At 46.8% G+C, this 288,358-nt stretch overlaps 3 protein-coding genes and 1 long non-coding RNA gene across 11 annotated transcripts; 2 read left to right on the forward strand and 2 right to left on the reverse strand.

Annotated features, from left to right (window-relative positions):
* Window positions 1–24,077: 24,077 nt before the first annotated feature.
* On the forward strand, window positions 24,078–175,357 carry Osbp2 (oxysterol binding protein 2). 7 transcript variants are annotated; one of them, XM_057772339.1, is made up of 14 exons: window positions 24,078–24,722; window positions 61,416–61,624; window positions 149,718–149,974; window positions 162,128–162,320; window positions 162,845–162,962; window positions 164,456–164,519; window positions 164,754–164,900; window positions 165,923–166,168; window positions 168,385–168,505; window positions 168,760–168,863; window positions 168,934–169,029; window positions 169,105–169,280; window positions 173,546–173,772; window positions 173,920–175,357. In XM_057772339.1, exons 1-14 carry the CDS (start codon window positions 24,097–24,099, stop codon window positions 174,060–174,062), a joined length of 2,727 nt encoding a protein of 908 aa, XP_057628322.1. In that variant the 5' UTR covers window positions 24,078–24,096; the 3' UTR covers window positions 174,063–175,357. The 7 variants fall into 7 exon arrangements, with proteins under 7 accessions (XP_057628322.1, XP_057628323.1, XP_057628328.1 ...); XM_057772340.1 differs by having other exon boundaries at window positions 164,456–164,510; XM_057772345.1 differs by lacking the exon at window positions 61,416–61,624 and having other exon boundaries at window positions 24,576–24,722.
* LOC130875983 (uncharacterized) lies at window positions 106,497–109,028 on the reverse strand. The gene is made up of 4 exons (XR_009057270.1): window positions 108,590–109,028; window positions 108,246–108,340; window positions 106,760–106,957; window positions 106,497–106,600 (listed from the first exon to the last, which is right to left on the reverse strand). It is a non-coding gene; the product is annotated as an uncharacterized LOC130875983 (long non-coding RNA).
* A 4,694-nt stretch (window positions 175,358–180,051) lies between the features above and the next one.
* Morc2 (MORC family CW-type zinc finger 2) lies at window positions 180,052–226,505 on the reverse strand. 2 transcript variants are annotated; one of them, XM_057772221.1, is made up of 27 exons: window positions 225,148–226,505; window positions 224,851–225,052; window positions 216,031–216,084; window positions 214,675–214,709; window positions 208,073–208,141; window positions 207,480–207,570; window positions 204,115–204,223; window positions 196,458–196,617; window positions 196,234–196,345; window positions 195,638–195,763; window positions 195,014–195,093; window positions 194,139–194,221; window positions 193,834–193,919; window positions 192,624–192,764; window positions 192,382–192,536; window positions 192,103–192,231; window positions 191,510–191,615; window positions 190,754–190,886; window positions 188,061–188,135; window positions 187,593–187,973; window positions 186,971–187,102; window positions 186,510–186,564; window positions 185,863–186,004; window positions 185,514–185,735; window positions 185,325–185,418; window positions 183,278–183,466; window positions 180,052–182,520 (listed from the first exon to the last, which is right to left on the reverse strand). In XM_057772221.1, the coding sequence occupies exons 2-27, from the start codon at window positions 224,916–224,918 to the stop codon at window positions 182,452–182,454; spliced, it is 3,096 nt and encodes a 1,031-aa protein (XP_057628204.1). In that variant the 5' UTR covers window positions 224,919–225,052; window positions 225,148–226,505; the 3' UTR covers window positions 180,052–182,451. The 2 variants fall into 2 exon arrangements, with proteins under 2 accessions (XP_057628204.1, XP_057628203.1); XM_057772220.1 differs by having other exon boundaries at window positions 224,851–226,505.
* On the forward strand, window positions 226,361–235,418 carry Tug1 (taurine up-regulated 1; the record flags this gene model as incomplete). Its single annotated transcript, XM_057772860.1, has 3 exons — window positions 226,361–228,744; window positions 229,678–230,438; window positions 232,025–235,418. A coding segment is annotated over one exon (441 nt), but the record flags the coding sequence as incomplete, so codon positions are not given.
* Window positions 235,419–288,358: the final 52,940 nt, after the last annotated feature.

Raw genomic sequence — 288,358 nt, forward strand, 5'->3', positions numbered from 1 at the left:
TCCCAGATTTTTCAATTCCAGCCGTGGCATGGTGCAGTTTTTTTTTTTTTCAGTTCCAGCCTCATGGTGGTCGCCATCTTGGCTGGGAGCCAGGCCACGTGACCACACTCTCCTGGTTTTACCCTGCCTCTTCACCCGGTTCTCACTAAACTCCTCGTGTTAACTCGGTTAAATGTGTTTTCAGCAATGATCAAATGCCTTTAATAGGACTCCACATTGCCCAATTCCTGTTCACTCTTTCTATATATAATAATTGTTTATTACATCTCATTTCAGACTACAAAACATGAGTCTCATATTTTAAACTGGTATGTACCTTTAAGTCTCTTAAGCTGTTCTCTACCATTGTCAGTTCCACCACTAACCTTATATTACAAATAGTTCTTTGCCCTCAACTGCTCAGAGATCTAGGGAATGTGATATTTAAATATTTAATTATTAAAAAAAAACTTTTCACAACAAAAAAGAGACAGGTTGGCTCCTAGCAGCAGCTCTCTGCTCCCTCCAAAGAAGACAGAAGACAGACATGCACAGAACAACGTCCTTCTGCATTTCGCTTCAACTGCAAAGCAATGACCATTGGGCAAACCTGCCTTTCATCTAAAGTAAAGACCTCCAGACGTGGACGAAATTGCTGGAATCGACAGCCTAGCTGCTCAGGTCAAGGTAGACCTGTCTTCCTACAGATTTCTTAGCCCACAGGGTCTTCTGCAGCCTGACAGGTCCTGCGCTAAACAGCAAAGGTCAAATACAACCTTCAGCGACCATGGAGGACCCAAAAAGAATAGCTCTGGGTGCCAATCAAGTAAGCTCTCTGTCATTTTTTAATCAGTAACTCAAGTAAAATCTTATCCTTCTCAAAGATCTCTGACAGTTTGACAGCTGAGAGGTTTCACCAGGTTGAGGTTTTGCAAGGTGACCTCACCAAAAGGGAGCCAAATTAAGAAATCCATCTTAAACAGGTCAGATACCCCCTCAATTCCCTGGTCCTAAAATTTTTTTTCTTAATTTAACTTTGTTTTTGTTCTGCCAATACCTTAGGGACACCAGACAATTCTCATGCCACAGACATCAGTCAAAGGCAAAGAGACCAGCCATGCCAGGATGCGACCAGCACCCAGCCTTCTCTCGCGCCCCCCCCAAAAGACGACGCCCACAATCAGCAGGAAGCAGTCTTGAGAGTTCGCCGCCCCAGTTCCTTTGGGCTGTGGTGTCTCGTCTCCTGCTTTTTATTATAAGGATGACCTGGGAATGTTGTGCTTTCCTTTCCCTTTAAGGGACAAGCCACACTCACTCCCATTACCTCTGACCTGCCTGCGCCATCTTCCTTCTTCTGTTTCTTCAGCGTGGCCACGTGCTCTCTCTTCTCTCTTTCTCTTCTCCCTCTCTCTCTCTCTCTGCCTCTCTCCCCCAATAAAATGTTTTATGCCTATCTCTGTGTTTATGTGTCTGTTACCCGCCACCACAGGCCGCACGGTGCGTGCCCTCCCGCTGGTGGGAAACTGTCGCCGCTTGTCGCTGGCTCTGCCAGCCCGCCTCGGGGAACATTTTAAGAATAAGAATGAGGATACTTGGACAGGAGAGTGTTTCAATCATGATAAACAGGGTCACCTGAAAAGGGATTGTGAACCCCTCTCTTCTGGATTGTGCAGAAGGTGTGACAAGGCAATTATGTTTTCAAATCTTTGCTGTTGATATGATGTTTTTGAGAAATTCTGAGGCCTCCAGCACATTTCCAATCAATAGTTGATCAATTTCCTCATTCCCTTGTGCTAGAGGGCCTGGCAGGCTCGTATGGGATCAGATGTGTGAGATATATATATATATATATATATATATATATATATATATATATGATATATATATATATGAGATTATTCCACACCATTGATACCTATTCAGGACTATTTTGGGTGACTGCTTTGAGTTCAGAAAAGATTGATCCGGTAATCACACATTTGCTAGAAGTTATGTCCATCATGGGTATACCTGCACAAATTAAGACTGACAATGCTCCAGCATATGTCTCTAGTAAAATGAAATGTTTTTTGCTTATTACAATATAAAGCATATTACAGATATACCACACAATACTGTAGGGCAAGCAGTCATAGAAAGATCAAATCAAACTGTAAAAGACGTGCTCAATAAACAGAAAGGGGTAATAAAGACCCCAAGAAATGGTTGCATAATGCTTTAATAACTTTAAATTTTCTAAATGCTAATGAGAAAGGAACTACAGCTGTGGCAAGACTTTGGATAATAGAAAAAACTACTAAATTAAATCAAACTATATACTTAAAGATTTGCTGATCTCAGAATGGATATGTGTTACACTGGGGAAGGGGTTTTGCTTTTGTTTCCACAGGAGAAGAAAAGCTATGACTACCATTAAAATTGATAAAGATTTTATTTGAACAAGGGACACCTCCTAATTAGAAGAGATTATAATTCATCAAACAGCATGGCCATTTAAACTAACCTATAACAAATTCCTTTCATTTGATCAGATGTAACTTGCCAAAAGAGATCCTCCCCAAAATTAGGGTTTGGGAAGGGTTTTGTTTCTGTCTTTTTGGGAGATAAAGGCATCCAGCTAAGGAATCTGAAGATCACTGGACAAATGAGACATCCGAAGAAAAAGGCCAAATCATCCAGAGAAAATATCCCAAGAAAAAGAGTAAATGTGATATTAGTATATCGCATTTCCAAAGGTTAAAATTTTATAAATCTTGCCAAACGCTTGTTTCTGCTGTTCTCTACAGACATATAATACAACTGTTCTTTTTGTAGTCCCAGTTTAATAAAAATTGAAAACTTCTTTTGGAATTAGAGTGTGATTCTCTTTTCTCTAAACCCAAGCACGCTTGTTAAAGTTAAATCCAAAACCTCTGTCTCATGTCAGAAGAGAATAAAATATTTAAGGACTATTATATTGCTACTAATCTCATAATCCTTTGGTTTTATATTGACTTTTTAACAGCTTTTCTTAAGGTATAAGATTTATAAGATTAATGCACATTTACAACTTTTTGTAATGATATTAATGATCATGTAGAGTACTAATTAATTCTAGAAAAAGGCTTCATCTAGTTTCCTGTACATGATTTCAGGTTTGAGTCTCTATCAGGTAACTAGGAATTAAATTTTTATTCTCTTGATGTACATAACAAATATTGATCCTTTAACCTCTTTGAGATCTGCTACATATGACATTTAAAATGTTTAAGTTTTCTGCAGTGACGGTGCCTAACAGTGACCTTTGACGTCTCCAAAAGGAAGATGGGGTTCCACAACAACGATTGCACCAGGACTATGGATAGCACCACTAAACTGCAAAACACCATTTTGGCTTTGGACTACAAACTGCTCAGGACAATTCCAAGGTGGCAACTGAGATACCCAACCTCACAGACTGCTCCAGCCCTGCACGTTCCCATCAGGCAGAGATGGACAACAAATGATACAGCTCCCTTTCCCAGGACTTGGCAATTACCCCGGATTTTTCTTTTCAGGATCCCCTAAGATAACTTCGCCCCCAGACAGCAAGAAGTAAATTTAAGAACATGATGCCCACATTCCCAAGAGGTGGGGTGGGTGATTCTTAGTCTTTCATTGGGTTATGTATATTTGTCATTGTTTAGGATGGTTGCTTACAAGTTGTTATTGGTAATAGTCAGGAAAAGAGCTGAACAAAGGAGTTTAGACTCAGAGTTCTTGTTTTGAAAAGAAAAAAGAGGGATATAGATAAGATAAAATATAAAGCTACTACTCTTTATGTAAATATTGTCTGAGTATTATAAAATATAACATATATTATGTATTATATTAGTCTACTCTGAAAAGAAAAATGGGGAATATAGAAATAGGATAAAAAGGTAGATTATTGAATCTATTTTTAAACCAAAAAAGCAACTACTAGTTTTAAATATTTTACCTTGATATGCATTTTTATATATTGATACAAGTTTAAGATTATTTTTGTTAGAGCATACTGTACATATGTTTCTAATCTTGTTCAAGGTATTGTACCTATATAGCTCATTTAACAATGCAATACAAATTTCTAGTTCTTGAATGTTATTATTATCAACTAATTAGGATATAAAGAAATGCAAGTTATTAGTTAATAATTATAATCAAAATTATAGTCATATTATAGAAAACATATAATATATTTTCAAGGTCAAACAGATGAGAAGACGGACACTGGGAAGGGCACAGTCTTTGGAAACCTTGACACCTGCTCCTGGTGACACACCAACAAGAGTCCTCAAGACTGAGAGACTCCGGAAATGGAGTGAGGGTAAAGAACCTGCATGTCGACCTACTGAGGCATTTAACAAGTCACATCTGAATAGCTTTTCATTTTTAATAACAAACATAGGTTACTGCGTTACGTGGGACAAAAGAAGTGTTATATTCAGGAGAGGCTGCAGGTATTGGGAGGAAGAAGCATCAGAGGAAAGAGATGGCAGAAGACTGGAGAGGTATAGTACAGGAAGAACATGTGGGAAACAGAAAGGGCTCAAGATTCTGCAGTCCAGTGAATCCACACATGCATATGTGCACACATGGAATGCAAATCAAGTGACATATTACCTAAAAACCAACATATCTTGGACTGGGATGTAGCTTCATGGTAGAGCACCTGACAAGCATGTACAAGGTCCTGGATTCCATCCCCAGCACTGTAACCTAAACATAGCACTGAACATCCACGTGCCAGGCTCCACTTGTCTCAAGCGTAACATCCCTGAATACTTGCAACAGTGATTTTATAGCCCCCTTTGTGGGCGAGAGCTGAAGCTCAGAGACTATGAATCCCATGCAAAGGCACACATTTAGTAGCTATCGAAGACAAACCTAGGCTTGTCTTGAGCAGAAGCTCACCTACCAAGCATAGTCCGTGGTTCCCTGGTTTGCCACTGCAGGTGGGTGTTGCGGGAGGTCCTTCTGCTCCTTCAGCCAATAGCCGCTGAGATACCAGCCCATTGGGGCATGGTCTCTCTCTTTAAAAAAAGCGGCCACTTCCCTCCTCGCTCTCTCTTGCTTCTGGCTCCGCTTCTGGCGACTAGACTCCTTCCTGATTGCGCAGAGGGCTATTGTCTGGGACGGTGATCTATAAGTTTTTTCCCCTTTAAATAAATACCATCCTATTAATCATAATTCCAAACTGGTGTGGGGATTGTTTGTGATTTACGCCTTCATCAGGTGGGGTGGAGGGCAGAGAGTTGGACCCGAGCACAACTCATCCTTAATCTAGTCTCTGTGATTTCTCCATTGTCTGCAGACCCGAGCTAGACCCACGTGTCTTTTCTAGCAGGTGGCTGAAGACCTTGCCAATCATTCTGGCATGGACTGGCTATTAGGAGAAGTTAGGTTAGGAAAGGGAGAGGTGGGTGACGGAGGTATTTGTACAAAGTCAAGGGCACGGGCTTAATGATTACTGTCCTGGGGCTGTTAAAGGTGTTCTGGGCATCAGCACTGGGTGCTCTTTTGAATATCCTCGTGCCTAAGACCCCTACCAGAAATCCACTCACTCCCTTCCCCCGCTACCCTCAGAGGTACTTCATTACCTCAAAGATCTTGGGACAAGTTCTCAGTTAAAACAACCAACCCAACAACTTGTCATCTATGCAGTGGCCATGTTCCTGACCTCTCTAGACTTTCTCCATGATCAAGGATAAAAGGAAGGGGCCTTCCATCTCCTGAGCCCCTTGGCAAGCAGTCTGTTTTATATCTACATCCTCCATTCCTGATACACTTGCCTTGTGCCGCCCATTTACAGGTGGGAAAACTGAGACAGAGCTAAATGAGCTTACTGGCACAGGGCATGCCTGTCACACGCCAGCCCACATCCTCGGGTCCTGAACTTCCTTTCGAGCAGAGTTTACTCTCAGTCATGGCTGAGGCTACTTTCTGAAGAAAGCACAGTTGCAACTCCTGTTTGTGGTCCCAAGTCCCCTGGCTGCAGCACAGCGGTAAGACACTACAAAGGCAGGGCACCTCCCTTCGGTTCACATCACTGTTCCTCACAGCTGCCAGTTAGGGCCAAAGACCAGAACTCCAGCTCGGTGGATCCAGAGCAGCCTGGAAAAGCGGCAAGGTGGCTGGAATCAGAGCATGGTCTGTGCAACAGGAAGTGAGGCTGCTTCCAGTTACTAACAGTGATTTCAAGTTCTTAGGTTTCTGCCTCTTTCATCTACCCACCCTCATATTCATATGTCCACTGGTCTATACATCTACCAACCAACCTGTTACCTGTCTCCTCACCTATTCATCCTATCCATCCATCCATTGATCCATCTTACTATCCTACTATCCATCCACCCACCTATGCATGCATCCACCCACCTATGCATGCATCCACCCACCTATGCATGCATCCACCCACCTATGCATGCATCCTCTAAGCATCCACCCACCTATGCATGCATCCACCCACCTATGCATGCATCCTCTAAGCATCCACCCACCTATGCATGCATCCGCCTATGCATTCACCCACCTATGCATGCGTCCTCTAAGCATCCACTTGTTGCATGGAGATGGGGGCCCTTTGTTCCATCCCAGGCTGACCAGCTAGCTTACACCCGAAATAACCACACAGAAACTGTATTCATTAAATTACTGTTTGGCCCATTAGTTCTAGTTTCTTATTGGCTAATTTTTGCATCTTAATTTAACCCATTTCTATTAATCTGTGTATCGCCATGTGACTGTGGCTTACCAGCAAGATTCTAACCAGCTCCGTCTCAGGTAGGAGATCCATGGCGTCTCCCACTCTGCCCTTCTTCCCAGAATTCAGTTCTGTCTTCTCCGTGCCTACCTAAGTTCTGCCTATCAAAAGGCCAAGGCAGTTTCTTTATTCAACCAATGAAAGCAACACATAAACAGAAGGACCTCCTTCCTACACCATCCACCCACCTCCGTCCACCCATACCCATCTTATTCATCCAGCTATCCACTTTCCAGTCTACCTATGCACTCACACACCTATCCACCCATGCATGTGACCCTTCAACACAGAGCACAGAGGTGGAGGGACTAGTTTTCATGTTTGCTGTGACACTTTTTTTTCTGATCTGTGTTGGAAAATGCATCATGGGAGTGTCTCTGTCCTGATACACTCTGATCTCAGGCAAGTGAGATCTCAACTCTGGAATCTGGGCACATGGAAGAGCCCATTCTGTTGTCTTGTGCACTCCTATTGAACAGAAAGGTAACTGAGGCTGGCAGTTGGGGGTTGATTGCCAAGCTCAGATAAGGGTGGGCTAGAGCATTCTGATGCTGCCACTCACCTGTAAAGTGGGAATTGGATCATCTGCTCCCCCAATCCCTCAGAACTGTAGGGAGGACTCCACACAGTAAATGGTGCAAAGCATCTTCAAAAGAGAGATCATAAGCTACAATACTTCAGACCCCAGATATGCCCAAGAGCCCATGCTCCAGGTTGGGACAGAGCCTGTAATGACCACCAGGGGGCAGCAGATGTTTACACTATAGTCAAAGCTAGGCTGTGCTGGAGGCGCCCCATTCTTGCTGGTGTATCAGAGTATGGAGGGGGAGGACAAATCGCTTAATTCCCTGGGTCTTCTAGTAAGAAAAGGAGACTGATGCAGCCTAGGCAACCTTCCTGACCTCTTACTATTTTTTTTTTTTTTTTTTTTTTTTTGAGGAGAGGACACGTTCTGGGAGCTGGTTCTCTCCTTTTACCATGTGGGTCGGCAGTATCGAATTCAGGTCCTCTGTCAGACTTGGCAGCAAGTCCCTTTACCGACTGAGCCATCTCATGGCTCCTCTATTTTTGAGACAAGGTCTCATGTGACCCCGGATGGCCTTGAACTCAAGTAGCCATTTTTTTTTTAACTTTTGATCTTTCTGCCTCCACCTCTGCCTATGGAGTGACAGGATTACAAGTGTGTGTCCCACAACCAGTTTATGTGGGTCTGGGGATCAAACATGAAGCTTCATGCATGTGAGGCATGAGTTATACCAATGGAGCTCCAGCCCCAGCCCCGGCCCAGCCCTTAGTCGACAAGAAAGTGTTACACAGCTTCACCATTCAGAGCCTGGTCCGGCTGTTGACTCTGGAAGTCAGCAGCTGTGAGGGTAGAGCCCACAGAGTCAGGCTAGAATGCAGGCTGGGACCTGCTGCCCTTCTAGCAACCTCTCTGTTCCTTGTTCTCATAGCAACAGACAGGAGGAGGCTGATCTTCACACTTCCTTTCCGTTTCTCAGGGCCTGCGCTGTGGCACGGGGCTTTGCGCACATAAAGTCGGTAAATGCCGGCAGAGTGCCCGGCAGCAGACCCCGCCCTGCTCAGGCAGAAGTCCTACACTTAACAGCAGCACGTGGCGTGAGTTTTACTATCACTTCATACGGTGACTTTCAGTGGGAGTTCTTGGGTTGGTCAGCCCACTTGGAACATTTCCGAAGGTTCTGGGACTGAGTTTCTGAGAGTCAATGAGTACCTTAGTCTCACAAAGTTTTGGGTGGTTGTCCAAAGTGCTTCACTGTGGGGGCAGAGAATTCAGGCTTCAGGCAGCCAGAGCTCACCTACATCCCCTTGGAGGGGCAGCCCCACTCTGAGGAAACTGTGGCCTCATATGGGTGTGTGGGTTGCTCATATGCTGTCTACCAGGGAGGACGTGGGGGAGATCGGTGACACACCAGCTAACATGGTGCCAGGTGCTGACAGTGCTGACACCCAGCGGTGTTCACAAAGTGATAAGCACTTTGCAGAGGAAATGCTGCTGGCCGTCTCCATGACTGCCCAGGCGTTGCTGAGGGAACAGCCATCTAGGCTGTGAGATTCCTACATCCTCTCCATTATTAGATCACCAAGAAGGTGCAGCTTGCTGGCTTTCCCATCCCGCAACCTTGCAACCTTTGACTACATTAGCCTCGGTTCACAGACTGCTCCTGAATTCCGCGGCTGATGCAGCTATACCTGGCTGCCCAGCAGAATCATGACAGGGACAGTGTGAGGACATCCTTCCCAGAGATGCTTTTGATTTTTATTTTTTGGGATGGGGTCTATGTAGCCTTTGCTGTCTTGGATCTCCCTCTGTAGAGCAGGCTGGCCTTGAACTCCGCCTCCTACACGCTGGGATTAAAGGTGTGTGTCACCAGGCCTGGCTCTCCGGAGATGCTTTTTTTTTTTTGGTTTTTCGAGACAGGGTTTCTCTGTAGCTTTGGAGCCTGTCCTGAAACTAGCTCTTTTAGACCAGGCTGGCCTCGAACTCACAGAGATCCACCTGCCTCTGCCTCCCGAGTGCTGGGATTAAAGGCGTGCGCCACCACCGCCCGGCTCCGGAGATGCTTTTAATGGAAGCCCAGGTGGTAGTCTTCTTCAGCTTCTCGGAGAATTCCTCTTGGAAGAAGTGGTAGAAATTGGGTCCTAATAAAGCCAGGTAGCTCAAATCAGATGAGAGAAGACAGTCTAAGAGGGTCAGAGACTAGTCAATAAATCTAAGAGACTAGTCAATAAATCTAAGCTCTGTTCTTTACTCGGGTGAAATGGCAGAATAGCTGGCTCAGGCTCCTTCATTTACCCCATTAAGTTCTTCCTAGGAGCTGAGAATAGGGATGCAGTGTGAGGCTGTGTGGCAAAGCTTGCATGTAGGTGCTTATTGTTGGGTCCACAGGAGTTACACGAAGATGGGAACAGACCACCAAAGGTTGTTACACCAGAAGCAAACTTTATTCCAGAAAAAAACTAAAAAAATAAAACCCTACGGGGCACAAAAAGCTTATCAGCTAGTTGAGAGTTGAGACCACAGCCGAAGATGGACTCGTAAGTCTGTGGCAATGGGCAGTTTCCGAAGTCCCCTTTTATAGCAAGAAGCAAGCATTAGGCATGAACAAAGGAATTTTACAATCTCAAGGTAAAACTCAGATACAAATTGCCTTTTGGGGGGGCGGTTGGTTAAACTAGAGTTTGTATTTAGCCCATTGTTTCTTCTGGCACTATCTGATTGTGTTTACCAAAGCTCTACACTCCCCTGATACTGCCAGTTTCGTGTAGCAGAGAAGGGTATGGGAAATCGCACAACCAAAAAGTCAGATACATCTCATCATTTAAAAGTTAACTCAGGCCGGGCGGTGGTGGCGCACGCCTTTAATCCCAGCACTTGGGAGGCAGAGGCAGGTGGATCTCTGTGAGTTCGAGACCAGCCTGGTCTACAAGAGTTAGTTCCAGGACAGGCTCCAAAACCACAGAGAAACCCTGTCTCGAAAAACCAAAAAAAAAAAAAAAAAAAAAAATACGTCCCAGATGTTGCTGTAGCTATCGAAGGCGAGCAGACAAAATGAACTCTCATTCTTTGCCCTGAGTTTACTGGCTCACTAGGGGAAGTGAGCCAGGGGAAACCCGTGGCTGGTGGTGTCTGGCCCTGCATTTGAAGGCTTTGGGAGCCTCTGAACCGTGTGCTCCTGCCCACCCGTTGCTGCTGGGAGCGCTGCCTGTTGCTGCCTGAGGGAACTTGGTGTTTCTGCTGTGTGGGCTCTGCAGCCATCTGTGCATGACTCTGCGCAGGAATCCCAGCTCTGACTTGTATGAGGAGCTTCATCTTTTCTGGAAATTGAGAAGAATTAGAGGGCAATTGCCCTTTAGTGACTGCAGGGCTTGGTTCCATCGATAGAAAGTCCATGTGCCCTCAAATCCCCAATAAAAATGTCTTTGAAGAATATAAACTATACAGTTCCTTGCGTGTGTGTCTGGAGAAATCAAACTCGTGGCCTTAAGCACCATCAAAGATTCCACCTCTGAGCCCGACCCACAAGCCCTCCTGTACTTTAAATCCTTCCTAGATGACTTATCAAACCCGATTCAGTGTAAATGTCATATTGCAGCTGCTACATGCCTTGTTGATAGACGAAAACGTACTGTTTTTTCACCGCTGGGGATTAACCAAATATTTCATTGTTTTAATTTATCTATTTGTGGGTGCGTGCCTGTGCAAGTGTATGTGGATGCCCAGGCCACTAGAGGAGATGTCTTCTGTCAGCCTCAGTGAATGAGCCTGAGTCCTGGCCTAGGCAGCTAGAGTAGGGCTGTCGGGACCAATCACAGCCTTGCCTCTTAGCACCGGTGTCAGCTGTCCCTCTGCTGGGCACCAAAGGCCCCTCCTCCTCTAGGTGGAAATGGCTTCAGGATCAGCTAGAGTTAAGTCTGGTGACGACAGAAAGCCTCCCCTCACACACAGGCCTGCCTGAGGCTATGACTTCAGGTGGTGGGCACTGGTAGAGTGTTGAAGATGTGTGGTGTTGGTGTAAGAGCAGCCTGGCTGCTTAGGGAATTAGGGAGTCAAATTTCCCCATTTCCCATCGTTGCTTGTTCATAAGAAAATGAACATTAGAAGTGCTTACAAGTATGAATTTAAGGAACTTATTAATGCTAAGAGTAATTTTTATTTTTTTTTTAATTCCAGGGATTTGGGGTCCTTTATCTTCCCTGAGAATGAGTCTTTGAAGGTTATAGACTAGCCTCTTCTTATGGATGCTGTCTGATGCCTGGTCCCCGGCCATATAGAAACATGAACTGCTCACACCCCTCCCGCTGTGACCTGCACTGCTCGCACCCCTCCCGCTGGGACCTGCACTGCTCACACCTGTGACCTGCACTGCTCACACCCCTCCCGCTGTGACCTGCACTGCTCACACCTGTGACCTGCACTGCTCACACCTGTGACCTGCACTGCTCACACCTGTGACCTTCACTGCTCGCACCTGTGACCTGCACTGCTCACACCCCTCCTCCTATGACCTGCACTGCTCACACCCCTCCTGCTGTGACCTACACTGCACTGCTCACACCTCTCCTGCTGTGACCTACACTGCACTGCTCACACCCCTCCTGCTGTGACCTACACTGTACTGCTCACACCTCTCCTGCTGTGACCTACACTGTACTGCTCACACCTCTCCTGCTGTGACCTGCACTGCTCGCACCCCTCCCACTGTGACCTGCACTGCTCACACCCCTCCCACTGTGACCTGCACTGCTCACACCCCTCCCACTGTGACCTGCACTGCTCACACCCCTCCTCCTGTGACTTGCACTGCTCACACCTGTGACCTGCACTGCTCACACCTGTGACCTGCACTTCTCATACCTGTGACCTGCACTGCTCGCACCTGTGACCTGCACTGCTCACACCCCTCCTCCTATGACCTGCACTGCTCACACCCCTCCTGCTGTGACCTACACTGCACTGCTCACACCCCTCCTGCTGTGACCTACACTGCACTGCTCACACCTCTCCTGCTGTGACCTGCACTGCTCACACCCCTCCCGCTGTGACCTACACTGCACTGCTCACACCTCTCCTGCTGTGACCTGCACTGCTCTGCTTTCCTGTCACAGACAAAACCTCTTTAAACTATGAACACAAATAAATCTTCCTCTTCTTAATCTGCCCCTGCTGAGCATTTTGCTCTCAGTGATAAAACAACCAGTACATTAACCAACTAGTCTAAAGGACTCAGTTGTAATGCGTGCAATGTACACAGACTCTTGCGAGTACAGACTATGTGACGTGACATGGAGGGACAGAGAGCACTCCACCACCCACTTTAGTGCATCTTGTTAGAGCAGCCCTAAGGCATCCACAGTCTTCATACACTGTGTGCATGCTTTAATAGACATGCCTTCTGGTATATTATGTAGGCTACGATCTTTCCACATATTTCAAGTTTCTGGCTTTGAGATTTGGAAGTTCCAAAGCTAGAATTCAAGGCATTTGACAAGTACCCATGTTTGTCTTCCATCTTCCCTGAGACTCCCACTGAAATGAAAATATAGAAAGAAGAGTAAACTCTAAACATTCCACAGCAAGGAGAACTATAGAAGGCTATGGGTTATGGGAACTATAGAAGGCTATAGGTTATGAGGACTATAGAAGGCTATGGGTTATGAGGACTATAGAAGGCTATGGGTTATGAGGACTATAGAAGGCTATGGGTTATGAGGACTATAGAAGGCTATGGGTTATGAGGACTATAGAAGGCTATGGGTTATGAGGACTATAGAAGGCTATAGGTTATGAGGACTATAGAAGGCTATAGGTTATGAGGACTATAGAAGGCTATGGGTTATGAGGACTATAGAAGGCTATGGGTTATGAGAACTATAGAAGGCTATAGGTTATGAGGACTATAGAAGGCTATGGGTTATGAGGACTATAGAAGGCTATAGGTTATGAGGACTATAGAAAGCTATAGGTTATGAGGACTATAGAAGGCTATGGGTTATGGGAACTATAGAAGGCTATAGGTTATGGGAACTATAGAAGGCTATGGGTTATGAGGACTATAGAAGGCTATGGGTTATGAGGACTATAGAAGGCTATGGGTTGTGAGGACTATAGAAGGCTATAGGTTATGAGGACTATAGAAGGCTATAGGTTATGGGAACTATAGAAGGCTATGGGTTATGGGAACTATAGAAGGCTATGGGTTATGAGGACTATAGAAGGCTATAGGTTATGAGGACTATAGAAGGCTACAGGTTATGAGGACTATAGAAGGCTATAGGTTATGAGGACTATAGAAGGCTATAGGTTATGAGGACTATAGAAGGCTACGGGTTATGAGGACTATAGAAGGCTACGGGTTATGAGGACTATAGAAGGCTATAGGTTATGAGGACTATAGAAGGCTACAGGTTATGAGGACTATAGAAGGCTACAGGTTATGAGGACTATAGAAGGCTATAGGTTATGAGGACTATAGAAGGCTACAGGTTATGAGGACTATAGAAGGCTATAGGTTATGAGGACTATAGAAGGCTACAGGTTATGAGGACTATAGAAGGCTACAGGTTATGAGGACTATAGAAGGCTACAGGTTATGAGGACTATAGAAGGCTATAGGTTATGAGGACTATAGAAGGCTACGGGTTATGAGGACTATAGAAGGCTATAGGTTATGAGGACTATAGAAGGCTATAGGTTATGAGGACTATAGAAGGCTATAGGTTATGAGGACTATAGAAGGCTACAGGTTATGAGGACTATAGAAGGCTACAGGTTATGAGGACTATAGAAGGCTACAGGTTATGAGGACTATAGAAGGCTATAGGTTATGAGGACTATAGAAGGCTACAGGTTATGAGGACTATAGAAGGCTACAGGTTATGAGGACTATAGAAGGCTACAGGTTATGAGGACTATAGAAGGCTACAGGTTATGAGGACTATAGAAGGCTACGGGTTATGAGGACTATAGAAGGCTACGGGTTATGAGGACTATAGAAGGCTACGGGTTATGAGGACTATAGAAGGCTATAGGTTATGAGGACTATAGAAGGCTATAGGTTATGAGGACTATAGAAGGCTACAGGTTATGAGGACTATAGAAGGCTACGGGTTATGAGGACTATAGAAGGCTACGGGTTATGAGGACTATAGAAGGCTACAGGTTATGAGGACTATAGAAGGCTATGGGTTATGAGGACTATAGAAGGCTATAGGTTATGAGGACTATAGAAGGCTATAGGTTATGAGGACTATAGAAGGCTATAGGTTATGAGGACTATAGAAGGCTACGGGTTATGAGGACTATAGAAGGCTATGGGTTATGAGGACTATAGAAGGCTACGGGTTATGAGGACTATAGAAGGCTATGGGTTATGAGGACTATAGAAGGCTATAGGTTATGAGGACTATAGAAGGCTATAGGTTATGAGGACTATAGAAGGCTACGGGTTATGAGGACTATAGAAGGCTATGGGTTATGAGGACTATAGAAGGCTACGGGTTATGAGGACTATAGAAGGCTATAAGTTATGAGGACTATAGAAGGCTACGGGTTATGAGGACTATAGAAGGCTATGGGTTATGAGGACTATAGAAGGCTACGGGTTATGAGGACTATAGAAGGCTATGGGTTATGAGGACTATAGAAGGCTACAGGTTATGAGGACTATAGAAGGCTATAGGTTATGAAGCTAAGTGGCAGTGAGAAGACAAAAACTAAAGGGAGGATTTTATTACCTTTTTACTGTTGTTCATTTTTATGTTTTGAGATGGATTTTGCTATGTAACTCTGGTTGGTCTGGTACTATGTAGCCCAGGCTACCCAAAACTTACAATTCTCCTGCCTCAGTCTCCAAATTGCTACGAGTGCAGCCACGGCCCACCACACCTGACAGACTTTATTACTGGCTTATGAGCCCATATATGCATTGCATCCTTATTTATGTTCTATTACCAGAGATAATAAAATAACAGGTATACTCTATTCATGAAGAGAGACGTTCATCAGGCATAGCCATGCTTGGGGACTGATATCAAAGCAAAGATGGTGGTAATGGCATGGTGGAGCAAAGTTACTCACCTTACAGTGGCTGGGAAGAAGAAAGAAGGGGCTGGATTTTCACCACCTACTCAAGGAATTTCCCCAGTGACTGAAACTGAAAACCTCCCACAGTCCTAAATTCAACTACTTCCTAATAACCTCAAGCTGAGGAAGCAGCCACACACACACACACACACACACACACTCACAGAGAGAGAGAGAGAGAGAGAGAGAGAGAGAGAGAGAGAGAGAGAGACAGACTCACCTACAACCCAGAGGGGGCATCGGGTCCTCTTGAACTGGAGCTACAGAAGGTTGTAAACCACTGTGCAGGGGTGGGAAGTGGAAACCTACCTGCTGCCATGCTCTCTGCAATGATGGTCATGGACGCTAATCTTCCGAAACTGTAAGCCCCCAATTAAATACTTTCTTTTATGGGTTGCCTTGGCCATGGTGTCCTAGCACAGCTTTAGAGAAGTAACTAAGACAGAGATGTATACTGATGTATTTATGAATGAAATTACATAAGACAGAGATGTATACTGATGTATTTATGAATGAAATTACATAGTTGAGACTGGGGCTAGAGAAAAGACTCTGGGGATAAAATGCTTGTCTTGGAAACGTTAGGATCTGACTGAGAAAGCCTGGAATCCATGTAAGATAAAAGCTGGACTATAAATGTGGACATCTATAATTCGGGCACTTCTGGGAGCAGGGGGATGTGAAATAGAGATGGGAGAATCCCGGAAGCTGGCAAGCCAGCTAGTCCAGGGCACACAACAGGAAAACACCAAGGAAACCCTATCTCAAACTGGGTAAAAGAAAAATGTCCTCTAACTATTGTATGTGCATAACCACACTTACATGGGTGACTGTATGTCTACACGCATTGTACACACATGCACACATGCAAATCAAAAACTGATAGTGATCCAGTCAGTCCACACAAAAGAGGAGTAGATGGAAGAAGAAAGCTTCAGGCTGGGGAGGTTCCTTGGGAAGTGAAATTGCTGGCCATGTAAACCTGACAGCCAACCAGAGTTCAAGTCCCAGAACTCACGTAAGAGGCCAGGTGTGGTGCCGTGTGTCTGTAACCAGAGACTGGATAACCATCGGGAAACCTGAGCGGCGGCTAGCTCAGAACATGCCGCAGTGCAGTAGAACAGTAAGAGAGACCCCGTCACAACAACGCGGAAAGAAAAGAACTGCCTCCTGAAAGTTGTCCTTGGAGCTCTTCCCCAGCACACACAGGCCACCGAAAGTATGCCTGCACTCACAGTCACGCTCCGAGAGAGGTGTGGACAGATGTGGGCAGTATTGAAGCTAAGAGATGAGTAACTGTGGCGGCGTAAATGAATGCAGAAAGATTATAAAAATATATACAGCTTTAATAAGGAAATAGACTTACAGGACCACAGGTTCCCGCGGAGAACAGGAAAAGCAGAGCAAAAGGGGGCTGCTGGGATCACGCCCCCGGCAGATTTATCAGTAAACATTAGCCCGAGGCGAACACGCCCCCAATGGGTGGGGCTATATCCCTACAAGTAACACCAAGTTAAGAATGGCCCAGCCTTTGTAGTGGGGTGGGGCACTCCTTTAGTGTACACCCAGCACTCGGGATGCAGAGGCAGGCGGATCTCTAAGTTTGAGGCCAGTCTGGTCTATAGAACAAGTTCCAGAACACCCAGCACTACACAGAGAAACCCTGTCACCGAAAACAAATAGACAAAAAAGAATGGCCCCATAGGCTCACATATTTTGATGCTTAGCCACCATGGAGTGGAACTCTGATAGAATTTGAAGGATTAGGAGGTGTGGCCTTGTTGGAGGCAGTGTGACACAGGAACTTTGAGATTTTCAAAATCCTTTACCCGGCCTAGTGTTTCTCTCTCTCTCTCTCTCTCTCTCTCTCTCTCTCTCTCTCTCTCTCTCTCTCTCTCTTCTCTCGACATAGCTCTCAATTACTTCTCCAGCACCATGCCTGCCATTCCTTCCTCCATGCTCCCTGCCATAATGATAATGAACTAAAGCTCTGCAGTCGTCAGCCAGCCCCTATGAAATGCTTTCTCTTAAAAGAGTTGCCTTGGTCATGGTGAGGCTTCTCAGCAATGGAACACTGACTGAGATAAGTGATGTGTACAGTCCGTTGTTTTCCATACTCTGCTGTGTGTCTGAAAGTTAAAGATGCTTTTCTTTTACGGATGTCGGGCCTTTCATACGCATCATTTCCTACCTTCAGGAAACTCCTATAGGGTCAGTTTTGGAGAAATTAAGGCTCACAGAGCTAGAGATATGAGAATCAAAATGCAAACAGGTGGTTCTTCAGACTAAAGCCCTCTTGCTTGTGCAAAAAGAGACTACAGACACACGTCCCCCAGTGTCCAGTCCCTGGATGCTGCACAACCCAAAGAAGTCCTGTCGCACGGAGCCTATGGCACTTGGGCATATGAAAGGCTGAACATGATGATGGCTGGCAGAGGCTCAAGCAGCAGCCTGGAAGGGCAGCAGACTGGAAGGGCAGCAGATGGAAGGGCAGCAGGCTGGAAGAGCTGTACACACTCAGCACTTCCTCAGACGCTGTTACCTGTTTGAGACCATTATCCCCATATGCCCAAGCTCAAGCCACCCAGACATTGGCAAAGAACCCTGGTGTCTAAGCAGCCATCCCATCTCTATTCCACAGTTCCAGTAGGTTCTCTTGCAAGCTTGAGACCACAGATACAAATGTGGATGCTGGTTTGTGCTGTATTTTGTCCTGGAAATCCCAGGTTCAAATCCCAGGTTTACACCTTTCTGCCTTCTAACTAATAATACTTTATAAAATGAACTGGGGTGGGTTTCTCTGATGGTTGTGCAACTAGACCCAACTCACCATGGCATCTGTAAACTAAGTGTATCATCTTGTCTGCCAGAATTCCATATGGCACACCATCATAGAGGTGCCAGGAGGGCCCTACTGTATGGCGCCCAAACCTATGCTACAAGCCTGACTTCACATACGTAATTTATCTATATACATATCTATCTATCTATATACACACACACACACACGTTTGAGTGTGTGTGTGTGTGTGTGTGTGAGAGAGAGAGAGAGAGAGAGAGAGAGAGAGAGAGAGAGAGAGAGAGAGAGATTTATTGAAATGGCCTTCAGGCTGCAGTCCAGCTAATCCAACAACAGCTGATGGCAGAGGCTTGCTCCAAAATCCCAAAGGTCTCTTCTGTGATTCACCTATAGGGACCTATCAAAGGCTCTAAACAGCATCCCTAGCTGCCACTGACACCTCAAGCACCATCGGGTCTGCTGGATCATATGGTCCAAACGGTAGAGCAGCCTGCACGGCAGCCTGGATCTGCTGATGAGCCCTGGTACAGGTCCCATACAAAGCTAGCAGCTTTCTGAGTCACTTGGTCTATGGGCCGGAGAACCACACCCAAGTGGAGAATGTGCTGTCTCCAGACTCCAAACAGGCCAACTAAACATTGTGCTTCTCTCTTGGTGGTGGGAGGCACAGGTGCAATAACTTATCCTTCACCTTGAAAGGAATGTCTCTGTATGTTCACATCACTGGACTCCTAAGAACTTTTTTCTTCGAGACAGGGTTTCTCAGTGTAATCCTGGCTGTCTTGGAACTCACTTTGTAGACCAGGCTGGCCTTGAGTTCACAGAGATCCTCTTGCTTCTACTTCCCAAGTACTAGGACTAAAGGCATGTGCTACCACTGCCAGACAAATTCCTGAAAATTTCACTGAAGTAGAAGGCCCTTGAATTTTGGTTGGATTTATTGTCTATCTTTTGATGCACATATGCTTTACAAATGAGTTCAAAGTGGTTGCTACCTCCTGTTCACTTGGTCTCATGGGCATAATGTCAACATCATAGTGCACCAGTGTGATATTTTGTGGGAGAGACAGACAATCAAGATCCCTTCTAACTAAATTATGACACAGGGCAGGAGAATTAATATATCCTGGAGCTAGAACTTCAATGGTATTATCTTAGTGAGGGCTTTCGTTTCTGTGAAGAGACACCATGACCATGGCAACTTTTATAAGGAAAATATTTAATTGGGGTTCGCTTAAAGTCTCAGAGGTGTTGTAATAAAAAAAGGCACTTGAGAGAAAGACATCACGCAACAAAGTTCATGTAGAGGGGTTTTTATTAGAGGAAAAGGGGGAGTGGGGAGACTGGTCTCTGGGGACAGGAGCAGCAGAAGAGAAGAGGGAGGCAAAGGGGGGGAGAGACAGAGAGAAACAGAAGAGAGATGCGAGGTGGGCATTTTAAAATGTGAACGTGCACAGGAGGTGCTCTTAGTGGTTGCTGCTGAGGACGAATCCTGTCAGGACCCCAAGGGCAGGCCAGTACAGATCCCTGAATGCTAACACTCCTGTCAGGACCCCAAGGGCAGGCCAGTACAGATTTCCTTTATTCTAAAAAAGTGAGGAGTTAAAAGTAGTAGCAGATGAGGTGTGAATGAGGACACCGTGTTCTCAAGACTACATCCTGCTGATGGGGGCGTCATTCATCTTTAGGGCACCTGGGAAAGCTGGGGTGCTTCCCATGTCCTGGAGTAGCTGCGCTGTTTCACTGTCCAGGCGCACCTGGACCTGGAAAATGCTGTTCGAGGTGGATCCAAGTCGACTCCCCAGGGCTTAAAGCGCCTGATCCTTTCCCATCACCGCAGCGTTGCCCGATGGTCTTGCGTCCCCAGCTCTGCGGTAGTCCTGCCATAATAGTTGATTAGGGATGGTCCGTGGGTCTCCAAACACATCCCAGGGGGAGCAAGGAGGTGCATGCCACAGTTCCCATAAATGAAGCAGAGAAATAAGACCCAAGGGTCTGCTATTCCTAGTCCCCAGAAATTCAGAGAGGGTCGATTTTGAAACGGCACAGGCTGCTTTGTGTTTCATCAAGCTTACAGAGCAGGGGCCAAGGAATTTGAGTCCGAGAGACACACGGTCACCTGGTACCAGGACTTTGAGAAAAGCCAGAAGGTGAAGAGAGGACTGGAAAGGAAAGCCTCCCATCCAGGGCAATTGGCTCAGTTGCCAGTATTGAATGGAAGGTGGAGCTGCCAGTGAAGGAGAAAGCGATTTGTTGCAGGTGGAAGAGAGGATCTGTTGAAGGTGGAGGAGTTGAGTAGGGTCCCCAGGGTGAAGTGATTACCTTTCAGGGAACTCTGCCACTGAACAAACATGGTGCATGCAACAGAGTTAGTGTAAGAGGCTTATTGGGGGAGGGGGAAAGCGGAAGAGTGAAAAGGTGATACCTCCTTCCATCTATCGGATCGCTGACAGAATGTTGCAAAAGTCACATAAGTATCAGGATATAGAATGCCGGGAAGCAGTTTTTGGTAGGCTTATTCCCTATGAGTGAGTCAGAATAAGATCCAATGGCTTTTTTTTTTTTTTTTTATCAAGTGAGGTCCTCAAGAAAGGCACAAGCCACCCCAGAGAGTCATCGCTCAAAGAGTGGGGCAATAGGGCAACGCCCGAAGGACTCAAGGGTCCAAGAAAGACACAGGCCACCCAGTGAGTTGTCACCCAAAGGGACTGGGCTGAGGGCTCTGAACCCAAGAGAGCCGTTCTTGTCTGGTACCAGTTCTTAATGAGGCCAAAAGGTGAGCAACTACAAGAGTTGAATCCTCACTCATGGGAAATAGCCAGAGGTAGGGAAGGGGGAGGGGTCACCAATCATGCCAGTTTTGGATGGAGTGACACAGTGATCCAGAGAAGTGAGGCTGTGGGCTGGGTTCCATGGTCTTGGTGTTCCTCAAACTGCCTGCAAGCATGTGGAAGCACCAGGAGAGTCTTTCCTTGTTAGGGAACCAATGTTGTAATTTTAAAAAAGCTGCACGAGAGAGAAAGATGCAATTTGACAGAGGTCACACAGAGAGGTTTTCATTAGGGAAAAGGGAACATAAAAAGAGGGAAAGGTGGGGAGGAAACCAGCCTCTGAGTACAGAACTGGCGGAAGGGGAGGGGAGGGGAGGGAAGGGAAAGGAAGGGAAGGGAAGTTTTCTGTAACTCCAGTTCCAGGGGTTGTGACACCCTCACACAGACATACATACAGGCAAAATACCAATGTACACAAATCAAAAATAAATTCATAAAAATAGATGGAACAGAGGACTGTGACTGAGCCCTGCATGCTGCGATGGGGCACAGTGGTTTACCTGGGGAGGCCGAGGTGCAGAAGACCTCGTCCCTTCCTGTCGTTTACTTTGAGACTGGTTGTGTAACCCCAGGCTGGCCTTGAACACACTACCTTCCTGCCTCTGCCTCCCAAGTGCTACCTGCGCAACTGAACAGAGAGTACTTAAAGGGAAAACAAGGGTTATATACGTTTTGAAAGATGAACAGCAATATCCTTGGCTAGAATAAGCAATAAGGATGGTGCCAGTCTAAGGTGGAATAGGGCATTGCAGAAATCCTTTAGGTAAGGTGGTGGTGGTCTCTGTGAAAAGTTGTGGTTTTTAGATGCACCATGTAGTAGCTGTTATCAGACTCAAGTGTGCAGCAGAGCCCTCCCTTTTTGGCTCTCTACTTCTACTTTGGTTCGGATTTGGCATAAGTGACTCTATTTTGATTCTGACAATATTTACATAACAGACACAATAAAGCTAAGCTTTCCTCTTTGCTTGCTTGCCCATCCATTCCTCATGGGCATTGGAGCCTACCTCTTTGGGATTCAGCATGTACTGAAGTCTAGCTGAGACATCCAGCCTTGTGCACTGAGCGACTACTGGATTCTTGGACTTTCTGTCCACAGTCGCCATTGTTGGATTAGCTAGGCTGGGGGCACTGAACTCGGTTTTTCAGGATGAGTAGCAGATATTTTTTACCCCCTGTCTTAGGCAGTGTTCTACTTCTGTGAAGAGACACCGTGACCACGGCATCTCTTACAAAGAAGAACATTTAACTGGGGCTGGCTTACAGTTCAGAGGTTTTGTCCATTATCATCACGGCAGGAAGCATGGTGGCATGCAGGCAGACACAGTGCTGGAGAAGAAGCTAAGAGTTCTACATCTGGATTGGCAGGTAGTAGGAAGCGAGGGTGAAACACTGGACCTGGCTTGAGAGTCTGAAACTCCAACCCCCCACAAGGCCACACCCACTCTAACAAGACCACACCTCCAAACAGTGCCACTCCCTGTGAGCCTATAAAATTATTTTCACTCAAACTACTCTAGAAAACTCTTTGCTTTCTAGTATGACAAGAACTCTCAGGTAAGTTCATCCTTCCTCCTTCCTTCCTCCCTCCCTTCCTCCTTTTCTTCCTTCCTTCCTATGTGTGTGACGGCTTTGACTGCACATATAGGCTTCTGTACGTATGTTGCCTACAGAGGTCATAAGAGGACATTGGCTCCCCTGGAACTGGAGTTGCAGATGGTTGTGAGCTGCCATGTGGGTGCTGGGAACCAGACTCCAGGTCTTTGCAAGATCGGCCACTGCCCCAGCTCCAGGTGGGTCCATGGCTGCATTTCCTGCTCCAGACTTGGAGTTACCTTTTTTTTTTCCCCATGAAAGATCAATGATTTTAAAGTCAGTCTTTCTTTCTTTCTTTCTTTCTTTCTTTCTTTCTTTCTTTCTTTCTTTCTTTTTTGTTTGGCATTTTAAAAATGAAATCTCTGGGCCAGATGTGATGGTTCACATCTGTAATCCCAGAAATCTGGCTGCTGAGAAACAAACATTTGGAGGCCAGCCTGGGCTACATAGAAAGACCCTGTCTCAACACACCAAAAACCAACAACCCCCCCAATAAATTAACAAAGTGGGGGAAAAATCTTCCTTATCTCCAGCCACCCCAGTTTCTGTAGGATGAAGGGCATTCCTTGTGGTGGGGTGTCCAGCAGTTGTTGTGTCTTGCCCTACATGGAACTGTTTGCCGTTTGCCAGGCAAGCTGCTCTCCCCTGACTTGGGACTTTGTACACACTGGTTTCTCCTGGAATGACTTTCTGGTTCCTCTGACTCTGCAAACCTTGTCTCTTTGATAGAACTAATGACAGGCCTGTCACCTTAGGGAGCTTGGCAATTTGTTGCAGGAGTCAAAACATATTGCTAAGGATTTATTAGTTAGCTTCCCTCCCTGAGGGCTGCACACATATCTGACACATGCATGCATAGGGGCTGCTTCCCAAGCTTGTTAACCTTGCTCTCATCTCCTGCTCTGGTCCCTGACAAAAGGTACCACAAAGCTCTCTAGTTAATAACACAATAATATTTACTGAGCATCTACTATGCCAAATGTGTCTCATCCGCACCACCTTATTAGTCTCTCGAGGAGGCATTGTCTTCAATATACAGATGAGCAAAAGGAAGCTCATGGAGTGGCTACAGTTTCCACAGCTAGGGATTGGGCGCTGTCTGAATTTCCCTAGATCTGACTCCCAGAGCCTGAGATTTGCTGGCCAAGACCCACCGCTGTCCAGAGCTGCGCCCAACCGCACCTCGTGGCCTGCATTCACCATTGTTTTCCTAACGCCTGGCACAGGCGGGACAAGCAGCCCCGGGTGGGAGCCTGAAGCGCGAGGTGCCTTCCACGTTGCCCGCTCAGCTCTTGGCCCACGGTGTTCCACCTGAGCCTGAGCAGTGGAGAAACCCACGCGGACCCACGCGCACCCACGCGCGCCCGGGTCCGCCCAGCTCACGTGAGGGCCCCACCTGTCCCGCCCACTCCTCCACCGACCCCGCCCCGCCCCGCCCCACCCCGTCCTCCAAAGGCCCCGCCCACTCCCCTTCCCGCCCCGCCCCCACTCCGTTCTCGGCCGCGCTCGGGTCCACAGCTCTATGGGGAAAGCGGCCGCTCCGAGCCGAGGCGGCGGCTGCGCTGGCCGCTCCCGCGGGCTCTCGTCGCTGTTCACGGTTGTCCCCTGCTTGTCCTGCCACACGGCGGCGCCGGGCATGAACTCGTCTACATCCGGCTCAGGGCCGGAGCCCAAGCCTCAGCTCCAGCCTGTGCAGGCACCAGAGCGGGAGTTGCTGTCCGAACAGGTGTGCAAGCCAGTTTTTGAGCCGGTGCCGAGATCCGAACCTGGGCCCCAGACGACGCCAGGACCCTCAGGGGCTGGGCAGGAATCGGAGCCACAGGGCTTGTGGCCAGAGTCAGAGGCAGGCCCAAGAGTAGGGGCTGGGCCCTTCACCAAAACCCCACCGGAGCAGTTGCCTCTGGGATCAACAGTGGGGGTCGTGCCCCTGGCCAAACCCGAGTCCAGGTCGGTGTCAAAGCCCCAGCCCCTTCAGCGACCAGGACAGGCGAAGACGTCTGTTGGGAGCCCAGTTTCAGGGACTAGTGCACCAATGGTCTCACCTCCTCTGGACAGCTACAAGGGCTGGCTCCTCAAGTGGACTAACTACCTGAAGGGCTACCAGCGCCGCTGGTTCGTGCTGGGCAATGGCCTGCTGTCCTACTACAGGTACGGAAGTGTCAGGGTGGGACATCCGAGGTTGGAGGGTGGTGATGGCGGGCCTCGACTGTAGTGTGTCACCACAACCCTTCTGAGACATTTGGAAGCATGAACTCCTGTAGAAGTGATGCCTGTGACCTGGAGACATGGCCTCTGGCAAGCTTGGCTTAGAGGGTGAGTGGGGAGATGGCATGGCAGAGTGAACTAGGTTCTCAGTTCCCCTGCTGTTTCGGTAGTTGTGGAGCCTGGGCGGACAGCCATAGCCAACCCTATAAAGTCCTTGATGTTTCTGGTTCATGGTGTTAGGAATGGAAGGAGACAGTTACTGAACTCCACACTTAGGATCCACTCTTGGGAAGGGCACTGTTGGCTTCCTACCTTTGCTGACACCTGCTGGTTGCCAGGCCTTGGACTGGGACTAGCCTACCCGCAAATATGTCAGACACAGTGTGTGCCCTTTGGGAACCCAAGCTGACGTTCTGTGCAGAACAGACCATTTTACTGTTACCTTCCTCGTTCCAGAAGCAGCCTGGGTTTCAGAGTTGCAGTCCAGCAGAGACATAGCTAACACTCCCTCCCACTAATGCTGGTTCGAAGTTCCTCACGGCCTCCTTCCCTTTCGTGTATTTCCTAAGTGTGTAAGCTTTGAGATCTCAGGTCACTATAGGCCAGTGGGATTGCTGCAGCAGTGTCCAGGCCTCTCACGAAGTCCCTCCTGCAGCAGGCCGGAGGAAAGGATGGCTTTTCTAAAAGCTCCTGGGTAAGGGCGGTGATGCTGGTTCAGGGTCGCACACACTCCGAGGAACTCTGCTTCACTCTTGTGGACAGAGTCCTGCCTTGTTGTTTGTCCGAGCTTGAGTTCCCAAGTCACTTGGCTCTGCCAGTCCTTCAGGTCCTTGTCATCAGGGTTTAGACTGTTCTTCCCAGCCCTTCGGAGACAAAGTACCTAGTTTAGAGACCAGCTAAGTGTGCCATGGCTGAGACTTTTTGTGCTCCACTGGTTAAATGTGGCCCTTGCACCAGTGTGGGAGTCATTGGCCATGCTTGCTTCCCGGCGGAGGGAAAGCCAAGATGAGCCTGGGTGTGTCCTACCCACATAGTGTCTTGGTGTCCTTTGACCCCCCCCTCCTGTGACCCAGAACACACTGTCCTTAGAGTTAGCATGCCAACCTAGGAGAGCCTTTCCAGACACTATTTTTAATCTATCTTAACTACACTTCAGCGATGCCGCTATTTTACCCAGATACGCAATGGCAAGGACCTTCCGTGAAGTGCTGAATTATTTTTCATTTGGAGGCAGGGGGCAGAATGTCAGCCGTGGGCCACACACTTCGTTTTATGACACTTTCATTTATTTCATTCCTCTAGCCGTGTCGTGAGGTAAATTTTAATATCATCTTTTTGCACAAGTGGGTATTCTCAGGCCTGAGAGGAGGACTTAGCTTTGCTATCTGGTCACCTGCCCAGAGATTCTTACTCAGGCCTCTTGGACTCAGCGCTCTTCAGTGATCTCACCCCTCGAGAACCACTCGTCTGGAAGCTTGCATACTAAGAAATGATAGTTTTTAGGAAACTGTCCTGAGACATGAAGTTGAACACACAGGTCTCAAGCGCCTGTTCCATGCCTGTACCAGTACAGCCACCCTGGAACCCAGCGTCCACTGTTGTCTGTGTTGGGCAGATGTGCTGTAGAGGTCAGGGTAGGATGGATGACCTCGTCTCATCCTGCTTTGTTTGGTTTGCAGTAGAAGAGCAAAGGCTTCCCATTGTCACACCTTCCCATGACTTTGTGTAGACAGTTGGCATTCGAAAGCAATCTTAGGATGCGGATTCTCTGGGCTACTAAAAAAAAAAATCTCATTGCTTGCTGACAAGATTGTAGAGATGATCTCTGGTTTGGAGGAAGAAGGAAGAGGGGAAGTTTCTGTGTGTGTGTGTGTGTGTGTTTAAAGCCAACTTCTGTCATTTCATAGGGATGGCTCTAGAGTCCAGGTGGGCATGATTGTTGCTTGGCTCAGCTAGGCGGAATGAATGGTCCTGACATTTAGCCATCGTGTGTTCTCAGTTTAATGTAAAGTCTGCTGGGAAGGGAAACTGAGGCTGAAGGCATGAGCGTTAGTAGCTTTCCCGCTGGCACCCTGCTCACAGTACCTGTCGAGATGGAGAATGCCCCTGGAGAAGCTGTGTCCGCTGCTCCTTGCGCAGCCCTCTGGGACTTTTCAGGTTCCTCTACAGCCTCTTGGCATTTCTTGTGCGGGATGCCACTTTACTGTCCCTCCTGGTCTGCTCTCTTTTTGTGAGATGGTCTCCCTGGGTAGACTAGACGGACCTTAAACTTGTAACCTTTGTGTCTCACCCTCCCCAGCACTGGGATCACAAGTCTCTACCATTATGCCTGCCTTCCTGTTCCTACTTCTGATCCAAACCCCATTCTCTAGTCCAAGCCTGATCACCCTGCCACATGGGCCCAAGGCCCAACTCGCTTCCAGGCCTGCAGCTCATGATCCCAACAGTAGCAGAGCACCTCCGTGAGTGCTCCCTCTGTAACCATTGCGTGTTCCCTCTGTGGCCATCGAGTACTCCCTCTGTAACCAATGTGTGCTCTCTCTGTGGCCATTGAGTGCTCCCTCTGTGGCCACCGAGTGCTCCCTCTGTGGCCATTGAGTGCTCCCTCTGTGGCCACCGAGTGCTCCCTCTGTGACCATCGAATGTTCCCTCTGTGGCCACCGAGTGCGCCCTCTGTGGCCATTGAGTGTTCCCTCTGTGGCCATCGAGTACCCCCTCTGTCTCCAGGGCTGTGCTATCTCCTTAGCCTCAGTCACACTGCTTCTTTTTTATTTGCATTTAACAGCCACTGTCTTAGTAGTTCTCCACAGGACAAGATCATAGTGCTTGTGAGCCAAAACAGCAGGTAAAGAGGAGCCCTCTTACCCACAGCCTCTCTTCTGCTGGGGTGATGTGGCTGACAAGAAAGCAGAGCCATTCCTCTTGCCTGCGTCTCTTTTGGAAAGGCCATTCTCTGTTTTTAAAAAATGTCTAACTGGCTGGGTATGGTGGGTCATGCCCTAATCCTAGCCCCTGGAGGGAGAGTGGCAGATCTTTGGGAGTGCAAGGCCAGCCTGGTCTGTGCAGTAAATTCCAGGCCCGTCAGGGCTACGTAATGAGACTGCCTCAGAAAAAATAAAACCTAATAAAAAATTAAAGCTCTTAGCTAAGTAAAGCCAAGTGGTTGGAGAAAATATGGGATCTTCTTTTTCATTCTTTCAAATAACAAATATATTTTATTAAAACACAGATTTACAGAAGTTTCCAGAGAAGCCATACAAGATGGCCGTAATGAATGTTTGTTTGAAGTCAGGGGATCTTGGCAACACAGATCACATTAGTAGTGACGGCTGTGACATTTAACATTCTCACTCTGGTTCAGATGGTCGAGCTTGCCCATCTATAGTGTCTAAAGAAAGTTATAATTGGTTAAATACTGTATTCTAAGAAACTGGTTAGCTGCTGTTCATTTATTTATTGGGTGAGGGGGAATGCATGCCCGCCCTGACACCCATGTGGAGGTCAGAGGGTGACCGTAGGGAGACAGTTCTCTCCTTCCACCGTGTGGGCTCGGGGTATTGACCTCAGTCACCAGCCTTGGTAGCAGGTGCCTTCACCTCTGAGCCATCTCATTGGTCCTGTTTTAGCTGCTTTAAAAAATTGCATATATATATATATATATATATATATATATATATATATATATATATATCATGCTTACAGTACCCTTGGCGGTCAGAAGAGGGCATCGGATCCCCTGGAACTGGAGTAAGGGATGGTTGTGAACTATCATGTGGGTGCTGGGAATTGAACCTGGGGCCTCTGCAAGAGCAGCTGGCATGGCCACTGCTCTTAACACTGCAATTAAATTCTCATATAAAGGGGAGGGGGAGCATCCGATGAAATTAAAATAAAGCCAGTTTTCCTCTAAAAATGTAAAACAGAAATACCCATACTCCTGAGTTAAGGCTGACAACTACCTTTATTCCTTGTGCTCCATACCCAAATCATGATACAGAACCAAACCCAATCAGAGGCCTTTGCTTTTAAATGTCTCATAGCGATCCAGACGATGAGCTAGGCTTTGCTCATGCTTTCTAGCAGTGAATCAGGACAAGACAGATTTGCTAGCGTGCATCTCATCACCAAGGGACTGAGGATGCCTCGGCTTTTATTTTGAACTGTTTCTAAGACAGTACACATCAAATGCAAACAAAGAAGGCAGTCTCGGGGGAACAGAAGTGACGCGCTTGGTCAGACTGACTGGCACATTACTCAGCGCGTGGAATCGGTCCATGCTGCTGCTCCTACGGTTTGGGCTCTGTCAGTCTTCCGCAGCTCTGCCCCATCACCTGCTAATTAATCACCCGGATCAGGAGCGCTTCACAGAGGAAGCAGTAGCAGAATTGTGTGGATATTCAGGGCGGGGGATCGCTTACCTTTCAAAACATCTAAACCTATTCTTCCCAATTTAACTAAATTAGTATGCTCGTTTATGGCCACAAAATATACTTCAGGTGCCTCCATTCATATTCTGGAAGGAAGAGTTCAGCTTCAAAAGTCTTTGCCCCAAAGAAGGAATCCCAGAGATCAGCAATGACCACATGAAAACAAGGGGTGCTGCTCTCATGGGCTTGGCTTTAACGCGAGGGGCTGGTTCTGCCAGCAAATGTTGGCTTTCCCCATGGGCCTGCGAGGTGGCCTGGCCATCCTGTCTGTTTTGTGCCCACAGTGCCTTGTCCAACAGATGGGTGCGGTGACATTCACGCTCCCAGGTGTCAAAGGATGCTGCTTATAAACACTGTCACACGTAAGCAGCATTTCTGGGAGGCGTGGGCCACAGTACACAGTTCTCTCTAACCGTGTGGTAAGACACAGTAAGATGGAGGATGCACAAGTCTCCATTGCCTGGCACCCTGTTGAGCGAGTCTCCACTGCCAGGCACCCTGATTGTGTGTCTGTTCAGATACCACCCAGGAACACAGCTCATATTGTGTTTCTGCTCTCAGTTCCCATTTTAAGCATTTTATTCCTAGCTCTTGTCTCACAGAGAACATTTAATTATACAAAATTAGGAAAGCATTCATAATGACACAGAATTCCCAAAGGTATTTATCTCAACAAGTTGTCACAGAGAGGCAAAATTCCCAACACAACCTTTCTCACATTAAGAAGGCGAGGCAGAAGTCTGTGTTGTGTGCCAGTTGCTTGTTTGGTCCCATAGATGACATTTATTTCTCAGGGGAGGATTTCAGATAGAAGTTTATTTATTTATTTAATTTTTCGAGACAGGGTTTCTCTGTAGCTTTTGGTTCCTGTTCTGGAACTAGCTCTTGTAGACCAGGCTGGCCTCGAACTCACAGAGATCCGCCTGCCTCTGCCTCCCGAGTGCTGGGATTAAAGGTGTGTGCTACCACTGCCCGGCCAGAAGTATCTTTAAAATGTTTTTATTGTCCGTTCTGATCTATGTTCAGTAATGGCTAAGCCAGTTACTAGGGAAGACAAAAGACGGCAGTCAAATGAGAGCAAAACTTAAAATCCCCCGCTGAAGACCATCGCACAGTTGAGCTGAGCGCTTCTCAGAGTGGGGGCCAGGTAACAAACACGGCTCGCTGAGCTCTTGGTCCCAGATGAATTGTTTATCCTTCCTGTGAACTCAGCTTTTCGGAGCCAACTCTTGTGGAGGTTGGGCCCCAAGAAAAGAGTGTTGTTTTTGATGTCACTTCATTCATACGTAATCGCTGAAAGGTGGGAAAGCAGCAACCCATGCGCAGCAGAATGCCTCCAAAACGTGAAGCAGAGCCTGGATATCTGTGGGTTAAGGCGTTGGGGCCCCTCAGGAAGTAGCCCGATCACATTAGATTTGACTTGAATTTGAAATACTCAGCATCTCATGTGTTAGGAGGCTGAAAGGGAGTAACACAGACTTGGGTGTGTGTGTGTATGTGTGTGTGAGAGAGAGACAATGACAATAGGGTTGTTGCAAAGAGTGACAAATGGACCAGGAGGGTTTTGGAGGTGTACTGTGCATGCCAACATTTTTAACACGCTCTGGTGACATGAACTGTAATTTCCCCCATGAAACCTGCTCTGAACTTTCCTGTTTCCATGAATAGCTGAAAGCCTGAGTCATGCTTGTTGCCTCCTCCCTCCTCATTCGATACCAGATGGAATTTCCAAGCCTATGTATCTCTCCCGTAGTCCCCCGTCTCTGCCCTGATGCCACATCGTGGCTTTAGTCTGCTTTCTGCTTAACTAGTGCCCCGGCTTCCAGCCACCATCCTGCTCTGTCCCTCCCTGCTATGGTGCAGGTTCCATCGACCCAGTGGCCCTGGAATGGCAGAAGGAAGCACATCCCTGCACTGAACTCCTCTGTAATGCCTGCGATGGCCTTTGGGAACATTGCATATTTGAGGAGACTCCCCAGGGAACGAGTCTTCCTTCTCTAAGAACTTACAGGGTGTGTCTGTGGACATCCTAAGGCAGCCATGCCATGAGGACACCGTGGCAAGCTCAGCATCCTCTTCCTGGCATGTTGTTTGTATCTGTAGCACGGTTGGTCTCTGAGTGGCTGAGGGAATACATGAATGAGTGAGAATTACCAGTGAATTGTTGGGTTTTAAAAAAAGAAAGTGTGTTTCTTAATTTGTTTTCTATGTAAAACCTTGTCTTCTGAAATAAGATTGGGCACATACTGTGGAGAATGCTGCTTAAGCCAGGAGTGCAGGAAAAGTGACAGGAAACGATATGTCACCAGGCTCCAATGTGCCGTACCAGGCGACTCTGGATTTGTAGCTTATCTTGTGTGGTCCATTCTTTTAGAGAGTATTTTATTTTGTTTGTTATTTGTGTGTGCACACACACACTGCACATGTGCATGCAGGTACCTATGGAGACCAGGAGAGGTGTCAGATCACCTGGAGCTGAAGTTACAGACAATTGTGAGCCTGATGTGGGTGCTGGGAACTGAACTCTGGTCCTCTTCAAGAGTAGCAAGTGCTCTTAACCACTGAGCTCCTCTGCAGTCCCTGGCTCACTGGTATTTCTGTAGAATTGTAAGTATTGATATGTGCATGTAGTCTGTATCCACAAGGGTGTGTGTATGTAGTGTGTATTTATAAGGGTGTGTTCATGTTGTCTGTATGCACAAGGGTGTGTGTATGTAGTCTGTATGCACAAGGGTGTGTGTATGTAGTCTGTATGCACAAGGGTGTATGTATGTAGTCTGCATGCACAAGGGTGTGTGTGTGTAGTCTGTATGCACAAGGGTGTGTGTGTGTAGTCTGTATGCACAAGGGTGTGTGTATGTAGTCTGTATGCACAAGGGTATGTGTATGTAGTGTGTATTTATAAGGGTGTGTGTATGTAGTTTGTATGCACAAGGGTGTGTTCATGTTGTCTGTATGCACAAGGGTGACTTGTCACTTTGTGATGTTGGCCATGGATAAAGGAATGAAAGCAAAACTAAGTTTTTTATGGGATGTTTTTCATATAAGAGCTTATAGCTCTTTAAACTAGCCGTGTGGGCTTGTTTGCCTTCCATGTGTTACATATGAGAAACCCTATGTGAGTAGACCATGGGCAGAGATGAGGCCACTCTCCTCCATTGCTTCTGGATAACCGGGCATCGGTGAGGTCTTCTCCAGGAAGGGGGCATGACTTTGCCTTTCTCTGTGCAGCTCAGGAGAAGCACCAGAACCCAACCCCACAGATCTCTCCCCGACTCCCATCCTCACTGGGCTCTTGGGCTAATCCCAGGTTTTATGAGTCATTAGGAGGAGTCAGTAAGATGCAGCGTACCGTTAGCCTTGTAATAAAACTGCACCGTGAAGATGCATATCAGAAGAAAAGGGGGAAGACACATGGGGCAAAGTCCAGGGAAAGCACAGCTGTGGTGCAGGCTTCTAGGGACATGGTGGAGTCACACAAGGCACATGAAATTCTCCGGTAATACCCGCCAACATGTATGAAATGTTGCCATCACAAGTGGCTTATTTCCTAGCCCACGGTTCTGCTGTGGACTGATCCTATGGAAGCCCGCAGTCCAGCATGTGCCTAAATTCCAGATTCCTAGAAGGAGAGCATATTTCCAACAATTGTGCAGACAGTGTGAGCATCATTGTAAACACACACCACATTGTGTAGACATTGTGAGCATCCTTGTCAACACACACCACATTGTGTAGACATTGTGAGCATCCTTGTCAACACACACCACATTGTATAGAGAGTGTGAGCATCCTTGTCAACACACACCACATTGTATAGAGAGTGTGAGCATCCTTGTCAACACACACCACATTGCGTAGACAGCCTGAGCATCATTGTCAACTAAGGAACAAAAAATCCAAAGCTCCCAGACTCCAGTCCAGGGCTTTTCTTAGAAGAAGGTCCTTGGAAGGATGAACGGCCTCAAGTTTGTCCTCCACCTTGCAGGCCCCAGTGATACTGGTCACGGGAGTACTAATAATCCTCACTCCGTTTCAGAGACAGTGAGTGCTTCCTCTTGGCTCTGAGTGATGGGATGTGCTTTTATTTTTGATCAGACCAAGCCATATGCCTGCTGTATTCGTGACTCTTCTGTGGATGTGACCAAAAGATTATAGAAGTGAGAGTTCATTTTGGCTCGTGGCTCCAGAAGGAGAGTCCATGCTGCGTGTACATGGGGACCACATGGCAGCAGAAGTGGGGGTGCTGGCTCATCACATCTTTACCTACACACAGGAATGGAAAGAGCAAACTGGAAGAGAGTTGAGGCTACAAACTTTCAAGTGATGTACTCCTTCAGCAAGGCTCCGTGTCTTAAAATTTTCATAGCTTCCCCCAAGTAGTCTCACCAACTGGGGGCCCATTGCGTTCAGATACATGAGTCTATGGGGGCACTTCTCATCCCCCCACACTAGTCTTACAGATTTCATACATGGTCTACCCCCTCCCCCTATGAAAAAATCAAGGAAAGATAAGGAGGGAGGGAAAGATGGAGGGAGGGCTAGAGAAAGAGGGAGTAAAAAATGAGATCCCTAGAACAAGGGGAAAACCAGCAAGGAAACTGATGCCTGAGAAGACAGCCCTGCATGGGACTGGCAGCATGGTGTGTCCTAAACCAGACAGCAGATGTCACCAAATAGAGATGCGGTTTCAGGAGTCCCAGAGCCACATTGACTCCTTTGCTTTATATGCAGTGCCTCCCCATGTCCCCATTAAAAAATAAAAACAAAACAGCTCTGTGAATTCTATCCCTTGGCAATGGTCTGCCCCTGGTTCCTCCTGGACCACAACCCTGCACATTCCATACCGATTAGACTCCTACCATTTGACTGCTGCTGCCTGAAACCAAGGAAGGGTCAGATGGCCTTGCAGGGCTGGCACAGGACACTGCCACAGTGTGTTGTCCTTGGATGGAGCTGTGGGAGCTGCTCTGATGTGGGGTGTGGCTTCCCTGAGTTCACCAGGTACATACAGCACCCACTGTCCTTGTCAGCGCCCCCCCCCCCCCGGGGTCTGCCTGGTCTGACTATCCCCTCCACAAACACATTCCTTTATTGGTCTGAGAACTTCGCAGGGCAATTGCCTAAGCTGGAGGGTGCCCAGCCGTCGATGACAAACTATTGACCTGACAATAATACGAGGGTCGTCTGGATGTCCTGGGTTGGATCTACCCAGTTCCTCAGCAGTGATCTGGAGGAACCATGCTCTGGGTGCCCTTCCATGTAGTGGCATTTGTCCATGCACACTGTTAGCTAGGTATGGGCTTCCTCCTCCCCATCAGAGCCAAGGCTGTGTAGGGTCCGCTGGGATGCATTGTACTTAGTAGACTCTCGAATGTCAGAAAAGTGTTTTATAGAGAACACACTTCATGGGCTAGAAGACCACCTAACAATAGAGTGTGTGCTTAGCATATGTGATGCCCTGGTTTCAGTTTCCAGCAAATAAATAAATAAATAAATAAATAAATAAATAAATAAATAAATAATAAAAACAAAACAATCAGGCAAACCAAAAAAAAAAAATGCTTTGTAATATTGATCTCTTTTATGCTTTAAGGACCCAACGTGCAGGGGCTGAGGAGACAGGGAGGTGGCTCTGTCAGTAAAGTGCTTTTTTTGTAAGCATGAGGACCTGAGTTTGAGTCCCCAGAATCCCACTTAAGAAAATCTGGTCATGGGGACACAGGCTTGTGAGCCAGCACTAGGGAGGTAGAGACAGGCAAGTCCTCAGGCTCTCTTGCCAGATTGCCTAGGCTGTTTGATGAACTCCAAGTCAACCAAGATTAGATGACAGCACCTGAGGAATGGCACCTAAAGCTGACCTCTTGCCTTTACATGTGTGCACATACATGCATCTGCACATGTGTGCACCCATACAAACGTGGCCAGGAGGAGGGAGGAGAAGGAAAGAGAGAAAAGGACTCAACATTCATCCTGGACCATTGCAGTAGCCCAGAGGGGCCATTGATGTGACCCAGGGGGACCATTGCTGTGGCCTGGGGGGGGGGCACAATTTCAGTAGCCCAGAGGAACCATTGCTATGGCCCAGAGGACCATTGTTGTGGCCCAGGGGTGGGGGTGAGGGAATAATTTCAGTAGCCCAGGGGGATCATTGCAGTTGCCCCGAGGTGTTATGGAGTTTCTGGAGGAGTAAGGTACATCATCTGGGAGAGGACAGATCCAGGATGAAGAAGGGTCCAGGATATGAGAGGGGTCCAGGAAGGAGTGGAGGGATTCAGGAAGGAGTGGAGGGGTCCAGGATGGAGGGGGAAGGGTCCAGGATGGAGAGGGAGGGGTCCAGGATGGAGGGGGAGGGGTCCGGGATGGAGGGGGAGGGATCCAGGATGGAGGGGGAGGGATCCGGGATGGAGGGCTGGGGTCCGGGATGGAGGGGGAGGGGTCCGGGATGGAGGGGGAGGGGTCCTGGATGGAGAGGGAGTGGTCCGGGATGGAGGGGGAGGGGTCCGGGATGGAAGGGGAGGGGTCCGGGATAGAGGGGGAGGGGTCCAGGATGGAGGGGGAAGGGTCCAGGATGGAGGGGGAGGGATCCGGGATGGAGGGGGAGGGGTCCGGGATGGAGGGGGAAGGGTCCGGGATGGAGGGGGGGGTCCGGGATGGAGGGGGGGGTCCGGGATGGAGGAGGCTGAGTCCTGGGTAGAGTGAAGGGATCCAGCAGGAATGAAGGAGAAGGGTCCAGGGTGTGTTTGTTTTACGGAAGGATACCTGAGCCCTCCTACTCCCTCATCACTAAGGAAACCCTTTGACAGAGCGGAGGAGGAAGGTTCTTTTGCTCAAGGTTTGGTTGTCAGTGGCTCATAGGGCAAGAACCACTTACATCAGGGCAGACAGGAAGTAGAGAAGAGGCTCCCCAGGTGACCTTCCCCACTGCAGGTTTCAGTTCTCTCATGCCCCAGCATGTTATGATGCATTGTGGGACTGCACGTGAGGCTGCATGGTTACTTTCGGTATTAAGATGGAGCCTGTGGAGTGGGATTCTGCTTTGAATTTTGTATTTTGTGACTTACAAGAACCTTTAAGAAGTGGAGGAGCAGAGACCCCAAATCTTCCCTCTTTCTCTACGGGTTGGGTAAAAACTGTCCTGCCCGAACTTAAGGCCTTTGGCTTTTTGGAGAAAACTTCAATGCATTACACAAAACTCTGGATGAAACAGCCCCCCCCCCCGTACTTCCCTCCCTGTACTATGTTAGATATCAGTAAGGACCACATTTCAGCAGCCGTCATAATGGTGGCCATGGTGCTTACATTCGCGTTACTCCCATCTCATGACAACCCAGAGAGAAAGGAGTGTAATCTGTGGTAGAGATGGGAAAGCTGGCTCGGGTCCCGCAGCCCTGTAAGTGGGTGTCTGAGCTGAGCTCTGATCAGGGCTGTGTGGTGCCCACCCCTGCTTGGAGCCTCCCCTTAGAGTTTCCATCTACGGCCAAGCCTGAGCCCCCAGACCTCCCGTGGCTTAGGTACTGCCCTGTTTGCCTTGGAGATCTGTGTGCACAGCCGCAAGGTGGTCCAGGAGCCTTGGGGACCCTCCTTTCTCTGCTCCTGCGTGTCCCCTTTATTCAGGAGCCTTCAACCCCAGCTTCACTGGTTCCTTTGTCACTGCAAGTGGGAATGTGCTGGTTCCGGAGGCCTCATGGGAGACTTGCTCCTCTGTGGTCAGACACTCGCCAGGCGCTGCAGTGGTCTGCGAGGGCAGACTGGACTGTCCTCGGCCGGCCGTCAGGGTCTAGAACAGCAGTTGGCACAGTGGAGCATGCCTGGAATCTTAGCACTTGAAGGCAGAGGGAGTGGCACCATGAGTTTACCTCAAAAAAACCAAGGGTCCAGGTTGTAACTCACTAGTAAGGTGCTTCCCTGGGCCCAATCTTCAGCACTGCAACGTAAGGCTAACTATCTCAATTCATTCTATTTTAATCTTACTTTTAAAAAGAAGAGGTCTTGCCATGTTACCAAAGCTGGCCTTGTATGCCAGGGTGCAAGCAATCCTCCTGCCTCGGACTCTGGAGAGACTACGACTGCAAGTATATGCCGCCTGTGTTTCGGGCCTTATCTCGATTATTATTATTATTTTAGATTATTTTATGTGCACATGTGCATGCAGTGCCTGTAGAGGCCACAAGAGGGCGTCGGTTCTCCTGGAATTGGAGTGACAGCTGGTTGTGAGCTACCAATGGGGTTCTGGGAACCAAACCCAGGTCTTCTGGAAGAGCAACCAGTGCTCTTAACCTCCGAGCCCTCTCTCCAGCCCCCTTTATCTCCCTTATATTGAAGCCAGCAGAGCAGTGGTGTTGACGGTCACACACTGCTGTGACGTGACCTCCAGAGCTTTCTTATCTATGCTCCCGGAGCAGCTTCTCCTCTTCCCGTCCTCAGGCCTCGCAGGTTTCACGGACCCGACCACTCTGGCTGTTTTGTGAAAGTGGAATCATAAAGCATTTGTCTTTTTGTGGCTGACTTATTTTACTCAGCACAGCTTTGAAGTTCATCCTCATAGCATAGGACAAGCTTGCGCTCTTTTTTTAAAGGCTGAGTAATAAATACTCCATTGTAAGAGCACGCCACACTTTGTTTATGCTTTGGTCTTGGCCGTGTGGTGTGCTGATAGTGTTTGTTTGTTTGGTCAACCTGATTGATACAAGCTAGGGTCATCTGGGAAGAGGCAACTTCATTGAGAAAATGCTCCCATCAGATTGACCTGGAGGAGTCGGTGTGGTTCTTTGGGAAGGGCCCAGCCCACTGTGGTCGTAGGTTATATAAGAAATCTGACAAAGCAAGTCACGGTGAACAGGCTGGTAGGCAGTGTTCCTCCGTGGTTCCTGCTTCCGTGTCCCTGTGCTGACTTCCATCGTGGTGGACTGAGCTGAAATAGCCTTTTTCTGGCCAAGTTGCTCTAGTCATGGTCTTTACCATGGCACTAGGGCCCTAATGAGGACCCATGGGCTGCTTTCCTCTCTTGAGTACTGCGGAAGCCATGCGCTGGGCAGCTGTCACGGTAGCCAAGACCAGTGTTCAAGCCTGTTAGTTCTTGTACACGCATCAGAAGTAGGATTTTTCTTTTCTTTCCTTCTTTGTTTCTTATCTTCTTTCCTCCTCCTCCTCCTCCTCCCCCCATGTTGATTTAATTTTAATTATTTGTATTTATAGACCCCTGGGTGTGGGTATATGCACATGTGTGCAGATGCCCGTAGACCAGGACAGGGTGATGGAGCCCCTGGAGCGGGAGTGGTGTGGGTTGCTTGATGCTGGTGCCGGGAACTGAACCCTGTGAGTACTCATAACTGCCGAGTCACCTCTCCAGCCCCAGCTCTCTGTTTCTGATGCCACAGTGGGGTGATATGTCACTGTGGTTTTAATTCACATTCTCTGGTGATTAGTGACACTGAGGACCTTTTCATACACTTACTGATAATTTTTGTATGATTTTAGAGAAACATATATATCTTATACCCTTTTTATTTGTGTGTGTCGCTTGAATTCAGGGCAATGTTGTACCATGGATCTAACTCCTTAGCCTCTTACACACACACACACACACACACACACACACACACACACACACACACGGCCCCTGGCTGTGGTAGGACCACAGTCCCAGATAAATACTCTTCAGCAGCAGCTGGGTCTGGATGCCACCATTGCCCCAGGTGGCAGTGCCGGCCACTCGGGTCAGCAGAGTCCCTGTTACAGCATGGCCCTAGGGCACCAACATGGCCCTCGGGCACCAGCATGGCCCTCAGACACCAGCATGGCCATCAATGGTAACATAAACCTCGAACAGCAATACAGACCTTGGCTGTAGTCGGGCCATGGACCCAGACTTGGCCCTCAGGTGTAGCTTTGACCCAGACGTCACCATTGCATCAGGTAGCAGAACAGGCCGCTCGGATCTGCACGGCCCCGCTGAAGCCTGGCCCTTGGAAGAGGCCCCACTTCTAAAGGCAGTGACTTACGTGACTGGCAGAGCATGTGGATGACTGACAGGAGGCCTCCGGTCTTGTCCTGTGGTCGCCAAAGGACTGCTTGAGTGTCCATGAGGTGCTTACCCAGTGTGTGATTACCCTCCTGGTCACTCCAGAGGCCTTCAAGGCTCAGGGAGAAAGGAAGACCCAAACCTCTGTAGCCTCCTCTCACCGTGAACAACCCTACTTTGTAGATTGGAAAGACAAAAGCACCCAGCCCCAGAACTAGGAAGTAGTGTTTGGGAAACTGCTTCTGAGTGAAAGGGTGCTCTGGAGAGCTGGGGCGTTGCTAGAAATGAGGGGTGCTTCAGAATACCGGGGGGGTTGTTAGAAATGAACACCTATCTGGAGAGCGCCCCGCCACCACCCTCATTCCTCTTGGCTGCCACAGTCTGGAAGACTGTTGAAGGGTGAGGCAGGCAGTCAGGCTCCTCTGGGGAGTGGCCAGATGGTGCACTGTCCTATTGGAGTTGAGGGACCCTGTCATGGGGAGGCCCTTCTCTTCGCAGGCTTTCCTGTTCTTCCCTCATTCAGTCCACGCGGTGGAGAGAGAGGTGGGCGTTTACCCACAGGTGTTCAGTGTCATGGGAACCCGAGACAGTGACCACTCCGGGCGCAGGGCCTATCCTGGGTCTGCGCAGCCCTTCAGAAATGCCATGCTGACTGGGTGCGGATGGTTTCAAATGCGCGCTGTACCTGCTCTCCCTTGTGGGGCCTATGCTTCTACAGCTGCTCCCGTGTTTTCAGTTTGTCATTTGTGTTTATTAAAGCCCTGTGGGAGTCACATTAGATTACTGTAGCTAATATTAATGTCTGTGCCTGTGGTACTGTAGGCCGCAGGTGTGTGTGTGTGTGTGTGCATGTGTGCAAATTCCTGAATAAATTATCCATAATTCATGCTGTAATTTGTGCATCTGAACGTGATTGGCCTTGGTGTGTTAAATTTGGAATTAAGCATTTCCTCGATTGAGCTCTGTGTATCCATCCTCCTCTCCCCTCCCCAAAACAGGTTTTCTCTGTGTAGCCCCGATTGTCCTGGAACTCACTCTGTAGACCAGGCTGGCCTCAAACTCAGAGATCCACCTGCCTCTGCCTCCTGAGTGCTGGGATTAAAGGTGTGCGCCACCACCGCCCGGCCTTGATCTCTGAATTGTGCCATTTACACCCTTCTATGGCGGGGTAACTGACTTTTTCCACTTTCTTTGCTTAGTGTGTTTTTTCTCTGGTTTGCTTTCACGCTGCTTGAGTCTTACGGAAAGGACAGGAGAAGGAGCAGAGCTTCAGGGCACCCTGGAGGCGGTGGCAGCTGCCGCTAGGGTTATGTGATAGCTTAAAAAAAGAAAATCTGCTCAAGTATCCTGAAATGTTCCGTGTAGGAGAGCCCAGAGTCACAGGCCCACGGCTGCTCTCGAAATAGAGCCAGCCCCGTGCCCTGGGGACCTCGCTGTCACCGTATTCCTCGTCCTTAGATGCTCAGTGCGCAGCCTCGTTCCCGCCCTGGGACTCAGGAGGCCCCGTTGTCACCAGAGTCACTCAGCACCACAGTTCTTCCTGCAGGGAAGATTTAAAATATGATTCTCACTTTTGATTCTGTATATAAACGTGGATATATTATATAATAAATCCCTGTTCCCATGACCCACCGCCAACAGGTCTCACCTGTAGTCCCAAGCTGTGACATCCATGCCCCGTGTGTTTTGAAGCAAATCTCAGACAGCTTTAACTTTTGTTGATAGAGAGTTCCATATGTATCTCTTTACTTATTTTTTATTTTAAATTATTTTCTTTGTTTGTGGGGGTGGGGGACACTTAGACATCAGAGGACAACTTTTGGGAGTGTGGGTTCTCTCCTCCACCTTTGCTCCAGGGACTGAACTCAGGTTGGTAGGCTCGGTGGCAAGTGCTTTTCCCTACCCCTGAGCCATCCTCACCAGCCTCATGTGTGCATGGTGTATGTGTGCACTTTATGTCTAACACATAACAGTAATTTTATAATGTTGGCACATATCCCGTTAATACCAACATTTCACCATGGATTTTAATTTTTTTACTTTTTTCCATTTTTATGTGTGCACATGTGTATGTGGTGGGGGTGCATGTATGGGTATATGCACGTTTGCACGTGTGTGCACACACATGTAATTTGTGGGGGGTGTGCATACGTGTGCACATGCATGCGATAGCTGATGTCAGGAGTCAGCCTTGATCACTCTTCTACTGTATTACTTGGGCAGGGCCTCTCAGTCAAACCCAGAGCTCTCTGATGTAGCCAGCCTTGATCACTCTTCTACTCTATTGTTTGGGCAGGGCATCTCTGATGTAGCCAGCCTTGGCGGCCAGTGTGCTCAGGAGATGCGCCATCCGCCTCTGTGAAGCTGGAATTGTGTGAGTCCTGGGATCGGCTCTCCAGTCCCCATTCCTCTGCAGCAGCAGTGGAATGGCTGAGCCACCTCCCAAGCCCCCAGTTCTTTACAATTTCTAATAAGGTCCACATACCTGCAATTCATCGGTGCTTATCTTCAGGTTTGTAAACGATAACCTTTTGAAGTTGAAAATAGATTTTTTAATACCATTATCTTGATCATGGTTTTTCTTCCCCCGACTCCTCCCAGATCCTCCCCACCTCCCACCCACCGTTTCTCTCTCTCAGTAAGATATAAACAGGCATCTAAAAAAATAATAAAATAAAATTATCTAAAAATGAACAAGCCAGAATAGTGGAAGATACTTTTAATGTTGATATAATTTTAAATTTTGGAGGAAAGTTAGAGAAATAGTGTGAGAAACTCCTGTGCCCTTCACTCAGTTCCCAAACGGCTAATATGCTATATGCCTTATATTTATGTTATATTTGCATGCATTATCATTTAAGAGTAATTATAATGAGATCCAGTACCCTTTCCTCTTACTGGTTTTTGGTTTTGTTTGACAAGTTCCTACTGTGAAGTCCTTACTGGCCTTGAATTTATGATCCTCCTACCCTAGCCTCCTGAGGGCTGGGATTCTGGCCTGTGGGCCGTATGTTATCATCGACTCCTTCCGTGAATATTTCTTAAAGCAGGGACGTTCTCCCCACTCCTCAGCACAAGCCATGACACAATGCTGCCAGGAACCCACAGGCTGACTTGCATGAGCCATCTGCCCCAGGGGCCTGTGGGGCACAGAATCCAGTGCAGGGCTGTACCATGCACATTAATTTCAAACAGATCCATTTTTTGTTTCCCCCATTATTCATGATTTTAACATCTGTGGTGAATACACGGCAGTGGCTGCAGAATGCTTGACTGTGGGGTCTCTTGCCATTTCTGTGTATTTAGATTTAGGTCCTGTGTTTTTTGGCAGAAACACTGCAGAACACAGTGCTGGGTCCTCCTCAGTACACCCTGTCAGGAAGCATGTGACGCTGGTTTCTTGTTCTATTATTAGCTTTTATTATTTGGCCAGGGTGGTGCTTGCCAGATTTCTCCACTGCAGACTTAATGAATTTTGTGATTTTTTAATTGCTAAGTAATTAGTGTTTTTAAAAAGATTTTTAAAAACAATTATGTTATATGTCTGTGTGTGCACCAGATGTGTATGAGTGCCCGCTGAGGTCAGAGGTGTTAGATGCAGTGCAGCTGGAGTTATAGGCAGCTGTGTGCCCTGTGGGTGCTGGGAATCAAACTCGGGCCCTCTGAAAGAGCATTATGTGTTCTTAACTGCTGAGCCATTGCTCCAGCTGGTAGGTGTTTTTATAGGAAGACACATTGATGCTGGACATTTCCTGGAGGATTAACAGGAGTCCGTTCACAACAGGAGTCCATTCACACCAATGCTGGACATTTCCTGGAGGATTAACAGGAGTCAGTTCACACCGATGCTGGACATTTCCTGGAGGATTAACAGGAGTCAGTTCACACCGATGCTGGACATTTCCTGGAGAATTAATTGGAGTCAGTTCACACCAATGCTGGACATTAACTGGAGAATTAATAGGAGTCAGTTCACACCAATGCTGGACTTTAACTGGAGAAATAACAGGAGTCAGTTCACACTGATACTGGACATTTCCTGGAGAATTATAGGAGTCAGTTCACACTGATGCTGGACATTAACTGGAGAATTAATAGGAGTCAGTTCACACCAATGCTGGACTTTAACTGGAGAAATAACAGGAGTCAGTTCACACCGATGCTGGACATTTCCTGGAGGATTAACAGGAGTCAGTTCACACCGATGCTGGATATTACTTGGAGAATTAACAGGAGTCAATTCACACTGATGCTGGACATTACCTGGAGGATTAACAGGAGTCAGTTCACACCAGTGTTGGACATTAACTGGAGTTAAAGGAGAACATTAACTCTTGTTTCTTGACAAACTTTCATCCACTGGTTTTAGGATCCTTTAATGATTTATGCCCCATCAGCTGTTGCTTTGATGACTGCCAATATGTGATTTTTCAGTTAACACCATCACCTCCACATTTTTTTAGTAGGCATTGTCCCGTGTCCTTTGTTATGTATTTATTCATCTGTTAATTTATTTATATGTATCAGTATGAGCCCGTAGAGTTCAAGGTTTTTTTTTGTTTGTTTTTTTTTTTGATGTATTTTGATCTTCAAATGCCCAGCATCGCTTGAGGGAATCTTTATGTTATTATTATTACTGTTTTATGTGTATGGATGTTTTGCCTGCATGTGTGTCTGTGCACTGCCTGTGTGCTTCGTGCCTCTGGAAGCCAGAGAGGGCATTGGATTCCTTGGAGCTGGAGTTACAGGTGGTTGTGAGTGCTGGGAATGGAGCCCAGGTCCCCTGGAAGAGCAGCCTCTTCACTGCTGAGCCATTTCTCAGGTCCACAGTGCTTAGTGGGATAAATGTATAAACTTGTCTTCCCCTTATCGGCCATTTGATTACCTAATGATATAGCTAATGTGTCAAAAAATAAGACCCTACATGATCCTTTATGCACCATTAATTAAACAAATGGGTTGACTCTCCCACAGAACTTTATAGAATTAGAATGTGATCCAGGTTTAGATGCGATGGGAGAAGCCCAGGGTATGGGAGTTGCTTTGGTGAAGTGAAAGTTCCAGGGGCTGCTGAAGGGGCCTGCGCTATGGTAGGGAGGCATCTAGGTAGAGAACTATATACAGGCAGAGGGACAACATACAGGGTGGGAGAAGAGCATGCAGGCAAAGGAACAACAGCATGCAGGTAAAGGGAACAGCATGCAAGTATAGGGAACAGCATGCAGGTATAGAGAACAGCATGCAGGTAAAGGGAACAGCATGCAAGTATAGGGAACAGCATGCAGGTAGAGGGAACAGCATGCAGGTAGAGGGAACAGCATGCAGGTAGAGGAAACAGCATGCAGGTAGAGGGAACAGCATGAAAGTATAGGGAACAGCATGCAAGTATAGGGAACAGCATGCAGGTAGAGGAAACAGCATGCAGGTAGAGGGAACAGCATGCAGGTAGAGGGAACAGCATGCAGGTAGAGGGAACAGCATGCAGGTAGAGGGAACAGCATGCAGATAGAGGGAACAGCATGCAGGTAGAAGGAACAGCATGTGCACAGGGAAGGCACAGCCAGGAAACTGGGAGGCTGTGTGAGTGCAGGAGCATCGATCAGGGAGGAAGAGCAAGCTCAAGAAGAACTCAAGAGGGGGCTGGAGAGATGGCTCAGAGGTTAAGAGCATTGCCTACTCTTCCAAAGGTCCTGAGTTCAATTCTCAGCAACCACACGATGGCTCACAACCATCTGTAATGGGGTCTTGTGCCCTCTTCTGGCCTGCAGGCATACACACAGACAGAATATTGTATACATAATAAATAAATAAATAAATAAATAAATATTTTTTTTTAAGAAGAAGAAGAACTCAAGATGTCAGGGAACGGGGGGTCTAATGAAAGACAGGAAGTAGTGTGAGGCGGGGCTGCAGGTGTAGCTCAGTGACAGAATGCTCACTAGGCTTAGAACGTTTAGAGAACGGGGGTTCAGACAGGAATTGTCTGGGACAGGCACTGGGGTTGGTACACAAGCAGATGGAGAAACTGTGGCTGCTTCTAGGTGAGGTTACCATGGCCTGTGTGGGCAGTGAGAATGGATCTGAGTGACAGCATGCGGGTTCTGCCTGTTGAAGCCCAGGGCGGAGGCTCAACCCAGAGTATAATGCTGTGGAAAGGCACTGCGGGCTTATCTTTTTGCATGGGAAGCAAACAAACAAACAACAACATGCTGCTGGCTAACTTTCTACTTGGCAAGACATCCCGGTGAAAACCGGGCAGCTGAAACATTTGCCTGACGGTCTGTAGCAGGCTTTCAACCTGAACCCAGGAAGTGCTAAGCCGTCGCCAGGCCATGGTGGTGCTCCCGCATGTCGGTGGAACCACGGCGGTGGGTCTGATGATTCAGTGATTGGTGCTGATGCTGTGGAGTGAGGTGTCCTGAATCCGGTCCACCGATTGTATATGCTCCAGCATGGATTCACTCAGCCCTCGAACTGTCTGATGCTCTCCCCGAGCCAGGTGGGGACCAGACAGGCTGTGTCTCATGGGGCTCGGGATTAGCTTGCAGGTAGTAGATACAGATTGTCACCAAATAAAACAACCCATTATTCTGAGTACCTAGTCCAGTATTCTCCATCAAAAGAGGCACGTCCCAGTGACCAAAAAGTGTGTATTCTTCAGCTTTCTTTTTCTTGGATTTTCAAGACAAGGTTTCTCCGTAGCTTTGGTTCCTGTCCTGGAACTAGCTCTTGTAGACCAGGCTGGCCTCAAACTCACAGAGATCCACCTGCCTCTGCCTCCCAAGTGCTGGGATTAAAGGCGTGCGCCACCACCGCCCGGCTTCTTCAGCTTTCTTATCTCTGTGATAAACATGCCTTATCTTGGCTCACGGTTCTGGAGGACATAGCTCTTGGTCATTTGGTCCCTTGTGCTTGGGCAGAGCATCACAGTGGTGAGGATGTGGTAGAGGAGAGCAGTTCACCAGGAAGGGGAGAAAGGGGAATGCCAACACTTGGCTAGTCTTCTGTTTCCCCCCTTTTAATCCGTCTTGGCCCCTAGCCTGTCCACCTTTAGGGTGGGCGTCCCTCAGGGCCACCCCCAGAGGTGTGTCTCACCAGCCTCCCAGGTGATTCTAAATTGAGCTCGTTGATAGCAAAGGTGAGTTATCATGTTCCCTGATGCTTGCTCTGGCTCTGTGGTCGACCAATTCTACAGGCCAGAACTAGATTTATCTTTCCCTGAACTCTTCCCTTTCTGTACAGTGGGGCTGATTCTAACAGGTCACGAGGGATATGACAAATACATGCTAACAATGTCTGCATTGCCCACTTCAAGGGTGCTAATTTCAGTTGGTGAGCTTCAGGAGCAGGAGACTGCCTTGCAAGCCTCCTTTTGCACTTTCATTAAAATATACATATATTGAGAGTGTCCTTGTAGTGGGGCCTTTTTTTAGCATCTCCTGAGGGAAACTTTAAGTGACAAAAATGAGGCCAGGCAAAATGAACTGGGTCAGGTCTCACAGGGACACTCCCCTTTCTGGAGCAAACATATGTGGAGGCTTCTCTTTGCTGGCACCGTGTGGCAATTAGAGTTGCTGACCACACAGCTCTGACAGCTTTGGGGAATAGACCTGCAGGCTTGGGGGGAGGCAAATCTGTTGATCTCTGTGGATCTCCGTGGTCCAAACTAATGAACTAGCGTCCTGTGGGTCCTCCATGGAGCTGTCCAGCCTCTGTGAGGAACAGGGAAGAGTATACTTGCTTGATGAGTGTGTGTGTGTGTGTGGGGGGGTGTGTGTGTGTGCGCGCGTGCGCACAAGATGGACGCACGTATGACAGGTCAGAAGACAGACTCTCAGGAGTCAGTTTTCTCCTTCCCTGATGGATCCAGCTCCAGCCATCGGGTTTGCTGGTAAATGCCTTTATCCCACTGAGCTGACTCACTGCCTCTGCCTTTAGTCCACTTTAAAATTGGAACAAAAACAAAGTTGCTTTCCAGTACAAAGGTTCCTTAAAAATTAAAAAAAAAAAAGGTGTTTATCCAAAAGAATTGAAGTTAGGACTCTCGTGTTCAGCAATATTCACAGCAGCCAAACCCGGGAACTAACCCTTACCCATCAGTTAAAAAGAAGGGCCATGCATATGATGGGATAGCATTCTGCCCCACAGAGGAAGGGAATCCTGTCATTTGTGACAGCCATAGATAAACCTGGAGTGAGGTAAAGCAGGCACGGAAGACACACACTGCGTCATTCCCTTTACAAAAGCTATTCAACTAGTTAAACCTACCGAAGCAAAGATTGTAACTTTGGTTGCCGGGGACTAGGGGACAGCCATTAACCAACAGGTGGAGATTGGGGACAGCCATTAACCAACAGGTGGAGATTGGGGACAGCCATTAACCAACAGGTGGGGACTGGGGACAGCCATTAACCAACAGGTGGAGATTGGGGACAGCCATTAACCAACAGGTGGAGATTGGGGACAGCCATTAACCAACAGGTGGAGATTGGGGACAGCCATTAACCAACAGGTGGGGATTGGGGACAGCCATTAACCAACAGGTGGGGACTGGGGGACAGCCACTAACCAACAGGTGGGGACTGGGGGACAGCCACTAACCAACAGGTGGGGACTGGGGGACAGCCACTAACTAACAGGTGGGGACTGGGGGACAGCCACTAACCAACAGGTAGGGACTGGGGGACAGCTATTAACCAACAGGTGGGGACTGGGGACAGCCATTAACCAACAGGTGGGGACTGGGGGACAGCCATTAACCAACAGGTGTAAAATCTCAGCCTGAGAGAAGAATGAGCCTGGAGGTGAAAAGGCTGTGCTGTGTACCTAAATATGCCCTGAGGCTACAGAGTCCACGTTAGATTCTCATATTAGATACTGGAAGGGCCTGGCTGGAGAGAGGGGTCAGAAGTCAAGAGCGTGGACTGCTCTCTCCCAGAGTACATGGGTTCAATTGCTAGCGTCCATAATGTGGTTCACAGCCACCATAATTCCCACACCCTTTTCAGGCCTCTGTAGGCACAAGGCATACACATGGTACACAGACAAATTCATGCAACTTGTGGGCACGTGTACACACACACACACACACACACACGCACACACACACTAAAACCTTGAAGTGGGAGATTTGTCTCTTACTGATTTTAGTTAACCCTCCATTCCTTTTATCTTCTTTTTGTGAGTTTTCTGAGACAAGGCTTCAAGTAGCCAAAGCTAGCCCGGAACTCCTGTGACTTTGCAGTCCACCCTCCCCTCCACCCCTGCCTTTGCCCCTGCTGGGTTGAAGGCATATACTACTCTATCTGGGCTCCTTTTTCTGCTTTCCCCCCTGAAGCCCTTCAAGTCCTTTGTTGGATAGACTCATTGTAACCGTGTCCCTCAGCTGGTGTCCTCTGTTTCTCCAGGATGGTTTTGTGTCTAGCTTGAGATTAAGACCCCCTGCAAATGTCTCGGTCTGTGCATGCCAGGAGCCAGAAGCCAGAACAGCAAACACTGGGCCTTTTGAGGCTCTGTGCTGTTAGTTACCTTTCACCCTGGTCAGAGGTCAGCGCCTCAACACTTGCCAGTATTGTTCACATGGCACTGATTTTGCGGGCATGAAAGCTGCGAAATTGAGGGTGTCGTAGAGAGTCAGGCCATGCTTCCAGAGAGCCATGGAGGTCAGACAATGTGTGCCAGGGTTTGATTCTTTGGGACAAGCTACAAAGAGGCCATTTTGCCAAGTTGTGAAGATGAAGCCAAAGTTGCAATGGAAACCCCAGCATGATAGAACCATGGGATGGCTGCAGACATGGAGTAGAGTTGACCCGAGTGAGGCTGTGTGTGCCGCAGGCAGCGGCACAGGAAAGGGAGGGCTACCCAAGCCCTTGGGAGCCCAGAGGATTCTACCACAAGCCTAAGATGCCTGGTACAACGCTGATAGTGAAGGGTGTCAGTTTTGCTTTAGCCTGATCGTTCCTGTTGTGTTCCTATCCTTCCCTTCGGGAGCAGGTCTGCTTGTCCTGCACCATTGGGCACTGGAGGGACGTAACCTGCATTTGATTTTTATAGGAGGTTGTGAACCTCAGATGAGTCTGTGAACCTCAGATGAGTCTGTGAACCTCAGATGAGTCTTGGACTTTTAAGCAATGTTGCAATTGCTAGGCCATCAGGACTTTTGAAGTTGGATTGAATGTGTTTTGTGTTATGGCAGTGAGCCTATGGGGAGAAGGGGAGGAATGCTATGGTTTAAAAGTAGTGTGTTTGGTTATCAAGTTGATGAGATAGAAGTGTGATGGTTAATATTGTCAACTGGAGAAGAATGAGGATCTCTCAAGAGACAAACCTCTGGGCACACCTGTGAGAGATTATTATGAGTAGGTTAGTTGAGAAGGAAAGGCTAACCCTAAAAGTGGGCAGTGCCGGTCAGTAGGCTGGGGTCCTGAATAAGAAGGAAAAGCAACAGGGCATGAGGACAGCCGTGTACCAGGAGACTGCTTGTGCGTTTCCCGGTGGCCTAGACCCAAATAATCGCATGGAAACTGTGTTAATTACAACACTGCTTGGCCAATAGCTTAGGCATATTTCTGGCTAACTCTTATGTCTTAAATTAACCCATTTCTATTAATCTATGTATCATCACAAGGCTGTGACTGACCAGTAAGGTTTTCTGGCATCTTTTTCCTTTGGCAGCTGCATGGCGTCTGCTTGACTCCACCTACTCTCTTTCTATATCTCTGTTCGGATTTCCCACCTGGTTTTACTCTGCTAAGCCATTGGCTGAAACAATAAAACAATAAAACCAAAACCAAAAAATTAAAACCAAAAAAATAAAACCAATAAAAGCAACACATATACAAAAGGACTTCCTACATAATTTCCCCTTTTCTTTCTAATTAAAAGAGAAAGGTTTTAACTTTAACATCATAAAATTACAAATAACAAAACTCTTCACAGGGATCATGAGCAATAGCCTGGCAGTATAGTCACTGCCTTGCTGGTCACTGGCACAAGATGTGGACGGTGGCCAGCTGGTGGGTGGCTCAGCTCCGGCTCAGGGGGATGCCTTACTATGTCTCACCTTGATGACGTCATCACCTATGATGTCTCACCTCGGAAATAAACCGCTAGCCACCCGAGTGCAAGAATCTGGAGATATGGAATGCAAACCCTGTGCTTTGGCTGTTTGTTTGTCACTGTGACTAGATATCCCGAAAAGCAGATGAAGGCAACTTGAAGGAGATAAAGTTCCTTTTGGTGTTCAGTCTGAGGGAGTCTTCACCCTGGGACAGTGTGGCGGCGGGCTGCGACACAGCTGGTCTCATGGCGTCTGTAGCCAGGAAGCAGAGGGAGATGGATGCTGTCGGCATTTGACTCTGGATACCGTCAAGTTTATAATCATTGTACGCCATCACTCCCCAAATAAATTCAGGGAGCCTGGTTTCTGACACAAATTACATGAGGGTCTTTAATATGAAAACTTGAGCTTGGACCACCCCTTTCCAGCACCCCAGCGTGGTGGGTGAGAAAAGTGCAGCAGTGAACCTGGGGAGAGGAGAACTTTTAAAGGGGAATGCTGTAATCGGGGAGTTCATGTCCTGTCGTTTTGGGTTTGGGTAAGGAGGGTTTAGGGTAAGGTGGTTTCTGAAACCATTGGTCAGTTTTTGGGCACGAAAACCTAACAAAGAGCCGTTAATAACTGACAAGGTATCTTCAGGATAGGATGCCTCCTAGGAACATCTGGACCTCATTAAATTTTATAGTCCTGCTCCCTAGCTCCTTAATGGGCCATTCTCAGGGTATCCGTTCAAATTCCACTATCGCAGCATATTTCCAGAGCTGAGATGCCCCCTCCCCCCCAACTCCGCTCATTACATGGCTTAAAACGAAGCCCTTTCTTTATTTTTTTTAAATCTATTTTATTTGCATTGGTGTTTTGCCTACATATATGTCTGTCTGAGGTTGTCAGATCTTGGAGTTACAGTCAGTTGTTAGTTGTCATGTGGGTGCTGGGTTTGCAAAGTTGAGTCCTCACAGTTACCATGTGCCTCACAGAATGGCAGCCCAAATGGGACACTTAGGAAGGAGCCGAAGAAGCTTTGAGGTAGCACAGAAGGTCTGTGTCCATTGCACATAGGCAGATCACTAAGTGTTACATTTTGAGCATGAGATATCCCACAAGCTTATGTCTGAACATGAACTTGATGACTCCAGAGAGTGGTACTATTTCTGGGAAACCATAGAAAATTTTGGAGATGGGACCTAACTAGAGGAAGCCGGTCACTGGATAAGGGACTTTGATGTCTTTATCAGGTCCCTGAGTCCCCTCCCTTTCCCTGCTTCCTGGCTGCTCAGTCACACCCTCCCCACAATGGTGGACCAACATTGAAACCATTGGCCAAAATGACTCCTTCCTTTTCAACTTGTTTATGCCAGGTGTTTAGCTATGGAGATGTAGAAATAGCAAGAATGGAAAACCAGTGTTAGAGAAGTGAGGGAGTGGGGCTCTTGTGACTAACCCTGAGCATGTGGGGGAGCTAAAGGAAGCCGAGAATGCTGCAAGCAGAGTTTAACAAATAACTGTTAGGGACGCAGAGCACCAAAGTACCAGAAAGGGGCAGTGATGGTCAAGTGAGAGAGGTGTCAGATGGCAGCGAGAATTTGATTGGAAATGGGACCTGAAGCCATCCATGTTTCATTCCCACATTCATATGTCTCGGCATGTCCTGAAACCCGAGTAAAGCTAAATTTATAATGGCTAATTAATTTGATGGAGGAAAACTCCAAGTCAGGATAGTCTTCAGTCTATAGCATGGCTATTGTCAGTTGATTTTAGCCAAGCTACAGTGAGAATCGGGATCAGAAAGCAGAATGGGAATGCAGGGAAAACAATCAGTTCATCCAGAAAAGGAGCACGTTTAGCTCAGACAAGGAAGGCTTGGTAGTTCAGGAGACTCATGTCATTGAAAAGAAATAAAGCATTTTGCATGGGGACAATCAGAAAGATGGCCTCGGAGTATCTCAGTGGTTGGCCAGACCCAACCTGTGGCTGGATTAAGAGCAACAAGGTTTTGTTTGTTTGTTTTTGTTTTCTTCGAGACAGGGTTTCTCTATAGCTTTGAAGCCTGTCCTGAAACTAGCTCTTGTAGACCAGGCTAGCCTTGAGCTCACAGAGATCTGCCTGTCTGTGCCTCCTGAGTGCTGGGATTAAAGGTGTGAGCCACCAACGCCTGGCACCATCATCAAGGTTTTAATTTATTTGCTTTGAGAGACGCAGAGCACCCTGTATATAGACACATAGGCATTTTCCTGTTTCCATCAAACATAGACACTCAGAGACTTAGACTGCTGTAGTCCTTGGGGACCTGCTTGGGCTAGCATCCTCCCCATGATACTGGTTACATAGGCATGCAGAACACAGAATTTACAGGGTCATGAAGGATCCCACCAGAATGCCAAAAGAAGGCATGGGAGGCTGGTTGGAGCATGCAGGGTCATGTTCCCTGTAAGCATCCTTGAGAAGGATGACGCTGTCAGTGTAATGCCACAGTGGAGAATCCAAGATGTGGAGATGCCAGAAATGGATCCTCAGGAAAGCTGCAGTCAATGAACAGAATCAGGCAAAGAGGCCATGGGAAATACAAGCAGCAAGGTGGCAAGGCGGTGGCTCCCCAAGCCTGCTGGTGCTTACTTCATGCCACCAAATACTGCGGACTCCACATGGAGCCACAGGATGTTATGTCTGCCCTGCTGGGTTTTGGTCTTGCTTTGTTCTCAGTCCTATTTTTCTGTGTCTAATTTTACCCCTTGGAACGAGGATGCTTTCTCTGCACAGGTTGTCTTGGCTAAGAGTTTGCCTTGCATCTCAGAGAAGACTGAACTTAGACTTTTGAACACTGTAGGAGAATTGGAGAAGGCTTAAATGCATTCTGCATTGCAAGATGCCCGTGAACCTTTGGGAATTGGGGTGGAACATTGTGGTTTAAATATGAAATGGCCTCCCCACAGGCTTATGTTTTGAATGCTTGGTCCCCAGCTGATGGTACTATTTGGGAGGTCATGTTTAACTGGAAGAAGTAGGTTATTAGGGGCACGCCTTGAAGAAGGGAGCAGATCCCTAGATCCAAGCCCTTTCTCTGCTTTCTGGACACCGCAATGTGAATGTCCTCCTCTCTGATACCATCTTCCATGATGGACTGACAGCTCAACATGAATGACCAACATGCAGTTTTCTTCCATCAACTTTATCTTGGCTGCCCTGATAACGCCAAGAGAAGTCACTAATACACTAACCTCAGGTGGTCGCCATGCCGCATTGGCTGTTACAGGCTCGGGAGTTCCGACAGCTGCTGTCCTCACAGGGTCACTGCTGATGGTTGTTCGGCTTTGAGTCACCAAAGGGCACATAGTAGGTGATGGCCACAGTAGGTTGTCTCACAGTTATGACACCTGCTGATACTTTGCCTCTGTTTGCTCTGAATTTATTAGATGGCAAACTGAAGCCTCGACACCAGCTCCATTAAAGGTACACAGCCCCTCATCGTGAGTGTCCCTGAGCATTCTGACGTGACTGGGTGGCCATGCCATGGCCTGCGGGAGCGAGGCCATGGCAGCTGCCCATAAGAGTGATGGCTCTAGGCTGTTTCACACCTCCATGAACCCTCAGCCAAAGGAAGGGAATTGCTAAAAGGCTGGCAGGTCCCAGCAGGCTGTGGAGCATCATTTCACTGTCCAGACTAAGAAAACAAACTATCCTTTTTCATTATACATACCAATCCAAGTTCCCACTCCCTCCCCTCACCCCACTCCCCCAGCCCACCCCTATCCACTCCTCAGTGATGGTAAGGCACATTGCTTTGGTGAAGGTCCAAGGCCCTCCCTACTATATTTAGACTGAGAAAGGTATCCATCCATAGAGAATAGGTTCCCAAAAAGCCAGTACAAGCAGTAGGGATAAATCCTGGTGCCACTGCCAGTGGCCCCTCAGTCTGCCCCAGCCATGCAACTGTCAGTCACATTCAGAGGGACTAGTTTGGTCCTATGCTTGTTCCTCACCTGTTTGGCTAGAGTTGGTGAGCTCCCATTAGCTCAGGTAAGCTATTTTAGTGGGTGAACCCATCATGGTCTTGATCTCTTTGCTCATTCTCACTCCTCCCACTCTTCAACTAGACTTTGGGAGCTCAGTCCAGTGCTCCGATGCCGGTCTCTGCTTCTTTTCCATCAGTTGCTGAATGAAGGTTCTTTGGTGATATTTAAGATGGTGATATTTAAGATATCCATCAATCTGACTACAGGGCAAGACCAGTTTGGGCACCCCCTCCTCTATTGCTTAGGATCTTAACTGGGTTCATACTTGTGGATTCCTGGGGATATCTCTAGAGCCAGGTTTCTTGCTAACCCCATAATGGCTCCCTCAATCAAGATATCCCTTTCCTTGCTCTCATCTCTGTCCTTCCTCCATCTTGACTATCCTGTTCCCTCATGGTCTCCTCTCCCCTTCTCTTCTCTTCTCCTCTTCCCTTTCCACCCTCCATTCTCCCCCAATCTCCATGCTCCCAATTTTGTCAGGCAATCTTGTCTATTTCGACTTTCCAGGTGTATCTATGTTTTTCTTAGGGTTCACCTTGTTACTTAGCTTCTCTAGGATCATGAACTATAGGCTCAGTATCTGTTGTTTATAGCTGGTATTCACTTATGAGTGAGTACATACCATATTCATCTTTTGGGTCTGGGTTACCTCACTCAGGATGGTGTTTTCTAGTTCCATCCATTTGCATGCAAATTTCAAGATGTTATTGTTTTTTAACTGCTGAATAGTACTCTAATGTGTAAATTGCCATATTTTCTTTATCCATTCTTTGGTTGAGGGACATCTAGGTTGTTTCCAGGTTCTGACGATTACAAATAATGCCGGTATGAACATAGTTGAGCAAATGTCTTTATAGTATGATTGGGCATCTTTTGGGTATATGTCCAAGAGTGGTATTGCTAGATCCTGCGGTAGGTTGATTCCCAATTTTATGAGAACCCACCATACTGATTTCCAAAGTGGTTGTACAAGTTTGCATTCCCACCAGCAATGGATGAGTGTTCTCCTTACTCCACATCCTCTCCAGCATAAACTATTGTAGTAGGAGGCTGCTTGTTTGTTCCCAACTGCTCAGACCCGAAATAATCACACAGAAACTCTATTATTTAAATCACTGCTTGGCCAATTACTTAATCATATTGCTATCTAGCTCTTACATCTAGAATTAACCTATTTCCATTCTTTTATATTTTACCATGAGGTTTGTGGGCTACTGGCAAGGTCCAGCGTGTCTGTCTCCGTAGGCAGCTCCATGGCTTCTCCCGCACTCTGCTTTCTTTCTCCCAGCATTCAGTTTAGTTTTCCTTCCTAGCTAAGTTATGCCTTGCTATAGGCCAAGGCAGTTTTCTTTATTCATTAACCAATATAAACAAAGCATAGAGAGAAGGACCTTCCACACCAAGTTATCATTGGTGTGTTTGATCTTAGCCAGTCTGACTGGTGTAAAAATGGTATCTCAGAGTTGTTTTGATTTGCATTTCCCTGATGGCTAAGGATGTCGAGCATTTCCTTAAGTGTCTTTCAGCCATTTGAGATTCTTCTGTTGCGAATTCTCTGTTTAGTTCTGTACCCCAACTTTTAATTGGGTTATTTGGTATTTTGATGTCTAATTTCTTGAGCTCTTTATATATTTTGGAGATCAACCCTTTATCTGATGTGGGGTTGGTGATTCAGTAGGCTGCTCTTTTTGTCTTATTGACTGTGTCCTTTGCTTTACAGAAGCTTCTCAGTTTCAGGAGGTCCCATTTATTTATTGTTGCTCTCAGTGTCTATGCTACTGTCAACCAGGATTTTTCAAAAATGTATTTGTTGGGGCTGGAGAGATGGCTCAGTGGTTAAGAGCATTGCCTGTTCTTCCAAAGGTCCTGAGTTCAATTCCCAGCAACCACATGGTGGCTCACAACCATCTGTAATGAGGTCTGGCGCCCTCTTCTGGCCTGCAAGCATACATACGGACAGAATATTGTATACATAGTAAATAAATAAATATAAAAAAATGTATTTGTTGTTTAATTGTCAGAGGCAGAGTCTCATGTAGCTCAGGATGGTCCCAAACTCACGGGGTAACCTAGACGTGCTTTGAAATGGTCAAACCTCCTGTCCAGGCCTCCCAAATGCTGGGATTACAGCTCTGTGACAACACACCCAGTTGTCAACCACAATCCTTTAGACTTTTAAAAATTACATTTATTTACTGTGTGTGCTTCTCTCTTTGTGTATGTGTCTGTCTTTCTCTCTGTGTCTCTCTCTGTGCGTGTGTCTGTCTCTGTCTTTCTCTTTCTTTGTGTATGTCCTCTGTGGAACTCATGGGGGTCAGACGACGGTTTGCGGGAGTTGGTTCTCTCCTTCCATCATGTAGGTCTTGGAAATTGAACTCAGCTCTTCAGGCTTAGCAGCAGGAACCTTCATCCATGAGACATATTAACGGCTTTCAACCAGACTTTTTAGGAAGAAACAAAGCATTTTATAAACACCATGAGCAGGAGCACCCCTCCAGACAGCGATCTGAGTTTGAGGATGTGTTCCTGAATTCTAGGCTCCTTGCAGAACTGCACTAGAAGCCACTGAAATGAAAACAAAACAAATGTAATTAACAGGGTAAAAATAAACCCTTGCTGCTGGCACAGAGTGGATTGAACATGATCCATCTAGAGGGAAGAGGAAGAATAGAGCTGGATCCCAAGGCCAGGAATTCCTCTGGGTTGCAAGACTCTGAGAGGCCCTGAGCCCCAGATTTATACAGCCCACTACATGAGTTCCAAATAGTACAAATAAAATAGAAACTGAAAAATTGAAGACCTTGAATTTTTTTTTTTAAAAAAAGTATTTATTATGAGTAAAGTCTCTGTTTATTTGAATGCCTCAGACACTAGAAAAGCTAATCTGCTCTATTTTCACTTTCTCAGATATTCTTGTTATTTTAAATTTTAAAACATACTAGCATAATTATTTATGCAGAATGATGAGTTTCATTGTGGATTCTCATTATGTATGTAATTTAATCTGATCATAGTCACTCCGTTGCCCCTCCTGTCCCCTCCTCTGGCCCACGCCCCTCCTCTTCTCACCCAGACCCCTTTACTTTCATGTCTGCTTTTGTTTGTGTTGGTGGTGCCAGGAGTTTTGTTAGAGCTGCTTACGTGGGAGATGAGGGCTTGTTTTTAGGAGTGTCCGTAACTCACCAAGCCCAGGACAACAGCGTTGTGACAAGGTTACCACCCAAGTGCCAGGCTTCATTTGAACTTCAACAGTCTATCCAGTCTTGTCTTTCCTCTATTTTGTAATGCAATTCTGAATTCTACACTGTATTAGTGATTCTCTATGTCCAGGTACTAGTCAGGGTTCTCTGGAGGAACGGGACTGATAACCTATGAATATGTAATACAAAGGAAAGATTTATGAGATTGGCTTATATGCAGTTTGGTCTGCATAGCCCAACATTGTCTGTCTGTACACCAGAAAGACTGCGGCCCCCACAGAACGAGATGTCTCAGTAGTCCTGACTTGGTGCTGCAGGCCTGGAGGGTCCCTGGAGAGTTCATGTTGGAAGGCTGAAGAAGCTGGGTGTGGATGTCAGTAGAGAATGGCAGCTGCAGTAGCAGCAACAGCATAGATGCACTCACCAGCAGGGTGTAAAGGAGGGCAGGCAAAAGCAGCTCTGGTTTACCCTCAACTATTTTTATATCTGGGCTGCCAAGGGAAGGGTCTGCTCATTCTGGGGGAGCCTACCCCTATTAATCCTTTCAGGAAATACCTTCACAGACCCACCCAGAGGTGTGTGCTATTTGGCAAGCTTAACAATCACAGTCTGTAATTGTGTTTATGCTTCTTCTGATAAATATATTACCTCTCACCCGTTTATTCCTACAGTTCTTTGCTTGAACCTGCACAGACTGCTGTGGTCTGTACTATGCCCAGTGGATAACTTACAGTGCAATCCTGATATCACAAACTGGCCTGGCTTCTTCCATCTCCACTATGCATGAGGCACTTTTGTTTGCTGTGTTTCCACAGAAACCTCTCTCTTTTCTGATATTGGGTCCAGGACTCACTGTTTTGACTTTTGGGTATAAGGAGTCTAACTCCTTATTGTGTCTGCCTGTTTACATTAGGCCTTTCCCTGTTTCTCTGCCGTCTCTGCTCCCCAGCTCCCCTGCTCCCCTTCCCCTCCTCCCCTGCTCTCCTGCTCCCCTTCCCTCCTCCCCTCCTCTCCTGCTCCCCTTCCCCTCCTCCCCTGCTCTCCTGCTCCCCTTCCCCTCCTCCCCTGCTCCCCTTCCCCTCCTCCCCTGCTCTCCTGCTCCCCTTCCCCTCCTCCCCTCCTCCCCTTCCCCTCCTCTCCTCCTCTCCTGCTCCCCTTCCCCTCCTCCCCTGCTCTCCTTCCCCTCCTCCCCTCCTCCCCTCCTCTCCTGCTCCCCTGCTTCCCTCTTCTGCTCCCCTGCTCCCCTCCTCTCCTGCTCCCCTCTTCTGCTCCCCGTTCCCCTACTCCTCTGTCCCCCTACTCCTCTGTTCCCCTCTCCTGTTTCTGCTCTCCTGCATTGTGATGCTGGGGCCTTTCCAGGTCTCTGAAAGCCTTGTGAATTATCCTGGTCTTCCAAGTTTGGCTTATCCAAAAACAGTCTGCCTAGCATGGTGCTGTTGGTTAGTCACTATAACATTTAACACCCAATCTCCATCCTAAAATTAAATTCATGATGTGAGGCTTGCGACAGACACCCCCAGCACTGCCAAGTCTGCGCACGGAGCACCTTTCCTCTCGTGCCAGCATGGGAGCTGGGCCTGGCTTCAGCTCCGCGCAGTCAAGTTCTCTAAGGGGCGTGGCCAAAGCAGAGCGAGTCAGAAAGGTAAAGCAGTCTTCAGATAGGGGATTGATTTGTTGGGTATTGTGATGGCTGTTCTAATGTCAACTTGGCACAATGTAGGGTTACCTGAAGAAGGGCTCTGGAAATTTCTGTGAAATATCATCTTAATTGCATTAATTGCTGTGGAAAATAATTATGTTAGTTACAGCAGGCAGCATCGTTCACTGGGCTTTCAGTAGTGTGCATCTGTTTGTCTATTGCTTTCTGCTTTCTGATGTGGATGTGAAGTGATCAGCTGGTTCAGACCCATCCCGCCCTAACTTTCCCATCATGATGGACGGTACCTTGAACCCTGAGCCAAAATAAGCCTTAAATTATTTCATCAGGGTGTTTTTATCAGTGACACAGAAAAGACTAAGATGGAAGCTGGTACTGGAAGCGAGGCTGTTTCTGTATGAACCTGACCTCTGGCTTTTGGGCCTTTAGGAATGTTTTGTAGGAGGAATGTGGAAGACCTTGAACCATTGGTCTAGGAGAGCTGCTGAATGCTGTCAGCACAGCTTGATGGACCGTTCTATCGGAGCTTAGAAGACAAGAGTGCTGAGAGAAACATGGATGGAGGTTTCAGAGAATTAACGAGGGACCATAAACGTATTTTTGCCAAGAGTCTGCTTTTATTCTGTCATGTTTTGAGAAGCTGAAGTGAAATAAACCAACAAACAATGACTTTAGGACAGGAGAGCATTGGTGCTGGAGCTGATGTCGTCCATGCTGTTAAAGACCTGAATTGTGAGAACCTTCTTGTGCTGCACAAGGGGAGGGGGACAGGGAAGGTGTCTGGGGCAAAACTCCACCAGGTGCGTCTAAGTTCATTTAAATCAAGACAGCCTAAGCTACTCCTCGGAAGCAACTGCCTAAGAAAGTGTCTCCCAGCGTCAACACACTTAGACTGATACAGTTGTGGTTCAGGGTGGCCACATCCTGAGCTGATGGAGAGCTTGTCAGCAGCATCCATGTGGTTGCTGGTTATGAAGGAATGGAGGATGCAAGATTGAGGGGGATTGTGGAGAGCTGCAGAGGCCAGGGACTCTGCAGCAGGGTTGGTGCCTTGCAGAAAGCCCCTGAGGGTCGTAGGACATTTGCCAAGGAAAACTGCTGGCATAGGCTGGACCCCCCCACCCCGCCACGGCCTCCGATAGAATCTATGTGTGTCGTGGGCAGCAGAGCTGGAAGGGTAGTACTTCGGAGACTTCTGGAGCTCTGTTGATTACATTATGAGCCAAAATAACCTTTTCCCTTAAGCAGGCAAAGAACAAGAGCTTCCTTCTTCCATGTCCTTTATATAGGACTAGAATCTGGGCCGCTGGAAGGTCTGGCCCAGATTAAAGGTGGATTTTTTCACCTCAAAATATCTGGATTAAGTGTGGGTCTTTCTACTTCTGATGATTTAGTTAAGAAAAATCTGTCACAGGTGTACCCAGCCACTTGGGTTTTAGTTGGCTCCAGATGTAGTCAAGATGACAGACCACCAGAATTCTGGGCACACCAGTAAATTGCCAAGTGAATTCATCCCCATGGCAGTAGTAGACACTTGCCAACTGTTCTTCCCTCTGTAACAGCCGAGATCTGGGGTTCTCATGGAGTCCAAGGGAGTGAGTTAAAGTGAATTCATTCACGACAGTTAGATCTCGGCTTTTAGACACAGGCCCAGCTGGAGATAATACAGACTTTTGTCCCCACTACTTCTCCTCTGGTGCTGTGAGCTCCCCAGTTTCGTCACTGACATGAGGTGGCATCACGTTAGCCTTGTCATTGCCTTGAGCAACAGTGATAGCGTCTTTGCTCTGTGGCTTTCTTGGTGAAACAGAATGACTGTCTCGAGGACAGCACCATTCCAGGGTTACTTCAAAGCAGAAGGTACCCTCGGGTCCTCCCCTTTGAGCTCCGGACCTCCAGTCTCTGCTCTAGTGGCAACATCTCCTTCTTTGCTTCCAAGATTTAGTGGGAAGATCCTGGCCTGAAGCCGCAGACCTGTTCCTCCTGTTGGGGGTCTCCATTTCCTAGGGTCACAGCTCGAGGGCTCAGAGCACAGTCGGCATGCCACCTTACAGCCCTTCCACCTCTCCGCACAGTAGGCAGACAGGCCTGAGTCCTCTTTGACCCACCCAAACAGGTCGTCCCCAAAAGGCATTCTTTTCCGCTAGTGATCTCAGGGCGTGTCCCAGCTCTGGGGGCGGAGATTTCTTTAAGAGTTTCTTCTGTCTGGCAGTTTTGGGTTCGGGAGCCTCACCTCAGACCTTCTCTTGAATCCCACAGAAACCAGGGTGAAATGGCCCACACCTGCCGTGGAACCATCAACCTGGCCTCTGCACACATCGACACAGAGGACTCTTGTGGAATCTTGCTATGCAATGGGGCAAGGACCTACCACCTCAAGGCCGGCTCCGAGGTGGACCGGCAGCAGTGGATCACCGTCCTGGAGCTGGCCAAGGCCAAGGCTATCCGCGTGATGAAAACTCAGTCAGGTAGTGCCCACGCAGCACAGGGTGTGTGTGTGACTGGTGCCATGGTGTCCCACCAGAGGAAGTGGGAATCAAAAGCATTTGGGAACAGCAGTGACCAGAAAACCCAAGGGAATCTGGTCCAGTTCAGAAGGTCCAAGGCCTGCGTGTGCCCTTCCCACTTGGTCGGGTGTACCCTCCACAGTGAGGGCGGGGCTCTTCCAAGGTGTTTGTGGGTGGCTGACCTGGGCACAGACATGTTTCCAGTGCCAGGGGCTATGCATACCTTCTTTGGAATAAGACTGATTTTGAGGACTTTAATAAATGCTTCAGATATTGTAGTAATCCAGGCCCGGAAGCAGCAGTATTGGGTGGGGGTCCAGGAGGGTGTACCTGTGCCTCAGACTCGATTTCCCCAGTGACCACATTGTGAGCACTGAGGAAGGTTTCCCATCCTAGCTTGGCCAGGCAAGACATCAACTCCGATGGTCCAGTCTTCTTAGATTGATTTTTGTTTTTAGAGAAAGGCTTTCTCTGTAAACAATCCTGGTTATCCTGGAACTCACTCAGTAGACCAGGTTGGCCTTGAACTTACAGAGATCTGCCTGCCCCTGCCTCCTGAGTGCTGGGATTAAAGACAAACACCACCACCACCACCCAGCTAATTTTTAAATATGCGCTACCGGATATGATTTATAAGCTCATAGCTCTAAAATCCCGTGAGGAAAACCCATATTGGATGCCTGCCCCCAGTTGCCTACCTTGGTCTCTCACTGGAGGCCACCAGAGGTGCCAGAGGTGGTGACTTTGCACACGTGCTCCAGGAGGTACTTGTCTAAAGTGCAACACTCCACTGCCTTTCCCTGTTTAGCTGTTTATCCTAAATGTGTCCCTGTTAGTACATAAAAGCGTTGCCTTGGTTTTTGCAGTATGTTTTTTCACTGTATGGAGCACATGCAGACCTGGAACCACGTGTTCCTCCTCTGGGAGCCACTTAAATACCCTGGGGGAGTGGTGCTGACTCCCCCCCCCCACACACACACACAGAGGGATGAGGACCTGGCAATCTGAGATTTGGAGTCCAGACCAATGCAACTCTCAGGCCAGGGGGCTGGGATGGGGGGCTGGGATGGGGGGCTGGGATGGGGGGCTGGGATGGGGGGCTGGGATGGGTGCCAGGGGCTGTGGCTATGCTCCCGACTCAACATAAAGGACAATTTGCAGGTTCACCTTGTGGGTTCCCAGGAGGGAAGAACTCAGCTAAAGTCCCATTAGCTGCTGAACCTAAGAGGACAGTCCCATTCAAACCAGCACATTCCACTCCCTGGACCCACAGACGTGTAGCCATATTGTACTGCAAAATTTGCTTAATTCATCTTCGAAAGTCCCCATAGTTTTTCACAGTCTCCATACTGTTTAAAAGTCTGAAGTCCAGAATCTCTCCGAGACTCAAGGCAAGCTCTCAATTGGAACTTCCTGTAAAATCCAAAAAGCACATTACATTACACGCTTTCAACGCGCAGTGCCAAAGAATATACGTTATCGTTCCAGATGGGAAGAATGGGGACACAGTGAGGAAATGCCAAGCCAAAGTTAGGGTTTCTATTGCAGCCATGAAACACCATGACCCAAAGCCAAGTTGGGGAGGAAAGGATTGATTGGACTTACCCTACCAGATCATAGTCCCTCATCAGAGGAAGTTAGAACAGGAACTCAAGCTGGGCTGGAACCAGGAGCTGAAGCAAAGGCCACGAACGGGAGCTACTCACTGACCTGCTTCTCTTGGCTTGTTCAGCCCACCTTCTTATAGAACCCGGGATCATATGCAGCCAGCGAAGGCACCACCCACCATGAGCTGGTCCCTCCTGCATTGATCGCTGAGAAAATGCCTTCAGCTGAGCTCCTTTCTCTCTGATGACTCTAGCTTGCATTAAGTTGAAACATAAAACCAGCCAGTACCCAAACTGTACCAAAACTCAGCAAGGCAAATCCCAAATCCTCTAGCTCCATGTCTGATGTCAGGGGCTTAGATGGCTCTGCTTGTTAGGATCCAGGCATTATGTTTTCCTGGCCTGGCCTCTGGCAGGATGTACCCAGGCTGTACCCTGACCAGCCTAATCTGTACACACACACTCTTAAAGGCCCCTTTAAGAGACAAGCTCCACCCCCTCTTCCCTGCTGTTTTTCTGAAGAGGCAGGTCTCTATCTTTTCCCCTCCCCTCTTCTCTTCTCTCTTTTCTCTCTCTCTCTCTCTCTCTCTCTCTCTCTCTCTCTCTCTCTCTCTCTCTCTCTCTCTCTCTTTCTTCCCTCCCTCTCCTTACCCTCTCAATAAACTCCACACTCAAGTTCTCTCTGCATGGCATATTCTGTCACCCATTGTGGTTTGGGCCCAACTGCAAAGGTCCCTCTTTCGCTGTTCTTAACACTGCCCCTACAGCATTGCTTCTCTCCCAGGCTGGTTCCACTCCCTCTGTGCAGCTCTCCTCGGCAGACATCCGGCAGCACTGCCACCTCTAACATCTTGGGGTCTCCAGCGCAGTCCAGGCTTCCCTTCCACAGCTTCACACAGTGGCCCCTCCAGGCTTTCGTGTATGGACTCCTGGTGCACACCTGCCCTCAGTGGCTCTCCCTAACCACAGAGGAAGATCCCATAACCCCTTGCTCCTGTATCTTTCACGACTCCAAAGCTAGACTCACATGGCCAGTGCTGCCAAGCCAGCTGTGTGCTTGGTGAGGAGCCTGCCCTTCTCCTTGAGTTACATTTGAATAAGGTTTGATTTGTGGAAATGGTTTTTAGGACCAGATAATTCCTGAGGCCTTTTCTTTTCACGAGTGGAAGCTTAGCTGGGTGGGGTCTTACCCTGAGGGCAGCACTCCCTTCGTCTTGTGTGGGTCAGGCCTCCCCTCACCTCCTTCAGTACAAGCCTTGGCTCCAACATTCAATTTCCTGCTGTTCCTTTTCTCCTCAAACTACACTTTGTATTTGTTTTGGCCTGTTATCATTTTAGGTTTGCTTAAGAGTTATCACTAATAATCACGTGACTGAGCCAGTTTTAGGCTGTCTTGACCGCTCCACTATCAACACAGTCTGTCTCAAACTCACCAGCTTAGCCACAGGCATATTCTTAAAACAAAGACAAAAAGTCACATCCTCTGCCAAAATCTCTTGAGAATGGTCTTTAGCCCAGCGGCTACTATTGCTCCTCTCTGAAGCCTCCTGAGCGGGGCCTCCGTTGTCCACCTTGCTCCCAGCACTGCCATCTTCCAAGCCCCTACTACTGGCCCATTAACATCCTGCTTACAGCGTTCAACTGCTCTCCCTATTCTCCAAAAACAGCATGGCCAGGCCTGTCATGGCAAAACCCCACTCCCTCACACAACTTCTGCCTTGGTTATTTTTTTTATTGCTGTGGAAAGACACCACGACCAAGGCAGCCTATAGAAGAAACAGTTTACTGGGAGCTCCTGGTTCAGAGGGTGAGTCCATGACCATCATGGCAGAGAGTGTGGCAGCAGCAGGCACGCATGGTGCCAGAGCCGTGACTGAGAGCTTACATCTGATCCACAGGCACAAGATGGAGAGAGAGAAAGCAGACTGGGAATGAGGTGGGCTTTTGAAACCTCAAAGCCAATCCCACAGTGACACACCTCCTCAACAAGGCCACACCTCCCAGTCCTTCTCCAGTCCAACAGCTGGGGACCAAGCATTCAAGTATATGAGCCTATGGGGGGGGGGTGGTCTCATTCAGACCACCGCAAAGGGAAACTGGAACAAACTTTGAGACGGATGGAGATGAGAACACAGCATAAAAACATTCATGGGGTACAGCAAGAGCAGCTCTCAGAAGTTTCTGCTGTAGAAACACACATTGGAGAGCTGGCTGTGAAAAGGAGACTCAACAAATAGGAAGAACAGACCACAGTCACTAAGGCCAGACAGAAATGGAACCATCTTGTTAGCTCAGCCTGCCCCTGAGAGTGCTGGTCAGACCCCATCACAGGAAGGAATCAGGCCACGCCCCTCTGCTCTCTTTCCTCGAGATTGACTTTACGTCAGCTCCTCTTCCATACCAACTTTGGCCCTTGTCTTATTTCTAACAGTTATTGCTACTGACCTTGCAGAAATAAAGAGAACTATATATAGTTGGATAACCTAGACGAGATGAAATGGGGAAATGTCTAAGCAAGATCACTGTGACTAACTGCAAAAATCTTAACATTTGCAAAGAAGTGTGGCATGGGAATCAGATCTCACAGTAAAGGAAACCCAAGACCAGATGGCAGTGCTGGGGAATTCTACCAAGAACTTAAGGAAGCATGCACACCAGTCCTATCAAAAAAAAAAAAAAAAAAAGAAACCAAATAAGAAGAAATAATTCTTATTCTGCAAAGCCAGCCGTGACACCGAAGTCCACCAAACTCCACAAGAAAAGAAAACTTGGCCCGTCATCCTATACGAGCACAGATGTAAACAACATTCAACAGTGACTTGTAAAGGATTGTGCTCCATAATCAAGTAAGATTTATTCCACAAATTCAAGGAGGTTCAAAAGAAAGGCAGTCCATGTCATATACCAGTTTGACTGACGAGGGCTGCACAGTCATCTCAAGCAACACAAGGAAAGGAGTTGACGGATACCCACCACTCTTCCACCGTAAAATCTCAGTAAGGGCTGGAGAGAAGGCTCGGTGGTTAAAGCCCTGACTGCTCTTCCAGAGGACCTGGGTTTGACTCACAGCCATTGATAACTCCAGTTCCATGGACTCTAATACCTTTCTCTGGCCCCCATTCACTAGGCATGTATGTGGTGCACACACATACTCCCGAGCACAGAGAACCTGTGCACTTAATATCCATGGTGAGCTTGGAAACTAGCACTGAGCATAGCAGAGGGGTTAGAGCTCGACCAAGGGTCTATTGTCGGCCCGTGTTCCATGGCACCCTCAGCAGATCTCCTAACCTCTTCGTGGGGAAGCGCTGAGGCGAGGTTTCTCTCTGCCTGGTGCCATGGGAAAGGTGATCGTGAGTTCTGGGCCAGTTTGGACTATATAGTGACACACACTCTCTTAAACACTGATGAAGAAAAACAGAAGTCAGGACGTGTGGATGAGGGCAGATGAGGGCACAGACCCGTTTCTGTGCTACAGAGGGAATCAGGGCTGAGGACAGTGAAGCTGGTTTCGGCTGAGCTTGAGAAACAAAGCAGAGCACCCGAGATGTGTGGGCCTGGACACAGAGAGGTTGTAGCTGAGAGCTGAGCCTTGTGGTGGGCCCAGTGGCCTTGTCAGGGCTTGATACTGTCCTTCTGGCGAGCTTTTTGTTTCTTCAACTTCCCCCTTCCCATGTTAGGTGGCATGCTATTGGTAGCACAGGCAGATCCCTTGGATTGGGGCGTGTCCAACACTGGCTAAGCACCTTGATCTCTCAGTGCCTGTTTCCTCATCTTTGAAATAGACAGTCGGTCAGGGTTTACCCCAAGTCCCCACCCACAGCCATAGGGCCCTGGTTAAACCAGGTATTTCTGGCATCTAGTTCCCTTGTCTTGCTCAGCTTCTGAAAGGATTATTTGACAATATGCAGAAAGTGGCACACTGTGGGTACAACGAGATTCATTCCTGGGAGCTGTGCTGTTGAGTAGTGTGCCCTACCCTTCACATGCCATTCTGCTCACAGCCAGCGGCAGGTAGTGTGACAGAGCCGCTCCACTGGAGACCAGGTTCTGGTGCCTGTCCCATCTACCTGCTGCCTGTCCCCCTGAATCACGGCACCAGCCCTAGATGAACTCTGTGATCACATCTCCCAAGGAGACTGTCGTGTTGGGCTATGAAGGGTCTCCCTCCCAAAGGCTCATGAATTGGGTTCCCCAGTTGGTGGTCCTATTTAGCGAGGGTCTGGAAACTTCAGGAGGTGGGATTTTTCTGGGGGGAGGAAGTCACTGGCAATGAGCACTTGGGGGAACCCTGCGCCTGGCACCTTCCTGTTCCTTTCCTTGCTTCCAATCGGCCATGAGTTGACGAAACCCCTCTTCCTCAAGCCTTCATCACTATGATGCTCTGTCCAAGTTCAGGAGACCAAACAGCCATGGGCCAACTGCAAGAAAATCAGCTAATACAGACATATCACTGGTGCAGGGGCTCAGCCAGGGCCGTCCTAGCAGACATGGAACACTCCTTGAGGAAGTGCGGGTGTCAGTCAGGGAGCAGCTGGCTGATGGGGAGAGTGGGTTTCTCTGCCGGCTCTGTCCATCTGTGGGTCTTCCCCAGTCAGGACCAGCTGTTGGAGTAGGACTGGCCTGGAGACCCACACTACCGTGACACCCAGACACCTCTGCGTACTCTGGAAGCAACTGTCCACTTGGGCACCTGAAATTTACCCCTATGGACTTCTCCATTTTATGATTGTGCCGACTCCAGCTGCACATAGGTTGGAGGCAGACCCAGTCTCTGCTGTGCGGTCATCTGATGATGTGCGAAGTCCCAGCTGACCGCCTCACCCTGACCACCTGCTCAGCGCTCTCACACTTTAACCACGATCTCCGCAGGAATGAGCACAGACCCACCCCGAGCCACCTGGCACAGTGGACGTGTGGTGCTCCCCTGGGGATCACGGCAGGGGTGGGAGCAAAGGGCTGTAGATCTGATCAGGAACCAGGGGATCAAGGGCCGTTGAGAGACACCAGCGTGACCAGAATCTAGGACTCCGACCTTTGGCTAGGAGAATGACGGGCAGAACAGTTGGGCAAGTTTAGTGGTGAGAGCCCAGAAGTCACTGTTCATCCCAGGCAGCCCTGTTTTCAGTGGGCATTCCCTCTTCTAGAACCCCTGCCAATGTGACCTCTTTCTCCTGGATTCTTACATCTGATTGTTTGAGTACAGGTTGAAAGGTGGGTTGGAATAATGGCTACTCCTCGGCTGTACTGGGGAAAGGCGGGTGTGCCTGGGCTGTACTGGGGATAGGCGGGTGTGCCTGGGCTGTACTGGGGAAAGGCGGGTGTGCTTGGGCTGTACTGGGGAAAGGCGGGGGTGCCTGGGCTGTACTGGGGATAGGCGAGTGTGCCTGTAGCCTGCGTGCGGACTTGTTACATCAGGCTTTGGAAGCAGTGGGGCAGCTGGTACTGGAATAGCTCATGACCCAATGGTCCTTCCTCCTGTGTCTATTCCTTCTGCTTTGCTTGATGGTGGCTCTGATGACCTCTTCCCCTTGTTGCTGATGGCGGCTCTGATGGCCCCTTCCGCCTGTTTCTGATGGTGACTCTGATGGCCCCTTCCCCTTGTTGCTGGTGGTGACTCTGATGGCCCCTTCCCCTTGTTGCTGATGGTGACTCTGATGGCCCCTTCCCCCTGTTTCTGATGGTAACTCTGATGACCCCTTCCGCCTGTTTCTGATGGTGGCTCTGATGGCCCCTTCCCCTTGTTGCTGATGGTGGCTCTGATGGCCCCTTCCCCTGTGTATTTGGGGGTGCAGGGAATACTTTCTCTGGTGTAGAGCTGGTCCTCATTTGTTCACAAAGACCATGTCACGATTACTAAGAAATCAGAAGCTCACAGTGCTCGCAAAGCAAAACTGAACCAATCCTGCTACACGAGGGAAAGCGAGTGAATTTTCTTTCAATGTGTTTGCGAATTCACAGAGAATGTTGAGGTGAGCCACTCACGGTGCAGACTTTGCAAGAGGGTCTGAGAGGCCAGGACTCCGGGCGCTCTTGGCATTCCCTTTCCCTCCCGACAGCCCTGTGGCACGTGTGGGAAGTGCTTTCTCTCCACACTCACATGGAGTCGCTCAGAGCCAAAATGTTCCACATACGCTCACGTTCACACGTCATTCAGACAACCTCCCTCCGTGTCCTTTTGTGTTCGGGGGGGCTAAGCCTGAAGTGGGGGCTGAGGTCAGAAAATCACTGTCTAGGGAGAGGTGTGCAGATGGACTCCAGTGAGCCCCGTAAAGGAAGAAGAGAGTTGTACTTCAGGTGGAGTAAGAAACCAGGGGAACAGGGACCCTGGTGTGTGGCACTGTTTGAGGGAAGACACAAGCAGACATCTCCTGGCTTCAGATACGGAAGCCATGACAGACCAAAGGACGGATACCACTGAAGTCCACCTGGATGGACCCATGGGTGTTATTGATTGGGGTTCCTTACAGTATGGGTGAGGGGCTACTTACAGGAGCAGAAATGACTCAGAGGCAGCTGCATCACCTAAGCCCATCCTGCACGAGTGACAGCTCACGGAGCTGGGCCCTGAGCCCACTGCTCAGCTGCAGGAGGCTCCGCAGATAAGAGTGTCCTTTGCAGCTCTGGGAAGCAGGACTGGTCTCTGCTTCTGTCAGTTGCCTGGTCTGGTCTGAGCTTCTTCCAGGAAGCTGGGCTGGTCTCTGTTTCTGCTAGTTGGCTGGTCTGGTCTGAGCCTCTTCTAGGCAGCCCAGTTGGTCTGAGAGAGCTCTCAGCTGTCCCTCCAGCATATACCTGAGAGGGGAGGGGGCCTAGTGTATGTGCTCTGTTTCAGGCACAGTCTGAAACGTTTGAGTTGTGTACCTCCTGAGTTTAAGGATCTTTTCTGCAGGGTGGAAGGTTTTTTTTTCTGGGAGGAAATTTCAAACCCCCTGTTCCAGAAGAACCCTTGGGATAGAGCTAGCCATGGCCTGAGCAGAGAGGCTCAGGCAGTCTCTTCCCTGAGGAAGATAGAGTGTTGGGAGGAATTGGATGACTGGGCACTGCAGTAGGGTGAGCGTGGATGAGACAGGGTGAGGGGCCTTCCACAAGGGAAGAGCTGTATGTCAGGCTACAGACAGCATGGCCCACTCCATCTAAGGCAGTGGTTTTTCTGAAGCCTCAAATATCGCATCTGAGGGAATTCTGCCTCCTTTACTGCAAAACTAGGGCCTTCTTATAGATTGTGGTGTTAATCTTTTTTCATTCACAAAATGATAGTGTGTATTCCACTTGATTCTGATGGAGGAATAAAAGTTTGGCAATTCATTTGGGGTCTGTTTTAGCAGAGTGTCCAGTGTGTCCAAGTCTGGACTCCTTGGGGAGTGGTCCCCTGCATGTGTGTTGTTGCTACTGAGAGTAATTGTCCCTGTGGCATGTTACCTGACAGAATGCCCTGAGGGAGGGGACCTATTTTGACTCATGACTTCACAGGGATTTCTGTTCACGGTGGCAGGGAAGGAGTCCAGTGAGCTGGCTCAGTCTATGGCAGCACGTAGCAGGCGATCTTCATATGTGGTTATCCAGGAGACAGAGAGGAAGACTGGCACTGTGGGCAGGCAGAACCTCCCAAGTCTCTTTTCTAGTGACCTACTTCAGCTACCCAGGTTCTGTCTCCTAAAAGCTCCCATCTGAGCATCCTAAACATGAACCTCTGGGGACCATTCCAGTTCAGACAATAACTATGACAGAGTGTGGTAACCTTGACAGAGTGTGGTGTGGCGCCGCGCAGGGGAAGGTCATGCTGTGTTTGTTCTGGGCCTCTCTGGAGAGAGCTTTCTCCTTCCTCTCAGTGTGGCCTCTGGGAAAGGGACCCACGGCGCTGGGCCCACTCATTTCCCTCCTCTTGGCCCGAGAACACAACTGACCCTGTGCTGTTTGGCTCCGCCTCCAGGTTATCTTTGGGGAGACAGTCTTTACACTCTGCTCAGTCTTCTTAAACCACAGGCCGAGAGGGCAAAGGTCTGTTCTCTTGGTACCTGCTGCAAAGCTGCTGTTTTCTCCCCGATGCCGCCGAGGGATTTGGAGATGATCACATGCTGTATTGAGCACACAAAATCTAGAAACCCTTTAACAAGCCAACCTGCCTACACAGGTGAGGTCTGCTGGGCTTGCCTACCTACATGAAACCCAGACGGACCCCTTGTGCCAGGTCGTGCCACTGTTCTGCTTCCTGGCATCAACCTTAGTCTACCCGCCCTGCCCCTCACTGAACCCAGGAAAAATGGCCACATTCTCTCCTACCTCTGCCCTCCTGCAGGGCCTTGTCTTCATCGATGCTGTGCCTGTCTTTGGCTGATTATGCTTTTTTTGTTTGTTTTGGGGACAGGGTTTCACTATGTAGTCCAGGCTAGCCTTGAACCCATGATCCTCTTGCCTCCACCTCTCGAGTGCTAGGATTACAGGTGTTTGCCATCCTGCCTGGCCTGTAGCAATAACTATGTTTTTGTTGGTTTGACAATGAGTTTTCTTTGTCTTGTTTTTTTTTTTTATGATAAATACTGCTTCTCAGGAAGAAATGGTCCAACCCGTTATCCTTCCACACTGTTCACAGTGCTGAGCCACCCTTGTGTCCTTCCACCCTGTCTGAGGTTACCTAGCCGCCCTGCTCGGCTCTGTGACCATCCCCAAGGGCTCTCCCTCTGCCTGAGCAGCCCTGTGTTATGCTCAGGCTGAGGGGAAGTTCCTGGCTGCCGCCTATAGCATCTTGTTGGAGCAGCTCCAGCCCTGCTCCCTACTGAGGCTCCCTTTGAGAGTCAGCCATTTGCTGCCTGCGTCCTCCAGACATCACTGTGACGCCTGCTCCCCTCCTGTGCCTTCAGGGTCATGGAGACTTGTGTCCCTTGTCCCTCTGCCTTCTTCCCAAGTGCTGGAATTACAGGTGTTTGCCCTGACACCTGACTTACACTCACCATGTTTTTGTTGGTTTTAAATTCCGATCTCTTTGTCTTCTTTACTGGATGATAAATGCTACTTAGGCTACCTCAGCCTGTGGCACATGGTTATCTACCCACACAATTCCTAACCTCTCAGCTCATCCACTGGCCAGATCCCCACACGGGGAGCAGCTCCCTTATGACCTCCTATGGAGGTCTACTCTGCTGCCGGGTAAGCATCTGTACCTCAGCAGGTAGCTCTTGACCTAGCCTGGGTGTCCAACTTTTTCAAACTGTGACATGATGTTGTCATCTAGAAACGAGTCAGGCTGAGATGTGTGTGGTCCTCAGGCCACAGGTTACAATGCCCAGACTAAACATTCTCACTTCCATCCTACCACCCCACTTGGCAATGCCAGACCCACAGGGTCGGGGAGCAGAGAGCATGCAGGGCTGTGAGCAGCTAGCTGACGGTGGAGGCCTCCAGTGGCAGCTGGTGACGGACGAGGCCATCTGTCACGAGAGACCAGAGCTCACATCTAGGTCTTGCCAAGGCAGTCTCTTTTATTCTCAGACCCTTTCTTTGTCTGACAGGAAAACAGCATCTGAAAGGGTACAGCATTCCCTGGTATTTAGTGATGCACCGGGTAGTATTCCTCCACCTGGAAAAAAAGCTTTATCTGGTGTCCACAGCTGCCATCTGGTGGCTGGAAGGACTTTTGGCCCTGGCACAGCTGTGCTCACTCAGCTGCCCTTTTAAGGTCCTCTGGGGTGATTGGGATGTGGGAGAAGAGCCCAGTCAGAATGGAATCTCCTCCAGGTAGCACCTTTCCTCTGGGAAGGCCAACCAGGCCAGAGAAGGGTCAGCTACATGCACTGCCTGTTCTTCCTACCCATGCTGCTCATTCTTCCAGATTCCAGCATCTCGGTGCCTCTGCTGGGCTTCCTTCCCACTCACCAGCCCTCAGGTCCTCAAACCCAATGCTGTGTCCCTTTGTCAACATGCCCTTGGCATCTTCAGCCATGCAGCAGCATAGAACACCTGACCTAACCCTACCTGTGGGCTCTGTGACACCAATTTAGTTACTTCAGTGTCAGCAATGACCTGTGGCAGTCACCTTTCTTGTACCCTTGACTCTGATGAACTCCTTTCTTTGATTTTATTTATTTATTTATTTATTTATTTATTTATTTATTTATTTTGAGACAGGGTCTCAGTGTGTGTAGTCCTGGCTGCCTAGAATGCAGTTTGTAGAACAGGCTAGTCTTGAATGCACAAAGATCCACTTGCCTGCCTTTGAGTGCTGGGTTTAAAGCAGTGTATCTTGCCACCTGGCCTTGGTTAGTCCCTCAGCTCCTGCTTGGTGGTAGTGGTGGGGGTGTTCTTTTTTGCTTGCCCAGCTGTTTAGCTTTCCTCGCCCCTGCTTGTCCATCTCCTAACCATGGGCAGCCGGGCACCAGAGAGACCTAGGCTCACATCCCGACTCTGGCTTGCATTAGCTGGGCCACTGTTCCCGTTTCCGCCCGTAGAGCTGGAGGTTGTCCGAGTGGACGGAATTATGTTGCACCGAGCACCATGGCCCTGTGTGTTCTCTGAGAGTTAAACAGCCACAAGGCCATTTGAGGCAGCATCAAATGGGCGGTGATTGAGAGTTTTTCCTTCCGGGATCTTGTGGAGTGTGGAGAGGTGTACATGAGAGCGGAGAGAGTTCCAGGTCAGGCCTGCGGAGCAGGAAATCTTTAGGATGTGACAGTGCAGGCAGCAGGGGAGCCCCAAACTCAGAAATCTGTAGCAGGAAGTACCGTGGTGCACACCCCCACTGCAGCCCCCACTGCATTTCCCCGTCACCACACTTAGCTGTAAGTGGTAGACAGTGTATTGGCCCAAAAGACCAGAAAAGGGATCTCTGTGAAGCTAGAAAATACCAGATGAGAAAGAGGGAGGGAGAGAAAGGGAGAGAGAGAGAGAGAGAGAGAGAGAGAGAGAGAGAGAGAGAGAGAGAGAGAACACATGCATGTTTGATAAACTGACCCCATAAAGCAGTTTATGGAACCAAGCATGGTAGTGCATGCCTATAATCTCAGCACTCAGGAGGTTGAGGCAGGAGGATTGAAAGTTGGGGCCAGCATGGACTAAATGGTAAGATTTGCTTCAGAAAAATCTTAAATTGTTTATAAAGTCCTGGGCTCATGTCCAGCTGTCTCATACCTAGGTGATTTCATAAACTTCATAAAACATTTGTAAAAGAAACAGCCCTGTCTTCTAGAAATCAGAGAGAGATTCCCAGGCCATTGTATGACGATGCTGTTGCCTTGATACAAAATTAGGGAAATATGGTACAGGAGAGCCCCAACTCGATGTCTGTCGTGAACATGGTTTGTAAAATCTTCAAAATATTAGCATTTGGAATCCAGAAAGACATAAGTAGTTCACGTGATCAAGATGGATTGAGGCCAGGAGCCTAACAAAGTCAGCATTTGATGATCAGTCTAAGGAGCAGGAACAAAGCCAGTATCACCCTGTGCATGCCGGGTGCTTCTTGGAGATGGACAGAGATTCCCACTCTTGTCCCCAGACCCATGCTCGCTCGCGGTCAGCAGGTCAAGCAGAGAAGGGCAGCAAGGTCACCCAGATCAGAATGGGAGAAACAGACTGTCCTTGCTTGCAAACGACCCAAGAGAGCTGTAGAAAAGCCCTTAAATATCAGCAGCATGTCACCCTGGGTTGTTTCTTTGCTTGTTTGATTTGTCAGTTGTTACACTGGTCATGGGGGCACATACCTCTAATCCCAGCCTTGGGGAACTGGAGGCAGGAGGAGAGAATCGGAGACCATGGGATCCTTACTGAGATGCAGGACAGCATGGGAATCCATCTTACCAAGCCTCCCTGAGTGGGATGGCAGGATTGTTTAAAAAACAAACAAACAAACAAACAAAACAAAACAAAAAACCAATTCAAGCCACTCACACTGTCCCGTTTGACAAATTTTATTTATTGTGTGTTGTGTATCTAGAATTTAAACATGATGGCCACCTTACATTTTATCAGCCCACACTTTGTCCTGCCGTGGGGAACTGTGATACCTGGTTTCCTTGGGGCTTCTGCTGTGGACCTTGTAAATATTGCAGCTTGGATGGAAAGAGATCCTGGCAGTCAGGGGCCAAGGAATACCACAAAGTCGTCATAAGTGTAACAGTTTACAGCCCTGCTCCAGGGAAAGGTTTTCCCAGTGTAATAACTCTGCTCAGGTTCCCGGACCTGAGTAACATCTTGCTCTGCTTGGGGAAGGTTTGCCCAATGAAAGTGTTACAATTCTGCTCCGCTCTGACCCCAGAGAAAATTGTTACTTGTCTGCTCTGCTACACTCCAGCTAAAGGTCTTCACCCAAACCTCATTCAAGGGATTTATTGGGAGGGAAGAATCCTGGAGAGCGACTGCCTCTGTTGGGGTGAAAAGGGCAGCTCCCCACTTAACAGGTGCAGGGCTTATTATACAGGGCTTCGCAGGGGCGGAGTTTTTCCAGGGTGAAGATTTTCATGGTGGAACTGGTCAGATTTTAATCCTTGAGTTTGGATAAGCTCAGAGATTGCTGGATTCCGTGCTCAGGGATTGGTTGGTTTGGGTGCTGAATTGGTCAGGGGCAAAGTGTGTTTCTTTGGCTCTGGTTTCAGGGTAGTGAATTGGCTCTGTTCTCAAGGTCAGGGTGTGTTTTTTGTCTCTGGTTTCAGGGCCGAGTCTTTGGCTCTGGTTTCAGGTCAAGGTGTGTTTCTTTGGCTCTGGTTTCTTGTGCTACTTTGGTTGGCCCCTTTAATCCTACAGACCTCCTCTTGGTCTGCAGGCAAACCACCTTTATTTATAAACAAATAAAAATATCCTTTAAGTTAACACAAGAGGGCGCTAGAGGATGGCTCCTACACGTGCCCTGCTTCTATATGGATGCCCAACATAAGGCTCAGGGCGTGTGAGTCATTGTTAGATGATCTTTCTATCTGCCTCACAGGGTGAGGGTAGGTCTGGAAAGCTGTAGGAGCTGGGCACAAGCCAGCCACCTTTTTATCTGGGGTTTCACTTCCGTAGGCTGGCCAGGCTCAAGGTCTCCCATCTCTGGCCCTGTACCCTTCCCTTCCCTGCCACCACTTTGATGTCACAGCCTATTCTGACATCATAACCCAGTGTCAGAATCTTCTCACCAGCCAGATTCTACCCTTAGAGTGACCAGACAGGCAGCTGAGCAGGGCTGAGTGTGGGTGGCTGGTGGCCCTGGGGGCCTACCCTACAGAACATCTGGGCAGCCTGTCCACCTATCACCCCAAGATGGAGATCCTCTAAAAGGTAAGGCTTGCAAGCGTCCTTCCTGTTAGCTCTGGCACCCAAAGTTCCTGGGGAGTGTGGGGTTGGCATGGCTTGGTAAACACCTCTCTGGAACTTTCTGCTTGTGTCCCTAGGACACCAGCGGCTTGAACACTCAATGGTTCTCCCTTCTTACATGAAGGAACGGCTTTCTGAATTGTGATGTCTGTCTCCCTCCCTCCCTCCATATTTTTACATATACGGTGTTTTGACTACATGTATGTGTATCACGTGCGTGCCGTGCCCACAGAGGCTGGAAGATGGCATCAGATCCCCTGGGGATAGAGTTACAGATGGTTATGAACCTGGGATCCAGAACTCAGAGTCTTCAAAAGAGCAACCAGTACCCGTAATTGCTAAGCCAGACCTCCAGCCCCATCCATCTCTTTAGAGACATGGACGGTTGTGTAGCACACGCTGGCCAGGAACTTGCCATGTGTGTTAGCTTAGACTGGCCTGAGAATCCTTCTACCTCAGCTTCCTGAGTGTTGGGAGTTGTGAGTTGTGTGTGCCGAGAAAGGGGCAATTCTATAGTTGGAGAAATGAGGGTTTCTGGGTTTTATTAAAGCCAGGACAGGATAGGCTGGAGAGCTCCTAGCAGGTAGGACCTTCAGCAGCATCTTGCTTGTCGCTAATTTGAAAAGTAGAAAGCTACCTTAAAACCTTGGGGACAGGGTTTTAAAAACCTTTTGTTTAATTGTTGTGTGTTCTTAGCGCACTGTTACCAGTCACAGCCAGTCTTGTCTGGAAGCCCCTGCTAGTTCAGGACACACAACCGTCACTCCGTTTCCCCCACTCCTCCGTACCAGACATTGTACCTAGTGCGAGCCCCCTCCCCCCCTTTTTTTTTAAAATTTTGAGACAAGGTTTTGCTACATTGTCCAGGCTGACTTCGAACTTGTTCTGTAGCCCAGGTGACCTTGAACTTGTCATCCTTCCAGTTCGCCCCTAAAGTGGCCAGGATTGTGGGCCTATGCCACTAGGCCCAGCTCATCCATATATCTTTAAAGAAGGGTTTTTTTTTTTTTTTTTTTTTTTTTTTTTTTTTTGGTTTTTCGAGACAGGGTTTCTCTGTGGCTTTGGAGCCTGTCCTGGAACTAGCTCTTGTAGACCAGGCTGGTCTCGAACTCACAGAGATCCGCCTGCCTCTGCCTCCCAAGTGCTGGGATTAAAGGCGTGTGCCACCACCGCCCGGCAGGGTTTTTGTTTTTATCAAAACTGTTAGGCTCCAGATTATGGAGTCCTCCAAAAACCACTGTGAGACCGAGTACTGTCTGTAAAAGCAAAGAGCCTTTATTCTTGTTCAAGTTTGAACTTGGACTCTCCATGTGTCCAGGTGGGATTTTTATAATAGCAGAGGTTGGGGTGAGGGATTTCTAAGGTTCAGGACCCATGGTTGACTGACATTTGTCTAGGGGTGTCCTGGTGAAAAGCGGTGGGTGTGTGCTGGCAGGTGGTCCTATCTACAATGGTTGGGATGTTAGGAATTTCCTTTGGACAGTCTGTTCCTGAGTGGTGCCTGGGTAGTTATAGTTTGTGATCTGTCTTGGAACCAGGTATTGCCTCAGGGTAAATGACTGAGACTCGGGCCTCTGGAGTGCTTATCACGGCTGGTTCCTACAAAAGTACAACACCCAAACCTATAAAATCTACACTGGATTGAGGTTTGCTTAAAGGAGATGTGTTTTTTCCTTTGTACCTGGCAGAGTGTGAGGGAGGAAGAAAGGGGATTCAGGGGGCTGAGAAAGGACCCAGCGTTGGCTTCCAGCTGAGAAGCTGGCTTCTGAACAGTCCCAGGGCATCATAAAGGAAGTTAAGGAACCTTGCTTGAAATATGTTGGCTCTTCCCTGGGAAATGAGGTGGGCCTCAGGACAGTCTTCTGAGGGTTTGGCCTTGGCAGGTAGAGATGATGGGGGTGGGTGGGGCTAAGAGGGGAGCTGCTGAGCCAGGGTGGCCCAGAACACCTACCATCTGCAGGCTTGGCTTTGGATGCCACCCTGTGACCCACACAGATGGCTGGCTGAGAGGGAAGCAGGCGTCCTGACCTGGGCTCTCCACTTACAGCCACAGCCAAGCCCATCAGGGTAGAAACAGGCATTGTGGGAGTTTTAAAATTGGTGATGCTAGTCAAAGAGGCTGAGAGTAGCAAAGCCACTGCCACTGCCTCAGCCTCACCAGGGATGTGAGCGGAGCATTCCTGCCAGGCATTGATTACTTGATCACTAGTTGCTTACTGGTACACCGCACAGAAGCATACAAACACAGGCCTTTGTAATTACCAAGCCGGACAGACTGGTACATTGTTGTCAGGCAGACGTCGGACAGGCACTCGACCTTAGCCTGAGGCAGGTGTGACAAGGGTCGTAGCATTTTCCTGGGTACCTTCTGCACTCCACTTCATCTTCACCCTCAAAGGTCAAGGCCACTACTAGTCTACACCTCAGAAAGAAGCTGGGTCCGGAATCTCAGTAGCCCGGTGGCACGAACAGGTGTGGCTGACTAAAAAGCATTAAAGTTGGGATTCTGACTTTGACCTTGAGTCTCTGTCAGACCTTTCTTCCCACCAAAGGTAAGAAAAACATTGGCATCGCAAGATGATTATGAGGGCGAATAGCAGCAACGAAGAGAGTAAAACAGAACCACACAAAACGAGGTGAGAGGAGCCGAGAGGAGCAGCTGGAAATTCATTGTCCCCACTGTCCTCGGCCCCTCTGCTGACCATAGACCTAAGGCTCCTGGGAAGCAACTGTTTGGAGACGTGGGCAGGATGTTCAGAGGACGCCCAAGGCCACTCCTAGGCCTTGTGTGTGGTGCAGTAGCTGTGTACTTAGCCACATTGGCGGGGGCAGGCGTCAGGCCGGAGCAAGCTGCTGCCCTCCTTCGGACAGCCGCCTTTCACCTCCTCACTCCACCGGCCTCTATTCCATGTTTGTGGTCTTGGGTGATGGATATTGTCCTAGTTCACTTTCTGTTGCTGTGATGAAGCACTCAGGAGAGGCTCATCTGGCTGGCACTTCCGGGTTACAGTCCGTCATTCAAGGGAGTCAAGTGCAGGGATGATGCCTTTCGGCTCAGTTTAAGCGTGTGTTTAGCTTATAAGCCTGTGCTTTCTTAGCTAGTCCAGGTCCAGCTGCCTAGGGATGGTGCCGCCCACAGTTATCTGTGAACGTTCTGTACTCTGATGCACAGAGTAAATTAACTTCTTGTGGCAGCCAGGCCCTAGATTCTTTTCTAACTAGAGGTCTTAGGCTGCCTTAGAACATATTTTAAAATGAAAATCATAGGATAGAGGAGAAAGATAACCTTGAAAGCCATTCTGGAGTAACACATGGATTTTTTTTTTAAACATGATTAATAAAAACCTAGAGACAGATTTTGGGGTTCAACCTGAAGGTCAGAAAAGCAAAACAGCCAGCCAGTGGCTATTAACCTCTATCTCAGTCCAAAATGACGACCCTGCCACCAAGAGTCTCAGAATGACTGCACATGAGAACTGTCTCCTCCCTGTAATGGTTTAGATAAAACGCTGTGTTCCCTAGGGCCAGCCGGGTCCCAGGCAGGTGGGAGGTGGCAGGTGAGAGACCTCAGCGGGTCAGTGGGGCAGCCGGTCGTGAGGGGCCATGGCGAGTGAGAGACAGACAGACGCCATGCAGAGAAAGTGGGTAGAGTTTATTTAGTAGGTTATGGAGGGGAAAGGGAAAGGGGGAAATGAGAGAAGGGGGAAGAGGAGAGAGACGCGGGGGGGGGGGGAGGACAAGAGGGAGAGAGTGCAGAAGTTACCTCTTCAGGAGAGAGACAGAGCACAGGCTGGCAGACGCACACGTGGTATGACTATTTAAATTTAGCTGTCCAGGGCTGGAGAGATGGCTCAGTGGTTAAGGGCACCAACTGCTCTTCCAGCGGTCCTGAGTTCAATTCCCAGCAACCATATGGTGGCTCACAACCATCTGTAATGAGATCTGGTGCCCCCTTCTGGCGTGTGGGCATACATGCAGGCAGAATGTTGTATACATAATAAATAAATAAATCTTTAAAAAAAAAAATTTAGCTGTCCACTGGTGGAAGTTAGAAATGTGGTTGGTTTTCCATAGCTGAAAACGTGAGAACGGTGAGAAAGACCAGCAACTAGCTATATGTCTCCAGGGCAGAGGTTGATAATAAAGCCAAGCAGATTCCCAGACTGTCAGCTTAGGAACCAGGGCAAGAACACTCTGAGTGGTCCGTTCACGTTTTTATCTATGAGAAGCCGGGAGTCAGAAAAACATCTGAGGGGCCCTGGGTCCCCAAAACTAATGCACCACTCAGTGATTGCAGTGCTAAGGGAGAACCAGAGAAGGGGCAGTCACGCAAGAGGCATCAGGCCCCAAAGGGAGCAGTCTTGCCACTGTCCCAGCGGACTGACGGGAAGCTGGAAAGTGAGCTGGTAGAAGGTCCAGGCTTAGGATATTTGCCTGCAACACAGCAGTGGTAGAAACAGGGCTCCATGAATGGAGAGACAGTGTGCTGCTGCAGTGGGAGGTAGAACGGGTGTGTGTGTGGAGGGGAGTGCGGGCAGGACAGAATGCCTATTATGCCACCAAGCTGGGAACTGGAGTAGAGCCCACGAGACAGAGCAGGGCTGGGCAGCAATGGGAAAAAGGGAAAAGGGGAAGGAAAATGTGGGGGAGAAGGGAGAGAGATGAAAAAAGAGAGCTCAGGCTGGAGGAGGTGGGATAGCCACTTCCCTTAGCGGAAGGGGAAGGGTTGAGAGAGGGTGGGGCTTGTCTCTTAAAGGGACAGTGTACCCAGTATACCCAGGTGACAGACCAGGCTGGCAGATCATAACAGGCGTGCACCACTATTGCCTGGTTTCTATGGCAAACTAGTGTGGCTACTGTGGTTAAAGGTGTGTGTCACCACTGCCTGGTCTGTAAGGCTGATCAGCAGCTGTTTTAAACTTCAGGCAAGCTTTATTATTAAAATTCAAATGAAATATCACTACTTTTTTGGCATAATACTGATTCTGGAACTGAGTTGTGTGATTTAAGAGAGACCATCCAGGTACATTTCTGTATGTGTGAATTTATGCACCTTTGGCCAGGTTTATCTATGTGTGCCCCTCACCCAGGTCTACTGTCTGGTAAATCGGCTGCTGGAAACACTGATTCTGTGGCTCCATCTCCACAAACTCCTGCGGCTTGGGTCACGGGGAGTGGGGGAACTGCACCCCAACATGCCCAACACGTCGTGGAAGAAGGGGAGGGGCCATCTATCCCTGTGTGACTGTGTGTGCCAAAGCAAGTCCCAAGACCTCTGCACTTCCGGTCAGGCATGGCAGATACACCTTTAATCCCAGTATTCAAGATGCTGATGCAGGGGAATTGATGTGAGCTTGAGGTTAGGCTGGACTACATAGCAAGGTTCTATCTCAAAAAAGCAAAACAGCAACAAGGAATGAAAAGTAAGTCATACTTAATGGAATTGGAGTGCCCCACCCTCCTGTCCTTATTTAATTTAATCTCTTCTCAATCACTTCCAAATCCAGGAAGATAACATTTCTGCTCTCTCAGTAGTTCACAGTGGAGACTGAATTTTGATGGGAATGTTTAAACTATAGCAACCAGTCACATTCAGGGAGCTTTGAGACATCCAGACCTCGGCTTAGTTTTGTACCCAATACTGCATTTTTGACTCTGCCCTCCAGGGCACACCACGTTGTAGGCTAGCGCTCCTCAGATGGAAAAGCCAAGGCTGTGTCTGCGCTCCGGCCCTCTCTTCAAGACACAGAAGCCCCAGATATTGGGTGTGTCCATTGTCACACACTTGTAGGCTTGCTTAGGCCAGGAGGCAGTACAGCCTGGACAGCCAGGCCCCAAGCTGAGCCACGTTGGGTGGGGCTCTGTGTACACACACACACTGTGTGTACCTGGGCACAAGATGGCGTTCACTGAGAGTCGGGGGCGTTGGCGTTCCTGCCTCTACAGTCTGCTGCCTCCTGCTCTCAGTTTTCTTCCGCTGGTTGGATCCATTGTAAAAATCCTGCCACTCCTACCCCCACCAACTACGTCTCTGGGTGCAGCTTCCTTCAGGTACCATTCTTTTCAGGAAAAAATAATAATTTGGCATGTGTATCATGAATGGGATCATGGGTCTATCTCCTCGTTGTCTAAGAAATGAGTGTGTCCTAAGAAACATTTTTGTTTGCTAGTTTTTGGGACAGAGTCCCACTGTGTAGTCCTGCCTGGCCTGGAACTCACAGAAATGAGCCTGCTTCTGCTTCCTGAGCACAGGGATTAAAATGTGTGCCGCCCCACCCAGCTTAAGAAACTTTTCTTTTTGAGACAGGGTCTCACTGTGTAGCTCTGGCTGGCCACACCTCACACCTACCTCTGCCTCCAGAATACAAGGATTAAAGGTGTGTGCCACCATGTCCTCCCCCACCCTAAGAAACAGTCTTAAAACTTCTATCCAGATTGACTTAATTTCATCTGTAATTTTAATTGTTGTATAGTGTAAAGTATAAATTGAGCAGTACAGTGTTTATCATCTATAAAAAAATCTTCCTTCCCTGGGACTAATGTCCTGGGTCATTGGAGTTTGAGCAGCAGATTAGCCTGGCTCGAGGGCCAGCACCTTCAACCCATGCTCTGTGCCTGCCACGCAGCACTGGGCTGGGGAAGCTGCCCACGGACATGGGGTGCGCAAGCCTGCTGTTGACACGTGCAGGAGCCCGGTGCTTCCTACGTGTCCCAAACTGCACTTGTTGCCGCAGGAAGTAGCAGCAGTGATTGCCTGCAGGAATGTCCCGCCTTTGAAGTTGTTTCCCAGACTGGGAAAGCTCTGGAAAGAAAGGGAGTTCCTTTGTCATAGAACTAGAGCTGAGGAGAAAATGCCGGCCTTCTGTCTTGCCTGAGCTGTGTGGAGACAGGCAGTGCCATTGGTAGCTGGGAGTTCTTTTTCCATGGCATTTGCTGGAATCACTGCCCACCCCAGCTGCTGGTGTGGCCCTTTGCCCCTGCTCCTCATGTCTCAGAACATATTACTAAACACTCACTTGTCTAGTTAGGGTTCTACTGCTGTGAAGAGACACCATGACCACGGCGACTCGTATAGAGGGAAGCATTTCATTGAGGTGCCAACTTAGAGTTTCAGAGGTTCAGTCCATTATCATCATGGTGGGGAGCACGGCAGCAGGCAGGCAGGCATGGTACTGGCTACATCTTGATCAGAAGGCAACAGAAAATGGTCTGTGACCCTGGGTGGTATGTTGAGTTTAGGAAACCTCAGAGCCTGTCCCCACAGTGACACACTTCATCCAACAAGGCCACACCTCCTAATAGTGTCCCTCCCTGGGAGCTTATGGGGCCTGGTCACATTCAAACTACCATACCACCAGACAAGGGTCCCCAACACATGCAGTGGATGTTGAAACTGCAGATGGCACCAAGCCTTGTGTATATGCTCTGACTTCCTATCCACAGATACCTATAATATACTTTTACTTTCCTACTTAAAAGAAGGTCTTGACAGCTTTTCCTCAGCCTATCCCAGTTGCCAGCATCACTTCTCTCATGCTTTGGGGCTGCTATTGAGTAAAATTAGTTCAACCGGAACACAGCACTGTGATACAGAGGCAAGCAACCTGGTAACTGAGGTACCTACAAGGGGATGCGGGAGGGTGCTGCGTACAGCATGGGTACCTACAAGGGGATGCGGGAGGGTGCTACGTACAGCATGGGTACCTACAAGGGGATGCGGGAGGGTGCTGCGTACAGCATGGGTACCTACAAGGGGATGCGGGAGGGTGCTGCGTACAGCATGGGTACCTAGTGTTGGGACCGTTTGGAATCCTGGCCTCCAACTGCTCTTCCCCTGCTAGTGATTTGAGCTTCTGAGAGCTGTGTCAAAGTTGTTTACCAGCCCTGCTTCCTGGGCACGCATTGCCCTGGCCTTGACCGAGGATCAGGCGATGAGGTCTTCACCTGTCGACCCACCTGGCTGGGTTAGATATAAACACCTGTTGGTCCATCTGGCTGTGTTAGGTATAAAACCTCTGTGGTGCTGTTCAATAAAGGGCTTCTTCTACCAGCAGCTTGAGAGGTGTATGCGTGTTCAATCCTGACGTCCTTCACTCGGTTTCGGTTCCAGGCCGTGCAGGCGCAGCAACCTCGGACACAGATGGTTTGCATCCTAGGAAGTCTAGTATTTCATCCTTCTAACCAGAGTGGGGTACTATTTAGGAATACTTTATTTCTGAAAATTTCCGTTTAATGTATTTTAAAATTGTAGTTGCTTTTTGGACAACACTGTGGAAAGAAAACCCGCAGCTAAGAAGCAGCTGCTGGACTCTGCTTAGCTCTTCTCTTACCCGAATATTATCTTTTTATGTGTGTGTGTGTGTGCACAAATGTGGGGTGCCCAAGGAGGCCAGCGATGGGCATGAGATCCCCCACCTGACATGGGTGCTGGGAACCAAACTCTGGCTCTTGGCAGGAGCAGCAAGTGCTCCTCGTCACCAGGTCGTCTCTCCAGCCCCTTAGTGTTAGTTTGATGTCACTTTCCCATCAACTGTACATTTCCTGTGTGACAGAGTCTGGTTCCGTACAAAGAAGACTCCCCTGGTCCACTTGCCCCAGTTTGTTTCTGTTGCTGTGATAAAGACTATGACCCAAAGCAACGCGGGGAGGAGAGGGTTGATTCCTCTTCCAGCTCTCAGGTCCATCACCGAGGGGAGCCAGGGCAGGGACCACCCGGAGCCTATGGAGGACCATGGCTTGCTCTGTTTGCCTTCGTCTTTCTCCCAGGACCGCGTAACCATAGATATCACTGCCCACAGTGGGCTGAGCCTTTCCACATCAGTCACCAAGAAATGTTCCACATTTTCTCAGTTGAGATTCCTTCTCAGATGACTTCAGCTGTGTCAAGTTGACAAAAAACAGCACACCCTCTGTATTCTCTTTGTTTGTTTTGGCACTGCACTATCTACTCCGGGCTGACCTTGAACTCACTGCTTCTTCCTCCCCTGGGAGATATAGATATAGATATAGATATAGATATAGATATAGATATAGAGATAGAGATAGAGATAGAGATAGAGATAGAGATAGAGATAGAGATATATATCACCACACTCAGCCTTAGTCATTTGAAAACCGAGTCACTTGAAAGCCTAACTGAGTGGTTGTTTAGGTGGAGCGTTCAGTCCTTAGAAGGTTCCTGTTCCAGGTGAGCTTCTTTTGAGGCTGTGGCTTAGCATCACTGTCACCCAGTGCCCCTGCTTTCTCTGTGCATCACACAGAGCTCTCTCCACACAGTATGCCACAGTGACCAGCCAGTAACTATGGGGCGGGGGGCAGAATACCAGCCTCAGTACCTCCTCAGCACTCAGAATTGGATGTCTATGGCAGGTGAGGATCTGAGGGCAAAAAATTAACTCAAATACATTACTTCTGCATGTTCTTTATTTTTTGTGCAAAGGGGAAAAGTGAAATGAAAGGGCACAGAGGAGAAGAAAGAAGAAAGAAGAAGAAGAGGAAGAAGAAGGAGAAGGAAGAGGAGGAGGAGGAGGGAGGAGGAAGGAGGAGGAGGAGGAGGAAGAAAGAAGGAGAGTAAGGGGAAGAAATAGTAAGGAGAAGAAGAATGAGAATAAAGGGTGATCTCCATGAGGATTCTAGTTTTTACAGACATAGTTGGAAAATTCCATAGGCAAAGACAATGATAATATGCATATCAGAATCACAAAAGGGCAGGTAGAACCTGACAAAGCTGTTCTCCGGAACAGGTGACCTGACCCAGGAAAGAGCCAGCATTCAAGAGGAAGTACCTGGCATCCCAAACCATTAGATAAAGTTACTAAACATACCTGAATCCTGGATTCACCCATTCTCCTCATCTAATCCCTTTGGTGATAACCAGCTTTGGGAACCCCCAGATTTGATTGTTAGCAAAGTGGGGTATGCTGCCTTCCAGCTCAGTGCCTTCTTCTATAGACATTTCTATGTGGTCTGTTAGCAGGTAATTTTGTGGGACTGACTGTATGTAAATTTGACTGCTGGAACAAAGAGTGACTGCCATCGCTCCAGGGCCTCATGACATGGAGGAGTGGAGCAAGGTCTCTCTGATGCCCATGCAGAAGTCTTACTGCTGAAGTGTTTTGGAAATGACTCCTATTTTGAAGGGAAGAATCATGGCTTCACAAGGTTTTTACAGATATGACAGTGATTTTTCCACAAGACAAGTGTTCCCGCAGCTCTGCAAAATGGGTTGCCCCATAAGTTGTCCACTTGTGAGTCTGCCTTTGTGAATCTGTCAGCTGTACGTTTACTGTATGGTCTTGTGGGCCCCAACAAGTAGCTCGTCTCCAGGCCTGGGGATACAGCTCAGTGTCAGAGCCTGCATGCACAAGGTATACATTTCACGCACTAAGGCCTCTTCCCAATACCCCTGTGGTCCTGTGGAAATACTCAGTATCCAGGGCAAACCTGTTATAGGAGCCATCTCCACAGCAAGTAGCTCTGCCCCTACTGTGGGCAACAGCTATCCCGGCTGAGATTGTCTACATTGTATATGCTAACCCACTCTAATCCTTTACGTCCTATACTGAATCCCTTTGGCATTTGTGGATCTAATTTCTGGTGTCTCATGTCCTGAAAGGATTCCATCAAAAACCACTAAAGTAAACACCAGGTATTAATCTTAATTCGTAATTATTTAACCCAGTCTATGGAGCTAGCTCGGTTAGTAAGTGCTTGCTTTATAAGTACCTGAGCATGGTCCCCAGAACTCTTGTTTTTTAAAGACAGACATGGTAGAATGTCTTTATAATCTATTTTTGTAATCCCTGTAATCTTTCAGGCAGAGAGACAGACAGACTCCTGGGGCTCCCTGGCCAGCCAGCCTGGCTTCCTCAGAGAGTTCCAGGCCAATGGCGGAGCCTGTAAAAGACAAGGTGAATGACTCTGAGGAATCACACCTGATGTTATCCTACAAATACATATGTGTGCACTTGCACATAGGCACAGGTGTTGTAGGAGGCCGCTTGTTTATTCCCAGCTGTTCAGCCCCAAAATAATCACACAGAAACTGTATTATTTAAACCACCCATTAGCTCTAACCTCTTATTGGCTAACTCTTACATCTTAATTTAACCCATTCCTAGTAATCTGTGTATGGCTATGTGGCTGTGGCTTACCAGGTAAAGTTCTGGCATCTGTCTCTGGCAGGGCTCCATGGCTTCTCTCTGATTCTTCCTTTTCCCCAGCATTCAGTTTAGTTTTCTCCAACTACCTCTATTATGCTCTGTGCCGGTCCAAGACAGTTTGTTTATTAACCAATGGTATTCACAGCATACAGAGGGGAATCCCACATCACACAGGGATATGTACACATAGGCACACTCACTTGCATACACACACAGATCTCTCCATCACAGCAAGCCAGCCCAGGATGGTGCTCCAACTCTCCATCACTTTCTAAAGTCTACTGACTTGGCTTCTGCACATACACCTGCCCTTTAAATGATTTGAAGCACTCAGAGCTAAGCTGTTTGTTGGGGAAGAGGACTCAGAAAGATGTCACTGTTATACCCAGATCAAGGAGTCCCCCCAAAACCAACTAGGAAACTGAGTCCTTTATTCTTACACAACTTTGCAAACTCGGTCTCTCTGTGTGCCCAATGTATTGGAGTGATCAGAGAGCCCTGAGCTCAGTTAGGGTTGGGTTTTTATAGAAGTAAGGGTGGGGGTGAGGGAGTTCTTAGGTTCAGGACCCCTGATTGGCTGACATTTGTCTAGGGGTGTCCTGGTGAAAAGTGATGGGTGTGCTGATAGGTGATCCTGTCTACAGTGGTTGGAATGTTAGACATTTCCTTTGGATGGTCTGATCCTGGGTAGTGCCTGGGTAGTCTCAGTTTGTGGTCTTTCTTGGAGCCAGGGTAAACTACTGAGGCTTGGGTCTCTATTGAGCTTGTCATGGCTGGGGCCTACAGTCACCCTACTTATTTTCCCTGTGTCCAAGTGTGAGACTGACCATAGATGGTGCTGGGCTCTCTATGTCCATGTCAGTCAGCACTGGGGCATTGCTTCAGTGGTCATAGGTCCAGGTCATCCAAAGAAGGGCAGCCCTGCTCAGGTAGGAAGAAAGTCTGTACGTTGATTACCTTAGGAGGTAGTGGTGCTTGGTTAACATCTGTCCTCCAAACCCAGCTTGTGTTCAGGAAGACAGTGACTCTCTGTGGGCATCATGTGTGAATGCAGGGTCTGGGGCTGAGCAGGTGCTCAGGAAATGCAGCAGGATTCAGCCTTTGCATGCAGGCTTTGAGAGCTATGCCTGCCTCCCCCTAGACAAGGATATGGGGGGACAGGTAGGACTCAGAAAGGGTTGCTTGGTTTGTTATTTGGTGGAGGACATCCCGGTTGAGCAGCCAGTGGGTCCTGGAGCTCTCCAGACCACAACTGATGACAACGCAGCCTGAGCCCCATGCCTCCCCTGTGCTCTTAGTCGGGTGTGGTTTTGTTGCACAGAACCTCAAGGAGAAGGGAGCAGAGCTTGTGCTGAAATTTTATGAGCTTTCAAGCTGGCATCCTGCTGGCGAGCAGCTGGAGAAGGTGTTGAGCACTCATTAACAGAATCCTGTCAGAGCGCCTCCGCCTCTGCAGGCATCAGCTAGCCAGGCTGATGCTCTCAGGGAGTGCTGCGCTGTACACTGTGCACCTGCTCCAGGGGAGTGAGCTGGGGAGGTGTCTGCTGAAGTGGGGAGCTAGGCTGTAGCAGGAGGAGGGAGGAATCAGAGCCCAGGAAAGTTCTGGGCCTTTTGGTCTTAAGGGACACATAGTGATTGCCTTAGCTGGAAGATGTGTCCCCACAGAATCTTGATGAGCATGTATTCTCCACACTCTTTTCTTTGTCTTCAATGCAAGTCTTATAAAACCTTGATTGAGATATGATTGACTTGCAACAAAATGCTTATATTTAAAGAGGGCAGCTTAGTGTCCTTGGCCCCTCTGGCTCCCATAATCCTTCCTCCCCCTCTTCCACAGGATTCCCTGAGGTCCCCCTAATGTCTGGCTATGGGTCTCTGTATCTGTTTCTGTTTGTTGCTAGGTAAAGCTTCTCTGATGACAAGTGAGCTAGGCAGTGCTATGTGAGCATAGCAGAATATCATTAGGAGTTACTTCATTGACTTTTTTCTTTTTTGCCAGTCATGTTTGGTTCTATCCCAGGTCTCTGGGCTGTTCAGCCTCTGGGTTCTGGCCCTCCAGGCAGTGTCAAGGGTGGACTCCCTCTCATGGTGTGGTTCTCAAGCTGGACTAGTCATTGGTTGGCCACTCCCATGATTTCTGTGATACTTTTGTCCCAGCATACCTTGTAGGCAGGACAAATTGTAGGTGAGAACAGAGGTGATATGGTTGGGGTCCATATACCCACTGGAAGTTGCCTGGTTACTGGTTACTAAGATGTCTGGTGTGGGTTTTGTCTCTCATTTCTAGGAGTCTCAGCTTGTATCACACTCACAGATTCCTGAGAGTTTCCATTGTGCTGGGTTTCTAGTTCATCCCAATGATACCTAGTTGTCTTTCCCAGTACTCTCTCCCTCCCTCCTCCCCCGACCTGATCCCTCCTCTTCCCATGCCCACTCATCCCCATTCAGTTTCTCCCACATCCGCCTGTGTTGTCTGTTCTGTTTTCCCTGCACGGTGAGATTCATGTGTCCATCTTGAACCCTCCTTACTTAGCTTCTCGGAGTCTATGGATTGTAGCAGGATCATCCTTTTCTCTATAGCTGACACCCGCCTATAAGTGAGTACAGACTATGTTTGTCTTTCTGGATCTGGGTTACCTCACTCAGGCTGATTTTTTTCTAGTTCCATCCAGAATCCACCCAAGTTTGCTTGAGCAGCATTCCCTCTGGTAGGGTGCGCTGTGCTTTGAGCACATTCGCATTCCCTCTGGAGCCCTGTAGGGTGCGCTGTGCTTTCAGCAGCCTGTAACTTGCTCACATCAGTGTTCAGTGTTCCTGATCAGGAAAACTTGCTTTCCTGCTAAATTTTATAGACTTTCATATGTTTGAAATGCGTTCATATGTATATACTACGACTTACATTTGGAGGTGGTAGTGGGGATTAAACTCAGGGCCTTGCACATGCTGAGTGTCAGTGTTCTGTTGCTATGATACAGCATCATGGCCAACAGCAACTTGTGGATGAGGAAGCTGATGTTGGTTTATGGTTCCAGAGGCATGAGAGACCATCGTGGCAGGGAGACAGGGCAGCAAATGACAGGAGTGGGAAGCTGAGAGATTGTATCCTCGACTGCAGGCACCATGCAGAGAACAAATGGGGTGGGGGTGGGGGCTGAGGCTATGAATCTTCAAAGCTCTCCCCAGTGACGTACTTCCTGAAGCAAGACCGAGCCTCTTAAACGTCCCCAAACAGTGCCACCAACTGGGGATCAGACACCTTAGCCTTTGGGGGACAGTCTTCTCATCCAAAGCACAGTAGGCAAGTGTTCCACCACCACCAGCTAATATCATGATATTTACTGTACCTCTCTCTGGGCCAGATAGTGATGGGAGCCAAGAGTCAAAGGGAAACAGGTCCCGCGGCCAGCTTTCAGGGACCTCCCTCCAACCGTGAAGAGGCAGACAGGCCACTGGAAGTGTGCCTGGTGCTTTGTGCTAGTAAAGGGTGCCCCAGGGTAGTACTTCAGCAACAGCTGGGAGCAGGGAAGCCTGCTTGGAGGAAGTGATATGTAACCCAAGAGTTGAAGGGCAAGGAGAAATTATCCTGGAAGAGGTGGACTGGGAACAGTAGTGAGGGGCCAGCTTGGCTGTCTAGAGAGTTAGGGACAAACAAGGGAGGCAGGAGCAGCCCAATCCTGCTCCAGCCAAGGCCCTAGGAACAGCTTCAGGCTTGGCTTTGTTTCTCTGATTGCAGGTGGAGAGGTGATCAGAGCTAAGCAGGCTGCTGGTTGTGGAGGGGCCGGTGGGTCCTGATGTTGGATAACCGTATCAGTGGGTCAAGACACTGGAGAGGGACAGCTTCAGGGAGCAGACCCAAGCTCCATGTCTAATTTGTTCCTGTGGGTCTGTGGTACCAGAGCCCAAGTGAATCCCTACAGCTCTTAGCCATGTCACTTTGTAGCCGTGTGGCCTGGAAGGAGGAGGGTCTGACCCCCTCCTCATGCTCACCTGTCTCAGTTCTGTATTGGAAGAGTTGGGTTGTTGTACAATGTGTAAGGTGTCAGCGCCACGCCCAGCCTACTACAGTGTCCACAACAAATGACAGTGACAGTGGCCTTGGTGGGGCAGCTGTGAAGCATCCTCTCCACTGCACAGGAAAGAGGGCAGTAAGGGGTGATGGTATCACTTTTAAAACTTTTATTATTGGGGCTGGAGAGAGGGCTCCACCGTTAAGAGCACTTGCTGCTCTTCCAGAGGACCCAGGTTCTCTTCCCCACATGTGCTCAGCTGTAACTTCAGTTCCAGGGGATCTGATGCCTTCTGGCCTCCACAGGTGCTGCATGCGTGTGGTACCCAGAAATATATGCAGGCAGAACACCATGTACATAAAAGGGAAAATGTTATTATTTATGTTAATACAGGCTGGCCTCAGAATCCTGGACAGGAGCAATTCCCCTAATTCAGTCTCCCTGAGTAACCTTCACCACACTAAATCTGGCGCTTTCCCCTTGGCATCCCTAAGAGGCCACATCGAGAAATACAGCCCGACCACCAGGGGTCGCTGGCGTCAAGTTTAAACTCTCCTTTCACTGGGGCCTTGAGTTAATGGGGTAGCCGGCAAACCAGCCAAGGCCATTGGTGCGATTCAGTCTGATGATTTCGCTGTGGCACAGACTTACAGAGCTGTAGCAATTACACGGGAAATCAGATTATCACCGGAGCTTTGGCGTGATGAGTCTCGAGAGCCAGCAGCTGTGTTAATTAATAAATTGTGTTGGCTTCTGGGCTTCACCGAGGGCGGATCATTTATTTTTTAATAGCTTTGGAACTGATCTACATGAGTCAGAGCAAATGGGCACAAAATTGCTGCGCGTTAGCTCATGCGCAGTGTGCCCCGACTAACCTGTTGGCTGTCTCAGAGACCCTCTGTGGTCGGGTGAGTTGGGTGGTCGGGTGAGTTGATGATCTCTGCATCAGCTCACTTGAAGCAGAGGGGACTTCTGGGGGGGATCACTGCAGTGGTCATTTCGGAAATGGATCCCAGGGGAGCAGAGAGAGGCTTTGGGAGAAAGCTCCACCCTGACAGGAGAAAAGGAGCCAAGGAGAGGACCACATTGTGCCTGCTTTCAGTGAGCCTCCTCCCCACGAGACCCACATCTCTTCCGCTTTTCCAGGTGCCAGTTGCTAAAACAAGCCAGTGAGCTCTTCTCAGCATCAGCAAGAAAAAAGGCAATGTGCAGAGCTCATAGAAACCAAAGACCCAAAGAGCCCCGGGCGAGCCCAGAGCTGCTGGACTGGTCAGCATCAAGCAAGCATTTGCCCATCCTGCTGACTCCATAAGGCCCTAGGGAAGGAAGTGGCTTAGCTGAGAAAGACCTGGTGCAGCCTTTACGGACCGCAGCACCGGTGGCTTGCGTTCTGCCCTAGAGATGGGGCAGGCTGGATGCTCTCTGTGGATGCTTGCAGTGGTGGCTCCCATTTAGATAGCATCTCTGTTTCGTGCTGTGCTGTTGGGGATGGAGGGATGGGGTCCCACTGGAAACGTGCTGCTGTGTGGCAATTTCTCATGGCCAGTATCTGGGGGAAAGCAAGGGACTTGTGTCCAGGCAGCAAAGTGATGGGCTATGGAAAGAAGACTGGGGGGCAGGTGACAGTTGGATGGTGACTTTGGCTGTAGGTGGTAGAAGACACACATGCTTATTCTTGAGCCTTCTCAAGTTCCATCATTGACAGGCATGCCCAGGTGTGAGAAAGGCTCCAGCTAGGCAGCCCTACACCATACATGGTGTCGCTGCTGACTCACATTTGAGAGCCAGAGAATTGCTGGGAGAAGTTTGACAAGTTGAAACTATAGTGTACATGCTGTACAGAGATTTGGATGCATGTTCATTCACATACACATTCTCTAAGGCAGCCTTGAGGAGACAGGCAAGAAGACAAAGCCGGTGGCTCCACATTGGCCTCAAGAACTCCAGCAAACTCAATGTGGGGGTATGTGTGCATTTGCATGTATGTGTAGATGCATGTGTGTATATATACATGAATCTGTGTTCTATAGTATATATGCATGCATGTGTATATTTGCATCTGTGTGTGCATTCGTGTATGTCTGAATGCATCTCTGTATGCATACATTTAAGTGTGTTTTCTTGCTCTCATAAATGTGTATCTGGAGCTTTCAGGCAGCTTTTCAGCAGCACTGTGAGCTAGACTCAAAATGCAGCCTTAGAGAGGTACAACCAATTTCATCTTGAGAGAGAGAGGAAGAGAGAGAGAGAGAGAGAGAGAGAGAGAGAGAGAGAGAGAAGAGAGGTATACATGGGCATACTTCCTAAGTTGAAAAAAACTTTCTTGAGGTGTGGAAATTTGCTGAGTGTGGCAAATATGGTGAAGGAATAATTTTTATATGTACGGGCATGCCTGGCTTGCATCCCCTGGTACTGGAACTTCACATGGTTATGAGTCACCATGTAGGTAATATAAGAGCTGCCAGTGCCCTTACCTGCTCCAGCCCCTTGATAAGCTTTTTTGTTTATTTGTTTTAACTTTAGGGCTTCAGCAGGGAGGGCCACACTTCTGTCTGCTCACCCCCCAATTTTTTTGTTTTTTGTTTTTTGTTTTTCGAGACAGGGTTTCTCTGTAGCTTTGGTGCCTGTCCCGGAACTAGCTCTTGTAGACCAGGCTGGCCTCGAACTCCCAGAGATCCGCCTGCCTCTGCCTCCTGAGTGCTGGGATTAAAGGCGTACGCCACCACCGCCCGGCTTCACCCCCAAATTTTTAAATTGTTATTGCTCTGAGATTTCTGACAACCCTCTTCATAAGTTTTTAAGTGTCCATTGACAGTAAGGAGTCCCTGTTTTAAATGCTGTTCATCTCTAGAGGCAAGAGCTTGACAGCCAGGGACCAGGTTGTGCTCCATCTGGTCTCTATGATACCAGGGATACAGTCTTGAGAAACACAGTGAACCTTCATTCTGTGTGGATAATGAACAGTCGGCTGCAGAATGGCTGGGAGCCTTGGCTAGGACGATCGGAAGGACAGGGAACTCCACCAGTGGACATGTGAGGAGTCTTAGTAAATGCTTTGATTAAGAACCCGCTTGCTCTCCTCCCTGACTCTAAGCCAGTGGGTAAATACATGGATATCACCAACATTTAGAAGCAAATTCAGAATGATGTTCTTTAAAAATTGATGAACATTTATGAAAACAGCAAAATGGCGACTATTGAACCACATGCAGGCTTAAGCCACCGTTTTCCATAAGAAGCAGCTGGTGGGGAAGCAGCTGGTGGAGAAGCAGCTCAGGTGGGGAAGCAGCTGGTGGAGAAGCAGCTAGTGGGGAAGCAGCTGGTGGAGAAGCAGCTAGTGGGGAAGCAGCTGGTGAAGAAAGCAGCTGGTGGAGAAGCAGCTGGTGGAGAAGCAGCTAGTGAGGAAGCAGCTGGTGGAGAAGCAGCTCAGGTGGGGAAGCAGCTGGTGGAGAAAGCAGCTGGTGGAGAAGCAGCTAGTGGGGAAGCAGCTGGTGAAGAAAGTAGCTGGTGAGGAAGCATCTGGTGAAGAAAGCAACTGGTGGAGAAGCAGCTGGTGGAGAAGCAGCTCGGGTGGGGAAGCAGCTGGTGGAGAAGCAGCTGGTGGGGAAGCAGCTGGTGGAGAAGCAGCTCAGGTGGGGAAGCAGCTGGTGGAGAAGCAGCTAGTGGGGAAGCAGCTGGTGGAGAAGCAGCTGGTGGAGAAGCAGCTAGTGGGGAAGCAGCTGGTGGAGAAGCAGCTCAGGTGGGGAAGCAGCTGGTGGAGAAAGCAGCTGGTGGAGAAGCAGCTAGTGGGGAAGCAGCTGGTGAAGAAAGTAGCTGGTGAGGAAGCATCTGGTGAAGAAAGCAACTGGTGGAGAAGCAGCTGGTGGAGAAGCAGCTCGGGTGGGGAAGCAGCTGGTGGAGAAGCAGCTCAGGTGGGGAAGCTGGTAAGGGCAGCGGTGCTGAGCTTGCCGGCTTCAGTACTGTGTTTGTCAGCCTTACTGCTGAAGCTGCCTGCCAGCTGACACTCAATACTCCAAATCGACAGCAGTGCTTTGCACTGAATCCTCTCTGGGCCTTCATTAGCGGTTGCTTCTAGGCACGAATCATTCCCAGCCACTTGCCCCAGGGCTTTAGAGTCAGGTAGAGACTGGTTGAGTGGACTGTGAAATGTTCTCCAGCCAGTTACTGTCTTTGGCTATGGCTACATGTGTGATTGGTGGCTGCTGGGGTTTTCAGTTTATCTTCCGGTTTGCTCAGTATACGTGACTAGTCCTGAGGCAGAAGCCTTGGGTGACTTCTGCACCAGAGCCCTGAATGTCAGGTAGAGCATGTGTGAGAGTCACACTGATGAGGCCACAGTGGGAGCCTGCTTTGCCCTTCATGTCCAAGCACTGAGTTTCTAAGGGGCAGAGCCAGTCGGCCGTAGATCAGATCTGCCTAACTCCCTGTTCTCTGCTCCATCCTGTTAACTATGTTAACTGAAAACCAAAGGTTGGAACAACTCAGGCTGTGTGATACAGCCACGCTCAGAGGTGATTTTATTATAGAGGGATGTAATAGAGAAGGATGTACTATAGAAGAATGTATTATAGAGGAATATATTATACAGGGACATATTCAGCCTTAAAAGGAAGAAAATCTCACTTTAGTGTAGATAATTAAAATTATTTCATTTTCTCTATTAATTTTATTTTTAGATTGTTTTAATAAGATTACAATGTGAATCTTTGATACATTTTAGCCCACCTCAATTCCTGTTTTTCCTCCTCCCGGCAGGTGCAGTTCCCATGTCCACTTGATCCTCCTTTTGTTACAAGTGGCTCAGATGGCTGTTCTTTGTTTTATTTTTTGTGTTCGGTAGTGTTGGGGATGGGATCCAGGGCATTGAAAGCTTTCTACAGCTGGGCTACCTCCCAGCCCATGATTAAATCTGTATAGAATCAATGTTTCCTTATATTTAGCTGTATTTTAAATATTTTAGCTAATCTTTATCCCGTTCTTCATTGCTTCATGTGTGAGATAATTTTCATTATTCTAAGAGCTCTTAGCGTTTCTTGTGATCATATCCACTGGCAGTAGTTTGCTTTTTGGGTTGCTTTGTCTGAAAACATCTATTTCTACTTTTTAAAATTAAATTTATTCTATGTGCATTTGTCTGCATGCATGTATGTGTATGTGTGCATGTGCTCCTGGTGCCTTAGAAGCTAGAGGAATGTGTCAAATCCCTTAGAATTGAAGTTGCAGTTTGGAGCTACTGTGTAGGTGCTGGGAATTGAACCAGATGCTCTGGAAGAGCAGCCAGTGCTGTTAATCATGAAGCCGGCTCTCCAGGCCCTTTCTTCCCTTCAGAAAACAATGTTAGCCCAAGCCGGCTTTGCCTTCAAGAGCCTCCTGTCTCTGAGCGCTGGAATGACAAGCATGTGCCACCACGCCTGACTCTATTTTAAGTTTTGAACATGAACCTATTTTCCTTCTTCAGTGTTTTATATTTAAAATGCAACAACCCAATAAATAAGCAGGATGAAACCAGCAGTTCTCAAAGATAAAACAGAAACAGCCAATAAACATATGAAACAATGTTCGCTGTCACCAGCCACGGAGAAATGCAGATGAGAGCTATGTAGTGAGAGTCCCACACCTGTGGAAAGGCAGATGCTGGTGGGGATGCATGCGGGGAAGAGGAGGCTGGCGCCCTGCTGGTAAGAGTGTGAAACGGCCCAACCACTATGGAAACCATGGAAATCAGACCTCCCATGTGACCCAGCTACCAGCCCCGGCAAGCTCTTGCCCATCATCAGCCCTGTTCCAATAGCGGTGACGTGGAGCCAGCCTAGGTATCCAGCACTGGAGGGCTGGCTCCCGAAAATGCGGTCCATACACGCAGCCAAAGCGTTTTCAGTCATAAAGAAAACTGAAGTGAAGTAGGTTTGCAGGAGAGTGAATGCATCCAACAACCCAAGTCAAACTTCAGAAATACAAAAGTCATTTTCTCGCCTTTGTGGTTCCTAGGTTTTGCATAGGTAAGGGAAGTCGTGGCATGAAGGTAGCAGTGAAGCCAGGAGACCAAAGGCTGAAGACAGGAGGGAAGGAGGGAGGGAGGGAGGGAGGGAGGGAGGGAGGGAGGGAGGGAGGGAGGGAGAGAGGAGAGGCAAGGGGTTGGCCGTGCTGTGGTTTGAATGAGACTTGGCCTCCAGCTGGCAGATCCTGTTGGGGGAATTTATAAACCCCTTAGGAGGTGGAGGCTTGGGAGGTGGAGCCTTGCTGGAGGAAGAACATGGGGTGAGGGCGGGACTTTGGAGGTTATAATTGGTCCCACTTCCTGTTCCCTCTCTGCTTTCTGTATGCGAACAGCTTCCTGCTCTTGCCATCGTGGTGGACCCTATCCCTCCAGAACCCAACAAACCCTTTTCTCCTCTAAGCTGCTCTGATCAGGGTGTTTTATGACCGCAACAGAAAAGTAATTAATGTCCAGGAGAGGGGGAGGTGCTCAAAAGTAAAGTCAGGGAGGCCCAAAAGGTCCCCAGACAACAAAGGCTCTGGCCGCTGTGCGCGGTGCCTGTTATGCCCAAATCCACGAAGTCCCCTCAAGGCCAACAAGGAAACCGAGTCCCACGTGGAAAAGCAAAGAGCCTTTATTTTAATCAAGTTTGCAAACTCAGTCTCTCCACATGTCCAATGTATTGGAATAAACGGAGAGCCCCGAGCTCAATTAAAATTGGTTTTTTATAGTAGTAAAGGTGGGGGTGAGGGGTCTCTGAGGTTTAGGACCCCTGATTGGCTGACATTTGTCTAGGGGTGTCCCGTGAGTGTGTGCTGGCAGGTGATTCTATCTACAGCGGTTGGAACGTTAGGCATTTCCTTTGGATGGTCTGCCCTTGAGCGGTGCTCTGGTTATCTCAGTTTGTGGTTTTTTTCCTGCTACCAGGTATTGCTTCAGGGTAAACTATTGAAACTCAGGCCTCTTATTAAATTTATCAAGGGCTGAGTTCTACTCTGGCAGGTGATAATGGTTAGAAGTAAAGAACTTCCTTTGGGTGACCTGCCCAGACTTAGCTTATCATGGCTGGCTCCCACAGTGCCCCTGGGTGGTAAGACCCTATTCTTGGAGACTCCAAAATGTCGGAAGACACCAAACACACGCTTTGGATATACAACACAGAAATCAAGCCGGAAGTGAAGAGGATGCCTTCTTCCTGGTTTCATAGCACTCCTGGTGGAGTAAAATCATCAACAGCCTTCCTTACCCAGCTGTGGACCCCGCCTGCTACCGGATAGGCCCACAGGCATGCTACTGATGACATCTTGCTTTCAAATAAAACACCTTTATAGTGTGAATTCTAATTGATCTTAATAGTAAAAACCCAGAGTCAGACATTAGGGGGTGAAAGCTGAAAGATCAGAGAAGCAGTGCAGCCAGCTACTAGTTCTTAGCTCTACAAAATCCTCAAACCAAATGTCTCAACAAGTCCTCAGACTGAATCCTGAACCTGCCTCCTCCCACCTTATACTCTCTCCGCCCAGCCATATCATTTCTGTCTCCAACTCTACCACCACTTGGCTCCGTTTCTCTTTTAGAGTGATTCAAGGGCTATACAAGGGTAACCTTGAACTCACAGAGATCTCTCCGCCTCTGTCTCCCAAGTGCTGGAATTAAAGTGTGTGCCATCGCTGCCTGCCCTCTATGGCTACCTAGTGTGGCTAGCTTCGCATTCTGGTCTTCTGGCAAGCTTTATTTGTTACAGCACAAACAAAATATTGCCACACACATTATCAAGAGTAGTTCTAACATAGAAATGCAATTGTATAAAAATCCTCTGTAACCCAATACCATGTACAATGAACATAAACAAAGAAAATGAGGCAGACAAAAACAAGTAGGTGGGGGGGAGAGGCGATAGCCAGCCCTCCTGTGGTCTCTTTAAGCTTATGCCCTGGCTAGGCACCCCTATCTGAAAAGACAAACTCCAAAGCCATTGTAACGTTGTGTTTGGGACTTTGGCTCACTTTGGATCTCAGATGTTCAGATTAGGGTTATTACTTAATCCATCGTCTATGCAGATGTTTCAAGATCTGAAGACTTTGAAACCTGAGACATCTCTGTGTCCAAACATTTGGATAAGGGACACTCAGCCCATGCTGTTTTGTTTACTGTTTCAATTTTCTCCATTGATTTTAAAGTTTCCCTGTTTTGACCTTCAGAATTTTGACTGTGATGTGTTGAATGTGTTGCAGGTGAGGATTTTTCATTGTTTTGTTCTTTTCCTAGAGCTCTCTGAGCATCTTGAATCTCTCAGTTAATGTCTTTCACAAGATTTTAAAAGATTGCTGGCTGCTGTTTCTTCCACAGCTGCTTCTGAACTCTCTCCTCTCTTCTGATATATACACCAGACCGTCTTATACGTACATCAGACCGTCTGTGTCTCCCACGTCTCCTTCTCGTTCTTGTGAGTTTACTCATTTTGGTCTTTGCTTCTTTTTTCTTGAACACTGTGGTTATAGTTGCTCTGACATCAGCTTTGGCCCATCAGCCAGCTCTGGTAAGTTAGCTCCTCTTAGGCTCTTGACCCCTCAGCCATCTGCAGTCTCTCGAGTTGGCGTCACGTCTCTAGGATGTTCTTTGCTGCTATCACTGTCCACTGGCTTCTTGAAGGCTGGGAGGTGAATTGTAAACACTTCCAAGAGGCTGTGAATACAGCCACACAGGTCTGCGCTCCTGGGAAGCTGTCTGGTGGCTGTGCGGGGAAACGCCAGCCCAGGCTGCAAAATCTTGTAAAGGTGGGACTTGCTTTTCCTGTTCTTAGTTATTATGTATCACAAGTTTTGAAACAGTATTAAGCTTAAGCTCATTTACAAGGGAAATACTTTAATATTTCACTATTATTTGACATTCTCTTCCACTCTTTGTTGTTTGTTTGTTTGTTTGTTTGTTTTGAGATAAGGTCTCACTGTGTAGCCCTGGTTGACCTGGACGGCATTGAGTCTCTGCCTCCTAATGTTGGGATTAAAGGCGTATGCCACTGTCATAGGGTTTCTATTGCTGTGAAGAGACACCATGACCATGGCAACTCTTATATAGGGCTGGCTTACAGTTTCATCATCATGGCAGGCCATGGTGGCATGCAGACAGACATGGTGCTGGAGAAGGAGCTGAGAGTTCTACGTCTTGATCTGCAGGCAGCAGAAGCAACTGGTGTCACTGGGCATAGCTTGAGCTTAGGAGACCTCAGAGCCCAAATCCAGAGTACCTCCAACAAGGCCACACCTCCTCATACTACCACTCCCTGTGGGGGTCATTTTCTTTTAAACCACCACAGCCACCATGCCCTGCTTTCCCTCTTTCTTAATATATGTACTTCAGACAGTCATTGGTTTTAAAAGGTTTTATTGTAGTCAAATACATAGATAAGGGGCTGAGGAGATGGCTCAGTGGATAAAATGTTTGCCCTCAGAGTGTGAGAATTGGAATTCGGGCCCCCAGAACTGATATGAAGGTGTGACATATGGGTGTGACAGCTCACCTGTAATCATAGTGCTTCAGAAGGTGAAAATGGGATCCTTGGGGCATGCTGGCTAATTAGGCTGGCTGAGCCAGAGAGTTTCAGGTTCAGTGACATTCTCTGCTTCAGAATATAGGCAGACACTGGTTGAGGAATACACCTGACATCTGGTCTCCACACGCTTGTGCCCACACACAAATGCGTATACAGGCATGAACACCACACATATCCACATGCAACCATTTTAACCATTTCTAATTTCCATGTATCCTTGGCAACTTCACATGTGTATATGACGTATCCTGACTGTCTTCTCCCTCTGCTGCCCCTCACCTTCCCTCCAGACCTTTGTGTTTCCTCCTTTTTATAGCCCACTGAGTCCAGTTGGTAGTGCTTGGACGAGAGCATCAGCAACCTACCAGTGGCCACATCCCCAGAGAAAAATGACTCCTCCTCCCTCAGCAGCCATCAACTGCCAATCATCTTAGCAGTCTTTAAATGGGCAAGTTCAGAGGCATTCAGTACATTAATATCCTCATCTGCACCCGCCCCAGACCCTGTTCTGTCCTGAAAAACTAAAACTCTGTGCCCATTAAATAATGGCTTTCCACTCTCTCTTTCCAGTAGCCCCTGACAAGCACCATTCTACTGTTTACTTTTGTGGATTTGGCTTCTCTAGGAACTTCACCTGAGTGAATATGATGTCATTCTGTGACTGATTTATTTCACGTGGCATTGGGGCCTCAAGGTTCATCCATGTTCTAACATGTGCCAGAACTTACTTCCTTTTAAAGGCTGAGTAGTATCCCATCATAGGGATTTATGACACATTTTGTTTATCCGTCCATCTGCAACAGACACTGGACACGTTGCCCCATCAGCATGTCGGCTCTCTGGACCACGCTGCCATGAACACTGGTACACAGGTACTTCTCTAGCCCCTGCTTTCAGTCCCCTTGCGTATATTTATGTAATTGTCCAGGCCTGGAATGGCCAGGTAACAGGGTAACTGTTTTCAGGAATCAAGACACAGCAGCTGCACCATTTTCTATTCCCACCAATGTAAGGGTTCCAGCTTCTCCAGTTTCTCACCAGCACGGGCCCTTGTCTGGTTTGGTAGTCATGGTAACAGGTGTCTGGGATACCTCTCTGTGCTTCTGACTCCCGTCGTCAGTGAAGCTGGACCTCTTTTCACGTCTATCAGCCATTTCCGAATGTTTGGCACATGATCTGTTCACGTCGTTTGTTCACTTAAAAATTAAATGTATTTGGTATGACACACACACACACAAGCATGCCACACACATACCCACACATACACACACACAAGCATGCCACACACACACATACCCACACATACACACACACACATACAAGCATGCCACACATGTCCGTTCTTGTGTGCATGCAAGCATGCCATGGTGCACTGTGGAGGCACAAACAACAAGTTTGGGAATCAGGTATTTCCTTCTGTTATATGGGTTATAGGGGAACTGAACTCAGTTTGTCAGGCTCAGTAGGAAACATCGTTACCCACTGTCTTAGTCAGTGTTCTGTTGCTGTGAAGGCACTGTAAGCACAGCCACTCCTATGAAAGAGAACATTTCACTGGGGCTGCCTTAGTTTTAGAGGTTTAGTCCATTATCATCATGACAGGGAACATGATGGCAGGCAAGGCAGGCATGGTGCTGGAGAAATAGTGACAGTTCTGTCAGGAGCCATGTCCCCCCAAAATTATTATAGGAATCACCGCCGTGAGGAGTTTTGCAGAGGGCTCCACTTCCCAATTGTATTGAGAATAGTCTTATTGACAAAGCCTATCCCACACCCAAATTAACTGTTAATAGAGAGCTCACATTCCAAACTATCTAGAGAACTAGGTGTATCAATTTGTGACTTCCTGACCAAGGAATCGTGACCTGACCGATCGTAACCTCTTGGCCTACGAGACGGGCGTGGACCACGTGGCAAGATCCTGTGCCCCAGCCCCCTAAGCTCCTCATCCAGGGGCTATATAAGCTGCAACCATGACTCTAATAAACGGAGGCTTCGACAAATTTGCCTAGCCTTCTTCCTCTTATCAGCCCATGTCTTTCAGGTGGTACCTCTCTATGACCCTGGAATAACTGACCAGCCAGGCAGGTTACAGACCCTAGACAGAGTCAAGGCGGTCGACACAGTTCTACATCCAGATCAGCAGATGGCGGGAAGAAACACGGGGCCTGGCATGGGCCACACTGCCTAATCCTTCTCAAGTAGTGCCGCTCCCTGATGACTAAGCATTCAAATGTATGAGCCTATGGGGGCCATTGTTATTTAAACCACCACATTCCACTCCCTGGCCCCCACAGGCTTGTAGACATCCTGCAGAAAAGCATTCAGTGTAACTTCAAAAGCCCCCATAGTGTGTAACAGTCTCCACACTGTTTAAAAGTTTTCTCTTCTGAGACTCTTGGCAATCCCTTAACTGTAACCCCCTAGAAAATCAAAATCAAAATAAAAAAAAAAATAAAAAAAAAAAGCAGATCACATTCTTCCAATATGTGATGGCACAGAAAGGAGGAAAAGGAGCACAGTAAGGAAACACTGGACCAGAGCAAGACTGAAAACCAGCAGGACAAACTCCAAACTCTGCATCTCCATGTCTGACGTCAAAGCGTTCTTCAGATCTCCAACTCCTTTTAGCTCTGTTGACTACAAAGCACTTCTCTCTCTTCAGCCTTGTTCCACTCCTGGTTAGCAGCTCTCCTCAGCAGGTATCCCATGGTATCTCGGACATCTTGCACTCCCTCCCTGACTCCCTCTCTCCTTCCCTCTCTCCCTCCCTTCCTCCCTGCCTTCCTTCCTGCCTGCCTTCCTGCCTGCCTTCCTTTCTTCCCTCCTTCCTTTTTTTGTTTCCTTCCTTCTTTTCTTTCTGTTTTGTTATGTTTGGGTATTTTTGTTTGTTTGTTTGTTTGTTTTTGTTTCTAAAGACAGGATTTCTCAGTGTAGCCTTGACTGTCCTGGAACTAGCTCTGTAAACCAGGCTGGCCTCAAACTCACAGAGATCCTCCTGCCTCGACCTCCCCAGTGCTGGGATTAAAGGTGTGCCCCCACTGGTGTCAGGTTTTTCTTTAACCTTATCTCCTTATGCACAGGATTTAGCTCCATTACACTCACTGCTGCTCTTTTTCTCTCAAACGGTACATGCTTGTGTTTTTCCTTGGCTCAGCCTGCTGCTTTTCATTATACATCTGCATGGCAGTGACCACTAATAAACACATGGCATTGTCAATACTAGGCTGTTTTGAAATCTCCTCTGCCAATGCAATTAATCCAAGAACTCTTCAGTTCAGCCTCAGGCAGGTTTTTTTTTGTTTTTTTTTGTTGTTGTTGTTGTTTGTTTGTTTTTTGGACAACAGCTAAAAGCAGCCACATTCTTTGTGAAAATATCACAAGAAAGATCTCTAAGTCGCACGCCGATGTTTTTCTCTGAGTCTTCTTGAGCTAGGCACCGCACAGTCCACATTGCCATCAGCACTGTCTTCAGTTATCTTATTAGGATAGCCCATTAAGTCCTGCTGAGAGCATTCAGCTGTTTTCCTAATCCATTCTGCCCAAGCAGCACAGTCAGGCCTGCCACAGCCAGTATCCTGCTCCCTGGGACCAGCTTCTGTCCTAGTCACTGTTCTGTTGCTGCGAAGAGATGACCAAGGCAACTCTTACACAAGAAAGCATTTAATTGGGGCTGCTTATAGTTTCAGAGGTTTAGTCGTTATCACCATGGTGGGAAGCATGGTAGCAGGTATGGCAGACATGGTGCCGGAGAAGTTGTTGAGAGCTACATCCTGATCCACAGGCAGAAAGGGAGGCACTGGGTCTGGCTGGGCTTTTGAATCCTCAGAGTCAACCCCCAGTGACACACTTTCTCCACCAAAGTCACACCTCCTAATCCTTTCGAACAGTGCCACTCCCTGGTGACCAAGCACTCAAGTCTCTGGGGCTGTTCTCATCCAAGCCACCACATCCACTGCTGCCTCTATCTGCCCCTACCTCAGACAAGGGAGCATTTAGTCCCCTGTTAGCACTTACCTGTGACACACGTCACAGCCCCCACTAGCTCCCGGGCTTTTCTGTCTTGCAAACCTCCCTAACAGCTACTCTCAATTTCCAGGATGTTCCAGCTTATAGACTCCCTCCCCCACAGCACCTATCTCTAACACTGCCAAGGCTTTTCTCCATTCTGCCATTCTCTCTCTCTCTCTCTCTCTCTCTCTCTCTCTCTCTCTCTCTCTCTCTCATGTGTGTGTGTGCGTGTGTAGAAGTTAGTCCTTGAGTGTCATCCACCTTGTTTTCTGGGACAAAAATCTCCCACTGGGACCCATGGCTAGGCCAGGCTGACTGAGCCTCAGGGATCTGCCTGTCTCTGCCTTCTTGGTGCTTGAACCATAAATGCAAACCCCATCCCCAGCTATGGGTGCTAAAGATTGTGTTCAAATCCTCCTGCTTGGACAGCAAGTGCTTTGCTGACTAAGTTATCTCCACAGTCTCCAAAGCTCTGGGTTTTTTTAAAACCCAGAAAGGCATGGCAGAAGTCAGCCAATCCTGTGTCTTCTTACACACATGGAAACTGAGGCACAGAGAGCAGGGAGACCTGGTGTTCTTGTTGCTTGTGACCCTTCCCAAGCTCTGGCTGACAGAGCTGTGGTCCTAGAATAGAGGCACGTCAGGTGAAAGGCTCTTTCAGTTCTCCACAAGGCTGACGTGACTCACCTGTCCCTCTCATTGTTGCTATAGCCACTGACCACAACTGTGGCTTTGAGGCATGACTAGGGTGCAGTAGGTCATTCTGCCTGTCTGGTGGGTTCCTAGAAGGGTCCTACTTCCAAATACCTTCCCAGACCTTTAAGGACCCTGGAGAGTGCCATGTTGTGCCCAGTTTCTGTAAGCCTAGAGTCTGTTTCTTCGCTGCCTACTGAGAAGATAGACCTGATCCAGATTTCTCTAGGTTGACTCGCCAGGGTATTTACTGGGAGTGGAGAGAGGGTGGTGGTGGTTAGACATAGGAATTAGATGAAGTCCCAAAGAACGTTTCAAATTCTGCCATTCCCAGTCTGCCCAGCACTAGGTTTGCTCATTCTAGAAGTTTGAGCCTGTGCACTCACATGGGAGCTGACAGGCCTCTACTGCTGCGAATGATCTGGACTCCTGTAAACATGCTAGGGAAAGGAAGGAAAGGACAGGCTGAGGAAGGCCTGGCTATGAGGGTGTCCTAGTCAGGATTTCTATTTCTGCAGGGCAACACCATGACCAAAAGCAAGTTGGGGAGGAAAGAGTTTATTCAGCTTACACTTCCATATTGCTGATCATCACCAAAGGAAGTCAGGACAGGAACTCACACAGGGCAGGAACCTGGAGGCAGGAGCTGATGCAGAGGCCATGGAGAGGTGCTGCTTACTGATTTGCTTCCCTAGCTTGCTCAGGTTGTTTTCTTACAGAACCCAGGACCAGCAGACCAGGGATGGCACCACCCACCATGAGCTGGTCCCTCCCCCACTGATCACTAATTGAGAAAATGCCTTACCGGTGGATCTCATGGCGGCATTTCCTCAGCTGAGGCAACTTCCCCTCTGATGACTCTAGCTTGTGTCAAGTTAACATAAACCAGCCAGTACAGAGAGGGTGGAGAAAAGGAACCGTGGGTGCTCAGAGCACAACAGGAAGTGAGGCAGCAGGGCCAGGCTGGCACAGCTGGCTGGGAATTGTCTTGGTTTTAGCACATCTGTGGTAGAGGTGGTGTTATAGGCTAGTCTGGTGGACATGGTTTACTGCTTGTCAACATCACTGGTAAACTCTGTCTTCCTAGCAGAATGGAGCCTATGGTGAGGTCAGGGGGCTTCCAGCCCCTCCCCCATACAAGGGATTGAAGGAGGAAAAGCCTATGGAGAAGTCAGAGGGCTTCCATCTCCTGCTCCCTGCCCCATGCAAGGGATTGAAGGAGGGAGAGGGCCTGGCACAGCAGTGTCTTCCAGCCTGTGTGGGTGGGAATCAGGGATGTGTGTTCTAGTTTTTAAGCTTTTCCAGAATCAGAAAATCATGGACTAACCAGACAAATTTAAATGTTGCTGTATGGTTGAATTGTTTCTGTTTCAAATCTTGGACCTTTTGGAGCCCAGTACAAATATAGCCGTGTGGTCATACATTTTAAACTTTGTTCTAGTGGTTGTGTGTGTGTGTGTGTGCACGTGTGCGCATGCATATGTGCACATGCATCAGTGTGTGCATGCATGTATGTATATGAGAGTGAGTTTTTCTGGGGCCCCGGGCTGGTCTCTTATGTGAGGCTGCAGGCATGCTGGGAAATGCTGAGCCTGCCATAAATTAGACAAAGGAACCAATTGAAGGGATTCTTTGCCACAAAATGCTCCTGACATCCCATGCCAAATAAGGAAATGCACAAAGAAAGACTGGGATGCCATGTCCACCTGGCACCTTGTCCTCTAGAATCTGTGCTGACTGCAGCAGGAAGCCCATGGACCCTGATGCTTTGGGCACACTTTTATTTCTTCCTTCTGAGTCTTGACAGTACATTATTATTTTTTAAAAAGGGAGAAGGAGGGTGGTGAAGTAATTTTCAGAGTTCTGCCTGGGACCCTGTTTCCTGGGCCATCTGTGCCCTTCTTGAATGTTTCAGGTCACATTCTTTCTTAGCAGTCACTGACTGAATGCTTATGCAGAATCCATGCTCTTGGATAGGATTTATGAACCTAGACTTTTAAATTGCTGTGTTCCATCTTCCCCCTTCAAATGAAGGCAGGGATGTCGGCCAGAGGTAAAAATAAAAATGCTTCTGGATCTTAACTATTGAGAGAAAAAAGTTGTGGTTCTGGGAAAAAAATTAGGCAGGAGTTGCCAGTTTAGTTCAGGGAAGGAAGGACTCTCCTCGCCTCTATTCTGGAGGGATTAAGAGAAGCCAGGAGGGAGTGGGGCCTCAATGCCCACCAACTGTGGGTTCTCTAGACTGGTTGAATTTCCTCTGGCTTGGAGCCAGAACACTCCTACCCACTCACCTATTCCAGAGGAGAAAGGAAGCTGAAGGTCACGTTGCTGGTCTGTGCTGGGAGCCAAGTCAGAACAAGGACACCACCATCTCATCCGGGGACTTCTGGTTGGGAACAAGAAACAGCAGAAGGGATTTTAACAGAAATGAAAACAACGTGGAAGTGGCTCTGGGTGATGTCACCAAGCTCTAGCAGTTCCATCTGTTGGTTGATTGACACCAAGGATGGGGCGGTGGGTGGGAGGAAGTGAAATTGCAGGACGGATGGAACCCTGACACCCCTTTTCCCAGCCTCTAATTCACAAGACAGATCCAGAATATACGATAACGAGAGATGAGGGCTTGAGCACCGACCTTCGCTGGGCTCCTCCCATGCTGGACCCACGCGAGGGGCCACCCTCCTCCGGCCTTGATTGGACCCAGATAACGCCCTGGGTGCCGGGTCCGGTTCCCTACCACGCCGACGCGCTTTAAGAGGCCGAGTTGTGGTTTCGCCGCCCTCGCGCGTCCCTCCAGGAGAACTCGCCTTTGTCCAGCCGGGTGTCTGTAGCCTCCGGGCGAGGCCGCTCCTGCGCGGGGCTGGCCGCTGTCCGCGGTGCTGAAGCGGCGGGCGCGGCGGGGAGGCGGGCCTCCGGCACAGCGCATCTTCAAACCCAGCACCGCCCTCCTCGCCGGCTCAGCTTGGCTGCAGCCAGCACTACGCCGCCGGGACGCGCTAAGAGCGCGGCGGGAAGGCGACAGCTGGCTGAGTCCCCGCGACCCCGGGGCCAGATCCACGTCCACTCCGGAGAGCCCCTCCCTGGGGTGAGTTAGCGGGCTGACGGGTTGGGCAGGAGGGCCCCGGGGCAACCCGTCGCTTGAGCTACGCTAGCCTTCCTCAAGCCCTAGGTGAGAGCAGCCCGGATGGTTGAGCTCGAAGCTCTACCCCTACACTAGCCCCAGTCTTGGGTCGAGACCCCTTTGCCCTCACACGCGGGACAAAGGATTTAGCTAGAAGTCGGACAGGAGGTGGCATTTCGCACCCTGTGTGTAGCCAGCAGTTCAGCAACAGGAAGGACTCTGCCCAGGCTGGTGTCCCAAGGGAGACACCTTCCCCTCTCTGTGCTGGAGACTGGCCCTGGAAAGCTCAAGCACTAGAATTCAACCTAGATAGAGACCAGCCATCTTTTAGTGGAGGGAGGCAAGCTCCAGCCTTTACTGAGGCTGCAAGAGAGAATCCTCTCCTTGCCGCCCAAGATGCAGTCAGCAGAGCTTCAAGGGTGATGATTGTGTCTGTGCGACTGAGAGTTGAGAGCCTTACTCAGGCAGATGTACTCTGGAGTGGGTACCGAGCAGGCACTTGTGTGTGTGTGTGTGTGTGTGTGTGTGTGCGCGCGCGCGTGTGTGTGTGTGTGCTCCCAGCACGGAGAGGGGGTTTTAAACTCCAGTGGTGGCTGTCACAGGAAAAGCCCTCTCCAGCCTGCCTATGCTCTGAGTAAGCAGTTTGAGGTCACTCTGGGAAACTCCCCAGCCAGAGGAGCCTTAGGGCCTCCTCAGCCCTGAGAACTGCCCCCTCCTGCCTTGAGCCGGCAGCTGAAGGGGGAGATGTGTTTAAACTTGATGGGTCACCTCTGCCTTCGTTCCTACCAACAGTCGGTCCCCATCTCCATTACCTGGCAAGGTCAGACAGACCTGGTAACTCCTTGAGTTGGGCGGGTGGGCTGCTGGGGGGGTGTTGCCTAGACAAAGGGCCTTTTGGCATGTTGGAGGTGGTGAGGGAGTGGGGAGAGGGTGGAAGTAAATGGACCCTGCCTTGAGGCCCTGGAGGCCTGTGTTAAATCCCAAACCATATGAGGTGCCTATTCTAACCCAGTGGGTCTAGACGAATCTTCTGGGTCTTGGTGGGTTCACCTGGTGGACAGGGGTGTGTGTTTTGTGCCATTGGTCTAGCTTAAGCTGTTGTGTATCAGAAAGGACTCTGGTGGGCATGTGCCGTAGGTCATCCGATGCTCAGCGCTGCTGATGAAATGAAAGGTGGCGAAGATATATGAGGTGATGTACAGGTCTGGGGGTCAGCGTGAGCTGCAGTAGCACTGCAGTGCTGTGGAAATGCATGCCAAGAACGTAGCATTGCTTTCTTGAGGCAGACCGCTGGGTATCTAGGTACCATCGGCTTGTCACTGGTGTTATTCAGAGAGAAAAGGTCATGAGGGAGGAAGGGTGATGTATGTTCTCTATATACATTTTTCATACCTCTTCTTTCTGCCTCGGAGCTTTTTCTCCTGCTAGCTTGTATTTTGGCTGTGTGAATGAACCCCTTCAAAGAATGATGCTTTGGGAGGATGGCTGACTCATGACTGACTCTGATGTTCTCGCTGTTGCGGTTCATAAAATCCAGAAATACGCCAGCAGGCTGGCTAAGAGGTGGGCATTGCTTTGGTTTAGGAAAGCAGTGTCCTTGAGCTTTGCCGGTCGTTTTCTCAAAATTTACCTTCATAGCCAAAAAGTTTTCCGTAGTTAGATCAAGTTGAGGGTGTGCATATATTTTTAGCATGCTGTGTGTCTGTAATGTAATCGGGCTGCCTATTTTTACCCATACTCTGAACAACTTAAAACCTCCTTAATAATTAAAGCAGGCTCATATCTCCTCTGTAACGGAACGACTTGAGGGTTACTAAATCCTATAGCTGATACTTAGTGATACCTAGTTCTAGACCCAGTTCACGTTTTATGTTTTGCAAATACTTTCTTTTTGCTTATATAGTGGACAAGCCACACAGTTAGACAAAGTGTATGAGGGTTTTGGGCTGAGTCTTCCTGTTGGATGCCTCATGGTGAAAGATAACGAGGTGTAATGAACGCTTAGCAATGGAGCCAACTTGATTCTAGCGGAAGCGGTTGACCCCGGGTTACTCTTCTGGGCTTCAGATGTGTCTCTTGCGCAGTGGAGAAAGCGGTGCTGGCCTGGAGCGTAAAGCCACAGCTCCAGCTCGGCACAGAGGTGCCCAGATGCACGGCATTAGAGGGACTCAAGTGTGTTCAGTTAGGTTTATTCTCAGATTGGTGAGGGCCATGGAAAGACCAGGAAAGCCTGGTGCAAGCTGGAAGAGATATTCCCAAGGTGGGGACTGCCCTTGGGTGAGCTGTCACCCAGAAATGTTGGCCAGGCAGCAATGGAGCCTGGGTAAGAAGATAAAGGGAGTGCTCCCTCCAGGAGGAATGGAGTTTTGATGCCCGAGGCCATGAACAGTCTCTGGTCAAAGAAACTGACCCCAAGAAGGGCTTCAGCCTGCAGCTGGGCTTCCTGGCCTTTTCTCACCTTGCCTCCTCCCAGCAATGTGTGTCTTCCCATCTTGCTGATGCCCTGCCTCTCCCCGTGGCAACAGCAGCTAACACTGGGTACCAGGTACTCTGAAAGCAACTCAGTTGCAAACTGAGAGTGGAGGACCCTTGCCATCTTTATTATATGGAGGAAGAGATGGAGCAGCTTGGTCACAGATGTCCAAGGTGATGCTCACACTTGGCTCTCCAGCATGAGGAGAGGGCCTCACACAGACTCAGGGTCCCTAAAGAGGAACACGGCACACAAAGTCACACCCCATCTCCAAGTGCATATTTCGGTTCTCTGGTCACTCACTGTGTGGTAGCAGTGTCCCTGCTGGGTGACAGGAGGAAGAAGCAGAGCTGGGTGTGAGCAGCTCTAATCACAGTGGCGGGAGCCAGTATCTGGCCAGCCAGAGCATGCTGCCTCCTGTCAAGGTCCTTTATCCTACTCCTTTGATGGGAGTCTCGCCTACTGTGCTGTACCAGTGTTGACTTCTATAACAAGCCTGGGTGGCGCTGGTGGCTCTGTGGGAGAAGCTTCCTGAAGTCTAGGGACCCGTGTGAGGCCTCTGCATAGATGCCCTGGAGCCAGCCCTGGAGTTGCAGCAGGTGTTGAATCTTATTCCAGGGGTAATAAGGTCATGTAAAGGTCATTCAGTTGTGTGTCTCCCTCCCTTCACCTAATCCTACCTGCTGCTAAGAGCCAGGTATTCACATAAAAAGAGTGATGATGAACAAATTGCTCAGTGGATCTCATATAGCTCCTTTGTACACACAGACTGCCTCAGTGGCTACTCAGCAAACACACCCATGTTAAACCACTCGCCTCCCTTTTAGACTCGGTCCATTCCCTGGGCTGCGTTTCCGGTTCCAGGCTCCATCTTCTGTGTCTCCAGCCCTGAGCCCCTAGCACCCACCTCCTCCTGTGAGCCTCTTCCTTCTGCCCGAAGCCAGGCCCTGTCCCCTTTCCTGTCAGATTTTCTTTGGAGTGCACTCATTTCCTCAGACCATGCTGTCACAGCCCTGATTCAGCTCCTCGGCAAGGCTGACATTTTTGCACCTGGCCCCTTCCCACATGGGACTTCTCTGACACTTGCCTTGTGGGTGATGTTTCCGGGACAGATTCTGCTCTTGTCATGCTCTCCCGAAGAGCCTTCCCCTGACAGCTCCTGCATCTGAAAAGAGGACGGGCCCCAGCCTGGCTGGGAAGGGCTTTCCTGCAGGCCAGCCCTGGAACCCACACTGAAAGAAAAGAGCCTTCAGCGCACCTTGCTCTCCACCCCCAGGCAGAGTTTGAATGTGGTCGTCGTGTCTCCGCTCCTCCAGGCCCAACCTGCCTTCTCCAAGCCACTTTCCCCCCTGCTTAGATCTCATCAGTCTTGCTCGGGTGGCCATTCATGGGAGCCAGAGTCTTTTTATGTATCAAGTGCAATATTAGGCACCAGTAGTGCCAGAGTCCTGTGGGCTGCATTATGTCCTAATGCCCTGTGCTTGTGAGTGTGGCCTTATTTGGGAAAAGGTCTCTACAGATGTAATCTTTATGGCAAAGCCATTCAGGTCCCTATTGCACACACACATACACACACACACACACACGTATACAAATGTGCAAATGCAGGCTTATGTACACATATATGCACATGCATGAAATACCATACAGGTACATACACACATAGACACATACACGAACACACATACATGGACAGTATACAAGGACACACGTGCACATGCATGCACACACATGTGCACACACAGAACACACTATAAGGACACATAGGCATATACACACCCACAGACACATACAAACATGTACATGCACACACACATGTGTGTGCATACACACACAAGAACACCATATAAGAACACAGAAGCAAGGCAGGGTTAGGATGAAGTCCCAAGCAAAGGAATTCCTGAGGCCACCAGAAATTGGAAGAAGCAAGTAATCCACCTCTCGTGCACGGAGGGGCGCACAGCCCTGCCGACACCTTGATTTTGGATTTCTTGCATCTAAGGCTGTGAGAGAATTAATTTATGTTTTTGCCTCTCAGGTTTTGGCAGCCCTGGGACAAATCAGGTGACTACCAACCTTCCCAGGCCCCCAAACTACTGGCCATTCTTCTGGGAGACAGACCTCCATCAGGTCCTCCTGAGTCAGTGTACCTTGAGAACCTTTCTGCCACCGCTGAAGCTTCTGGGGCTAGAGAGAGGCCCACACCCAGTAGTCAGAGCTGAGCAGGACTCAAAGAGAGAAAGGCAGGTCACCAGGTGAGCAGGGGCAGTGGGGAGCACTGATACCCATAAGGCGTAGCTCCTCAGGTTACAATATACGAAAGGGTTAAAGTTAAACTTGGTTCTGTTGGCACCAAGGGCCGGGGCAGGGAAGCAGCAGGAAGAAGGGATGTTTTCAGTAGATTGCCCCTGTGGTTACCCAGAGGGTGGACATGAAAGGGAACGTGGAAGCTGAGGCCCTGGAAGTGAGCAGGAGGGTACAACTGATCTGGATGGATTTGCAACTTACTTTGAAGGACTCTGGGATTTGTCGCATGCACACACTGAGAAAGAAAGCAGAGCCATTGCCCCTGGGGGCTGCAGCCAGTGCCTGGGGACAGATAGGACTGTCAGTGAGGGAAAGGTAGTGTCTGAGTCACTGTTCTGTCACTGTAAAGAGACACCATGACCCAGGGAGCATTGCTTACAGTTTCAGAGGGTGAGTCCATGGTTGTCATGGTGGAGAGAATGGCAGTAGGCAGGGCAGGCAGGCAGGTGCTAGAGCAGCAGCTGAGAGCTTAGGTCCAATCCATAGAAGGTAGTAGGCAGAGAGCCTGGGTCTGGTGCAGCCTTTTGAAACTCCAGAGCCCACCCCCAGTGACGCACCTCCTCCAACAAGGCCACACCTCCTAATCCTTCCCTCAAATTCTGCCAGCTGGGGATCAAACAGTCAAACTTCTGAGTCTATGGGGGCCATTCTCATTCAAACCACCACAGTGGTCATGAGGAAACAGAGGAGATGCTGGACTCTACAGGGGTGGGGGCAGAGGGCATGTGGGTGGTTCTGGAGCTCGGAGGGAACAGAAAGAGGTGCGAGGTGCATGCCACGGGCATGGATATTGTCCCACGGAGTGGAAAGAGTATGAACAGCTGACCACCACCTGGCAGTGGGAGATGCGGAGGTCGGAAGATTGTGTGAGACACAAGCACCAGGAAGTGGTTGACATGACATGAGGGACGTGTGGAGGGCTTCCAGCAAGGCCATCAGACTCCATCACTGAGCGGGGGTACACCTGTCGCGTTTCCCTCTCCCGCTGTCTTTGACCATGTGGCTCAGAGCAGGCCTGGGGGCTGAGTGCGAGGGGATGCCTAGATACCCCACGATGTCCTTTCCTCACGCCCCAGTCGCACTGAGGGCAGTCACTGGTGTCCATGGCCATGAGCTGCTGCCCGTAGCCTGGGAGCTGAAGGTGGCTTGGTTTCCAGCCTAGGTGGGTGGCAAGCACCTCACCCCTGGTCCCACCACACCTGGTTGCAGTTATGTCCCTTCTTTGCAGGGCCCGTCGCCATGGGCGGCTCTGCTCCTCCGATTCATGGGGATTGTGCCACGCATGCGCCAAATGATCCAGACCCTCTCTGATTGCTGCCTGCCAGGTTGGTCTGTGTGCACTGATGTGGTGGCTTCTCTGATGTGACCCCCTGGACCCCCTGTTCCCAGCCATAGGTTTCAGTGAGAGCAGGCAGTCATGTGGCAACATCTGTCTCTATTGCTGTCTGAGAGGATTATATGTACTTAAGAAACACAGCACTGTGAAGTATTTAAATGATTCCAAGATATATGTTGCAGAATTTAGCCCTGTCTCATCACTTCCCTAGAGAGCCACAGTCAATTCCAGTGGTACATCTGCAAACCGTTCCCGAAGTGGAGGACGGGCCCCTCCCCCACCTGCCTCCGCATGCACCTCCTTGCTTTTTCTCTGGCCCCAGTGTATTTTGAAGATCCCCATGTGCCAATTCAAATAGATCTCTATCAGTTTGAAACAATGGTGTAGAATTCCACGGGGTGTCCGTCAGCTCCCCTTCTGATGGCTAAGTAAGATTCATTTTTTTTTTTTTTTTGGTTTTTTGAGACAGTGTTTCTCTGTGGTTTTGGAGCCTGTCCTGGAACTAGCTCTTGTAGACCAGGCTGGTCTCGAACTCACAGAGATCCGCCTGCCTCTGCCTCCCAAGTGCTGGGATTAAAGGCGTGCGCCACCACCGCCCGGCAGTAAGATTCTTTACACTATTTCTGTTCAAAGAGTGCTGTGGTGTGTGCCTTTACTTAGCACAGCTTCCAAGGAGTGAAGCTGTTGGGTGACAAGGGTGCACAGGATAGATACCAGCAGGCACTACCAGACTGCTGGCCAAACAGAATTCAAAGGGCCTGGGGATACAGAATACAAATGGTTCAGTAGGTCAAGTGCTTAGCGTAGGCACAAAGTCCTGAGTTTAATCCCCATCACCCTCATGAAGTGATGAGTAGGGGTGGAGACAGGGTGATCAATTAATGGAGCTCCAAGCTCAGTGAAAGACCCAAAGATGAAGACAGCTCTAACAGAATGGCTCAGCTGGTGGGGCTCCTGCCTCTGGGCCTGGTGACCTGAGTTCAATCCTCAGGACTCACCCGTTGGAAGGGGAGAACTGACTCCTGAAGGAGTTCTTTGTCCTCCACACAAGTGCTGTGGCATGTACTCGTGTGTGTGCGCGTGCGCACACACACACACACGCACGCATACACGCACACGCACATGCACGCGCGTGCACACACACGCACACACGTGCACACATACACGCACACACGCGCGCACATGCACGCATACACACACGCGCGCGCACACACGCATACACGCATGTACGCGCGTGTGCTACTGTTTATCTCCCAACAGTGTGGATGGCCAGCTTCCATGGCATTCTTCCTACTGTTACTGAATAAACAGTGAACAAGAAGGCATTTCCTCAGTCTGCTTTGCATTTCTCCTGTTGCTGTTGAGACTGGGTAGGCCTTGGTCTGTTTCTTGGCCAATCATGTGCATTCTGAGCTTGCTAATCATTTCTGTTGCCATGGTACCCTTTAGTGATTTGGAGTTTATGCTGCTGTGGAGTCACGCATTCTAGTGTGTGTCTTTTGTTACATACTTTGCAGTATTTTCTCCATGTTTTTTCTTTTGGTTTGGTTTGGTTTTGTGGGTTTTTTTGTTTGGTTGGTTTTTCTAGACAAGGTCTCACTATGTATCCTTGGCTGCCCTGGAACTCACTTTGTAGACCAGGCTGGCCTCAAACTTGTGATTGTGGCAATAAGAATGTCTGTTGAGTTGAGAGTCTGTCACTCAGAGGTTTGGGAAGTGCCGGGGAAGTGGAGCTTGGAGATCTAAAGGCAGGCAGTCCTGATCCCTGCCCGGAGGAGCAGACTTGATGCTCTCTTTCTCTGCATTGGTTTCTCAGCAGCACAGCAGTGCTGGCCACACTGCCCTCTCATTCCAGATGTCATGGGGATCGCAGTTAAGCTGGGCCTGTGTAGTTCAGCCGGGCTTAGGGAAGTGGTTGGGAATGCCTCTCATCTGACTCTGGTGTGGCTCAAGCTTCCCAGGTAAGCTCCTACCAGAGCTGGTGCTGACATCCTCAGGGTTTTGCATAAGGAATTTTATCAGTCACTCAGACTCACAAAACCCCTCAGTCTAGGCAGCTTAAACAACAGAAATCCACTCTCATCTCTAGAGACTAGTAGCCAAAGGTCAGAGGGCCAGCAGGCTGGGCTCCTTCTGAGGTGGCTCTCCTCGGCTCGCCTTCTCCCTGTGTCCTTCTGGACTCTGTGTGTACATCTCCTAATCCGCCTTTCTTGGGAGGGCACCTCCCAGAGTTGATTAGTGGGGACTCAATGACTTCATTTTATTAGAAGCATCCCTTTAAAAACTTTAGATCGAAGTATGGTCCCATTCTTAGGTTGGAGTTCAACATAATATTAGGGGATGTTTGTTTCAGCTCCTGGCAGAGCCAACCAGCCAGCCAGCCAGCCTGGACTATTTTTGGCTGAGGATGCAGCAAAGCAAGGCTCAGAGAGGCTTCTGTATTTGTATTGTCACCCAACAGGTGGGTTTCCAATCTGAGTCCAGGCCCCACAGCCCCCTGGGAGAGCTGACTGGCATCATAAGGTGGGGATCCACAATCCTGACTCCCTGCTCTCGGGTCACATGTCCTGCTACCCTCCCTGAGCAAAGCACCTGGACTTTAAAAGGGTTTATGGTCAGTTGATCGGATGTGATTTTGTCACTGTGGGAAATACCATACTTGAAGATGAAAGGGTTGGAATTAAAAAAAAAATGCCAGTAATCTCACATCCTCACAAACCTGCCTTTGAATTCTATGTATTTTTTTCTTCCCCTTTCTTATGTTTCCCATCTTAAGCATCTGACTAAAGAGGCTACTTTGTGATCTGCCCTTTACCCTGCCATTATAGCTGGCAGGTTCCCACTCTTTGTCTTCTATTAATGGCTGTGTAATAGTCCACAGAGCTGATACTCTTCATGTCTGAATCACCCTTAGTTGTTGAGCATTTGACTTTTCTGTTGTGTGCTATGACAGATAGTGAGGCAGTGAGCATCTCTGTACAGAATATCTCTTCATCCTCTTGATTCATTTGCTGAGGGAAATCTTCCAGTAGTTGGGTTATCGAGTTTCGGGTAACAGCAGCAACACAGCCGTCAGGGAGCCATCATATCCCTTTATGGAATGAGCCACACCCCAGAACAGGCGTGCATCGGTTTTCCAGGAATCTCAGTGGTGACACAATATACTTAAAAGAACTCCTCAAGGTTGTTAATTTGTGTTGCTTTAATGACCCATCAAGGGGCATATTCTGTAATCAGTTTGTATTTTTCAGTTTTATTTGTTATCACTTTAAGTAAAAAAATAATAATAATGAGAAGAGAAGACTAAACAAATGTGCAGAGTCTTCAGGGACTTGTCAATGAAAGTTAGGCTCCAACAAGCAAAAGACTCTTTGGTTAATAACCAATGGGTGTAATGATCTGTCCTGTCCCTTTAAGAGACAAGCCCCACCCACTCCCTCCCTGTCCACTGTGGCAAGGGGACCTTCCTTCTGCTTCCAGCCTGAGCTCTCCTCTTCTCCCACCTCTCTCTCTCTCTCTCTCTCTCTCTCTCTCTCTCTCTCTCTCTGTTCATCCCCCTTCTCCCTCCCTCTCCCCTTTCCCCTTCCCTTCCATAACCCACTAAATAAATATCCAACCTCATTCTGCATGGCATGCCTATGCATCTGTCTCTCGCCCACTGCGGCTCTTCCTGGGACCAGCTAACCCCCCACCCAGATTTCTCACCCACTACATAGCTCCCTGCCTGGGACCTGCTGCCCCTCCTGGCCCCCTGTGGCCCCTTGGGAATGGCGCCATTTTATTTTTACCATTACAACAGGCGCATTGGATGGAGGCTGACAAGATGCCAGTGTCCTTGGAACTGGCTGGTGGCACTAACCCCAACTCTACCTCCTGGTACTCCAGAGAGCTGGCTTCCAGGCCAGGCAGCCCATTGCTGCCTACCAGACTCAGCCCCCAGAGGTGAAGTCCATCTTTTCTACTGCCCAAAAGTACAGGGCACACAGGACAGAATCGGCCCAAATACTCCCTTACATCAAACAGATCTGAATGATACATTCTTTCCAATAATTTGTAATTTTTAGCATAACCAATGACAAATTGAAGAGTTTCCCCTTAGACATTTATTTTAATTGCTTAGCAACCCATTCTCATAAATTGCTCTTGAATTAATTCTTTGGCTTTGAAGCAAAGTCATTAATTTATTAATGACAATGGTAGTCAGCACCTATGTATGGCTATTCTTAGAACACTGTTTCTGTTAAAGCTTCAATCGGAAGGTAGCCCCACAGGGACCAGGCATGTGCTATGCACCCTGGGTGAGCAAAGGCACCAGTCCCTTTTAATGATGAGCCTGTGACCCAGAGGGAAGTCGCGGTTCCCTAAGGGCTGTGACGAGCTCAGGTCAGGATGGTGCTATAGAGCTTGCTCTTTTGTTCGTTCGTTTGTTGTTTGTTTGTTTTGCTTTTTGAGACAGGGTTTCTCTGTAGCTTTGGTGCCTGTACCTGGAACTAGCTCTTGTAGAGCTTGCTCTTACAGGACCCAAGGCTCTCCTCGCCTCTGGGCTGTCCTCCAGGAAGTACAGAGGGAAGAGGAGGCTGTGAGGTGGTGTGCTCCAGTAGCACAACCTTGAAGGGTCAACAGGGGAAAGCTGGGAGGCGGGAGGAGAAGCCTGAAGCCAGGCTCAGCCAGGTATGGTTCCTGGTGAATGAGTAAGTCACTTAGCGGAAGCAAGCCATTGATCTCATCACTGATGAGTCACTCCAGTGCTCATGCTACCAGTAAGTACCTTCATTGTACTGGGTCACATGGGAGGCTGGGAACAATGAGAGAAGACCTTGGTCTCTGTCCTCAGAATAAAGTCCCAGAAGACCATGCTGGATCCAGAAGACAGAAGCCTACAGTCCAAGAAATTGCCCCCCGAACCTGCAGCTTTAATAGGCTGCTTCATTGTAGATTTTACTCAATTGCAAGCATGTTGTCTGAGCTACTTTTCTTGCAGCACTGTGGATGTTAGCATAAGTTTTTATCTGTGCTGTCATTGCCTGTGTAAGTCTAGATGACTCTGTGGCATCCAGGAAGCTGACAACAGTGACATTTCCCTGCAGCTGGGCTCTTAGGTTGCATCTGTTTTTACAACCAGTGGTGACAGGCACTGAGCGTCTTGCTTTTCCTCTCCAACCTGAAGCTGATTCCTCACACTGGTCCGTGGGGTGGGGACATATCTGTGGCTCTCACTGCACTGCCATGTTACACCCTAGACTCTTCCCATTAGTGACCTGCTTCCTCTTGCCTCTGGCACTGGGATGAACACTGGATGTTGTGCACATGCATGAACACACACACATACACAGGAGCACACACCAATATTTGAACATGAATTTCAGTGTGTGTATATGCACTAGCAAAGGAGGAACCTGGTGCAATCAGAGCCTAGCCAGCAGTGTGGTGAGTGGAAGTGTGACACTGAGTCTTTTGACCTTGCTGCTTGGTCACCTGTGAACCCTCACCTGACATCTAGCTACCTGTTCTTCTAGGCTGGACTCTAACCATTCTACATGAGCAGAACCTGATAATGTTGATGTGGCTTACTGTGAAAATTAATGTGTAGAAAAGTGGTACAGTGTGTGTGTGCAAGAATTCATGCATTCATGTGTATGCATATACATGCATGTGTGTGCAAATGCATGTGTCTGTGTTTGTGTGTGCATGTACATGTGTGTTCATGTATGCACATGTGTGTGTCTATGTGTGCTCTCCCAGGACTTGGAGATTCTTTTATTTTTTGCTTCACTACTTCACTTTCTTTTCTAGATGTGTTTTCTTTGCTGGTTTCTCAAGTAATCCGGAGTGGCTTTAAGTAGCAGTGTTTAGACGGTGGTAGCTCACGGGCAGGAACACCAAGAACGACTTTGTGTGGGACCGACACACAGCCTTGTACTCTGCCCTTCCTGGTTCAGGACAGGGACACTGTTTTCTGTCAGATTCTTCCACCTTCCATGGTAATGAGAGCACAGGACTGAATATCCCGCGTTGGATCCATTCCTACACACATAAGTCCTATAAAAATTGCCAATAAAATTAGGCTGGGGCACACTGCAGTCTTGCTCCTGGGAAAGCTGAGGCAGGTGTTCCAGGCTCTCAAAAGTAGGAAGCTTGGGGCCGCGTGATAGGGCTCCATCAGTAAATTGTGGGTTCATAATGTGGAGATCTTGAGTCTGACATTGAACTGGATCCTTTGGACATTGTACTGAGTGTGGACTGGGGGCAGGCAGAGTGGAAACGGTGATTTTTCTGGGATGCTTTCTAAGACTCCGTGGTCCAGAGAGAGTGGGGTGATGGAGAAGAGTGGGATTGGGCATGTGTTCCATGGGCACAGAGCTCGGGATTGTGCGGCCCAGTGGTCTTAAGGCAGATCACTCAAATATGGCTCTGCGCTTTCTCCTGCTGATGGGAGAGGGGTGAAGGAAGGGTTGGGAGAAAGCTCTAGAGAACCACAAGGAACTCACATTTAGACAGCTGGGTTTGGGACGCCCATCAGACTTCTAGGGGCGTTCATATCCATAGAGGTCTGGGCAGAGGCAGATGTCCCCAGATGCCTGCATTCCTGTAGCAGCAGTGCCTAAAGGAGCTGAAGTCCCTGGGGCCCCGCCTGTTGCCTTCCTCGCAGAAGGTGGCCAGGTAAGCTGCAGGTGGCCGGACATAGATGCGCCTGCTGCGGAAGCGGGGTTAGAAGGTGACCGGGTCTCAGCAGTGACCTCAATTTCCTGGAATCACCGCCAGGCTCCGGGCCACCCCATTTCCCACGTGCCTCGGCTTCTCAAGGGCACCCTTCCTTTGAAGCGCAGTAGCGCCGAGCCTGCTGCTGCAGGGGGCGGCCCCTTCGCTCGGATTTTCGCGTGCAGACGTGACGTGGCCGCGGGAAGCCCGCCCTACACCCCGCGCCCCGGAGCTCGCGGGGTCGCACGGCGGCTGCTGCGGCGCAGGCTCCGGGGGAGGAGGCGGGGAGGCCGCTCGGCGCGCGCGGCGCCGACGGGGTTAAGGGACCGCGCTCAGGGCGGCCCGGTGCTCCGTGCGACGCGACGCCGGGACCCACGAGCGCCCACCGCCGCCTCCGCCCTGCGGCTCTCCGAGCTGCGCTCCCCGGACCCGGGGCCATGTAGCGCCCGGCCGCTCGGAGGCCGCAGGCCGCGGGGATGAAGGGACGCGGCTGCTGGGAGACGGCCTCCGTGCGCTCCTTCTGCAGCTCCGGCTGCCTGAATAAATTTAAGAAGGGTTAGTGCCGCCGGCTTTCGTGAGGACGGGCTCCCCTCGCACTCACGCCCGCCCGCCCCGCGCCGGGCTTTGCGGCAGGATCCGTCCACGCTAGCCTCTGATGTCACTCACTCGCGGCGTGGGGATCGCGGAGAGCCCCGGGGAACCCCTTTCCCCACACCCCGCCGGCGCACGCTGCGCAGTGGCTTTGCGCATGGCGAGTTTTGGAAAGGGGGCTGCGGCTAGAGATGCGCGGGGTCGATTAGCCTCTGGGGGTGAAAAAGGAAAAGAAGTCCAGTCCAGCTGTTCATGGGAAGGAGAGGGGGTCTGGGAGGGGCGCTCGTGTTTGCCGGCCCCTAACGTTTACCCCATTTCAGTCGGCCTGGGATCCTCACTACACCAGGGCCTTCAGGCGCCCGGAGCGCTGGCAAGACTGCAGCGCCATCCTTAAGGGCCGCGTCCTCGAGTTAGCTTAGCTCACGGTGTGACTCTAGAGTGGTCACCTGGGTCCGAGCAAGGGCCAGCCCTGAGAATACCCCTGCCCTGCGGTGATCCCGGCTAACTGCCCCAGTGTGCAGGCAGAACCTTCTGGTGTTCTGACTTCGGTGAGGGAAAGCCAATGCCTTGCAGACTTGCAGCCCCTAGTCTTGCCTGCCATTTTTAATGCTTGAAACCCTTTTTGGAGACTTCCGTGAGTGAAACCTGCTGTTTACCTTTAGTGTTTCTGGTCTAATGTCAGTCCCTTGGAATCAGGATTCTTTCACCCTGTTGACCCAACAGACACAGAGGCGATTAACTTCACTTAACATGCCTAGATTAGAACCAGCTCTTTTTTAAGCCATTAATGCCCCTTGGCCTGTAGTGAACCTTGCGATTAATTTTGCTTGTTGACTGGCTATGCCAAAGGCTTCAATGGGTCTGGCTAGCTCCTGCATTCCCCAGACCTGCAGAACACTACGCTTCAGTCTGGAAGTCATGGAGAGTGTGGTCAACCATTGGCGTTCTAAACACAGGTATAGGATTTTAGTGGTTGCACTTGGGTCCCCTTATAGGAATGTGTTCTGTTCAGAGTACGTTTTCTGCTCTTAACCAATTGGTTGTAATCTCCAGTTTTTACTTCCGATATATACTTCATGCATATGCAAAGTTAAGTGATGATTCTGTTATCGATTTAGACGGATTTATTCAGAGGGTGAGTTTTGGAGTCAGTAAAAATGAAAATACACATCAGATGTTAAATTGCTTTTCTCTCTTTGCCCATAGAGCAATTTCGATTGCTACCTTGTGGAAGATTCAAGGCTAGCAAGTGTGGAATGAAATGCCTGCTTGCTCTCTGCTTGGTTGTGATAGAAGCTCACACCTTTCTGAGGAAGCATGGGTGTGGGTACTGCAGTGTCTGAGTGACCTCTGGTTGGTCCAGTTTCCGTGTTCTCTTTCATGTCAAGATCATGCTGGGGATAAGGGCACTCAGAGGTTGTGTGTAATGTACGCAGCATTTAGAATGGTGCCTGGAGCAGCACTTACAGCTTCAGCAGGAGACCCTGTGGCCAGTGTCACAGGCAGATCCAGGCCTCTAGACTGGAACCTCAGGCCAGCAGAGGTGTGTCCCCGAGGTGCTCTGTTGGCTTCGCATGGCCTCACTAGAACTTTTGGGACAAGCTGGCAACCTCCCATTCTTAACAGTGACTGTGCCTGCTAAAGGGGCAGAAAAGTGGGGGAGGCCCAGGCTGACAGAGTTCTGGTTAGCACCAACTATGGGCACTTGGTTCTCCACTGTGCGTGGAGAGAACTCCAGCCCACCTCACAGAAACAATGTGAAAGGTCCCTAGACTAGACCCTCCTTGCAGACGGGTCCCAGTGAGATTTATGTCCCACACCTCAGCTTATTTTATTCACATTGGAGAGGGAGCTGGATTTGCTGCCTGCCCGGGAGGCCAGGAGCTGTGATCCAGGCTGTGAGTGGCTCAGGGACAGAACTTTCTGACTTGGGGAATCAAGTCCCATGGCAGCTACGCTGGAAGTCATATTGTGTCATGAGCCGGGAGACATGGGTTCTTGTCTTGGCTCCACTGCCAGGTCACATCTCCCAAGTCTGTCCCTGACCCAGAGTCATCTACGTCAGCCAATTCCTGACCCCAATCCTAAGCTTGTCAGGAGCAGCCCGCAGGAATCTACGGCAGGACCCTCAGCCGGCTTCCCTCATTGAAAAGACATTAAACCTACCTTCCCAGGGCCAGGGAGATGGCTCAGGGTTCTAGGAACCAAGACGCTTAAGTTGTCCTTTTTTTGTTTTTTTTTTTTTTTTTGTTGTTGTTGTTTTTGAGACAGGGTTTCTCTGTAGCTTTGGAGCCTGCCCTGGAACTAGCTCTTGTAGACCAGGCTGGCCTCGAACTCACAGAGATCCACCTGCCTCTCTCTGCCTCCCGAGTGCAGGGATTAAAGGCGTGCGCCACCACCACCCAGCCTAAATTGTCCTTTGATCTACACACACACACACACACACAAATGTTTGTTTGCATCTTAATCTCTTTATGTAGCAGTGAGGTTGAGATGAGATATTGTGTATTGTGTGTAATCTATCTCTGTGCTTCAGACAGAACCTAGGGAGCCACAAGGGGAAAGGCCCATGTAGGGACTGGGGGAAGTTCCGTTTAGCCCTGGGTGTCACCTAGCCTGGCAGGCGGCTCTGTACACCATGCAGCATGCCAGTTCCCGGAAACCAGGGGCCCTGCGAAAGAAAGCTCCTTTGAAAGGCAGCTGTGGGAGGGGTGGGAGAAACCCACATCTGTCTTCTGAGGGCTTGGAGACAAACACGAGCTGAGGTGTGTGGATCTGTGATGGCAATGAGGTCATGTAGAGCCCACAAGTCTAGAGGAACAAGGAATGGAGAGCTGATGACGTCAGGCCTGTGCAGCTGTTTGTCCTCACAATACATCATCAAGATTCATGACGAGAATGGCGTGCTTGAGTTACAACAAACTGAAAGAAAAAACCCTCCTTGTTTTAAGTAAATATGCAATTTTGTGTTAAGCCATCTTCACAGATCCTGGGGCACAGGTGGTCTTCAGGCTCCAGGCTGCAGTTAGGTGCACCTGGTAGGGAGATCAGGTGTCCCCAGGCTCAGCAGCACACCCCTTGGTCTTTGTGTGTGTGTGTTAGACTTATATATATCTTTTGACTGTAATGTGAATCTGGAAGACCGTAACACAGGAGCCCTGAGCCCAGCATAATGTGTTCCCACAGGTCAGGCCAGGTGGCACTGAGCAGGCTGCTACAAAAATGGCACTTTTAAGGGCAGAGCGATGTGTCACCAACACAGGAAGAGACTGGGGTAATAGCATCTGTCACAGGCCACTGAGACTGACTGTCTTCACACAGACTTGGTAATGAGACTCCCTGGAGGCTGTGTGGTTGTAATGTGAGTGCCAGGCCCTTGTCTGCTCTAAAGCCTGCTGTATTTTAGTGTTTTTGAGACAGGTCTTCACTATGTGGTCCAGGCTGGCCTCTAACTCACAATCTTTCTGCCTCTGCCTCCCAAATACTGATGTTACAGATGTGTGCCACCATGCCCAACCTGGGTTTTGATGTGGGTTTTGTTTTTATTTTGGACCCCCGCTTCCTGTTATCTTTGAGGGCTAGACCGGGAACCATCCTCAGAGAAGGAGCCCGACAGAACACCAGAGAGGACTGATATGGGAGACAGGGCCCTTCAGAAAGTCCCAAGTTGGGTCTGGTTAGGGACAGCCTCAAAGGGCTTGTCCTCTGGCATGTCCCATGAGCTGAGTTCCTGTGAGTCCACAAGGCCTGAAGCAAGGGGGTGAACAGACAGATGTCTGTGTTCTTACCCTGGGTCTCCCCTGCTCGCAGGGGCTGTCCTAGCATAGGAGCGCTCCTCTCATTTGGGGCTACTGTGGCAAGTGGCTTCGCTAGAGGATGGGAGAGAGGGAGGGAGGAAGAGATGGAAGGGAAAGAGAGGAGGGAGGAAGAGCCACAGAGGACTTCTGGTGGAAGTAACTCTCCTGTTATGGGATGCATGAGGAGAGGTCGATGAAAATGGGAACAGGATAGAGGTCAGAAGGCAGAGGGAAGTCTCAGCGTCTTATGATGACACATGAGAAGTGAGAGGAAGCCCACTGAAGGGATGGGTCAGAAAGAACAGGCAGGCACACTGAGGCGGCGACAGCTGTTAGTCTCTGGGACTGAACGTATGGTAAGGAAGACACAGCCTTCGTATCTCACAGGGAAAGGAGGCGTTGCTGCAGGGCTGTCCCTGAACTCAGGTTACTATTGCTTGGTGTGGTCCGTGGAAGGGGGACCCTATGCAGTCACGAGTGGAAGCCTCTGGCTTTTCACTAACACATGGTACCTGCGCCCATGAGGATGCTGGTGGGTTTTAGTCTCCTGTGCGATCGTACATGCAGTCCGGGAGCAGAGCTTTCCTGCTGTCATTTACATAGAGACAGAGATGGTTTGGAGACAGAAGTCTGGCTGGGTAACCAGGGTCTGAGTGTGGCATAAGTCCAGTCCAGAAGGTGCCGTAGAAAAGGTCATCCCGGTCCCCCGTAAGGAAGGGAAAGGAAGCCACCACAGAGCTTTGAAGGGGAGCAGTGGTACCCCTGGTGTTGGCATTTTGTTGCTGTGACAAACGGCAGTGTGGCTTTGTTTGGGCTCAGCATCAGTACACGACTGGCTGATGCCATTTCTGAGCCTGGCGGGCAGGATGCCACCGTAGATGGTGGTGGCGGCAGGATTGCTCTGACAAGAGCCTTGACAGACTCCTCAAGACCCCTTACTCCCACTCATCCTTAGTTATGTCATTTTACCAGAAAAATAACTTTTCTTGCAATTATTGGACATGTGTTACCATAAAAATAAATCTACAGTGTCTTCTGTGGTTGGCCCCTCCCCTCTAGAACGGCACAGCACACGACCTGTTCAAACCATATGCAGCCCTGCCGATAAGTTATCAGAGTCACTGTTCAGATGGTCTTTGGAATAATACACTGATCTCTGTTAACTCTAAGCAAGAGAGAGGGCCACCCAGGGGCCAAGCCAAAACGATGGCCCCATAAGGGCTCAGATATATCCCAGAGTTGTAGCAGGGCTCATAAGAGCCCTGTGAGACCAAACAGGGAAACGTCAGGGTGGGCGGTGAGATGAGAATGCAGCCTGAGCTACCTGTTACACAGAGTTGAGCTTGAGCAAAGACGCCCCCTCCCCAACTTGAACTGGCCCCTTCCCTCCAGGGCGGGGCACTCACTGCCCATGTGGGCACGATTCATTTTCCGATGCCTGGTTTTCTTGTAAAGTGCCTGTCGGCTTGCACTAGCAATGCATGGGATTGAATAGATGAGCAGTATGAATAACGATGAAGCCGTGAACTTCAGGCTGCTAAAGATAAATTTCCTTTTATGTCCTTTCCTCTGACGTCCATGTCGAATAATAACTGCTGACGCACGTCTGCAAAAATAGTAGCTGCCCACATCAACTGTTGTGTCAGGACAGCAGGGAGCCGCGGACCCGGGTTTGGCGCCCCATCTGGACGGTACCCTAGGGCTACTGTTGTGTTTTCAAGGGAAGTGAGAGAAGTCACTTGGTACATGGCTGTGCCTGGACCATGGGAAGTGGCACGACCAGACCTAAGGTGCCATTTCAGCCCTGGAGCCATTTGACCACTGTTTCCAGCCTCCCAACCCACATACTTTGTTCTTGGCCAGACTCTTGAGGTCCAGCGGGGCCGTTCCCCTGTCCCTAAACTGCTGTTACTTTTAACGATGCTCTGAGGACAGCAGTTCCAGTTGCTTAAGGTCACAGAGTGACTTTCTGTGGCGCCGTGAGAGTTCAGGACGTTCGTGAGGGCCGTTTCTGGTTTGTATTTTTCCTTTATGTGCACGTCTTTTTTACATCATTCCCCCCTCTTAAGCAGCTTCGCACATGACTGCAGCTTGATTGCATCGAATGTCTGCGGAGCGATTTTCCTCCTCTTAGGCATTTGTGCTCTGCTCAGATCATCAGCACAGCCCAACTGCCGCCTGAGCATCTTTGGCTTGTAAGGCTCCTTCATTTGTGTGTCTGTCTGGGACGCATTCCCAGGAGTGGGATGGCTGCATGTAAGGGTGTGAACATTCCCTCTTGTGTCATAGTCCTCACTCGCCTAAACTGCTCATTCATGATGCTCACGGCAGGGCGCCCCAGCCTCCATGGCTGTGTTCTGAAGGGATGTTGGTTTTCTTTTGAGGGGGAGGGGTGCTTGTCAGTGGGTGCACGTGTGTGCAGGTGTACATGTGGAGCCCAGAGGTTGACACCCAGGTGCCTTCCTCTCCCACCTCTCACTGACCCTGGAGCTCACTGATTGAGCTATGCTGGCCAGCCAGCAAGCCCCAGGGGTCTGCCAGTCTCCACCCTTCCCCACCTGCCCCTCCCCTGTATGCTGCCACACCTGGTTTTACGTGGATGCTGGGACTCAAACTCAGATCCTCCTGTTCGCGTAGCAAGCACCTTACCCACCGAGCCATTTTATCTTTTATCACCAGCCCCTCATTTTATCTTTGAGACAGGGTCTCCCTGTGGAGCCCATAGTAGCCTGTGACTCAGGATCCCCTTGCCCCAGCCTCTCAAGGGCAAGGCTCACACACGTGCCGTGTTCAGTCTGCCCCTTGTTAAGGCTTTGAGTTTGGTTAACAGAAGGATTAGACTGCAGTTCAGTGGCGGAGAACTTGGTTAGCCTGTTTGAGGGCCTCCATTCTATTCCCAGCAGCAGAATCAAACAGAACAGAAGTTGAGTCATCTCTGGCGCCCACTCTGGGCTCGGCAGCTGCCTTTTCTCCTGCCCTTCCTGGAAACCCAACAGGAAGGACCCGGCAGAGCTGGCTTGTGCCATGGTGCAGACTCACTGTCCTGCGGAGCTGGGATTCACCTCCCAGCAATCCCTGCTGCATAACCTGTGGGCCCCGTGCAAAATGAAATACAGTGACAACTGGGAACTGATCCAGCCATGAGCCCAGGCCCTGTGAGTGGCAGCCCTGGGAATGGCCGCTCACGTGGCTACGGTGAGCCACGACATGCCCACCCGCTCACGTGGCTACGGTGAGCCACGACATGCCCACCCGCTCACGTGGCTACGGTGAGCCACGACATGCCCAGCGCTCTAGGTGGAAGTGGCCCACTCAGCCTTCTCTTTAGCTTTCTCAGAGGTCACTCCACACGCAGAGGTCAAGGCCAAACATGCGTGTGGTCTTGCTGCTCTGCCCCACAGCAGCCAGGACACGCAAGGACCCTTGTCCTCCAGGGGTCATGTCTGTACCTGTTTTGACCTTACCCTGGGAGCTTGCCGCTGGCCATCTTGCCCTTCTGTTCATCTCCACCTGCTTTGGTCAAGTAGGACAAAGGATCAAAAGCAGCCTGCCTGGGACACTCTAGACACTTTTTCCAGTAAGATGGTCCTGTATCCCACTTATTTCTCCCCTTTGTCCCTGCCCCATCCCCTCTCCCTGCCAAGACAAGGGCAGCTGCTGCTTGTACTGCATGTAGCTGGTGATGGATGGTGGCTGCTGGGACTTTTCCTTCGTTGTAAATGGCAGGCGGTCTCTTCTCCCTGCCCACACTCACCAGGCTCCTCCCAGGTAGCAGAAGCGATAGCTGGGGTTTCATTTCAGAGGGCCTGTGGAGCAAGGTGGCATTCTGAATGCATTCAGTAGGTCCCCGTGGGGTTGGGGGCGCTCAGGGTCTAGCCCAGCAGCAACCAGAGTGCATTCCTGGGGTCTCCCATGGATTGTAGAGTTTGGAACTTTCTTCAGTGTCTCTGGCTTGCCTTTGCTCCTCCTCTCATGGGAGATAGGGTCCCATACTTCATATTTTCCTCACGTTTTCAGTGTTTGGATTAGGAAGGCATTGATGTGTGAGTTTCCCCTTAGATGTTAGATGTGTTTGGCTCCCTATATGAAGGCATCATGAAGCCATGAAATCCCAGCCCGTCCTAAATTACAGCCACCGACTGAGATTATTTTCGACATCTTTTTCCTGATTGCCAAGCTAATGCAATTGAGGGCCTCCATTCTATTCCCAGCAGCAGAATCAAACAGAACAGAAGTTGAGTCATCTCTGGCGCCCACTCTGGGCTCGGCAGCTGCCTTTTCTCCTGCCCTTCCTGGAAACCCAACAGGAAGGACCCGGCAGAGCTGGCTTGTGCCATGGTGCAGACTCACTGTCCTGCGGAGCTGGGATTCACCTCCCAGCAATCCCTGCTGCATAACCTGTGGGCCCCGTGCAAAATGAAATACAGTGACAACTGGGAACTGATCCAGCCATGAGCCCAGGCCCTGTGAGTGGCAGCCCTGGGAATGGCCGCTCACGTGGCTACGGTGAGCCACGACATGCTAATGCATATTCACTACAGAAAATTCAGTCGAGGTCTGATAAGATGGCTCAGCAAGAAAACTGCTTCCCACGCAAGTGTGAGGACCAGAGTTCAGTTACCCAGCGCCCATGTAAGTGGTTAGCGCTGTGGTGGCTCACTTGCAATCTCAGGATTTGAGAAGCAGAGGCAAGGGCACCCCCAGGACAGGCTGGCTAGATCAGCTAGTCAGGTGGGCCAGATCCAGTCCAATGATCAAGGAAGACACTCAGCAACATCTTCTAGCCTCCACACATGCACATGTATGTACCAATGTGTGGGCATGCTTACACACATGAACATGTATGTACCCATGTGTGGGCGTGATTACATGCATGCACATGTATGTACCCACGTGTGGGCGTGATTACATGCATGCACATGTATGTACCCATGTGCGGGATGCTCACACACATGCACATGTGTGTACCCATGTGTGGGCGTGCTTACACACACGCACATGTATGTACCCATGTACGGGTGTGCTTACACACATGAACATGCATGTACCCACGTGTGGGCGCGATTACACACATGCACATGCATGTATCCATGTGTGGGCGTGCTTACACACACGTTTGTACCCATGTGTGGGCGTGCTTACACACACGCACATGTATGTACTCATGTACGGGCGTGCTTACACACACACATTAACAACAGGCGTGGCAGTCTTGCACAGAAGTAACCACAGGTGATTCTGGCTGCTCCACCCTGACACCTTGTGGATGACCTCATGTGAATCCTTCGTTTTGTGAGATAGGGTCTCACTGTGTGGCCCAGGCTGGCATCATACTTGGGGTGAGCCTCCTGCCTTTGCCTGCCAGGTGTAGGATTGCACCGCCACCCAGCTTTTGCCATTCTCTTGATCTCTGTCCATGACCCCAGCTGGTTTGAGGTTCTCTCCCCCGTTTTGCCAATGTGGGAGCTGAACCATGGAAATAGTTTGCAAAACACTCCCATGACAAAGGGGCGTGTACCCTGCTGCTGGTCCCACCGTGCATCCTCCACGGCTTTCTATAGCACTTTCAACTTTTTTAAATGATTTATTTCTTTTAATTTTATATGCACATGTTTTGTCTGCTTGTATGTATGTGTGAGTGTGCCGGATCCTCTGGAATTGGAGTTGTGAAATGTCATGTAGGTGCTGGGCATTGAACCCAGGTCCTCTGAAAGAGCAGACAGTGCTCTTAATCGCTGAGCCAGAATTGGTGGGACAGCAAGATGGCTCAGTGGATTAAGGTGCTTGCTGCCAAGCCTGATGGTGTGAACTCAATCCCCAAAAGGAATGACTCCTGCAAGCCGCCCTCTGCTGGCCACACATGCCCCCCATACATATGCACACAGACACAAACACAAAGGAAAAAACACAATGCAATGCATTTTCAGAGAATTGGGAGTGGGAGCTCATTACTGAATAGTAATAACTTTGCTTCTAATAGAATCGAAGCATTTTTGTTTGTTTTTTTTTTTGTCTATTTGCTAATCTCTTGTGGAACTGTGACTTGTCACGTACTTTTGTGTGTGGTAACCTGAGCTGCACAGCTGATGTTATTATAGTTGGGCTTTCTGTGAGGGCTAGTCTTCTTTTATCTATGCCTCCGCCTCGCAAACATTTGTCATGAAAATCTTCAGACACTGAGAGAAGTTGAAGAGCTTATATTGTCAGCATCTGTAAGTCCACACCTGTACGTTTAAACAAGTATTTTAATAAGTTGTTTAATAGTCATTGAGTTGTAACCCATATGCCATAAGGATTCCTCTACTTAAAACATGTAATTCAGTGGTTTTAAAAAACATTCACAGGATTACACAGCCATCACCATGGTCCAACTGTAAAATGTCTTTTGCCTCTCCTGGAAAAAAACAAAACAAAACCATATACTCCTTAGTGGTCTCTCTCCATCCCTAACCCTCAGCAACTGCCAGGCTGCTTTGGATATTTCCTCTAAGTGGAATCTTTTCTGTCTTGTTTCACTTAGCGCGATGTCTTCTAGGTTCATCCGTGTTGCAGCGTGTGTCGGGACATTTCATTGTCACATACCATTGTGTGGATGGGCAACATTGTATTTAGCCATTAAGCTATGAAGACAAAAGTCTGTGTGAAGATATGTGTTGTTCTTTTTCTTGGGTAAACACTGAGTGATAGGACTCTGTTGCTGGCTCATGGTTTAACTGATGAGCTATTTGCTGTTCTAATGGCCGTGGGAACCTGGGAGAATGGAGCCAGTAAATGAGGCGGAGTAAAGGAGTAAAGTCTCTTGCAGTAGCCGCCTTTACTCAGAGCATCAGGTAGTTTATACTCTGAGGGTGCAGAAGAATCCCACGAGTAAGGTTCAGTCACAAGGACAAGTCACACGAGGCAGAAATGTGTTTTTCCACAGAGGCGCATGAGTAACGGCAGCTGAAGCAAACGTTCCTGCCTGCTAGGCCTGGGAGGAGCACAAAAGCACATTTCAAGAACAGCTCTATGTTTTGAAGAAACTGAAGTCGTAGGATCTTGTTTTCTTGGAGTTTTCGCACAAGCGCTCAGAATTCTCTCACAGTTCCATTCTTGGACCGTGTTCTGACAATGAATTGCCTGTAATTCATTGTAATAGTGACTGCACAATGTCATGTGACCACAAGCCACAGGTTGGGGTTGTGATGCCTCCATACCCTTGCTGACACTTGGGCTTTCCTGCTTGTTTTTTCAAACTCTGTCCATACTAGTGGTGCAGTATCTATCTCATCATGGTGGGGGATGGTGCAGTATCTCATTGTGGTGGAGGGTGGTACGGTATCTCGTCGTGATGGAGGATGGTACAGTATCTCATCGTGGTGAGGATGGTGCAGTATCTCATCGTGGTGAGGATGGTGTAGTATCTCATCGTGGCGGAGGGTGGTGTAGTATCTCATCGTGGTAGGGGATGGTGGCGGTTCTCTGATGCCCGGGTGACTGAATGTTGAACTCTTTTCTTGGATGTTTTGACCATTTAGGTGTCTTTGGAGAAATCTTTGTTCAAATCCTTTGCCTGTTCTTTTTGGTCATGCCTGTTTGTCCTTTTGCTGTCATATAGGCTGTTCATGTATTGTGGATGCAAGTCCTTTATATGAGTTTTAAATGCCTGCTTCCTTCCCGTGAGTCTCCTTCCGCTGTCCTGGTTTCATTTGATGGTGTCAGCTTCGGGCTCTTCTTTTATCCCCGTGCTTTTGATGCAATATCTAAGAATTTGTCTTGTTTAGCTGTCTAGCCCAAATTCAAGTGGTGTCCCTTCCGTTTCCTTCTGAGAACTTTACAGCTGGAGTTCTGAGTCTTAGCTTGCTGCTTCCTGTTAACTGTATTTATTGTGAGAGGCGGGGAATGGGATGTCTGGTTTTATTCTGATGCATTCTGTCCTAGAAACATTACCTTAAAGATTTTTCTTCTCCTGGTTGACTGTCTTTTGTACCCATGCTGGAAGTCAGCTGATCATAGGAGTTGGTTTTTGCCCACATTGCCAGTTCTGTCCACCAAGCTGCATGGTGTCCTTGTCCTATGGTCACACCCAACGGTGTTGCTTATTTTAATGACTGATTTATCAGGCTTTATGGATACCACTTTATGCTTCTGCTTGAAGATTCCAGATATTTTCCTGTATTTCCTCATAAAATATTTTAAAGGTCTACACTGACATTTTTATTGCATCTGCCATAGGGTTTTTGTTTTGCTTTGTTTTTGTTTTTTGGCAGAGATTGTAAAGTTTTTTTTCACTAAGGATGCAAAATATACAGTTGATTTCTGTCAGCCCAGCAGTGTGTGTTGATTGGTTCCCTTTCCCCTACGAACCTGCTGTTGGAGCCTGTTTGAGGATATTTTTCACGGCATGGGTCAACCTCTTCCCTGTACTAGAAGCTGCCTACGTAATAATACAGTCCATGCCTTCTGAGTCGAGTCTCTCTGTTTACCAGGGGCTACTGTGTTTATTCTCCACTTTACAAGTGGGAGCACTGAGGTAAGAGGGGCTGTATCCAGTCACACTGTCCTCAGGGATGATAACTGGGAACGCAGAGGGATGGGGACTTGGTGAGATGTGGAGCTTGAGTGTCGCCAGCCCCTGGTGTGACTGCTGACACACTGGTTCTCAGTCACACTGGTTTGGTCCAGTCAGCAGGGCTGTGTGCACTTGACAGGTGAAACCTGTGGCTTCCAGGAGCCTGCTCTCTGGAAAACAGACACTGCCACAGAAGAAAAACGCCCCCACTTGTCCTTTAGTTCCCTTGGGAGGGGCAGAGGACCACCATGTCACTTTAAATGACATATCCTGGGATCTGGGTGACCCTGGATGGCTCTGAGCCCTACCCTGGCCAGTCAGCTGCTCACTCAACAGGCTCCATTGAAGGCTGATTTGGAGAGGGGATCAGATAGAAGTGAAAGCCAGGGTGTGACAGATGGAGCTCCCTCCAGAGGTGGGGCTGGGTCTTGAGGTCACTAGGCCTGAACTGGCAAGGGATGCTGTCTGCTGCCCTCCTCCGTAGCTCTGCACTCTCTCCTGCACATTTGTTGGACACACCGTTCTCTTGGGTGGAACTTTTGGCAACCTGTCTGTGTACTGTGGAAGGGGCATCACCTTCTGTGTCGGGCACTTCTCATTCCTGTGGTAAAGCACCCTGGTAAAAGTCACTAAAGGAAGGGCTCAGCCTATCAGAGCAGGGAAGTAAGTCAGCTTGAGGTAGCTGTTTCATTGCATCCACAGAGAACAAGCGAGAGAGTGAGAGACTGGGGGAACGAGCGAGGGAGTGAATGCTTTGCTCAGCTAATTCTCTGTTCCTTTTTTATCATCAAGTAATATTCCCACTATGGATTTACTACTTTTGAATTATTTTTGCTTTGAGACCGACCACTGTGAAAAACACTGCTACGAATGTTCACATGAAAGTTTCTGAGTGGGGACAATGGTTTTGCGTTTTCTCAGGTCTGCAGCCAGGAGTGAGATTCCTAGGTTATATAGCATTTACTAAACTACTCTCTAGAGTGGCTGTGCCCTTAGTGCCCTACTGTGTGAGGATTGCTGTTTCTTACACATCCTTACCAATACTTATTTTATGAGTTTTTGAACAATTGTACAGGCTAGTGAGGTGGGTTAGTGAGTGTCTGTAAACATATCTGTTTATCTGTTAAACTCTGCCTTAGCTGTGTGTTATCTTGAATATACCTCCTATATCCATATCTGCTAGTATTGGTGCTGTAATAGGAGGTATTATTTTAATGTTATTTTCTAGGTTCTCAACTGCTGGAATTAGAGAATAAAACCCTTTGTGGTTGCCCTTGAGTCTGCAGTCTTGTGGGTTCTCTCGCTAGATTCCTTGTTTTTTTTTTTTAATTTTATTGATTTTTATTGAGCTCTACACCCCTCCCTGCCTCTCCTCTCCCTTTCAACACTCTCCCAAGGTCCCCATGCCCCCCAATTTACAGGAGATCTTGTCTCTTTCTACTTCCTATGTAGATTAGATCCATGTCTCTCTTAGGGACCTCATTGTTGTCTAGGTTCTCTGGGACTGTGATTTGTGGGCTGGTTTTCTTGGCTTTATGTTTTAAAACCACTTATAAGTGAGTACATGTAATAATTGTCTTTCTGGGTCTGGGTTACCTCACTCAAAATGATATTTTCTAACTCAATCTATTTGCCTGCAAAATTCAAGATGTTATTTTTTTCTGCTGTGTAATAAGTACTCCATTGTGTAAATGTATCACATTTCCATATCCATTCTTCGGTCAAGGGGCATTTAGGTTGTTTCCAGGTTCTAGCTATGACAAACAATGCTGCTATGAACATAGTTGAGCACATGTCCTTGTGGCACGATTGAGAATCCTTTGGATATATACCCAAGAGTGGTATTCCTGGGTCTTGAGGAAGGTTATTTCCTAATTTTCTGAGACACGGCCACACTGACATCCAAAAGGGTTGTACCAGCTTGCATTCCCACCAGCAATGCAGAAGTGTTCCCTTTTCCCCACAACCTCTCCAGCATAAGTTGTCACCAGTGTTTTTGATCTTGGCCATTCTTACAGGTGTAAGATGGAATCTCAGAGTTGTTTTGATTTGCATTTCTCTGATAACTAAGGATGTTGAACATTTCCTAAAGTGTCTTTCAGCCATTTTAGATTCCTCTGTTGAGAGTTCTCTGTTTAGGTCTGCACTCCTCAGGGCTTTCTAATGCAGCACAATGGTGCCTTTTGGTGTCTTTTCCTTGACTTATTTCACTGGCTGAGATCGCCAGTGTGGTCCTAAGATGGTGACTGCTCCACTTCTGCCGGTTCTACTTTTTATCAAGCCTGGAGATAACTGTAGAATTTAAAATATATATATAATATATTTATGTAATATATGTGTAATAATAATTTAGTCTTTATATATATGGTTTCTCCTTTACAGTGTTCTGTTTTTATCCCAAATCAGTGTGAAATTTTATCAAATGATTTTCAGTATTTATTGAGCTGGTTACATTCTTAATTTACACTGTTAATATGAATTGTGTTCATTTAAAATGTGAAACTTTTGGTTCCTGAGATAAGCCCCCTTGTTCATAAGAGCCCTTTTGTGGAATCTTATTTGCTAATATTTTGTTTTTAAAAATTGTACTTCTATTGATGAGAATTCTTAGGCTATAATTTTCCTTTCTTGCAATGTTTTTCTGCTGTTGCTGTTGGTGTTGGGCTGACCTCACACAATGTTTCTGAACCATTTTAACCTTTTCTATTATGTATTTGGTAGAACTCTGTGCAAAAAATGTAAGCCTGGGATTCTTTACAGGGAAGGTTTTAATTCTAAGGTATCTCAGCTGTTTGTCCTGGGCTTAAGACCTAATTCTCTCTCTCTCTCCCTCTCTCTCTCTCTCCCTCTCTTTCTCTCTCCCTCTCCCTCTCTCTCTCTCTCTCTCTCTCTATATATATATATATATATATATATATATATATATATATATATATATAATATATATATGTGTGTGTACACATATATACATATAAACTAAAAATCTTTTTTGAGAATGCAAATAAAGTAATCCCACATTAACTTAGAATTGAGTATAATAAGGGGTTCTTTATTTAGGGGGGACTCACACTAGAGGAATGGCTCTATGGTTAAGAGCACTGGCTATTCTTTCTGAGAACCCAGGTTCAGTTCCCAGCACCTACATGGAAGCTCACAACTGTCTTTAACTCCACTTGCAGGGGTCCCAATGCCTCCCTTTGGCCTCTGTGAGCACCAGGCATGCATATGGTATACAAACACACATGCAGGCAAAGCATTCATACGCATAACAATAAAACAAACCAAGTAGACAGTGACGTAGACCCCAGCCCCTCTGTGCCTGCGCTCATTTTGTCTACACTTCATGCGGGGGCTGGGGTGGGAAGCCAAGAACCTCTCAGTGTGGCTGCAGATCTGCCCCTTCGCCTCATTCTCTCCAGCTCTGTCACACACATTTAGGAGTGTGGTCTCAGCCACTGAGTCTTTTGTTGCTGTGTGCCTGTCCAGACTCTGCATTCTGAAGCTGAGGAGGCCACTCGAGCTTCCCGTGGATTCCTGTTGTCTGTTTCTCTTTCCAGTCCTTTGCTTTTTAACCCATCTGTCTCTTTCTATCTGAAGTATGTCTCGTGGAAAGCATATGGCTGGATATTTTACCTGTGCTTTTATAGCTGCAGCGTAGAATGGCATAGAATGGCGCATGCTCTAAAAATACCTGGACTGGTAAAGCCTCTGATTTCCCCCTCTTCGGGGCTGGGGTGTAACGGGGTCTCTGCTCATTCTAGGGCACTCTGCCACTGCCCGAAGCACCCAGCCCTCGAAGTCTCTGGCTTTTAGTTGAACTGTGTAACGGTTTACTTTAGTGTAATCGCTGCTTTGTTTTTCAGTTAGAGACAGATCCCACAGTGCCCCCTGGCTGGACCTGCGGCTCCTGGGTCTTCATCTCCCTCCTTGATAACTGTGGCTGCAGGCACTTCCCACCCCATCTGGCTCACACACTTGGTTTAAAATGACCACTTGGTTTGTTTTATCTTGCCTATATTTTGTTCTCCCTTCTTCTGCCATGATCTACTTTTAGTCTCTGATTTTTCTCTTCTTCCTTAGTTCATGAGCTATATGGTCTCTTCTAGGTGGTTGATCTAGAGTTAACACTGTGTATCTTTAGCTTTCTGTGTTTCTTGTCCAAATAATTCATCTCAGTTAAAAACACTGCCACATGAACTTTTGGGGGACTGATTCAAACCTACTGAAGCCATAGCAGCATTCCTTTTTAAAGTGTGTTTGTGCGTGTGTTGGTGCGTGTGCACACATATGTGCACGTACAAAGGCCAGAGGACAACCTTGCACCTTTATCTACTGAGCCACCTTGTGGACCCCTGTAGCAGCATTCTTGACATTAATGGTGGCCAGAAGTAGAGCTCACGGCACGTGAGTGTGGCAGCCCTGAGTGCCCAGTGAGTGGCGCGAAGTGATTCTGTGAGGCCCGCGAGCGCTGCTGGTGCTGCCTAGGTCTCCAGTCAGAGGCTGCCCTAAGAAAGGGGCTTACATAGACAGAGCCCTAATGTCCCAAGCCCTGTGATCCTAAGTAGCCTTTGAAATCCCCACCATAAACTTCTAATAGCTGTACAGCTCTCTCCACTACAGAGTTTATTTGATCCTGCCTGGCCTCGCACTGACAGGTCTTAGTGACCTATTTAAAAGGACTCCTATCAAGGTCACATAGATTTGGACCTCTGCAGACTGCTGTAACATAGAACTGCCTGACTGGGGGTTCAGATTTTTCTAGATCATGCTCTAGAACACATGGTAGGTGCGCCAACTGGCCTATTCTGGTTTCTGCAGCCTATATGAGCAGTTACTGAGGAGGTAATAGGAGAATCTCAGCCAGGTTCTGGGGCCCTGGCATTGCTTAGGAGTTGAGGAGTATGCAGCAGGCTTGGGAATCAGCTGAGAAATGAGTCTCCAGAAGTGGGCTGCTGCCACACTGACGCGGGCCTCGTCTCTCATGCTCTGCGCTCAGATACTCCCTCTCCTCCCTCCCTGTCTCACATCTCTGCTGCTTTTCCCTCCCTGGCCTTGCCTTGGCCCAACCCTCCACCAAGCTCAATCTGGAAGGTTCCATAAGTCAGTATGTCCTTCCCAAGTGCCCGTTCCCAGTCAGTGGGACTTGGCAGTTAGAAACAGCTCTCTACATTTTTTTTTTTGAATAATAAACCACTTTTCATCCCTTGACAAGTAGCATCCCCTCTCAGGAATTCTAGTGTTGGGTTCCTTTAGTAAATAAAATAGACACTTTAACTAGTGCTAAGAAACATGCCTTCCAGGACCCCTGAGAGCTCACTAGTCTCATGGGAGACAAGGGGTGGCTGGGACAGAAGGCCTTCAAGAAGGCTGGAGTAGTCCTCCCCCTCCACCCAAGAAAAGGATCTGACTCCTCGCCTATCCTCCTTTGCTTCACCTTCCATGGTTGCTTTCCTTGAGATTGTTCCTCCTACTCAGCCTACACTGCTGGGGTAGCTTGGAGGCCATGCTGTGTCCAGCAGCAACAACACACCCCAGACGATGCTGCAGCCAGAAGATTGGGAGACGCCTGAGGTTTGCAGAGGGGACTACACAGCAGGCCTGGCTTCTGCAGGCCCGATCTTGGGAAGATTCATGGGACTATAGATGTGTTTTGTTGTCTTTCTGATTCTCTCTTAGTTCAAGAGACAGGCATGGCATCAAGGAAATCCCTAACCTGTGACTTTTTAACCTCAGCCCTACCGAGCAGACCTGCTGTGGTGGCGGCGCTGATGGAACACATTCCCGGTCCACTGCCTCTGGGGTCACCCCTTCATCTAGCAGGTGTCTACGCAGTCCTGCCTGTGTGTCCAGCTCTGGCACTTGGGGATCCTGAACAGAGGCAGCCCTGCCCTCTCGGGACAGTGGGGCTTCTGGAGGCATAGCCCTTTTCCTTGTCTCCACTGCTCTGTATTTCTGATCCCTGGAGGCTCTGCCAATGGAAGATTCTAGTGTGACTATACGGGTATCAGATAGTTTCCAAGGATAAGATTCTAGTGCGACTATATGGGTATCAGATAGTTTCCACGGATAAGCCAACGGGACAGTGTTTGGGCCAGGAAAATGTAAGCCGAGAGTTTCCGGTGGCCTGCTCAGTGCTTCTGTGTAGCTTACTGAATGCCTGCTTTAGATTTGAGCTGTGCTTGCTTTGACCTTGAGATGGGCATTGGTGTCATATCAAATGAAAGACTCATGTGTGAGTCCATTTGCTGTTCATTCAAGGTCCTTCTTGAGGGGCTTGTGGCACACATCTTTAATCCCAGCCCTCAGGAGGCAGAGGCAACACTCTGAGTTGAAGGCTAGCCTGGTCTACATAGCAAGTTCTAAGTCAGCCAGAGCTACATAGTGAGACCTTGTCTCAAAACAGTCAAGTAAAGGTTACAGAGGATCCTTGACCCCAGCAATCAGCCTAGTGACCCGGTCCAGGATCTGCCCAGGGTAAGATCAGTAACTTCAAGGGACCTGTGCTTGGGTCTGCCCAGGGTGGCACTTGTGCATTATCCAGTAAAGGCAAAAAAATGCCTGCCTGTCTGCCCCCGCCCCCAAAAAAACCTGGTGCCACGGGGAAGCCACAGCGCAGAAATGAACGGCAATACAGATCAGCTGCTCACAAGTAACCCAGTTGTAGAGGAGCAAAGGCTTATGGGATGATGGATTGAGAAATAAAAACCAAAAATGGAATCTATGTAATGTGGGCAAAGGCCAGATTTCATCTAGGGAGTAAGGAAATAGCTGGCTGTATTGAGATGTCAGGATAGTGGGGGGATCCTGTCCTTTTATTTGACTTCCCAAAGGGCAGCACAGAGCATGGGAGGGGAGCCCCAGGATCTGGATGCCTGGCGGCCCACGAGTTTCCTCAGCTTTGGTGGCTACTTCTGCAGAACTGGGAGGTGGGACCTGGAGCATGGGGGATAGACGGACAGCGTGTCTGGAGCTGGAACCTAGCATCAGGATGTCAAAGCTAGCAGGACCTCAGGAAGCATCCAGTCAAGTGGCTCTGTCCAGGCTGGAGCATAAGTAGACCAGATGCCTGCATACCCCCAAGTCACCAGACTCCCCTGAAACAGAAGGCCGGGCCCCTAGGCGGGGGCTTCTGACTGATTCACAGACAGAGGCCCTCAGTGGAGGCTGGAATGGGAAAGCAGAAGCCAGCCCGGGAGAGGGTCACTTTATCTCTGATAAACAACCTGAGAGGCTGTTGCCTGGGAGGTATCTACCTGCTATGGTACAGGTAGGTCTCTTGCTCTCAGCCCGATGTGGCAGAGGCAGGGAAGGAGCCCTAGAACTTGATTCCTCAGCTCTGTCAAACCCATCACCAGAGATGCCAGGCCGTCCCAGGGCCAGCTTCTGAGGCACGTCTGGCACTGGTCCATTCCTGCTGCACCGGCCCCAGCTCCCAATCTTCCCAACGTCCTCATTGCCTGGGGTGAGACTCACCAGGACAGGGCGAGGGGACATAGACACCCTGGAAGGGCCAGCTCTCCCCAGGGCTGGGTCCGGGATACATAGCTACTTTCCTTCAGGATGGCTCCATGAATGCCCACTGGACTCTCGTCTGACTGAAGGAGGATGTGGGTACCAGGTTGAACATTATATCACAGCAAGTGCCATAATAGAGCAATTGACTGTTTTACACTCCATCTCCACACCTCTGCACCTTACTTCATGGGGCAAGGCCAGTGAGGACAGCATGCAGCTCCAGATCATCTCTGCCAAGGAAAGGTACCTAGCCTCTATGGGCTGCTTAGCCCACGCTTACGCGCCCCTTTGAGCTTCTCCATGGCTCTGATGCCGTGAGCTCTGGCTCCCTCTGAGAGGGGGAAAAGTTTTATTTTTGCTGTTTTTTTTCTTATGGCATTGGGGATTGGTGTTTAAGACCTCACAATTATACAACAGGCCATATAGGCCTGTACTGTATAGGGCTATACCATATAGACACAGATTTTGGTTCTTTGTTTTGAGACAGTCTCACTAAGTTGCCCATGCAGGCTTTGAGCTTTCAGTTCTCCTGCCTCAACCTCCTGATAGCCAGGATTGTAGGCCTGTGCCTCCAGAACATCTAAGGAGCCAGCTTTTCAGTCCTCCAGGGTGTGTGCTCTGAGGTCCCTGTGCAGGATTCCCTGGAGCATTTCCTGGCTGGAAGATGAGAGATTCCTGGCAGCTTTGGTGTCAGTGATCCCTGGTGAGGCAAGGGAATGCCTCCCACCTTATCCTGGGGGGCATGTCCCCGCCTTCCTCAGTACCCCTCCTCTGTCTGCAGTGGGAGAAGGGCTGGGCCCGGCCCTGACAAGGCCCAGAAGATGAAGAGCACACCGGAGCCCAGCTGGTATTTCCATCTAATAGAGTTGCACAATTCATTATTTATTGCCATCTGATTTTCCATCAGATTAGATCCTGTCATGTTTTCCGGTGTCTGGGTGGCCAGTCCTCTCAGAGCCTCAGACTCTTGTCTCCTTGAGGGACAAGGCATCATCCAGTTTGCCACAGGGTAGTTTATCGCTGTCATTGTTGCAGGGTGTCCGGCAGGACTAGAGCCCCACGAGATGCCGTTGGATCAGGCCATGGCTTCGAAGGTCTGCCCAGTTCCCTGGAGGTCTTGGTTCCCAGTCGCATGCCTCCCCACTCCAGAGCTCTCTTCTCTGTCTCTGCTCTCGGGACAATGGCCAGTGTCACCCGTATCAACCTCTCCCCACAGGCCCTCCTGTGACTTGACCCCCGCCAAAGGAATCCCATAGAGAAGCAGGTGGGGGGCGGGGAATACTCTGCATGTCACCACCCTCCCCGACTGAGCCAGCCTTGCAGCTTTGCAGGTTACCCTTCTTCCCCTGCCCCCCTCCATGCATGGCACCATACACTCAGGGATTCCCCACCAATATCCATTTTCCAAAGATGAAAGAAAGCTCTGCTTCTAAAAATAGCTCACCTGGCACCACAGTTGCCATGGCAACCTGTCCTTAGGAGCCTCCCTAGGAAAGAGGGTTCTGACCATGGTGGCACATGCAGAGGGACCTCTTAGACTGTCACCTCCTACTATTAAAGAGGCTTGGCGAGCCCTCAGAGGGGAGCTGAGGCTCCCTGTGGAGTAAACCAGACAGAGTTGTGTTGAAGAAGGGATGGAGAGTCCAGTGGGCAGGGCCCAAGGCCCCAGGACACAGTACATGCTAGGTCTGTGCTGGCCGTGTACACTGCGTACGCTACCGTCTTCCCCAGAGAAGGCATCTCCGTCCCCAGAGGAACTCACCTCTGCAGCACACATAGTACAACCTCACATCAGTTTATCCCTGTGTGAGGAAGGCTTGCAGATTAGTAAGGGCCTTATCTTTACATCTGAGGTTGCTGCCGTCGTGGCATGCAACCAGTCGGCTAATAAAATATGGTATTATAGGGAGTTTTATTTAGCTATTAAAAGCAAAATTGTCATTTATAGGAATATGAGTGGAACTGTGGATCATCGTGTTAAGAGGAATAAGCCAGCTTCAGTCAACTCTTGTGTGTTTTCCCGTGTGGAATCTAAGCTGATGTGGTTATCTGCACTCATGGATACGCGTGGCATGAGAATAAGGGGGGGGGGCACTTGGAAAGAGAACAGGAACCAGCAAGAGGGCGATGGGGGTAAACAATCAAAGCATATGTTTGTGCATTATTTTATACTATGAATATTTACTCCCAGAAATACCCTTAGCATAGGACTGACATACTTAACTCAGGCCCCAGGAAGATGAACACAGGACCGCCAGGCTCCTCCCTACGCCAGACTGCCATTTTCTTATAGAGGTACTAGCCAGAGTGGCATCTGTGCCGAGCTTTTCAGAGAGACCAGAGGGCCCACAAGGTCCCTGTGCCCAGGAAGGTGTCTCAGTGGTCACCTCAACCACCCAGAGAACACTGCCTGGTTCAGTGAGTCAAACCCCAGAGGGCAGCCCTAGAGGAGGAACGTGACAGGTGTTAGCCATAGCAGTCCCAGGTGGCTGTCCAATCACGGCTTCATAATGTCATGCCCTATTCCCAAACCCCAAGCATCTGATGTGCATGCCGAAAGGGTCTAGGCAGATGTGATTAGGTTCCAGATCTTGAGATGGATCATGCAGGTGGACCCAGCATAATCTCAAAGGTTCTTAAGAAGGAGGAAGGAGAGTCCAAGAGAATGAAACTACCTGCCTGCCAGTCTTGAGGATGGAAGAAGGCGAAGGCACAAGCCAGGGAGTGAGGGCAGCCTCTAAGAGTGAGAAAGGCAAATGCATTCATCCCCCACCCCGAGTACCCCCCAGGGCACACAGCCCCACCACCTGGGTTTAGAACTCAGACTTTCAGGTCTGCGTGTGATGTGTGTACTGTTTTAAGCCAGTTTAAGTTCCCTGGTGCTGTGGTACGTGACCAGTTACCACACCTCAGTGGATGAAGGCAACTAGGCTACATTTTCTCTCCAAGTTCCAGAGGCTATGAGTTCAAAATCAAGGTGTCAGTGGGGCCAGAGCCCCTAAGCCTCAAGGGAAGAGTCTATTCTACACTGTTCTCTTGGTGTCCTCTGTTGCTGGCAATCCTTGGTGTCCACTGGTTCCATTTCCATCATTCCAGTTTCACCCTCTGCCCTGCAACTATGTCATCATCATCATGGTCTCCTCTTCCTCCTCCTCCCTCCTCCTTTCCCTCATCTTCCTTCTTCTTTCCTTCCTCCTCTCTCTCTCTGACACATACCTAGGGTCTCTCTATGTAGTATAGGCTGACCTTACAGCTTGTCATCCTCCTGCTTCAGCCTTCCAGGTGCTAGGGTCACCATCCCATGCCACTGTTTCTTATCTTGGGTTCTCTTATGGATAGCAGCCATATTGGATGTTCCAGCATGGCTTCATCTTGACCACTTTCTGCACTTTCTCTTCAAACAGTCACATTCAGAAGTTCCAGGAAGGTCATAAATTTGGGATCAGGTGGGGGAATGGCACTAGCTTAGTGCCACTAAGCCCAGGACAGCCGCTAAGTGTTGGAAGCTCACCCCCACAAGAGGCTTTGCCGTGAGCGGGAAAGCCACGTTCTGAATGCTGCTGTGTAACACATTGGTGGCTCGAGTCTCATGAGTTTATTCCCCTTTAACTGAAAGAACCCGTTGTTCCATGTGACCCTGATGGGTGTTTTAGGAACCAGTGCTTTCCTGAAGATGAAGCTTCATCAGGTAGGGACTGGTCTTTTGTGGTCATTTATTCCACGTGGTTGTGCCATCTAAGAGCTGGCCTGCACCTTCTTCCTGGCCCCGCGCCTGGCGTAGAGGCTGAGATCATTTTGCTCTCAGTGCTCCAGTCTGGGGCTGCTATGCCGTTAGCCCGAGAGGCCTGGGAACACCACTGGCAGAGAGAAGCACAGTCTCAGGCCCAGCTGTACTGCATTTAAAACATCTTTCCAATGAGGATTTTCTTTGTGCGAGACTTCTAGACTCGCCATGGCCAAGTCTCAGTCACAGCAGGGTGGGCTCATGACTTGGACTCAGTGTTTGAGCAACGTTTGTGCTACTGTAGGAATGTGGAGTAAGGACCACCGTCTCCTCCTTCAGGGGCAACATGTATACAGAGATGGCATAGAATGTGACCAGGCCTCTGCCCACCCAGGACTCTCCAGGCCTTGGCTTTCTGCAGCAGTTCTGGCCTTGCCTCTGCCCTCTCTAGCCTGCCAGTCTGCTCACCGCGTCATTGTTACCAGTCCTGCCTTCTACCTGAATTCCGCAAGCCTTCCTTTTGTTGAGGGGAAGGAACAAGTCCCCTCGGCCTGTGCCAAAGACTCCTCCACCAGCTTTCCCTTCGGTCGCCCACCTTACCACTCATTTCTTCCCACACCCTGCCCTCTGTGTGGGACCTGCCACCCTGTGCTCCTGCTGGCCACCAGAGAGCATGTCCCAGCCCCTCAAATCGTTCATTCCTCTGCTCACCCCGCCTTGTCTCCCTGGGGAGGACTCTCCCTGCCGGTCTCTGAATAGACAGCCATTGCTGACCCTAGTTCCTCCCCTAATGGTGTGAAGCTAACACAAGTGTATCATTTGTCCCCAGGATCAGAACATGGGCCCTAAGAAATACGTACACAGTGTCCCGTTTAATAACAGGTCAGACAGAGGAGCAGTGACTCCCCGGCCCATCACATGGGAGGATGCTCAGGCTACTTAGGCTTCAGAAACTGGGGATCATGGTGAGGTGGGCCTGCAGCCAGCAAGCCACAGCTGGACTTCCCTGACTGGAAAACCAGCTGCTGGGCCCAGCTGTTTGCTCGTGTTCTGGTTGTTTGCTCAGGAAGATGGCAGGTGCTTCAGTGCCAAGGGGTCCTTAGCACCATGACTCTGGCACAGACAGCTCCAAATATTCTAGAATTCTCTTGCCTGATGGCCCCAAGGAGTCCTTTTAAAAAAAGAAAAACAAACATATAGAGTCAGGTGGTTGTGGCACATACCCAGCACTCAGGAGGCAGAGGTAAGCAGATCTCTGAGTTCAAGGCCAGCCTGCTCTACAGAGTTCCAGAACAACCAGGGCTACACAGAGAAACCCTGTCTTGACAACGAGAAAAAGAAAGAAAAGCCAGGCGGTGGTGGCGCACTCCTTTAATCCCAGCACTTAGGAGGCAGAGGCAGGCAGATCTCTGTGAGTTCGAGGCCAACCTGGTCTACAAGAGCTAGTTCCAGGACAGGCTCCAAAGCTACAGAGAAAGAGAGAGAGCGAGAGAGCGAGAGCGAGAGTGAGAGCGAGAGAGAGAGAGAGAGAGAGAGAGAGAGAGAGAGAGAGAGAATAACGGGTTCCTTTGGTATCTCTGCATGTGTGCACCATGTGCTTTGTAACTGTTGAAACACACGCATCGCCCTTTCTCCCTGTACCTCTGCTAGAATCTCTTTCTCCCCACATAGTCCCTCTCCTATTCCTATACTTTTTAAAAAATCCATAATTTGCTCTTGAGAGAAAATGATACTTTCCTGAGCCTGGCTGGCTTTACTTAACATGGTGATGTCCACTTCCATTCATTTTCCTGCAAGAGGTAGAACTCACTGTGTCTCTCTACCTTTTGTCCTGAATGGAGTTTAGACTGGTTCTATATCTTGACTATTGTGATTGGTGTCATAATAAATCTGGATCTGTGGGTATCTCTTAGAGTTTACTGAGTATATGCGCAGAGTGACCCTGTCAGTCTCAAGACCTTTCTTGTCTCCAGACCCACATTCCTGGGTCATTGTGTGTAGTAGCTGGAGGTGAGGCTTCACAGCCCGAGTGACTGGGCACACTGCTGCTGGTGATTCAGAGGACAGGCCATGCCAGCAGCTGGAGCTGGAGTCAAGCCCCTATTCTGCCCCCAAGCGCTCTAAGCTCTGAGCCCGCAGCTGGGCACTCTTGCTCTTGCGGGAGTGAGGAAGAGTGAGGAAGGGCTGCTGTCTGTTGTCTCCCTGCCATGCCAGGGAGGCCCAGAGCGCCTGCCAGTGGCTGCAGTGGCCTCCAGACACTCAGGGCTACAATTGCTCCGGCCTGTGGGGAGGAGGCTGGATATTAGCCCAAGGCCCCTGGAGCTGGCAGGGACACCGTGTGCAGCAGATGCTTCCCTTTAGCTCCCCATTGCTCGGGGCCTGTGCAGCCGGCCAGCTCGGCACTGCTGTGAGCTCAGGACACACTCAGAACAGTGACCAATTCATGTCCACCCACATGTACCTTGCCTGCTGCGGGAAAAATCTGTTCTCTCAAAATATGCTTTCTTTTTTCTCTTTTAATTTTGTATCTTGGTTGCATATTTCCTTCATCTAAGAAAAGTCTGTGTGGATTATTTCTAAAACAAGGGATTTCCGAAAACTTTAGCAGACAGGCACTGGGAAAAGTCACAAGCTCATGTCAGCCTCTTGGCTGTTCCATGCCAGCATTAAATCAGCAGCAGGGTCGCAGGCCAGCTGTCCACAGAGGCCTCTATGGGCACAGGCAGGGCTAGGAAGCAGGGAAGAAGGAAAGACTCGTGTGGCACTGTGTGAGTTGTGAGAGGGAGCAGGCCCTTGCACAGAAGCCCCAGATGACTGGCACGAAGGAGGTGAGCTGAGCAGCCTTAGAGGGTCAGCTGCACCATCGCTGCCCTGGTGTCTTCTCACACAAATTTTCTGTGAGTGGACATGTTCTGTGTGTGTGCATGCGTGTGTGCATGCATGTGTGTGTGCATGCATGTGCGTGTGTGTGTGTGTGTGTGTAGATGGGGCCATGTTCTGCATGTGGGTGGAGATTAGCAGGAAGAGGGTCTAGGGTGTAGATTTGGTGACAAGAGAGTGGCCATAACTATGGCAAGGGGGTCCCCGGGCAGACTTTGGAGAGGCAGTGATGTTGGGTTGGGCCTCAGAAGGCAAATGGGGTGAGAACTTGAGGAGGTATAATGTTCTAGGCACCAGGGAAGTACATGGTGGGAAGAAAGGCCCCAAGCACGTGGACAAGTGTTTGCAGAGCAAGAGACAGTTGGCATGGCTAGGGATGGGCATGGCGTTAGCCAGCAGTATTGATTGGCCTAGGAGGCCTGCAAGATAAGGAAAGGAGTCCTGCTCTCTCCTCAAGTATCTGCTCCACCCAGCATGGCCTGCTGCGACCTTAGGCTGTGACCTAGCGGAGCTGGTACCGCTTTTGTGGGCAGGGACCTGGAGTCCCTGCTCACCACAGCACCCTGCCCTTCCAGCTAGCCCCCTTTGCCTCACACTCCCATTGACTCAGCAGACGTGTGTGGGCTAGGCTAAGGTGCAGCAGCCTTAGCCAGAAGCATTGCAGGACACTGTCTAGGGCACTGGCCACTCTGATGTGACTCTGCCATCTGCAGCCCAGACGACAGAGACTCTAGCTTGGTGGTTACAGCAAGTCTGTCTCTCTATTTAGATGATTCCGGGGATGATGACGAAGAGCCTGCTGCCCCAGCTGACAAGAGTGAGCTCCACCACACCCTGAAGAACCTCTCCTTGAAGTTAGATGACCTCAGCACGTGCAATGACCTCATTGCTAAGCATGGCGCGGCGCTCCAGCGGTCCTTGAATGAGCTGGACAGCCTCAAGATCCCACCAGAGAACGGGGAGAAGCTGAAGGTTGTGAATGAGCGAGCCACCCTCTTTCGCATCACGTCAAATGCTATGATCAATGTGAGTGCTCCCACCAAAAGGGAGGGCACACCCTGTCAGCTACAGGTCCCTGAGTGGGAGGGTACCTGACAGGCAAGGCTCTGAGTTGCTTTCCAAAGCCAACCCCTTCCCACGTGTGCCAACATTCTGCTTATGTCCTCTACACAGCCATTAACCACTGGAGATATTTATTCTTCTTCTTTTTTTCATGAAGCTGAGGACAGAACTTAGAGCCTCACACATGGTAGACAAGTGCTCCTCCGTTAGGGCTATAATCCTCCACCTAGTGACAAACATCTGTTAGTTTGTGTGTGTGTGTGTGTGTGCGTCCATGTGTGTACGTGTGTGTGCGCGCACGTGTGCGTGCGTGTGTATATGTGTGTGTGCACATACGTGTGTTTGTGCATGCATATGTGTGTGTGCACGCGCTCTCACAAGCATGCCAACTTAAGATCTGTTCCCTTCTTCCACCGTGGAGATTCCAGCGGGGGGTGATTGGCAGCCTTAATGAGTGGCAAATGAGCCATCTTACGGGCCCCAGGGGAAGCAAAGTCTAGTCCAATGTCTTAGTCAGGGTTTCTGTTGCTGCAGCGGAACACCATGACCGAAAAGCAAGTTGGGGAGGAAAGCGATTATTTGACTTTCGCTTCCACAAGGAGTCCGTCACTGAAGGGAGTCAGGACAGGAACTCCAGCAGGGCAGGAATCTGGAGGCAGGAGCTGATGCAGAGGCCATGGAGGAGTACTACTTACCGGCTTGCTCATCATGGCTTGCTCAGCTTGGTTTCTTATAGAACCAAGGACCTCCAGTCCAGGAATGGCATCACCCACAATGGGCTGGGCCTTACCCCTTCCCTATCAATCACTAAGAAAATGTCCTGGAACTAGATCTTACGGAGGCATTTTCTCAACAGAGGTGGCCTCCTTTCAGATGACTCTAGCTTGTGTTGAGTTGATGGAAAGCCAGGATAGTATGCAACTTAGCCTGGCCACCTGGCCTCAAATTCATCGCAATTCTTCTATGTTAGCCTCCCATAGTAATGGCGGCCGGCCTTCCAGGATATTCCTTTGACTGACCTGATAAAGTGGAGTGGCTGTGGAATCTGCTCAAGGCACGCATGAGTGGAGAAAGCCAAGGCCTAAAGTTGAGAAGGCGGTTCAGTGGGCTTGCTCAGCCTACATAATGTGGCATTGCTGTGACCCTGACCCTCACAGCTGCTCCTTCTCTTTCCCTGTGTACACCCCAAAGCATGGGGACAGGAGATGTGTATGAGGGGCAGCTAGGGCTTCCTTAGTCAGAGGGTAGCAGAGCTGGGCCTGCTGACAGTCATGCCAACCCAATCATAAAGAGAATGAGTGACCAACGTCTGCACACTGAGACTCCCACAGCCTCCTGAGTCACAGAATCCATGTTATTAGGGATGAGGGCTAGGAAGAGTTCTCTGTGGTGACAGGAATGCAGCATATGACCTCACTCCAGGCCCTCTTCAGTCTGCCTGCTGGGTATGACCTTACTCCAGGCCTTCTTCAGTCTGCCTACTGAGGGTTCCCAGGCTTCCACCCTCCACTAGGTCTGCCTGCTATGGCCTCATCCCATGGACTCCCCTGGAGGTACACATCGAAGCCAGAGGCACCAGGCTTAAAGAGCCAGCATGGCATGGAGCTGAGACAGAGGCAGCATCCAGACATGGAGACTGCTACAAAGAGCTCAGGGGTCTCCAAATATGGCTCAAGGGGTATCAGACTACCGGGTGACAGCAGGCAATGCCAGGACCCAGAATGGCCCCAGCTAGGGGGCTGTCCCTGCAGCTTAGAGGTCAGGGCAGGTCCAAGTCTACCCTGGGCTGCTTCTGAAGTCTGTCAGCAGCGCGACAATGGAGCCGAAGGGCCACTCACCACCCTCATCTGCTCCTTGTGCTCAGGCCAGGGCCCGGCCAGAGCCTTGGGAGTTTGTGACCTGGGACCAGCGCTAAGCACAGACAGGAGCCCCCTCCTCCAGACACTGACAATATGTCCCCTAGATGCTTGTGCCAGTGTCTGTCCTCAGACCCCATGGTGTGCGGGGTTGTGGCCAGCAGCCAGTGATAAACACAGTGATGGCTGCTGGGCTGCGGTGCTGTGTGTAGCTGCCCTGTGTGTGGCTCCCACCGTCAGGCTTCCCCCATTCACCATCCTCTTTCTAGCTCACCACCTATGTGGGCCCTGGTCTGTGACCCACTCAGATAGTGTGTGTGTGTGTGTGTTGTGTTGTGTTGTTTTCAGCTGCTCCAACCCCCATCCCATCTATCTGGGATACATTGCCTTCCTAGATGGAAGTTGCTGAACCTGGGGGTGGGGGGAGTTGTCTTCTCTGAGATAGTGATGCTTGCTGCTGGCTGTAGTGTAGTGAAGTCTTTTATCATTGGTGTCTACAAAGCCATACAGCAGCTCCTAGACTAAGTGCATAGTGAAATGCTTTATAGAACACACAGCCCCCCAGCTTGGTTATGAGGCCTGTTTCCAGTTCTAGCCCCCCAAGGAAGCCCGGGACAGTGTGCCTCAAGTGATGGGATCTGTGGCGTGGAGTGGCTAACGTGAACCTGACCCAGGGCATCTCATCAGGGAACAGGGTGAAGGCTAGCTGATAGACACTTGTAGCCTATAATAGCCCAGAGGCCCAGCTTGTTCTTAGGGAGCTTCATGACTACCACTCTTACCTGGCAGGACAGCGTCTGCTCTGGCAGGGTGCATGTGGCTGCCAGATGTCACATGTCCAGACCCTCACTGGGTGCTAAGGTCCATAGGCAAGCTTGCCGGGGGTCCTGAGACATAGGAGTCACCCCTGGCCAGGGCTTGGCTTTTACGCCTATATGAAAGCAGACCACCAGTACCTGGAGCTGAGGCAACCACAGGAATTTTCTACTCCTGCCCTCGAATTGTGTGCTTACCTTATTGGTACTATGGTGGAGTTAGCATTGGAGTGCAAAGCAAGACTCAGAAAAGCCACCCGAGCTCCCAAAGTCACCAAGCTGGTTACCAAGCCAGAAATGCAGGATGGCCCACTACAGAAATGATGGCTCTTGAGAGTTGGAGCCTGGGTAAGCAGAGGCCTCCTCCTGCCTGGCTTACTCTCTGAGTCCTTGGGCGTGTTGAGTTGTCGCTGGGGATAGAGCCAGGGCCATGCACACGCTAAGCACAACTCTGCCACTACACCACCCTCCCAGCCCCAAATACCTCCAAATGCCTCCGGTATGCCTTCCAGCCCCTCGTTTGCCTTATGCTGCCATGGGGCCTCTGATAGCTATGGCTGACGGCTGGGGACTCAGAGATGGAAATCACCTCCAGCTGTTGGCTGAACGTACAACCTCCCTTTCCCAGCCCCTCAAATGAAGCTCTCAGGTGGTCCTCCCACTGTGGAGGTCTGGCTGCCTTTGCACTCCCCACCCTGCCCTGACTGTGAAACTTCTGGCAGCCTACACCCAAGTCTAGAACTCTCTCTGCCCCTCCCTACCCCGCCCCTGGCCCTAACAAGTGCCTTTGTTGTCCACATCTGTCTGTGCCTGGGTCCTACTAGAGCAAAAACTGAGAGCTGGTTGGCCTGGACAAGCCCTGCTGGGAACCCCACCCCCACCCAAGGTTAAGAAGCAAACAGCAGCTTTTTACCCAGGCTGGGCCTGCCATTTTATCCCCTTCCCCCAAGATGATGGCGGATCTGGCATTATTTGGCCTCCAGAAGGAGGGTCCTTTGCATTCCTGAAAGTGGGCCAGACCATAGGCTTTTGGTTCTAAACCATCCCTGGGACACGTGAAGAAAGTCCCTGCACAGTTCCCAAGAGCCCAGGCTCTGTGGCTAGTGGTCCCGTGCCCAATGCTCTCCAAAAGCCAAGACAGCACCCTTATCTCCCGCCCAGCACGCCTCTTCCTGTGTCTGTCCGAGGACACCAAAAGGCGGGGAAATGCCTTTCCTGATGCTATGCTATCCTTCGGTGGACTGTAGTCATGTGGTTGGATAGCTAGGGAGGCCCTGCCCAATGGGAGCATAACCAAGACCTTAATGAGCCCTCCCCAAGCCTGTGCTGGAGGAGGCAGCAGGATAAGGCAGGCCCTTTCTGTCCCTGGAGATCAGAGCCGGGCAATACTTCCTAGTGATGCATTGTCTACTTATATTAGTGGTGGACCTTCAGGGTTGAGTGGGGTGGGGAGGATCCAGTGGAAAGAGAGTTCAGGAAGTCAGTCCAGCCACAACCCCACAGGAGAATGACTCTCGGGTTCCAGTCATTGACATCTCTATTCTCTGGGAGCAGAGGACCGAGGTAGTGGCCGCAGAACAGGCCCTGGCAGGAGGAGGAAAGGCACAGGGTCATAGTGCTAAGGGGAAACCCAGGTCTTCCAGAGCAGACACAGCCTGCTGCCTCATGGGAGGAAATCAGCCCATACCTCCCATTGGCTGGAAATGGAAGGGCAGGAAAACCTCAGGCAAGCTTGCTTTCCTGCATCCCCTCCTCCGCATCCAACAGCATCCATGGGCCCACAGTGTCTCATAAGCACTTGGCCCATACTCCCTGAGAGGGCAGGACCTTGGCAGCCCCACTGTCCATAACCCCTGTGCCTGGCACACAGCCAAGCACATAGGACTTCAGCAAACCAGAGAGAGAAAGAAACCAAGGGAAAACTGAAAGAAAGTGGAAGCCAATGAATGGGAATGAATGGGTCGCTCGGCGTCTGGCAGAATTCCCCAGCGGGGAATTTTTTGGCTGATAAACGCCAACCCAGCAAATCCTGCCTGAATGGTTGCTTGGGTAGCCGTGAATTAGCCTGCCGCTTAGGGAAAATCTCACAGCATTAGTAGACCAGCTGAGGGTTGTGGAAGATCCTCGAACACCTGTGTACCACATAGAGGTTCTTTGCCACGTTCGGCACAGGGACATGTCCTCATTGCCCCCATGTCCCAATCCTCTCAGGACATGCCTCTCAAGGAAACATGAGTCTGCCACTGGCTTAAGGCAAAGGACTGGGTCTGCGCGTGCTGCACACTTTGGTCGCTGGGTCCTGTAAAGCGGAGGGGAAAACACTGTCAGGCTCCCTCGTTTCAACTGATGATCCGCTCTGTGATGGAGCCAGAGGCTGAGGAGGAAGAACAGGCCTGTGGTGTAGTAGGGGTTCACTCTGCTTGCTTGGTGACAGCCATACCTCCCTCTTCTGCCCAAGACTTTGTTCCTCACTGTAGCTGGGTGAAGTTGGCGTCTACAGTGTCATTGTCCATATATTCTGGTGCCCAGAGCGGTCATTTTTGTCTCCGTCTTCCTCTGAGAATGAGCAACTCTTTCTGCTTAGAGAATAGGCTGTCAGTGAGCAAGGACAGATATCTGTGGACATTTCATGTATCCTGGGGACAGAGAAAAGGGGGCTGGTGCCCTAAAGGATGCCCAGTGCCACTCTGAGTTGAAGACTGAGCCAGCCGAGATGCCTCCTCAGTGGGAACAAAGGCCATCAAAAGGGGCATCAAAGTACAAGCCCAAGCCAAGAGAATGAGGACGCTTGCTCTCTGACACCCACCGTGTACCCCAGTTCCAGAGGGATCCCCCAGAATCTGTCCCCAGAGGAGGGCTTGTGCAGAAAAAGTGGGCAAAGCTGGCTTGAGGGGAAGCCCCGTAAAGACTGACAATCATCCAAGTACACAGAGGGATAGAGGGAGGAAGGCAGGGCTAACTCTGGAGTTTACCAAGGAAGCAAGCGTCTCACGGGACACATCAGGCAGGTGTCAGGAACCTGGGAAATCTTGACACAAGGTTGTTGGGAGAGCCCACAGGGTAGGCCAAGCAGGTAGGGGCACCTGCTCGGCTTGACCTAGAAGGATGAGCCAGTTGGAGAAGGCTGCCATGTTAGAGTGTAGTGACATATTCTGGGGGTATAGGAGGTGCCAAGGGGAGACAAATTCCAGGATGGGACATTAGGACAGGCAAATGGGTGCAGACAGATATGTACACCCCACATGCTTGAGTACTTCAATTTCATAGAAATTAAAAAGCCATGAGGGTCTCTTTTGGGGGCGATCACACAGAGAAGAAAAGTAGCAGAAGGGGCCACTTGCTCCTGGGAGTGGCTGGGACTTCTTCCCTAAGGCCTCATTTGATTCACCAACCGGGAGGCACATGGGGCTCCTTGGGCGAGCCCAGCAGGGAGTGGGCATGAGATGCAGCGTGCCCTGGTCCTTCTGGGACCGTGGAGAAGCTGTTGCTAGCTGACCAGCATGCTGTCCCTGACAGCTTGCTGGCTCAGGGTCTGGGGAGGTGGATTAAAAATAGATTCCAGAATTGTCTCAAATCAGCTGGTAAACCGGCAGCCAGATGGCGCGCGTTCCTGCCTGCAAGGGGTGAACTATTTTGAACATGGAAAGGCTATTTTGGAGTTTCAGTTGAAGCACAGAGCTGCCTTCCTAACAGTGAACATGAGTCACAGCCAAGAGGGCCCACCTAGGTTCGGGGAGGTCTAGAACCAGACCAGGATGCTTCCCAGACAAGTGGCCTGGCCTTACTGCCCTAGAACTTGACCTAGAAGGGACAGGAAGGTGCCCCAGCATAGTGGCTTCGCCAGGCCAAGGGGCTCTGAATTGACCCCAGTACTCCCATTACACGTTCTCGGTCCCCACTCTTGATTCCGGACACCTAAGATGGACAGACAACTTTCAAAATAGTAACTTCTGGTTCAGGCAGTGCTGCTCCCTCCCACCTGTGAGGTTGCATTCAGCTTGGGCTTCTTGTGTACATAGGGCCTGCATGCTACTCCTCAGTGGGTCCCAGTGTGCCTGCCGGTTCTGGTCAAGTGGGGGCACTCGAGGAGACTGGTGTCCCTGCCATTTCCTTTCCACTTACTGCCTTTGAACTCCCAGGCCACTGAAAAGCAAGAATCTCCAGGAATCTGGGGCTATAAAGGGATCCACATGGTAGCCAGGCAGCCTCAACCCTGGCATCGTGGGGAGACAGCTGCCCAGGAGCTGAGATACCCAAGTACCCACAGAGAACAAATACCTGCTGCATGACAGGTCCCAGCAGGTCCTGGCCTGGCACAAATGGAAGCAGCCATTCCTCCCATCCCCTCACCCAGGGTTATCAGGTTCTATTGTGGTTAGTGACTGAAGACAAAGTCAGCAGCATAGACTGGACCCTCTCTCTGGACAACTGACCATCTCCTATCTCCTATGTGAGCCCAGTGGCTACTCAATCCCAGCTCCCAGTCGTCGTCATGTCATGGGTAATGAAGGTAACCATGCAGATTGAGTTTTATAGTGGACACTGACATCCAGGCCTAGCAGGGTTCTGACTACACAGACCCTCCATGAGCCTGGGCTGCCACAGGCCACATAGAGGCCAGGCAGAGGGGCCCAGGCAGGCTGACCCCATGGCTGCTGCTCCTGCCTGTGAGAGGAGCCATGAGGTCACTGGCAGGATTAGGATTAGGAACAGCAAAAGCGATTAGAGCTTGCCCTTCTCCTGGGTACAGCAGGCGGGGGTTTCCAGGTCAGAATCTGTGTTGCATGGGGCAGCTGCTAAGAAGAAAGGGAGAGGCCCCAGTGGGTGGGCAGAGCTGAGACTCTCCATCCCGAGTCAAGCTGGGCCAGGCCCATGTGGTAGACCTGCCTTTTTGAGGTTCTCACTCTGCGCTGGGACATTTCAATAGGCTCCATGCATTCCCTGTCGGGAGCCCAGAGCCATAACCTGCACCTCCGCCACTAAGGAGTACCCGTGTTCCCTGTTACCCTTTCACAACCGTGGGGAATTGTACAAAGGGGCAGTGCCTGGGAATTGAGACCTCACCCACATCCCGAGGGACCCAATAGAATCATAGAGGTGTAGGCATCCCAGGGCAGGTCCTTTTTCCTATAAGGATGCTGATTCTCGGAGGTAGAGGGGCTAAACGGGGTGAGAAGCAATGCACTGTGCATGTGGGGCCCAGATGTTGACTCTGGCTCCCAGATGGACTCCGTCCACCTCACCTCCATGGATCCAGGCTGTGAGCCCATGGGTGTGAATGGGGGGACTTCGGGTGAGCCATCTGCTGATAGGTATAAAGGAACTTTCTGGGCCTAGATATAGTTGTGGCGGAATCTCACAGGAACTGTGACCCTGTCCGGCCTTGACAGGGTCAGCCAAGCTTTTCCTCCCCCTCCCTCACCTTTCCCCCCCTGCTGGGCCCCAGGCTTAATCCAGCTTAGCGAGCACATCCCTTAGGGCACTGCCCAGCTCAGCATTCCGGGGCGGCCCGGGCTGGGTTGGCTCCTGTCTCTTCATGGTGTGGCCAGGATGAGGCCTGCAGAAGGCCAGTGGCAGCAGAGAAGACCCTGGGAATTGGGAATGGGTACCAGGTAGGTGTGTTGGAGCTGGGAGAGGGGGCAGATGGGCATCTGATGCCCACAACCAACCAGGGCAGCCCGTCTGTGGCAAGGAGCCCACTGGTGCAGTAAGAGCAGCCCTTGGTCCACCATGGTCCAGCCAAGGGAGCTTCTTGACTTTGTGTGGGACAGTCGACTGTGACACGCTGGGGTTTGCATGTCCTCATTCTAGCCACATGTGGTTCGAATGGGGCCCAGCTATCTGCAGGGTGCCTGTCTCCGTCTCCCTGTCCTTATGTACCCATGGGCCCTGTGGTAACCTCAAGGTAGACGGAGGTCACGCATCGCCAGGGTATGTCCAAGCAATCTGCTGCTGCATTGAGACAGCCCACCACCACCTCCCTGAGGTCAGGGCTGGGGCTTGCCCTCTACTACCAACATCCTTGTTCGTGGGCATTGCCACAGACTTCATTCCACCTTTGGAAGACCAGTGGATCCCACATGATCTACGCCATCAAGAGGCTTGGGGACAGCAATAAAGATCCAGCTTCACAGCATAGGGTAGCGGCACTGATTCTGTACCCTGGAAATCACATAGGTGACATACACAGGGACTCAGACCCCGGACCTGCTACGGGGCTGCAGACAAGACCATGTTTTTCCCCTTGCTGGTGCGTGCTAGAGAAATGGCTACCTCGGTGCCTGTAAGCATGTCCTGCACGTCTGGGGAAGGCCTGCCAGGTCAGGAACTTGTGGGAATATACAGGTGGGAGTTCATGGCGGCAGAGAGGCTGACTGTGGTGGGGCACACGAGGGCTGGGGAGCAGTGCCGCCTAGGAGATGGGTGGCAAGGATGTGAAAGCCCACGCCACAAGGCTTCTGGTGTGCACTTATGGGAGTTATGGCCATCCTTTAGCTCTCAGCTACCACAGGGCTCAATTTTCAACCCAAGTCAAGAGAACCTTGTATGCATCTCTTGGTGGGAGGTGGTTCAACTGTGTAGAGGGGACAGATTCCAATTCCCAGTCTGCTTATGACCTGGGCAATGCCTTCTAGGGCCTCAGTCAAGGGGCAGCATGGAAAAGGGTGGGGGATCACCCCATTGGGCCCACCCTGGAGAGTACCTTTCCCTCAAAACCCTGCACCCTCTGTTGAGGTTCCCCATCTGCGACCTTCTGTGATACCAGCCCTAAAGTGTCAGGCTCCCTCCATAGCCAGCAACCAGGTGGCGGGGATTGATACCAGCTGGGGCCAAGCTTAAGCTTATGAAGAGTTAGTGACGGGGACATGAGTCCCACGGGAGCAGTAGCCATGGCGGACATCTTCCAGAGCTGCCCCTGTTAGCTCCTTGCCGTGCGGCCTCAGAGCTCTGGCGTATCACTTTGTAATAGGGTGGCTGTCTCTTCTCACTCACCTCACAGCACTCCCAAGAGAGTCTGGAATGTTCCTGGGTTGCCCAGAAGGACACTCTGCCCCTACTTTGCTGTGTCTTATTAATGGGACAGAATGAGCAAAGAGTCCCTTCTGGTCAAGCCACTGGGTCCGGCTGCCATTCCGTCAGTTGTCATGGCTCTGTGAACATTGTTGTCCCTCCCCCTAGTGAGGATGCGAGCTGAGTGGCTTTGCCAGTCTCGATCCCTCTGGTCTCCTGTCATTTCCCATCCCACTCTCCTGGTTTTCTCGGGTAGCTCATGCTGTGCCTCACTTCGGCCTCTTCAGATGGAGTCAGGACCATAGGTCTTAGCAGGAAGGTAGCAGAGGGAGACTTCTAGAACGATGCTTGTTAAAGGAGAGCACCATGGCAACCAACCCTCAAGCACTACACTGAGGCTTCAGGGGGTTGCCGACCTTGGAGGAGCTAGTCATTGGTCCATCCCTGCTGCCCAGAGGAGCCTGCAGAACGCCTCTGATCATTGCCTCTTTCCATGACTTTCAGTATTCACTGGGCTGGCAGGAATCTACGACACTCACTACCATTCAGGAACCCCATGGGAAGAGGGTCCGTACAGACAGAAACAAACTCAGTGACATGCAGCTGCGGAGGCCAGCTGCTAAGTGGACCTGGCCTTACAGGAGCTAGGCAGTTTCCTGGGCTGAGCTGGAGGGGAGGTCTGAGGAGCCCAGGGATTGAGAGCATGAGCATTAGGTGCCTGGGCAGATGCAGCTGATGGCCTACAAGGTCATGTCTAGAGAGTGGACCCTCAGCGCTCTGTGTCACCACTGTCCCTCCACACAGCCCTTTGAAATGGCACTGCGCTGCTCCCATGTCCCGATGTGCAACAGGCATGACACCCAGTGGTCTGGTGGCTTAATACAAGGGTGGGGCAGCAGTGCTGGGGAAGTGGCAACTAAGAACACCTGAGCATGCACAGGCCCAGGAGCCATGCCCCATCTGCTAGTTAAAGGTTCCGTGAAAGTCTGGTGGTCGCTGCATTAGACCAGCCAGCCCATGCAGGGGCAGCTGAGAACAGAGCTGATGAGCCAACCCTGCCGCATAAGAATATAGTGGGACCATCTGTGGATGCAAAAAGAATCTGGATGTAATGGGCCACAAACTTGAGAGAACTTAAAAGCACTAAGTTGATGGTTAGTTTATCAACTTGATGCAAGCTAGAATCCGCTGAGAAGAAAGTCTTAAGGTCTGTGCTTGGTTGGCCTGTGAGCATGTCTGTTGGGCATTGTCTTGAGTTAATTGATAAAGGAAAATCCCAGCCCAATGCGGGCTGCACCAGTCTCTGAGCAAGAATTCCTGAACTGTGCACGAATAGAGAAACAGGCCTGAGCCAAGTAAGCAAGCAGCCATCTGTTTCTTCCTGCCCTTGACTGGATATATGACTAGCTTCCTGAAGCCCCGCCACTGTGATTTCTCTGCTAGGATAAATCATAACCTGGAGTTGTAAGCTAAATAACCCCCCTTTCCCCTCAGTTGTTATTTGGGGGAGCATTTTTATCACAGCCCCAGAAATGAGGCCAGAGCAAAGTGTTAATGGCAGAGCACAGTGACACCCACCTGTCATCCCAGTACACACAAGAGGCAGAGACAAAGTGGTTATGAGTTCTTGATCATCCTGGGCTATGTACTCAGTGCCCAGCCAGTCTCAGCTACATAGTGTGACTGTTTCAAAACACACCCCCATGGGATGGTAAAGTGACTTGGTGGCTTGGTAGCAAGTCCTGGTCTTAGTCCCCTCCCCCTTTTCTCTGTGTGTGTATTTCTCTGGAGGGTGAACCTAGGGTCTCTTTTACTAAGCTATAGTCCCAGCCCTATTTCTTTTTTTTTTTAATGTATATTGCCTTCTTTTATTTATTTATTTATTTATTTATTTATATACAGGATACTGTATAAATAAATAAATCCTGTATTTATTTATACAGTATCCTGCCTGTAGGCCAGAAGAGGGCACCAGATCTCATTATAGGTGGTTGTGAGCCACCATGTGGTTGCTGGGAATTGAACTCAGAACCTCTGGAAGAACAGTCAGTGCTCTTAACCGCTGAGCCATCTCTCCAGCCCCGCCCCCCAGCCCTATTTCTACTAAGGCTAGTCACCCAGCTGGCCTGTGCTGGCCTTGAATTTACAATCCTGCTTCAGCCTCATGTGGGTGGAGTTTCGGGCCTGTGCCACCATGCCCAGCCAGCCCTGGTTCTTCTCAAACAAGGCTTGTTAGCCTCTGAGCCAGGAACTATGTGGCTTGCTGTCCCTTTTGACCAAAGCCAACGAAGAGCTGAAGAGACCCCACTGGGGACCTAGCACCCTGTAAGGATGTTCCAGCAGACAGCTGAGGTCCTAGCCATGGGATCTGACTGAGGCAAGCTGATGAGGTCAGGTCACAGCCTGATGCTTACATGGTGCTTGGTCCTCCTCAGGCCTGCAAGGACTTCCTGGAACTAGCGGAGACTCACAGCCGGAAATGGCAGCGGGCTCTGAGTTATGAGCAGGAGCAGCGCGTCCACCTGGAGGAAACCATTGAGCAGCTGGCCAAGCAGCACAACAGCCTTGAGAGGGCCTTCTGCAACACCCCTGGTGGGCCGGCCAACCCCAGCAAGAGCCTCAGCGAGGGTGCGTGTGAAAGCGAAACTGGGGGGGGGGCAAGTGGGTGGGCACGCTCCAGCACAGCCCCATAAACCTGTCCCTTAAAGTGACCTCATGTCATGTGGGCTTGTCCTGAGGAGTTCAGACTGTCGGCTGTGGTGCTGTATGCCCCACACCTGCCACCAACTGGCAAGAATCCCACACACCATGTCTACGTTCAAAGTTCTAAATGTTCAGTGAGCCCAGCTGTTCTCTCTGGGACAGGGTTTCCCAGAGTCAGGCGGCTGTCTGCCTAACATCAGGCTAGGGGCATCACAGGTACCCTGAGCAGGAAAGCTGGGCCACAGGCAGGCTGAGCAAACCTGGGCAAATCTGAGTGCTTCTGGAAGGAGGTGTTATGGGTTAGAATGCCCTGTCCTGGCAAAGCAAGGAGAGTGGTCACAGAGCAGGGTGACCAGGGTCAGGTGTCTGTAGCCAGGCAGGTGTAGCTGGCAGGATAGAGGGGGCGATGTCAGGATGCAGCTGCAAACGGAGTGGCTCTGTGTGTCTAGGAAGCTTCTTGACTTCCAAAGGCGAGAACAGTGAAGAAGATGAAGATACTGAGTACTTTGATGCCATGGAGGATTCTGCATCTTTTATCACCGTGATCACCGAGGCCAAAGAAGACAGGTAGGATGCGCAGTGAGCAGAGACGGCTACTGTGGCTGGGGGCTTTTCCTCCGCACTGGGGCAGTGTCTCTGGCTGGTTCATAGGCTACACCTGGCTTTTTGACCAGCTCTACCCTTGGGGTACTCTTTCCATCGCAGGCAAGAGTATATTGCTTATGTCCTATTCTTTGTTACATTTAAAAAAAAAAAATGCCTGAATGCTTTGTACCTGGAGGTCAGCCAGGGTACTGACCAGATCACTTCCAGCCCGGAGGGAGGAAGTGGAGAGGGAAAGAGCCAGCAAAGCCCAGCTGCTCAGACAGCACAGGCAGCAGTCACCCCCTTCAGTGTCATTGTCATCATCTGAGGACATGCTCAGTCTCGTTCTCTATTGCCAAGCCCGGTTCAGTGCTCATCTGGGCTGTTTCTGGATTCCCAGGTGAACATACAGTAATGGCCAGTGAGAGAGCCAGACTCTTGGGTCCACAGGAAAGGACCACGGAGTGATGTGCACTGACAAACGGGAAGTGGGCAGGCTGGACAGGAGCTATAGTCAGGGGCTCAGGCTGGTGACCCAGCATGCTCCATCATTTCCCTGCCCCCGTGTCTTCTGGGGAAAGGGCTGTCAACCAGCAGGGTGTTTTGGCTAAGAAACTATTTCCCAGGAACAGTAAGTTTAGAGGGGAGAGGAAACTAGGTGTGGTGGGGCACACCTTTAATCCCAGGATTCTGGAGGCAGAGGCAGGTGGATCCCTGGGAGTTCGAGGCCAGCCTGGTCAGCATCGGGTGCTCCAGGCTAGTCAGGGCCAGCCAGAGCCACTTTTAACAAAAAGGTAAAGGTTCTTTCTCAATGCCATTTTAACCCGAGGCTAGCATAGCCTGGCTACGAACTCCTGTCCACCTGCTACCAGCAGTGCCATCTTTAGGAATAACTGGGGGTGCCCTGCTCTCCTTGCCCTGAGGGCTCTGCGCTCCCTACAGTCCCCTGGTTTGGCTGCCTGGCTGCCCTACACTGCCTGTCAATAGGCTTCTAGAGCCTGGGTCCTCAGCCTTGGTGTCCCCGCTGCTGTGGCAATCTATGCCACAAGTGTCAGGAGAGCAGAGACTCATCAGACCCATCCCAGCACTTGAAGATCCCCAGTGTGGGAAGCAGATAAAGACACACTTTATGTCTGCAGAACAAAGGGGCCCAGGGGCTTCCACCAGGCTCTCCCAGACGCGGCACTCACCACTTGCCCTCTTCTTGATCCTGGGTACAAGGACTCTAGACAAGGATTTTGCTGGGCAGCCAGTCCTGATGGATGGGACTTCAATGCTGTAAGCAATCGTGGTGGATAGGGCCTCTCCAGATCACTGCCTGGGTCCCCCAGTCCTCATTTTAGTGTCCCATTGGATGGCCTATTGGGTAAGATATCTCTGGCTGCCCTCATACCTCAGCGCTGTCTAGATAGAAGGTAGGTGGGGTTAGAGATGGATGCAGAATTTGTAACTTGCTTCCCCTTCGTTTCCTGCAGAAAAGCCGAGGGTGGAACTGGGTCAACCTCTGTGGACTGGACCTCAGCAGATAATGTACGTGAGGTGGGACACTCAAGAGCCAAGAAGCGCTCAGTTTCAGGGTCGGGAGGTGTCAGCACTACAAGCTCAGGGCCACCTTTGGGTTCCAGACCTGCCTCCCACGTGGCAGGCAGAGGTGGCCTCTGCCCTTATCACCAGGCAGTGTAGCAGCGTCTGGCTTTCCACCAGCTCTCGGAGGGTCAGGAGCAAGCGCCGGTGGGAGTTGGACTGCTGACTTCATGCCTGCTTCCCTGGCAGGTATTAGATGGAACCTCATTCGTACCCAAGGATTCATGCAAAGTCAAAAGGCGAGTCCGCATCCCTGACAAGCCCAACTACAGCCTTAACCTCTGGAGCATCATGAAGAACTGCATTGGCCGAGAGCTCTCCCGGATCCCCATGCCGGTAGGCACGGCTGGGCAGGAATCCCGGGGCTCCTGGGGTGTGGTGCACGTGAGACACTGGGGGTGATGTTTTCCTCATAACACCTGAGGGCTGTGTGACTGGTTTTTGGTGTTTCTTAGATGATTCCACAGAGAACAGGGACCTTGAAGCTGCGAAGGAAGGAGCCAAGGCAGAGCTCTGGGTGACCCCAGAAAGACCCATAGTGTCCCCACTGTCCTCACATGGTAGATGGGGGTGGCAGAGATAAGTAGGCTTTGGGGGTGAAAAGGCAGTCCTTCCTGCCAGAGGTTGTCCCTGGTGCACGCCTGGCTAATGGAGATTCAGCAATGCCACACAACCACCCAAGGGCCTCTGGAGTCCTGTGTCACCAGGCTGCAATACCACCTTCACGAAGGAAGCACTTGGGGCTCCTGGTTAGCCAGTTTTACTCTGCGGCACACACGTCCTTTATATCACTTGTCTCTGTGTCCACACTGCCCAACTGAATCACAGCATGCACACACGTGTGCGCACACACACCTTCACACACACACACACCTGCACGCACGCGCGCACACACACACACACACCGGCGCGGGCTCACACACACACTACGTAACTGGAGGGTAGAGTTGGCTAATGTTATCAGGGAAGGTTTACCTTCCAGGGTAGCATAACCCTGACTTGTCTGAGGCTAATGGTGTCAGTTTCCACCTACCCTGCATAGCACATAGGAGCCCTTGACAGAACACCTAGTCCATGGTTCCCAACAAGGAGGATGTATGTCCTCCGTCTGTGGACCCCTGGACCCACTGTTCTTGGCTTTGAGCCTGATGGCCCAGTTCTGATCACATGATAGCCTGATGCCATGGCTTTTGTGGGGTAGAAGAGGGTGGTGCCACGTGACAGATACTGAGGGGAAAACGAAGGCAGGACGTGCTGGACTGGAACCTCACTGTGAAGTGCCACCAGAGCAGGGATGTCCCTCAGTGTCTGAGAAGGGCAGGGGCGCTCTGACGACCACCTCCCTGCAACACCCACAGGTGAACTTCAACGAGCCTTTGTCCATGCTCCAGCGACTTACAGAGGACCTAGAGTACCACCACCTGCTGGACAAGGCGGTGAACTGCAGCAGCTCGGTGGAGCAGATGTGTCTGGTAGCTGCCTTTTCTGTCTCCTCCTACTCCACCACCGTGCACCGCATCGCCAAGCCCTTCAACCCTATGCTGGGGGAGACCTTCGAGTTGGACCGTCTGGAGGACATGGGCCTGCGTTCCCTCTGTGAGCAGGTAAGGGCTGGAATCAGGTAGCGCTGCCTGTGCCCTCTGGCCAGGTGGCCAGGCTCATGGTCAGGGCAAGACAAAGGGGATACAGCCCGTGACCAGACATAGCTCATGTGTAACTGGGCAGCTGGGCCCCTTGTGGCAAGGCCAGGTTCATAGTCTCCCAGACACAGAGGGGCGTGGGAGGAGAGTGTGCTCTGAGAGAGCCAGGTCTGGTGCAGGGAGAGAGGGACTAAACCCCAGCCAGGGAACGGGGGACCCAAACAGAGGGTCGTCTACAGGGGTCACTGGGGAGTCCAGGCTAGAGCGTAGGTCAGCACTGAGCTGAAAAGTGGCGGGCTGTAGCCTGGCACGTGCACACCGAAGATAATCAGCTCTACACGTGGCCACGTGACAGTCTAATGCCGCACCAGGCTGTTCCGTGATTGAGTTTGAAACAGGAACCAGAAAATGTGCTGACAATTTAGATGGGGTTTGGGGCTCTCAGAGTCCTTGGCCTGACCTCCCCCCCAAATTTCTTCATTCAGAGAGCGGTGAGTGCCCTAGAGGTGTTGGGTGTGGTCAAACACACAGGACACAGCTGGGACAGGAAGACACAGAGCTCTTGCTGTCACGGGTGGTACTGCTAGCTGCTTAGGCAGAGTGGTCAGGGAAGCAGTCTGGAAAGAAGAAGGGTGGACAGGGAGAGCCAGGCAGGCATCCCTGTGACCCGTGCCGACTCCAGCTTCTTCTGCCCATCTGTCCAGGAGACAGGAGAGTGAATGGGGATTGAGGACTTGAGGACGGGGTGAGGGGAAATGCCAGGGGGGCCTGTTGAAAGGAAAGACAGCATTTGTGGAGGAAGCAATGAGGAACGTGAGGAGGAGGGCAAGGGGGAGTCCACAGCATCCAGTATGAACAGCAGGGACAAGGCGGGGTCCTGAGACTGAAGTTGACATGTCCCCAGACCTGCAGCTGGGCTCCATCCCTGCACTCGCTCATTAGGCTTGCTCTAGTTGAATGTGTAAACACCTCATTATGGGTAGCAACCGCTCAGGGACAGCAGCCCATCATTCAGGGCAGCAGACAGGCTGTGTCTGGCTACTTCCAATGCACAGGAGGCATTCAGGTACCATTCATGGAAACAGAGACAGCAATCATGGGGGAGCATTGGGCTCACCGAGTCCCTGAGGGGAATTCAGGAACAAGGCTAGGCCCTGAGACCACGAGACACCCTGCAGAGTAAGGAGGCTGGGCCAGACAGAGCCTGACTGTTGTGGAATGGGCGTGGGGCACCAGGAAGAGCCAATGGCACTCGCCACTCTGTGTAGGACAGACAAGTACCCTGGGGGCTGAGTAGCAGTCAGGGGTATTCTGTGGCATAAGAGGGGGCCCTGGTGTAGGGGGCACACAGGCCCATGGCAGGACACTGATATGACTCCCACTCTGGAGTCAGATCAGATTCTTTCCCTCAGTTAATACGGTTCTGCCAGTCTGTCCCCTGCCCGTGTAGCTGTTTGGGGCTAGCCTGAACTACATGCAGTCTGTCCCCAGCCTGTGTAGCTGTTTGGGGCTAGCCTGAACTATATGCACAGTCTGTCCCCAGCCTGTGTAGCTGTTTGGGGCCAGCCTGGACTACATGCACTTGCCAGATCATGGCCTCTTAGTCACTTTTATATCGCTGTAATAAAACACCGTGAAGAAAGGTTTGATTTGGCATACAATTACAGATTAGAGTTTATACAATAGAGGGTTGGAACTTAAAGGGGTGGAACAAGAGCAGCAGCTGAGAGCTCACATCTTGGTCCACAGCATGGGGCAGAGAGAGTGCTACCCAGGAGTGGCCTGGGCTTTTTAAACCGCAAAGTCCATCCCTCACCTCCCAGTCATTCCCAAACAGTTGCAGGCGTTCAAACACGTGAGCCTGTGGGGGCCATTCTTCTCAGGTCTTCATGCGTGGTAGGGGTACATGAGGTGGGCGCAGAAACCTCAGTAAAGCAGCACCTTCCACTTCTGGACACAGCTCTGCTTCCTCTGCCCCACTGTTTCCCAAGAGCTGGGCAGAGGCTTCTCACTCACCCCATGGACTGGGCAACCTGGGCAGGCTGCTCTTCCACTGGGGACACTGTGCTTCCCACTGCGGGTATACATGGGGTGGAGCCCTGCATTCTGGACAGAGGGCAGGCTGTCCTACCCTGGCTGGCCTGCCTGACTGTGCTCACATGCAGCTGGTCTGATCCCAGGTAAGCCACCATCCCCCGTCTGCTGCCCACCACGTGTTCTCTAAGCATGGCTGGAGCCTCTGGCAGGAAATCACCATCGCCAGCAAGTTCCGGGGAAAATATATCTCCATCATGCCGCTTGGTGAGCTAGGGTGAGGGGCTCCCAGGGTGGGAAGATGGTCAGCTTCAGGGGAAGCGCTTTGCACATCTAAAGCCCAGCTATAGCCCCTGGGGGAGGCTGCACCGCCCATGTCCACTGCCCACCCATCACCTAGCCTATACCCCACCCCCTCCTAAGCTTCGGAGACATTCCTCTGATTCTTGACCCCGGGCCTGTGGGTGGTCTGGCCAGAGCCCAATGAAGAACCCATGACCTCTGACCTCTCTGGCCTCCAGGTGCCATCCACCTAGAATTCCAAGCCAGTGGTAATCACTACGTGTGGAGGAAGAGTACCTCGACTGTGCACAACATCATCGTGGGCAAGCTCTGGATCGACCAGGTCAGGGGTCCTGGGGGACGTGGGGTCTATGGCTTAGGGACCGGCACTGAGCACCACCTGCTCTCTCTAGTCAGGGGACATTGAGATCGTGAATCACAAGACCAAGGACCGGTGCCAGCTAAAGTTCGTGCCCTACAGCTACTTCTCCAAAGAGGCAGCCCGCAAGGTAACTAGGACCACGCCCGGACCCCAGTGGGCACAGAGCAGAGCATGCGCTCATGTGTCCTACCAATGTCCGCAGGTGACTGGAGTGGTGAGTGACAGCCAGGGCAAGGCCCACTATGTGCTGTCCGGCTCGTGGGACGAGCAGATGGAGTGCTCGAAGATCGTGCACAGCAGCCCCAGCTGTGACGGGAAGCAGAAGACCGTGTACCAGACGCTGCCTGCCAAGCTGCTGTGGAGGAAATACCCGCTGCCGTGAGTCCCGCTGGGGTGCCAGCTCTGGGGAATAGGGACTGAGAGAGGCAGAGGAAAGAGGGCAAGGAGGAGACAGGCATAGGGCCACCCCTGGGCCACCCCTGCCCCACCCAGCAGAGGGCATAGAGGTCTGGGGAATCCAGTCTAGCAGAGAGCAGGGCCAGGAGGCCATCATCCCAGTGGGAAAGTGACTGCCCAGCAGGTCGTGGGCATAAAGATATCCAGTGGCCGCGCATGCCGTGTGGACACTTTGAGCAAAGTGACAGGGTAGAATCTTCCCCTGCAATGCCACAAGAGGTAAAAACAAGCTTGACAATAACTCAGAGGAAACTGTCCGAGAAACTGGCAATGAAAACAAAAGAGAAAAATCTACAAAGGAAAAATATCGGAAGCAGAATCCACAGCAAGGTTGGTGGAACAAATGCCCTTGGGAAGAGACGTTGTTGCTGCATGAATGCAAAGGCTGTGAGCCAGGCACGGAGGACCACCTGCAGCTCCAGACTCAAAAGGTGGAGACAGAAGGTTGCAAGTTTGGGGCCAGCCTGAGCTGTATAGTGAGATAGGGCTGAGCTGTATAGTGAGATAGCCTGAGCTGTACAGTGAGGAACTGTCTCAAGAAGCCGAAAGAGAGAACTGAAGTGGGAAGGCCTACTCCTTGGTCACCCCAAGGGAGCCCCAGGGTCCCTCATGGAAGTGTGTACAGAATTCACCCCAGACTCCCTGGACAGTCCTCAACTGCATAAGATCCACAGCAAGATAGGAGCCCGTTCTCACGTGCTTCTAGCCCAGAGTCCCAGAGAGACAGGTCCTGCTGGAGAGAAAACAGCAGAGGGCTCTCCCATCTATTTAAGTAGTCAGTTTGATTTTTTTTCTTCAGGTCACTACTTAGCCCAGGTTGGCTTGGGACTTACTATGTAGCCTAAGCCTCAAATCTGTAATCCTCCTGCCTCGACCTCCCGAGTGTTGGGATTTCAGTCATGTACCACTATGCCTGGCCACACGCAGCCAGATTCATAGGAAGATATTACTTGTTGAAATTCTGTACCCTAGAGCTATCCTCAGCAATAACGGGAGCCTAAAGGCAGACAGATGGCATCTTGCAGATGCTGACAGATTCACGTTACCACTGACTGAGAGAGGGGGGATTTCTCCATCTCTCAGTAACCACCAAACTAACGTTTTCCTGGACTCACAGGAGGAAAGTAAAGGAGCAAATTAAAATGGGAAGGTCATTGAGAAAATGACCACCAGATAGTATCTGTCTCAGGAAACCAACAAACACAGCAAAACAGAACCCCAACCAACCAAAGAAATAAAGATTTAGAAAGAGAAAGGGTTGGGTGCTAGGGTATTCACGATCCCAGCACGGAGGAGGCCGAGGCACGAACATCTTGAGTTCAGGTTGAATTCAGAAGGAGCCTGAGCTACATAGCAAGACCTTGTCTCAAAAAAAAAAAAAAAAAACCTAGGAAAGAGAGCTGTGGTTACAGCTCAAGGTATGAGTAGTGTATATGAGGCCCAAAGCACCAAAAATAAATAAGTGGGTTTTATTTCATAAAAATAATTTAAGAGGGGGCTGGAGAGATGGCTCAGAGGTTAGGAGAACTGATTGCTGTTCCGGAGGTCCTGAGTTCAATTCTCAGCAACCACATGATGGCTCACACCCATCTATAATGGGATCTGGTGCCCAGAACACTAAATACATAATAAATAAATTAAAAAAAAATAATTTAAGAGGGGAGCAGTAGCTCACAACTGTAATCCCAACATTCTGGAGGCGAGGTGGGAGGGTCTGGGTCTGCATAGTGGGGTTCCAAGCCAACCTGAGCTACAGAATGAGACCCTGTCTCAAAAAGCCAAGCTAGGGGCAGGAGAGGTATCTCAGCGGGTAGACATGACTGCTGCTCTTGCAGAGTCTGGATTCGGTTCCAACACCTATGCCCGGTACCCAGTGGCTCCCAACCACCTGCAACTCCAGCACCGGGGGTTCTAATATCTTCTCCTGGCTCCCCTGGACACACACACACACACACATGCAGGAACACACACGCAGACACATACTTTTTTTTTTTTAAAGAAAAAAACAGAAATAATAATTTTAAATTAACACATAAATAACTTGTGTTCAACAAATACAGCAAAAATAACCCAACAGGGAAATGCACCAGAGTCGTAATTAGAACTTCACACAGGACAGCATGACGAGTTGTGAGAAAAACCGCCACACAGGTCGGCGAACACAGCTCCGAGGGAAATCTGTCGCCTGGCATGCACCCAGAACCACACCAAAACAGCTTTATAAAAAGCCCAGGGGTAACTGGGGAAATGCAAACCCACACCCCTGCGAGAAGCCATTTTGTGTTCATTTGATTAGCAAAGCGAAGGGCTGAAGACGTAAACCTTTGGCATTTCTGCCGAGTGGAAATGTGCTTTGGCAGAACCACAGGACCCCATGTCTTAAAGAACCAGCCCGTGCTATAACCCCCAGGCTCTTGTAGACAGAGAAAAGCATGCTTGTTTGCAGTCCAGAGGACAGAATAACAAGGAAACCAGAGTGAAGCTTGAGGCTTCAGCGTCTCCCTCCGTGACTCCTCCAGCATATCACTGTGAGTGGGAACTATCACAGAAGGCGTCCCTGATGGTAGGCGGCACAGTCACAGGGCAGGTACAGTCACGATGCTGAGTTGTCACCCTTAGGCTGTGCTTAGGATGTAGCTGAAACACACATTTCCTGTTTAGACTTAAGTCCCATCCCCACTTTTTCGAGACAGGGTTTCTCTGTGGCTTTGGAGCCTGTCCTGGAACTAGCTCTGTAGACCAGGCTGGTCTCGAACTCACAGAGATCCGCCTGCCTCTGCCTCCCGAGTGCTGGGATTAAAGGCGTGCGCCACCATCGCCCGGCTTTGAGAGAAGTTTTTAAAATTCCCAGCTAATCTACGAAAGATATGCTTGAATAAGAAAATAAAGAGTAGGGTTGGAGAGATGACTCAGTAGTTAAGGGCTCTGGCTGCTCCTCTAGAGGACCCAGTTCAATTCCCAGCACCCACCTGGCAGCTCACACCTGCCTACAACTCCAGTTTCAGGGGATTTGTGGCACAGGCATGCACATGGTGCATGCAAGCAAAACACCCATACACATAAAATAATCTTTTATTTTTAATTTTGAAGAAAATAAAGATAGAAAATAAAGGATGGGAAGCTATGTCCACACTAACCGAGCAAACTTCCCAGAGCTGGAAGAGCTGTCCCAGGGTGGAACAAGAGCAAACTACAGCAAAAACAGATCAGGAGCACTGAGGGCAACAGCTGGTCACTAGGTGTGTGAGTCTTCAGTTTGAACAGACCTTGCACCTAACAGCACAGTCACGAAGTACAGGTAGCACAGGGTGATAGATAAAAGGAGAGGGACCACGTTACAACCAGCGTGGGCAATTTGATTTGCTGCTCTGAAATACGGAAAGGAAAACAAAAGCAAGAGCATTAAGTCTGAACAACGGAAATCACCAGCTAACCAGAGAGCACCATGTCGTCCAGCTGCAGCACACCCACGTGGGCCATTCCCAGCGGCTGGACCACCGGACACAGTTGAAGTACTAAAAAAGTGCACCAGAGCAATTACGGAGAGGAAAACAAAACAAAGCATGGTTATGCTAAGAAATAGGCTTCCGACTAATCCGTAGGGCAGAGAAAACACGATGAAAGCAGCAAATACACCTTGGATAATTACAAGTGTAATTAAAAGTGCTGGGACTCAGCCAATGTCATGCTTGGAGTGAGGGACATGCAGCTTTGAAATGAGAATCACCAGAAAAACGGGGCATAAAAACAATGCGATAAGCATCCCTTGAAGAAGCAGCTCCAGCCACGAAGGGAGGAACACGGTGCATAATAAAGCAGAAAACCCAGAAGAGGAACAGTTTTATCTCCAACCAATGAACACACAGGCAGCCATGACCTGGATGGTCAAAGTTGCCAACCGATCTGGCTGTGCCTGAAACTCAATAAAACAAAATAGTAAGGGAAAACCTTACGATGATGAGGCATCGATTAAAAAAAAAAAAAAAAAAAAGACAAATCCCTCAGAAGTTCCGCATAGAGAAGCAGTTGCAGGTGGGAGAGAGCACACTAGGTGAGGGCTATAGAGGGCGCGTCCGACCCAGCTGATGGCCTTTGCAGGCCGGGTTCTTGGGGAAGCCAGGGGAGAGCAGGAGCTCACCAGGGAAGGTTCCTCCCGGGTCGCTAACGCTGCCGCGTGGCCTCCGCAGGGAGAACGCGGAGAACATGTACTATTTTTCGGAGCTAGCCCTGACCCTCAACGAGCAAGAGGACGGCGTAGCACCCACCGACAGCCGCCTGCGGCCTGACCAGCGATTGATGGAGAAGGGACGCTGGGACGAGGCCAACACCGAGAAGCAGCGGCTGGAGGAGAAACAGCGCCTAAACCGCCGAAGGCGCATGGAGACGTGCGCGGCGGGCTGCGGAGGCGAGGATGGTGAGCCCAGGGCAGCGCATGGCGGTGGGGGTGGGATGGGGAGGGATGATCCCCTGGGGGGGGGCGATGAGGAGGGAAATGGGGGGGGGATGAGAAGGTGGCCAGGGCAGCAGGCAGCTCACCCCACCCTCTGTGCCTGCCGAGCAGAAAAGGAGTCAGACAGCTATGCGCCACTGTGGTTTGAGAAGAGGCTGGACCCGCTGACCGGGGAGATGGCCTGCATGTATAAGGGCGGCTACTGGGAGGCCAAGGAGAAGAAGGACTGGCACATGTGCCCCAACATCTTCTGAGCCACTCCTGCGACAAATACAGGCGCCTGCACAGCCTCAGCCTTTTCTTTAATGCACCCAATTTAGTACTGGACCACACACACACACACATGCACACACACACACACACACATTCACACACTTTCCCCCCCTGAAAGGGGGCTCCCTCCCTGGAAGAGATAAAGGCCGACCTAGGTTTTCTCCAGCCCCCAGGTCGCCAGCCTGTTATCACTGACTTGGGCCCCATGGGCACCCTAGTTCCCAGTTACCACAACTCAGGCAGGCTGACTGGGCCCCTGGGCTGCTCAGGTCACTAACCCCAATCCAGGGAGGAACTATCCCCTCCTAGGGAGCCTCTTTTGACTTTTTTAAGAAAAAAAAAACCCAAAACTCCTTTTCTTTCTAACAATGAGGTTTAGTAACTATTTTTAGCACATGACTTAGAAGACTTGCTTTCCAAGCGTGTGTTCTTGCCCCAAAACTGTCCTGGCGAGAAGCACTCTTCTAAAGACATACGGAAGCCCCGCCCCTTTGAGTGGGGAGCATCTGTAACCCAGCTGGGCTGTGTCTCCGGGAGTTCACGCTCCCAGTCGGCAGGCACAGAGACAGCCCGAAGCCTGCCCGACCTGCACGGGTGTGTGTGGGTCCCTGTGGGGACAGACAACTCGCAGTGGGAGCAAGGAGGCAGCCCCCGCTGTGAGCTGACAGCAGCAGCCCCTGCCAGGCCTTGGCCATGCTGGGACAGTGCCCCAGTCCCCAGAAGGCCAAGAAGGGCTGAAAGGCAGGGCCCAAAGGTGCTTCCTGCCACGATCCAGGCCCCCAAATCAGCAATAAGGAACAAACCCTTCACTTAACCTGGGCTGGTGACCTAGGCTCTACAGACACCTGGCCTCCCGCCTTGTCCCTAGGCGGCATCAGGGTCCTCATCTCAGCACTCCTGACATCTTTATTTGCCTAATTTATATATATATGATATATAAATATATATAAAATAGCTATTTTGCTTAAATTTCTATGATCTGTGAACGTGAAAAATGATGAAGACAGGGTGTACCTGTCTGAGTTTGGCCTCCTGTCAGCTGGACCCCGCCCTCTCCTTGGACCCCTCCCTCCCAGCGGCTTCTGCCAACCTTGGAAATGAACCCTGTTTCTCAGACCCTCTGACTACACCCCACTTCAGTTTGGTCTGGAAAGTTCATCATTGCAGGACTCTTCTTTCTACTCCAGGGCTGTTTTTTTATTTAAAAAAAAAAAAAAGAAAGAAAGAAAGAAAAAAAAAGAAAGCAAGAAAACACCGAGTGTGAAATGCCTTACAGTGCCACTCCGGGGGGGGGGGGGGGGGGGTTGAGGGGGAAGGGCAGGGCCACAGGTCTCCCTCAGAGCTGGAATGTGCCTCTTCCCAGCAGGCTGAGCAAGTACCTTCTGACCATAATAAAAACCTTGGTTCTGGAGTTTTCCACAACCCTGTCCCAGAATCTGTCTGTGGCTAGATGAAGTGTGGCTAATAAAGGTGACAGCCATGTGGGAGGCGTGGGGCTCTGTTCTGCTCAATTCCCAAGCTGCAAAAGGAGCGGGGGGTGCGGGGTAAGACCTGATGGGATAGTCTCAGTGGACAGAGGGAACACCAGCTGGCCAGAGGAGAGGCAACCCTGTATCAACAGAGCCATGGTGCAGAACTGGCCCCTGATCGTTTGTTCCCAGAAATGCCTAGGTAGAGGCACTCTGGCCGTGAGTCTCACGGCTCCATAAAATCTGGTGAGTTCCATGTTGCCTTACCACTGTGGCCTAGGCGACATCTATTGCCCTGTTGCCAGGCAACTCAGATCACTGACTTCTGAGTCATGGACCAAAGAGGCTTCCAGGTGAGGGAAGAGGTGGGGTGGGGCACTAACACCACAGGCTCCAACTGGGCCCCGTAGAGAGCCTTTCCAGCCTTGCTCCATTGCTGGGTACTGTGAGCAGAAGCATCCCCAGGATGGACCTGACTCAAAGGGCAAGGGAGGGAACAAGCCACACTGGGCACCATCCAGAGAGGACAAAGGCCTGCACACTGAAGCACAGAGATACGCAAAGAGCCAGGAATGGCCTGGCAGAGCTCTGAACAGGGAGTGATAGTGCAGTGTTCTAGAAAGATTGACCTACAGTCTGGTTCCTGGATGAAAGCCCCTCTGAGTAGGAAATGGATTTTTAAGGAAAAGGCAAGGCTGCCGTGATAACTGGGTTGGTAGGGTCTCCCATTCAAAACCTCAAGTCACCGGACTACACAAACCCTTCCTGGAGTAGTAAAGTAAAATAAAGGGGTCTGGGGGATGGCTCAGAAGATCAAACACTTGCCATTGCAAGCAAAAGGATTAGAACTCATGAAGCCCAGGCAAGTATGGCAGCCACCTGCAGGTCCAGCACTGAGGCAACAGAGATGGGTGCTGGAATGGCGGGGAACAAGCTGGCCAGCTAGACTAGCTGATGGGCAAACATGGGTTCATTTGTGAAGCCCTGCCTCAACATGTGTGCTTAACGAAGACATCTAGCATCCAGGTGGGGCCTCTACAGGTGTGCACACACATTTGCATGTATACCTTGACAACTGCATACCACATACACAGTGCAGTACGATGCTGATATTTGCTGGGTCAGAGCACAGATTAAGCCAGCAAAGAAGCCAGAACAACAACAGCAAAGAATGTACGTAGACCATAGAGGCGAAGTGTTTCAGTGGTCCGCAGAGTGCAAGGACATTGGAAAGATGGTGTGGTTGTGGAGAAGTGTTAACTTGGGATGGGGCCCTAGAGATGAACCTGGGAAGAACTGAATGGAATGACCCAGGAAACTCCTAATTTTCCCCAAACTATAGAGCCCAAATTGTTGCTCCTGACAGAGCAGTTGTCTAAAAGAATCATCTGTACAGGAAAGAAACCTGGAGGGTCCAGGGAGAGGGGGGGAGATGATACCTGAGAGACAACTCTAAACACTTAACCTACACAATAACAGTAACAGAGTAACTACCTTAAGATTTTTTTGTGTGTGTATGATCCATTTGCTGCATGTGTCTGTGCATACATGAGTGCTCACGGAGGCCAGAAGAGGGTGTTGGATCCTCATTCTCTGGAACTGGAATTACAGACAGGTTGTTGTGAGCTGCCATATGAGTGCTGGGAATCAAAGCTGGGTCCTCTGCAAAACAGTCGATGACATTAAAAAGAATTCTCAGGCATAAGAGGTGGCTCAGTAAAGCACTTTGGAGCATGTGCAAGGTCCTGTGTTCCATCCTTATCAAATGTTTTCTCACAAATACAAATAAGAATATCAAATAGAAGGCAGCCACTTATAAAAGACATACTGCTAAGTGGTAAATTCATGCCCAGTTGGATTTAAAAATGCGTAATAGGTAAAAAAAAAAAAAAAAAGAAAACTAGATATACTGGACAAAGTTTTACAATAGTTTCTTAAAATTTTATTTATGTGTATGAATGTTTTCTTGAATGTGTGTGTGTGTGTGTGCACCACATACAGGCCTGGTGCCCATAATGGACAAAAGAGAGCATCAGATCTGCTGGAACTGGAGTTACTGACAATTGAGAGCCACCATGTGGGTGTTGGGAATAAACCTAGGTCCTGACCAGCCGGGCAAAACGCACCCACAGGTGCAATAGTGGCCAGTCTGTTATGAGAGTAACCAGTTGCTCTCTGATCAGATTTGAGGCTCACTCCACAAGAGAATTTATATCTGCATTATAAGCACCGAGGGACTCATCAAACCCTGGGGTTATCTTACAGGTGAACAAGGTCCAAAATTTTACTTTATGTGTATGAATGTTTTGCCTCGAGTGTGTCTGTGCACTACATATATGTGTGATGCCCTCAGATGCAGAAGAGGGCATTAAAACTGCAACTGGAGGCATTTGTGAGCCTTCTATAGGTGCTGGAAACCAAAGCCTGAGTCCTGCCCAAGACCCAGAATAGCTCTTAATTGCGGAGCCATGGCTCCAGTCTGTTTTCTCAGCTTTCTGTGGAGGATCATTACAGGTAACCATACACACTCTTTTGTCCAAGAGCTTTTTTCTGCAAGATGGTGGACATAGGAAGGGCTGTATTGTTCGGCTTGCTTCAAATGGCCAGCCTGCTGTCATCTGTGTAACTTTGTGTAGATGCTGTCTGGATTGGGGGCGGAGAATCCACAGAATGCCTCTATTGGCCAGTTGTAAGGAGGCCAGTGTTGGATGTTAGTCACCTCCAGAGAGACGAGTGGCTACTAAAGTGCTGTGTCCTCTGGGTTACATAATCAATCCTTTGGCAAATGTGGTGCCATGGTAGCTGATGGTTAATCACAAAAGAACGAAAGAAAAAGGCTGTCAGACTCCTCTCCAGTACCCACTGAATAACCCCAAGGCCAGTCTAATGACCAAACTACTGGGGAGGCTTTCTGGGAGGGGTGCAGAGGACAGTAAGTCACAGAGTAGAGCTGGCCACAGCTTTAAAAGGGGACTGCAGGGGACCCTGAGAATCCTGGAAATATCCCAGGAAGGTCGAGGACATGAATCTTTATGATTCTTTGCCCTCTCAAGGTAAAAGCCCCCCCCCCCTCCAGGTATTAGCTGGCAACTGCTGAGGACAAACACCCCAGGAAATGGCACAGGTCTGGCAGAAGCTGCATGGAAGCCCAGCTCTCCCTTTTGGATACTGATGAAGTTGACCTGATGATGATGGTAGTCCTTAATGTGGGCCACTGTAAACACCTGAAGGCCTACAGGTAGCTGGTAGAGTACAGAGAACCCTACAAGCAAAAACTGGGGATCAAGACAGCAAGTGGTTTCTGGCCCCCATTCTAGTTTCAGCCCACAGCTCCAGACTTTTTAGAAACACTGGGCTAACTCTCAAGCAGGAACCTGTTTGTCCTTGTGGCTTTATTAAACTAGAAGATCTGTCTGCAGTATCCCTAAGAGAAGGAACAAGGAGCAGAACAACCTTTTTACCTTGCAAGAAGGAAGTTTCTGCTGAAGCCAGCAGTGGCCCTAGCACCTGAACATCTTGCCTCACCATCCCTGCCATCGTAGAAAGGGTCCCTAGGCAGTGCAAGGGAACTGGCAGTCTGAAGGCAGAACCTGTTTGGAGTCCTGCCTTCTGGGTCAAGCTGACCCTGCAAAGCCAGTACAGTGTGGCTGTTGCACATGGAGCCTCCTAGGTTCCATCTCCAGTGAAGTCCAGTGAAGTGGGATGCCCCTCTGTATGCTGTGAATATTTTATTACCACTGGCTAATAAAGAAGCTGCTTTGGCCCATGGCAGGACAGAATATAGCTAGGCAGGAAATCAAAACAGAGGGAGAAAGAAGGCAGAATCAGTGAGATGCCAGCAGCTACTGGAGAACACAGACTTGAGGTAACAAGTCACAATCCTCGTGATAAAGTGTATAATAGAAATGAGTTAATTTAAGTTGCAAGAGCTAGTTAGTAAGACTGAGCTAATAGGCCAAGGTTTGTAATTAATGTACACCTCCTAATGTTTATGCAGGAAGTGGTTAGCTTGCAGTTACAATCCAGAGCCTTGCAGTAGAATTCTCAGGATGTTTCAGGCTCACCCAACCCTGTTGGATGACCTTCCAAATAGGAGCCAAGTAGCCAGAGGAGGCACAAAACACTCAGGCTAAACTTGAGTTCTGTGTAAATGGCAAATTTGGAGTCTTACCTGGCTTAATTTACTACTGATCCCTAAAGGTGCCAACTATCAGCCAGGTGCTGATAACATGGGAAATATGAGCCTATAAGATAAAAAGCAGTGTCTCTCAGACAGATGAAGAAACCAGAAGTTTCCTCAGCCTGTACTAATTCTTGGAAAACAAGTGTCATGTCCTTGTCTTTACCTGGTAGTAGACAGAATTTTACTCCCAAATGGGGTTGGAAATTCTAAATCCTACTAAGTTATTTTCCTGAGGATTTTGCAAACTCATGATTTACAAAAAGATCCCTAGTCCTAGATTCAGAACTACATATACCTCTGCACCAAAAAAACACCTGGGCAAGCCAATGAAAATGCCCAGTCACATTTGTGATGCCCAGTATCATTTGGAGATACCCACTATTAATGAGTTACAACTGAAGCTGTTGGGAGCAGAATGGGAATCTATCTGATGTCCTTTCTGGAATTTACCCTGTATACAAGTGTAATGGATAAAAGCATACACACACCACAGCTTTTTCCACAGATGTTAGAAACACAAGTGTTCACAGACTGTTACATGACAACACATTCAAGATAATGAAATGTCCTGTGATGGTTCAGAACAAAGCTGACGTATACTAGACTCACTCTGAAACAAAGTATGACGTACTTGGTGAAAAACCTAAGGAAACCCAAGAGGGCAGATGTGTTGCTGTATCCAAGATGAATAATCTGATCTCTAGGGAGAACGTGGGGATCAGGTAGAAGCCTTGCTTTTCATGTTCAGCCCTTTGTAATAAGTGAATTCTTACCATGTCCACCTGTCACTTAGCATCTTCAACCCTATCCCTCTCTTTTAGAGCCGGTGGATACCTTATCAATCGGTTCCAAGGTCAGCTATTTCATGCTGTTCCCAGGAAAGACCCTATATTTTATCTTGCCATCAGAACAGTAGGACATAGGAACAAGCAGCATTCAGAAAAGCTGAGGTTGGATTTAGTATATCCAGAAAGTTAAAGATAAAACATGTAGGAAGGGCTGGAGAGATGGCTTAGCGGTTAAGAGCATTGCCTGCTCTTCCAAAGGTCCCGAGTTCAATTCCCAGCAACCACATGGTGGCTCACAACCATCTGTAATGAGGTCTAGTGCCCTCTTCTGGCCTGCAGGCATACATGTAGACAGAATATTGTATACATAATAAATAAATATTAAAAAAAAATGTAGGAAATGAAGTTGTTCTGTGTCTGTGGATGTTAAATGAAGCTAAGAACAAAGACAGTGGATATGTAATGGGTGAGGAGGAAGATCTTGTATTTCGCATAAGAATGTACTGAACTTAAGGAGTCTCACCAGTAGAAATTTATGGTAACATGTTTTGATTACATGTGTAGGTTAAAAAAAAGTATTACCTGCCAGTAAAAAAAGCAGGACCAATTTTCTTTAAACAGCGGGTTTAGAGACAAAAATGGACCACACACTGCCTGGATAGGGTCAACAGAAAGTTGGATTGGGGGTTATGTGCACCAACACAGGAAACCCTTCTATTGGAGAATATTCCAGAGAAAAGGACTACTTCTGAATGATACTCCCCTTCCCCCCCCCAAACAATCCTGCATCAGGAATTGTCAGATGGGATAGTCTGGGGCAGCCTAGAACCCAAGCAGGCACTTCTAGCCACATGTGCATAGTCCTCACCAATTCCCCGTCTTCTACAAACACCGTGGGAAGTGGGTAGATGCAGGAAACAAACCCAAAGTGTTTTGGATCAGGAGTACAAAGTCACAGTTCTATCTTCAGAGGTCTTCAACAGAAGTGAAGAGTTGGTGGGACAAGAACCAGAATTCTCCCAATGGCCATCAGATGAAACTCTTGCCTTTCCGGTTCTGAGTAGTTGTCTAAAGCACATGGTCCTCCTCCTCCTCACTGTTTCAGAGTATGGGAGGTGCTGGGCTCTCTGAAGCCCACAAAGGACATAGTAGAAAAGCAGCAGCAAAGGCTCTCCAGGAACTAGCACCACTGAGGAAGCCTCCTCCTCCAGAGAGCTCTTTCACACCTGCACACCCTGAGAATCTTTGGAGTTCAACATTCAGAGTGCTATCCAGCCCAGCAATTTGACCAGTCAGAGCTGTCTACGTTTGAGCTTGGACAGTGTGGTTGACTTGAGAAATGGCTCCTTCAGCAACAAAGTAGGTGGTACGTTGGGAAATTTGAGCATTAAGAATCATCTCCAAGCTGCCTGGGTAAGACAGCCAGGATGACTCTGACAGCTGCTCAGGTAGCCTACAGACCTTCACAGCCCTGACTGGACACCAGGAGATCTGCTACAGGAAGTCTTTCTGATATTGGACCTGCTTTGATCACCCCCTTGTGGGTCTTGTAGATCTGAGTCTCTGGGGCCACATACTTTTCATATCCCATTGTTGATCTTCCTGTCCTCGGAGCCTCTCCAACTTCAGGTTGGTGCTTGCTTCATCCTATGTTGAGGTTCCAGGAGCTCAATGGCTCAGACTCTGTGCCCTTTCCTCAAGAGTCACACAAAAGAACAGTCTCACAGCAGGCATTAACATCTTCTCTTTTAAAAAATAAATATTTATGTAAACTTAGGGCGGAAGATTCAAGGAATCTCCTTCCCAAAGCACAAATGGCCCACATGAGTCAAACCAAGATTAAGTCCACCAACTCACTAATGAAATCCCCTTCCCCAGAAGCTGCTGTGCTGAGGCAGGTGTGCAGAGGAATTATCTGCCTCCCAGCTCCTCAGTCCCCTTTGGTGATGAGGTCCTCAATGTAGGCATCCAGCTCGTCATCTGTATTGATGTCTATGTCCTGGAACAGAGTGGGGTGGGGATCAGTTGGAGCAGGAAAACAGGTTGGGGGTTAGGACTGGGCCAGAATTCCATTCTGTTCTCTTGCCCAGCTCTCTGTTTCTTGTTCCTGCCCTGTTTCTAAATCTGTTATCCTTTGTTAGAACTCATTGTACATGCCCAGGAATGCCAGGTTCTCTGCATCCCTCCACCTAGTGTCTTATATTGAAAATTGGACTATGCCACATCCCCCAGTAATGTTCTGTTCTTGGGTTTCAAACCACATACTTAGAGGTCCTGTCTCTCCTACCATCCATAACTCCCTACTATAGCTTAGCCAGATCCTAGTCTCCAGAGTCCATCCTAGTCTAGTTGCCTCCCCATTGGATTCAGTCTCCTTTGTTACTTTAGAGACCATCCCATTTATAGCTCTAGCTTCTCTACAAGCCTGCCCCCAGTCTACTGTGTAGAAGAAAGATGAACCAGACCCCTAAGGGGCAACATCCCACTTCTCCACTACTCAACCCCACCTGGGACCCATTTAGATAAGTAAGAATTTTGCTTATGGCTTAAAGGGTTCTCAAAGCAAACTGTATACGGTCTGTGGGATCTGGCTGGGATGAGGCCCAGGCAGCTCTATCACTTCAAGCCCTCTTGTGAGGACTCAGAGCAGCAGCCAGGGCTGGAAACAGACTCTTGTGGGTAGTTAGTCCTGTGAAAAGTCCAGCCTCACTCCAAGACCAGTTAGTCTAGCTTCTCCAAGGAATTTGCTGGCTCACCTCCTGTACTTTTTGCAGGAGTGCTACAATGTTGGTCCTCAACTTCTGTAACTTTTCTTCTGTCTCACGAAGCTTTCTCTCAGAGGTGCGCAAGCTCTCCTCTGAGGCTTTTGCCCGTGAGTCAGCACGACTTTGGTAGGAATGACACAGATTCTGGAGTCCCACCTCATACTGCTTGAAGTACTCTTTCTGTGGAAGGAAACACGATAGGGCCATAAGTTCACAAGTAACTTGGGTTTCTTTCAGTACTGGGGGAAAGCAGTCTTCTAGAACCAAGGTAAAGAGATTTTAGTAGCAGTCCTTTGGGGATACCACAAGGATGAGGATACAATGCACTCAGCAAAGTGCTTAGTAAACTGAGAGGATGGCTTCCCTTCCACACAGCTAAAAAGGACTGTAGAATCATTCTCCTAGCTTAATCACACCCCTCTAACTCCAGAATAGGACTTCTATATCCAACATCGTGTTAGGATCAAAGAGCTACCAAGCACCTACCAACAGCAATTATCCCCAGATTTGTTTAGTTGTAAAACAAAGCCTTTTATTATGAGGTGGTTAAAAGTAGTTAAAAACAATTTTAAGTCGTATCCCAGTATGATCTGCTCAGAAACTGTCACTGAGAAGGGAAGTCATCTTCATAGGAAAACTACCACAGGTCCTGGCTATCCAGTGTACTTATTTGCTTCTCTGAAGGCTGCGTGAGTCGCTGCACTGAGGGGCTTACAATCTACACTACGGTCTCACACCATGATGACAACAGAAACTTCACATTTTACATAAAAAATATCTTGGCTGCACAAAATAAATTTTAAGCCAAATGCAAATATCTTAAAGACAATTATATTAAACTTTTAATTGTGAAATTACTGAAGAGCACCATTTACAGTCTGATAAGGAATAAAATGAACAAAATTGAAAGTTTGGTTTTAGAAATTACAACCAGAAGATCAAAGTTGTGTACTACTACTTTTACAAAAACAAGCTAGATATTATTTTTAGACTTGGACAATCACACTGATTCTCTTTGGGCTGAGCGACAGTGCTTACTGCTGAGGTCCTGCCGTACTCTGGCTTTTGCTTTGAATTTCACAGGTTGATGCCAAAAGTAACAAGTTGAAGATGTTTGTTCTCCTAGGGCCTCTGGAGAGCCCAGTCTAAACAAGGGCAAAAGCTACAGTCTGGGCTGGGCTTGCTGTGAGACAAGAATGTGGCATGACATGCTACTAAAAGTGCCCCCATAAAGGCCAGGACAGCAGACAAAAATCAACTTGGGTGTTTCTGTAAATAAAGCTTTATCCTTGATGGACGCCTCTGGATACTTTCATGCTGTAATTGCAGAGCTGAGTAATTTTACACACCATATAGTCTACAAACCCATTATTATTGGCTAACTGGCCCTGGGCATGGTTCAGATCAACAATTCTTTCTGCCTCAACCATTTCCAACATAAAAATGAGGCTTAGATTGATACCCAAAGATGCACCATATCATCAAATCTTTCAGCCTGCTGCTGCTTACAAAAGCCTCCTGCCCTCGCCTCCAAACAGTCCCCTGCACTTACAAAAGCAGGCATTTATTGAAGCCCTAGCTGTTTTATTTGGTTAGAGTTTTTTGGTGTTTTCCCTCTCTACCAAGTTGCTAAGGCTCTCTGGCCACTGCCACAACATTCATTTCTCTCAGGCTATGGCCAGCTACCTAGTAGCAGCAAGTCCACCTCTAGCAAATCTTAAAATGGCAGAAGCAAAAAGCCAGCAGAGTCCTCTGGGCTACATGAGTTCTCATGTTCATCTCCAGATACCACCACTTTCCCTCTTCCTCTCTCCAAGTCCCAAGTTCTAGGTATGCTGAGTCTAATCTCATTAGTGTTACCTAGGACAGATTTGAGAAAAAGAAAAGAGATGCACGTATCCTAAATCTGAAAAGGAGCCTCAAGGGGTGAAGCTAGCTTTCTTTCCTGCACACCAGTCCTATCTTCTCAAATCTTCCCTCAGTAAGAAGGGAAGATGATGAGATGCTAATAAGCAACCAAAGATCAGGCCAGACTCACCAGAGGAAAAGATATTAGTTCTTCTGAATTCATAGCACTCAGCTCCTTCTTGGAGATGGGGAAACTCGGAGGCAAGAAATATCGCAAGCAATTGCTAAGTAGGAAAAAAAGGGAGGGACAGGAACTCAGAATAGCATGGAAAAAAGTGAACTATCGTCAGCCCTAAGAAAAAGGCAAAGAAACACAAACCGAAGAATCTGGACCAGAAGGTCAATAGTCTCATGGTTGGTACTTGGGGCAGTAGTGTCAGGCTCAATGGCTAGACCATCAGAGGTAGATGGCTCTGGTAAGGCCACAGCCTGTTGGGCTACAGGCTCCTCCTCCTCTCCACCTTCTTGCTGCGTGTCAGGACTCTGATGCTCTGGAGAAGGTGGCTTCATCAGTCGTACATCTTCACTGCCTTTCTCCACCCTATGGAGGACAGAGCGTATCATGTCTGTCCTAAGCTCCTAACAGGCTGCTAGGAAGGACATGAGGGTACCGCTTCCCTTTATTCTAATTAACTTCTGCTATTCTGACATCCCAGAAGAGGGCATACCAGCGGTCTCTTGGTGTTGTGTCTGTGGGCACGTAGTCAAACTTCACTTTCCACCGGACCACATTCTTGCCCATCTCTACAGCTGTGACACGACCTGTGTACCACTCCCGGTTCACACGTACCTCTACATGCAGCCCTTTATCTGAGAATTCAAACACAAGTGAAAATCAGAGAACTACATCAGTGCTCCTGACTTAGCCAGTGCTGTACTTGTACAAGGTCCCCAGGTGAGTCCCCCAGTATGCACTCTGAAGTTTGGCAATGCGGATTCTTCCATCTGTCATAGAGCCAAGACACAGGATGAGTGACTTGCCAAGGACAAACACCAAAGAATTTGTGTCAAAACAAAACAAACAAAAAAACCCAAAAGCAGAAAACCACAAGTCAAGCATGATGGCTCATGCCTTTTAATCCCAGTACTAGGAGACTGAGCCAGAGGATTACAAATGCAAGGCCAAACTGGACCATCTAATGCATGTCTGCTCAAAAATCTCAAGCATCACAAGTAAAATTAAACATCATGAAGGGAAAGCTGGACCAACTATAGAAACCAAGCCCAAAGAGCTGTTAACTTAAGGAGGAAGCTGCTGACAGTAAAGGCTCTACTTCCATTTCTAAAACAGGCTGACAGGACTCCCTAAACTTACCTTTCTGAGCCTTCTTGAGTTCAGCTGAGTCATCTTCCCCAGCACTGTCTGAGAGCTGCGAGGAGAACGGTCTATTAGAAGCTTCTTCAAGTGGTCATTGTTTGTCAAGGAGGGCTCTTTTGTGTTACTGGCTACTCATGGTCACCAGCTATAACATGTCTTTTTATTCTGTCCCAGGTATCTACCCTTCCACCACCTTTATGAATAAAACAGCAGGCAAGAGACACATTTCAAGTGATTCTAGGCTCCTAGGTGTACACACACACACACACACCACATACGGACGTATACACTGGCCCATTATTAGAACAAACCTCAAGATCCTACCTGGCCCCATGTCTCTACTCATTAGGGTAACAGGTTAAGAGGTCAACTAGGCTCAAAGCCTCAGGGCATGAACACAATGGGCGCTGGCAGAGGCCCAGGGAGGCAATCCCTGTGAGCCTCATGTGATCACCCACCTCATTTGCCTCCTTCTTTTCCTCCTTCACAGAAAACTTGCTCCGTTTACATCTTTCTTTCCTCTTTTCAGCTTCTTCTTCAGCCTCTTCCTCATCAGAGACTGCAAGACTCCGTTTCCGTCCTGAGGTGGCCTAGATCAGGAGAGTAGGAGCATGAAGGCCCTGTTCGGCCTTCAGATTTTATACAGCCTAAAGAACTATTCAAAAGAGCTTATGTCAGTTTCTGCTCGGAATTACTCAGTACACACACAAGCAACCTCCTGGTACTTATACTATGTGGACTTTTGACAAAAGTTGTCACCTGAGAAGATTCTTGTTTAACCTTAGTCAGCCAAGCCCTCCTTGAAAAACAATGACTACTGCCATAATCTACCAAAGCTGTCTGTCACCAAGTTAACAAGAAGCCAATGGAGTTGACTCAAGTTTGCAGCAGACCAAGGTTGGGTTTGCTGGGTAAAAAACTCACTGTGTAAGTTCTGAGCAAGTCTCTTGCTATATAGGCTCCTCTTCTTCAAAGGCATCAGAAAAGCATGGAGATTCAGTGATCCTGGATTCCCTAGTATAACTTTTCCCCTACAGCATTGCTAATGAGCTGGAACATGGAGGAGGCAAAGTGTCTCACCACAGAATGTTTAACAGGTGTCTCCGGCTTCTTGACCACTGGAGTCTTGATGGCTTTTTGAGCAGGAATCTCCCGAAGGTTCTTGGAGTTCTGGAGTAGAGATGGTGACGGGGGCTGCACAGGAGGGGTGGGTCGGGGTGCAGTTTTGATGGGAGAGTTTGCAGGCTTTCGAGGTGCCTCAGCTGGCTGGAGCAGCCTGGATACACTAGTTTCACCTCGGGCTGCGGTAGCAGGCAGCTTTGGGGGGTTGCTGATAACCGAAGCCTTTCGGAGTTGGCTAGTTGGTCTAGGAGTTTGAACAGAAGGGGGTCTGCTAGGAGCATTCTTGATCACGGCAGGTAAAGGGGGTGACCGAGGACGCTGAGGTCTCCGTACAGGTTCCTAAAAAAAGTCCAAAGACAGTGGGAACATTGGTACTAGCTTAAGACACCAGAAGAGCCCCGCCTCCCTTATGTCCCTGGGCTTTACTTCAGTGGAAGGTCTGGTAGTCACTTCTAAGGGCAATTTCTTCAGGTCAGCTTGTGAGCGGATGGGTGTGGTTTTCTGCAAAACAAAGGTAATGATAAATTCTTTAAAATCTTTTTGGAACCTCACTATGTGCCTAAGACAGTGATCTAGGTCTATTTCTGAAAGTTTGCTATTATCACTACAAAGGCAGTATGTGTGTACACGCATGTATATATTCATATACATTATATACATACATACACACACACAGATAATACATCTATATGCACACAGATATAAATATAAAGGGTACCTAAGTGACTGATTCAGCAACTGAGAGACTGGGGAAGTCTTTAGAGTTTCTAAAAAGGAAACCAAAAAGGTGGGAAAGGACTGGTAAGAGAAGTTGGCATGAGGCCAGAGAAGGGAGTAGAATTCAGCATGCTTAAGACATTTACAAACTAGGTAGTGGTGGCAAAAGCTTTTAATCCCAGCACTTGGGATTTTTTTGTAATTTGTGAAATTGAAAAGAGTTTACAAGCCGGGCGGTGGTGGCGCACGCCTTTAATCCCAGCACTTGGGAGGCAGAGGCAGGCAGATCTCTGTGAGTTCGAGTCCAGCCTGGTCTACAAGAGCTAGTTCCAGGACAGGCTCCAAAGCTACAGAGAAACCCTGTCTCTGTAAACTCCCCCAGCAAAAGGCATTTTCAGTTAGTAAGTATAGACACAGAAGAAAGGAAAATAATTTTGTAACAAATACAAAATTGGGCTCATTGGTTAAAAGTGCAAATTGGTCTTATAGGGCACCAGAGTTCAGTTCCCATTATCTATAATCTGATGCCCTCTTCTGGATGCCACAGGCACCTGCACACATTCCATGCACACACTTGTGCATGTACAGGCAGACACATTTTTAAAATAGTAAAAATAAATCATTTAAAAAATATGAAATCGGGCTGGAGAGATGGCTCAGCGGTTAAGAGCATTGCCTGCTCTTCCAAAGGTCCTGAGTTCAATTCCCGGCAACCACATGGTGGCTCACAGCCATCTGTAATGATGTCTGGCGCCCTCTTCTGGCCTGCAGACATACACACAGACAGAATATTGTATACATAATAAATAAATAAATAAATAAATAAATAAATAAATAAATAAATATGAAATCATGAAACATTAAGCACATACGAAAATTTGATCAACCTTAAAAATAAAAAAATCTTTGCTGATCAAATTTGCAATATAAAGAACTCTTCTGCATACTGGTAAAATGTGCAAAATTGTGGAGGGCACATGACTGGGAGAAGAGGAGAGAGGAGAAACTGGTTGGGATGTAATATATGAGAGAAGAAATAAACTGAAAAATGCAAAACAGTACATTGCCTGCAAGGCTATTTTTTATTTTATTTTCAAATTTTATTTATTTATATTTTATGTATGAGTGCTCTGCATGTACACCTGCATGCCCACCAGAAGAGGGCACCAGACCTCATTATAGATGATCATGAGCCACCATGTGGGTGGCTGGGAATTGAACTCAGGACCTCTGGAACAGCAGCCAGTGCTCTTTATCTCTGAGCCATCTCTCCAGTTCTCGAGAAGAATTCTTTTAAAACCATAACATTTTGTAAACTCTTCTTTCTTTGTTTTTTTCTTTCCGAGATAGGGTTTCTCTGTAGCTTTGGAGCCTGTCTTAGAACTAGCTCTTGTAGACCAGGCTGGACTCGAACTCACAGAGATTCGCCTGCCTCTGCCTCCCAAGTGCTGGGATTAAAGGCTTGTGCCACCACCGCCCGGCTTGTAAACTCTTTTCAATTTCACAAATTACCAAAAAATTATTATGCACTAAAAATAATATATGCATATATTAAATATACACGGGACGGTTGGCTATGACTACTAAAAATTATATAGAGAGGTTTTTAAGTGTAGGCTTTCATGCAAAATTAGAAAGAGCTACCCCAGAGAATCTTAAGTCTAAGACCGGCCTGAAAGGTAAACTCAATGAGATTTAAAGAAATAAAAAAATAAGGGGCTGGAGAGATGGCTCAGAGGTTAAGAGAACTGGCTTTACTTCCAAAGGTCCTGAGTTCAATTCCCAGCAACCTATGGTGGCTCACAACCATCTGAAATGAAATATGCTGCCCTCTTCTGGCCTTCAGGGACATATGCAGGCAGACCACTGTATACTTAATAAATAAATCTTAATAAAAAAGAAAGAAAAATAATAAAATAAAAAGCAAGAAAAGTCATCTAAAAATGTTCAAGAACTATGTAGTTTCAACCCTACACAGCATAAACATGTATTTCCAAAATAGAAATAAATTAAATGAAGTAGAAAACTAAAAAAAAAAAAAAAAAAAAAAAAGCAAGAAAAGGGTTTAGGGATGTAGGTCAGTGGTACAGCTTGCCTAATACATACATAGACAAAGTAGTTTAATTCTTAATGGGAGGAGGAGGCAAAAAAAAGTTATAAAACTATTGATATTTGTTTTTTGGAATGCTTATACACTCTAAATACATCGGACCAATTTGGATATATAAAAACAATAATTTGTTACCTAAATAATCAACAAGGTGCACTGGAAAAGTGTTTGGAATTCGGGTCAGAAAACCTTGGTGTGAACACATGAAAGGGACACGAAAGCCACTGAAAGCTTCTATCCTGGACAGACTGCTGACACAGGCTGGCTCTGCCCACTGCTCACAATGGCATACCTGAAGAGCTTCTAGTTTTTCCTGCTGCTGGCGAATTTTCTCTGTCAGCTGCTTCTGCTTTTCTTCCTGTGTCTTTAGGTCCTTTTTTAATGTCCCCAAGGGAACCTTCTGCTTCTGTTCAGAAGCTTCACAGCTGTAAAGGGAAGAAACTGGTGGCAAAGCAGCATTCCGATAGGACAGAGACTTGCTGTCTGACAACCACCACAGAGCTTCCAATGTATAAAAATGGTATGTTACAGGACACATTTATTTGTCCTTCTTGTGCACAAATCATGTGCAGCAGCATTGCCCTCAAGAAATACCCCAAGAGTGGAGGGAACAGTGGTGGGGCTGGTAAATGTCGAGTTAGCTTTACTGTCAACTTGACACACACAGCCTAAAGTCATCTGAGAAGAAAGCCTGGATTGAGGAAGTGCCTAGATCAGACTGGTCTGTGGGCATTCCATGTTTGTCAGGGATTGCCTTGTTAATTGATGTATGGGGCCCCAACCCACTACAGATGGTAATCCCAAGGCAGGCAGTCTTGAGCTGTACAAGAAAGCCAGCTAAGCATGAGCCTGAGTTACTGAGCCACTGTAACAATGTTTCTTCATGGTTCTACTTCAAATTCCTGACTTTTCTAAATGATGGACTGTACTTGGAAGTATAAGCCAAATTGCTTCTGCGGTATCTGATGTTCTGTGATGTCTACACAGCAACAGAAAGAAAACTCTAACAGGGAGGGAAGAGCAATCATAATCCTTGTTAAAGACTCACCGGTCCTGCTCAGGATCGGGGTTCATGGAGCAAACCCAAGTATCAGGATAATCTTTTTCTACTGAACTCAGCTGGAAGGGGAGTGTCCTCCATTTCAGACACAGATCTGCAAGAAAGAAAACACCCCTCCCTACATGTCAGCCACACCTATCAACAATTACTGGAATCCAGGCTCCTCATCTTAGCAAAGATGTCCTGGACTTTCAACACTATTTATTATTACAAAACTGATACATTTACCTTATGGACAGAGATTAGAGCAAGGATTAAAAATATTATGGAATCTAAATGCCACCAGCCCTTCCTTTCTCTAGGCTCAGTCATTTATTCATTCTAGATACATGGTACCAAACCTATTGAGCCTGGCCCAGCTGTGGTATGAAATGTCTCCAAGGTGGTGTGACTGTCCACATCATTAAGAGAAACTGGAGAACTAACACAGCTTCAAGACTGTGCTCACAGAGCCACTGCCAAACAGATCATGTTCCTGCTGGAAGCTATGTTTATGAATATTAGTCAAGTCAGAAGGCCAGCAGGAGGGCACAGATCCTCACGATAGGAGCTTAGAGAAGAGTTCTCACTACTCAACTCACCACACTGGATAGTGGTTGGGATTTCCATAGCCCTCCGGCGTTTGAAACGCAGCTCACTGGATGGAGGTTGGTTCCAGTTGGCAGAAAGGTAGCCAAACTCATCCCAAAACTTGATGATTCCACGCTGGGCTAGAAGGCGAATGCCCACACATTACATTAGAAGCAGGCCTCATCAGCCTCACCATCTTCCTAACTGATAAACTCACCCTCTCAAGCCATAAAAGCATCTTAAGGCTCAAGATAAAAGAGAGGCTGAGGCCTGGCTCCCAGTCCCATTACCAATGGCAATGTCCTTCCAGTACTGTGCCAAGTGCTCCCCCATTGCTCGTAGTAGATGTCGGTACTCCTTAGCATCAGCGAAGTCCTGCTTGTTATGTGTAGGTTCCAGAACCAAGTAGGGCACATCAACAACCCCAACAACCCCACCACATGCCCTGCAAGGACAAAAAAGTCACAACTGTCACCAAAACTCTTTTGCCATTCACCCTGGGCTGAAAAACCTCTCCTAGAGCAGTACTCACATGCCCCCTTCCAGCTGTGGGCCCACTTTCTCATACATCTTGATCAGGCGACTACAATTGTAGATAAACATACCATCTAGGTCCCGGTGTTCAATATTGACCCCAAAAACAAAATTCAGTTCCTTGGGTTCTTTGAGTGCTCTAATAAAGAGGAAAAAAACAAAACCAAAACCATCAAGCCTATTAACTCATTAGCACAAAAACAATATGGTAATAATGGTGTGTTAAGATTTTTGAGACATGTTAAAATTTTCCATCTCCATTCAATGTGTGATGTTAGACTTGATAAGGATAAACTGTTCAGTGATCCTCTGTATAAACATAGAATTCTGGTTTATGTTGTAAAACAGAGATGATTTAAATATGAATGTGGTACTATGAAATTGCTGCAAATCTCTGCAAGGAGAGTTAGATAGTAGAATAAAGATAACATTATAATCATACCATCCTCAAAATCGCAATTATGTTAACAGCAATAGTTCTGTTTGTTTAGTTTTTTTCAAGACAGAATCTTGGAACTCACTCTGTAGACCAGGCTGGCCTCAAACTCACAGAGAAAGTCACCTGTTTCTGCCTTCCAAGTACTGGGATTAAAGGTGTTCACTAATATGCCTGATTTATACAACAATAAGAGTTTTAAAGGCAAAAAATTAACAAGAATACTTAAGAGAAGACACTCATATGACATGTCAAGAAAATCTTGGGACAAGTTAGAGTGAAGTGACCTGAAACTTCTGCTTGTGACAAGGAAACAACCTGGACTTTAGCTAGGAATTCATGCCCTAGGGCCTGAGAAGCTCTAAACAGAGTTAAGATCAGCGATCTGATGAGTTAGAACCAAAAGGCACAAAATTCAATCTATAGTATCTTTCTACATTTATAATGAGTAGAGAAAATAAATTATGAACATATAAAAATAAATACACATATTTTCATAAGCATAAGGGAGTTTCACATTTATTTAAATGTCTATTTTTCAAGTTTTACACAATGGGTATTTTGTACAACATTAACAGAAAAGAGTAAGAAAAGGATAGCAGTGAGTTAAGTGTCAGTTCTGCCTGTCTTCTGCAGGATCAGAAGCGTCTGACCAGCATTTGCAATCACAGCAGTGATGTTTTTCTCCAAGTAAACTTGGTAGCAAATGGCAACCTGCCAGTGCAAATGGTACATAATTTTAAAGGCCCAAAGGTCTGTCCCAAGTACTAACCGCTGCTTGGCATCCTTGATCCTTTTCTTGACATCAGCTTCTCTACGCAGGGTGATGGCTGTATTCTGGACCTGCCGCAACATCACCTGCCAATACATAATCAGTAAGACAGGGGAGGAAGTGCTCTATGCTACATTAAGTGATATCACCTGGATACTAAAACACACCTGAAGATTACGCCTTTATATAGAAAAGTGACCTTACTGGGGACAAACTTCAAAGCTGTATTTCATTTTACTAAGGTCAGGATACTGGATTCCAATGCCACATATGCAAGGAAAGAGAGTTTGGGTCTGAGGACTTACCCTAGAGTCCCGTGTCAGGTCCCCACCCATTCGTACTTCTAAAGTCCGAGCTTTGCTTTCTGCCTCACGGGCCTTCTCTTCAGCTAAATCCAGAAGAAATCAAAAGTTCAGAACTCTGTCATCCTTCCTTGACCCTGCTACACAAGAAGAGCATAATGACAAGGGCCACATGGGGCAGCCTCTGGGCCTAAACTACAGAACTGCACCAGAAAAAACAAAACAAACAAACAAACAGGCAACGACTGACATTCAAAACTGTCATGGACAAGATGGTACATCTTATATTTACAGTAATCTGTAAGCTAAGGCAGGAGGATCATTGAGTTTGAGGCCAACATGGGATATAAAGTAAGTAAGTCTATCTCAAAATCATAACCTTAAGCAAAGCCTTATTTATACTTCTCTTTTGTTTCACAAATAACTTACAATAGTTAAAAAAATTATTCAATGGGAATTCAACCTTCAGTATGAACTGAAGCCTGAAGAATGCTTTAGACAATCGCCCCCACCAAAGAGCTAAGAAAATTATAATTATTCTGGGGGGAAAACCTTGAGATTTCTGTCCTAGAGTCAGGACAACCTGAAGCAGTATGCAGTATGAAATATTTCATCTGGTCTTGAATCTATATCTGGCTTGGTATCTGACTTAAATAAGAAACTATAGATGTGTTTTATGCCACTCTAGTCCTGCATTAAGTCTTATAACTAGTGAGAGGGGAGAGTCAAGTCTAGAGAGACAACAGTGCCGATGGTATTAGAGATGGAGAAATTGAAGAGGGACTGGATCTAAGTAGGAGAACAGCCTTGATCCAGGCTTTTAAAACAAGCGCTAGCCCCAACTTCATCCCCCCTCCTAACACAGGGAGTAGCATTACCAATCCGTGCTACATGCTCTGCTTTCTTCACTTCCTGTTCTGCCCGAGTCTTGAAACGGCTTGATGTATACTTGTACATTCTGAAGAGTAGAAAAAGCAACCTGAGGGCCAAGCAGTACTGGGGCAGGTAGCCAACTTGAACAGCTCAGGAAGTACTCTGCCTCCTCCTATGTGGTGCTGCCCTGGCTCTTTGTGATGAAACAGATCCAAGCTCATTTTAGTAAAATGATTCAAATCATTATTCAATTTGCTGTCCCCGATCTCCTGATGTGTCTTTGGTGTTCAGCAGGGGATCTCTAATCTTATAGCAGGAACAAACCTCAGTAATAAGCCATGGCTTCTCCTTTCCTGTAAAGGGCCTATAGGCTAGGCCCCTGAACTTGAGATAAGACAGCTGCCTGTGCCACTCTCCACATCTCAGAAGGCACATCTCTGAACCAGCCTGGCCAACCACCCAGCAGCCTGTCTGTCATTTCCATCCTTACCATGGAAAAGACTCTCTGCTAAACAGGTACAATCAGCAAGCAGTGTAGAGTCTTCATACTGCACCATCCTAACATCACCCCCAGAGAACTGTGGCCAGGCCCCATTTCTCAGCCCAGATCATGGTAGCTAGGTTCTTACCTGGGCTTATACAAGCAACAGGAGAGTCTCTTGGTCTGCACCTTGTGTCCATGAATGAAGATCCTCATTCGTGGATCAATATAGAGCACAGCAGCATAGGCTCGGAAGGAGCGTCGCTCTGGCTTCCTGGAGATAGCAGGAACTGAGAGGTACTGTCTTCACAACAAGGTAAGTCCAAAGCTAACGACTTCCTCTCTGCTCTGCAGTTCCTCACCATTCATTTCACATCCTGGCTTCTCTTGATACTTTGACCAGAATGGCCCCTCATCACAGGTATATCCTGCCCAGTCATATCCCTAGCACAGATGCCCCACAGAAACCTCAGCTGGCCCTACAGGGAACCCGGTGCAATTTTGCCACTAGGACCCAGGCCTCAGATTCTTCTATCAAATGGGAGAGTTGGAACAGGGAATCATAGTCTTTGTTTAAGTTTCAATAAGGAGTCACTGTCCTGCTATTAAGCAGTTAGGAGCTCTCAGATCTATCAATACTGCCAAGAGAAAGCCATGAAAGTGATTTTCCATTTTCCCCTGAAGTCATCTCCTAAGGGAGTAAAGACCAGTTCCAGGGCCTGCAACCATTCCAGCCATACTCACGTGCCCTCTGGGGAGGTTTCTGCCATCTGGATGTCTTTTGGATTTGAGATTATGTCTAGTTCTGGTTCTCCATTGTCCATGAGCTTGAGATTAAAGATGATCACCAGTGTTCCTGGGGAAACAGAAATCCTTTCTCTCTGCCAGCCAACCATGGCTCCTTCCTACACAACGAGAGGCTCTAGGGCTCCCAGATTCTCTGGGCTACATGTCCAAAGCCTACTTACCACTATTCCCGGGAATCTTCATGAACTGGGCCATCACCTGCTCCTCGGTGTGGAAGGGAGAGTATTTGTAGACGAGCTCTGTCTCAATGGCAAACTTCTCCACATTGTCTGTGACAGGTTCCCGTGTTCGAGCATTCCAGGTAGGCAATGGGACTATCACCTTTGTTTTGGGTAAGCACAGATGAACACTGTGATTGGGGATCCAGAACCACCTTCCCCCAAACATGCAGCTTTCCTGTCTCTTCAGTTGTGTAGTCTGGCATCAGCTGCAGCTTCTGGTCCTTCCCAAAATTCTTACCACTATGCTAGTCTGTGCCTTGAAGGTTTCTGTGCCTATCTGGGATGTCTTTGTCCATTTCATTAATTTGGTAAAAATTCTACTTTTACCACTAAGGGAAAATACATTTACAATTATCTAGCTAATCTAGAAACACAAAATATAACCTCTAACTCAACAATTCTACTTCTGGGCAAATACCACCAAAGGAACTCTTGTACATATTTACCAGCATACATATACAGGAACAACTCAAATATTTACTACAGAGTGATGGAGGAGTTAATTTCATTGGTTAATAAAGAAACTGCCTTGGCCCATTTGATAGGCCAGCCCTTAGGTGGGTGGAGTAGACAGAACAGAATGCTGGGAGGAAGTGAGGCAATCACCATGCCTCTCCTCTCTGGGTCAGATGCGATGAAGCTCCAGTCCAAGATGGACGTACACTAGAATCTTCCTGGTAAGACACCACCTCATGGTGCTATACAGATTACTAAATATGGGTTAGTCAAGATGTGAGAGTTAGTCAGTAAGAGGCTAGATATAATGGGCCAGGCAGTGTTTATATGAACACAGTTTGTGTGTTGTTATTTCGGGGCATAAGCTAGCCAGGCAGCCGGGAGCTGTGGCAGGAATGCAGCCCGCTGCTCCTTCTACAACAGAGTGTCTAAACAAATAGTTTATGGTAATAAAAACGAACAAAGGCACAGCTACAAATATCAACATGGAGGAGTCTCACAAACACAGTATTATATGAAAGGAATACAATTTCTATATTGTCGGTCCATGTGTACATGTACAAAAAACACACACACACACTAGTGACAAACAATGCCTCACACCTTCCAAAAAGAAAGTGACTGATGGAGGAGGGTCTATGTGTTACTTTCATTGGTTAATAAAGAAACTGCCTTGGCCCTTTGATAGAACAAAAAATTAGGTGAGTGGAGTAGACAGAACAGAATGCTGGGAAGAAGGGAAGTGACTCAGGCGCTATGGAGCCAGCCACCAGGTCAGACAGGCTGAATCTTTCCCAGTAAGTCACCATCTCGTGGTGTTACACAGATTATTAGAAATGGGTTAATCAAGATGTGAGAGTTAGCCAATAAGAGGCTAGAACTAACGGGCCAGGCAGTGTTTAAAAGAATACAGTTTGTGTGTTGTTATTTCGGGTGTAAAGCTAACCATGAGGGAGCTGGGCAGGATGAAAAGAAGGCCTGCCCGCAGCTCATCACTACAAATGGCGCCCAGAAGTGGACAACTGAATCCACAGAAAGCCTGAGAAAGCTTGGGAAAGAATAGAGTAAAGCATGTTTTCTTGGTAGCAGAAATTTCTCGGGTCTGCTCTGCTTGATAGAGGCAAGCAAGTGCTCTCATCTAAGAGAGGCTTCCTGACTCAGCTTTAGTTGCAAAACCTTGCAGCTCTTTAAGAGGTCCTGCCACAAAACACATAAATGGTGTTGATGAAAAGCTGAACACATGCTTTTCGGTTTTCAGCCGTAGCAGGAAAAAAGCTGTGCCGCTTTAAAATGCCGACTTTCTGAGTCATCCTACCAGGGCAAACTCTGACTCTTTCAGGCAGGCAGTCCGACTGAGTGTGGTCCATGAGCAGAATGGTGCAGCTTGCTTGCTGGCAGGGACCTTGAAACACTGTAGAGTTGTGGCAATAAACACGGCTCTGGCCAGTACCTCGGCCACAAGGCTCGAATCGCAGAAAGCTAAGGAATGGGCTGGATCCAGCCGGCAAAGCCACGGCTTTAATCCTACCCATATTGCTCATTAAATTAAAGACGCATGTGGTCACAAAAAGAGAGATATACAGTAAAGATAGATTCAAAGATGAAGAAAACCTCTAAATGGTTTACTATATGTTAAAAAATATATGTAGGCTAAAGGTTAAAGTTCCTAAAAAAGAAAGAGAGTAGTTGGGTGTGGTAGTACACACCTTTAATCCCAACACTTGGGAGGCAGAGGTAGATTGACCTCTGAGACTTCAAGGGGCAGAGGTAGATTGACCTTTGTGACTTCAAGGTGTGGTAGCGCACACCTTTAATCCCAATGCCTGGGAGGCAGAGACAGATGGATCTCTGAGAGTTCAAGGACAGCCTGGTCTACAGAGTTATTCCAGGACAAAGATATACAGAGAACCTGTCTCAAAAAATAAAAGTAAAAATAAAAATAAATGAAACAGAGGTTAAAATAAAGCCGCAGAAAGATGGAAAATGCACAGAGAATCTTGATACTGTATGCTATTATGCTCTCTTTGAATTGTTTGAATGCTGAGGAAGGAGCAACAGCTGCTAAAAGATATTTGTTTATAAATGCTGCTGAACTAATTCAAGATAGATATTTTGAAAATACCTTGACTTTAAAATTTGGATCTAAGGACATGATGCTTTGGAAAGGAGTTTCTTCTTTTGTTTTCACAGAGGATGAAACCCTGTGTATTGCTTCTATCCCAATATGGTATGATAGACCACACCCTCCTGAAATGTTGCTGTGAACACCTTCAAAAAATTACTTTGCTCAACTGCCGACTGAGATGAACCTAGCAACAGGTTATACTGTGAAAGACCTAAATAACAGCGCCCCCATTCAGCACGAAGCAGTTTGGAGAGAAAAAACTGCGCCCATCTTCTCAAATATTGTTTATAAATGTTCTTTTACATTTAAAGGGGGAAATGATATAAATATGAATAATTTACATTGGTTTTTTACTCTATTGATATAATTTTAAGGTCAATTTTGTTATATGTATATGCATTTCTGATCTTGATTAAGGTATTGTGATTGTGTAGTTCATTTAAAAATGTAATGTATAATTAGAAAATATAGATTGTTAGAGGATAATCATCGATAATAGTCAAGTTTGTAGTCATGTTAGATTTTCTAGATGTGCATAGATATATTTCAGATAGGCATTCTTCATATCTTTCAAAGACTACAGAATATGGCATTTTAAATGTCTTAATAACTTAGGATTGTTCATGATAGTGAGACATGTCTGCTCCTGACAGCACCAAGCTACTTTGAGAGGAAGATGGGCATCGAAGAGGCTCCTTATGGAGTTTGATAGTCATTTGGGCAAGAAACTGCTCTTGCCTGGACTGTTGCATAAACTGGACACAGAGAACCTGCAGAGAGAGGACTGCTGAACTTGCCTAAAAGTGAGATGGTCTTTCGGGGTTCCTGATTTATGAAAGAGTCTATGACACATTCTGTAGGACACAGCAAAAAGTGACTGAACTGTCTTTGAAATTTCCTGCTTCATGGAAGAGTCTGCTGAATACTATGGGCCTGAAGGCCAAAGATAAATGCCTCAACGGTACAGAGGAACTTTAGGTGACTGTCCAGACAGCAAGATGTCTCTGTCATTTCTAGAGTTTTGGAAGTTGCTTACTTCTTGTTTACTTAGGTAGTATTATATCCTTCTGGAGTCTGATGGAGTTGAAGAATGGATAGTTATAGTTTTCCTTAGTTATGATAAAAGATAAAATAGCTATAAATATTTTAACTGTAATTCTTGCTTGAAAACTGTTTTGTTATATGTAATTTTACTATGTTAAAGTTAAAGCCTTTCTTTTTTGTTTAAACAGAAAAAGGGGAAATGATGGAGGAGGGTCTATGTATTACTTTCATTGGTTAATAAAGAAACTGCCTTGGCCCTTTGATAGGACAGAAAATCAAGTGGGTGGAGTAGACAGAACAGAATGCTGGGAAGAAGGGAAGTGACTCAGGCGCTATGGAGCCAGTCACCAGGTCAGACAGGCTGAATCTTTCCCGGTAAGCCATTACCTCATGGTGCTACACAGATTATTAGAAATGGGTTAATCAAGATGTGAGAGTTAGCCAATAAGAGGCTAGAACTAACGGGCCAGGCAGTGTTTAAAAGAATACAGTTTGTGTGTTGTTATTTCAGGTGTAAAGCTAACCATGAGGGAGACAGGCGGGATGAAAAGCAGGCCTGCCTGCAGCTCATCACTCCTAGTGATGATCCTTAAAGTTATCAGAAGGTGATTTCCCCAGGGGCACACTGAGGACTACACAGATCAGGTATTGACAGGAGACTTCTAACTTTGGTTTATAATTATGACTACATAGGTGTGTACTTTATTGTAATAATTCCTCAACACATATGAAAATTGATTTTATGTCTAATTTTTTTAAAAACATCCCCTTCAAATATCTTCCCTAGTGGCTTCATCATGTCCTCATCCCTTGCTCAAAGCCAGCAGTCCTTACAGAGCTCAGCATGAGTTGGCTGAAGGGATTCTCTGTGTAGCAAACCAAACGAAGCACCTCATGGGTTCAAGCCAATTGCCCCCACATAAGACAAAGGAATTCAGTATCTTAACACATGCCTGGGTGATAACTCATTAGGAGCTCCAACACTGCTGGTTTTCTAAAGAAGCTTCATGCTGAAGTCATTCAGCACAGGGGCTGGTCTGGACACATTCCTCCTGGGCTGAAAATGATCTTATTTTGAAATCTTGGCAGAGTCTAGACTGGAATACAATCCAAAACAGTGACCTTCTAGGACCAAGTAAGGAAAAAATTTCATCTAGCTTTTCTACCAAGGGAATCAAGTTCTATTTGCGTTCTGTGAACATGTATCTATACCTTCCAATTTTAAGCAGTTCCAGGTGAACCAATTTAAATTACTAACTTTCCCTACCGCTCTTACTTGTCATTTCTCCTTCAGCTTTTATGTCACCATCTCCTAGCCTGCTTAGCTCTCAAGTTCTTTTCTTGCTCTACTTTCTTTCTTAAGTGATCTTATTTGCTACCAATAATCCCAGAGTCTAGGACTGAGGATGTAGAAAAACAAAAACAACAACAACAGCAAAAAAACAGAAAAGAAAGCTTATTGCCCCCAAATTCCAGAATTTACCTTGCAAGCCCCAAACTAACTTACATTGTCCTCTCTCCATATTATCCCCTTCCATTCATTCCCCAGGTAGTGGCCCATTACCTCCAACTGCCACAACAGAACCTGCAAGTCTCTTTAATCCTTTCCTTACTCCCTCCAATAATCATCAAATACTGTATCAGTGCACAGCCAGTCAGGACCTCTCTGCTGGTCCACTCTAAATCTTTCTAATCTGAACACTGTGAAGCAACCACATAGACTTTTCTAAAGAGATTCTGGTACTAAGAACTGCTTGATTAAAATCCCATTCATTCAAACAATCTCGCTATGTCCTGTTCTCCAAAGACCACCTCTCTCCCCAGCACCAACCTCAGGAGCTTAAGAAGGATGCTTTTCCATCATATCGAATAAGGTGAACCCAGACCCAGCAAGGCAATTATCATATGTACTCACTCGTAAGTGGTTTTTAAACATAAAGCAAAGAAAACCAGCCTACCAATCACAATCCCAGAGAACTTAGACAACACTGAGGACCCTAAGAGAGACATACATAGATCTAATCTACATGGGAAGTAGAAAAAGACAAGATCTCATGAGTGAATTGGGAGCATGGAGACCATGGAAGAGGGTTGAAGGGGAGGAGAGAGGAAGGGAGGGGAGCGAAGAAAAATGTATAGCTCAATAAAATCAATAATTAAAAAAAATATTAAAAAAAAGAGAACGTTTTCACTGACTCCAAGACTCCTTCACTAGGCAACATTTCTGAATACCTTAGTCCAGGCTGTCTTCCTGTCCTATCTTCTTCTAGAAGTTTGCTCTTTATAGCCTCAGTGTATTTCTCTCCAAATATGCTGAATAGGGTAACAAACCATACCTAACAGGTGAACAAGTTGACTAACTAGATAAATAAAAATGGTAGAAAAACATGCCTGTTTTAACATCAATTAATCTGCCACAAATTTATACTCAGATTTCAACAGCACCAGTACGAATTCAATCACTGCTAACCAACAAAGGGGACTAGACTGAACTTCTCAATTGGACCATCTACTTATGTGACAGCTATGAATTTCTTTCCACACTTCCTAGATCCCTCTCAAGCTCTAGCCTCTATTACTCACACCTAAAAAGCTGGCCAGACCTTCCCTACTCCCCCAGCAAGAAACAGTTCTTTGACAAGTACAGTGGTATACGCCTTTAATCCCTACATTCAGGAGGCAAAGGCAGGTGGATCTCTGTGAGTTGAGGTCAGCTTGGTCTACATAACAAGTTCTGGACAACCAGAACTACACAGTTAGACTCTGTCTCAAAAAGAAAAGAACATTTGTTCTTCAGTATTTGAGTCACCAAACCACAAAGAGAATAATCTAGACATCTGTAATTAGGTAACTGCCTAATTAATTACCAAAAAGTTTTTTTTTTTTTAAATGCATATGGATGTTTTGCTTGCTTATATGTCTGTGCACCACATGCATGCCTGGTACCCACAGAGGTCAGAGGAGGGTATCCGATCCTGTGGAACGGGAGTGGGTGCTGGGAATTGAACCTGGTCCTCTGAAAGAGCAGCCAGTGCTCTTTACTGCTGAACCATCTTTCCAATCCCAATATATTCTAAAAGTAAGATATATTTCTAAGTCTGTCTTTCAGGACAGTAATAATCACTGGGGCAAGGAAGCAGCTCTTAGTGAGAGCAGGTGGAAGGTGCTACTAACAATGAGCACATACTAATGTTTTCCAAATACTTACCTGCTTCACAACCTGCCTGGTTAGGGATCTGACTCATGGCTTCTGACATGAGTTAGATCGACACGACACATTTCCTCAGAAAGAAAATGTGTTCACAACACACTCCACAAAATAATCCTCGGAGGAGAAAGACCCTGATGTTCTATTATTACCTGATGTTCTATTATTACCATCAACTATAATTTCCGGGCTGGAGAGATGGCTCAGCGGTTAAGAGCACTGGCTGCTCTTCCAGAGGTTCTGAGTTCAATTCCCAGCAACCACATGGTGGCTCACAGCCATCTATAATGAGATCTGGTGCCCTCTTCTGGCCTGCAGGCACACATGGAAGGAATGTTGTATACATAATAAAATAAATAAATCTTAAAAAAAAGAAAAACCTAAATAAATTATAAAATAATTAAAAAAAAAACACCAACAACTATAATTTCCAATCAGTTAGGGAAGTCCAAAATACCCGCCTGAGTAACAATTCTCCACAGACTGGGGTATCTTGCAGATAAGGAGAAGCTTAGAATCCAACTCTCACTTCTGGTCACTTTACAGTCTCTCAAAAACAGAAAAGCTGTTGTCTTTACCTGGACATTTCACTTCCTCTCACATAAAGGTATTATCTGCCTTACCATCCTCCAACCAATGCATCCACCCATCTCATCCCATAAGAGCAGGCAAGTGCTTCAATTCTACAACTTCAAAGAGCTCAGAACAACAGATAAACCCAGTAAATGTCAAGTGGCAACTCAGGCCACAAGGATAAAACCTACTTCATCAATGCCTTCTTCCTCATGAAAGGTACGAGACAGGAAGAGACAGGTCATGGTGTCCTCCTTCTTAGTGAAGAGAATAAAATCCTTCCCAATGCGCATTGAGCCCCTGAAAAGGAAACAGAAAACAGATCACTCTCCCAAGGACTCAAAGCTCATCTGGAAAGGGAGAGCTCCTTCTTGGCATAACTGAGTATGACCAGAGGGCCCTCTTCAAGACCACCAATGGCCCTACTCCCAAGAAATCCCACAGCCCCTGTCCACTTGCACTCAGCCAGCACTCCTTGCTGTGCCTTCCTAACGGTCTCTAATTTCTTAGTCTATAACCTCCTTGAGCAAACTTCCCTTCTCACCATCCTTCTAGAATATATTCGCCCAGATGACAAGTCCCAGGTTTGCTTTCCTCCCAGCTTACTGCCACAGCCCTAACAAGAGAACCTGCTTGAGCTCTTGGTTCATGGGGTCTTCTGTGACACCACTCGTTTAACTCCAACAGTGGACACCTTGAACACATCATCTTCTTTTTGGGCAACACCCTGTTCCTATCCGTCTTTTTACTACACTGTCAAGAGAAGAGTCAAAAGATGACTCTCACAAGTCTTTCAAAAATCAGCATGAATGCAACATTTATCAAAACACAAATGCTAATTTTTTTTTCGATCATGATCAGGCCCAGTTTAAAATTTGATCTTTGAAAATAGTTCAAAGAGGAGTACATCCATGTCCCGTAACTCTAGCCATTTTTGGTCTCAGAATTGCTTTGCTACTTTGAGCTAATTCTGATATAGCCTTGAGTTCGTCTTCTACAAGGCAGTTTGGAGCCTGGCATACAGCAGAATGGTAGAACACTTGCCTAGCATGTGCAAGGGCCTCGGTACAATCCCTAGAATCAATGGAAAACAAAATTTATCTGGCAAAAATCTAAATGCAATCAATGTCAATGGCTTCCTTCCTGTTTGGCCATGGTAATCCTCTATTGGAGCAGGTAGAGACAGGCTTCTTCAGGCAGCACAGGACACAGCAGAAGTATGAAGCAGCAGTAGAAGGACTATCTACTCAACAATGCAGTTGTTTAGCTCGTTTTTTTTTTTGTTTTTTTTTTTTTCTGAGCAGCTTCTGGCTATTATCTCATTAGTCCTTACAATACCCCTGGGAGTAGACAATGGTAGGAAGCCTCATTAATCTCTATATACAATTCAGACTGGCATGCCAGGCACACAAATGAATCTCATGTCGCATTTCCCAAGCACTCAGGAAAATTCCCAAGACACTAAGTAGATGCTCTGGGGGCTATCAATTCTCCTTTTCCTGAAGATAGGACTACTTTTCCTGCAGGTTGTGGGTAGCACTGCCCTTACTCAAACTTGAGAAGACTTTCTTTGTATCTTTTTTGTTTCTGTTTTTGATCCTGACAATAGGGTCCGATTAGCAGAAACCTCAAAACACCACCTTTGCTAAACCCTATTCTCACTGTAAATCACCTCATGTAACTTCTTAACTTTGAACACTAGATGGCTCCAATTCAAAGGAACTTTCATAAAAGCCCCCAAAACATGTTGATAACTGCACTCTAACTCTGTACATGTTCTTTCTCAGTCTTCTAAGTACTTTCTGAGTCATACTTAACCGGCTCCTGAGGAGAGTATCAGCAGTTAGAACCTCATTTTCTAGGTTAGGAAACTGTCAGAGAAGTAAAGCTGAGTCTGCAGAACTGGTAGGACTAGATAGGAGCTGACTCTATTGGAGACCTCGGTTTTTACAGGTCTTAGATTTTCAGAATCCTCTGGGGAAGGTTCCCATTGTGATCACAGTCTGGGGACTCTCAAGGCAATAATAACAGGTGATCCTAACTATTTGTAAGTATGATCAATTTGCAAGAAGCCACAACTTTAGTGACTAAATGGCTGGATTGAGATCTGAACCTTTGACCAAAGTCAAATGGACAGTCCCTGCCATTTTCTAATCAGAAAGACCTGGCTCATATATTCACTCTTCAAATAAACACCTTTATACCATCAGGCAAGTCATTTCACTCCTATACATCTAAATTTCATTGAGAATGCTATCAAAACCCACCTATCTCAGGCTGAAGTGTGGCTTAAATGATATCATCCATACAAAATTTTTAGCCACAATACCTTCTGGCACATGGGGAATGCTTATTATTAACATTCAGGTCCTTCCCTGAGAAGAAAGCCCAGGAACCAGGGCCCTGGTTTTTTTGGAAGCATTCTCTTCTCCACACCCAAAGCACAATGCACATGAAGCCCAACTGAGGCTGCTGACAGATCAAACCACCACCCTTTCTCACATAAAACAACACACTTCCACAGCAAGATGGAACATGAGTCATAATCTCATTTGCACAAACTCACATTCCACTAAATAGTATTCCACCCAAAGGTACATACAGCTGGAAGTGAGCATTTCAGAATCAGAAACCTTTTCCTCAGAGCTTTACTCAAAAACCAGAACAACTAGTGTGGGACAATTCTGTATTCTGTCAATTATGTCTTAAATAAACCCTGATTGGCCAGTAGCCAAGCAGGAAGTATAGGCAGGACAACCAGACAGGAAGTAGAGACGGGACAATGAGAATTCTGGGAAGGAGGAAGCCCATTCCTCCACAGTCCTGTGCAGACACCGAAGATGCAGGATGTGACCTGCCCTGCTGAAAAAGGTACTGAGCCATGTGGCTAACATATAATAGAATAATGGACTAATGTAAGTTATAAGAGTTAACAAGAAGCCTAAGCTAATGGATCAATGAGTTTATAACTTATGGAGACCTCTGTGTAATTTTCTTTGGGACTTCCCGTGAGGAACTGGGCGGGACAGAAACCCCAACAAGCAGGACCTACAAACAACACATTCTAAGCACTAAACAAGTGAGAACCAAAGCCCAAGGGATATCCCAATAGACTGAAGGAATAAGATGGGTCTCCTACAATATGGCCTTAGAGAATGCCCACACAGGGCGCTCCAGGAGAACTGCCCCTTTTTCACTCTGGGTCCCCAATGTCCAGCACAAGCATACTGATACATTGTGAAGTGACTCCCTTGCCATCTCAAATACACCCCAGCCCAGAAGAAAACCACCCACATTTTCAAACACGGGATAAAACTATCTATTATTCAATAAGGGAAGAGAGAGAGTTCTAGAGAACAGTGTTTTAGATACTCATACTACTCAAACTAGTGAGAAAATTCAGCTAGATAGTTGGTAAACCACCCCCAACCATCACTCCTTTCTGACTCTCCTGCTGCTCCAGAGTTAATAGTCCTAGAGGGACAAAGGGATGAACAGCAAGAACACACCATGTGACTTTGTGTTCAGCCCTACAGCAGGCTTTCAATATACATACGATTTTAATCCATTGCCATACTGCCCAATTTGGGTGGACTCTGGAGTTCGTTTGGCCGACTTCCCAAACTGGATCACACTGGCAGCATCACCTCAAGTGGTAGATAAGAGAAATAAAAAGTTAGCGTTTCTTCCCCAGACTTCTCAAAACTAGGGATGTGAGTCATGTTAAATATAAGCAAGGCTCTGTGCCAACAAAACCTCTCTCGAAGGAAAGTCAGTCATGAGGCATAAGAAAGTAATCCTTGCCTAGTCCATCAATACCACCACAGTGCCCTGTGTTGTTACTAGAACATGGTAAACAGTTTCAGGGGAAGAAGTCTCAGTAGTGATGGCTCCAGGATGTTGTGCAAGCTGATAAACACATTGTCAAGAGACAGGTAATCTAACTGATTTCAGATTGACATTCTGTGTTGTCCAAACACCTCCTATGTTAAGACCCAGCAAACACACAGTGTAATAAAGCCTGAGATGTTGCAACAGCTTCTCATTCCCTAGGTGGATCATCTAGCCACAACAGTGAGGTCACAGAAAAGCAACTTTGACAGTAAATTGTTATGTTCTGAAAAAGAAACAGTCACCATAACCACTTACTCGGATCCATTCCTGCTCCATCATCCAAAAAGCAAAGCATAAATCCTCCTCGGAGGTCATCCCGCCTTTCTGTAAAAGAAGCAGCTACCATTACTGGACTGTTACCACTTATAGGGCGACAACCTGGGCACAGAAAGTGAACCAAAGTGAAGCCGGGTATAAAAAGAAGGGTTAGTTCAAATCTAGTTTCTCCTAATAGTACTACTAAGCTAGTGTGAGTTAAACTTCAGGGCTTTTGAGGACATGAAACTTCTCTAGTGCTTTCTAATTCACAACAAGGCTTCAGAGAATCTATTAGAAGAGACCAGTACTTAACATTCAAGATCACTGAATATGTATATCTTTTATATCTTTCTTTCTTACATATCATATCTATTTTTCTATATACCTTTTTATATCAACATGATATACTATTACATCTGTCCAACATCATGGACCCCAAGTCATTTATGTAATCTATTATGTATTATACCTTATCAACTGTTCAAACTCAACAGGGTACCTTCCTTTGTGATTTAAGTCTGAGGTAACATTCAACGATACAACATGTAGTAATAAGCACAATGATGGCAGTTGCCACATAAAGATTAATTACTATATTTATATACTATCACCACTAGACTAACTGCAGATTGTGAGCTATCTGTATATCTGTCATATCCCCTCCTAGATATGGGCCCTTGAAAAGCAAATGACACAAGATTCAGCAAGAGGTTCTTAGTTCTGGGATAGACCTGCCTAGTCAGAATTACAGACCTTTAGCAATATTCAGCACAGTTTTGGCAGGGATTCCTAGCCAACAAGAAGGAAACACGACACAAGACTGTGGCCTCCATTCCAATAAGTAGATAAAGAATTATCTTAGTAGCTGTCTTATACGAGCACCATATGGTAACTCATAGCAAGTAGTAACAATAAAAATTCTCAAATAAGGAAAAAGGCTATACTAATTTTCAAGGTGGCTTTTAATTCAGTGAAGACTACGTAAACAATGGGAAAACTAGTCTTGGAATCAGATATGTAGATATCAAACAGAAAAGGGAGTGAGGCAGAAACTGAAGCAGGAGACCCAAACAAACCATGTAAAGAACCACTAACATCAACCTCCCCAGTACAGATGTTGTTCATGGTCCACTGCTCAGCACAAGAATAAAAGTAACACATCTACTAAAAAAGAAGAAGCTGTGTAAAATAATATAAGGTCAAGGCCCAAGGCTACTTGGGAGCCTAGTTCCTAGAGTCCAAGCTTCAGTTCACTTTGTACAATTATCTATCCTGACAAATCTGTTTTAAATGCTTCCCCCCCCCACAGGGTAAAACTAAATGAGTCATGACTGCACTCTGTTAAATAAACAAACTAATGCAAATTAAAATACTATTTTAGATGGGCCATAAACCACAGGGACTTATAAGTATCTCTCAATGTTCAGGAGGCTGAACAAATGCCTCTTCAAAGGTCCAGAGTGAGGCTCTTCTAGAAGATCCTAGTAGATGAGAACATTTCTCCTAAGGCAGCACTTCTTATCAAAATCTAGCTCATCCAAGTGAAATGTGGCCATCAGGAACAAGGGTTTTTTGTTGTTCTTGTTTTTAAAGTATTAAAAGCTTCCCAAGTTCCGTCTATGAGAAGCAGTCAAACAGACTCACAATGGATAGGTACAGAGCATGTGGCAGCAGCATCCTAGCACCTGCCCAGAGACATTTGTTGTATACTGTCAGAAAATTATGAAGACTCTCTTGGGATCTAAAAACTATTTTGAGCCAAATGCCACTTGAAAAGTTCCCAAGACCAATGAAATCCCTTGAATAATACCCCAGAACTGACTTTCTAGGCCTGTGTTAGGGTAAAGGAATCAGGTTATTTCAGCAGTTATTGCTTCAACTGTGGGTTCAAGTTCTAGTTCAAGGATTTACCTCAAAGCTTCTTTTTTGTCTGGCTTTTTGTTTTTGTTTTATGGGACTACAGAGATGACTCAGTGGTTAGGGCATATACTCTTTTTGCAGAAGACCCAAGTTCAGTCACCAAGAACCATACTGAGTTGCCCAAAACCACCTGTAACTTCAATTCTAGAGGATCTAATGCTCTCTTCTTGCCTCCATGTATACCCCCCACATGTGGCATACGTGCGCACGCGGGGAGGGGGAGAGAGAGAGAGAGAGAGAGATTTTTAAAGTAAGTTTCTTCAGGTTGGCCTTGGACTCCCCAAATAGTCAAGATGATTAAACCGATCCTCCTGCCTCCCCACCCCTGTAAGGATTAACAGCAAGTGCTACAATACCCAGTTTCTTATGTCTTGACTGTTTATCTGTTCATCTGTAACCATTTGTAGTGTGCCATTTCTTTAATTAGGTATTAGGTTCTGAGAGCAAAGGCCTCATCTCATCCTCTGAACTTTCCCCAAAACAAATAGAAAGCACACTGAGCGCTCCTTTTATAACCTAACTTTCTTAAATTTCCTTGCTAAAATTTACCCAATGAAGATGGTAGAAGGGAATAAAGATGATCTTTTCTTTATAACTTCTTAGAAAGACCACTATGAGGATATGTTCCTTCAACATCACTTGAAGTGGAGGCTCATGTTTCTTTATCTTCTGGGTAATGATGTGAATAGTCAGTTTCTTTGAGAGGTAACTGCCAGCACTCCTGCATGCACACTCAGCATGGCTTGGAAAGGTGGCACCATCTAGGAGATTTAGCAATCAACATCTTCAAGCCTTACAATACTACTTTTTCCTGTTACTTTCCTCTAGATTAGAAAGTTACATAGTGTGTCTCTGTCTAAAACCCCCAAAACAACAAACAACAACAAAAATCCAAAGTATTTCTACCACTTTGGCAGCCTTTTCTACAGGCAGCTTTCAGAATTTTGGTGAATAGCTAATATGTAGGCATTATTATTTTCTTTTTTCTCCAAAATAATTTACTCTTAGTCCTTTGTCTTATCTAGAGAATCTTCCTAACAATACAACACTAGAGGTTCTGTGTTTATTTCCACTTATCAAATGATTCCATGAAGAGGGTTACCTAGTAATTGTATATTCCACATAAACAAAGACTTTCAAAACTGTATATTCCACATAAACAAACTTTTTTAGAGCATATGCTCAAAATATGACCAAAAATATTTCAGATTTAGAAAAGAATGTCAATAAAATATATCACACTAGCCAAATTGAATTTAAGAATTGTCTATTTCCTTGTTCAAGTTTTTAGGATCAAAATGATCAAAAAGGTATTGCTATAAATATTGAATGGGCAGAAAACAAAAAAAAAAGCCAATTGACAATAACTAAAAACTCTGTCACTGTCACCGTAACTCTAGGACAAAGATGATCTTACAATATAAAAGTAAAACCAACTGAACAAACAGTAGAGGATGTCACAGCATCCAGTTTTAAGCCTAACATTTCAAAAAGATGTTTTATAATGACTATTGTCAACTTGACTACATCAGGAATTAACTGGAATCCAGAAAAGGATGGCAGATCTGTGAGGGATTTTCTGCTTGGTTTGAAGTGAGTAGATTCACTTCTTATCTGGACCTTTGAGGAAGGAAGACTCGTGTCTTGATCTGGCAGGAAGATACACCTTGAATCTGAGCCACACCTTCTACTGGAAACCTCTACAGGGCAGGAAGAAGGAAGCTCTTTATATCATAGCCTGCTTGCCCCCACCTTGCTCGCCCATCCAATCCATTCCTTCACTGGCACTGGAGCCTACCTCACTGGGATCCAGCATGTACTGAAGACTAGCTGAGACATCCAGCCTTGTGCACTGAGCAACTACTGGATTCTTGGACAGTCAGCAACTGTTAGATTAGTTTGACTGAAGCTTGTAAGTCACTCTAATAAACCCCCTTTTTATATGTAGAGATTCATTTCATAAGTTCTGTTACTCTAGAGAACCCTAATTACAAATTTTAGTACCAAATCTGGCTCTAGAACAACAAAAGTATAAGGATGAATCTTTTAAGTATTTGTAACAGGCTTTTCAATTTGCCAGCACCTACAGTTACTGAAGCCTCTCCAATTATCCCTTCTCCTGGGAGTTCAAAGAATATTAAAAGCCCATGGTATGAACCATATAGTGAGATAAATGCTTTAGATTATCCTGGTTCACCAATTGTGAGTGGGAAAGAATTTGGGGACCCTGTATGTGAAACTTTAGATAGTTTGGAGAAAAATAAGGGAAATGATTATGCTGGTTGGTTGCTTAATTCATCTCCGGATGAACTGATAAAGGATAGGGTTGAGCTCTGTGACAAAAACCAATCAACTTCTAGTACCTCAGAATTTTAGTGATAAAACTGACCAGTTCTAGATGCACAAAAACAGTCTAAAAGTTTCTAAGTGTGGCCTAGAAGAGAATCTTCTGTCCAGCAGCCACAGAGCTCAAGTTGTAGAAAATCAAGCTGAAGCCCTCATTATAAGGCTGAATTACAGAGAAAACTCAAGTTCCAGCCTCAGATGGTATTCACAGTTAAAGGAAGGGCATTAGTTGGTGGAAACTGGGATCCTGTAACTTGGAGTAGAGATGTATGGGAGGAACCTACTGAAGGTGAGAACTTTGAACTCTCAGATTCTTGAGTTTTTTTTTTTCTTTTTCACCTCAGGAAGTAGTACCCTCAGTACCACCCCTTGAAATACTGCCTATTTCACCTTTGACCAAGGAAATCAATCCTTCATTGTCTGCTAAACCAACAGTGACTTCCTCTGAAGGAGAAATGGCCAAGATGTGCGATTTACTGATTCATGGGCTTAGAGCCAATGGATTGGCTAGATGGTCAGGGACTTGGAAACAATCATGGAAATAGGTGAGAAAAACATCTGGGGAGGATGTATGTGCATAGATCTCTCCAAATGGGCAAAGGATGTGAAAATACTTGTGTCCCATGTAAATGCTCATCAAAAAGTGACTTCTGCTGAGAAGCTCAATAATCAAGTAGATAGGATGACTCTTCTGTGGACAGTAGCCTCTTTCCTCAGCCATTCCTGTCATTGACCAATGGGGTCAATGAACAAAGCGGCCATGGTGGCAGTGATGAAGGTTACACATGGGCTCAACAACATGGACCGCAACTCACCAAGTGACTTGGCTACAGCTACTGCTTGCTGAGAGCCAGACATGACAACAGCAGAGACAATCACTGAGCCCCAGACGCAGAACCATTCCCCAGGGTGGCCAGACCACCTGGTGACACGTTGACTGCATTGGACCATTTCCTCCATAGAAAGAACACTTTGTCCTTACTAGAGTAGATGCTTATTCTGGCTATGGATTTGCCTTTTCTGCCTTTCCTCCTCCGGGAAAAGAACCAAGATCTGCTGAGGTGCTTGCGAGAGTGGAGGAAATACAGCTAAGGTCACATGACCAGTAACAGAAACAAGGATCATAGTTGACATGAGTATTGCATTTTGTTAAAAATGTGTTTATGCAGGTATTTGTGTTTTCTTTCACTTTCCTTCTCGTGATATAAGTTTGAGATACTAAAAGAATACCCCCCAAGGGACATTGTCACCTATTCTAGATTTATAATGCATTTGTAGTTATACAATGGATAGTTATATCAAGTTAGGCACAATTATGACCTGGTTAAATATATAATGTGTTTCTAATTATATGTGGGATAATTACATTATATTTAGGCATTATTATGACCTGGTTATTGTCTTCATTTAGAAATAATTACAACATAAAGAGATATGAGTGTATGTCAAGTTGACAAGAAGTGGACTTGTGATGATTTCTTGGTTGTCAACTTGACTACATCTGGAATTAACTGGAATCTAGAAATGGAGGGTACACTTGTGAGAGATTCTCTGCTTGATTTGAAGTGGGTGGATTCACTTCTTATCTGGACCTTTGAGGAAGGAAGACACATGCCTTGATCTGGATCTCGAGGCAGGAAAATACACCTTTTAATCTGGGCCACACTTTCTGCTGGAAGCCTATATAAGGACATGAAAGATGGAAGCTTTTGCTCTTTGCTTGCCTCCACCTTGCTAGCCCATCCATTCCTTCACTGGCATTGAAGCCTACCTCTTTGGGATTCCAGCATGTACTGAAGACTAGCTGAGACATCCAGCCTTGTGGACTGAGCACTACTGGGTTCTTGGATACGCTATTCACAGCTAGCTATTGTTGGATTAGCTGGACTGAAGCCTGTAAGTCATTCTAATAAATCCCCTTTTTATATATATTCTCTCTCACTATATATATAGTGTGTGTGATTCATTCTGTAAGGTTCTGTTACTCTAGAAAAGCCTAACACATGATCTCAGCATCTCTATAAACCAATTACCAGCAATTTTCTGCAACTGACACCAGCAACTTTCCAGGGAAAAACCTCTGTTACCAGGAGTAGTGAAGGATTAATTTCAACAAGATCCTGTCTTCCAGAAAGATGACTAACACTGGATCATTGTACTTCCCACTACTCTATTCCAGCACCCTCTTAAAGCTCCTGGGTTCTAAGACATATGTGGTCGGATCTGCCCCATTTCTACTTAGAGCATGAAGAAATTCTGTCATCTCCAGGCTCTAGAAGCCAGTTATTTCCCAGTCACTTCTTAGGCAATAAAAGATCTAAAGTGTGGCTTACCAGCATAAATGTCTATTCTGGTGGCATCAGCATCTCTGCAAAAGGAAAAAAAAAATCTGAGATACAGATGAGAATTTAAAGTATCAACCAGCAAAATATACAGTATTTTAAGAGTAATGCATATTATTTTGAATTGTTCAAGCTATGAACAATTCATATATAGTAAATATATGCATATATTTAAATAGATATATATATATTAAAGTTTTGTTTTTATACTTTACCACACAATTTCCCTGACATATCTATGAAATATTTCAAGCATTCCAAATTTATTAAGATGCATGACAAACAGGACCTGGGTACAGTTTTAAGTGTCTCATACATGCTGGTATCTCCAGGCTCACTTTGACTGAGGAAATTAATCTTTCATTGTCTGCTAAACTAGCAGTGACTTCCTCTGAAGGAGAAGTGGCCAGATGTAGGATTGGAAGTTAAACAATGTGTCATCTAGTACATTTCCATGAGCAGGTAACAAGAATATAGTAACAAAAGCAATAATAAAAGTCAAGTATGGTAACACACATCTATAATGGCCACACTCAAAAGACTGAGGCAGGAGGACCTTGGGCTGTACAGTAAGACCTGTCTCAAAAACACAAAAAGTACTAACAGTATACAGTATACTAACAGCTGTACAGACATTAGAAATTACAAGTAAATTCACTAACTGAGGAAGTTTCAAATTCTACTATCAACTCTTACCCTCTTCTTCCTTCATTATGTCAACACTAGTCAATAAGTATCTAAATTTTAGAGTTTACATTCACTAAAACCAAGACAATATTTTGTTAATATAACTATAAGAGGAAGAGGTCAGCGGATCTTTGTAAAGTAAACATTAATTAGCCTAGTCAACACAGTGGTTACCAGGCCAGCCAGAGTGAGGTCCTGCCTCAAAATAACAAAAAAACCACAATGGAAGATACTGATTAAAGAGTAGTCACTTGTAATAAAATAACAAATCTGGCCTAGTTTTCAAGACATTCAGCAGTACAGTGTCTTGGCAACACAAACTAATACTCTAATCTATGTGTCCAATTAGTTTGACTCTCCAGTTCCTATCTTAATCCTCTACTTCTCACAATTATCAGATGCTGATACACAAGGGAAGGTGGTTTGGAAGTGGTAAGCTTCCTATTTTTAGGTTGGAACACAAAGAGCAATGAATGAATTTAAGGTAATCAAGAAAGTGTCAAATACTGTGATAATAAAAATACTTTCTGCTAACGAGTCTCTTAGGAGTTGCAACATATACAACAAAAACATCTTTCTCTCGAGTCATCAGAGAGCAAAAGTCATGATGATCCATAAAGCTCTCCCTCTAAGCAATTAAGAGGCTGGAAGACTACATACCTTGCATTATCAACCAGTTCAGCAAGAGCACCAAACAAGAATTCATGAGTGGTTCTGAAATAATACATTTTAAGAGTTAACAAAAGAATTATGACCTGAGCTATGAGTCTTAAGGTTATAAACATTTAAAAGGTTTAGAAAACATCTAGAATCCACATGTGCATTACTGATGTAACTACTAAATATAAACTTCTCCATAACACAAGCCTTTCTAGAGCTGATTCCCCACAAATCAAGCCCTGACATTTACTCAGAAATGTTTACTTTTCCTATTTTTAATTAAAAACCCACCTTAAAGAATCTTGAAATTTTTACATGTACTATTAAAAGTATGAAAAAAAGAGTAATAGCCTAGAAAAAAAAGCCTCTATTTTATCTTTCATTGATTTAACCAGCTGTCGGTTTCTGCACAGGAGGAATTGTAAGCAATTATAAACATACATCTTTTTTTTTTTTTTTTTTGCTTTTTTCGAGACAGGGTTTCTCTGTGGTTTTGGAGCCTGTCCTGGAACTAGCTCTTGTAAACCAGGCTGGTCTCGAACTCACAGAGATCCGCCTGCCTCTGCCTCCCGAGTGCTGGGATTAAAGGCGTGCGCCACCACCGCCCGGTCATAAACATACATCTTTACAAGTATCCTGAGTTCTGAATAATATGACAGGTATGTTCACTAAACCCAAACTTTTAGAAGCTTCCAGGAGATAATCACTGAAGCCTTCACTTAAAAATTATTTTTTCCTTGGACACCCAGAAGACCATACCAAATGGTCTTCTTACCCTTGCAGGAGAATTTCTTACTTTTTTTTTTTTTAAGGATCTTAGTCAAAGACCTGGTTTTAGCCAACATCTGAGGAAGTTGAAATGATCTGCGCTACCTCCCGCTCTGAGAAGAGGGGATTTTGCTTACAAGCTGCACAAAGCCCATGCGTCTCTTTTCCCTGGGACAGTTCACACACAGGCATGCTCAATTTACACTATCTTAAGTTGTACAATTTCCTACAACAGTCTTCACTAACTAAAGAGGAACAGGTCGATATAGAACCATCCACAAAATCGGCTTGATTTTTAAAGGAAATACAAAGTTATGGACACAAACTATAATCAACTCTCATAAATTTTTTCTTGCTTTTTCATGTTTAGTCAATAATCAAAATGGCATTTTCTAAACATTTAGATTGAAATATAACACTAGTACCCAGCATTTAGGATCTCTGGCCACTTACGATATTGTTTTAAACTGTGAACCATTTGTTTATAAAAACTCTAACTTAACTGTCTAGGAAAACTGATTTTCTTCAAGGTTATTCTTCAGCTTGTTTTTTAAACTGTAAATTTTCAATAAATAAAACTACCTCTTCCTAGAATTCTAGAAAGACATTTTCTCCCATGAGATCAGTGAATATATCTATTGCTAATCCAAAGGCAGTAGGACCAAGAAAGATGTTGCAGCAAAATGCAGACATTTTATCACCAATTCACTTATGGAATGAAGCTCAAATTCTTCCAGATAAAATCCAAATGTTAAGTACTTGACATGGAAGAATCAAACTTCTAAAAGAAACCTTGCTTTAAAAAGTCATCTCTTTATTATAAATATTTGAGCGTTCACAGTTATGATAGCAATGTCTAAAATCCCAAGATCCTATAATGACATCATCCAAAAGGTAGTAAGATGAAGCACTCAATGCCCGCCTGGACTATGTAGCAAGATATTATCAAAAAAAGAAAAATTTAAGTAATTTTCAAAATTTCTACTTTTTTTAAAAAAATGACTTATTTATTAACTATGTATATAGTGTCTGACTGCATGTATACCTCCAGGCCAGAAGCCAGATGGTCATGAGCCACCATGTGGGTGCTGGGAATTGAACTCAGGTCCTCTGGAAGAACTGTCAGTGCTCTTAACCTCTGAGCCATCTCTCCAGTCCCTTGAAATTATTGCTTTAAATTTGCCAAACTATCAATCAGTTGGATAAAAAATGCCCCATGTACTCCACTCCATTTTTGTATAGGGCAGTGGTTCTCAACCTGTAGCTCACAGCTCCTCCTTTGGTAATACTCTACTTCCAAAAATATTTATATTACAATTCATATCAGTATCAAAATTACAATTATTAAAGTAGCAACAAAAATAATTTTATCACCACAACATGAGGAACTGTATTAACGAGTCACAGCATTAGGAAGGTTGAAAACCACTGGTATAGGGAGAGGGCTGGTGATACAGGTCTGTGGCACAATATCTGTCTAGCATGCATAGGTGTTAGATTTAATCCTCATGGGAAGAGAGGGAGAGGGAGAGAGGGAGAGAGGGAGAAAGAGAAACAGGCAAACAAGCAGGCAGATACACAGAGAGGCAGGTTGGAAAATTAAGATGAATTGTTATAATGTTAATTAAAAGCCAATCTGAGCGGTGGTGGTACATCCATTTAATCCTAGCACTTGGGATGCAGGGGTAGGCAGATCTGTGAGTTCGAGGACAGCCTGGTCTATAGAGTGAGTTCCAGGACAGTCAGAGCTGTTATACAGAGAAACCTTGTCTTGAAAAGCAAACAAACAAAAAAGTCAATCTAGAGACAGAAGATATAACTCAGCATTTGAGCACTTGCATACCATGTGCAAGGCCTAGGTTAGATCCCTAGTACATAAGACAAAAAAGTCAATCTACAGTTAGGCATGATGGCACACAACTGTAATTCCATAAAGCTGAGGGACAATAACAAGTTTTAGGTAAGCCTAGGCTATATAGCTAGATTATCTTTAGAACAGAATTCTTGTAGGGACTCTGCTTTGAGTAGTGGCTGTGTTACAGCCACTAATGATTCTCTGAGATGCAATCACTGCAGTTGAAAACTACCCAATACCATGATGACTTGAAACACAGTCAGCACTGGAAAGTTCTGACAGTCTCTATGAGACTGAATTTTTTTTTAAAGAAGGTAATCTAATATTTATTCTCAAGCTTTCAGTCATCTTCCGGTCTGATGTAAGCCATAAAATTACATCAAATTAGTTTTATATACAATCCAGACTGGTGTGCAGAAATATAAACTAGAAACTCTATTTTTAATCATTTTCATTTATTTAAACAAGAACATGTTTTTATTGTTTTTGTTTTCTTTTGGTTTTTCGAGACAGGGTTTCTCTGTGTATATCTGGTTGGCCTTGAACTAAGAGATCCGCCTGCCTTTGTACCCCAAGTGATAGTATTAAAGACATGCACCTCCCTTATGAACATATTTTTAACGTAAGTCAGTGAATCTCAAAAAAAAAAAAAAAAAAAAAACCCTGATGTATGGTAATAAAAGCATACTAGACTAAGAATAAGAGTATAATTTGCATCGGAATGTTGAATATAAAACACTGATAAAACAGAGCTCAAATTCTTCTGGCTTAAAATAAAATGATGTTTCTAGGCTGGGCATGTAACTCAGTTGGTAAGGTGCTTGAATAACATGTACAACATAAAACTAGGTTTACAGTATAAGCCTAAAGTCCTAGAACTCAGAGGTGAAGGCAAGATTATCAGTTCAAGGTGATTCTTGGCTACTTACCAAGTTTAAGGTTTGCCCTGGCTACAAGAAACCTTATTTAGAAAGAAAGAAAGAAAGAAAGAAAGAAAGAAAGAAAGAAAGAAAGAAAGAAAGAAAGAAAGAAAGAAAGAAAGAAAGAAAGAAAGAAAGGAAAAGGTTTCTGGCTTCTGGTTATAAAACTGTAAATAAGAATTATGGGGACAATAATAACACCCTTTGCCACAAGAACAAAAAAAAACTGTAAAAAAGCACTGTGTACTTCCAACTGTTTCATATAAAAAATGAGACATTGAGAATCTATTAAGAGGCTATAAAAAAGGCAAGCACACAGCACTTCTAGCTAAAATCTCACTGTACTCTATGTAAAGTTTAGGAATGTGCTTTGTACATATAAGATCTAAGAAAAAAACATCTCAAATCTCGTTGCTAGCAGTATCATCAGTATTTTAGACACACATATTTCAGATAACCTAATAGATACTAAATGTAGCTAGAGTATTTTGTATGGTAGCAAACATCATTAAAGGGCTTTCTGTTAAGGTCAGAAAAAAATATAATCTCATGAGATAGATGGAGCTTAAAGATGTTGACATCATTGTTCTAAGTAATCCTTAAAAATCATAAAACACACACACAATCCATGAAGTTCCTTTTTTGCCAAATATTTCAAAAGGTACACTTGCTGCTGGTCAGCATGTGAGATATAATTAAATATTTTTAAAGACATTTCTCAAGTCAGGCAAGGTGATGTACACCTTTAATCCCAGCACTCAGGTAGAGGCAGGTGGATCGGTTCTCTGTGAGTTGAATCCAGCCTGGTCTATCTGGTCTATATAGTGAGTTCTAGGGCAGCGGCAGCCAGGGCTACATAGAGAGACCCTGTTTCAAATTTAAAAAAGAAAACAAAGGGGGGGGGGCTGGAGAGATAGCTCAGTATTCAAGTGCACTCACTGACTTCTCTTCCAGAGGACCTGAGTTCAATTCCCAGCAACCACATGGTGGCTCACAACCATCCATGATATCTGGTGCCCTCTTCTGGAATGCAGGCAGACCACTGTACACATAATAAATAAATCTTTAAAAAAAAAAAAAACTTCACAGACCTAAATATCATTTGTACCTTATCTGAAATCAACTAATCGAGAAAACACAAAGGTTTTTAAAACTCTGATGCTTCCAATTGATTTAACCATATGTGATCCAAAATAGTTTTGCAGTTCAGCATTTCCAGAATAAAATCAAACATAAATTTGCTTGTTATGTAAAGAAAATGGTTTCTCTATGTAGACAACCTGAATTTAAAAGAAAAAAATTGTACAAGCTCATAACAATGAGAGCTTTTGCTGAATTTCTGAATACGTTGACAATAGTTAATTGCCATAATTAGTACAGAAAAAAACTAGCGGCACATGCCTTTCATCCTAGTACTGGGCAGATAGAGGCAAGCAGGGATCTCTGTGAGTTCAAGCTGAGAAATTGTGGAGTTATTTTACATTCAAATAGTGTGTGTGCACATACATGCATGCATACAAATATGACTGCCTTACATTTCAGCAGTCTTGTAAATCATATGAAACATAAGTCTCTAACTTCATAGGCCCCTGTACATTCACTTCTCATATAGAGAAAACCACTCAGAAATACCATATGCCAAAGGTAAGTCACAGAATGTTCCAAGAGTAATAGAAAAAAAAAGTCACCTTATACTTAAGCATTCTGATTACCTGACTACATAAAAGTATATCAAATGACTTAAGATACAAATCTTAAATTAAAAACATATTCCTCTTATGCTAAAGGAACCACTACTATAACAAGAATAGCAGCCATGAAACCAACTACCAAAGAGCTTAAAACTCCTTTGCTGTGGAAACCCTAGCCTGCATAATCCCATAAAAAGCAGCGTATACTATTAGAAGAAACCAGATTTCTTTTTCAGACTATCAGCTATAATCAAGAATAACCATCAATAGTAAGTATCATAGGATCTAATTTTTAAAAAAATTAAGACCTGTTCACTCTTTCCAACATATACTTCTGAATGTATCTGCCTAGGGACTGAAGATGGCTGGCTTAGTGGCTTAGAGCACATGTTGCTCTTACAGAGGACTCAGGTTCAATTCCCAGTTCCCACATGGTGCCGGCTCACAACCACCCCCTAACTCCAGTTCCAGGGAATCTGATGCCTTCTTCTGAACTCGGAACGTATCAGGCATGCACATGGTATATATACATATAAACAGGTAAAACACTCATACACAAAAAATAATCTTTAAAAATTGTCTAATGTCTAACATCAATGAGCAGGCTACAATTAGGTTTTAGTCTAGATAAAACAGTATAAAGAATAAACACCACTTGACTGTTATTTGGCATAATCCTCAAATACTATATTATCTCCATCTTACAAATGAAAAAAACAAAACAAAACTGAGGCTCAAAAAAGCTGCAAGAAAAGAAGCATTCAAATATAGAGTTTGAGAGTTTCTAAGTACAGGCTTTCCACCAAACCACAGAAATTTCTACTCCTCTAGTCCAGGCTCTGCTTGCAAGCCTAATACAAAGTAAGTAAGTAAGTAAATAAATAAATAAAATGTTTTTATTTCACAATTCAAAAATATAGTTAACATTGTTGGTGTAATATCTGAAATTGTCTGGCATTTTTAAGATTTTTAACAGAATAAAGCAGGTACCATATGATCTTTCCTTCTCTGAAGTTGATTTATTGAACCACTCAACATTCTACTAACACACGTAAAATTTTTTTAAATTTTAGTTTTAATAATGAACTTCCAATCAAATCATAATGACCAAAAGGAACAACAATAACAACAAAAAAAAAAACCTCTTAAAATTAGTTACTAACAGAAAACTTAAGTTGAGGGCCCAGAGTGGTGGCCCTTAGCACTCTAGAGGCTGAAGCATGAGGATCAAGCCTAGCCTGGGCTACACAGTACAAGCCTAAGTGAAAGAAAAACAAATTCTCATTGTGTGTGGTGTACAGTTAATATTTTCTTAAGGTAAGACTAGACACATTCAAAGCAGATTCATTTCAAAGACCAAATCTGTGATCCAGATAAGAAATTCCAGAGTTTCCAAATGATATGCTAGCACAAGTTCCAATTCAACTCATTCAAGTAACTCAGTTTAGTTCTTTGCTTTGGCAGTGTCCACATACTGTTAATAATCCATAATACTCAGAAGCTTAATAAAAATAAACCAAAATGAAAGACTTATAGATCAGGAAGCTAAGTCCTCTGCCTTATAGACAAGAAAACAAAACCTTCAAGGTAACATCAGCCAGCACTGCATAATGGTTAAAAATACTAAGCACTGTAGCCAAATCTGGGTTAATTTGCCTCTGCAACAACTTAATCTCTTAGAGCCTCAGTTTTCTCAAATACAAAACAAGAATAAGGGTCAACCTGTAAGTTTAAGCTTATACTACTGTTATTGCATAAGTCGATAGTGATGCTGGAACAAGACAGATTTTGAAGGTCAATTTTCAAAGGTCTTCCAAGTTTCTTAAAATCTGTAATTCCAAATTTGCCCTGACAGTCCAAAATTGAAATCTGATGCTTGCTGACATTTATAGCACACAATCAGCCATGAACTTTTGAATGGTGCCCTTATCTGCTTGTTCTTAATATGTAGTTTAAATATAAAGAACCCTGATGCCAGGCGGTGGTGGTGTACGCCTTTAATCCTAGCTCCAGGGAGGCAGGTGGATCTCTGTAAATTCAAGGCCACCATTCTCCACAAAAGATAGGAGACAGTCAGGACTGTTACACAGAGAAACCAAAAAAAAAAAAAAAAACCACAAAACAAACAAACAAACAAACAAAAAACACTGAAAGAGTAGCCAAAGGATGTGCTAGTATCTTTGATTAGTGACCTAGGTTCCAGATTCACAATGTGTCCAAGGTAATCTCTATGTAGTACCATCTCTAAACCAATCCACTTCAGTTACAATGATGCGAAATAAAACCTCTCAGCATTAGACAAGCCACTGCTTAAAAAAAAAAAAAAAAAACCACCAACAACAAAAACCCCATTACTTCCTTTTCAGAAGTCTTTGGTTGGTTGGTTGGGTTTTTTGGGGGAGGGCAGTTGGTACTGTTTTGTTTTCTGTTTTGGTTGAGACAATTTTCTCTGTGTAGTCCTTGCTGTCCTGGAATTCACAGAGATCTGCCTGCCTCTGCCTCCTGAGTACTATACTGGGATTAAAGGCATGCACCCATCACTGACTGGCTCAGAAAAGATTTTTTAAAGTATTATAAAATCACAATAGGCTAAAAATCACTGCACTATTATGGGATAACTGAAGTCTATGCTTGATAATCTGCAGGATCTTCACTAACTGGACCATTTATTTATTTAGGTCTTAACTCCTCATGCCAGTGCTTTAATAGAATACTTACCTTGTGCTCAAAAGTCACAGGTGAATGTTTTTGACTAGTTTTTGGCACTACAAGGTAACTTAATGGTTTTAAGAACTGACCCTAGCTTGATGTGGTAGAGCACTCCTTTCATCTAGCACTCGTAGGGGCAGAGGCAAGCAGATCTCCAGGAGTTCCAGGCCAACCTGGTCTATATAGTGAGTTTCAGAACAGTCATAGATATGTAGAGAGACCCTGACTTCAAAATAAATTAATATACCAACCCTAAAATACTCCACATTGAATTATAATGATGTAATCTCTTCACTTACTCAAGAACCATGAAAACAGCATGCTTCTGTGCTTTCATGCATTTAGGGGCAAGACTATCTAAACCAAGGGCTTTAAAAAATTCTCCACTCTGCTTAGCATATACAAATGACATTGGATATACTGCCAATTTGCCAATAAATAAAGGCAATTGTTTGCTGAAAAAAATAACAGCTTTCTTCTTCCAAGTTGGTCATTTACATGTCACCATCATCACCTTGTTGTTGTCAGAAACACTTGTTATAAACCCAATCGTCTAGGCTGTCACTAAAGATGTACAACAGTTGTCACCAGATGGTCCAAATGTTGGCGATCCCTTGTTGGATTCCTATCAGATGAGACAACTGAACATACTGACTCCATATAAAGTTTGCATTTAGAAAACTGTGATCCAGTAAGTGAAAATCATTTTCTTCTAGATTAGCAACCAATATTTCACTGATCTCGGTTCTTCAATATGGCTCAAGACATCCAATGACACATGCCAAAGGATAAAAAAGCAAAATTTTCTGGAGAAAGGATTTCCATATTAACACCAAGGAGTTACTGGTTACCTCAGTGCCACCTACAGGATACTTACGAATTTGTGTGCAGATATTCAAAGGTTAGTTGAGCTCGGTTGAGACTGCTGTAATTGGTGAAGGCCATGACTGCAGTGAGTCTCTAGTCTTTGCCCGTTAACAGTGGAGAACATAGAACGGAACAGGCTTTCCCAGGGGTTGGTCCAGTCAAGGGTAAATCTGTGCTTCTTAGTGACTCATAAAACAAAGTTTCCCGACTATCTAAAATATTGTCAGATATTTGAAATTGCAAGTGATGTACGTATTTCAGTGACTATGATGTAATATTTTTGGAAAGAACTACATCCTAAACCTACAGTCCTTAAGAGCAGCAAGAGTCGAGCGTCCTTCTTGCGATTCCCGAAGCCTCCGGAGTGAATGGTTCAGAATGGTCTTCCAAGCTGGCGGTTTATTGCGGCTTCATCTTCACGTTCTTCGAGTCCTTTTCTGTTCTCCTAAGTTTCCTGAAGAGAACCAAGAGATTGACCTACTTCTGTCATAAAGCTGACGGTTCACCTACGTCATTACCACGGGAGGCTTCGTCACCGCCGAAGACGCCAGACTCCTCACACAGGTGTTCCAGCGGGGGAGTGATGGATGCCCTTTCCCGCCTCAGCGCTTCCCAACGGGCAGGTCCTTGGTGCTGACCGACGGATTCCTGTACCCCCCCAGCCCCGTCCCCCGCACAGCAGGCTGGGAGGCCACAGTCACCACAGGTGGCGGGTGGAACCACTCAGCGTGGCCCCCAGAGACGCCTCCCAGCACACCCGCCCGGATCGCCTCAGACGCGCCCTTCCCCCACCCCCTTCAGAAGCCAGCCTCGGGCCCCTCCGGCCCGCCCAGGCCCGGGTCCTGCGGCCACCTCCGAGAAAGTCACTCGTTCCGGATCCAGGACAGAGAACGGGGAGGACAGCGGCGAGCACGCCCCCTCCCCCCGGCTCCGGTCGGGCGTTGCCTGCAGCTCGCAGATGCCTTTGTCCCTCCCCGCGGAATTGGAACTCAACCACCGCGGCGCGCTCTTGGAACCATGTGCTGCCGCTGCCTCCGCCGCCGCCCGCGCGCGCCACGCCACGCCGCGCCCGAACAGATGACGACAGGGCTGGCGTCACGAGACTCGGCGCTCAGGACTCGGCCGCCGCCGCCACCGCCGCCACGGCGACCTCGGGCACTGCTTTGTCTCCGTCAGCGCACGCAGCGCGAGCCGCCTCGCTCACTCCCGACGGCCCGGGCCTCCCAGGCCTCTCCGCCGCGCCTTCGGCCAATCACAACGCCGCGAGTCTTCCCGCCCCCGCCCCGAGACCCCCACCTGCGGATTGGCGAGCGACGCGGGCCCACGTGACCGGATCCGGCCCGCGCCGGCCCGCCCCCGTCACGTGAGGGCGCGCGCCTCTCTTCCTGCTTGCCTGACCCTCTCCGCCATTTAAAGAAACAGTACCGGGGGCGGGCCGAGCGACGCAGCCGGGACGGGAGCTGCAGCGCAGAGCGGAGGAGCCATCTTGTCTTGTCGCCGGGGAGTCAGGCCCCTAACTCGAAGAAGCCCTGGCGCGCCCTCCCCCCCTCCCCGGTCTGGTAGGGCGAAGGAGCGGGCGTGCGGTCGATCGAGCGATCGGTTGGCGGCTCTTCCTCCTGCTCTGGCATCCAGCTCTTGGGGCGCAGGCCCGGCCGCCGCGGCGCGCGCCCGGTGGCCGTTGGCGCTCGCGCCGCGTCTTTCTTCTCGTCCGCAGAACTCGGGCGGCGGCCTATGCGTTTGCGATTCGACGAGGAGTCGTCCGGGTGGTCGGCGGCGGCGGGCAGCTGCTCCGCCCCGCTCCCGGGGAGGCGGCGGGGGAGGCTGGGGTGGCCGGGGCCGGCCTGGAGGCCTGGCGCCACCCTTCCGGGCCTGCTAGGACGCAGCTGGAGGGACAGGAGGGAGCGGGAGGATGGTTGGTGGTGGGCTTTCTCCTCTGCCTTTTCCTACTTATGCCACCTTAGCGGGGGGGCGGGAGCTCTGGCGGCAGCTCCGGGGTGGGGATTCGAGCCCCGGAGTCGGAAGATCTGGGTTTGCTTCCGGGCCTAGCCACCCGCTGGCCGAGTGACCTTAGGCAAGTCACTCTGTAATTTGTCTGCGCCTCCGTTTTCTCCTCTGCCTATCAGTGTGTGTATGGGATTGAAAGCGCTTTTACAAAAGCGTCCGTTTACATAAAGGATGATTATCGTTTTTATTTTTTGAGTTGCGAGAAGACTTAGCAATTGCTCATTCCCAGGAGTTAAATCCGGGAACCTTTGATTGGAGTTGGAGATCGGCAGGCTCCTTGAATTTGTGTGCAGAAACGTGTGGGAAAGTGCATTCTTGGGGAATGGGCGGATCCATCAATAGCAAGTTTTCAAAGGGGGCTGTGACCCAGAAGAGAACAATTTTATGCCACCGGGAGGAAACTGAGGCCGACATGTCATTTGGGACCCTTCACAACCAATTTGAAGCCCCCATTTGAGTCCCTGGTATATGTGAGCTGCTTCTTAATGCATAATGGCTATTTCGGGTAACATCAATTCACTGCTTGGCTTCTATTCTAAGCCCTTTCCTCTCACCGTAGGGTGCCTGAAGGGTGGCAGATACACGTGGTACAGTGGCACCCAATATAAAGCAGCTACAATTAGGAGTGAATGTGTTCTGTAGTATCAAGAAATGTAATCTTTGGCCCAGCAATTGTTTTTCTGCTGCTTGTACTGGTGCCTGACTACTTTTCTTTCATTGACCATTTTCTACGACCATGATTGACATCCGCCGTTTGCTCCTATTTTGTATCACTGGTTTGTGTGGTTGATAGTGAACAGGCTTATTTTTAAATGGTGCTGCCAAACCCAGCTAATGGTGCAGGTGGATATTTAGCAAGCGGGCTCCCTGAAGCAGACTGAACCAGGCATTGGATTCCTGAGACTGTTTGGTATTATTTTTGGTTTGGCTTGTTTGGTTTGGTTCTTATTATTAATTGAAGGTTAACAGTCTCTGAAAAGTTGTTGGACTCTGGTTGAACCACAAAATCAGTATATTTGGAAGTAATTTGAAGCTTACCTTTTTCCTGGCCAGCGTTGTATTCTAATTGCTTGCAAGTGTGAGACTGAAATGGCCAAAATGCCGGTTTTTTTTTGTTTATTTCTGTTAATTGTCAGCTGCTTTCCTCAAATTGCAGGCCATTATCCAGCAAACACTATAAAAATGTTTGAACAGTTGCATTTCAAACATTTTCGTTTTGTGGAGTGGTGCTTATCAAGTGGTACAGCTCTCGAAGCAAGTGAACACAACATATTTAAGTGTATTTTGTATGATTAGAGGTTACCAATTCCGATATTTTATTCAAATGTATATAAAAAATTAAGTTGACTATTCCCTTTACCAAAGGGCCAGAGACAAATGATTTCCCTTCAAGAGAAATGACTGTTTTGGAGAAAAATGTGTTGGTCTTAGTTCTTTTGTAATTAAATCTGGATGTACCTCAAAAGACTCCTTAAGACTGTGATGTTAAAAGGCTTTCCTCTGGAGAAAGGAGGAGAAAGGAGAAAAAGAAAAATCAACTGGAATTTAAAAGCTTGAAATTCCGTGACAAAGCACAGATGTCCAGGATTGGAGGTTCATGAAGTGTTTGCAGTAATTGGAGCAGATACACTTTTCCGTGTAACTGCCACTGTGGACTCCAGGTTTCCAGATTTTCAATCGCTGGACCTGTGACCCAGAAGAGCTTGTCAAGATGTGGCAAGAACTCTGGAGGTAGATATCTTGTACTTTTCAACTTTGGAACTGTTGATTTTGCTGTGTGTAAAGAGGCAACAAGTCAACAAGCACTGCCACCAGCGCTGTTACTGGGAACTTGAAGACCTGGGTTTCTGTCCAGACACTCAGTGCAAACTGACAACACTCCATCCAAAGTGAACCTACGGTACTTGCCATTTTCCAAAATTCCCCTGCTTTCCATTTCTGCTCCATTTTTGTTGTTTACCTTGGGAATGCACTTCTGTGGTTTATCACCTGGCACCGCTCTGCTATCTCCTCCTGTACAACTAAAATGCTCTCGTCCCTGTGGCTCTCTTAACATCAGAAAGAAAATCTTTATAATGACTTTAATCTTTTATGTGCAAAATCTGATAAAAGTTACTTGGGTGCATTTATTATTTTTCCATATAGCCTTGGTTTTAGTCATCTTTGCCCAAACGTGCCACCACTTCTAATGAAGCCTATTTTAAAGCAGGGACCATAATTGCTACATTATATCTAACATTACTCTTGATAAAATGAATTCATTAGATATAAACCACACTCTTATTTCTTAAATCTAGATTTAAAAGAAAACTAGGGAACCATTAAACCCAAAAAGAAATTAAGAGCAGGTTGACCGACCAAGGCCTTAATACTGTCTTGGTTGGGATAGAACTTGTTAAAGTGAAGGTTAGGAGAGTTTTATAGGACAGGAGCATAAGACAGCATTTGAACAATACTGAGAAAGTAAGGGTAAAATTGGTGTGTTACCTAAAATCTCACTTTTTGTGCCAATTGTGAAACCACTTTTCCTCCCTTTCACCTAATGGCCAGCAACCTGAAAACAAATTACTGTCCCAGAGTAGGAGTTTTATATTTGTTGATCCCTGAGACAGTCAGAATATTACCTCTATTAGAGAACTCGAAGCATTTTTTACCCAACCTAACTTTTTTTTAACTGACCCTGCCTCTAGCAATTTATCACCATCTAAGCCAGGCTTGTGACTGCCCATCAGACAGTTGATGTACTGACAGCAACCCCCACCTCATTGTTACACTCCTGTGTTTATAATTCTGTGTGCCTGTTACCTTATCTGTTTTTCCCTGCCCTTTCTAGTCCTGTGCCTCCTGATTGCTGAGTCTTCACCTGGACCCTGTGATGACCTTCCTTCTGCTAGTCCATCAGCCTGCAGAACTGATACCTGGATTTCTGTCCATGGTGATTCCTACCACCTTACTACTGAAGAAGACACCATTCCAGTGGACCACTGTGACCCAAGAAGCAGTCAGCCATCATGATGTGATCTTTACCTCCACTCCTGTTCTTCTCTGCCCAGATTCAGCACAGCCCTTTATAGTGCAGTCGAGAGTCTTCAAGCCAAATAACTGAAGCTATTTTATCACAATAAAGGCCAAGTTTATTCCATAAATGTACAGTTCATTTCTGCAGTTAAAAGTCTTCAGAGACACATAGTAAACTTGGACCAGGGGATTTTGTGTTTTGTTTTGTTTGTGAATTGTCAACACTGTCTGAAAACGGCATCATCTCTGAAAACAGCATTGGAACATACTCCACAATCTCAAATGACTGAAGTTTAATGAACTGACTAGGATCCTGTCAAGGTCACTGGACTCTTGTTTTTTATTTTCCTCCTTCAAATCTATAGCTGTCTACTGAATGAGAAAGCAGACATTCTGACCCATTTGGATCAAAACTAAGGCACATCGAATTCCTCATAGTATCATCTTTGGGTTACTCAGGAACCAAAACTTTTCACACCAATATAAGAAATTCTACTAAGGAATACCTAACCATCTCACCAGGCTTCAACCAGATTCCGGAAAAGACTTCTGATACATCAAGATAGAACCTATATGGTAATCTCCTCTATTTGTATAGCACTTTACAGTTCAGAGCACTTTCATATAACATTTGTGTCAATTATCAACACAATCACACACCTTTTTGAACTGAGGGAACAGAAATTTAAGAATTTAAGCAATTATCCAAGGTGACACAGTAGTAGAAGGCAGTCCTTCTGACTCCCAGTCCAATATTACCCTTGGCATTATCTTAGCTTTCATATTATTCACAGTATTAAAATGGCTGGAGACTGAAAATGTTCAATCTTCTAGTCTATATGTTGCCCTTATTAGAGCACAATGTTTGAAGTTTAATCATGATAACTATATTTAGGCCAGAATCCCTTGATGATGTCACTAAGGTGTAGGAGCAAGCAGTCTCCATGGTGGCTGGTGATTTGGTTTAAAAAAAAAAAATTATTAGGAAACAAGGCTGTGCAGTATGAAACAAGTATTTTTACATTTTCTTATGGTCTTTCCAAGAATAGCCTCATTAACTACAGATCTGCACTTGTTCTTTGCTTTTAAATTTTATTAGTGTTCCTAGACAGAGAAAGCTTACCAGTGGACTGTCCCCAAATTAATAGGTAGAATGAGCCATTTGCTTTTATATATATGCATATAATTTTTGTTGTCCAGTGAGGTGGTTAAAAAAAAAATGTAATATGTGTCCCTACACAAACAGTTCAGTGTAGTATATTAGGGTCTCAAAGACATGCTATAAAGCTTCATTTAGCTGTTTAGCCCAGTGTGCCATACATCATTCAAATAGATTTCTGTGGTTTTTTGTTTGCTTTTGTTTTTTCCAGTATTCTTTTTTAACAGAATGGGAAACTGTTAGAAGTGTCTTGCCAGTGCTTAATTATCAGCAGATTGGCCTGGAGACCCCATAATAAATTCACTGTCTTTGAAACTGCCCTTTCTCATATTTTGTCCTTAACTGCTTGAATTATTGTTACATCTGAGGGTTACACATTTTGATACTACCTTTTTGTCAAGGTAGCCTCTGAAATTCGAGGGAGAATGGGGGGGAAATTGACTTTTGTGTCAATTGAGTTAGCAATAACTTCTTAATAGAGTCATGTTGTAACTTTTAAAGGAATCACTTCTCAAGTAAGGAGGGAAAAGAAAAAGAATTAGAGTTGTGGCCCAGTGAGATCTTACTGCTTAAGTGAAGTCATCCAACTTTGAATTTCTCAAAAGTACTATTTGCAAATTCCCAGCAATATTACAGCTTAAAACCAATAGTCTTGTTCCCTGGTAGTCATTTTTTAATACAATTATTTTTATCAGTTCTTTGGGAATTTCATGCAGTATATTTTGATCATATTTACCCCCTAACTTACCAAAAACTACTCCCTGCTCTCTTTCAGTTTTGTGCCCCCTTTCCCTCAGATACTCTTGGGCACCCACTAGAGCATGGTCAACCTTTTTAGTCATCTTAGTCACTAATCAAAATTTACAGTAGACGCTTTAATTCCATCAGTCAATAACATGGTCCACATCAGGGGGAGAATAAACAAATACTTTGTCTACTTTGTCTTAGCATTGAGCTTGCTTACCCGTATTCTGGTTCCCATGACCTATTTTTTGTGTTTCAGCATTTTGTGAACAACTTATCCTTATCACTGATTTTCCAAGGGCTTTGTGCTTAATGAAGTCCTTTGAAGGAAAGCTATGTGGAAGTCCAGAGTAAAGTGAAGCTGCTCTGGAATAGGGATCTGCATCCTGCCACAACTATTCCTTTACCATCATGGTGACAACTAAAGGGACTTCTTTATGGAAAATTCTTCAGAAGATACTGCTGGAAACCACTGCCCTAGACAACATGTTTGCCCTGAATGACATTCTGACCTTATGTGTATTTCCAATTCTATATAGTTCATATTCAGTTGATGCCAAACATGTTTGGAGATGGGTATGCCTTTGTCCAGAGAACGATCACACAGCGTTGTCAAGTGTAATTTTATTAATAGCATTCCATCCAAGGTGGACTTCCTGGAGTTGGATATAGCCAGAGAGCAATACATGTGTATCCTACACCGAAGAACCCCATTAACTTTCACAAACCTGTACCTAGTGGTACTGGAAGTATGTGGCTTGGAAGTCTTGGAACTTGGATATACGAATTGCCTGAAAGCTGGTATTGAAGCTGATGCCTCATTGAGGCCATCTTAGACCAAGTTGTTTATTTGACCTCTCCACATAAACTATGGTACTCCACGTACAAAGGATAATCATTAACTGAAGCAAAATCCAAATACAGTTTTTCCTAAAGGGACTTGTAACCTGATTATCATTCACTGTCTCAATTTCAACTCATGTGACTAGTAATTAAACTGCTCCATGGTTTTCTGTTATTTAATAACTGCTGTTTCCAGGGCTTAAAGAAAAATTAAATTCCTCCAACACTTGTTATTTCTGCCTTTTCAAAATTAAACTACTCACCTCTACATGGAACAAATGATCGTGAAGACATACTCTGAACATCCTTTATCATGTGTGACTTAAAACATAGCTGGACAGTTTTCCTCTACCATTGAAATATTCTTTAATGATTATTCTTCAGGCTTGGTACCATCGGCTGTATGTGATGGGCATAGTTGGACGCAGATTCTTTGACTCTAGGCCATGATAGCTTGCCAGACATTTCAAGTAGCATATTGTCGACCTTTTTGCTGGAAAATTAGACTAACTTTGAAAAAATAATCTATAAATGGCAGCTAAGGATTTTTTCAATATTCTTGAGTGTCCTGTTGGATATTTTAATGGAGTTCCATCTATCTCATACTATCACTTTACACTAGTTTAGAGTGACTGACTTTATTCCTTACTATGAAGTATTCTTAAGACATTAAGATTATTTTCTTTTTTGTAGAAAGGATAAAATCCCTGAATACTGAAATCATAGTAAACAAGACTTTGTGACCTGAGAAAATCTCATTCTTCAACTTTATAGTCAAAGGGCCAACTACCATCAGCTACTCTCGAGTACATTGGGTAAATGTTGGAACTGCTGCTTTTTATATTCTTGTTTCTTACCCTCTAACCATGGTTGTATGATTGTTGACACAAATCAGCAAATCAAACTCAGATCAGGTTATTCTAAACTGCTCACAGTCAACAAATCAAAATCGGGATGATTTCTGCTTTTATCTGCAACTATTATTTGTAAAGAAGAAATCACAGATTCACTTTTCTATTATCTCTACATTATTAGCTCTTTCTTTTTACTGTATTTGCAGGAAAAAAAAACTACACTGCCAGTCATTCCTTCTGATTCTGCCATACTCCGTTAAAATGAGCAATCAATCTAATCAATGATTGGGTAAATAGAAAAAACTAAAACTTAAGGCAAAAGCCTTATTCTAGGGCCTTGTCTACTGTCTTCATGCCTTGGAGCTCATCTAAATCTTACAACAGTGCCACCCAACCAACCAGTCTGAGGCCTTGACTTTAAGATTCTTGGCAATGGGCTGTATTACAGAAGGGGAAGACTTGATTACCAAAGAAAGTAGAGCCAACTACAACAAACCTGGCTCTACAATCCTGTTGCTCTCAGATGTAGCATAGACTCCTAAATAGAACCTCAAGTCTGCATTGAGGATAGAGCCTTCTAAGCTGACAGTTCTTGCACAGATGAGCAGGAAAATGAAAGCTGCTATACCCAACTGGCCCTTTAAGATACAAAAAAATTTTGTCTGGAGTAAACCCTTTGGATTACCTCTGGAGTACCCAGGACAAAAACTAATTTACAGAGCTTCATTATTAATCTGCCTGTTCTTCCAGATTATAGTTTAACTATTGGTATGACTGGCCCTGCTGAAGTTATTCTGTCTGTTTACCTGTCTTTAGCTCTTAACCTGTCTATTTTGACATGCTACTGCAATCAGACTAACTTGCCTTGAGAATACCATCAGTTGCAGGCTCCTGCCCAGTTCCATCAACGAATTTTGAATAGAAGGAACCTGTACCATATCCTACCAGAACTCAATATTCATGACAGGGAGGACCATGCTGCATACTCCTTGACCAACAACTTTAAGTAGAGAATAACCCTGCTTATTTTCAACACCTGAATCATCTGTTTGATCTAACAGAAGTATATCAGGTTGAAAAGCAAGAGTGCATTGCTTTTTTTTTTCTGTAATAACTAAGAAATGAATATGATTGACCAGGACTAAGAAATTATAAATTCACCTTGAGACAAAGCAACACCAGAACTTGACCACTGAACTTAATTTGCAGCTAACTCAAACAGCTTCAAACTGTCAAGTAGGAGAATGGTTTTCCTGCTTCACATCACCAATGATAAATCTGACTTGAATGGAAACTCTATGGTGAATCCTCGAGTATGAAGCTAATGGAAATTATCATTCATTTAAGTGATTTGTAGGCTTCCTATGGACAGGACAGACATCGCTCCTGGTGATTTTTAGAATTTGATTACTAAGGAAGAAATACCAACTACTATAAGCCAACTTTATGGGCAAAGATTAAGCTCTGTACTTGGCCTTATCCCTGGATGTTGTTTTTTATTTCCCATTCCATCTCACTTTAACAACTTCCTGATATTTTTTGGAACCATCTCTTCCAGTTTTCAGTCCATGTGGTTTAGACACTTGTTGAATCTTGTGCTGGACATGTTGTTCCAACCTCATCAATCAGCAAAGTCCTTCTTGACTCTAGTGATTGGTTCAGGAATGGATGCATGATTCAAGTTTGTCCAATGATAATCAGCTCTAGGTGGTTTACTCAGTTGTGGAGAAGTTCCCTTAACTTAGATGTTTAGCTTTGTGGGAGAAAAACTCAAACCAACAGGGCCTACTGTGTTCAATGAGCCAGGCAGAAAATGAAGCCAGTGCAGAGGGAAACAGCCAAAAGAGCGAAAGACTTGAGTTCTGATGACAACATTTATGCCCCCTGGATCCAACTGTGCCTGAAGCTAGTGGTATATCCCCTGGACTTTGCAGTTATGTGAACCAATAAATACCCTTTTTGTTGAAGTTACTCTGAGTTGGGTTTCTATTATTTGAAAGTGAGTCCTGACTAATAACAGCATTTATCAGCAATGAAGCTTGACTTGTCCAGGCTATTTGTTAAGCTCGAGGTCAAGGCCATAACGAAATTATTTTCTAAAAGAAAAGCAATAATACACTATAGAATCATAAAAATTACTGGGGGAAACTTCAAAGATTGGTTGAATATATGGTTCAACCATAAAAGAAAGTCTACATAGTTGTTTACATAAATAAGGTATATGTATTGTGAGTAGACATCGAAAAATGACCACAAGACCTTAAATGAAACAAGTTATAGAAATGTATTGTGTGCGCCAGACGGTGGTGGCGCACGCCTTTAATCCCAGCACTCGGGAGGCAGAGGCAGGCGGATCTCTGGGAGTTCGAGGCCAGCCTGGTCTACAAGAGCTAGTTCCGGGACGGGCACCAAAGCTACAGAGAAACCCTGTCTCGAAAAACCAAAAAAAAAAAAAAAAAAAAAAAAAAAGAAATGTATTGTGTGAACTCATTTTGAAGTGTATGCTTACCTTTGTAAATGCATAGAAAAGTCTATCACTGGCTTTCTTTGAGTAGTGTAGATTACACAAGATTCAACTTTGACTATTTTACACTACCACATTAAAATTTATTTAAAAATCTGAATTTTAAAAGTAAATGCCTCCTTTTTGGCAAGTTACTTAACCCTGAGCCTCTTTGTCAAATGATTTAAAATAGCCCTTGTGTATCAAATCTAGCAATATAGTCTTCATTACATAAGCTGGCAGGCTGTTAAACGTTTGGAAGCTTAGAGTTTGGTAAGTGTTCCTTAGTTTTGAAAGTATCCTTTAAAACAGCTTGAGTCATCAAAATTGCAATATCTTGATAGTTTCATTTTACATGAAAGATTATTCCAGATTTAAAAGTGATGGCTTAACTACTAAATCCTGGTTGCATTGCTCACATCAGGCAAAGAGAAGGCAACGAATCACTTCTTAAACTCCCATGTCACTGCAGTAAGGGTCATTAAGGCCTAACATGTACCCTGGATTTGGAGCTTAGACAAGCTCCCACGAGTGTCTTGAAGCACCCCTGAGTTCTGACACTGAGTTCTGCCATTGCTCTGGCCTGCTCCAAATCTCTTCCTTCACTGACGACTCCACTCTTCCTTGAAAAAGAACTCCTTCTCTTTCTGTTATTTTAGCGGGACAGTACATGACCATATACTGACCTCATACTCCTGGCCAAAGTCTGAGCAGTCCAAGGGTATCCTATCACAATTGGTCTCCCGTCAGGACTTTCTATTTTAAAGAGAAACATCAGAGGCAAAGTGGCAGGAATTGAATCATTCTAATGAAAATGTTCCAAAGAAACAATATAGATAATGATACAAAATCCCCTAAAGAACCCTCATACCTGTTTTCAAGGCCTATTACTCAAATTTTCTTTTAATTGTAGACAATCGTACATCTTTACAAGTTTACTTTTTGTAAGAAAAAAATGAAATTCTCAGATTGACAAGATGATTCAGCAGATAAATGTCCTTGCTGCCAAGCCTGACAACCTATTTTGGGTCCCCAGTACATATTAGGAGAGACCCAACTCCAGCAAATTGTCCTCTGACCCTCATCCGCATTTGTGCTGATACATATATACAAATAAATGTAATATATGACTTTCTATTGCTGGTAACCAAATGATATGAAGGAACCAGAGAATAAAATATTAAACTTCTGACCCTCATGAAAATGATTATTCCCCTGAAACTGAATTAAAGGTAGTGGTAACCCACCTAGAAGTCCTGAAAGGAAAGCTTTGTTTGTCCTTTCCTGGGAGGGAGACAAAAACAGTATCCTCCCTTGATGTTTGAAATCATGTATAATAAGAGCAAATGTCCGGGATCCAAGACCAAAACCATTAGGCAGAAATGCTTGTTCATTGGGTGACTTAAATTTAAAAGAACAGCTTCAGTCCAGAGACTTACCTTTAGGCAACAAATAAAACCCTCATCCTCAGTGCTTGAGTCCAAACTAGCACTTGATGATGAGTTTCTGAATTGCTAAGAATGAGAAAAAATTAAGAGTGTTATTAAAATCTCCTAAAAGCAGCATGATTAACCAAAAGGGAAACCAATAGATTTTCATAAATCCAAGACCCTAGAAGCCATAAAGAGGATGATAAATGTATTTCTCTATATAAAACAAACCTATAAAAGATATGTTAGGGGGCTGGAGAGATGGCTCAGTGGTTAAGAGCACTGACTGCTCTTCTAGAGGTCCTGAGTTCAATTCCCAGCAACCACATGGTGGCTTATAGCCATCTATAATGAGACCTGGTGCCCCCTTCTGGCTTGTGGGCACACATGGAAGGAATGCTGCACACATAATAAATAAATAAATAAATAAATAAATAAATAAATAAATAAATAAATAAATATTTAAAAAAAAAAAAGAATAAAGATATGTTAGACTAAGGAAGTATCTCCAACATAACAGACTCAGGATTACTATCCCTGATATGCTAACATGTGTGTCATAACCACAGGCATATATCCTGACAAATGCATTGTTAGGCAGTTTTGTTATGTAAATGTCAGAGTATACTTAACACTAACTAAAATGCCCAATGCCACTCGTCTGAATCTGTCAAGGACCACTGTGGTATAGGTGGTTCACTGTTGATCAAGATGTGGCGAATGCACACAATTGTTCGTCATTTAGTGCTGTTTTACGCTGGGTATTGTTTTGGGCCTTCTCAGTCTGCCTTAAGAGAGAGGAAATGCTCCTGCAAAAGAAACCACCTTTAAAGGACTCTTGCCCATGTCACACAGTGGGTAATAAAGCTGTGACTTCCACAATGGGCCTAATTCAGTCTGCTTGAGACAGTGTGGTGTTCTGCATCTCTGTAAGCATGAAAGTATCCAAAGCAGTCAGCGAAACAAGTCAGCCACAAAAGGTACCATTCACATCGGTCAGATGGCAAAATTTTCAAACAGCAACCTTCTATGGTGCTAACAAAAGTTAGGACACATGATGATTTTTTAACATTCGTGGTGGGACTGTAAATTGTACCAATCTTTTTAAAAGGTAATTTGACAAAAATGAAAGTTTGAAATGCATGTTTTTTAGCCAGCAGCCCTTTGAAAACTTACTCAAAAACCTATAAATAATATGGCATAAAGATATTGGGATAAGAAGTTTACTTACACTGGGCAATGGTGGTGCACACCTTTAATCCCAGTACTTGGGAGACAGGCAGGAGGACCTCTTTGAGTTTGAGGTCAGCCTGTTCTAAAGACTGACTTCCAGGACAATTAGGACTACACATAGAATCCCTGTCTCAAAAAAAAAAAAAAACTAGAAAAAAGTTAAACATGGAAGACAGATCAAGATTATTCCACTGGTGTATTCATAATGGATTTTTAAGCAAAATACATACACAGAAAGTTATAACGGCTACTTTTTTTTTTTTTTTTTTTTTTTTTTTTTTTTTTTTTTTTTTTTTGGTTTTTCGAGACAGGGTTTCTCTGTGGTTTTGGAGCCTGTCCTGGAACTAGCTCTTGTAGACCAGGCTGGTCTCGAACTCACAGAGATCCACCTGCCTCTGCCTCCCGAGTGCTGGGATTAAAGGCGTGCGCCACCACCGCCCAGCTAATGGCTACTTTTATGAACACAAAAATACAGTGTCTAGATGAAATAAAAGACTAAAGAGATGTCTTAGGGGTTAAGAACGCTTGTAGAGGGCCCAGGTTCAGTTCCCAACACCCACATGGCAGCTCACAACTATTTAAAATATCAATTATCTACAGTGGTAGCAAAAATTAGAATCAATGAGAACTCTCTTTACCTTGTTGATGAGAATGTGCATTGTTCCAGTCTTTCTAGAAGGTGATTTGACATCAATTAAAATTAGAAAACACTTGAATGAAACAATTACTGAAAATTGAGTTTGGTGAAACTTTATTTAATACACTTGTTACAATGACTTTGTAGTTATGCAAAGCAGATGCCTTTTATTTCCAAGAAAATACTGGTTCTAAATTAAATAATTTGAATATAACTTTTAAAATTGTTACATTGAACATGGTCTAATTCAAATGAGAATGTAATGAACAAATGGGTAGCTCAGCAGTGGAGGCAGAGACAGGAAGATTGCTGTGTATTTGAAGCCAGCCTGGTACATGACTAGTTCCTGAAATCTTTTAAAGAAAAAAAAGCAACAAACTGGAGATAATGGTAGAGCACCTGTCTCATATATTAAAGCCTTGGATTGGATCCGCAGCTCTTAAAGAAGGAACGGGATAAGGATGACGTCTTTCACAGCTGCCTTTTGAAGATGCTTGCCTTCCAGATAACAGATGCTCAACGTTTGGATAAGCCCTTCGCTATAGCAAAGAAAAGGCTGGCGGTTGGAGTGCCACATTCTGGCAGAAGACTGGTTCTCAACCTGGCGGTCATGTCCCCTAGAGAGATAGCATATCAGATATCCTGCATGTCAGATATTTCATCTCAAATAGTTCATAACAGGAGCAAAATTACAGTTATGAAGTAGCAATAAAATAATTTCATGGTTGGGGGGTCACCATAACATGAGGAACTGTATTAAAGGGTCACATAATTGGGAAGATTGAGAGCCACTGCATCTGTTCTTCAAATAAGCACATTTACTACCCTGTTTGGCAAGTAAAACCCCACCAAATTCAGGTTCTCCAAAGAAGCAAATCCAATGGGATGTATGTATGTATGTATAAGATACTGGTATAGATATATGATGGGGGCTTATTAGGGAAATTGACTGTATTATGGAGGCTCAAGAATCTTACAATAGGCCGGGCGGTGGTGGCGCACGCCTTTAATCCCAGCACTTGGGAGGCAGAGGCAGGTGGATCTCTGTGAGTTCGAGACCAGCCTGGTCTACAGAGCTAGTTCCAGGACAGGCTCCAAAACCACAGAGAAACCCTGTCTCGAAAAACCAAAAAAAAAAAAAAAAAAAAAAAAAAAAAAAAAAAAGAATCTTACAATAGGCCACCTACACATTGGAGTGCTGAGAGGACAATTCAATCCAGATACAGAGGTCTGATAAATTCCAAGTTTGTTCTGTCTGGGCTCCACCCACATTGGAAGTAGACCTTCCTCTACTTGATCCTCACAACTAATCTTGACATGACACTAAAACATATTGCTTTTCTTGGTTTCTTTGAACTTCCAAGTCCAGTACAGATAACACAAAATTAACCATCACGGGGTTAGTTACTAGATTTTTGTAGCCAGAGATGAACAACTTTCGCTACTTGTCCTTAAAAGTGTACCCGTCCCCTCTTCTTCCACTTGCCAGATAGAAGGTGGACTTGCGTGAGTCCTGAGCCATGTTGCTGATTGACCAGGAGGAAGAAAGCCCTGTGTGAATGCTGGTAGAGCAACAGGACAGAACTGTTTACCTCTGGACTTCATTTCCAGAGTAAATGCCGGTCCTTTGCACATCATATTTGAGATTTTTCCCTCCCTTAGAACGAAGCTTAATGTGCCTGCAAATAGTTTGATGGAAATATTTCTTAGGAACATCTCATTCCACTTGTTCTAATTTTGTACTACAGAATCAACCTGCCCTTAGCTGGACTGACAGACAAGACAGGCTGAACCCTAAGTGAATGACCAGTTGAGTCATGAATCAAGCATTTATCTCCCATCAAAAGCTAACGAATTAACACTTTGTTAATTTTGTTTATTATCTAGATGACCTCCTTCTATTCCAAGAGATCCCTGCAGTGCATATCTGCTGCTTTCATCTGCTCACCATCTACCCCTTCCTTCTTTTAATGAGGACACATCAGTTGTTAGTTCAGTTTCCCCCATCTGAACATATGATACCTGTCTCTGGCTCCAGAAATAAAGATATTGTTCTAACTAACCGAGCACTTGAGAATCTTGGTCAGGATAATTGGATAAGGGGTGAATATAAGATCTAAGACAAATTAGTTCTATACACACAGAGCTGTTTCGGGGGGGGGGGTGAGAGAAGCCATTTCCTTTGTTTTTAATGCCTTGAACTTATAATTACCAGGTTGTAGACCTAACACTACTGACAGCTATCTTGCCACAACACAGAGATTGTCTGACAGCGGGCTGAGATATTCCCAAAATTGCCCAACTACGTCCAGCCATGTCTGAAGGGAGTATAACCCAGGACACTTTGAAAGCCAATAGAGCCCAGTTGTTCATATTCAGTATAACTGTCTTCTCTTTTCATGAATTGGGCAGTGTCCTGACTCACTCACCTCCCATTCAAATTACTGACATCTGTCATGTAGTGATAGGTGTGAGAAATTACATAAAAGATATTCATAAGAGACAGAAACGTGGAACCAATTCATTATAGTAAATTTAGCCAAGGAATTTTCTGCATTAGCAAAGCTGAGGGTGCTGGCAAGCAACTCGGCCTTTCTGAGTCTGTTCATTTTTGAAAAAGTAGCAATCCCTCCCTCAAACACTGTCAGAAAGAAAGCAGAATAGTGAACACACATACCATGGTGACACCCTGGAAGGCTCAGGATGGTGGACAGTAGCCATTTCTTCTGTTTATGTTTTGTTGTTGTTGTTGGTGGTGGTGGTGATGTGGTTTTTTGCTGCTGTTGTTTCTTTTCAAGACAGGGTTTCTCTGTAGCTTTTGAGTATGTCCTGGAACTAGCTCTTGTAGACCAGGCTGTCCTTGAACTCATTGGGATTAAAGGCATGTACCACCACCACCCAGCTCTATTTAGATTTTGTGTGAGTGAGTGAGTGAGTGAGTGAGTGAGTGAGTGAGTGAGTGAGTGAGTGTGTTGATGTGTGTGCATGCACATGTGTGCACAATTCATCTGCACCACATTCATACCTGGTGTTTGCAGATGTTGGAAAAGGGCATCAAGTTTTCTGGAACTAGAATTATAGATGTGAATCTTATGGGTGCTGGAACTGAACCTGGGTGCTCTTTTTTTAACCCCAACCTCAACCGTTAAGATCTGTGACATGCACACACTTTCACATTTAATATCTTTTAAAAGGAAAATCAACTCTCTACTACCCTCAGAAATGCTGGTGCCTGTTGACTTTTTAGCAAATGGGGTATAGGCTTTGGTTAAGGAGGCTCAATGCTCTTCTGTGTCAAGACAGCCTGGTACACTCCACACAAACAATGCTTCCCCATTTCTCTGACTGTATCAAACAAACAAAAACACCACACATAGAACCTCCTGCACTGGTACATACATAGGACCCCAGCTACTTGGGAAACTGAGGCAAGAGGCTTGTGAGGGATACGGCTCAGAAATTAAGAGCACTGGTTATTCTTGCACAGGACTGAGCTTCAGTTCCCAGTACTCTTCTGACCTCCATAGCACCAGGCACACACACATGTACACATGCACACATGCAGGAAAAGCACTCATACACAGACATCTTATTTTAAAAAGTTAAAAGAGGATTGTAATTTAAAGGCAGCCTAAACAATATATTAAGAAACTGTCTAAATAAATAATGTCCTGGCAGGGCATGATGGTACCACACACTTTTGATTTCAGCACTCAGGAGGCAGAAGCAGTCAGCTCTCTGAGTTCAAGGCCAGCCTGGTCTACAGGGCAAGTTCCAGAACAGGCAGGGTTACACAGAGAAACCCAGTCTCGAAAACAACGTCCTGAACTAGCAACGAGAATCCAGGGGATATATATGTGCTCGGTTAGAACTCAAAACTATTAGAATAGCCCACTAGAACTCTAAACTATTAGAATAGCCCACTAGACTGCTTTGCTGCTAGTTGTCATCCTGCTCCATCAAGCCTCAAATTTTAGACACAGATTAGTGGTTCTCAACCTTCCTCATGCTGTGACCTTTTAATACAGTTTTTCATGTGGTGACCCCCGACCATAAAATTATTTTTGTTGCAACTTCATAACTAATTTTGCTACTGTTATGAAGCTAGAAGTTTGTTGAAGGGATCAGGACGCACAAATTGAGAGCCACTGCAGTAGATGTAATTAGGTCTAGTCACGGATCCAGGAGACAGGATGAGGGCACATCATTGACCTCATCAAGTGTTGACCATTGAGGGCATGGGAACCCATAGCTCATTGTCTCTGTGCTGAGGCCACAGAAATTGACTTCAGGCACAAGTACTCGCTGACATGTTTAAAAGATGATGATGGTCTTTAGAACCCCATCTGAGGAACACTGAATTAGCATTTAAAGTCACATTGCCTTGTGACAAGGATAATTACACATCAGCACGTTCTGTGTAGACTGTATCATTCACTTTCCAATGCGGTCAATTAGGGTGTACCATGTAAACATGCTCATGTGTGCATACACATGTCACTCAGCACCAATGTAAGACAGCCCCAGGAGCAACTTGGGGTTTTGAAGAAGGCAGCCTGTAGGGAGAGGAAGAGATCATCCACACACTCAAGAGAAAATGGCTCAAGTCACATGGCCTCTCAGTTTTTCCTGGCTCAGTGTGTTTACTCCCACCCCTAGTCCCCAGCCGCTTTGGGATTCTCCAGCACGTCTAACTACAGGAAAGTTACAATGATACAAAATGAATGTGAAAAGGCCTCACAAAACCTCCAGTCTGCAATAGCAGGCGATTTGGCTTCTGCTGAAAAGTAAATTAATACCAAGTTGTTCTTAGCTGCTTGCCAAATGCATTGCCTTTTCCTCATGCCTGGGGCACCAGAAAAGGGAACAAGGACTCAGGCTGTGTTTATATCTCTGCCTGGAAACTTAGAGACCTCCCCTAGTTCCATCTTTTAAGGCAAACCCCAGTCAATTAGCCTTCTGTCCAACAGCCCCCCAGAGAGTCAGCTCACCTGTGTCTACCTATTCCATGATAACTGGGTTCTCTTGCTTCACTTTCAGAAGCACATTCTAATGGAACAGGTCTATAATCCCAGGGGCTAGGGAGGCTAAGGCTGAAGGATCATAAATTCAAGCCCAGCTTGGACAGACAATTTAGGGAGAGCCTGTTATAAAATAGAAGTTATAAAATGGTGAGAATACAGTTCAGGGGACCACTTAGTTGCCTAGTATATGTAGGTCAAGCGTATGTGAGAGCCTGTGTCAAGAAAGAGAAGATAGGATGCCGGATGGTGATCGGACGGTGATGGCGCATGCCTTTAATCCGAGCACTCAGAAGGCAGCCTGGTCTACAGAGCTAGTTCCAGGACAGGCTCCAAAGCTTCAGAGAAACCGTGTCTCGAAAAACCGAGAGAGAGAGAGAGACAGAGAGAGAGAGAGAGAGAGAGAGAGAGAGAGAGAGAGAGAGAGAGAGAGAGAGAGAACAGGAGATGAGGCAGAATCTACCTGTGCATCTTCTGTTGGCTTTCTGAAAGGAAGAAGTGTTTGTTTTAGTCTAGAGTCCCTTGACCCCGCCATGCTGAGCCTGACGCAAGAAGACACCCCAGTGTCTTTCTGCCAAGCCATGTCTCATATTAGCCTATTTAGCTACAAACAGTGTTACATCTTCATGATCCAGTCATCTCTCTGTCACACCGCGAGCTTGGGATCAGGCTTCCAACGTGAGCTTTGGGGACTGCTTCTGCCCAAACCACAATGCTTGCCCCTCTCATTTCCACTTAGAAAACTGGAGCTAAGCATCCATGTGCCGCCTACATGGGGCAAAAACCCACTTCTAAATGTCTATGTACTAGGTCTACACTGAGGGGATACTCCTGTGTTGGCTCTTTTCTCAAATCCTGCAGTGTTGACTGTTTTCATACCCATGCCCAGTGAAATCTCATATGAAGGAAAAGCATTCAAGATTTGTCAGGACTCAAAACATAGGGCGGGTGAGACGGCTCAGCAGATAAAAGCACCTGTTTTACAAACTTGAGGCCTGGGATTGAGTCCTGGAGCCTTATAAACCAGCTGAATGTGGCGGTACACACCTGCAATCCTGGTGCTCCTATTGTATGATGAGAGGCGGGAGCAGGAGAGTCTCTTGGAATCTCCTGCTAGCCTGGAATATGCAATACAAGAAAAACAAGAGAGACCTTGCCTCAGCAAGATGGAAGAGAGACCTGACTCCAAAATTGTCCTTTGACTTCCATGCATATGTCTTGACATTCAAACACCTGTAAAAACATAGACACACATGCACCCACATACACATTAATAAGACAAGATAAAGGGCTGTAGGAATTGGAAGGCCTCACTTGCAGATTGCTACTAAGAATTGAAATCAAAATAAGCTATATTGGACATATACCTAAACTGGGAAGCCCACTGAAAACTTAAGAGTTCCTTGTTCAAAAATTATGAATTAAGTCAAATTTAAGTGCTTTCTAGAGACATGAGGCCCTTCTGTGTGTATGATCCTGTGTAGCTGCACAGGCCAAAAGACCCAGGAACGAACCCTGTTTTGCTCTGATTCCCCTTAGTGAACAACTTAAAACACACTCAAAAGACCAAGTCTTTTGGTTTTGCCCAGGATTTGGTGTCATAGCTACAATATGTAAGAACAAGTCTCATTGAGGCTAGGCAAGGGCCATGTGCTAAACTCAGATAATGTTCAGAGTACTCTAGAGAAATAGAGTGAGCCCCCAAGTCCAGTGGATACATCTACCAAACAAAACACTTCCTCACCTAAGGCATAGGGAACTTTGCAGAAGAAGTGGCAGGAAGATTATAGGAGCCAGAGGATCAGGGGTTTTCTGTGAGACTGTGTCTCTAGTAATGTCAGAAGCCATCCCTATAAAGTCTCACTGTGTAGCCAAGACTGGCCGAGAACTATCTCTGTAGACCAGGCTAGCCTTGAACTCAGAGATCCACCTGTCTCTGCTTCCTGAGTGTTGGAATAGAAGTGTGCACCACCATGCTTAGCTTATATTTTCTTCTAACAATTTGCTATGTCAAATTAGATAAAGAAATTCTGGCTAGAAAAGGAGGCATTGAGCTAAAGTCCTCTAGCTAAGAAGTGACCAGGTTAGGATTCAAATGTGCCTGGTCTAAACTTTGGATTCCTCACTTGTGGGTCACCAGACACCATTATTGGAGTCACTTTAGGAGAATACATTTAACATTTCCCAGGCCTACACTGACCTACAGAACGATACAGAGCATCTGTGTCCTTCAGATAGTCTACATGTTACCTGGAAGCTTCTAGAATGTCTATGTGGAATTCCAACAACCTCATAATACCAAGTGTGGCAGACAGGTTCTGCTCCTCTCCAGTGATCTGTGTCTCCCATTGTTCATGCTTGTCATGGCACAGATTAGACACACTGGGTGGTGTGAACAACAGGAATCATTTCTCACATTTCCAGAGCCTGGACTCCTGTGACGACGATGACCAAGCCCCTTCAGTTTCTGATGGAATATTCTTCCTGGCTTGAGGATGACTGCTATCTTAGGGATGTCCTGGTGTGACTTTCCTTGATATATGCAAATGAAGAAAAACTTGGTGGCATCTTTTCTTTAAAATGACACTAATCCTATTGGATCAGGGCCGCACCCTTCCTTCCTCAGTTAACCTTCATTACTTTCTTGAAGCAGCATCTTCAAATACAGTCATTCTGGATTAGACCTTCAAACTGAATGTTGAGAATCATTCAGTTGACAATATCCTTGTTCTGTTGAAGTGGTATGTTACGGGATATATGATAACACTTAGAACCCTGAGTTTGTGTTCAGGCTAACTAAATAAAATCAACCTTGGTTTGGGAGGTGGAGCTAGAGACTAGTTAACAGAAAGAAATCACAGAGTCAGAGGTCAGAGGGTATCTGGAAGATCGATAGAGATGCCCAGAAAGTAGTAGGGAGGGGCTTTGAGTGTGGCTGGTACTCTTTGGTTTGACAGAGTAGAAGGAAGCTCTCTTTCAGAGATCGTAGCTAAGAGGGAAGGCCAGCTAGTTATTCCTCAACCTGAGCTAGTGGGTTTCCAGCCTCTTATTCCTGAATATTATTGGTAAATAGAATGATATAAATTTATCATTGAGCCGCCATTGCTGGAGAAACAATGGTACTTGCCACCACTAGCTTTAACCAATAGAGACTGACAAAGGGGAGGAGATGCTACCCTATGTGTATGCCAGAGCGTATGAAATACTACTGTGAAGTGTGTTACCATATTCTAGTCTATAGTACATCTTATTTGCATGCTTGCTCTAGAAGTTTTCTTTGATGGTTTATTGAAGAAAGTAGCCATGTTGGAAAAGAAGTGAGTGTCCTCGATGAACTTACAGTACCTTCCAACCCAAGGACATCAGGAAACTGGAGCTCTCTCCTACAGCCACAGGGAAACTGAAATCTGCCAACAACATGACTGAACACGGAAGTGAAGTCTTCCCCCATTAAAGTGGATTCTTCCCCAATGGTCTTAGTCTGTTTCTTAACGCTATAACAAAATACCTGAGATTAGGTAATCTGTAAGGGAAAAAATAGATTTATTTCAGTTCTGGAGGCTGTGGGGTCCAAGAGCAGGGTGCCAGGACCTACTTGACACCTGGGGAAAGCATTGTTGCTGCTCAGAACATGGCAGAGCATATTGTATCATCCCACAGAATCACCAGTACATCATAGGGCCCACCTTTATGACCTCAGGTAATTTTAATTACATTATCAAGGCATGATCTCTAAATAACCTGTGATTGGTGGATTAAAGTTCCAGTGTATGAAGTTTCGAGAGATGCGTGGAAACGGTTAAATTAGTAGGAGATGTAGTTCTGGGAGGAGACGCCATGGCCATGGCAACTCGTAAAAAGGAAAGCACTTATGGAGGACTGACAGCTTCAGAGATTCTGAGTCCATTATCATCATGGCAGAAGCATGGTGGCACACAGGCAGACATGGTGTAGTGAGGAGCTGAGAGTTCTACACCCAGATCTACAGGCAACAGGAAGAGAGAGAGAACTGGCCTGGCTTGGGTTTTTTCGAAATCTCGAAGTCCACCCTCAGTGACACACTTCCTCCTACAGGGCCACACCTGATCCAACAATGCCACGTGTACTCCAACAAGTTACTATTTCCTAATCCTTCTCAAGCAGTGCCACTTCCTGATGACTAAGCAGTCAAATATATGAGCTGATGAGGATCATTCCATTTATTTATCTATTTGTTTGTTTATATTTTAATCAGTGTGCATTAGTGTTTTGACATGGGTGTTATATAGACAGTTGTGAACTTCCATGTGGGTGCTGGGAATTGAACCTAGTTCTTCTTCTACTACTGAGCCATCTCTCCAGCCCCCATATGGGAGCCATTCTTATTCAAACTACCACATTCCACTCACTGGCCCTCATAGGCTTATAAACCTTATTACAATACAAAATATATTTAGTCCAACTTCAAAAGTCCCCATAGTCTTTCACAGTCTCAAGACAACTTATAAATCCAAAGTTCAAAGTCCCTCCTGAGAGTCAAGGACACTCTCTTAACTGTAACCTCATGCAAATCAAAATAAACAGATCACATACCACAACATACAATGGCACAGGATATGTATTACCACCATTCCTAAGGGGAGGAATTGGAGCATAGTGAGGAATATTAGACAGAAACAAGATTGAAAACCAGCTGGAAAAACTCCAAATTCTGAACCTCCATGTCTGATGTCAAAGCATTCCTCAGATCTCCAACTTCTTTCAGCTCTGTTGACTGAAACACACCTCTCTCTCTCTCTCTCTCTCTCTCTCTCTCTCTCTCTCTCTCTCTCCCTCTCTCTCTCTTTATATTTCGAGACAGGGTTTCTCTGTGGTTTTGGAGCCTGTCCTGGAACTAGCTCTTGTAGACCAGGCTGATCTCGAACTCCCAGAGATCCACCTGCCTCTGCCTCCCGAGTGCTGGGATTAAAGGTGTGTGCCACCACTGCCCGGCTCACACACTTCTCTCTTTTGAGCAGGCTCCACACCTTCTCTACTGCTCTTCTTGGGCGTCTTGAAGGTGTTTGCAATATCTTGGGGTCCCCACTGAAATTCAGGCTTTACCTGGATTTCACAGTTTCATACAATGACCTCTAGAACCTCCATGTAGGACACTCCTGACACCCACCTGTCCTCAGTGGCTTTCCTTAACCATTGGGAAAGGTTCCACAACTCCTTTCCTGCATCCTTGATTCTAAAGCCAGAACTATGTGGCTGAAGCTACCAAGTTCTGCTCTTGCTGAGGCTGGAATGTGGCCCCCTCATTCAAATTCATTTGCATCAGCTTTCTGGTTTTGATGGTTTCCTTCACTACTTAAACTTTTCTTTCATTCCTTTTTGGGGGGCCTTGCCCTGAGATCACCACTCCCTTACTCCATTTAGCACCAGGCTTTTCCCTTTATCTCCTTGAGCAGCACAGGATTTAGCTTCTTTACACTCCTAGTACTCCTTTTTTCCTCAAACATTTTGTATTTTTCCTTGGCTCAGCTTGTTAAGCACATGACATTGTCAATACTAGACTTCTTTTAAGTCTCCTCTGCTGCTGTCATTAATTCAAAACTCTTCGATTAGCCTCAGGCAGATTTATTTATACAGTGGCAAAAGCAGCCACATTCTTTGCCAGAATATCACAAGGATGGTTTCTAGGCTGCTTACTATTCTCCCTGTTTGAAATTCTTGAGCTGGACCATGGGCCATCATAGTCAATGTTTCTCTCAGAACTGTCTTCCACACTCCCTCGTGTGGGCCATTAAACCCAACTTAGAGTGTTCTGTAGTTTTCCTAATTCAAAGTCCACATTCCACCAACAAGCAGCATGGTCAGGCCTGTCACAGCAATATCCCACTCCCAGTACCAACTCCTGTCCTAGTTGGTGTTCATTGCTGTGAAGAGACGCCATGACTACAGCAACTCTTATAAAAGAAAACATTTAATGTGGGCTTCCTTGGGTTTCAGAGGTTTACTCCGTTATCATCATGACAGGGAGCATGGTGGCATGAAGGCAGGCATGGTACTGGAGCAGTAACTGAGAGTTCTACATCTAGATTTGCAGGAGCAGGGAGAGAGAGACACTGGGCCTGGTTTAGGCTTTTGAAACTCCAAAGCCTGCCCCCAGTGACGGGCTTACTTCAACAAGGTCACACTTGCTTCAGCAAGGCCTCACCTCCTAATCCTTCTCAAGTAGTGCCACTCACTCCTGATGACTAAGCGTTCAAATATATGAGCCTATAGGGGCCATTCATGTTCAAACCACCTCAGAAACCAAAACACTATTAGAACTCCAGATGTGAATACATTCTGGCCAACACCTTAATGCACCCTGTGAGATTCTGATCAGAAGATTCAGCTAAGCTCGTGAGATAATGTGAGCTGGTTTAAGCTAATAAATTATGATTTGTTCTACAGCCTCACAGCCTCCATTTACAGAACCGCATGGATGAGTTTTCATTTTTAAACTATCTAGAAATAACTTACATGCTTACCAAGCGTGACAAGGGGCGTGTGTCAAAGTGCCTGCTTTTAAAAAGGGTTTCTTCATTTCTTGCTCATAAAAAGTAATAGATTTTCATTGTAGAAAATTTGGAAACACACCAGAAAGAAAATTAAAATTACTGGGAATAATTTTTCTGCCCCCTCAGATAACCACAGATAACACATTGGCAAACAGCCTTCCCCAACTTGGTCCCATGCAGAGAGCAGGATAAGGTTACACACAGGGAACACTCTGTACAGCATGTTTTGTAACTTTCTCTTTCCATAATGTCAGCCCACATTTTCTAAAGAATGAAAGTGTTGGGGGGCATGTGCAGTCACTCCTGACATTTTGAGGCATTGCCAGACCTCACTTTTGATGACCTCAGGTTTTCCTGCTTCTGGCTTTGGCTAAAGAGCCTCATAAGGACACCGAGCAGAGAAGGGAGGACATGCCCAAGGCTAGATAACCTGTTGGTACCCAGAGATCTCTCCCTCTCCAAATTCCTACTAACATTACAGCTTACCTGCTGTTTTCTCAAAGCCCACACTATCCCCAGAAGCTGTGAACCTTAGAGTTATTCTCAGAGTTTGGCTTTTATAAAGCCACAACTTCACTTCAGTCAAGGAAGGTCAGAGGAAGCCAGTGCCCTCTGGTCTGAGAGCTGCCCAGCCCTCCATGCATGAGGCCCTGGCCTCCAGAGAAGTAGAAGTTTACTGATTCACAGTATCACACCAGCACACACAGGGCTGAAGTGTGAATGGATAGATGATAGGGAAGACGGGGGAGAAAGGCGGCAGGAATTGTTTATTCGATATGTTTCCACTAAGCCTGTGAACAGTTGTGCTAGTTAAGGGAGCTATAGCAAAAGATAAGCAGGACATGCTGCCTCACACCTGTGGTCCCAGCACTCTGAGACTGAGGCAGGAGGGATGCCGTGAGTTCAAGGCAACTGTGTGCTATGGGGTAAGACAAGAGAGACACACACTAGGGGAGAAGGTAGAGGGGAGAAGAGGAAGAAAAAAAGAGAAGAAGGATGCTGGATGGTGTTGGCATTCTTCTTTAATCCCAGGACTCAGGAAGCAGACGGTTCTCTGAGTTTGAGGCTACAGAGCAAGTTCCAGGACAGCCAGGGCTACACAGAGAAACCTTGTCTCAGGAAGGGGTGGGCAATCCAAATAGTCAAACAATACTGCCATGCTGAATGAGACACAATATACAGATGTTATTTTTGTAATGAAAAATGTCTAGCAAAGACTTTTAAAAGATGTTTGAGGGCTGGGGAGGTGGTTCAGTAGGTAAAAGGGCTTTTTATACCCGAGTTCAACCCCTGGTACCTATGGTAGAAGGAGAGAACCAATTCTCAAAAGTCATCCTCTGACCTCCATATACACCTTAGTATACACACATTCATGTGGACATATGCAGACACCTGCTAATAAAATCTTTAAAATAAAAGTTTCTTATTAACTGTGTATGTTGCAATTGTTTACTGTTACATAAAAAGCTACTCCAAAAACTTAGCATAAAGTGACAGCCATTTAATGTACTGGGTAAGCTTTGCTGTAACGGTAACTGAGGTAAATTACCTTAAACACAGGAAAGGTTCTGTTTGGCTCACCATTCTGAAGGTTTGGGTCCATAGCTGAATGGTTCTGTTGCTTGGGTCTATGTAGCATAGTGCATCCTGGCAAGAACAGAGGGCAGTAGAGGTCCGTTCAGCTCATAGAATCGAACAGGGAACTCTAGAGAGACTAGAGTCCCATTACCCACTTCTAGGGCATATCCCGCAGTTGACCTAAGATCTCCTACGAGGCCCCATCTCTTAAGGATTTCCACCACTCCCAATATTGCCTTGTTAGGTACTAAGGCTTTGGATGGCAGTCAAGATATAAACTGTAGCATCTACTTAGGATTCTGTGAGTCAGACTTTGGTTAGAGCATGGTATGGATTACTCAACTCCGTGTTTAGACAAGAAACCCACTAGAGTGACTGGGGAACGCCACTGGAGCCATACAGTGTCCCAGTATGAATCCGGGACAGAATGGCCAAGACAGTTCCTTCACTTCTTTGTCTGAGACTTCGTCTCTGAATAGTTGGATGTCGTTGGTTACAGATGCAGGGTGAGCACATCTGATTCTGTCTTTCCATGTGGCTAGCTTGGGCTTCCTAGTAACATGGTAGCCTTCAAAAGTCAGACTTTGGAGCTAGAGAGATGGCTCAGTGTTTGGGTCTCTGTTGCTCTTGCAGAGGACCTGAGCTTGGTTTCCAGCACCCACATTGTACAGCTCATAGCCAACTCTAACTCCTGCTCTAAGAGATGCGATACCCTCTTCTACCTGCCACAGCAATTGCATTCAAGCACCAATAACCATGCTTGTACACGCACAGTTACTTTGTTTTTAAGTTGAAAATAAAAAGTCAGACTTCTGTGTGGCACTTTCCCTCAAAGCAATCGTCCCCAGAAAGAGAAAGTGGAAACCATTAGACCTCCTGTCTTAGGGTTTGTACTGCTGTGATGAAGCACCACGCTCACAGCTAGTTGGAAAGGAAAGGGTTCATTCAGCTTGTGCTTCCACATCACAGACCATCAAAGAAAGTCAAGAAAGCAAGAATCTGGGTACAGGAACTGATACAGAGGCCTTGGAAGGATGCTGCATACTAGCTTGCTCCCCATGGCTTTCTCAGTCTGCTTTATTATAGAACCCGGGACCACGAGCCCAGGGATGGCACCACCCCATAATGGGCTGATCCCTCTCCCATCAATCACTAATTAAGAAAATGACCTACAAGCCTGGTGATGGTGGCATGCACTTCTAATCCCAGCAGTCAGGAGGCAGAGGCAGGAGGATCTCTATAAGTTCCATGCCAGCCTTGTCTACAGAGTGAGTTCTAGAACAGCAATATAATGAAACCATGTCTCAAAACAAACAAACAAAAACAACAAAAAAGAGGTTAGTCTTTAAAAAATAGCCAGTCTCTTTAAGAATCAAAAATCTCTTTTAAAAGTTCAAAGTCTCTTCTCCGTGGGTTCCCATAAAAAATCACTTTGGAAATCAGTGTGGCGATTTCTCAGGAAATTTGGGATCAACCTACCCCATGATCCAGTAATACCACTATTGGGAATATACCCAAGAGATACCCCATCAAATGACAAAAGTATCTGTTCAAGTATGTTCATAGCAGCATTGTTTGTAATAGCCAAAACCTGGAAACAACCTAGATGCCCTTCAATGGAGGAATGGATGAAGAAATTGTGGAATATATACATATTAGAGTACTACTCAGCAGTAAAAAACAATGACTTCTCGAATTTTGCGTGCAAATGGATGGAAATAGAAAACACTATCCTGAGTGAGGTATCCCAGACCCAAAAAGAGGAACATGGGATGTACTCACTCATAATTGGTTTCTAGCCATAAATAAAAGACATTAACTAAAAAATCAAAATTAAGTTAAATACTTGCTTACTTCAAGAGAAGAGAACTAGAGCATAGCCACAAACTGAACAAAGCAAAACCAAACAGTGTGAATAACTTCATGTCCAATACCATTCCATATTCACACAGTCTTCTGGGCTCCTCCAAAGGATCATTTCCCTGGCTCTGCCCTCTGCGGCAAACACAGCCCATCTTCTAAGCTGGCTAGAATCCTCTTCACTGTGGCTGCTATTCTTGGTGGTCATCCTACAGCACTGGCATCTCCAAACTACTGGGGGCGTCTGCTGCAACTGGGCTGTGCTTTCACCAATAGCCACACCCGGGCTCTCTTCACCGTGCCAAGCCTCAGCTTCTCTTCCTGTCACCTAAAATTCTGGTCCCTCAACTGCCACTGGGGCTGCAGCTTCACCAATAGCATCCTCTGGGCTCCTGCAGTGCCACGCATCAGCTGCTCTCCACGACCCCTTCATGCCTTCAAAACCAGTACTGCCTGAGTGAGTCTTACACTCCCAAGTTCAGCTGCTAGCACGAGGTACAGCCTTGGCTGTCTGTGGAACACCCCTTCTCTGTGCTCTCAGGAAACATTTCCCAGAAGATGTCAGCTTCACAATACTAGTCTCTTCTTAATCACTGCTAATTTCTCAGCTTCACAGTGTCTGTTCTGGAGCTCTATGAAATTGTCTTTAATGCCTTTTTATACCATAATTCTATTGTAGTCTGACCTACCCCCTGTCCACCTGGCCCAAAGACTTTGGAACCCCCACTTGGCTAGTATCTCTAGACAGAAACTTATATCTCTGGCCAGCATCAAGTATTCCTGCAGAGACTTTACTCAGGTAGTTCTTGTATCTTGTTCATCGCAGCTGATTCTTCACCCTCAGCTACACAGAAACGCAGAATCTTAATTCACAATAAATGGTCCCAATTTTAAATTTACTTCTGAAACTTCATAAGCTAGGTTTCCCTCATCTACGTTGCCTGTCACAGTGGTATCCTTCAAGCTCCTACAGAGCAGTTCCCTGGGATCTCAACACTCAGTGGCTTTTCTAGAGTTCCAGAGAGTTTCCACAATCCTCTCAAAACATATGTTCAGGTCTGTTACAGCAATACCTCACTCCTGGTACCAACTTGTCTCAACTAGGGTTTCTGCTGCTGTGATGAAACACCATGGCCAAAGCAACTTGGAGAGGAGAGGGTTTATTCAGCTTATGCTTCCACATCACAGTTCATCGTCAAAGGAAGTCAGGTCAGGAACTCCAGCAGGGCAGGAACCCGGAGGCAGGAGAGGATGCAGAGGCCATGGAGGGGTGCTGCTTCCTGGCTTGCTTTCCAAGGCTTGCTCAACCTGCCTTCTTATAGAACCTTGGACCACCAGCCCAGAGATGGCACCATTCACAATGTTCTGGGCACTCCCCCATCAATCACTAATTAAGGAAATGGTCTACGGGCATGCCTGCAGGCCTTCTTAAAGAGGCATTTTCTCAATTGAGCTTCCCTCTTTTCAGATAACTGTCAAGTTGACATAAAACTAGCAGGTACACCTCTTAAAGGCAACCAAGAGGGAAGCCACGGTGCCTTTGTATGACCTCATCCCCAGAGTCACACAGTATTACTTCCTTGTTCTGTTCCTTAGAAATAAGTCACAAAGTCTGCCTGGTGTTCAAAAGAATGAAGAATTCAGCTCTAATTTGAAGAGTAGTGTTACAGAATTTGGGAACATTTTTTTTTTTCAAAAGCACAGTTAAAACAGAATCCACTTCCTGTGGAACATTAGCTATTCCTCCAGTCCTCTGCTCCTTCAAAACCATATGATGCCCCATCCCCCTTGGTCTCCTCCCTGCCTTTCTGCCCAGGAGAGCAAATCCCATGTATTCTCCTCATCCTTTTGACAAGTTCCTAGTTTTGACCAGTCACATAAGCTTTTGTACAGACAAAATGGGTTCAAATTAAAATTCCATCTCCAGACAGATTTCCAAGCAACTATGGGAGCAAAAGAAGATGCTCAAAGGTAAGCAGAGACCCTAGAACTTTCTCTCTGCATCTTCTCTAACAAAAGCAGGAGGTGTGTACACGCCAACAAACTGATAAAAGCAACCAGAAAAAAATGTGGGAAATACAAAACATCAAAACTAAATCAGGGGAAGATGAGGCTAGATGGCATAGTGATGTCTGCCTAGAACCTCGGAAGTCTGGGGAGGGAGAAGCAAGAGGTTTGGGAGTTCAAAGCTAACCTGGGCAAGATAGTAAGACCCTTTGTTACACTACAAATCCACAAAAGTGGTACAGTGGCTGCAAAATAAATTCTATCAAAACTGCAACTGGAAATTAGAAGGGTCTGGGACAAAAACTGCAAGGAAGTTGGCAGGATTACACAAATTCGGTTTACACCTAGCAATCCTTTAAATGGACATAAAGATGGAACTTTTGCTACCAAAAAAGAGCAAAACTGGAAACTCTGGGGGAGAAAACTTTGATAAAAAGTCAGGGTCAAGCTGATGTGCACGGGATTTGCGTGGGACAGCTGGGGATAAGAAGCAAAGACAGCCATGTAACAATCTAGAACAAAGCCGACCACACTGTCGTCTTGGCAAGGGAGAGCTGTGTCCCGACAAAGATTAAAGTTGGTGAATAAAGGCTGGCGGAGGGAACAAGGAAGCACACTGGTCAAGGCACGGCCTGATGGGTGCCTGGGGTCTCCCAAAGCAGAGTCTCTGGTTCTGTGTCTCACGAGATCAAGGAGCCTGACTCCAGCATGTCCACAATGAGTTCTAAAGACCTGCCAGGCCTCAGGTCGTCCACAGAAGTAATGGAGTGTGTGTGTTCAAAACTCCCAAGAATTTTATTGTTTTTTGAACAAATATGAAATGGTGCCATGTTCCTATTGGACCAACAAATTTATAAAGGAAAATCATTATTATTCTAAATTTGTGATTAATTTCAATACATTTATATAAAAAACAGGTTTGTTTTCGTAGGAGCTTTTCCTCTCCTATAAGCAATCTGCCGGGTTTGTGGGACGTTTGTATTGGCCATCAGCCTTTTTCTATCACTTTTTTCTCCCAGAGAAGTGGAACCAAGTATTGGGCTTTTGGGCTTGGTTTGGTTTATTTCGTTTTTTGTTTTTGTGATGGGGATATTGAAACCAGAGCTTCACATGCTGGGCAAGCACTCTGACTCTGAACTCATCGCCAGCCCTCAAATTCTTTTTAGTAATAAAATGTGTGTGTTACTGTATGTGTGTGTGTGCAAGAGTGAGAATGTGTGTATGTGAGTGTGTGTGACCATAAGTGTGTGTATGTGTGTGTATGTGTATGAGAGTGTATTTGAATAGTGTGTGAGTGTGTATGAGTGTGTATATGTGTATGAGAGTGTGAGCGTTTGAATGAGTATGAGTGTATATGAGTGTGTGTATATATATTATGAGTGTTTTAATGAGTGTGTAAGTGTGTATAAGTGTGTATTGTGTAGTGTATAAGTGTGTGCATGAGTGTGTACATGTGTGAGTGTGTGAGTGTTTGAATGAGTGTGTGTATGAGTCTGTGTGTTTGAATGAGTGTGTGAGTGTGTATGAGTGTGAGTGTATATGTTTGTATGAGTGTGTGAGTGTATAAGTGTGTGTGTATGAGTGTTTGAGTGTGTGATTGTGTAGGAGTGTGTGTATGAGTAGTGTGTTTGAATGAGTGTGTAAGCGTGTATAAGTGTGTGAATGTATAAGTGTGTGTGTGAGTGTGTGTACATGTATGAGTGTGTGAGTGTTTGAATGAATGTGAGTGTGTATGAGTGTGTGTTTGAATGAATGTGTGTGTATGAGTGTGTGAGTGTATAAGTGTGAGTATGAGTGTGTGACTATATAAGTGTGTGTATGAGTGTGTGTGTGTGTATAAGTGTGTATATGAGTGCATGTTGTCTGCTGGGTTGTCTTCTGACTTTTTGTCAGGTGATAAAATCTTATGACATGAAAATTTAAATTAATACCTATTACAAAAACATTTAATATTTTTACTAGTTCACAATTTCTTTTTAAATTTTGAAAATTGGGGCTGTTCTATTTGATCCAGAGAGTGGTTTTTTTGTTTTGTGTTTGTTTTTCAAGACAAGGTTTCTCTTTGTAGCCCTAGCTGTCCTGGAACTCACTCTGTAGACAAGGCTGGCTTCGAACTCACAGAGATCCACCTGCCTTTGCCTCCCAAGTGCTAGGATTAAAGGTGTGTGCCACCACCGACCAGCCAGAGAGTGATTTATAATAGCCACACTTTGGGTTTAAATGAGTGAGTTTATTAAGTATATAACAAACTCAACTAAAAGAAAAAGCAGCAAGAGATAATGGGTAGGTAGACAGATGGGATGGATGACAGAGCAAATCATCAAACTGAGTCTCAACAGCATCCCATGGAAGTAGACAATGCAGAAAGCCCTGTTAAAGCTTTCCTTAACAGGAGGGTCCAGGCAGAGCACCGTGCTCTAGGGTGAGACTTCCAAATGAAAGAAACAACTGCAGAAAGATTATGTCATCAAATCTGGAATTTACAAGCAGAAACTAACTGGGGAAGCTGAGGCCCTGAGAGAGTAGCCCTGTTTAAGCTCTCTCTGTGGCCAAGCTTCAGGTATAGCCTGACTTCTGACAAGTCAGAATGCCTTTTCCTCTGGAGCTGTAACACGCTCGTCTGTCAGCACGCAGGCAGACACAGTGCCGGAGAAGTAGCTGAGAGTCCTACATCGTGCAGGCAACGAAGAAGCCATCTTGACACTGGGCAGTATTCTGAGCATAGGATACCTCAAAGCTCGCCCTCACAGTGACACACTTCCTGCAACAGGGCCATACCCCTACTCCAGCAGAGCCACACCTCCTAATAGAGCCACTCCCTTTTAATTTATGGGAGCCAATTATATTCAAACTACCACATGCTACTTCAGCCTCAAATGCTGGGATTACAGGCGTCTGTCACTTTTTCTGATTTATTTCCTTTCACACCCTAGTACTGGGAATTGAACCCAGGATCTCATGAATAGCAGGCAAGTGCCCTACCACTAAAGTATAATTCTTGAAAAGAATATGCTAGACTTAAGGGAAGGAACTTGAAAAATATTAAGGAAAGAAATTTTCAGGAAAATATGTTCTCATTTTGTTAAGAAAAAATCAGTCTAAATTTCTCAAGTTCATTTTGAAGGGCTGGGGATTGTTTTAAGTCATAGATGAGGAGATATAGACATATTTGTAATTGCATGTGTATATACATATTACAACTTAACTCCTGGATGCAAACTAATACTCAGCTGGGGAAAACCCTTGTTTTCTGACATAGGAAACTTGATTGGACTTGCTAAGGAGGATGGACATATTTAAGAGAGTTGTATAGCTACCATGTATATGATGTAAATCAGCACACAATGCAATGTACCCTAAAAGCCATTTTTGACAGGTTCAGTTAGATCCCAGCAGTACAGAGGCTCAGCTCTATACCCTGCTTGTCTCCCTTCCAATTCATGCCACAAACAAGTCTTCTGGTGTGGCTGCCTCCCATGGTGTCACCAAGATGTTCAATGATGCACAAGGAACCAATGACCAAGGAAGTATGGGAATACAAAAGAAGTGCCCTTCTCCTTCAGTGAAGACAGAAAGAACATCTACTTGAGTGGATGGCTCGGAGATCCCATAGATGACTCCTAAATCGTTTTTGTCAAAATACTGCCAGGCCAGGGCTACCACTATTCTTTCTATGATGCAGTCTACAAGATCAAAGAGAGCAAGAAGGAGGTCAGGTGTCCATCTCCTAGGCCCTGAGAGTGCACATGCTAAGAGCAGAGTAATATACGCAGCTCCACGAGTGATGTCTTAATTAGGGTTCTGTAGCTATGAAGAGACACCATGACCACAACAATTTTTATAAAAGAAAGCATTTAATTGGGGCTGTCTTAAAATTAAGAGGTTTAGTCTATTATCATCATAGCTGGAAGCATGGTACCATGCAGGCAGTCATGAAGTTGGAAAATAGCTGAGAATTCTATATCTGGATAAGCAGGTAGCAGGAAGACAGAGAGCCATTGGGCCTGACTAGAGCATATGAAATGCCAAAAGCCTACCCCCAGTGAGACATTTCCTCCAACAAGGTCACACCCACTCCAATAAGGCCACACCTCCTAATGCCACTCCCTAAGCATTCAAATATGAGTATGAGGGGCATTCTTATTCAAACCAGCACAAGTGCCCTCAAGAAGCAGCAGACAGGATGAACTATGAATTACTGCCATACACTGACAGGAAAACCAGGTGGCAACAGAGTCAGATCCACAGATGGCAAGCCTTTGTGAGCCATCGCTAGCTCCCTGTCTGGAGCATCTGGAAGCCCCAGACCTATGCTTAAATGTTGTAGGCTGCTTCTTTCTTGCCAGACCAGAGGGCTGAAGGGATCTCAGCAGGAGAAAGGCCATCACTTCACCCCAATTTCCAATCATCTCTCAGCTCTGAGGACTGACACCCTCTCTCCATCCTTGCCCAGTTACGTCTTCCCAAGCTGCCCCAGCAGACCCCTGTTGTGTAGATGACTCTTCTGACATAAAAACCTAACATCTAAGGAGGATGCTCATTAAGACACAGGCTATTTACAGGGAGGTCAAACAGCAGGATGTATAAGGGGACATGAAACACTCCATCTTACAGGAAAGCTCCTTAAGCTCCAGAAACACATAACTTAAAACAGCTTCAGGAAGTCCTTAAAGCTGACCAGGTTCACTAGGACCCTCCCTCAACAAGCTGAGTTGTCTAGTGATAGAAGAGACCAGCTGAGCAGTCTGGAAGAGGCTTAGATCAACTGAACTACCTACAAGGACACTCTCTAATGTATGAGCTGTGTGCAGGTATGCTCCGGGCTTCCAGTCTTTATGAGCTATCGCCTATCAATGGGTGGGCTTTAGTGATACAACTGCCTTTGAGTCATTTCTGCTCACGTAAGTAACCACTCATTCATAGTCCTGTAAGTAATCCCAATAAAACTCATTGATTCACCAAGCTGGACTTCAGTGGTATCCATTACTTGGGTCTGTCAACAGTTCTCTATCTGGATTGATGTTTGCTAATGGCTCTCCAGGATAAGCGTAACACATAATAATTGGTTCCCAAACAGAGACCAACAGAACCAAAGATGAGCTGCAGATGTGTGATTCCATGGTCCTGGTTAGGGGTACAGTACCCAAGGCAGGCAACTAAGGATGAAGCATGCGCAGGAAGAATCATTGTGAACAAGGAGGGTGGCCCTTTGTTTGTCCTGGCCTCCTGGCTAGCTTACACCCAAAATAACCACACAGAAACTGTATTAATTAAAATATTCCTTGGCCCATTAGCTCTAGTTTCTTATTGGCTATTTCTTTTCTTTTTTTTTTTTTTTTTTTGGTTTTTCGAGACTTATTGGCTATTTCTTACATCCTGATTTAACCCATTTCTATTAATCTGTGTATCTCCATGTGACTGTGGCTTACCAGCCAGATTCTAACCAGCATCCCTCTCAGGCAGGAGATCCATGGTGTCTCTCACTCTGCCCTTCTTCCCAGCATTCAGTTCTGTCTTCTTTGTCTACCTAAGTTCTGCCCTATCAGGCCCAAAGCAGTTTCTTTATTTATTAGCCAATGAAAGCAGCACATGAACAGAAGAACTTCCCACACCAAATCATGAAATGGCTACCTCTCCATGTAGCTATGGAATAGTGTGCCTTCCTGCTGTGTCAACATTTGCATGCCCCACCCCCTAGAGGGAATGCTGAAACAGGCCTTGAAGGCTGAATGCTGTACTTAGCGGGGAAGTGGGAAGAGGGGGGAGATTCCTCCGTATGGTATAGGGTGACATGCCCATTTGATGATTGTGGTCCAGTGCAAGTCTAGCTATACTCTTTAAATGGCTAGAGGTTGGGGGCAGCAGAGATGGCTCAGCAGTTAACAGCACTGACTGTTCTTCTTGCTTGAGGTCAATGCCCATCAAGCACATGGTGGCTCACAACCATCTACAATAGGATCAGATGCCTTCTTCTGTCATGCAGGAATACATGCAAGTAGACCACTCATGTATACAAAGTACATAGATAAATAAATCTTTATTTTAAAAAAGGCTGGAGATTAGAACAGATTTTGTGACCTATGAGCGTAACATGGAAAAAAGGAGAGTGTTAGGTTGCCATAGTGTTTCCATAGTCACTATTATGCATAACAAAAAATGTTTTAGGGTGAGATGACTGTTGAGTGAGAATTTGCTTGTGCAAGAGAACATGAGGTGGAGACGATTGCTGGTTTTTGTAGTCCGTAGAATACAAGGAAACAAGACTAAGGTTAAGTCTGTCAAAGAGCTTCCTGGGATCCAATACACTTGGAACCTATGGGAAGAGTTGGATAGTAAAGAAAAAAATAAGATAAAAGTAGTAGTCAAAATGTTAAAGATATTTAAAATCAATGTTTGATGCAGAGTTCACGAGGTCTGCTCATTCAAGAGTTGAGGAAAAGGGGAGCTGGAGAGATGGCTCAGCAGGTAAGAGCACTAACTACTCTTCCACAAGACCCAGATTCAATTGCCAGCACCCACATGGCAGCTCGCAACTGTCTTAACTCCAAGATCTGGCACCCTCACACAGACATACATGCATGCAAAATACCAATGCACATAAAATACAAATAAATAATTTTTTTTTAAAAAAGAATGAAGGAAAAGATCAAAGAACATTCTCTAACCTCAGGACTGGGACTCAGTGACTTCAGTATGTCCTGTCATGGTAGGACAGAACCTTTGTAAAGTAAAAGAGATTTTAATGAAGTAAAATGTCCAAAATGTAAACTGGGTCCTGTCTGAGTTACATGAAAACAAATATGGTAGATTTACATTAAACCGCAGTCCCTGGGGAAAAAGCGAGAGGAGGCCAAACACAGTGCTGGTGACACTTTAGAAGGTCTTACGGACTCACCAACAGTTCAACAGAAAGGGAAAAACCAGCAAGGAGAGCTGGGTGCCACACACTTGTTGGCAGAGGCAGGCAGATCTCTGAGTTCAAGGCCAGTCTGGTCCACAGATCGAGTTCCAGGACAGGCTCCAAAGCTACAGAGAAACCCTGTCTCCAAAAACAAACCAAAACCAAAACCAAAAACAAGTTAAAGGGTTCAGTGTGCCTGGGGGATGTGCAGCTGTCTCTCCCCTGGGGGCAGAGACTGTCTACCTAGCCAAGGAGACCAGTGACTCTTCCGGTCTTTTGGCCCTAGGCTAGACCAGTCAGCTAAAGATCACCCCACTGAATTCATCAAGGCTCAGAGAAATAATACAGAGCCCCTATAAAAGTGTTCCGGGATGAGACAGCCAGATAATTAATACAAATGACCAAAACCTTTTACTGCTGTGTTGACATTGCTAACAGTTTACTTTAGTATCTTCTTAGTAATGAACTTCTACAATCACCTGACTCTTACTTGGATTGGGACAGATGACAACAGGCTTCAGAGTGCTCCACTAAGCTTAGCTCTGTAGCCCACCATTTGTTATGGGTGGCTTTGGACTTTACATTGTTGTCCTGCCCTATGTAAGATGATTATTGTTATATCTAACCTTAAATGTTTTATAGACTTAGAGATACATTTAAGAAACACACAAATACAATTTAAGAAGTAAAAAAAGAAATCCCCCAAATTTTTAAAGATTAAAGCAGGGTATCTTGTAAAAGTAAAAACAGTTGTTCCCATAGGCCATACGATTGTTTAAAAACAAATCCTGATGCTATGGGTGCAGAACCAATGCTCAGGCCCTGTACTGTTGGTTTGGGGTCAACTTCATCCAAGCTATAGCATCAGAGAGGAAGGAGCCTCCGCTGAGGACATGAGCCTCCATGAGATCCAGCTCTAAGACGTTTTCTCATTTAGTGATCAATGGGGGAGGGTAGTGCCATCCCTGGGCTATTGTTCCTGGGTTCTATAAGAAAGCAGACTGAGCAAGCCAATAAGCAGCCCCCCTCCATGGCCTCTACATCAGCTCCTGCCTCCAGGTTCCTGTTTTGCATGAGTTCCCAACTTCCTTCAGTGATGAACAACAATGCTGAAGTGTGAGCCAAATAAACCCTCTCCTCCACGACTTGCCTTTTTCATGGCAGCTGCAGGAACCCTAACTAAGACAAGCCCCATCACTGGAAATGTCTCTTGCCTTGGTGATAGGATAGATAAACATGGCTAGGAGTGAGTTGGAAGTATCGCCTCCCTGTGGTCTGGCTCTGCAGCACTAGAAGGTGCTACTAAGGCTGCTGAGGAAAACGGTGGCCCCAAGTCCTGCTTAACTGTGGATCCGGGATTCTTCATGACGGAGGTACTTATCAGCTAATGCCGTAGGGGCACAAGTGGTCGTGGATAAAGTCAGCTTCCTGATGAGACTTAAGTCTCGCTCCACAGCAGTCACAGGGGAACTGAGAACTCAAACAAAACCTGTGCTATTGTTTTAGTGAATGAATATGGTGTGCTGGGCAAAGCAGCTCTGTGAGCGCTGCAGGTGAAAGACGTCCCACACTTGAACTTCACAGGAGTCTCCTTGGGGACTCTTTAAAAGAAAAGTCTGGAGCCCGGCATACACCCCATATTCCCAGCACCCGGGAGGTACAGGCAGGAGGATCAAGGGTGCAAGGTCAGGCTCAGCTACACAATGAGTTCAAGGCCAGCCTGAACTACGGGAGACCTTACTTCTAATTAATTGGTTGGTTAATCAGATCCTGATGTGACAGGTCTGACATGGAGCTGGAGAGTGCATTCCTACCAGCTTCTAGATGGTGAGCCACACTTTGGGTAGCAAGAGTGTAGACTGAAGAAAGCCAACCCCTACAGATGGCTTTGCACCTCCAGACGTTGAATTTTAATTTCCTAGGGAGTTCGTGAGAGGAGGGGCGTGTTCTAGCAGAGAAACAGCTTATGCAAAGATCCAGACACATGAAATCGCCTGGTATGTCTGAAGCATCAACTTCAAAGAGCAGGGATGACAAGAGAGACTTCTAAGCAGCATCTGTGGTAAAAAAAAAAAAAAAAAAAAAAATGGTGGAGAATGTAGGCGAATCCAGACTATGTGACTGACTTGATGCAGAAGGATGACGTGACTAGCAGGCTCAATGGTTAAAAGCATACTGTGTTCTTGGCAGACAACCAGGCTGGATTTCCAGCTTCCACATCAGGTACTCACAGCTGCAGGTAACTCTAGCTCCAGGGCATCTGATGCCCTCTCCTGTTGTCTGTAGGCACTACACTCAAGTGCACACACTCAAACTCAGATATATCTGCACATAAATAAAAAGTAAAGAATCTAGGTTTGCCGGGCGGTGGTGGCGCACGCCTTTAATCCCAGCACTCGGGAGGCAGAGGCAGGCGGATCTCTGTGAGTTCGAGACCAGCCTGGTCTACAAGAGCTAGTTCCAGGACAGGCTCCAAAACCACAGAGAAACCCTGTCTCGAAAAAAAAAAAAAAAAAAAAAAAAAACCAAAAAAAAAAGAATCTAGGTTTGAGGGAGGAGAGAAAGAGCTCAAAATTGGAAGAAAAGGAATACTAATGATCAGGTGGAATGGTGCTTTGACTAAGAATGGCCTCCATAGGCTCTAGTATTCGAAGGCTTAATCATCAAGGAGTAGCACTATCTGAAGAGAATTAGGGGGTGTGGCCTTGTTGGAGGAAGTGTCTCAGTGGGGATGGGCTTGGAGGCTTCCAAAGCCCCTGCCAAGCCCAATGTCTCTCTCTGCTTGCTAAACAGGATGTAACTCTCAGCTATTTCTCCAGCACCATGTCTGCCTATGGGCTGCCATGCTCCCCACCGTGATGATAATAGACTAAATCTCTGACTGTAAACCAGCCCCGATTAAACATCTTCTTTATAAGCGTTGCCCTGGATATGGTGGCTCTGCACAGCAATAGGACAGTGACTAAGACAATGAGGCATTAGCTGAGGTGTTCCTCAGAAAGGCATGAGCAAGGAAAGTTGTCATGGGAAGGAAACTGAGGAAGGCATCTGTTCTTGCTTGATTTCTGTTGCTGTGATGGACACCATGATGGAAATCAGTTTCAGGGGGAGGAGTCATTTCATCTTACAGCTTATAGTCCACCATGAAGGGCAGTCAGGGCAGACAGAGCCTGAGGCGGTAACTGAAGCAGAGGTCACTGACTTCCCTGGCTCACCACCTGTTTTATACAGCCCAGGAGCTCTTGCCCAGGAGCGGCACCACCTACAACAGGGTGGACCCGTGGGCACTCCTTCTCTCCACATCCACCATTAATCACAGGCTTGCCCTCTTACAGAAGTATTTCTTGACTGAGGAGCCCTCTTCCCAGATGGCACCTAGTTTGTTTCAAATCATCACATCCCCGAGCCAGTGCATAGCCTCTCTGTGAGCCTCAAAACGAGAACATTGTAGGGCTGGAGAGATGGCTCAGAGGTTAAGAGCACTGCCTGCTCTTCCAGAGGTCCTGAGTTCAATTCCCAGCACTCACATGGTGGCTCACAAACATCTGTAATGAGATTTGGTGCCCTCTTCTGGCCTGCAGGCATACGTGCAGGCAGAACACTGTATACATAATAAATAAATAAACCTTTAAAAAAGAGAAAGACCATCTTAAAACTGAAAGCACAGCATGGTAGTACACCTGCAATCCCAGCGCTTTGAAGACTGAAGCTGGGGGAGCTCAGAGAGGAAGAGTCTCGCCTCAGACCATCAAAGGCAAATGACGTAGGCCCATATTTCTCTATGGTGTGGCAGCCAGGCTCTAAAGCTATAGTCAGTATCTGAGGTGGTGATGTAGCCTTCCAGACAGGCTGTCGCTGCCCTAACAAAGGGTCAGGATGTTGTTTTGCTCCTTTCTTTGTAATTTGGAAAGTGCCTGATAGAAATGCTGATTCAAGCCTACGGTCCAGCTAACATACAGAGCAGATAGGGAGATGTGGATGTGACTAAAAGCCATTCACCTGGTTACCTAGGAGACAGAATGCTAATGTATTTCCCCTCAGTTAAGTTTTGGTATACTATTTGGAGACTAAATGAGAGGAATTCTTCAGGATGTGAACTCAGGACTTCATGAGGGGCCACTGAGAATCTCCCTCCCGATAAAGCCGTGTGACTTGTGTCTTTATTCCCGTGCCTCCACACGGGTCCAGAGAGAGATAGTTTATGTTGGGGTCTGGTTCAGAGACTTAATTTAGGGTCCAGACTGCCACCAGACCCCGACAAAACAAAAAACCTAGAAGCCTGTGAGAGATGCTTCTTACACACCAGATGAACACACAGACTGTCAGTGCATAAGACCAACCTCAGACCTGTCCACACACCTCACACCAAGGCCTGTAGGCCAATGTTCATAGAAGCATCATCTATCACTGCTGAAACACAGAAGCAACCTAGTTGAGTCTGAATAAGAGAACAAAGAGGGTAGAACCAAACAATAGAACATTATTTAGCAGCAGAAAAAAATTATCTATGTAAGCATAATAAGAAAAGGAAGAAGCTAAAAGTCTCACTGTTAAGTAAGAGAAGGCAATGTGAAAAAAAATAACAGAAAACCATAGAGACAATAGAATGGCGAATAGATGCCAGGGGTCCGAGGGAGGGCTAGAGCACGGGAGATGTGCAGAGCAGAGGAAGTTCTCTGTACCACACTGCAATGGTGAGTGCCGTTCGTTATTGCCCTTGTGGAAATCCACAGAGTCAGCCTGTAGCATACACAAAGATTTCAAGAATCCTCTGGAAGTTGGGGGGGATCCTATGAAGGGACTCAATAGCAACAAAAAAATTTAGATAAATGTGCGCAACCACTTCACCGCAGGGGACTGGGGTGAGGGCAGTGTGCTGACCTCAGGAAAAATGATTTTTGGATGAGTAGACTGGGGGGAGGCTAGCTGGCATACGCAGCACACTGAAAGTGAGGGGCTTGTTCCCTGTGTGAGTACAAACACAGCTAGGTATGCACAATGGAGTGGAATAATTAAATAAGTGTGTGCCATGGGTGGGCGTGAGCTTTGGTACTGTTGGAGAAGCTCACAGTTGCCAAGGTAACAGGGCTAAGATGAACCATGGAATAGACTAGAGTTGATGAATCTGTGTGGACCACTATGAGCACATTTCTAGCTAACACAGGTATGAATGGTTACACAGAGAAATATTTGAAGATACTTGTATGAGTAGGGGTTAGGGAAACGTTTTATTTTCATTTGTAAATTAAAAGGGGTTAAAAAAAAAAAACCTCACCCCAGGAGCCATGGCAATTCCTAGTGGTTTCTGATGCTATTCTGCAAAGAAGAGAATCATTTATTTCCTGGAGAAATGACTGATTTGAAGACTGGAGCAGGCAATGGATAATAGGAACCTGAAGCATCTTAGAAAATAAGAAAATGCTTTTAATAAACAGAGAGGGGTGAGGGAGCTGGCCATGTATGGTAGCACACACCTTTAATCCCAGCACTCAGGAGGCAGAGGCAGGTGGAGTTCTGTACGTTTGAAGCCAGCCTGGTCTACAGAGTGAATTCCAGGACAGCCAGGGATATGTGGAGATACCTGCCTTGAAAAGAAGAGGAGAAGAGAGGAGAGGAGAGGAGAGGCAAAAAACAGGACTTAGAGAGATGGCTCAGCAGTTAAGGGTATTCACTGTTCTTGCAGAAGACCCAGGTTTAATTCCCAGTATCCACAGGGCAGGGTGTAACTACCTCTAATTTCAGTTCCAGGGGATCTAATGCCCTCTTCTGACCTCTGAGGGCAACAGACACACACGGTTCACAAATATACATGTAAGTAAAACACCTATAAATAAAAGAGAAATAACATTTCTAAAACTTTTTTAAAATTCATGAGCTGGTCATGGTGGCTGTGGTGGTATGAAGGGAAATGACTCCCATAGGCTTTCAGGGAGTGAGTGGCACTATTAGGTGTGGCCTTGCTGGAGTAGGTGTGGCATTGTTGGAAGAAGTATGTCACTGGGGCGGATGGCTTTGAGGTCTCAGATGCTTAAGCAAGACACAGTGTAGCTCACTGTCTCTTCCTGTTGATCCGGATGTAGAACTCTCAGCTACTTTCCCTCACCAGGTCTGACTGTATGCTACCATGCTTCCTGCCACAGTGACAAAGGGCTAAAGCTCTGAACAGTAAGCGAAGCTCCAATAAAATGGTTTCCTTCACAACAACGGGTTCTCTTCAAACCCTAGACAGTGACACACACCCGTAATCCAGCACTTGGGGGGCCAAAGGCCTCTTAGGTTACATAACAACTTTGAGACTAGTCTGAGCTTCATAGCAAGACTCTATCTGAAAAAAAAGAATAAAATAAAAGAATTTAAAAATTTATGAAACTATGTCACAAGATCCAGCAGAAGAGGTTCCTAGTATTTAAAAACAGAAACAATTTGAACAAAAGGTACTCTAGAAGTGCCAGATGTATCTAGCTCAGTACTGGAGCACTTATCCGGTAGGTAAGACGCTCCATCTAATTCCCAGAACCTAAAAATGAAGGAGTGTGGGGCTACAAGCCAAAACCTAACATAAAATACAGTGTGAGTGATCTCTATAAATGACTAGAGGACACGAGCTCGGTAGAAGGATCCACTCTCTGTCTAGTCTGCCTGCGAGCCAAGTACTTATGTTCCCACTTCACAAATGTAATGAAAGCCAAAGCCCTCTGAGCAGATGTGGTACGCTTTAAAATGTGCTTATATGCTGAAGAAAGAAAAGAAAATGGGTAATAGAAAGTCATAAAAAATAAAAATAATAAAGTGAAGTCTTTAAAAGGAGAATAAGGAATATAAAAGGAAAAGCCTGGATCCTGTATGGCTCTTTGTTGACTTTGAATTTTTACATGGGAAATACACAGGGCATCTAGATTCTGTATGATACCTTGTTGACTTTGAATTTTTTTATGCTAACAAGAAAAAAAAAACAGCTCTGAGGGACCCTGGATTGTGAAAAAACTGCTGAATTAAACCAACGCAGACATTTTAGAGATGTCTTAACTTCAGAATGGAAGTCAAGAAATATGTTGTATTTGGAGAGAGGTTATGCCTTTGTTTCCAGGAAACAAAAAGCTATGGTTCCTTCAAAATTCATGAAGATTAGATTTTATTGGGGGAGAGCTCCTAAAAACATTGGCTACAGACATGAGAAAAGAAACCAGGAAAGACTACAGGACAGATGATGTGTATGCTTGACATGGAAACAGCTCTGAGACTGGATAAGACATGATAAATCTTCCTGGTTATAGAGTCTTCATGAGTTGTTATTACATGCCAACCTTTCATATAACATGGATGGAGATTTATAGTTCGGTTTTACAGTCAAAAAGGATTTACAAAATTGATAGATGCCTTTTACCTGCTCAAACATAAAACAAAAATTATATTTAGCTGAGTTTTACACACCACAAGTTCCATACCTGTGTTAATGTGGATATAAAAGTCTGTGTGTTTACAGAGAAAGAGAACCAGACGCCAATGAAGACAAGTAACCCAGATGATCCAGCCTCTCAGAATGCCTCTGTTGCAGTCTCCTCAAAATTCTGCATCCAGAACAACTTCAAAGCTGCTAGCTGAGATGGTCCAGCCTCACAGACTATTTATCCAGGACTTCAAATAAGCTCTACACTTTTTCATCACACAGAGACTAAACAAAAAATAATACAGCTAGCTCTCCCAAGACTTGACCATTATCCCAATTTTCTCAGAGTCCCCTAATGATGCTGTGACCTCAGATGATAACAAGAAGCAGTCTAGACAACACAATGTAACATTCCCAAGAGATGGGCTGAGTGGTTTTGATTTGTTTGATGGCTTAGGAATGTTTCTCATCATTTAGGGGGGTTGGTTACAAGTTGTTGTTGGTCATAGTCAGGGAGAAAACTGAACAAAGAAGATTAGATTTAAAAATCTTGTTCTGCAGAGAAAAATGGGAATATAGGAATGATAGGATAAAAGGATAGATTATTTAGTCTACCATAAACTAAAAAGCAACTACTAATATCAAATATTTTATATTGTTATGGATTTTTGTATATTGATACAAATTTAAAGTCTTTTGTTAGGACATACTGTATACATGTTTCTATTCTTGTTTTGGGTACTGAACATAAGCAATTCTTTTAAAACTGTAATATAAAGTTCTAGTCCTTTATATTACTATAAAACATTTAGGATAATTAAGAAATGCAGATTAGTAGTTAGTCTTCTATAACAATCAAACTTGTAGTCATATTAGGAATATTTTCAAAGTCATACAGAAATATATTTTAGATAAATAGATGATCTTTAAACACTTCAAAGACCTACAGAATATGGCATTTAAAATGTATTAATAACATAAGTCTTTTCATAACAGTAATACATGTCTGCTCCTGACAGCACCAATTTACTTCAAAAACAGATGATAGGTCTCAAAGAACCTCCATATGGAGTTTGCTTTCAATGTGGCAAAGCTAGTCACTGGGCAAAAAATTGCACTGACTTTGAATGCTGATAGAATGCTGTCCAAACTGGAAAAATAGGATATAAAAAAAAAACTACTGAACTTTGTCAAGGAAAGTTAGGACAGTTCTTCAGAATTTCTGCTTTACAGAAAAATCTGTCAGATATTCTAGCCTTCAGGCTAACAATACATACCCCAACATTGCAGAGGAACCTTGAAGTGATTGTCCAGGCAGCCAGAGACATATGTTGTTAGTTTTGGAAGCTGTTTGTTCTGCACTTCCTGTTTAAACAGGTAATAGTATATTCTTCTCAGATCTTTGATAGGGTTAAGGACTATATACGTATAGTTACAGTTTCCCTTGTTACCAGATTCAGAAAAGAAATTCACAAATGAGGTGTAAAATGTACAAGGTTGAGAGACAGATGAACTTAAGTTGTTTAATCTAAGAAAATGTTTGCAGGTCTAAAAAAATAGTTTTGGGTTGGTAATATAAGTTGGGATAGAAAGTAAATTAGGTACAAAAATTTGACTCACCAAGATAGAAGAGATAATGGAAATTTTTCTCTGAATTTGCCAAATGCACATAGACTGACATTGTGAATATAATTGCTAACTGATAATTGTTCTTGTTGTATATAGTTTTACTGTGTTAGAGTTAAGAACTTTCCTTTTATTTAGGTAAAAAGGGGGAAATGTTGTGGGATATTAGCACATGGTGTGAAGATATATATATATATCTGAATGGCCAATAATTAGGCATGAGGTATAGGTGGGACTTCTAGGAACAGAGAGGACTCTGGGAAGAAGAATGGCAGAGATGCCAGGAGACACAGAATAAGCAGAATGTGCAGGAGGAGAGGTAACAACCACGAGCCACATGGCAGAGCATAGATTAATAAAAATGGATTAATTTAAGTCATAGGAGATATTTAGGAACAAGCTTAAGTTATAGGATAGTGTCATTTCACCTTGGACACAGAATGCCAGTGTTATCACCTTGTAATTGGCAAGCTCCTCCTGGCCATTGCTTTTGGTGAGACACTTGGTTCTAGAGCCCCAGGGCCTGATTTAGCTCACAAAAGCTCTAAAGGGATGCCAGGGCTTGCATGCCAGAGCAGGAGGTCTACAAATGTCTCTGGATCCTGAGCTATTCTCTAGGGAGCAAGATGTAACTGCTGGCCAGGCTGCCACCCCAGCTGCCATTCCCTTCCTCTCATGGCTCCTTAAATATATGAAGGAGGGGGATGGAGAGGTGGCTCAGTGATTAAGAGCACTGGATGCTCTTCTAGAGGACCAGGGTTTGATTCCCAGCACTCTCATGGTACCCCACAACTGTGTGTAACTCCAGTTCCAGGGGTATCAGACACCCTCTTCTGGCCTCTTTAGATACTGCACACATATGGTACACAGAGATGCATGCAAGCAAAACACACATACATATAAAATAAAATTAAAAAATAAAAGTTAATGAGAAATCCAGGCCAGCTTGTAGGACTACCAGTTTCCTAAAACATAAGGATGGAGGTGACTTGGTGCTAAGCTAGGTCACAGGCAATTGTGTCCATACATGTGTGTTGTACATATGTATGTGTGCACTCTGAAAATCAAATGTGCGAGGCAAATTCTCTCCCACTTAGCTATATCTCCAGCCTTTTGCACTGTCTATCCAGACCATTTGGGCACACACATTCTCAGTTAGCTCAGACTTGCCCCTCTGTTCATACCTGTGCCCAACTCGGGCATCCTGGATAACCTTTCACCTCTGTCCACTTCAAGTGACTGACAGACAGCTGCCTCACCAGGACCACCAAACAAATTTAGGGCCTGATCTCCAGTGTCAATGAAACAAACAGTTGCACCCAAGGGAAAGTCAGTTTCTAAGTCTGCTTCAGAATGCACCTGCCCAGAGATGAAGAAACTGAGGCAAGAAATTGTCTAAAGCCACACCGCAGGGTGTGAAGCCAGAATCTTCTGTACCATTTCTTTCCCTACAGTGACAGTTATTTGCATTACAACCCTCACAGTGACTGTTCATCTCTGTCTCTTACTGTACACATGATATTTCTTTAAATGAACTCATGTTTTTGATTTGTTTTTGTTTTTTTTTGTTTGTTTGTTTGATTGGTTGATATATATATATATATATATATATATATATACATACATACATATACAGGGTGTCTCTGTGTAACAGCTTTGGCTGTTCTGGAATTCAGTTTGTAGAACAGACTGGCCTTGAACTCACAGAGATCTACCTGGCACTGCCTCCCAACTCCTGGGATTAAAGGCATGCACCACCATTGTCCAGCAAATTCAGTTTTTTAAGAAATTGTTTCTAAGTTGTTAAAGATTCATGGGAAGGCAGCACTCGGGAGGCAGAGGCAGGCAGATTTCTGTGAGTTCAAGACCAGCCTGGTCTACAGAGCTAGTTCCAGGACAGGCACCAAAGCTACAGAAAAACCCTGTCTCGAAAAACCAAAAAAAAAAAAAAAAAAAAAAAAAAAGATTCATGGTAAAAAGAAATGCAAAGAAGGTCCCATTCTCTCTTACACAGCTTTACCCAATGTTAGCACCCCACACATGGAACTACAAAACAAAACCAGATAACTGGCATCCCTGCAACCCACAGGCTGATTCCAGGCCTGGAGAGGCAGATAGGTGGGTAAGAGCACTTTTGTGCAATGGAGAGCCTCAGAGCTCAGTATCTCAGCACCCATGGAAGAAGCCAGGCATCTTAGTGAGGGTTTTTATTGCAGTGAAGACACTATGACCACAGCAACTCTTAGAAAACATTTAATTGGAGCTGGCTCATAGTTCAGAGGTTTAGTTCATTGTCATCATGGTAGGAAGCATGACAGCATGCAGGCAGACATGGTGCTGGAGAGATAACTGGAATTCTACATCTGAATCAGCAGGCAGCAGGAAGAGAGAGTGACACTGGGCCTGGTTTGGGCATCTGAAACCTCAAAGCCCGCCCCTAGTAATACACTTCCCCCAATAAGCCACACCTCCTAATAGCGCCACTCCCTGGGAAACTATGGGGGCCATTTTCATTCAAACCACCACACCAGGCATTTGAACACTTGGTCCCCAGTTCGTGGCACAGTTTGGAGAGGTTTGGTGGAGGTGCAACCTTGCCGGAATAAGTATATCGTCAGGGCAGGCTTTGTGAGTTAAAACCCTCAACCTCGATTCCAGTTCACTCTCTGCTTCATGGCTCTGACTGAGATGAGCTCTCTCAGGTTCCTGCTCCTGCCACAAAGCCTGCCACTTGGTACCACTCTTCCCCACCACAAGAAACTTACCCCTAGAACCGTAAGCCCAAATAAATCCTTCCATATGTTGCTTTGAGGCAAGAAGTTTTATCAAAGCAAAAGAACACCCAGGTTCCCGGAAAGACCTTGCTTCAAAGGACTAAGGAGAGAGGGATGAAAGGCACACAGCGCCCTCTTCAGACCGACACAGGCACCCACCTTTCTGCACTCACAGACAGGTATGCACACATGCATGCACACACACACACACACACACACACACACATGCACATACACATACACACAAACAAGTAAACAATTAAATAAATAAACCTTTAAAAAGATTTTGAGGGGGTTTTCTAGACTGCATTTCCTTGTATAGACCTGGCTATTCTGAAACTATCTCTATAGATCAGGCTGACCTCGAACTCAAAGAGATCCACCTGCCTCTGCCTCCCAAATGCTAAAATGAAATTTTATATATGTGTATATATGTGTATGCCACATGTGGAGGCCAGAAGAAAGTGTCAGGTCCCCCAGAGCTGGAGAGACAGGGTGTAGTGCGGAGCAGCGGGCTGTGTTCCTGCCACCCAGCTCCCACACGGCTAGCTTAGCCCCAGAAATAACAACACACAAATTGTATTCTTTTAAACACTGCTTGGCCCATATATCTAGCCTCTTACTGGCTAACTCTCACATCTTGATTAACCCATTTCTATTAATGACTGTAGCACCACAAGGTGGTGGCTTACTGGGAAGGATCTTAACCTGCGTCCATCTTGGAGAGGAGAGCTATAGCGTCTGTGTCTCACTTCCCTTCTTCCCAGCATTCTGTTCTGTCTACTCCGCCTATCTAATTTTCTGTCCTATCAAAGGGCCAAGGCAGTTTCTTTATTAACCAATGAAAATAACACATAGACAGATGACCCTCCTCCATCAACAGGGGATGCTGAGGCAAGCAGTGTTCTCTGGAAGAGCAGTGGTTCTTGTAACCAGTGAGCCATTTTTCCACATCCTAAATAAATCTCTTAAAAGAAGATGTTAAGCTGGGTGTGACAGCACACATGTTTAGTCCATGCACTCGGGATGCAGACACAGGTTTATCGCTGTGAGTTTGAGGCCAGCCAAGGCTACAGAATGAGATCCTGGATCCAAAAAAGAGGGGAGAAATTATTGAGATTTCTCTGTTTTACACTCACTTGTGTGCAGCTGTGTGTGTGCTCACTCACGTGGCTCTATGCAGGGTTTTTTGTTTTTGTTTTTGATTTTTCAAGACAGGGTTTCTCTGTAGCTTTGGAGCCTGTCCTGGAACTAGCTCTTGTAGACCAGGCTTCTTGTTTACTTAGGTAATATTATATCCTTCTAGAATCTTTAATGGAGTTGAAGAATAGATAGTTATAGTTTTCCTTTGTTATGATAAAAGACAAAATAGATATAAATATTGTAACTGTGATTCTTGCTTGATAACTGTTTTGTTATATGTAATTTTACTATGTTAAAGTTAAAGCCTTCCTTTTTGTTTAAACAGAAAAAGGGAAATGGTGTAGGAGTTCCTTCTGTTTCATTGGTTGAATAAAGAAACTGCCTTGGCCTTTTGAAAGGGCAGAACTTAGGCGGAGTAGACAGAACTGAATGCTGGGAAGAAAGCAGAGTCAGGGTGAAGCAATGGATCTCCTGCCTGAGATGGACCAGTAAGCCACAGCCCCGTGGTGATACACATTAATGGAGATGGGTTAAACTAATATGTAAGAGTAAGCCAATAAGAAGTTAGAGCTAATGGGCAAGGCAGTGTTTAAATGAATACAGTTTCTGTGTGATTATTTAAGGTGTAAACTAGTTAGGCGGCCTGGATGACAAGCAGCCGGCTCCTCCTGCAACATAGGCTGACCTCAAACTCACAGAGATCTGCCTGCCTCTACCTCCCGAGTGCTGGGATTAAAGGCGTGCACCACCACCACCCAGCGCTCTATGCAGTTTTACAGGCCATGTATTTAACTGAAGACCACAAAGCCCTCCTGTGGAATTCTTTGTAGCCACACCTACCCTACCTCCATTCCTAAGCTCTGGCAACCAACGATTTTCCCTCCACCTCCGTAACTCCAAAAGTCACACGAGTAGATGCATGCAGCGTGTACACTTATGAAGCTGACCTTCACTTTCACTCAGCAGTACTACCTTTTCTAAGGCTTATCCAAATTACTGACTAGGGTTGGCTTTGTTTGGGGTTTCAGGGAGCTATAGAGTAGCACTCCATGGTGTAGCATGTACATTGGAGGGTTTCTAGTCTGGGTCTGCTACAAATAAAGCTGCTGAATTTAACTAACTCCATGTTTAGGGTTTTTGTTGTTGTTGTTTAAAGACAGGGTTTCTCTATTTTTGCAAAAGGGAGGGCCATTTTCATTCTCACCAGCAACACTGGAGTCCCTTTCTCTACATCCTCAACACCATTAGTGTTCTCGCTATTGTGTTAGACATTCTCGTCCACACACAGTATTTATCAAAATTGTAGTCATCTTTTGATTTTCTCTAGCAGCTGGTGGCCTTGAAACCCTCTCCATGCCTGTGTGTGCACCCTTTGGGTGCGATACTTACAAACGCCTTTTGCCTGATTCCTATTATATTGTTTGGTTTTAAAAACTCAGTTGTTTCCTGTTTGCTTTCTTGCTTGTTTCTTTTTTTTTTCTATTGTGTATTTGTGTGCAGGGAATGGGGGTGAGTGTGCCTGAATGCAGGTGCTCAGAGAGCCATCCAGGACATTAGGTCCCCTGGAGCTGGAGTGACAGGTGGCGCACAGCTCCTGCTGTGTGGCTGAGAACTGCACTACCATCCTCTGGCAAAGCAGTTTGCACTCTTAGTTGCCGAGCCATCTCTCCAGCCTTTAAACGGACAGTTTTGAAAATTCCGGGTTTTCATTTTGTTTGTCTTGGAGGGGGCTGCCCTTATGCATGCATGCAGAGGTCAGAGGAGGATGTCAGGTTTCTCACACCCTTTTTCCCTTGAGATAGGGTTCCTCCCTGGACCTAAAGCCTTTTCCACTAAGCCATCAGCCAGCAAGGAGCTCCAAGAAAACCAGTGCTGGGGTTACAGGCAAGCACACAGCCAGGCCCAACTGGTGATACCTGCATGCTGAAGACTCTAATTCAGGCTCCATCTGGCAGGGACACCCTCTTACCCTCTGAGCCACATCCCAGCCCCTGGAAACTATATATTTAAGAAACCACACCTCTGTCAGATATGTGACTTCTGAACAATTTCCCCCAGCCCATAATTTCTTTTTCATTCCCTTGTCAGTCATGCATACAGAATTTTTTTTTTTTTAAATTCTAGTGAGTCCAACCTGACAGTGGCTCCTTGTGTGGGTCACACTTTTGGTGTCGCACCTAGCAACTCATTACTTTGTCCTTCCTCCCAAGATGTCCTCCTGCATTTCCTCAGAAGTTTTATGCTTTTGTTTTGCATGTAAAAGCCTATGATTCCTTTCAAGGTAATTTTATGGACTCTTAAGTTTAGGGTCTGACTCTTTCTTCCTTTTTGTTTTGGTTGGCAACATATCTTGAAGAAAAAAAAAACTCTCTCTACTGTGTGCTTGATTTTGCTCCATTGTTAAAAATCAAACTGGTAAGCCTGGAGCCAGAGAGGGAAGTGAGTGGGGGAAGCATTTACTCTGCAAACCTGACAGCCTGGCTTCAATCCTGGGAACCTACATGAAGATGGAAGGAGAGAACTGATTTCATAAAGTTGACTTCTGCACGCCTTAAATCCCAGCACTTGGGAAGCAGAGCCTGGCAGGTCTCTGAAAGTCAAGACCAGTCTGATCTACAGAGTGAGTTCCAGAACAGGTTCCAAAGCTACAGAGAAACCCTGCCTCAAAAAAGGAAGAAGAAGAAGAAGAAGAAGAAGAAGAAGAAGAAGAAGAAGAAGAAGAAGAAGAAGAAGAAGAAGAAGAAGAAGAAGAAGAAGGAGGAAGAGAGGGAGGGAAAAGAAGGAAAGAAGGAGGTAATAAGAGGTAATAAGCTCTGAGGCAAAAAGTAGCTGTGGCTCCCAGATCGCAGTTTGTCCCATCAGTCTCTGACTGGCCTCTCAAGAGTTCCTGCCATGCTACACGGTAAGCACGATTCCTCCCACTGCTACAGTGCCTGAATGTTACAGTGAAGGACAGTTTACAGGGCTTGGATGGGACTTTCATTAGCTGGAAAAAGGAAGTTATGGAGAAGGATCTACTGCCTTGATTCTTCTAGTTCATGAACGCCGAATGTTTACCCATGGACTTATTTCTTTGACTTTTTCCTCAAAAGGTTGTAATTTTCACCAGACAAGTATTCATTTTTTTACAAGGCTCATACCAGAATTTATCTCTTGTATGTGTACATTTGTACACAGGTGATCGAGGGTGTGCACATGCGTGCATGTGGCTGAGTGTGGGTGTGATGTGTGTGAAGACCAGGGATCTATAGTAAATGTCTTATTCAATTGCTCAACACTTAATTTTTTGAGACAAGTACTCTCCTCCAAAAACTTAACTATGCTTTATTTTATGTCTAACAATACATTTCAAATAACATTTAAAAAGAGGAGAAAGGGGAGATATCTTATTTTACATTATTATTTTATTATAAGGTTATTTTGCCTGTATGTATGTCTGGCTGTCACATTTCTGCAGTGCTAGTTGAGGACGGAACTCCAAAATCCCGGAGTTCCATTATCTGATGGTTATGAGCCATCGCGGTGCTGGGAATCCAACCCAGGTCTCTGGGAAAGCAGCCAGTGCTCTTCACACTGAGCTGTCTCTCCAGCCCTACCACACGTGAGAAAGGGGAAATGTTCAGGATACAAACTGCTCCCCCAAAAACAAACAAACAAGTGAGTTAGTGTGAAAAATACATTCTGTGACAGTCCCCACAACCAGCCATGTCCAATAATTCCTACATTCCATGGCCAGTCGTGTCCAATCCCCACATCCCGTGACCAGACGTGTCTAATTCCCACATCCCGTGACCAGTTGTGTTCAATTCCCACATCCCGTGACCAGTTATGTCCAGTTTCCACATCCCGTGACCAGCCATGTCCAAGTCCCACATCCCGTGACCTGTCATGTCTAATTCCCGTTGCATTAAAGATCTAGGGAGTGAAAAGTAGAGCCCAACTTTCATACCTACTGCCTCAAAGGATTCTTATGAAAGTCAAAACAGGTCGTAGTGCTTCCATAGATCAAACTTGAACTCACATATCCACCAAAAAATTTTAAAAGGTATGGTATGACAGAATTGCAACTAGAAAAAAATAGCATGTCATCGTCTTTCATGACTCATGCGTCCTTTTGCTTGCACTCCACCTTCCTCACCACGTCGTATTTTCCCCCATAGACTAAACCAGGTGTGGTGGTGCACGCCTGGGAGGCAAAGGCAAGTGGACATCAGAGAGTAAGGGGCCAGCCTGAGCTACAGAGCTAGTTCTAGGGCTACATAGTGAGGCCCCATCTCAAAAAAAAATTAAAAAGGGAGAAAAATTCTAGACTATACAAACACTTGGACCTATTTAAATGTTCATATGTGTATTCACATGTTCACATGTATGTTCATGTGTGAACATGTACACACTAAAGGTTAAGATCTGAATTTAAAGGGTACATGTTTTTTTCTGAGTTTGGGTCACTTCAATTAATATTCTAATTTTCAGGCCCATTATTTTTCTGCATATGTCATGATTTCATTTTTTACAGATAAATAGTATGCCATTTCCATATATATATGTATATGTACAGTGATATAGGAAAATGTTTCATATGTATAGTGATGTGTGTGTATATTCACTCTCCTTTCAACTATTGTTGCCATTTCATCGCAATGAACACAAGTGTGCAGACATCTCCACGGTAGAGTATGGAGTTCTTTGGGTGTGGTCAGATATTTCTTTGGACCTCCAGCTCACAAATAATGACATGGAAACTTTTTTATTAATTAAGAAAGCTTTGCTTTAGCTTAGTCTTGTCCCACTAACAATTATAACTTAAATTAACTTGCTTTGTATTAACCTACATTTTACCATGTGACTTTTTACCTTTCTTTCATTCTGTATGGCCATTCCCTCCATGTCTCATTGGCTTCTACTCTGTGCCTTGATTATTTCCTCCTACTTTCTCTCTTTACCTGGAAGTCCTGCCTATACCTCCTACCTAGCAATTGGTCATTCATCTCTTTATTACACTAATCAACTGTAGTACATTTTCACAGTGTACAAATATCCCACAACATTTCCCCCTTTTGTCTAAATAAAAAGGAAAGATTTTATTCTAATGCAGTAAAGTTATATACAATAAGAAATATCAAGTAAGAATTAAATTCACAATGTCCAGTCCATTTGTATTTGTCAAATTTGGAGAAATTATTTTATTATCTATCCTATCTTGCTGAGTACAAAGTTTTATGCCTAAACCATTTTCTATCATATCTTTCATTACCATCCTAAAAATATCTTCTTAGACAAACAACTTAAGCTTATATGATTCTCAACCTTATAAACTTTACATCTCCTACGTAAGTTTCTTTTATGAATTTGGTAACAAGGAAAACTATAACTGTAACTATCTTGTCTTCAACTCCATCAGAGACCTGAGAAGGATAAAATATTACCTGAGTAAACAGGAAATGCAGAAAAAAAAACTTCTAAAACTATAGAAATGACAGAGACATCTGGCTTCCTGAACAGTCACCTCAAGGTTCCTCTGTAACATTGGAGCATAAATCTTTGACTTACAGGTCTAGAATAGTTGATCAATATTCTTTAAAAGCAGGAACTTTGAAGGACTTTCTTACCTTATCTTTGCAAAGTTTGGCAATCATCTTCTTTTGTTTCCTGCTCATCCAATTCAGACAACATACTGTCACCAGTTAAGGCAAGGGAAGTTTTGTGCCCAGTAGCTGGCTTTGCAATGTTGAAAGCAAACTTCTATGGAAGTTCTTTGATACCTATCATCCTTTGTTGAAGTAAATTGGTGCTGCCAAGAGTAGATGTATCTAACTGTCATGAAAAGTCTTATGAGGGCACCGGCGTGCAGGCAGGCCCGGGTGGCGGAGGCACCGGCAGTCAGGCCCGGCAGGCAGGCCTAGGCAGCGGAAGCACCGGCGCACAGACAGGCCCGGGCGGCGGAGGCACCAGCACGCAGGCAAGTCCGGGCGGCAGAGGCACCGGCGTGCAGGCAGGCCCGGGTGGCGGAGGCATCGGCAGGCAGGCCTAGGCGGCGGAAGCACCGGCGCGCAGGCAGGCCCGGGCGGCGGAGGCACCAGCACGCAGGCAAGTCCGGGCGGCAGAGGCACCGGCGTGCAGGCAGGCCCGGGTGGCGGAGGCACCGACAGTCAGGCCCGGCAGGCAGGCCTAGGCGGCGGAAGCACCGGCGCGCAGGCAGGCCCTGGTGGCGGAGGCACCGGCAGGCAGGCCTAGGCGGCGGAAGCACCGGCGCGCAGGCAGGCTCAGGTGGCGGAGGCACCGGCAGGCAGGCATAGGCGGCGGAAGCACCGGCGCACAGACGGTTCCGGCCGGCGGAGGCACCGGCAGGCAGGCCTAGGCAGCGGAAGCAACGGCGCGCAGGCAAGTCCGGGCGGCAGAGGCACCGGCGTGCAGGCAGGCCCGGGTGGCGGAGGCATCGGCAGGCAGGCCTAGGCGGCGGAAGCACCGGCGCGCAGGCAGGCCCGGGCGGCGGAGGCACCAGCACGCAGGCAAGTCCGGGCGGCAGAGGCACCGGCGTGCAGGCAGGCCCGGGTGGCGGAGGCACCGACAGTCAGGCCCGGCAGGCAGGCCTAGGCGGCGGAAGCACCGGCGCGCAGGCAGGCCCTGGTGGCGGAGGCACCGGCAGGCAGGCCTAGGCGGCGGAAGCACTGGCGCACAGACAGTTCCGGGCGGCGGAGGCACCGGCAGGCAGGCCAGGGCGGCGGAGGCACTGGATACAGGATAGTGCGGGCAAGAAACAGTGAAGCCTGCACTGAGAACAGATTGCCCCACTACAATTAAATCAAACCCAATAGATAGCATCGGTAAGAGGAGATGGGCAGACGCCAAGGCAAGAATTCACCCAACAATCTGAAAAACAACATGAAAACACCAGAACCCAATGATCTTACAACACAAGGACTTGAACACCCTATCACAGGAGAAGAGGAAAAAACTGACTTTTTGAAAGCAATAGAGTCCCTTAAACAACATGTAAAAAACGCCCTCATAGAAATGGATGAGAAGTATAACAAAAAGTTTGAAGAAATGAGTAAATACGTAAATGATACCCTGGGAAGCCAAGAAAAAACGATCAAACAGGTAATGGAAACAGTCCAAGAATTGAAAACTGAAATGGAAGCAAGGAAGAAAACACAAACTGAGGACCAGCTGGATATGGCAAATATAGGTCAACGAGCAGAGACTACAGAAACAAGCATAATCAATAGAATACAAGAGATAGAAGAAAGAATCTCAGATTCTGAAGACAACATAGAGAAAATAAACGGACTGATCAAAGAAAACACCAAAACCAACAAATTCTCATCACAAAGCATTCAGGAAATATGGGACACAATAAAAAGACCAAACCTAAGAATAATAGGGATAGAAGAAGGAGAAGAGGCACAGCTCAAAGGTCCAGAAAACATTTTTAACAAAATTATGGAAGAAAACTTCCCCAACATAAAGAAAGATATTCCTTTGAATATTCAAGAAGCATACAGAACACCAAACAGACTGGATCAAAAAAAAAGTCCCCTCGCCATATAATAATCAAAACACAAAATATACAGATTAAAGAAAGAATATTAAGAGCTGCAAAGGAAAAAGGCCAAGTAACTTATAAAGGTAAACCGATCAGACTTACACCTGACTTCTCTATGGAAACCATGAAAGCCAGAAGGTCCTGGATAGAGGTACTACAGAAACTAAGAGACCATGGATGCAAACCCAAACTACTATACCCAGCCAAGCTATCGTTCACTATCAATGGAGAAAACAAGACATTCCAGGATAAGAACAAATTTAAACAATACGTTGCCACAAATCCAGCCCTACAGAAAGTAATAGAAGGAAAATCACCACCCAAGGAATCCAACATTGCCAACACTGCCTACAATAACCCAGGCATCTAGCGACCCTTCAACAGCACAACTCAAAGAAGGGAGACACACAAACTCTTCTACCAAAAGCAGTAAGAATAACCGGAGTTAACAACCACTGGTCATTAATATCACTTAATATTAATGGTCTCAATTCACCAATAAAAAGGCACAGGCTAAGAGATTGGATACGAAAACAGGATCCAACAGTCTGCTGTTTGCAAGAAACTCATCTCAACCACAAAGACAGGCATCTACTCAGAGTAAAGGGTTGGGAAAAGGTTTTTCAAGCAAATGGTCCTAAGAAAAAAGCAGGTGTGGCCATACTAATTTCTAACAAAACTGACTTCAAACTAAAATCAATCAGAAGAGATCGACAGGGACACTTTATACTCATAACAGGAACGATTCAGCAGGATGAAGTCTCAATCCTGAATATCTATGCCCCTAATATAAAAGCACCCACTTATGTAAAAGAAATATTGCTAAAACTCAAGGCAGACATCAAATCACACACACTAGTAGTAGGAGACTTCAACACACCTCTCTCACCAATGGACAGGTCAATCAGACAGAAAACTAATAGAGAATTAAGAGAATTGTTGGAGGTAATGAATCAAATGGACTTAACAGACATCTATAGAACACTCCACCCAAATAGGAAAGAATACACCTTCTTCTCTGCAGCTCATGGAACCTTCTCGAAAATTGACCACATACTTGGAAACAAAGGAAACCTCCACAGATACAAAAATATATCAGTGTCCACCTGTGTCTTATCAGATCACCACGGATTAAAGTTAGAAGCCACCAACAAAGCTACCCCCAGAAAGCTGACAAACTCATGGAAACTGAACAGTCAACTACTGAACCACACCTGGGTCAAGGAAGAAATTAAGAAAGAAATTAAAGTCTTCCTTGAATTTAATGAAAACAAAGAGACAACATACTCAAACCTATGGGACACGATGAAAGCAGTGCTAAGAGGAAAGTTCATAGCACTAAGTGCCCACTTAAAGAAAACGGAGAAAGCATACATTGGGGACTTAACAGCACACCTGAAAGCTCTAGAAAAAAAAGAAGCAGACGCGCCCAGGAGGAGTAGAAGACTGGAAATAATCAAACTGAGGGCAGAAATCAACAAAATAGAAACACAGAAAACAGTCCAAAGAATCAATGAAACAAAAAGTTGGTTCTTGGAGAAAATCAACAAGATTGACAAACCCCTATCCAAACTAATTAAACGACAGAGAGAGAACACGCAAATAAGTAAGATCAGAAATGAAAAGGGGGACATAACCACAGACACAGAGGAAATTCAGAGAATCATTAGATCTTACTACAAAAGCCTGTATGCCACAAAACTGGAAAATGCAAAAGAAATGGACACTTTTTTAGATAAGTACCATATACCAAACCTAAACCAAGACCAGGTGAATGATCTGAATAGACCTGTTAGTCGCGAAGAATTAGAAACAGTTATCAAAAATCTCCCTTCCAAAAAAAGCCCAGAGCCAGATGGTTTCAATGCAGAATTCTACCAGTACTTCCAAGAAGAGCTAATACCTATACTTCTTAATGTATTTCACAATATAGAAACAGAAGAGTCATTGCCAAATTCCTTTTATGAAGCTACAGTTACCCTGATACCAAAACCACACAAAGACCCAACCAAGAAAGAGAATTACAGGCCTATCTCACTCATGAACATCGACGCAAAAATTCTCAATAAAATACTGGCAAACCGAATCCAAGAACACATTAGAAAAGTTATCCATTATGATCAAGTAGGCTTCATTCCAGAGATGCAGGGCTGGTTCAACATACGCAAATCTATCAATGTAATCAACCATATAAATAAACTGAAAGAAAAAACCATATGATCATTTCATTAGATGCTGAAAAAGCATTCGACAAAATTCAACACTCCTTTATGATAAAGGTCTTGGAGAGATTAGGGATACAAGGGGCATACCTAAATATAATAAAAGCTATTTACAGCAAGCCGACAGCTAACATTAAATTAAATGGAGAAAAACTCAAAGCCATCCCACTAAAATCAGGAACAAGACAAGGATGTCCACTCTCTCCATACCTCTTCAATATAGTGCTTGAAGTTCTAGCAATAGCAATAAGACAACATAAGGGGATCAAGGGGATCCATATTGGAAAGGAAGAAGTTAAGCTTTCATTATTTGCAGATGATATGATAGTATACATAACCGACCCCAAAAACTCTACCAAAGAACTCCTACAGCTGATAAACACCTTTGGTAATGTGGCAGGATACAAAATCAACTCCAAAAAATCAGTTGCCTTCCTATACACTAAGGATAAGGAAGCAGAGAGGGAAATCAGAGAAGCATCATCTTTCACGATAGCCACAAATAGCATAAAATACCTTGGGGTAACTCTGACCAAGGAAGTGAAAGATCTATTTGGCAAGAACTTTAAGTCTTTGAAGAAAGAAATTGAAGAGGACACCAGAAAATGGAAGGACCTCCCTTGCTCTTGGATTGGGAGGATCAACATAGTAAAAATGGCAATTCTACCAAAAGCAATCTATAGATTCAACGCAATCCCCATCAAAATCCCATCAAAATTCTTCACAGATCTGGAGAAGACAATAATCAACTTTATATGGAAAAACAAAAAACCCAGGATAGCCAAAACAATCTTATACAATAAAGGATTGTCTGGAGGCATTACCATCCCTGACTTCAAACTCTATTACAGAGCTACAGTACTGAAAACGGCTTGGTACTGGCATATAAACAGAGAAGTCGACCAATGGAATAGAATAGAAGACCCTGACTTTAGCCCACAAACCTATGAACACCTGATTTTCGATAAAGGAGCTAAAAGTATACAATGGAAAAAAGAGAGCATCTTCAACAAATTGTGCTGGCAAAACTGGAAGTCAATCTGTAGAAGAATGAAAATAGATCCATATATATCACCATGCACAAAACTCAAGTTCAAATGGATTAAAGACCTCAATATCAGTCCAAACACACTGAACCTGATAGAAGAGAAAGTGGGAAGTACTCTACAACACATGGGCACAGGAGAACACTTCCTACGTATAACCCCAGCAGCACAAACACTAAGGACATCATTGAATAAATGGGACCTCCTGAGACTGAGAAGCTTCTGTAAAGCAAAGGACACTGTCACTAAGACAGAAAGGCAACCCACTGACTGGGAGAAGATCTTCACCAACCCCGCAACTGACAAAGGTCTGATATCCAAAATATACAAAGAACTCAAGAAATTAGACCGTAAAAGGTTAATCAATCCAATTATAAAATGGGGCACTGAGCTGAACAGAGACTTTTCAACAGAAGAAGTTCAAATGGCCAAAAGTCACTTAAGATCATGCTCAACTTCCTTAGCAATCAGGGAAATGCAAATCAAGACAACATTAAGATACCATCTTACACCGGTCAGAATGGCTAAAATCAAAAACACCAATGATAGCCTCTGCTGGAGAGGTTGTGGAGAAAGGGGCACTCTCATCCATTGCTGGTGGGAATGCAAACTTGTGCAACCACTTTGGAAAGCAGTGTGGCGGTTTCTCAGGAAAGTCGGGTTCAACCTACCTCTTGACCCAGCAATACCACTATTGGGAATATACCCAAGAGATGCCCAAACATACAACAAAAGTATATGCTCAACTATGTTCATAGCAGCATTGTTTGTAATAGTCAGAACCTGGAAACAACCTAGATGTCCTTCAATGGAAGAATGGATGAAGAAAGTATGGAATATATACATATTAGAGTACTACTCAGCAGTAAAAAACAATGACTTCTTGAATTTTGCATACAAATGGACGGAAATTGAAAACACTATCCTGAGTGAGGTAAGCCACACCCAAAAAGAGGAACATGGGATGTACTCACTCATATTTGGTTTCTAGCCATAAATAAAGGACATTGAGACTATAATTCGTGACTCTAGAGAAGCTAAATAAGAAGGTGAACCCAAAGAAAAACATATAAGCATCCCCCTGAATATTAACCTTCATCAGGCGATGAAAGAAGACAGAGACAGAGACCAACATTGGAGCACTGGACTGAAGTCTCACGATCCAAAGGGGGAGCAGAAGGAGAGTGAGCACGAGCAAGGAACTCAGGACGGCGAGGGGTGCACCCACACACTGAGGCAATGGGTATGATCTATCGGGAACGCACCAAGGCCAGCTGGCCGGGGACTGAAAAAGCATGGGACAAAACCTGTCTCGCTGAACATAATGGACAATGAGGACTACTGAGATCTGAAGAACAATGGCAATGGGTTCTTGATCCTATTGCACGTAATGGCTTTGTGGGAGCCCAGGTAGTTTGGATGCTCACCTTAATAGACCTGGATGGAGGTGGG

The sequence above is a fragment of the Chionomys nivalis genome, chromosome 6 (assembly GCF_950005125.1).
Source record: "Chionomys nivalis chromosome 6, mChiNiv1.1, whole genome shotgun sequence".
Taxonomy (NCBI): Eukaryota; Metazoa; Chordata; class Mammalia; order Rodentia; family Cricetidae; genus Chionomys; species Chionomys nivalis.

Coding starts and splice junctions, on each gene's coding strand:
- Osbp2 (XM_057772339.1), top strand. CDS start 24,097: ATGGGGAAAGCGGCCGCTCCGAGCCGAGGCGGCGGCTGCGCTGGCCGC. Junction 61,625..149,717: donor CGTGATGAAAACTCAGTCAG/GTAGTGCCCACG, acceptor CTCTCTATTTAG/ATGATTCCGGGGATGATGAC. Junction 168,506..168,759: donor TATCTCCATCATGCCGCTTG/GTGAGCTAGGGT, acceptor TCTGGCCTCCAG/GTGCCATCCACCTAGAATTC.
- Morc2 (XM_057772221.1), bottom strand. CDS start 224,918: ATGGCCTTCACCAATTACAGCAGTCTCAACCGAGCTCAACTAACCTTT. Junction 186,565..186,970: donor AAAAGAAGGAGGCAAATGAG/GTGGGTGATCAC, acceptor TTCTCCTCGCAG/CTCTCAGACAGTGCTGGGGA. Junction 186,005..186,509: donor ACTCAAGAAGGCTCAGAAAG/GTAAGTTTAGGG, acceptor TTGAATTCTCAG/ATAAAGGGCTGCATGTAGAG.